This window comes from Balaenoptera physalus, assembly GCF_965194825.1.
Source record: "Balaenoptera physalus genome assembly, chromosome: 2".
Lineage (NCBI taxonomy): Eukaryota > Metazoa > Chordata > Mammalia > Artiodactyla > Balaenopteridae > Balaenoptera > Balaenoptera physalus.
The window spans coordinates 126,204,731-126,493,088 of NC_138883.1; the positions used below are offsets into that span (position 1 = coordinate 126,204,731).

The 288,358-nt window shown below is 44.2% G+C and overlaps 1 protein-coding gene and 1 long non-coding RNA gene across 4 annotated transcripts; both read right to left on the reverse strand.

The window, feature by feature from the left end:
- Window positions 1-21,175: 21,175 nt before the first annotated feature.
- On the reverse strand, window positions 21,176-207,114 carry ATP10A (ATPase phospholipid transporting 10A (putative)). 3 transcript variants are annotated; one of them, XM_082450197.1, is made up of 21 exons: window positions 205,763-207,114; window positions 134,774-134,978; window positions 90,475-90,560; window positions 73,021-73,127; window positions 72,509-72,640; window positions 71,370-71,500; window positions 68,944-69,196; window positions 65,627-65,844; window positions 64,045-64,239; window positions 61,020-61,584; window positions 55,281-55,384; window positions 55,074-55,200; window positions 49,808-49,992; window positions 43,345-43,672; window positions 40,741-40,817; window positions 37,653-37,778; window positions 33,100-33,186; window positions 31,197-31,277; window positions 31,014-31,118; window positions 30,390-30,577; window positions 21,176-30,245 (listed from the first exon to the last, which is right to left on the reverse strand). In XM_082450197.1, the coding sequence occupies exons 1-21, from the start codon at window positions 206,233-206,235 to the stop codon at window positions 29,627-29,629; spliced, it is 4,392 nt and encodes a 1,463-aa protein (XP_082306323.1). In that variant the 5' UTR covers window positions 206,236-207,114; the 3' UTR covers window positions 21,176-29,626. The 3 variants fall into 3 exon arrangements, with proteins under 3 accessions (XP_082306323.1, XP_082306321.1, XP_082306322.1); XM_082450195.1 differs by having other exon boundaries at window positions 33,100-33,300; window positions 205,763-207,113; XM_082450196.1 differs by lacking the exon at window positions 31,014-31,118 and having other exon boundaries at window positions 33,100-33,300.
- Window positions 207,115-263,735: 56,621 nt separating this feature from the next.
- LOC309655239 lies at window positions 263,736-277,653 on the reverse strand. The gene is made up of 3 exons (XR_014260686.1): window positions 272,902-277,653; window positions 271,207-271,298; window positions 263,736-270,799 (listed from the first exon to the last, which is right to left on the reverse strand). It is a non-coding gene; the product is annotated as an uncharacterized lncRNA (long non-coding RNA).
- Between the last annotated feature and the right edge of the window lie 10,705 nt (window positions 277,654-288,358).

The following is a 288,358-nucleotide window of genomic DNA, read 5'->3' on the forward strand; positions in this document are numbered from 1 at the left end:
CAAACCAATCTTGGGTCTGCTTTCTCGTGTGCAGTAAAGCCAAACCTGTAGTGGTGAAGGAAAGTGTAGCGTTTTTTGCAGGCACCAAGCAAGGAGTCCAGGCAGCTAATGCTTAAAAGGCCCAAACTCCTCAAAGGCTTTCAGGGAAAGGTTTTTTGGGCAAGGGAGAGGGTTGTGGGGTGCGTGATCTACTCGTGGACATTCTTTTGATTGGTTGGTGGTGAGGTAATCGGGAGTCAACATCATCAACCTTCTGGTTCCAACCAGTCTGGGGACTATGTGCTTGTGGGTAGCATACAGTTAACTTCTTCCACCTGGTGGAGGGGTTTCAGTATCTACCAAACAGCTAAAAGGATATGGCTCAAAATATTATCCATAGCTCTTGAGGAGGAGCTAAAAGTCCTTGACTTTGTTTAATGTCTAAACTATTATTATTTTGTCTTGCTTGACTGTTTTCCTTTCTTTTTGCATTTTATCACTTCTCTGATTAAATTTACTCTTTGGAAATTAGGGAAGGCCTAGGAGGCTAATGTTTTTCTAAAGACAAGAGGCAGCTGAAGAACATGGGGGAGGGTCTATTCTGGGAAGGCCCCATAGCGTCCTGCTCAGTTACAGAGAGACTAAATGCCCTGCTTGGGAGAGTCTAGGGGGTTTGGTGTCACAAGCGAGGCCACTCAGACATGGAACAGATGGCCTCTTTAGGGACCCACAGCCAGACTGGGGCTTCAATAATGAGGATGTGTCAGCCCAATGGTCCCTCAGCAATTTCCGTCTATATTCTCCATGGGAATTCCCACCTCTAGACATACTCTCTGATTATGCTGAAGATGCATATGACCATGATCTTTGTCTTCCATCATAAATGTGTTTCTTTATAATAAATTTGTGAACCTCATGGGGAAATAACGAATCTATCACTATCTTGTTCACTGGTGATATTTATTATTATTGCATTCTTAGGATATGCCTTTAAATTCTCTTCCTTTTTAACTTAGGGTGCCAAGGGTGACGGGGTGGCCTTTACGCTAAATTCTGTCATTCACAAGACCTGAGGTAGCAGGAGAGAAAGAGATGGAGAAAAAGGCAGGAAAAAATGACCCTTTCCTGGAATATATCCTTCCTCTAACTCAGCACAAGTGCTCCTCCCCCATCTGCCTCCCGATTTTTCTCTTGCTTCACACATATGTAATGAAGACATTTTGCAAATCTTAAATATTAAATCTTTTGATTTATCTTAAAGTTCTACACCCTTGCAGCCTCTCCCATCTGTGGTCACAGTCCCTAGGAGAATGTACTTCACCTCTTGAGGAAGGCGGCAGAATGATATGGACACATCCTAAAGATTCCTTTAGCCCTCTTCCTGTGGACAGAACCAGTCCTGGGAGGGCCAGACTGGAAGAGAAAGGGAAGAAAGCACCTCCCCACCACCATCCCCAGCACCAGTACTGACAGGTCAGGAACCATGTGCGGGAGGAAGAGAGGGAAGGAGGAGAGCTGGGGTCAGAGCTGCATCCCTCTGCCCCTTGGCCAGGTTTTAGCCAGAAAGGAAGGCACACATTAGTTGAGTGAGGGGTCCAAGGTCAAAGGCCACCAGAAAAGACAGTGGGCTCCTCAAGTCCCCAGGAGATGCAGTGTGGTTGTCAGAAGAGACACTGAGGTTCAGCTTTCCCAGGGCTGCCCTCATTCCCAGGGTGTGGAGGAGGGGTCCACAGTCCCAGCAGATACCGAAGGCAGCAGAGAAGAGCAGAGTGGGGGTAAGAGGGGGTTCCTGGCAGGGGTATATTGGTCCCGTGAAGTCATCGTAACAAAGCACCACAAACTAGAGGGCTTGAAACAAGAGAAATGTATTGTCTCAGGGTTCTGGAAGCTTGGAGTCCAAAGTCAAGGTGTCAGCAGGTCTCTGTTCTCTCTGAAGGCTCTAGGTAGAATCTTTTCTTGCCCCTTCCTGGTTGCTGGTGCCAACCATCCATGGCATTGCTGGGATTGCAGCTGCATCACTCCAATCTTTGCCTCCCTAGACGCTTGGCTATCTCCCCCCGTGTGTCTCTCTCCTCTTCTTATAAGGACACCAGTCATTTGGACCAAGGGCCCACCCCATTCCAGTATGACTTCATTTTAATTTAATATTTCATCTGCAACCACCCTATTTCCAAATAAAGTCACATTCTGAGCTATGGTGGGGTGGGTGTTAGGACTTCAACTCATCTTTTTTTGGGGGGGCGGGGGACACAATTCAACCCATAACAAGGAGTGATGACACTGGTTGGGGACCCAGCAGATACTCAGGGGTCTAGGGCATTAGCAGGACCCCAAGTGAGGCCAAGCCAACAGGTAAACAGGGCCTGGCACTGATGAGATGTCTTTGTGAGAACTGGAAACAGGTGCCCCCATGGGCTGGTGCCCTGCACCCAGGTGTCCCAGGCAGTGATGGTGCTGGGTTCCAGCTTCTCCATAGAGGGGTCTGTGAACTTGGGAGGGAAGAAAAAAAATATTTATTTTCACTAATCTCTAACTGATGTTTTGTACTTCTTTTAGTTATGAATGTGGTCAATAAACTACTGTAGTATTAATAATACTGGTAGGGTTACCAGATTTAGCCAGTGAAAATATAGGATGCCCAGTTAAATCTGAACTTCAGATAAACAACACACATATGTGTTTTTTGGTCTTTTTTAAATTGAGGTATAGTTGATTTACAGTGCTGTGTTAGTTTCTGGTGTACAGCAAAGTGATTCAGTTATACAAATATATATATTCTTTTTCAGATTCTTTTCCATTATAGGTTATTACAAGATATTGAATATAGTTTCCTGTGCTATACAGTAGGAACTTGTAAACAACATAATTTGTTTTAGTATAAGTAGATCCCATGCAATATTTGGGACATACTTACATTTAAAAATTATTGGCTTTTTATCTGAAATTCAAGTTTAACTGACAATACTGTATTTTATTTGGCAACCCTAAGTTATCTTTGTTCCCAACAGCAATTAGCTATTTCCATTTACATTATGGTTGGTGTAGTTATCATAAAATATTGATATATGCATCAGTTCTCCAGAATTGCTGGAGGTATTAAGCCAGGTGCCAGCTTATTTAATGCATTCATAAGGAGCACATTTTATCATATAGTGAATTAGTCTTTCCCTCCTGCGTGTCTCCTGTACTCCCCACACAGAGCACTTCATGTCTGACACTTCTGTTCACCATATGTTTGGGTTTCCCCCCACCAAGCAACTCCACAACACCAGCTGTGTATCCAAAAATTTAACTCAATTAAGACACTATACACCAGGAGATAGCACCAGATCCCACATGTTAAGGGCTCAGTCCCACAAGACTGTCCCGATTTCAGGCGCTAGTCACAAGTAGTAGGTTCCCAGGTTACCCACAACTTCTGTCCCATTTGGCTACAAATCAGAAGTTCTCACAACTGCCTCCTTAGGTTTGATTAATTAGCTAGAGCGAGCAGCTCACAGAACTCAGGGAAACACTCGCTTACACTTATCAGTGTATTAAGGGATATGATAAAGGATACAGATGAACAGCCTGATGAAGAGATACTTATGGTGCGGTCTTGGAGGGTCCCAAGCACAGGAAGTTTTGTCCCGTGAACCTAGGGTGCATCACCCTCCCAGTACGCGGATATGTTCACCAACCTACAAGTTCTCCAAACGTCATACTTGGGAATTTTTTATGGAGGCTTCCTCACGTAGGCACGATCAATTATTAACTCCATTTCTAGCCCCTCTCTCCTCTCTAGAGAAGTGAGGGGTGTGGCTGAAAAATTCCAAGCTTCTAAGCATGGCTTGGTCTTTCTGGCGACTAGGAACCACCCAGGAGCCCACCCAGAGTCACCTCATTACAACAAAAGATGTTCCGAGTGTTCTTACAACTTAGGAATTCACAAGGAATTTAGGAGCTCTGTGCCAGGGACTGAGAGTGGAGAACAATATATATATTTTCTATTATCTCATATATAGCAAAATTTTTTAAAATTATTTTGCTATTTCAGTATAACTGGTTTCCTTTGTTATTAACATAGTTCATTCTGTTTGCTTAGAAACGTGAGTCTTTGGAGTCCGGAGTCTTCACCAGATGACCCCATCCAAGTGCAGAGACCCACCCACAGTCTGACAGCCCTGGCTGGAACAGCCTACACAGTCCCAACACACTTCCATGGGAGTCTGAGGAGTCTCACCTAGCCCCTCTCTGAGCCATAAGGTCATCTTAGATGCTGGTGTCGGGGGTGAGAATGAGAATGAGGAACAAGCACCCTTAAAGACTGAGAAGCCCCCTTAGGGACTGCTCTGATGGCACAGGGAAAAATCTAATTTGTTCCTGCTACCCAGTGGGTGAGAGAGCAGGTGGGGCGAAAGACCAGATTATTCTAGAGAAAGTCAACCCTCTTTGCTGTGCACGTGTGCATCACAGTGGTGTGTGTCTTGTGTTCCGCTCTATAAGTGGCCTGGGGGCCTGTAGCAACCACTCCCTTGCTGTCCACTCCAACGCGCCACGCCCTCCTGTTCTTTCCCTGAATGCCTCTGTCCACGCATGCACCCACTCCTCCCGCCTGCTGCTCCCTCGCCCATCCCACTTTCTGCAATCCGTCTCCTTCAAAGCTCTTGGTGACGTGGGTGACTCATGGACAACAGGCACTTTCCTACTCTGATTCTCTGACACTTGGGGTGACCGCATGTGTCCCCAATCATACTCTAAACATTTCCAGAACAGGGAGCAGGGTGAAGCCAAATGCTGACTGAGAACCCTGCAGGGGAACCCCTCAACCTGGCACACCCTTTGTGCTCAATAGATGTTCATTGCATGAGTGAATGGATGGATGAGGGAATTGAATTAAACAGTAGGTGTCACATGAAACTTGGTTTAGAAATAATGGGTGTTCCACCAGAATTACCTTTAAAGTATTTAAGTTATTTTAATTTACTTTATCCACTTTGGATAATGAATTTGTTCCATGTGCAAATAAAATTAATATTTTTGTTTCTTATTGAAGTATAGTTGATTTACAATGTTGTGTCAGTTTCAGGTGTACAGCAAAGTGATTCAGTTATATATATGTATATATTTATATATATATATTCTTTTTCAGATTCTTTTCCATTATATGTTATTAAAAAATATTGAGTAGGGTTCCCTGTGCTATACAGTAGGTTCTTATTGTTATCTATTTTATATATAGTAGTGTGTATATGTTATTTCCAAACTCCTAATTTATCCATCCCCCACAACCTTTCCCCTTTGGTAACCATAAGTTTGTTCTCTATGTCTGTGGGGCTATTTCTGTTTTGTAAATAAGTTTATTTGTATCATTTTTTTAGATTCCACAAATAAGTGATATCATATGATATTTGTCTTTCTCTGATTTACTTCATTTAGTTGATAATCTCTAGGTCCATCCATGTTGAGGCAAATGGCATCATTTCATTCTTTTTTTGGCTGAGTAATATTTCATTGTATTTATAAAAAGTATTTAAGTTATGTTAATTTACTTTATTCACTTTGGAGAATGAATTTGGTCTGTCAATGTACAAATAAAAGTAGTATTCTTAACTTATAAGTGGAAATTAATTAATATTTAGTGAGCTTTTCCTCAACCAAAATACCATGGTCTGAGTTAAGACTCATGCACCCACCTGCCTGGGCTCAAATCCCAGCTCTCCCACATGCTGTTGTTAATTACCCTCCTTGGGCCTCAATTTTCTACATCTGCAAAAGGGACAAAATTAGAATATACCTCACAGGCTTTTGTGAGTGGTAAGGAAGTCCATCTATAGAAACCACTTAGGTGGATGTCTGCTTTATAAGGAGCATATTTGAAGATGTTACCTAATTTAGTCTTGAAATGTGTGGGTGTCACATGATGAGACTGATCTAATGGATCCAGAGGGGGACCTGGATCCCTACCCTGCCCCACCACCAGTTGCTGACCCCAAAGCTTTGAGATGTAGATAGAGATGAAAAAAGTACATAAAATACATTTAGAGCTGGGAATACAGAAGGCTGTGTCTCATTTACATCTAACTATAAAAACCAGAGTGCCTCACAGACAAATTTTATGCCTGTGTTTCAAGAGAAACAAATTAACATCACTGCCATTTTAAACAACTGAATTAAAGTTCACACTACAGAGCTCTCACTGCCCTGTGTGTGTGTGTGTGTGTGTGTGTGTGTGTGTGTTGGGATGGGGGAGAATTTGTAAAAGCCTTCCCAGGGGCACTACCTCCCCATTGCTTTCCTGGAATATGCTTCATATTCTGCAGTACATAATAGGTTAAGAATGTATGGAGGGACTTCCCTGGTGGCACAGTGGCTAAGAATCTGCCTGCCAATGCAGGGGACACCGTTTCAATCCCTGGTCTGGGAAGATACCACATGCCACAGAGCAACTAAACCCGTGCACCACAACTACTGAGCCTTCACTCTAGAGCCTGTGCACCACAACTACTGAAGCCCGTGCACCACAACTACTGAACAACAAGAGAAGCCCCACAATGAGAAGCCCGTACACCTCAACGAAGAGTAGCCCCCGCTCGCCGCAACTAGAGAAAGCCCACACACAGCAAAGAAGACCCAATGCAGCCAAAAATAAACAAACAAATAAATAAATAAATAAATGTATATATTAAAAAAAGAATGTATGGAAACACTTTTCTAAAAGGTGATTATAACATCTATAAATATATATAGCATATCTATATAAACATTTTTTTTTCAGGAAAATATGGGATTATTGTCTTAAGGAGTACATCCTTATTTAAAGAGATCTTTCTGTAGCCCCAGGTTGGGTAGCTGATTTTTGTTCCTGGCCAGTTTTGAGAATCCCTCAGAGCATAGGAAAGGAAAAAGGGGACCACCAGAGAGGAGGCAGTTACCCTGACACCTTTTGCAAGATGACCAGCAGAGAGGCTGCACAGAGCAGCAGCAGATCACAGGACCAGTCCTCATGAGAAATCCAAGCTGAAAGTAGCCCTGTGCCTCCCACTTAGGCAGGATTTTTCACCCAGGGGTCTGAGAGCCTTAGGAGTGCTCTGTGCACAGCCCAGAAGAAATTTCAGATACCAGAGAATTTGGTTTATTCTGATTGGCACATGAGAAAACATTGAATGCCGGTGTTTTCTTTTTAACTCCAGTGCCTTCTGATGGATCTGGAATGTGAAGGGAGGAAGGCCAGGGGGCAGCTGGTCTCTCCAGCTTGGGCTCCACATACATAGGCACCTCAGGTAGGAGGTCACATGTCTTAGAATGTACCTTTCAAGGGATAAACATGCAGCTGCATTTTTAAAGTGTAGCCAAGAATCACATCTCTTTTTTCACACAGTGGAATGTAATACTATACTTCCTTTTTTAAAAAATGCATGTTCTCTTCAGCCTTACTCCCAGAGTGTGATTCAATAAGAAGAGGCCAAAGAAAGAGAGTTTGGGCAATCTCTAAAAAAATACAAATTTTCAAGGTACACCCCATATGGATCTCCCTTTATTGAATCTGTTTATAACTGCTTGATCAAATTGCAAGTGTTTGTAAAAGCTAGCATTTTTAACATCAGGAAACCAGTAGGAATTTGTGCCCTTATTTCAAAAACAATGGTAAAAACCTGGTGTGAGATGGTGTTAATGTTCCAGTTATCAAAGATCAAAATGACATTTGCCCATTATAAAAATCATCCTCAATTAACTATGAAAACTACTGTCAGAACATTTTTATCATCCTGAGCTGAAACTCTGCACCCATTAAATTATAACTGCCCGCAAGAAGGAGGAGATATGGGGATATATGTATATGTATAGCTGATTCACTATGTTATAAAGCAGAAACTAACACACCATTGTAAAGAAATTATACTCCAATAAAGATGTTAAAAAAACAAAAAAAAATCTACAAAAATGTAATCACTGTAAATGTTGAGAGTGACTGACTTCAAGCTCAGCATCTTGAGAAATAATTCCTTAAATGAGTAGATTTAAGCCTAAATTAAATTTGAAAATGGTCACTTATTCAGTAGGAAAGTACTTAGAGCTTTCCTTTAAAAAATTACGTGTAGGAATTCCCTGGTGGCACAGTGGTTAAGAATCCGCCTGCCAATGCAGGGGACACGGGTTCGAGGCCTGGTCCGGGAAGATCCCACATGCCGTGGAGCAACTAAGCCTGTGCACCACAACTACTGAGACTTCACTCTACAGCCTGCGAGCCACAACTGCTGAGCCCACGTGCCTAGAGGCCATGCTCCACAAGAGAAATCACCACAATGAGAAGCCCGTGCACTGCCACAAAGAGTAGCCCCTGCTCACCTCAACTAGAGAAAGCCCGTGTGCAGCAATGAAGAACCAACGCAACCAAAAATTAAAATAAATAAAATTGAAAAAAAAAATTAAAAAAAAATTATAACTGCCCTTTCTCCCCTCCCCCAGCAACCTACATTTTACTTTCTGTCTCTATGAATTTGACTACTCTAAGTACCTCATATAAGTGGGACCATACGGTATTTGTCACTTTGTGCCTGGCTTATTTCACTTAGCATAATGACCACAAGGTTTATCCATGTTATAAGAAATGTATCAGAATTTCCTTCTATTTTAAGGCTGAATAATATTCCATTGTATGTATAGACCATATTTTGTTTACCCAAGTGTTGATGGACACTTGGGTTGCTTCCACCTTTTGACCATTGTGAATAATGCTGCTATGAACATGAATGTATAAATACCTGTTTGAGTCCCTGTTTTCAGTCCTTTTGGGTATATACCCAGAAGTAGAATTGCTGGATCATATTTAATTTTATGGTTAGTGTTTTTTAGAAATCACCATACTATTTTCCACAGTGGCTGTAGCAATTTACATTCCTACACCAGTGCACAAACGTTCCAGTTTCTCCACCTCCTTGCCAACATTTATTGTTTTGTTTTGTTTTGTTTTCTTGATACTAACCTTCATGGGGGTATGACATGACATTTTATTGTGGTTTTGATTTGCATTTCCCTAATGATTAGTGATGTAGAACATGTCTCAACTATTGACATTATGAGATTATTATATTGTTGATATTATGAGATTTTAATATGAGGGATTACCAAAACAATGAAAAGAACCCCCGTAAGTCATGTTTGGAAGTGAAGGTTGAGGGTAAGGGAAACCATGGTGTTTGGGAGGGAGATGGGATCCCTGGGGCAGGACAAAATGTGGTTGGGGGTTTTGTGTAGAGTGATAATAGGTTTAAGAACTAGTTGATTAAAAACTTGAATGTAAGACCTGAAACCATAAAACTCCTAGAAGAAAACACAGGCGGTAACTTCATTGACATCAATCTTAATGATGCTTTTGTGGATCTGACTCCAAAGGCAAGGGAAACAAAAGCAAAAATAAACAAGTGGGACAACATCAAACTAAAAAGCTTCTGCACAGCAAAGGAAACCATCAACAAAATAAAGAGGCTGCCTACAGAGTGGCAGAAGATATTTGCAAATCATGTATCTGATAAGCGGTTAATATCCTAAGTATGAAAAGAACACATATAACTCAAAAACAAACATATGAAAACCAAAACAAACAACCTGATTAAAAAATGGGCAAAGGGGACCTTCCTGGCAGTACAGTGGTTAAGACTCCATGCTCCCAATGCAGGGAGCATGGGTTTGATCCCTGGTCAGGGAACTAAGATCCCACATGCCACATGGTGTGGACAAAAAAAAAAAAAAAAAAATTGGGCAAAGGATCTGAATAGACATTTTTTGAAAGAAGATATACTGATGGGGAACAGGCACATGAAAACATGCTCAACATCACTAATTATCAGGGAAATGCAAAACAAAAGCACAATGAGATATCACTTCGCACCTGTCAGAGTGGCTATCATAAAAAAAAACTGCAAATAACAAATGTCAGTGAGGATGTGGAGAAAAGGAAACCCTCTTACACCGTTGGTGGGAATGTAAATTGGTGCAGCCACTATGGAAAACAGTATGGAGGTTTCTCAAAAAACTAAGAATAGAACTACCATATGACTCAGCTATTTCATTTCTGGGTACAGGTGGACCTCAGAGATATTGCGGATTCAGTTCCAGACCACTGCAATAATGTGAGTCAAAATTTTTTGGTTTCCCAGTGCAATAAAAGTTGTGTTTACACTAAAATGAGTCTTTAAGGGTGCAATAGCATTATGTCTTAAAAAATGTACACACCTTAATTAAAAAATACTTTATTGCTAAAAAATGTCAACTATCATCTGAGCCCTCGGTGAGTTGTAATTTTCTGGAGATAGTAACATCAAAGGTCCTACTCATAGATAGACATAGCAAATATAACAATAATGAAAAAGTTTGAAATATTGCAAGAATTAACAAAATGTGACACAGAAACAAAATAAGTGAGCAAATGCCTTTGGAAAAAATGCTGCCGATAGACTTGCTGGGTGCAGGGTTGCCACAAAGCTTCAGTGTGTAAAAAACAAAAAATATCTTCAAAGTGCAATAAAATGAGGTAGGCCTGTATTTATTCAAAGAACACAAAAACAGTAATTTGAAAAGATGTATGCACTCCTCTGTTTATTGTAGCATTATTTACAGTAGCCAAGATATGGAAACATCAATGGTCCATTGATGAATGAATGGATAAAAAAGATATGGTATATATATATATAAAATATATATATGTATACGTATACACATATATATAATACATTATATATATACATACATATAATGTATATATGTGTGTGTGTATATATGTGTGTGTGTGTGTATATATATATACACATATATATATACATATATATATATATATACATATATATATATATATATATATATATATATATATATATATACATGATAGAATACTGTTCAGCCATAAAAATGAATGAAATCTTGCCATTTGCAACAACATAGATGGACCTTGAGGATATTATGTCAAGTGAAATAGGTCAGATAAAGAAAGAAAAATACCATATGATTTCAGTCATATGTGGAATCTAAAAACAAAAACCAAAAAACCAAAACATAACAAAAAAAATCAATGAACAACAACAATAAAAACATAGATACAGAGAACAGATTAGTGATCACCAGAGGGAAGGGGGTTGGGGCAGTAGGCAAAATGGGTGAAGGGTGATGAATGGGAACTAGACATGTAGTGGTGATCACTCTGTAGTGTGCACAGATGTTGAACTATAAGGTTGTACACCCGAAACGTCTATATATAAAAATAGAACTAATCTAAGTCATCAGCCCTGACACAAAGGTACAGAAACACATACTCAGTAGTACCACAAGCATCATACCCTTTGGATGGGAAGGACAAAAGGAGGGTCCACAGGGACAGGGACTACTTAGCAGAATATGAGGTCCATACCCAGAACCCAGCTGGTGGTCTGCAGATGTTTAGGATGGGCCATCTCCCCACAGCAGTCAGCCACAAGAAAAACTCAGAAATCCCAGTTCCAAAGTAGAGGGTGGGCTGTGGGGGGCAGTTTGCTCCCCTGAGAGAGTCAGGCATGGGCAAAACATGCCTCTGGCATTCTGGTCCCTCCTACAGTGCTGGGCAGTAGCACATTTGAACAAGAACTCCTCACTTCTTGGCTGAAAATTACTAACAAGGATGGAGGAGGGGTAAGTTCCTGGGTGTCTGTCTTGCCAGACTTCCACTCCTGGGCAACACCAATGGGTCATGGCTAAAAATCAGCAGGAAAAGAGATACATTTCTATTGAAATTGCCCTCCTTCTGCACTGAATGCCCTATTCGTTTTCAAGCAACTCTTGCCTCCTCAGACCTCGTTCACACAAGACTTTGAGAACCCGGCTCACAGAACAAGGACCACGGTGCCTTCTAAGCACCGGAAGGGGTGGTTCCTCAACCAGGTGGGACTTCTGCTGGTGGGTTTCCAACAGCCTGTTCTGTCCTTTCAGACCGTCACCCAGAGAGGTTTGGCACACCCTTCCTAGCCTGCTTTGGCTCATTTTGAGGTCGCCACATTTAAAAGTCTCAAGAATAGTGAGTACTTAAAATACTGAGATCCCTTTTCCTTGTATTTACATGTACATGTATAACTGAATAACTTTGCTGTACACCTGAAACTAACACAACACTGTTAATCAAGTATGTTCTAATATAAAATAAAAATTTTTTAAATATATAAAATGTTATTCAAAAAAGAAAAAAAGTAAAGAAGGGAAGTGGGCAGCAGTGCTTCTCTGTGTGTGTCCTTAACGGTGAAATGCACCATTTCCTTTGGGAGCCTCAGCTCTTTCTTGGCAGCCTGCTTCTTCATCTGGTTGGGGCAGTCCTGGGGTCACCTGTATGTGCAGATGCCAAGGGAGGCAACTGTGGGTGTTGGTGTGACGGCCAGGTGGGCATCTTGGACATGCATTTGACTGGTATTTCACAGCTCCAGCAGCCCTGCTTCCTTGGCCCAAGCAGTGTGATGCGAGACAGCAATGCCATGCCCCTGACAATCACTCTCCTTAAAGGGATGGAAAGAACACATGACAAGCCTCTGTGCACGTCCCCGGCCTCGGACACTCTCCGTTGAAGCTGCTGAGTTGCTGCACATGGACCAGAGCCTCATGGCCCCTGACCCATCAGTTGAGCCGGAGAGGGAAGAGGAGGCTTGCCCGCTGTTGCCCCTGGGCTGCTGGGGCTGCAGGTGACAGGTGCACCAGGGCCAGAAGCTGTTCCTGATGTGGGTCAGGACTCCAGAACATTTTCCAAACAGAGAAACCCCTGCAGCTGAAATGGAGCAGGACCCTGTGGGGATCCTGGGTACAAAAGCCTTTCTGTGTCCCCCATTTCTTGATTACAGGAAATAAGCTTCATTCAGCCTTCATGACCTTCCCTGAGTTCCAAGGGGCAGGTTCAAACTGTTGTTAATCAGGGAAGGGAGGGGATGCAGAGACAAGAGAGGAGCAGTCAAGAAACAGTAATACAACCTTGGGGCAGGGTCCTGGTTCCCCCTCAAGGGATATACATAACAATACCTTTGAGCTGTCTTGCAGATACTGAAACCCCCACCAGGTGGAAGAAGTATGCTGCCCACAAGCACACAGACCCCAGACAGGCTGGAACCAGGAGGCTGATGAAGCTGACTCCCACTTACCTCACCACCAACCAGTCAGAAGACTGTCCATGAGCTGATCATGCCCTGCTCTTTGAATCATTACTATAAAACTTCTCACTAGTCCCTACAGGTTGGGACACACAGTTTTGAGGGCATTAGCCTACTGTGATCCCCTTTGCCTGGCAAAGCAATAAAGATATTCTTTCCTACTTCACGCAAAACTCTGTCTCCGAGATTCAATTCGGTACTGGTGTACAGAGGCTGAATTTCAGCTACACAGCCACTTACACCTAAAAAAGCCTAGCAGTGAGTACCCAGGCCACATGCCCTGACCTTAGGTGCAAAGTGGAATTCAGGAAGAGAACGGATCTGGTAAAACTCCTCTACCTACCTCGGCTGCCCACCCAGCATATGGACTTCTATTTACAGTAAAGACCCATGAGCTCCAATTGGTCATGCTAACCATGAACCCCTCTTCTGTTTTATTATGTAGCCATGTTTCTGGCCAGTTCTTCTTAAAATTCTTCGCTTCATCCCAACAATGGAATGGATCCACGCTGACAGCCTACAACATTTTTGCATTTCTCTGTATGTGGATTTAAAAGCAACCTCTTCTAAAATAATTAAATTACAGGCTAGGAAATATTAATTTCTGAGGTAAAAGACTAATTGACCTGGGGTGTCATAGAAGGCAGCCTCACTGGATGCACAGAAGGCAGAGCAGAGGACGACTCTTCTCTTCCTGAGCACAGCTCTTTTCTCGGCCTCCCCGTTAGCTAGGGTTGGCCCCACCCTCCCTCCAAAAAGGGTGGGAACCGGTGAGAACCAGGAAGGGGTTCAATCCAGTGAGCAATCTAGGCCTTGTGTTCTGGTTTAAGGAAGAAATGAGGATGACAGATGGTTCTTAACCTCAATTTACCTAAATGTTGATTTTTAAAGACTTGACATATAAACACATACATGGAATAGTAGTGCAAGGCAAAATTAAAGCAAAAACAACCAAAAAACTGAAGAAAGGTAAAATCCTAATTATGAAGAAAACCAGAGTCACCTGAAATTCACCCTGAGTTGAGGTGACTAAACTATCCTAACTCAGTGTGTGTGGGATGGTAACACGGTTCATGTAACTTGTAAGGCAGGGAGCTGCCTTCCTGGCAGGGTGGGAAGGCCTCCATGTGCCAAGCAGGACTGGGCTTGGTTAAGGTTTTCCTTATGCCAGCCAGTGTCTGAACCGTGTCATAAACTTTCCAGTGAAGGTCTCCAGCTTTGTTTTTACTAATGAGGACAGGAGGAAAGAAATACCATTATAAGTGTCTTGAAAACACTTTGTCATTTTTCCAAAACACTTGCTTCAAGTTAGGTATAAACTAAGATCAAATTGCTCAAAAGTGTTTTAGTGCTTTTATGTACAAACAAAAGAAAGAAACCAGCTTGCGATTATGTTAAAACTGCAGGGTTGAGATCAAAAAGGAATCATAACATGCAGGTCCTTCTGGAAGAGACACTAGGGACTTGTGTAACAGTCCACGTGACAGAGAGGTCATCCCTAGGCAGGACAGAGGCAGCCATCCTGGAGGCAGTGTTCATTCTGCGTAAGATCAACGTCCAGAGACTGGGAGGGAGGTGAGCAAGCCCTGTCTTCCTTGTGGCTTGCTCAGACGACCCAAGGCCATCAATTCATTAAAGAAAAGAAAAGTGGCTGGTGGAGACAAAGTTGATTTCATAATCTATGAATGGGCCCCAACCCCAGATGGGTTTCTCTGTGGTGGCAGAGTGAACACTTAAGGAAAGGACTTGAGAACAAATCCCAGTATGGAGATTATTCAGTGGAGATGCAAGAAATGCAGGATGAGGTGAAACTGAGTCACAGTGCTGGAGCTGGCAAATGTGTGAGGGGCTCAGGAAGGAGGCCATGGAACCCTCCCTCCTTGGAGGCACAGACAAAGGGAAAGGCCAGGGCAGAGCCAGGTGAGAGGGAGGGCCTACCTCCCTAGCCGATGAGAGTCAGGGACTCCAGGACCTTCCCTGTCCCTGTCTCTGTTCACTGTCCACAACCCCACCCCCAGCTCCTCCTTGGCCTTGCTTGGTCTAATCCACTTCTAGTGGAAGTGGAGGTGCTCTGTCTACAGGACTTGTGGCCTCTGCAGATTTACAGTTGGGCCACTATTTTCTACTCACTTCACAGTCACAAGTACAGAAACAAGCTGCTTATGATCTTCTAACTTCAACAACTACTTTTTTTCTCTACCTGTTCTATTAATTTCTGAGAGAGGGTCAAGCTATATTTGTGATTTTTTTCTATTTCTCCCTTCTGTCAATTTTTGTGGCACGTATTCTGAAGTTCTGTTATTAGGTGCACACCATTCAGGATTGTTATGTCTTCCCAAGAAGCTGACATTTTATCATTAATTGTCCCTCTTTATGTCTCAAAGTCTATGTATCTGCTATTGCTCCAATTATGTCACCTTTCTTTTTTTTTGTTATTCCTTTTTCCATATTGGTACTTTCAACCTGTCTGTGTCTTTATACTTCAAATGCATATAGTTGGATCTTATTTTTTTAATCTAGTCTGAAAATCTTTGTCTTTTAATTGAAGTTTTTGTTTACTTACATTTAATGTAATTATCAATATGATTGCTTCAAGTCTACGATCTTGCTATTTGTTTACTAAATAGTAAACAAATGTCCATCTGTTGTTGTTCCTTTCTTCCCCCTACCTTGTGGGAAGAGGGGTATGATCCTAATAATTTTTAGTCTTTAAATTTATTTTCTGTATTTTTAAAGCTGTACTTCTTGTATCATAATTGTTTATTTTCATTTTTAATGAAATATAGATCCATGCATTTCTCTAGATCTCCCATTTCAAACACTGTATTGTTCTATGGACTGCCAGAGTGGGGATCCTGATTTCCAGTTAGAAAAATATGATCATAGTGCCAAGGAAGTTCAACACAAATTGAGCATAAAACTAGGGACTTCCATCTCCAATGTAGAGAGACAACAAGGTGTTATAATGAGAACTGGAGTACACCAAAAGCTCAAGCATAGTTTGCAAAGGCCAAGTCAAGTCAAGAAGAATTTGTTCTTGATTCGGGAGCTATTTGAGATGAGGATCCTCTGAGACTGAGGAGGTCTCTTGGGAAATGGTCTCAGAACCTCATTTGCTGGAACATGAAAGAAACAGGATTGGGCAGAGTGAATCACTGAACTGTGATTGGGTCATAACAAAGGCTTTGGCTTATCCCACAAGGAGCTTTGGAGCTGGGTTGACCCTTCTATGCTGTTCAGAATTGAGGCAGGAGGCCAGGCCTTGGTACCATCACATAAACCAAGATGCAGGTTGAAATCAGGAAGGAAATGTGGGCCTGGGAAGGAAGTCTCTTTAGCTGAGGGCAATTTCTAGAGAGAGACTTAGCAGAGAGCTGTTGGTACCAACACTGCCAGGAGCTAGGGAGTAAGTGTTACTGTCCTGAGAGGACCTGGGTTGTGGGCAGCACATCACAGAATCCATGACAGCCGTTCAAATCGTCTCTTTTTTTTTAACCTAGGATGGCCTATGCTAAAAGAGTAGAATTCTAGAACTAACAACACTACATTAATTATTTACTTGGACTAATGTTCCAACTAGGAAAAGGATTCCAAAGAGGAGGTAACATTTGTGGATTTACTATTACTCCTGCTGAGCCAAGACCATAATTCCAATTTTGTGACACTGTATCTAGTTTCTACCACTACACCATGCTGTTTTTCAGTGATTAGGATCCACCCCCCAAAAAAGGAGATGGAAATACAAATCCAAAAGGTCCAGTGAATGCAGGTCCAAAGGGTGTCAATTAAACTAGACAATCCCTTAGTGCAGTTTTGATTGCACGACATACCCATTACCCCCAAGGCCTGCATATACTGTGTGATGGGGTTTGTGTCTCAGTTCAGCTGATATGTATTTAGAACATAATATGTGCTAGGCTTTGTACTTGGCACTTGATCACATGTAATTAAACATATAGTAAATGGGTTCTAACCTTTCCATCACAAAGAACCTCTTTTATTACATTTCCTTCAATGGACCACTTATTTTAAAATCTATCACTTTTAAAATAAAAGCTGGCTTTTAAAAATGACAATTTTGTTTTTCCATCGTAATGAATAAAATCCATAGATAATAGCCTGGTATAAATTCAAGTCAAAAGTAAATATATTTAACATGACATTCGACTTTGCAGCTTTATCCCTGGGAAGAATACAACTTCTAGTAGAGTTTTTAAAATATAGGAAATAACTTGATTTTCCTCTAGTTCTATTTCCAAATTGGGAATTCCCAGATTGGGAATCATTGCTATAGGGTGTGGCAGAATCGATATGGTACATAAACACTCAATCACACCATACAGAGGACCTCATGAAATTATTATAAGTTATTACTAAATAGAATTTAGATAAATAAGCAAGTTGCAGAAATTTGGGAAATAATGAGAAATCACCCACAATTTCATCACTCTTATAGTCTTTATCAATCCAGGTTTTATTTTTTACATACATAGTTTTAATCCTCCTTTTTTAACATCATTGTTTCATATACATTTTCCCATATGATTCATAAACATTGTTTTTGGATTTGTGAAATCTCAAATATTCCCAGAATCATTTAGTCATACTCCCACTGATATCACTCTAATTGTTTCCAAATTTTCACCACTAAATATGACAGGTAATGAATATCTATTCAATAAAATGCAAATAATGGACTATTTTCTTTAGATTTAATCACCAAATTGAAATTATTAGGTAAAGAGATTGAATATGTTCAAGGTATTTTGTTGTACCTTGCCAAGTTTCTTTCCAGGATTGTTCCCACTCAAAAATATGAGTGGTCAACTCATCAGTCTTTGGTCAAATAGCATCTCGATATTCGTTTTATTGATTCATAGCAGTCATTTGTCTAATAAAGTTCTTCTCTTCTTAGTTATTATGGTTTTTCTCAGTGGGGTTGATCTTTCAATTTTGGTTATCATTTAATACACAAATGTTGAAATATCTTTTAGTCCAATTGACTGAGTTCTTTTTTGGGTTTTTTCCTATCATTTCTCACTGGGAATGCCATCTCTCCTGTTAGACTTCCTACACAAAGCCCCTGCTCTGGGCTGACAGTTGGGGTCCCAGGGACTGGGTGGGGTCATAGACATGGCCTCTCATGCTTCATGGGAGTATTGGTGTATGAGTAGGATTCTGACACCAATTCCAATGTGTGCGTTTCCCCATACTGCCAAGTAATTCTCTGACATCGGCTAGATATCCTACACTCAACTCAAATCTGACACTACCCACTGATAGCAGCAGATTCCATAGATTAAGGGCTCAGTCTCAGACTTCAGACACCAATTCCAAGTCCAGGTTGTCACCTGTGCATCTGACTGGCTATAAATCAGAAGTTCCCCTGACCCCCTCTTTGAATTCCATTAATTTGCTGAAGTGGTTTGCAGGACACAGGAAACCAGTTTACTCATTAGATATTATAAAAGGGTATAACTCAGAACAGCCAGATGGAAAAGATGCACAGGGTGAGGTATGGGGAACAGACATGGAGTTTCCATGTCCCCTCCAAGTGTGCCACTCTCCCAGCCTGGAAGTTCTCTGAACCCCCACCCCCATCCAGTCCTTTTGGGTTTATACAGAGACTGCATTACATAGGCATGATTAAATCACTAGCTATTGGTGATTGAACTCAATCTGCAGCCCCTCTCCCCTCCCCAGAGGTCAGGGGGTGGGACTGAAAGTTCAGACCCTCTAATCACTTAGTTGGCTTCACAGTCAACCTGCCCCCATCCTTATGTGCTTTCTAAAAACCATTTCATTAGCATAACAAAAAACACCTTACTGCTCTCTTCACAGGAAATTCCAAGAGTTTTAGGAGCTCCGTGCTATGAACAGGACCTGTCTAATTGTAAATAACAATATCAAAGTGAGCCTAAGTGATGTTTGTAGGAGCAGCATCCTGGACAGTCCAGGTTCCGGATTATAATATTGGACAGTGTTGGCAAGTCCAAAATGTGCAAATGAGAAGCCAAAAAGGCTGGGAAAGGAGCTGTGTGGGGCTCTGCTCAGGTTCAGAGGGGCTGTGGGAAAAGGAGGCTGGGGAATGCCCCAAGCAAAAGGGCAGGCAAAACCTCAGGACCCGCCACATGTGCCTAAGGGCTCTCTCTTCAGCAGTTTGAGGATAGTTGATTTCAGTTTCTTCTAATTTTACCATGGTTTGATCTCTTACAATTTTTAATTTATTTGGAATTTACTGATATGGACATAAGAATAAATAATTTTTCTACTCTGTTGACCAGTTACCAATGAGATTTTTAGTAACTATTTCTCTTCCTCATTGATTCTTTTTTTTTTTTTAACATCTTTATTGAAGTATAATTGCCTTACAATGGTGTGTTAGCTTCTGCTTTATAACAAAGTGAATCAGTTATACATATACAATATGTTCCCATTTCTCTTCCCTCTTGCATCTCCCTCCCTCCCACCCTCCCCATCCCATCCCTCTAGATGGTCACAAAGCACCGAGCTGATCTCCCTGTGCTATGCGGCTGCTTCCCACTAGTTATCTATTTTACATTTGGTAGTGTATATATGTCCATGACACTCTCTTACCCTGTCACATCTCACCCCACCCCCTCCCCATATCCTCAAGTCCATTCTCTAGTAGGTCTGTGTCTTTATTCCCGTCTTGCCACTAGGTTCTTCATGGCCTTTTTTTTTTTTTTTTTTTTTTTTTTTTCCCCTTAGATTCCGTATATATGTGTTAGCATACTGTATTTGTTTTTCTCTTTCTGACTTACTTCACTCTGTATGACAGACTCTAACTCCATCCACCTCATTACAAATACCTCCATTTCATTTCTTTTTATGGCTGAGTAATATTCCATTGTATATATGTGCCACATCTTCTTTATCCATTCATCTGTCGATGGACATTTAGATTGCTTCCATGTCCTGGCTATTGTAAATAGAGCTGCAATGAACATTTTGGTACATGACTCTTTTTGACCTATGGTTTTCTCAGGGTATATGCCCAGTAGTGGGATTGCTGGGTCGTATGGTAGTTCTATTTGTAGTTTTTTAAGGAACCTCCATACTGTTCTCCATAGTGGCTGTATCAATTTACATTCCCACCAACAGTGCAAGAATGTTCCCTTTCCTCCACACCCTCTCCAGCATTTATTGTTTCTAGATTTTTTGATGATGGCCATTCTGACCGGTGTGAGATGATATCTCATTGTAGTTTTGATTTGCATTTCTCTAATGATTAATGATGTTGAGCATTCTTTCATGTGTCTGTAGGCCATCTGTATATCTTCTTTGGACCTCATTGATTCTTGATCCTTTCTTAAACCTTATACATTAAGTTCTTGTATGTAACAGGATACATTTCTTTCATTTCTAGTCAGTTCATTTCTAGTCAGATACATTTCTAGTCAGTTCTGTTTATGTACCTTTATCTGAATTATTACTACACTATTTTAAGTATCAGCGCTTTATATTTTACTATTTGGTCTCTCCACTACTTTTACTTTTTAGAATATTCTTCGGTATTTTTGCCTGTATATATTGCCAGATAAACTCTAGATCCATTCTATTAATTTCAAAAATACCTAAACAAGGAAAAGAAACAAAAAAGAACTAAACATTTTTAAAGGCTATAGAAATTGTGTTTGGAATGCAGTACCTTTGCAATACTTAGTTTTCCTTCTTTCTTTTTTTTTTAATTGACCATGCCACGTGGCATGTGGGATCTTAGTTCTCCGACCAGGACCAGGGATGGAACCTGTGACCCCTGCAGTGGAAGTGCAGAGTCTTAACCACTGGAGCACCAGGGAAGTTCCCAATACTTAGTTTTCTAACCTAGAAATGAGGCAAGTCTTTATAGTTAAGACTTTGGTTAACATTTTCCTAAACTCTGGTAGGTTGTCTTTATACTTATTTAGAGTATTCTTAGGTTTTTAAATTTTTGTTAGTGTTGGTGTTGTATTGGTGAATGAGAACTTTTCCTTTTCCCCATCATGCTCTATAGAAAAACTAGGTTTTTCCCTTGTAGTTAGTCCATTTATTGCTTCCTCTTGTTAGTCATGAGAACCTTCTAGTTTATTCATTTGGATTTTTGGGGTATACAACCATAATGAAACAGGAGGGAGGGGGGCAGAGCACAACCTTTAAAAGAATGACATAGCCATAGGACATGACAAAAACTGGTTAGAACCAAGTAGATCCAACATGGCAAAGGATTTGACTTCCAGTAGACCTTGAGCCTCCTTATATGCTTATTGTAATACGTTAGCATGCTAAATGACATGCCCACTAATGCCATGACAGTTCCAAGGCCGACCATAAAAGGCCAAAAAGTGGGCAGTGGCCCAGTTCCTGGAAATCCCTTCCCCTTCCCCAAAATAGTTGGAATAATCCTCCCACCCATTAGCCTATGAAATTACCCAGCCCATAAAAACTAACCACTTCATATTTCAGGGCCTCTTGCCTTCTGAGATGGCTCTCACTCTGTCTGTGGAGTGTGTTTCTCCCAGGGCCATTTTTACCTTTTGATACGGACCACATTCTGTCTATGGAATGTGTATCTCTCTAAATAAATCCACTTCTTACCTATCCCTTTGTCTCTCACTGAATTCTTTCTGCCATGAGACATAAAGAACCTTAGCTTCAGTAAATCCTGAGGCCAGGTGTGTGATTTTTCAGTTAAAAGACAGTGGGTTCAAGTCCCAATCTGTGTCCTGGCCATGTTCAAGTCCCGGCCCGTGGGTTCAAGTCCCATCTGAGGTGCATAGTTTCAGCTGGCGACCATGAAGGGACAGTGATAAGGTAAGAAAATGTTGAGAGTTAGGTCTTGGTCGTAGAAGGGCTTGCAGGATTCCATGAGCCAGGTGTACTGGGGAGTATGCTCTGCCGATGTCTGCCCATTTTTGATGGGCTGGTCAACCCCGCATGCTTCGGGGCTCTGATCAGGAATCTAGGTCCAGACCAGAGGAATAATGGCAATTGGCATGGTTTGCTATAGAAAGATGGTGTGGAATGGCAATGCTTAGGCACATCCAACAGCAGGTCCAGGACAGAATTATTACTGCAGGATTTGATAATCTATACTATTCTCCTTGACTCTGTTTTTTCTCCTACATTCTATGTTCATTCCTGTTTCATTTCTTTCTTTCTTTTCTTAACCCCAGAAGACGTGTGTGGCTGCCAAGATGTACTTTTTATTGACAAGTGCTGACCCTTTATTCCCAACTTGCAGCTAGGCCAACTCCCACTCATCATCAACACTGTGGGGAACACCTTCTGTACCATTCCTTTGTGGCAACTTTTTGGGCACTAACACCTAGTTGGGAGACTACCTTGGAGGGGATAGCACCTAAAATCATAAGTGCAAATCTTGACCAAATTGCGTGGTGGACTTTGACATAAGAGGGGAACTTCTGGATAGCATGGAAATTAAAGACCTCACCTCAGGCTTGGGTCTGAAATGGGTCAAGCCACATCAATCCCGACCAATACCCCTCTGGATCATATTCTCCGGGATTGGGGAAAAAAATCAGACAACAGGAATTAAAAAGGAAAAATCATATTACATTATATAATCAGGTTTGGCCACAATATTAGTTAGAAAGCCAAGAAAAGTGGCCACTAAATGGGTCCCTGAGTTATGATACTATATTGCAGTTAGGTTTATATTGTAGAAGAAAATTAAAATGGAGTGAGATTCTGTATGTTCAAATTTTCACGGCCTTGTATTTAGACAATGAAACCCAAAGGAATTTAAGGAATATGTAGCTCAGAGGGATAACTCTAGGAAGAACACAGAGGACATTTTAACTGACCCACCCTACGGGGCCATGCAGTACACTGGGTGGGGAACATTGCCATTCCTGAGGTAGACCCACAATGGAATTACCAGGTAAATTCTATTGACAAGAGATAGACAAGACCATATGATTACCTGTTTAATAGAGGGCATGAAGAAACTTACAGTAAAACCTGTTAATTATGAAAAGGTAAAAGAGATCCAACAGGGACAGGACAAAAATCCTGCAGTCTTCCAAGGGAGACTAATGGAAGCTTTTAGGAAGTATATGAACATGGATCCCTCCTCCCCCGAGGGACAGGTCCTTTTGGCTCTGAGTTTCATAGCCCAGTCTGTCCCAGACAGCAGGCACAAAATTCAGAAGGCAACTGCTGGTTCTCAGACTCCAATGAATGAGTTGCTTCAATTGGCTTATTAAGTTTTCAATAATAGGGATATGGCCTAGAAGGCTGAATGCACCCAGCAAAATATGCAAAAGGCCCAAATGCTGGCAGTGGCTTTGTCTGCTCAGAGACCACCAAAGGGGAAGCCAGATTTTTGGGGCCAATCTGGCCCTGGCAGACCACTAGGCCCACGGGCTCCCAGACAGGACCAATGTACCCTGTGTGGACAAACAGGGCAGTAGAATGAGGATTGCAATCATTACACCCTTTGCAAATAGCCAGGACATTGGAAGAGGGAATGCCCCAGATGCCAGAGAGTGATGGGGGGGCCCCTTGGCCATTGATGGTTTTACAATCAGAAGACTGAAGGGCCCCAAGGCCAAAGGTGGTTCTGCCTAGAGATACCATCTATATAACTAATGTCGAGCCTTGGGTGGTCACTGATATGGTGGGCCACTTTATAAAATTTCTTTTATAGTTGCTGGTGCAACCTTTTCAGTCTTAACCCAAAGGATTGGAAACCTTATCAATCATAATGAGTATGTAATGGGGATGTCAGAGAAGAGGCAGTGGCACACTTTCCTGGAACCCCTTTTATGCAACATCAATGGCCAGCTGTTTCTACATTCCTTTCTCTTTGTGCCTGATTGTCTCATCTCTTTAATGGGAAGAGATTTATTAACTATGTTAGGGGTCACTCTGTTTCTTGAGGGGCAAGGGAAACACCTTCACCACCATATGATTCTAACAGAAAGCAGAAAAGTAACAGATTGAATCTGGAGCTAAAATAGAAGACTTAGTAGACCCTGGAGTATGGAATATTGAGGTTCCGGGCTTGGCCAAAGATTTCCAGCTGGTGACTATTAAATAAAAAAGGGTTACAGAGTGTCTAAATATAAGGCACAGATTTCTTAAACCAGGGAAGATCCTCAAAAGTGTCTGTTAATACATTACCAAAATGGGAGGTCACTAATAGAACTAGACTAACCATAGCTGATATTTGGAGCCTGATAAAAATTTTCCGGGGAAGCCCTTTTCCCTAAGCTAAATGAGGGAAAGTAAAACATTACAACATAGGTGAATGAATGTGTCAGTCATTTGATATCATTGAGGTGGCCACCCAATTGTTCGAGGGAAAAAAAAGAAAAGAAGAAAAAATCATTTTTCTGGCCTTAAGGGAACAAAAGTCATCCTAGGAGGAAATTGCCTGTGCCTTCTCAGAGATACAAATGTTCTACCTGGTCTTCTCCAGGAACACTTATCTCCACCATCTTTTAAAATACAAATTTTGAAAAAGGGGTAATTTAGAGCTTGACTTGTCAAGGATAAATAGAAATCCTAAGTGTCTTTTCTGTAAACATTAGTAAAAAGAATTTAGCCATCTAGACAGGTGACCTTGATTTGTTTCATCTGCCAGAAGCCCAATTTGAATTCAATCTCTTTTGTAAATGATGGGTTTTACATTTTTGTACCTGACTCATGGCAGAAATTTTGAGACAGGAGCTATGAGGTTTTTGTTTGTACTTATCTATATATGTGTTATAGATGTATGGTACTGCCAAAATTCATAAAACAGCTCTATTTAATTCGCTTTAAAAATTAAGTGCTTATATAAATACTCATAAATGTGAAGAAAACCAGCAAAATAAATTTCAGGTTCACATGATCTGGGAAATATTCAGTACTGAACGGATATCTGGTATTAAAGCTAGCTTAAGCTTGTTGGTTTGATTAATATAGACATGTCTTTAGAGTCATCAGTGTTAAGTATAATACTTCTGTTGTACCTAGGTTTACTGAAGGTCAAGTTTATGTTATTCCTATTGCAAACTTGTCAGTAAGAAAATTAACTCGATGTGAAAAAAACTTTTAAGGAAAGTAAGATGTATGTTTTCAATGAAAGAAGGTGTGAGGAATAAAAAAAAAATACTGAAAAAAGAGTTGTGCACGATCAGGATTTTCTAAGATTGGATTAAATTTAGTTGGGCAAATGGATTTTGTTGGGAGTAGGCTGAGGCAAGACTGGATTTGATTTCTCCCTCCAAAGTTTTCTTGAAATGCTGCTTTTGATAACAGATTATGTAAATTTCTTTGCCTTTAAGTGACCTGTTTTTGCTTTTGAGACCTCTTTTAACTTTGGTTAAAGAATAAGTATTGTCTCACAGTGACCTATGATTTTATTTGACCAAGTATTTTAAAACTTTTTGACAAACTCCCCAAAGATCAAATTTTAATTAAAGTTCTTTTGATTTACAGCTAACTTTGGGATGCTTTAGAGGGCCCCTGAGGCATCGCAAAGAAAAATACTTAACTAAGATTATTTGGTATGTTAAGTTAAATGTAATCATTCGTAATTCTGGTTATTGTAACCAAGTTTCTTTATCAATTACACTGTAATCAGAGGTTTAACCATGCCTTTTAAGTGTTTTGTCATTTATAGATGGCTAGTTTTGTACTCTGATGCTGTTACAAAAAGTGCTTCATCATCAAGAAGATTCATAGGAAGGCTAAGGAAACAGTCACAACAGTTCCACATCAAGATGATGGCTGTGCGAGGATTCCAGCCCATACCAACTTAAAACAAGGAACTGTCCTGTCCCTGGGGTCCCTATAGAGATTTTTACTCCCTGACAGGCAGGGTCGATCCCCCTACTCAGCTTTGAAGCAGTTACAGAGATGGACCGTTGCCCCTCTACTTCACAAAAGAATATGGGAGTAAAATCTCTGACCGGGGAATGAAAGAGGAAAGGGGGCAGGGCACAACATTTAAAAGAATGGCATAGCCATCGAGGACATGAACTGGTTAGAACCAACTAGGTCCAAGATGGCAGAAGATTTGACTTCCACTAGACCTTGAGCCTCATTATATGCTCATCATAATACATCAACTAAATGACACACCCACCAGTGCCATGAGTTTCCAGGCTGACCATAAAAGGTCAAAAAGTGGACGGTGGCCCAATTCCTGGAAATCCCTGCCCCTTCCCCAAAATAGTTGGAATAATCCTCCCACTCATTAGCCTATGAAATTACCCAGCCCATAAAAACTAACCACCCCATATTTCGGGGTCTCTCACCTTCTGAGATGGCCCACACTCCATCTGAGTGTGTTTCTCTCTAAATAAATCCACTTCTTACCTATCACTTTGTCTCTCACTGAATTCTTTCTGCCATGAGACATAAAAAACCTGAGCTTCACTAAGTCCTGAGACCAGATGTGTGATTTCAATTAAAAGACAGTGGGTTCAAGTCCTAACCTGGGCTTTGGCTGGGTTTGAGTCCGGCCCAGGGGTTCAAGTCCCATCTGAGGTGCACGGTTTCAATATGTGTAAGTAATAATAATTTGGTCTCTAATTCCAATATTCATTCTTTTTAAAAGTTCATGTCTTATTGCATTACCCAGAAGTTCCAAAAAATATTAAATAATACTGGGTTATAACAAGCAACTTTCCTTTATCTCTGATTCTAACAGGAATGCCTTTAGTGTTTCAGCATAAACATTAGTTCTCGGGGTCACCACACATTTCCTGAGTGCATTCTAAGAGCTAGGTTCTATGCTAGTGCCAAGGGTGTTAAGGTGAAGAGGACACAAGATCTGACCTCCAAGAACTTAAAATTGGTTTTGTATAATGTCAAATACTTAGTCCATCCATTTTGTCACCAAGAGCAGAGGCAGCCTTATTTTGGATTTGTAATTAGGATTGAGTGACATGACATGTACTTCCCAGGGTTCTTTTGAGATAATCATGGAGTTCATCTCTGTAGTATGTTCATTTGAGATCAAACTTAGCCGCTTGTGATAATATTATTGTAGGCGTCTATAAATATTATTCATCCTTTGGGCAGCTAACTGCCAATGCCCTTTATGATGCTTTTTTCTCTGAAATGGCCTTGGTAGGCATATTAACAAAGCCACTTCCTGGATCATTCCATTTCCCAAGAGGAAGTATCTATGGAAGAAAGATGTCTTTGGAAAGAAGGTAGATTGTGAGTGCAGGAAAATCTGGAAGCTGGGGCATTTTGAATTCTCAGATACTCAGGTAAATAGGTGTCTAGTTCTTCTTGTACTTTGTACTAACAACCATTACCTTAATTCAGGAAATGGTAGAGTTGTGTATCTTCCCAGGGAAATTCTTTTCATATGTGTTGCTCCAAGAAAAGATGAGGTAATCTCAGGCATGGGGGGAGGGGGTGGGCTAGGACAGCACCACTTTCAGTCCTGGGTATTGCTGGCTGCTGAAGCCCCTCCACTACTTCTTCTCTCTTGCTCCACTAACAGGACCCAGATATTCCTGAGTATCCACTCATGCAGCCCAGGTACTTGGAGGGAAGCTGACCTCTCTCTCAGCTCCAGCCTGGAGCCCGTCAGGACATTCTCTCAATTTGCCAGTAACTGGTTTAAGGCTGTCCTGCAACTGCATGAGGTCAAGGAAACCAAGACTCTGCTCAGGATGTGGAGAGTGGCACCCTCTCTCTTCTCTGGAGCATGATGTGAGCACATGTCCTGGGATGGTACCAGCCATGTCATTACCAAGAACAGAGCCAGCCTTGGGATCAAGCTGATCCCAGAAAGCTGAGTGCAGGGAGAAAGGGGAAAGCCCAGGTCTGAGTTGCATGTTCAATTGCCCTGGAGCCCACCTTCTCTCTGGCCTTGCAGACATGAGGCCTGCCTTCCCTTTCCATCTGACCAGATGAGGTGCATCTTCTGTCACATGCAATGAGCCACACATGCTGAGTAACCAGCCATTATTGCTGGCATGCTGTGCTCAGAAACTGCTTAGTCCTGAGATCCTCCGACCTCTGCACATCGCTGCTCCGGGGACAGGCAGCCACAGGAGTCCTAAGCAGGAGCACACCCTGCTCACTTCACATCCCCAGGCTGAGCAAGCAGGCAACTCACGATGGCTGGCAAAGTCAAAGAGAGGGTTCTGAAGAGTAAATGCTATACAACTGCCTTGGATTCTTATAATATTTTCCTTCTCTTTTTCTCTGTTTAGAGACAGAAGTAATGACTCATAAGACAAAAACCTAAAGAGCCCAGCCTCTTGGTGCACGGAGCTGGTGTAGCCCATGTCACAGTGTCCCAATGTGCAGCTGTTTCCTCCACAGGGTGTAAAAGGACTTGCCATGAGGAAGTGCCCTGGAGTACTCAGAATATGTTCTGTCAGTTTAACCGAGCAGGACCCTACAGGGTCTTCCCAGGACAGACCCCTCCCCCATATTCTCTGCTGTAGCTCCTCTCTGAAGTACCTAGTGATAGTATCTGATGCATATTTCCTGAGTTTTCCAGATGCTGGTACCACCACCAGAAGGAAGAAATTAATGCTTGATGATCGTGAGCCCTAAGGACTGATCACCATCAGAGAATTGTGCACAGCTGATCACAGACCCTGGAATGTCTCTCTCTCACCTGGCCTTTAAAAATGCTTTGTTGAAACCCTTTGGGGAGTTTGGGGTAGTTTTGAACACGGGCTACCCGTTCTCCTTGCTTAGCCCTGCAATGAACTTTTCTCTGATCCAAACTCTGATGTTTTGGTTTGTTTGGCCTCACTGTGCGTCAAGCACATGAACTTGCATTCGGTAACATTAGGTCATGTATTAATAATACCACACAACAGTGGCAACCCGACACGCTCTCTTTGCAAAGTGAAGGTTGTTTATTGCTTGTTATGATTTTAACAGGCGAGACCCTACATAGGAACTATAATACCTACAGGTGGTCTTTACCAAATGCCTGCATAGAGTAGAATGTTGGAATGAATTTCGCGTGTGTGTGTGTGTATGTGTGTTTTCCCAGAGTTCTCACTTTCCCTTTCCTGGTGAAGCAGAGCCCACCCTCCCAGTGGTGGGATTGAGAGACAGACAGTGGGGATCTCTGCTGGGGCCGTGTGCGTGCCCGTCACCTCCCCTCACATCATCCACACCCGCCCAGGGTTCACTGTGCTCAAACACGTTTCCACTAGGGGAAAGCAAACATCACACATGTTGAAGAAAACCAATCAGACTGCATTTTCTTATAAAATGAGATGAAAAAATAAATCTAAACCCACTTCTCAAGTGTCTCTCTTCCTTAAACTTTTATATACGATAAAGCTCTTATTTTTCTTTTCAATATACTCTAGTTAGAAATTTTAAAAAATAAACTTTTTTTTTGGTACCTTTCATTTCCTGTGTTAGCCTTGGAAATATATAAAATACATCTCACTAGAACTCTTCTGTGCAAATAATAAACATAAATAATATTAACATCTATGTTATAAAAAAAGCATTTCGAGGTTTTCACCGCTGCCACCACCAGCTGTAGTCCCTGGAAGGAGGTCCTAGAAGTAGTCCGTGGTCTGCCCACTCAAGCCTTGCAGGTCCTGGTCTGGCTGCGGGGGGCTGGGTAGGAACTCGCTGTCCCGCTTGTCCATCTGTAAACCACTTTGGGAGAACTGTAGGACACTTCCCAGCCCGCTGACCAGAGAGAGGGAGGAAATCCAGTTGAGTGAGCTGAGGCTGGGCAGGCTGAAGATGGATGACAGGGCAGCTGCCCTGCTGGCACTTGTGGGTTTCATCTTGGAGTCCCCTGGACAGCCTTCCAGGATCACCTCCCCTGGTGAGGAGGACCCTGTGGTCTGGCTGCCCAGGCCTTCCAGCAGGGTGTCCTCCCTCAGAGACACGCCCATGTCCACCACGGTGGGCACCCCGCTGGCCTCTGGGGAGCAGGCCGGCTGTTGTGAGTGCCAAAACACCTGCGAGCTACAGTCCTGGGAGAAGGACCCCAAGGCACTGATGCTCCTCTGTTCTGACGGTTCCGCCCTCGGTTCTCCTGGGAGGTGTCCCTGAGCAAAGGTCTCTTTGGGAGCCCTGAGTTTCCTGGGGGACCTTCTGACCAACTGGCGTCCCAGCTGCAGTTGGGTGGGGAAAAGGCTCCCCTGCAGGGCTTTGAAAAACAATCTGGAAAGAACATATAGAACACAGTCAGCTATTGCTGCAGTGGGGCCTTTGAGCTTCTGAGACTCAAACAGTACAGGAACACAACAAAGGAGAATACTGTCAGAGCCCACATGGGACCCAAAGGCCACTGTCCCTGATACCCACCTGGGCAGCAGCGCGGCGACGGGTGCTATGAGACAAATGAAGTAAAACACAGGGTCGCCCATTAACGTCTGCATGGTCCAATAGGGGTTGGATGGAGGGTAGCACATTGCACAGGAAGCATTATAAATCAAAGCCACAGTGAAAAATAAAAGGATACTGAAGCCACAAGCCATCCAGTTGAGCCAGGTCTGAGGGGGAAAAAGAAAGACAGGGCTTTTATCTCAACAAAAATGCAGTGGTCCTCTGCAAGCGGAGGATGTAAGAGGGCGTAGTGGGAACAGGGTGGTCGGTGGGGCGTGGAGCCTTGAGAACTGGTGGACCGGCCTGAACACAAGTGGGGAGATGGAAGTCAGGTGCCAAGGGAAGGAGGGGGAAGGAGAGCCGGGGTGGAGGGGCCTGGGCAGGCAGGTGCCCAGCGCTGCCCGGGACAAGTGCTGCTCCCACACCCTGGGCTTGCGTGGGCATGGCCGGCCTGTGCATCTGCTTTTGTTCTCATCACAGTGAGGCCAGCTTTGCAGTCCCCCCCAGCCCCCAACTCAAAACTCTGCTCAATCTCACAGAATGTGCACGGAAGTGAGCAGATCGCAGACCAGCCCCCTTCTGGATCAGGCCCACAGCTCTCACCCAGGTCTTGGTTTCTATACCCAGGTGCAGGAGGAAGGTGAACAGCGCGATGGTGGTGATTGGGGTCCCCCAGGTGAACATGTCTGTGTCTGAGTCGTGGTAGGCCTGAAAGACAGCGAGGTCCTGTGTCTGTGTGTCGCCAGATAAAGGTGGTGGGAAAAGCTGGGCCAGGTGCCAACTTACCAAATAGGGAATGAAAAAACACACGAGGCTCTGGAAGGCAGCATCAGCCATGTTCAACCAGAACGTACGAGGCCGATATTCCTGAGACACAAAAACAAGCACGGAGGTTACAGGAAAGGCCTCATCTCTTCAAATGGTTTTCCGTCACCTATGGGGGCCATGAAGGCACAAGTCAAGCACCCCAGGGACACCTGCTAATTCAGGACCTTGGAGAGGGAGATCCTGGAGTGTGAAGGGCTGGTGAAAAAACACTACAGAAAGGCCTGCAGGGGCACATGAGGCTGAGTAAGTCACTGCGAGCATTTGTGCTCAAAAGGCCTGCTACAGCATTCTCAGTCAACAGCAGAAAGATGAAAACGCTTTCTAAATCCCATAAGGAATTTCCCTAGATAGGGACTAGTGCATGAAACTCCGGCATCTGCCCCAACCTGAGCCGTCTACTTTGTCAGGGCTTTGCTTCCCTCCGTTGGTGGACCCGCTAGAATATTTCTTAAAAGTGGGTTATTTTAAAATTAGATCATGGGTGTTTCCTAATGTTAAAATCAAAAAGCTGCCTACCATGGGCAAAAAATGACTTTGAAATGGACTAATCAAGTCTTCCTTATCTGGAAGCTCCAATCTGTATTTGGCCCTGCAGAATTCTGAGCTGCTGGTGCCAGCGGTGACAAGCAGAGGCTCTCCTCATCTATCTGATCCTCAGCAACCCCTACCTACCCCAGGCTGCCTGTGGGAAGTCAACTCTTCAGTAAATCAGTTCCGAATGAGAGACCATTGTGGGAGATGCGAGGATCCGTTCCCTGGGCACTCGTATAATAATTCCAACCAGCCCAAGAGCAGCACTCACAGGGCTTTCTTTAATGGCCAGCTAGGAACAGCTGGTAATTAGCATGTCAATCTATGTGATGCATTGATGTAAACATGTATTTTACATCATCTGTTTGTGTTCACTTGTTCTTCCCAGGGTTTCCCTATGGGTTTATTTTCCCATTAATCCCCATTCAAAGGAAATCACATTTCTTTGGGGGTGTTTTAGAAAAATCTCTGCTCTGCCTGCAGTCATCCCACGTGACCTTGACTTAGATTCCAAACGGGATTTCCTTGGGGTCCTGGAGACTCCTGGTGTAAGGATAGTTTTCACCTCAGTATACTTTTTAAAAAAATCTTCTTTTTTTTTTTTTTTTCCCAAAAAGCTTTAGGTAAATTGATATACAAAACCCACACACTTTTAATGTACACATTTCTATGGGTTTGGGCACATACATACACCCCTGATACCATCACCACAACCAATCAACTCTCTACTTAAATAAATGCATTGCAGTCAAGAGACAGAATTCATTGTTTTCCGCCCACTGGTCAGATTCTAGAATTTTAATTGTTTGTTCTGCAGTGTCCATTTTTTTTCTTGGAAGATTTTATTTTTTAAATTTTATTGGAGTACAGTTGATGTATGATGTTGTGTTAGTTTCAGGTGTACAGCAAAATGATTTATTTATACGTATATATATTCTTTTTCAGATTCTTTACCCATATAGGTTATTACAGAATATTGAGTAGAGTTCCCTGTGCTATACAGTAGGTCCTTGTTGGTTCTCTATTTTATGTATGGTAGTGTGTGTATGTTAATCCCAAGCTCCTAATTTATCCCTCCCCGCCAATGTTTCCCCTTTGGTAACTATAAGTTTGTCTTCGAAATCTGAGAGTCTGTTTCTGTTTTGTAAATAAGTGCATTTATATCATTTTTTAAAATTGGATTCCACGTGAGTGATATCATATGATATTTGTTCTTCTCTGTCTGCCCAGGGTGTCCATTTAAAGGCAGGTGTGGGGACCTGAACTTTCCAGGAGCTGGATGTGGAGCGTGGAGGGCCAGGAGATGGGGTGGGGGGAAGGGGGGCTTCACCTCCATGTTCTGGCCGGTCTTGTAGAGCTGCGGCTTGGTCAGCAGCACGTCAGCCGGCACGTCCTTGTCCAGCACCCCAGTCACAAGCTGGGGAAGCGATGAGAAGAGCAGATTAAAGAAGATCAGATACCACTGGTCAATCATGGCAGACGCAGAGAAGCCACAGTAAAACTGGAACCAAAACAGGAGGCCCACGAACATCTGTGATCAAGGGAAGAGTGGGAAAAAGCAATTCTCAGCTGCCCTGCAGAATCTCGTCCAAGGGAGCTGAGGACTTTGCAGCGTCTGACTGTAAAGACTAAATTTATAGGCAGAAATTGTCTCCAAAGACAGCCCTCACTTTGGTGCCCTCTGTCTCTCCCTCCCCCTCCTCCTCCCTCCTCTATCCCTCGAGCATCAAAGACCAGCATTGGGAGCTGGGAATTCCCACCAACAACCCTTGGAGGGATGGAGTCTTGGGCCCAAATGCCACAGATCATAAGAGAAAACAAAACAAAGGTCTGGCAGGGTCTAGGGTGGCTCCCATCTCAAGAGGGCTGGCTGGATACATCACCCATCATGAGGCTTCTTTCCTTGTGCCCCTCTCTGTGACACTAAACCAAACCTACCTGGGCTAAACCCTGGATCCTGCCTCCCTCTTTTAATGAGGAACAGTGTGCAATTATTGACTCGCATGGAGGGGAGGACACACACAAGCATGGCGGTAAAGTTGATGGTGACACCAACATCGCTGCCTTTACTGAGCCCTGGCATCGGCCGGGCACTGTTGGTGGGTGAGCTACAGGCATTATCGCTGGTCCCTACAGCTACACCGAACAGGAAAATGAGGTCCAGAGAGGTGGAAGAGCCTCCTCCCATGCGCAGTAGGAGGAGCTGGGTGGACCTCTTCCCACTATTACTTGATCACTGAACATCCGTGGCCTGATGTTATATGGGGCGCATGGCAGGTTAGCAATTGCAAAGCATTCCTACACTTATTAGCTGTGCAACCTGGCACAGACCATTTAGCCCCTCTCTGCCTCAGTGACCTTGTCCATGAAATAGGCACACCCATGGTACTTGGCTGAGGGGTTGTGGTGAAGATTAATGACTAATGCACCTTCAAGTACTCACAAGAGCTTCCTGCACACTGAGATGCTCATCAGTGGTTTGTGGTCGTTACTGTCAGCAGGACGGCTATTTCCTTTGTTTGAGGCTCAAGCAGGGCCAGTGTGCTCACCCCATTTAGAGGAAAGTAAACTGAGGTCCAAGATGTCAAACGACTGGACTATGGTCATTGTATGAGTAACAAACCCAACTTGTTCAACCACTCGTGACCTGGAGGAGCCATGGGGGAAGAACATTCTCTGCTGTGCACCGCATACAACGGCCTGGGTGTGGGTTCTGGAGCTGCCACTGTGCACATTTCTGACCTTGACACCGTCACTTAACCTCTCTGAGCTCGGGTTTGACCTGAAAATGGCTTGTTCCAAAGATCAGAAAAAATGATAGTCTACACTGATATCACCTCTAATGACACAGATCCTCCAGGACTTGTTTCAATATATGACTTAATGCAACTTTTCCCCTCCACCCTGAAAACTGACAAACTTGGCTTTTTCATCGACTTTCTTCCCTTTTTCACACCCACGCCTGCTTTTCTTTCTCCCACCTTCTCAGGCACAGCCTAATGAGTCATCAGTGAGCAAGTGGAGTCAGACAAAGAGGAGGAAAAGTACTTAGATACCTGAGACTTTTTTTTTTTACTGCAGTACCCAAAAGCCTTCTCCCCAAACCACTGTTGCTACGGAAACTTTTCTTCTTTGCTCTTTACTGGAAGGAAGGCCAACTTATTCCTAAAACTAATGAATTTCTCACTTTGGGAGGCAGAGTGATTATCCTCGAATTTCTCAAGTAGATTAAGTACTTGTTAACAGAGGCTTTGCATCTTATACAGAATAAAAACAGGCACCCCTTCTCCTTCCTTGTCCCCTCCGTGAGGACAGATTCACCGTGGCAGGCAGGAGCCAGTGACCATTGCAGGCGGCCACTCTGGGCCTCATCTGCAACTGAAATATTGAATGCCATCCCCTCAATCTGAGAAATTTTCATTAGGAATTACAGAGAGCAGAGTTCAATTCCCGGGTTCCATTTTATTTTGTTTTCAGATAAAGAAAACAAAATCCACAGAAGGCAAATAACTCGCTCCAGATTGCACAGCTAATGAATGAAAGAAACAGGGTTAGGATTCCACCCTGCCCAGCCCCACTCACCTTTACTCAAAGCACCCTCCTACCCCTTTGGGAGCTGGGACCCTCCAGGTTTGCAACTGTGTGCTTGGTGGGGAGTGGGGGTGCTAGGGAAGCAATGCCAGGCAGTCAGAAAAAAGGGGAGTGATCTGACAAGGACAGGGACAGCATGGCACATCTTTGTGTGGACTGAGTCCCAGGCAGAACCCAATCTCAATTTATTTCCAGGACCTAACTTATAAAATTAGACATGCCATGATTGGTCCTGAATATCTGTATTAATTCGCTAGAAGACATTTCAAAAAAATGGGTGAGAGTGAGGAGGTGGGAGATGGGAAAAGAAAGGTGGGTCTAAGCCTCTGGAACAAACTATAAGAACATGCATAAGAGCTGTCCTGATGGTAGTTCAGAGTGAACATGGAGATTTAAAATGGAATTAGAAATAAACAAATAAACCTTTTAATTTATTTGATTTTGTTTCAGAAGACTACAGGATGATCTTGACTTTGGAGCTGTGGATTTCAGCAGGGTAGGTTTATGGGACTACTCTGCAGAGTCAGTTACCCCAAGAGTCAGTTACCCCAAGAGTTTACTTTGTCTCCTTGTTTGTACATTCAACCACAAGCTATCAGAGGCAAGACGGACAAGTAGCAATCCAGCAACTTCTCAGCAGAACGTCTATACCTCACTTACAAGTAGGGTAGGGTCCTGAAATGGCCATGTGGTCCATCCTGGAGGACTATGGCTGCCATACAGCTGTCTGCCAAGGACATAGTAGTGAAAGAACTAAGAATTAAATGTTAGGGTCAACAGGGAAAGGACCAAGGCCCTGGATCAGAGTCCCTGGAGAGACAGAAGTGTCCTGAGCCAGCCAGGTCCGGGAATGCCCTAACTGAAGGGTCAACTACAGACTGAGCTGGCCGGAGAGGGTGCCTGCTGGCATCCCCTTCCCACTGGCCCAGGGTGGGTGCATTTTTTTTCCGATTGTTTCTACTTTATTAAATCTGGACCCCAAAGCTTCAATGCCATAATTGCTATATAAAAGCCCATCTGTATCTGAATAAACAATTTTCTATGAAATCAGTTTAGGTCACAATCAAATTTTTATCATTCCACATACTTCATTGACTGGTTCTGAACAATCTTTTCTTTTTTAAAATAATTAATTAATTAATTTTTGGGCTGCATTGGGTCTTTGTTGCTGCGTGCAGGCTTTCTCTAGTTGCAGCAAGCAGGGGCTACTCTTCGTTGCAGAGCATGGGATTTCTCATTGCGGTGGCTTCTCTTGTTGCAGAGCATGGGCTCCAGGCGCGTGGGCTTCAGTAGTTGTGGCTCGTGGGCTCCAGTAGTTGTGGCACGGGGGCTCAGTAGTTGTGGCTTGCGGGCTCTAGAGCACAGGCTCAGTAGTTGTGGTGCACGGGCTTAGTTGCTCCGCAGCATGTGGGATCTTCCCGGACCAGAGCTCGAACCCGTGTCCTTTGCATTGGCAGGTGGATTCTTAACCACTGCACCACCAGGGAAGTCCCTGGACAGTCCATCTTAATCCTGGATTTACAAGTGAAATTATTTTATTTGCATATCTATTGAGATGGTGCAGTGGACTAGGTGTTGTAGTAGAGTGTAGTAAGTTGTAGTAGAGTGTCAATGTCTAGTGCGCAAGTACCCTGAATAGAAAACTATGGTAAAATGTGACGATGCCTATGGTTGACAAATACAGAAGCAACAATGCAGCCATAGGAGTATGTATACTCATGTCGGCCAGGGCAACGAGGAAAGGCTTCTCGAAGACTGCTCAGTATCAGGATCACAGCCTGGCTGAGTCCTCTCATGCTAACCCAGGACTGCCAAATCACACTCTTGCTCATCTTCTGATCCCCTGCCTGCTCTGGAGAGAGCACCAATCAGAGCACTCCTGTCTGTGGGCACCTCGGCAGACCACTCCTTAGAGACCAAGGGACAGAGTGGTCAAGGGCTTGGAAGCTGGAGTCAGATGGATGGGGGCTGAATGCAGCCTCAGCCACTCACTGGCTGATGACCTCATGCAAACCCCTGGACTTCGTGGTCACTCTACTTCTTATTATAAAGCTCCAAGTGGATGTTCTCCTTGGATCTACCTGTTTCCATCCTCAGAGGTGCAGGTGAGTTAAGACTTCTGAGCCTGCAGGGTACAACACCAGGCCAGGCCTGGGGAAAATCCACAAAGGTCAAGGAGGGTGGGACCAATGGGAGGCTGTGGGGTAGCCCTCCGGCCACGTTCAGGTGATGGTCCTGTGAATCTCAGGCCTTTCACATCAAAAATCCTCGACACCGGCACCAAATACGTACTGTGTTTTTGTAGAAGAAGTACAGCACCATGTTGGCAAGTCGGGAATAGCACCAATGTCCATGAACGATTAAGAGCCTCTCAAGGTATCGGAATTTGGGCACCGCGAAGTCGCTGGCCATCACTGCCTTGAAAGGGAGAGAGTTCCCGTTACTGGTGCCGCTTCACTGCGCCTAAGGTCTGTCTCATCTCCCCCCAAATACAAGGCACAACATGGACGGAGAAATCCAGTCTGAGCTGGCTGTACCACCATCTCCCTGATGAACGCCTGCATTTAAGAAAAATCCAATCTCAACAACACTCTAGTTTAGGGATATTGCCCTAGAGGACTCATTTAAGATTTCAAATATATGTAATTGATGGATTTTTAGTTTTTGCTTTTTCTTTTCCATACATTTCTGCTTATCTTTGAGGGTTATTCCACACAAAAATGTTAAGTCTGCTTTCCAAATTTTATGGACTTCCTTAAATAACACCTGCAAAAGAGTAGGTGATGATGTTGTCCCATCTGTGCAACAGAATAACATCGTTATGCATGACAGAAAAGAATGAAGCCTTAGAATGTCTGCTTTCTGAACCCAAACACAAGGATCTGAAAGCAAATAGTGTCTTTACCCCTCTTCCTGTCAACATGTAGGAGTCAAGGGTTTTGTGCATCTTTTCTTCCTTCCTTCATTTATTCCATGATTCATCCTCTCAAAAATCATGTATTAAGACCCTCCAGTTGCCAGGCATAGACTTGGAGATAGACACCATCACACAGGGTCCCTGTCCTCAATGGAGTCAGTCTAAAAACTCAAAGGGTTGTTGTTAAACAGAGTTAAGGAGAGGCCTAGGGGGTCTTTGAGAAGCAGCCCCGACCCTTGAGAACTGCAGATAGACCCCTCCTTCCAGGCCCTACCTGCTTCTCCAGCCTTTGGCCACAACTTTCCACCTCCACACCCCAAACACACGGCTTGTTCCTCCGTCAAGGGAGCCTCCCCAACGCTCCCAGCTGGGTTAGAGCCTCCCGTCACATCCTCAACAGGGAAACTAGTGTTTCTCTTTCACAGCACTCACTACAATTATGACCCCTGGTGTAAGTTTAAAATACTTCTCTGTCTTCCCTCTCTGGTCTTTCTGAACATCCCGTGAGAGCCAGGACGGTAGATGTTGTGATCACCCTGCAGCCCTAGTTCCCAGTCAGTGCTTGGCCCATGGGGTACTCAACAAACATGGTTGAGCAGAAGACTCTACAAAGACTGAGCATCTCAGAGCTACAGAATCTCCTTGGTCCCCTCTGTCTCCCTTCCCTGGACACCCTTCCCACCTTGGCTGAGCTGGGGAGCTGCAATCACCCTCACTCTTCCTCAGGGATTCAGCTTGGACTCCTCGGGTCCCTGCAGCCACAGCGCCCCACACAGTGCATCTCCCAGAGAGCTCCGCACAATGTCCCTTTGCTTATCAGACTGACTAACATGCAAACAGGGCCACATTCCCCTGGGTAACCTGAGCCCTTAGAGTAGTAAGAAAAGGTGTCCAGTCTTACTGCCATCTTACATAATGTGCCCTCAAAAAAGAAGTATAGCTTTAAACAATACAGAAGCATCCAGTTACAACCCACGCAGAAGTCACGTCCACTCAAAGCCAAGTCTCAATAGGAGCCCTACAGCTTGGCTGATCCCCACACCTCTTTCATGGCTCGTAGACCCCTCCAGCTCCTGCCCCGAGGCCATGCAGTGGGGGCAGCTCACGCCCCTCCTCACCCACATGCTCAACCTTAGAGACTCTGAGACAAAGTGGATTCACTGGGTGCATTTCTCTGCATACATGGTTTACAAGCACTGCCCTGGGTAGCTTTTCACTCTAGGAAATGAATGCAAAGGAGGCAATGCTGAAAACATCAGAAGGAATTAACTATTTTGTTCATTCATTCAACAGATGTTTTTTGAGCTTCCCCCATGTACATGGCACCATGAAGAGGCAAGGATGAGTCCAAGCTGGGCTCTATTTTCAATTTCATGGAGGAAGAAAAATGTACAATAAGGTAACACAAGTCAGAGGAGGGGCAGGAGGAGAGTAAGAAGGTGCTGAGGATGCGCCCGAGATAGAGCGACCGTGCTTCTGGCTCAGGACTTTCCATCTTACTGCGATTTCAGTGTCAAGTGAGAAAATCAACAAGCCTGCACAAGCATGGCACATGAGTGCTCAATAGCTAATTACTGACTGAATGCATCAATGAGATCGACCAATGACCAAACAGTGACCAACATCCTGATTTTTAAAAGAAGACAACTGGATAGATTGTTCCTGAAAGTCTCCACCAAGTTAAAAAATACTGTGACTCAAAGTTAATCAAATGTCGGCAACTGTTATAATGTTACATCCAAAAGAAGTACATCTTTTTTCTTCTGGATTTTTTTTTTTTTTTTGATGTGGACCATTTTTTTTAAGTCTTTATTGAATTTGTTACAATATTGCTTCTGTTTTATGTTTTTGGTTTTTTTGGCCACAAGCCATGTGTGATCTTAGCTCCCCGACCAGGGATCAAACCCACACCCCCTGCATTGGAAGGTGAAATCTTAACCACTGGACCGTCAGGGAAGTCCCAAGAAGTACATTTTTAATGAACTCATTTGTTCATTGTCTGGATCACATGTCAGGAACCAACACAGTGGCAAATGAAAAATGCAGAAATAAATTTTCACATGAGCAAGGATGGCTGCACTCCATCTTTATAGTGACACCAGGATACAACAGTCCTACAGCAAAGTCCATTCTTCAAATGGTATCACTAATGTTCAGGAGCAGTAAAAAATGCCTTCGAGGGACGAACCATTGACAGCCAGAGGAAGGCGATGACTCACCGTGCCTCGCTCCATCCCACCTTTTCACAGAAATACACTTATAGACACATTCACTGCACGTGGCTTCATAAACATGAAGAGCCACCTGCCACCTGGTATCCTACCACTGGCTTAGAAGAAGGAGAGCACCAGTTGTACTGAAGTCCAACCCTTTAGCTCTGCGGCACAGAGCCCACAAGAAGGCCAGCACAGCTCACAGTGTGAGGACCCCTTGGTCACCCAGGACAGCCCCTTTGGTCTTTACCTGCATGCCCTCCTGGCCTGAGAGTCCCACGCCCACATCTGCCACCTGGATCATGCTGACGTCATTGGCTCCATCTCCTAGAAACAGCACGGGCAGGAAGAATCATTTGAGTTGAGATGCACAGAATCAAATCAGCTTGATGGATCATCATGGGGTCCCCGTGAGCTGGGTCCTGTGAAGGGTCCTGGGGAGGAGTGAGGAAGAGGCAGTGCAGAGTCTGCCTTGGGGGAGCCAAGTTATGCAGCCAGAAAGAGCCTAGTGGGAGGCTTGCACTCACCAGCCACACCAGGAGGTATTTCCAAAAGCGGTGGCCAGTGTGTCCCTTTCCAGTTAGTACACGTTCCAAGCTACTGGCTCATACACCAGTAGAGCCCTTCACGTGGCATCCAGCACAGGGAGAGATATGACCACCACCTTCATTGCTGTTTCCTGAGCCACTCCAGACTTTGTCACACGTCAGTCAAGGCTACTCCAATTCATACTCAGGTGAGTGGTTTTCTAAACTGAACGAAGGAGGTTAAACTCTGCCCAAACAAACTGTGGAGCTCTTTTTGCACACCAATGTCCAGCTAACTTGTTAGCTACCGTGCCCACCCTTGGGCTCTTTGAGCATGTGATAAAGGAAACCGTCTACTTATTCAGTCACAGAAAATGTGTAGGAATACAGGGTATAGGTCAGAGCTCTGGACACCTTTAGGGAAAGGCAAGCAGAGACTTAAAGTCATTGTCATTCAGTGATAGTGACCGTTCTTGGAACAGGGCAGCAGAAGGGCCCACATCACCGAGTACCTCCCAAATTTCAAATATGCAAAAAGTGTAGATACATAAAGTTGGAGGATCTCAGACCATGGCTATAGGACATCTCTCCCTTGTGATTCCTCTGTTCTTTATTGCACTGGGCCCAACAAGGGTGATGAGTCAATATTTGTCAAATTGAAATTCTGTAAAGCAATAACCTCTGCAACTTTTTCCAGAATGTCCCATTGAAAATGAGATATGTAGACAATGATGTTCTCTGGATTATTAACTGCTGGATGCCCAGGACTAGGTCATATCCATGCTTTAATTCATAGAAAGAAATGAACTAGAGTTGATTGGTCCTTACTTTCCCTTTCCCTTTTGAGATTCTATTTTGTTTTTTCTTTTCTTTCTAACCAGCCAAGCTTTACCTCCGTTTTCCTAAATGAATGCCACACATCAGTGATTCAGTGGCTGAGCAGGCACTGACCAGACAGTGAAAATGTGCTTTATCATTCAGGTCTTACACCAGCCCCACTGGGGGGCACTGTCCTCATGTTACACAGGAGCAAAATTATCGGTAAGGGTGCAGACCCAGCCTGCAGACTCCTCAGCTTCTCCCTCCAACACTTGCTCAGACAGCCCGAGCCCTAAAGGCCCCTCCAGGCACACGAGGGCAAAGGTGGTCCTGAGACAGCCTCCCTGAGGAGGGGCCACCCCCAGAAGAGCTGCCTGTCTTACCTCAGCCTGAACTAAGGGGCCACAGATGAACACACACTCACTCCCCTTAGCAGTTACCATGGCCCTGGGGATGTGTAGGGCCGTCTCCATGACGACCATGCTAAGGCCATCCCCCACGGACTGGGCTCAACCCCGGCCTCAACTATCCTGATGAGGTGTCCTGTATGACAGGGTGGCAATCCCTATGTCATCAAGGAGGGGCTGTCACAGACCTTTTGTAGAAAATACAGTAACTATTAGTGATTGGTGAGGATGCTTTATTTCAGAGCCAACTCTCACCCCGGTGTGCATTCTATATGCAGGGAAAACAAACTGTTTGATATCGGGGGATCCCGGGGATCATATCATCTCTTTTCCTGGGCTACCTGCAGTCTCTCCCATCCCTCACCAGCAGGTGGCGCTGTCAAGTCCCTGAACCTCACTGGAGGCCGGACCTGTATCAGACATGGGGACACTCCCCTGGGGGAGACAGGTGAGCACCGTGCAGCACGGAAGAGGAGCCGAGAAGGCTCTCCAGACCAACAGTCTGCAAGGAAAAACCACCATTAGATGCACAGTCCTTAAGGAAATGATGCAAAATTTAGCAACTATTCAAACCTTAGGAGGGATTGTTCAAATTAGATGCTTGTCTTGAAACAAAGTTCAGCAGACAAGAAGCGATGGGAATTCTGATCACCATGGAGTCCCTGGGTCGTGCAGCATGATGAAGCTTTGGACTCCAGGTGGCTCACGGCCATTAGAAGCACCTACAAAGGGCCTTCTTCCTAAGTTGGCCTGGGGTCGTGCTTAGTGTGCAGGGCTCCACCGTGGCCGAGGCTGCTGGACAGTAGTCTTCTGTCGCCCAGGAGACAGTAATAAGCTCCATCTTCTTCAACCACCATTGAATTACTGACTTCCTAATATGTAGCTATATCTGTTGCTAGTACATTTGGTGGCTTTCAAATCCAAGCTTTATATTTGGAACAGGCTGCCTGTTTCATTGTACCAGGTGTGATTTTATAAATAGAAAAAAGAGCAAGGAAGCGTTTTCCCATCCTATGGCATAGTGTGGAAGGGGCAGGAAATTCAAGATGCTTTGACAGGAAGCAGCTGCAGAGGTGGGGGCTGTTCGGCCTGGATACTTGCCTATGGCCAGAGTCATGGCCTTGAGCTTGCTCCTGACCAGCTTCACCACCATGCTCTTCTGCAGGGGAGTCGAGCGACAGCAAAGGACAGACCGGCACTGCTTAGCAAGGAAGAGGAATTTGTCCTCCAGGTTTCTCTCGAGGGCATAGGCCAGACTTCTCCCATCGATCACAAGGCTGGGGCTGGGGCCAGAGATGGCGGCTGCAGAGGGCGAGCAGAGGGGGGAGAAGCCCACGCTCACGCCGCCAGCGGTCTTCTCGGCGGCACTGTGGGGGCTCCTGGACTGCACATAGTGTAGGCACTGGTCCAGCAGGGCTGCACACGCCTCCTGAAATGGACACGAGAGGACGGTGCAGGTCACTCGGCCGCATCACAGACCAGGCTGCCCACACAACACATCTGAGAATCTCCAGGGACCCAGGCTGTAGGCTCTGCCCAGGAGGTGGCCCTCCTGAGCCTGGGAAGTTGGTAAAAGTGGATGACTTTCAACATGAAAGAATTTGAGTTGGTTTAGGGTTCCTATAAGACTCTACTTGATTCCATTATACTGTGTAGAGGTTAGGACAAAGCATTTTCACTTTGGGAGGCCTGGCCAGACAGGCTGAGCTGCCGGCTAGTTAGGCTATGGGAGCTTTCCAGGCACTTCCCCATGGTCCTCAGAGGCCCTTACTCAGCCCTTCTTGTTTCCTAGTGAGGTACCAACAAAAGCTTCTGTTGTGATTAACTCCGAATGAAGTGTAATCAGTGTCTCCCTAAGCTCAGGAAAATGAAGTTAAAAAAAAAGCCTCATTACTGAGGCTTTGAATTGGCAGTGCCCTTCCAAAGCTGTATCTGAGTTCCAGAAAGAATAGGGAAACTTCCTGGGGAACCTGCAAGGTCAGGGGACAGAGGCATAGGACGGAAAAGTATTTCCAAGAACGAACACACTCCAGGGAACTGAAGTGGTTCCTGGTCCTCCACGGATGGACAATGAGCCCCCAGGTTAGTGAGCAGCTTCCTACAATGCACTGTGGGAATCCAGGTGTGTCTGACAAGCACTTAACTGAGGACCTTTTACATCGAGGAAAATGAGTGAGACTGGAGAAAAGAAGACCAAGAAGACGCAGCTGTTGGCCTTGAGTGATGAGCAGGCAGTCGGACACACACACACACCCATGACCACAGCAAGTCACTGACCAGCATGTGCAAAGTGTCCCTGGATACAGGGAGGGGAAAACTTGCTTCCAGGCAGGGCTGGGAGTGGTGGTGACTGGGAAGGCCTCGCAGAGAATGCGGGACCTCATTGCAGGTATACCATGGATGCCCTGGTCCTAGCACAAGGCACTGACAAGGTAGGATGGAGCAAGCACGCCCTGCCTCCCCTACAGGTGCAGCTGTGGCACCTGGACAGATTCATAGAGCCACTTTGAGTACTCAGAGTAAACAGTAGCTGTCAGGCTGGGGAAGAAGACTGGCATTCTAAACACACTGAACCGCAAGGTTTCCACTGTCACTCTGGCAGGCCCTCACCGGGACCCAGGTGTCACGGAAGCTGGAGGTGGGCACCGAGGCAGGGACAGAGAAAGCTCCAGCTCTAGAAGCCCTCTACTTCTGGCTTGAGGAGCAGAAAAGAGAACTTCCAATGCTTAGAGAAAATGGAGGAAACCCCATTTTTATTTATTTTTTCCTCTATTCTCTTGAACCCAGCCCCAGGCAATTTTGCTCTGTGGGCAGCAGTAGGAACAACAGTGGTAGCACAGCCATCTGTTGCTGGGGACTCTGAGGGAGGTGGTCCTTCCTTCCTATCAGAGCAGCTGTGGCCCCAGGACAGCAAGGCAACGGCTGCCCTCCTTTCTGTCTGTCCTGCCACCACTTGGCCCTGAAAGTCGGTGCAGAAGTACAAAGCAGATCAAGGTAACTCAAACCCCAGCTTTCATGCCAGAGGGAGTCCCAGAGAATCAGAAAGTACTGGAAAAATTGTCAGGAGTGGGGAGCTTGGCAAAAATGTGAGACAGATTCTAACAGCTTGGCAAAGGCCAAACAAAACTGACATTGAAATCAACACCCCAAGGCTGTTCAGAGCCTGCAGGCTGCACCCAAGAGGACTGATATCCTGCCTTAAAAAAATCCACATTCTCCAAATTTAAAATGATCAGAGTGCCATTCAAAATACCCACAACATAACTCCAAATTTATCAGCATATAAAGAGGTAGGAAATTTTCAGTGCCTGTGGTAAAAGACAATCAAGCCAATGTCAAGATGACACACATACTGCAATTACCTGACAGACTCTGAAGCAGCCATTATAAAAGTGTTCCAAGAAGTAAGAAAAAATTCTAGAAATGAATAGAAAGGAAGTCTCAGCAAAAAACAGAAGATATAAAGAGGAATCAAATAAAAATTTTAGAACCCCCAAAACACATTAATGAAAATGAAAAGCTCACTGGATTCCACTTATGTGTCCATCATTGGATTACATAAGTAATTTACATAATTTCTCCGTGCTCAAGGAGGGGGATTATAACCCCCACACTCTCTGTGAGCTGTGCACAGTGACTTCCTTCCAGAGAGGACAGCGTGAGAATTAGTTTACGGGGGAGAAACCTGACAAAATTAACATCCACAGTGATACGTCATGTTGATAGAATGTGCTCTTGATATGATGCAATGAAATGATGAAAATGGCCCTTCGTCTGTGGTCTTCTTCCCCAAAACTCATAACTTTAATCATGAGAAAGATACCAGACAAATTCCCATGTAAAGACATTCTACGAATCACCTGAATGTATCTATCCTCAAAACTGTCAAGGTCATCAAAAATGAAGAAAGTCTGAGAAACTGTTATAGCCAGTAAGAGCCTAAGGAGACATGATGACTAAATGTAATGTGGATCCTGGGGACTACCCTGGTGGTGGTCCAGTGGTTAAGAATCCTCCTTCCAATGCAGGGGACGTGGGTTCGATCCCTGGTCGGAGAACTAACATCCCACATGCCGTGGGGCAACTAAGCCCGTGCACCACAACTACTGAGCCCGTGCGCTCTAGAGCTCACGCGACACAACTAGAGAGCCTGTGTGCCTCAACTACTGAGCCCATGCACTCTGGAGCCCACGTGCCACAACTAGAGAGCCTGCGTGCTGCCACTACTGAGCCTGCACACTCTAGAGCCCGAGCACCACAACCAGAGAGAAGCCTGTGTGCTGCAATGTAGAGCCCATGTGCTGCAACAAAAGATTCCACGTGCCGCAACGAAGATCCCACGTGCTGCAACTAAGACCCAACGCAGCCAAATAAATAAATTAATTTAAAGAAAATGTAATGTGGGTTCTCAATGAGATTCTGGAAAACAAAAAGGACATTAGGTAAAAATAAAGGCAATCCGAATATAGCACAGATTTTAGTAAGTAACTGTATATCAATATCATATTATAAATTGTAAAGATGTTAATAATAGGCAAAATTATGTATAGGTGAAACAGTACTATTCTTCACAATTTTTTTGTAAATCTAAAACCATTCTATATAAAAAGTTTATTTTTAAAAAACCACTAAATGGGCTCAATAGCAAAATGGAGATAACAGAAGAAAAAGTCAGTGATCTCAAAGACAGATCAAGAGAAATTATCCAACTTGAACAAGAGAGAAAAAAAAATTGAAAACTGAAGAGCACCTGCGGGACCCTTGAGAAAATAACAAAAGACCCAATATTCATGTCATCAGTCTTACAGAAGAAGAGGAGAAAGTGCAGTGCAGAAAAAGTATTTGATGAAATAATGGCTGAAAACTTACGAAATCTGGTGAAAGACATAACCCCACAGATTAAAGAATCTTAGCAAGTCCCAGATTATAAATCAAAAGAAATCCATGCCCAAACACACCGTAATGAAAGTGCTTAAAATTATAGACAAAGAAAAACATTGGAAAGCAGCCAGATATAAATGATTCATTAGCTATGGGGTAATAATGATTCAAATGACTGTTGATTTCTCACTAGGTACCACAGTGAAATAAAGACATTCTCTGATGAAGAAAAGCAAGAGCATTTGCCACCAGTGGACCTACTCTAAAACATAGATAAAGGAAGTTCTTCCTAGAGAAGTGAAATTGTGCCACAAGGAAACCTGAAATAACAGAAATGGAAGAAGGACAACAGAAATTGTAAATATAATTTAATTTATGTAAATATAATTTATTTTAACTAAATATAATGGACCATTCTTTTCCTCTTGATTTCTTTAAAATATGCTTTTAGATTGAAAGCAAAAAATATAATATCTGATGAGGATTTCAATTCATGCAGTTGTAATATATGACACCTTCAACGTTAGGGGGAAGAGTAAGGGGCACGTGGAGTGGTAAGATTTCTTCATTCCATTGATTCTAAGTAGACTGTGACAACTTAATTATGCATAGTGTAATCCTAGAAAATACACTAAAAAAGCTAAGTGATGGGGCCTTCCCTGCTGGCGCAGTGGTTGAGAATCTGCCTGCCAATGCAGGGGACATGGGTTCGAGCCCTGGTCTGGGAAGATCCCACATGCCGCAGAGCAACTAGGCCCGTGAGCCACAACTACTGAGCGTGCGCGTCTGGAGCTTGTGCTCCACAACAAGAGAAGCCACGATAGTGAGAGGCCCACGCACCACGATGAAGAGTGGCCCCCACTTGCCACAACTAGAGAAAGCCCTCGCACAGAAACGAAGACCCAACACAGCCAAAAATTAATTAATTAATTAATTAAAATACTTATTAAAAAAAAAGCTAAGTGATGTCAAAACATAAGAGACAAATTAAAATGAAATACTAAAAAATGTTCAAATAACCCAAAAGAAGGTAGAAAAAGGAATGGAGGAACAAAAAACAGAGAATAATAAGAAAACAAAAGATAAAATAGTAGACTTGAATCCAAACATATTGATAATTATAATAAATGTAAATGATCTAAGCATACCAATTAAAAGGGACTGTCTGAATGTATGAAAACATGATCTACCAAAAAAACCATAAACAAACAAAAAACCTCACCTCATTTCAAATGTAATGCTACAGGTAGATTAAAAACTAAAGGATCAAACAAGGTATGTCATGCAAACAGAAATCAAAATAGCTGGAGTAGCTATTTGGGGCCAGAGTAAATTATTTCAGGCTTTTCAGATCATTCAGTCTCTGTGGCAACTACTCAAAACTGCCATTATAGCATGAAAACAGCCAAAGATTGTATATAAAAACATGGGGAAGGCTGTGTTCAAATAAAACTCTACAGAAACAGGTGGTAGGTTGGATTTGACCTGTAGGCCACAGTTTGCTGACCCCTATTATAGAAAAATTGAACCGTACCATCTCTCAACTGGATCTAATTGATATACCAGCCAACAACACAGCAGAACACACATTCTTTTCATATGCATATGAACATTCACCAAGATAGATCATACCCTGGGTCATTAAAAAAAATTAATATGAAAGAATTAAAATCATAAAAAGCATATTCTATGACAATAATGGATAGAAATCAATAAAATAGGTTTAAAATAGAAATCAGTAACAGAAAGAAAATAGGAAAACTCCAAACACTTGGAAATTAAACAAAACACTGCCTATTTTAAGACATTTAAAAACCCACAGGACAGCATGGTTTGGTGAAGGGACAGACACACAGATCAATGGAACAGAATAGAAAGTCTAGAAATAGACCCACACAAATAGGACCAATTGATTTTCAACAAAGGTGTAAAGACAGTTTAGTGGAAAAAAGACTGTCCACAAACGGTGCCTGAATAATGCAGAAAAATGCAGTTTGATGTAAACCTCACACCTTAGACAAAATTCTACACAAAACAGATTGTGCTTAAAGCTGAGATGCTAAACTATAAAAGTTTTAGAAGAAAATAAAGGAGAAATCCTTGTGATTAGGGACATCTTACGTGTGACACCTAGAGCATGATCCATAAAAGTTAGACTTTGTCATCTGCTGGAGGAGATGTTCCAAGGGAGAGTCAGTCACTCGAGGAATCAGAGCCCCGGCCAGGGCCTATGGGAAGAGATCCACCCTCCACACTTGGGGATTTCAGTCAATAGATGTGACGAATGAAAACCCACATGCCACTGGGGCATCTGTGAGACAACACATGCCATCCTGAGGACGCCAACGCAGAATGGACCGTTGCCCTGGCTCCATGTGACCTCATGAAGAACACTCTCTGATACTGTTGGCTGGAAAGTATGTCAGGAAAAAGTGGGTTGAATTTTGCATTATAAAGCCGAGATGCGCGTTCCTAAGAAATCTCAGCAAATCCCACATCTTCCAAGACTATGACAAGCACGTTCTGAGTGCCAGAAACACAACACAGGTGCAAACAGAGCAGAGAGAAAAGGCCCGCCTCACAGCAGCTGCCAGAAATGGAAGGCATTCTTTCCTGCTCTGCTCTGGGGCTGGTGGGGTGTGAGGCTGCCCAGGCACAGCGGGTCTCCCCAACATCCACCCACCTGGGATTCGGCGTTCAGGGTGATGACTTCCTCGTCGTGGTCCAGCAGTTTGCAGGCGTAAGCGATGTTAATGGCTGTTTCCTGTTTGTCACCGGTGAGAACCCAAATCTGCAGGCCTGCTTGACGCAATTTAGCAATGGTTTCAGGGACTCCGTCCTGCAGGCGGTCTTCAATCCCAGTGGCACCTGGTCAAAGGTACAACAGTGTGGGTAAGCCCTCTGCTCATGGGCCCCGACCCTGACCGGCATGAATGCCTCGCTCCGACACAGCAGAGGTGCTGGCCCCACCCTGCAGACTGGGCCCTGCTGTGGTCCATCTTATCTGGAAGCACTCTGTGATTCCTCATTCAGGACATGGGGGCACCTTCACTAGCTCTTGATTCCACACGGTAGGGATACCTGGGAGGCACTGAACATAATTCTCTGGACGTACAACAGAGCACCTCCAATGCTTTCTAACATGCAGCCAACTTTTAACTTTACAGATAGCTTGGAAACGAAGCTTGTGGGGAGATGGTGGGAGTGACCATATTCGGAGGGATGAAAAGTTTTAAAACTTATCCATCCCACAGAAAGCTTCTGGTGAATGACACCCACAGTGCTTGCTCTCAACAACGCTTACCATTAGCTGTCGAAACAGACCACGAAGGCCCACTATTTCCTGAAAGCAACATTATCCTGAATGTTTTTTCCACAAAAATAATGATTAAGGGGCAGATTTTCCCGTGCAGGTCTCAGTATATTGGGAAAAATATACTACTCAATGCAGAAAAGTGTCCTCTAGGCCAGCCTGTTTTTCCCTCCATTTCCAACTTGGTGAGATGGTCTCACCTTCCTTCTAGAAGTGCAGCATTGCCTGAGGCCTCCTTGTCAGCCTTGCCTTTCTCTTTTATGCACGCTGCTCCCTGTGCTGGGATGCTGTTATAGACTGAATGTTTGTGTCCCCCCTAAAAATTCATAGGTTGATGCCCTAATCCCCAAGGTAATGGCATTAGGAGGTCGGGCCTTTGGGAGGTGATTAGGTCATGAGGGTGGAGCCCTCATGAAAGGGATTTGTGCCCTCACAGCAAAAGACACAAGGGAGACGACTTCTCTCCACTGTGCGAGGATGCAGAAGGAAGGCAGCCATCTGCAAACCAGGAAGACAGCCCTTTTCAGGAACCAAACTGGCCAGCACTTTGACCTGAGACTTCCAGCTTCCAGAACTGTTGAGAAATAAATGTCTGCTGTTTAAGCCACCTTGTCTATGGAAGTTTTGTTCAAGTAGCCTGAAATGACTAAGATAGACGCCACTTCCCTTTCTCTGCCTTGAATGGGTGAGATGGCAGGTGCGGGGAGGAAGGAGTCAAGGTAGAACACATGTACAAAAAGTGCACATTTCTTAAGTATACCCTTTGATGCACTTTCACAAATCACACAGCTGTGTAGTCAGCCCTGAGCTCAGGAAACAGTGTCACCAACTCCCCAGAAGCCCCCCTCAGGGGCAAGTGGTTGTCTTCTCTCTTCCATCTCATGCAGCCTGTGTGGGGTGTTGGACCTGGGCCAACCCCACACTTGATGAATGCACCAGAAGGCTAAGTGGTAACTTGGGAAGGACCCAGAAAGGAGGAGGGGACATTGCACCCAAGCTTTCCTCTGCTCTGAACCATTAAGTCCTCCCAGGAAGGACCAGGCAGGGGTGTGGGGTTCAGGGTCTGCTTAGGAATGGAACCTCTTTATGATGCTTGCTCATGGTGAGCATGACCCTAACCACCCTCCTGGTCCCTCTCCACTTCCCCAGCTCTGTGGCTCTAGCATTAGAATAAAGTGTACATCTCTGGCTTCTTATCTTCACCATCCAACAGAGTCGACATCTCTCAGTGCATCCTAAGTGTCACTTCTGCTACGATATGTTCCCTGATGTGGGGGAAAGAGGAAGGGATGATCTTGCCACCTCTGCGTGTTCATAGTGTCTTATTCATACTTAATAATAATGATTGTGGAATAATCATAACCATGGCTAACCTTGATGGATTCCTATATGCCAGAAAAAGTTTTCACAGCTTCCCTAAGATGTGAGAACTACAATGATCCCCACAACACAGGTGTGGAAAGCAGGGTGAGGGAAGTGAGTTAGCCAGGGAAGGGCCAGCATTCCCCTTATGGTATGTCTCTGATCCAAACCTCTGAGCTGCATGTCTGCTCTAGGATAGCACTTCCTACAATGCGGTGCTTTGTGTACAACTCAACCAACTACCCACTCTTCACTAGATGGGGATTTTCTGCAGAAAGGCCTTCTATCTCCCATCCTTGTACTCTGGCCACTCAGCCAGGGCTCCTTGGTAAGTGTCCACCAAGAAAGAAAGCAAGGAAGACCTTGCTGATAAATTCCCATCCAGAGGAAGTCTGGCTCTTTTCAGGGAAAACCTAACACCTTGAAAACATACCTTCTTTATTTCAGGAGCTTATTGGCCAAAGTAATGGGCTCCTAATTGGGTCACTTGACTGCCCCTCACCTATATAACGTGCATGTTTGAATCAAACACAGGATATTAATGAACTTAGAAATATAGTTATGGAAAGCATGTCTGTCTCAGTGTGAACTATGGCTGAGAATAAAGAGGCAATCTGAGGAACAGTCCTTTTAAAACGATCTGGAAGCCTAGTATCTCTTTTCAGCTCTCCAAGGTAGCTTGTTTGTAATATAATTTATGTGACTTTGAATAAATGTCACCTTCTTTACAACCTGATCCTTGGGAGAACCTGGTATTTTGAGTATTATAATCAGGGTAGTTAGTGGGGTTCAAGCTAATGCCACCTTATTTCACTGCACTCAGATGTCAGGTAGCTTTCAATGGAGGGGAAAAATCTCACCAACTGGGAAGTTTCAGATGACATTTGGAGAAACCAGCAAGAACGCTGGGGAGAGTGAGCAGAATGTTGTATTTTGAATTTAGGTTCTTGGCCAGAACATTATGGAAAAGAAAATTTCAAGGACACAGGGGGAATGACAATCCTTGCCCTGTGGCTCTCTGATGTTACTTAATGTAAGAACCTAAATGAAAAGGTTTAAAAAGGGGTATTTGGCATGGGATATTAAAAATATAAAAGCTGACTTCACATTTCTCAAATACAAATCAGAGGAGCTGGAGCACGGTGCCCATGGATGAAGCAGTGGTGAGCACTGAGGTGGGGGTTCTCCTGCTCTCCAGCTTGGCTTCATCATTTGAACCATAAACATTCCACGTTGTAGGGGATGGTACATGTTTAAGAACTGGCTTGCAGGGGCTTCCCTGGTGGCGCAGTGGTTGAGAATCTGCCCGCCAATGCAGGGAACACGGGTTCGAGCCCTGGTCTGGGAAGATCCCACATGCCGCGGAGCAACTGGGCCTGTGAGCCACAATTACTGAGCCTGCGCGCCTGGAGCCTGTGCTCCACAACAAGAGAGGCCACGATAGTGAGAGGCCCGCGCACCGCGATGAAGAGTGGCCCCCGCTTGCCGCAACTAGAGAAAGCCCTCGCACAGAAACGAAGACCCAACACAGCCAAAAATAAATAAATAAATTAATTAATTAATTAAAAAAAATGTTAACAGCATTTAAAAAAAAAAGAAAAGAACTGGCTTGCGGGAGGAAGGCTGATTAGTGCGTTTGCCATTTCTGTGGTCCCAATCAGCAGAGAATCTGTGCAGAAGATGCCAGCCAGGCCACACAGGTATGGAAGCAGTAACTCGAGCTTCATCACCTTCACCGTGCAGCTATGTGGGGCTGGACCCAGTGCCTGCACCTTGCTCAGTGCTTTGCTGCATCCCCTCTGCTCACCCTCACAGAACTATTACGTCCACTTGGCAGATAAGGAAACTGGGATGCAAGTGTCCAGGCTCACATGGCCAGTAAGCAGCAGAGCCAGGACTGGACAACTGAGCCAGGGCTCCTAGACTCTGAAAGAAGGAAAGAAAGGAGTGCCTGCAAAGACAGGCAGAGGAGGGACAGCTCAGGGACTCACAGCTGTGTTCTCAAACAGTTAAGGTCTCATCCTGTGGAAAAGGGAAGAGATTTTATCTGCATTGCTCTAGAGGGTAGGACCAGTGCCCCCTGGAAGAAGGTACCGGGAGGCGGATTTCACTCCATTCAAGACGTTAGAGCTTGGTGGGGAGGAGAGCTGTCCCAGGGGAGAGCACCCTGCAGAGAGGGGGGGCCATGACAACCAGCGGACCCGCTCCCATCCCACGGGTCTATCAACAGTGTCCTTTGGAGAAGCACGTTCCAGATGTGAACAGTCCTAGTTCAGGAAATCAAAACCTGGCAATCTAGAGGAGGCACAGCCATTTTCCAAGTGTTTCATTTAATTCACCTCCTGAGTACCGTTCAGGATGCCTCTGGGCCTCTGGATCTTCGGGCTTTTTTGAATAGTGCGTGGCCTCGTACAGGACACCGTAGGCGAAATAGAATATTGTGTAAAGTATGTATATGTAGTGCTCTTAAATATCTGAATATTAGCTATTCTATTAGATATAAGTATGTAGATACAGAGATATCCCAACGCCTTTGCCTAGGAAGGGGGCCAAATGAATTACGGCCTTTCTTGTTGAAAGATGAATCCCCCGTATCTTCATGCCCCAGGAGTATCATCATCTGATCACCAGCACCATGAGATGGGGAGTGTGTATACACAGCACTACCACAACCAGCTCCTGGTGAGAGCACAGAGAGCATGTATACAAAGATCCAGCTAATTTAATACATACATTAATAAATATTTTAAATAATAAATTAAATAAATACTAAAGCAATAAATACTTTTATAAATACTAACATGAACTCAGTAGCAAATATGGGCACAATATAGTAAGAATGAGCCCCATTTTTTTTTCACCCAAATCAAATCTGTGAAATATTTACTAGATGTAAAATGCAGCCCTGTCGAGTACAACGGTTTCTGTTTGTTTCCTGGGACTGGGGGGATCCTTTAACGCATCAGTTGTTGAGAAGCCTTGCTCCTCATCTCTATTTTTGGTGGGAAAGCAGGGTTTCAGGGGAGGCAGGCTGGACGCTGTCGTGGTGCCTGGCAGGGTGGCACATAGAATGCCCCAGAAACGGGCCACGGGGAGAACGTTCAATCGAGCACAGCCCTGCCTGGGGGCCACGCTAGCGTCAGGCCAGAGGGGTCCTTAAGCAAGCCTAGCGTGTGCAGAGCTGCCACTGACTAGAGCCAGGGCACCTCTCCATCCAGGATGCTGCAAACTCCACCCGGCTCCGTAGCACCCGCCCGCCGGAGAGCGTAATTACCCAACAGATGCAGATTCGTCTCCAGGCGAATGGCAGACTGAAACAGGAGCTCCTCGCGGTTGTCCAGGGCGGATTCCGCTTCCAAGTGGCTCTTCAGCCAACAGGCATACTCTTCCTTACTCAGAACCTGGGTGAGACCCGCTGATGAGCGCCCAGGCCAAGCCCCGTGACCGGCCCCGCCCCTTCCGCGAAGCCACGCCTACTCACCCTCTTGGCGATGCACAAGGTGCGCAGGCCCTCCACCGCGTACAGGTTGAGGTAGTTCTGAGTCTTGCTCCGGATCTTCTTTTGATGCCTTCCTCTGGCGTCATCTAGGTTGGAGTAAGAGCAGAAACAACGATGAGTGAGAACAACAGAGCCCAGTGAAATGGCCTGGACTCCCAGGACACCTGGCCCGTTGAAATGAGTCTGCATATATGCAGTTTCTGCAGCTGAGAGCTCAGCGCCATCAGAGGTTCTAGCTGGGAAGTCTTCTCACCCAGGGAGAGAAAACAGGCACATTTTCAGGTCCCTAAAGTAATCACACTCAGAAAGCCAGAAAGTAGGATGATGGCTGCCAGGGGCTGGGGGGAGGGGAGAAAGGAGTTGTACAGAGCTTCAGTTTTGCAAGATGAAAATTTCTGGAGATCTGCTGCACACCAATATGAATATACTCAACACTACTGAACTGTACACTTAAAACTGGTTAAGATGGTGAATTTATATTGTGTTTTTTTAACCACACACACACACAAAAAAACAACTAAGAAATTAGCTATCAGCTAGTAAGATTTTTCCAAACATCCACCCTTTTCTGTTTTCTGTAGACCCAGATGTGGAACAGACTTGCTGTTTATTACCAGACTGCAGAAGTGCTGGCTCTGAGCCTCACCACTGTGGAATCCATGGCAAAGTGACACACACCTTCTTAACTCCACCGTGTTTTTGGGTCAATAATTGTTAGTGAGAAGGCAGAAGGCACTTTAGTTTTCGTGTGATAAAAGTATGTTAGGAGTGAATGTGTTCCAGAGCCAGTGAGGACGATGTGGCCCTCCCCATTCTGCCTCACTGTAGCTAGCTGCAACTGGAATGCTAGCAGGAATTTTGTTGCAATTCATTAAGCAGGAATGTCACAGGTGCCCCGTCACGTCACTGTGATTTACTCCAACAGCCTCCAGAAAGGGCGCCCAGAAAACATCTGCACCAGTAGATTTAGCCCACCTCTTGCTTCATTACTTGCCAATAGAATACAGGTTCAATATAAAACTTAAAGTAAAAGTTAGATGTTATTTTAAAAAGAACCTCATAATATTTTTGACTATTTCTAATATCCCTTGTTGAAATGAGAATCTCACATAAACAAAACTTCATTAAGAGTGATCTGGCATCTTTTTGTCCAGGAGGTGAGTGTATAAACTTCCCGTTTAGGAAAAGTCATACTTAATAGAAAGTGCAGTTTCTATCCTCCTACACCAGTAATGTTGCCAGATAGAATATAAGATGCCCAAATATTCGGAGAAAACTATAATTCGAAAAGATACATGCACCCCAACGTTCACTGTAGCACTATTCACAATAGCCAAGACATGGAAGCAACTTAAGTGTCCATCGACAGAGGAATGGATGAAGAAGCTGTGGTACATATGTACACAATGGAATACTACTCAGCCATAAAAAAAGGAAATAATGCCATTTGCAGCAACATGGATGGACCTAGAGATTATCATACTAAGTGAAATAAATTGGACAGAGACAGACAAATACCATATGATATCACATATATGGAAACTAAAATATGGCACAAATGAACTTATCTATGAAACAGAAACAGACTCACAGACAGAGAATAGATTTGTGGTTGCCAAGGGGGTGAGGGGTACAGGAGGTATGGATTGGGTGTTTTGGGACTAGCAGATGCAAAGATATATAGAATGGATAAACAACAAGGTCCTACTGTATAGCACAGGGAACTATAACAAGCACTTTGCTGTGCAGCAGAAATTAACACAACATTGTAAATCAACTATACATCAATAAAATAAATTTTTTGAAAAAGAATAAAGGTGAGAAATAATTTACACCTTCCAAAAAAAAAAAAGAATATAAGATGCCCAAATAGCACATAGGACATACTTTTACTAAAAACATTATTTGTCGTTTATCTGAGATTAAATTTTAACTAGACATTCAATATATTTTCTTTGCTAAATCTGGCAACCCTACTTTCCAGTGGTGAGGCCCCTGGTCTGGGGAAGGCTGTCTACTAACCAGGTCAGCTCCTTGACACACAGGACCTGGGAGAAACACTCTTAACCTTCTAGATCTGTGCTCTTCATGGAGAAGACAGTGTCCCCAACAGACCGAAGACTAGTCCCTTGGAGGCAAAAAATCTTATTACACATAAAGCACAGATACATGTACAGTACATAAACACATATACAGCATATCTGTGGCATTAAAATGTCATGGAAGGGCCATTAGAAAAAAAGTATCTAAAAAGACTCCTTAAGGGGGCAATAATGAAAAAAAGAGAGAGAGTTGGGAAACACTGCCCTAGATTATTGTGCTTTAGGAATTTAAATTTCCTGAAAAGATGACACTGAAAGTCATCTTAATTTTGACTACCATTTACTCCTGGTATTGTGATAACATTATTCCAGATTCTGACTGTTCTTTGAGCAAAGACATGTCTAGCTGAGGGACTCTGGAATTAACACTAATAAAGTACTTGAGCTGTCCAGAGGGGGAGGGGAAGGTTGCATTCCAGGGCAGGAGCAGGGTGCAGGGGCTGTGATGCTGCCCTTAACCACACTAGTCCAAACAAAACTAATGAGTGAGAGAAGGCAGGGTGGGCCACTGGGGACCCAGGGTGCCCTGGACAAGGGTGTGGTCACAGACCACACTGACGTGTTTCTGTGCGGGACGGAGCCCACCCAGCCCAGCACGGAGAGAAGCTGTGACCGCCACATCTTGCCCATCCCTCCCCCTCTATCCTTGCCCTTGGAGGAGGGTGGAGCCATCACAACTTTTGTGTCTTAAAGACCACTCAGGGACTTCCCTGGTGGCGCAGTGGTTTAGAATCTGCGTGCCAGTGCAGGGGACACGGGTTTGAGCCCTGGTCTGGGAGGATCTCACATGCCGTGGAGCAACTAAGCCTGTGCACCACAACTACTGAGCCTGCACTCTGGAGCCTGCGAGCCACAACTACTGAGCCCATGTGCCACAACTACTGAAGGTCGTGCGCCTGGGGCCCGTGCTCCACAATGGGAGAAGCCACCGCAATGAGAGGCCTGGGCACCGCAACGAAGAGTAGCCCCTGCTCAACACAACTAGGGAAAGCCCGCGCGCAGCAATGAAGACCCAACGAAGGAAGGAAGGAAGGAAAGAAGAAGGAAGGAAGGAAGGAAGGAAGGAAGGAAGGAAGGAAGGAAGGAATGGAAGAAAGGAAGGAAGGAAGGAATGGAAGGAAGGAAGGAAGGGAAACCACACAGAGTGGCACTGGACTGAACCTCAGGCAAGTGAATCTTAAGGAAAAGAAACCAGAGAGAAGGGAAAGGGACCCAGCTTATGCTTTATGCCTATAACACACCAAGCACTGTGCTAGGAGCTTGGACAGGGGCTTCTTGTGAGGTCAGAAGCCTGATTTCCTTTGTACAGATGAGAAACTGAGGCACAGGAGGAGTGACTTGTCCAGGGTGACCCCAGCCCATAAATGTAGACTTGGGATTTGAACAGAGGTCCGTGAGGTAATGGGTGGGGTAGAGTTCCTGCTTTCTACCTGATCCCACACAACCTAGTGGTAGGGCAGGCAAGACATAGCCACGTCCTAAAAACACAACACATTCTCCATCCACCATCAGCTTAGCCTTTTCGTGCCCTTTTTGGTAAAAGTGTTGTGAGCTCTTTGAAGAAAGATGTTGGACACTCATGTGCCCTCCTCACTTTATCGCCTGCACACAGGTAGAGCAGCTTGGCCATCTGCAAGCCTGCTCTGCTCCATACCCCGCCCACCCCAACCCCAAAGTGAAAGTTGAATGATTTATGCACAATGTCAGGGTGTCACTGGTGGATAACTTCAAGATTACCCCAGAGCCATCCCCTTTCTTGGGAAACCACTGGGGGCTCTAAACATCCTGAATCTTAAATTGTCTGGCGTCTCTACATGTAGCTCTGACTGATTCAAGCTTATTTGAAGTGCACACTGCTTGGAAATTCCCAGAGGAAGGTGGAGATCTACACAAACTGCTTATTTTTAAGGTGCCCCCTTCAATGTCACGGTTTGGGCAATGTTGTGCTTTGAACCTGTCTGTTCCATGGCTTTGTTCTTTCTCACCTGTAGTTAATTCCTCCCAGGACCAGGTGGAGGGGTCTGGGATGCTCTCCAGCTTGCACAAGGGCTCCCTTCACCCCCTGACCTTGAAGCTGACTCTGAGTGATAGAAGTTTTGTTTGTTTGTGCTTTGTCTAGAAATTTGAGGCTTTCTACTCATTTTTAAAAGTGCACTGCCAGCCAAGTACAAGCGTGGCCACTGCTGCAGCCTTCTCGGTTGCTCTCGTGTCCCTTGCACAGCTCAGCAGGCTCCCTGCCCTCTCTCTGGGGTGGGGGTAAGCCTCTCCTGCCATCCCATCCCACCCTTGCTTGCTAGAGCTGGTCCAGTCTTTTCACCTTATCCATGACCCACTGTATGTAGTAAAGTCTGAAACACAGCGGTCCATTAAACTATCTTTAATACAAGGCTGTAGAATAGGACAAAGGTGATATTTTTGCAGTAGAAGAAAATCTGCTCAGGTAATTGCCATACCTATCTGATTTTCTTTTGCGTGGATGCAAAATCAAATTTCAGAATGAAGGAGGCTCTTGGAATGCAAAATCAGCCTGTAAATTGGATTCTACATCCACCCTAGAACCAACACAGGGGTGGGAAGGCAAACCCTGCCCTGGAGTAGGTCACCCTCAAGAAAGGCCATGCAAACCGCTTTCAAAGACGCATTTGCAATTCACTCAGCTGCCTTTGGGAGGCGATAGCTCTGTGACAGGAAAACGGATTTGTCTGCAGAGATCCACCAGTGCACTTTCCCTTAACTGGAGCTGGAGTCCTGTTCTGAGGCACTGAGATCATGGTGAGAGGACCATGGGAAGCAAAGTGGTAACCCCTAGCTCCATTCCAGAGCCCCAGAAGGGCATATCCAGCGTAAGCGTTTCCCACAGGTGGTACCCAGAGCTGTTTCCAGGATACAGAAGAGAGGGAGGCTGTGGGGGTCAGGCAGTGGTCCCTCTCCCATCTGCCATCTGCCATCCACCCTGCTTCTCTCCCCTGGAGGTCAGATGTGCCCTCCTTTGTCCTCTGGGCACAGAGGAAGGGGTGACTAGGTTTACTAGTGGGGACCCAGGCCCTCCCCCTTCCAAGTCCCAGAAGCATTTGTATCTGGAAAGAGGTACAAGCCCTTCTGCTAAACAAAGTTCCACCCTCTACACCAGTGGTATCTAACCCCTCTTTTTCAACCCGAAAGTTACATGGAAGTCAAGTGCAAAAGAGAGCAAGATGGAGGTTCTCGGCTGTAAGCGGCCAGAGGCGAGCAGCCCCCACTACCTGGGCCCTCGCTGTGGCCTGAGAACACTCCACAAATGGGCTAAAAACCATGGCTTGGGCCTCATAGGTGCCCAAGGTCCAAGCAATCACAGGGCAGAAAGGAACCTTCTGGGACTTCTAATCTAAAAGCTCTTAACTTTCATTGCCCAGATTTAAACCTGATGCTAGGCCTCACCCCCATTAATCCCCAACCCCATTCTTCTGAGGTGGGTTCAGGCACTGAAGCCCTCCATCCACTGGGTCCTCCCCCCAGTTCTAGTCCAAACCCTTCAGAGGAGGAAAAGGCCACCCAGAGAGGCAAAGCTCCACTGGAGGGAGGGGCTGGTTTCTCAGGACTGCTCCCTGCGGGGAGCTGCTAGCGGAGGGGAACAGGGTACCTGTGGAGCAGGGCAGCAGGAGGTCCATGACCACCGAGTCAGCCCCCTTGGTGTAGACGTTGATCTCGTCCGTGAGTGGGTGCCGGATCACCACCGACATCCTCTTGCGAATGGAGTCGAAGCCCAGCGTGTGCAGGAGCTCGAAGGTGAGCCTGCCCAGGTGGGGCAGCTCTACCGACACCTGGTCGTGCAGTCGGTCCACGAGCGCACAGCTGTAGGCGCGGGCGGCATAGACGAGCGCTGCCTCGTCGGGGCTCTCGGCCTCGTAGCGCAGCTCCCGCTCGGGCTCGGGCTCCTGTGCTGAGCACTCAGGTGCCCAGCCGTCCGCCCCGCTGCTGTAGCCATTGCTGGTGAGGGCCGGGGCCGGCGGGCCCAGTCTCTCCTCCAGCCGGAACAGCGTGCCGTCGGTGGCCAGCGTGGACAGGAGGCTGGACTTGTGCGCCGACTTGTTGGTGGCCATGCTCCCAATGCTGCTGCAGCCCGAGGCCAGGCGGCTGGGCGTGAACCTCCGGAGGAAATCTTCTATTGTCTTCACCGGGGACTTCAGCTCGAAGCGCACCCTCACCTGCCAGGGCAGTAGTTGGAAGACAGGTTAGGTGTCTCCCAAGAGGCCTCACCCTGACTCCCTTAGGGCCACCCTCCACTTCCCCAGGGGGCCCTGAATACGGATTTCCCATTTCCCACTGAAAACTGCAACCAGAGTCAGCATTTCTTCCTTGAGACTATCCCTTGGCCTCTTCCTCTCCACCTCAACACAGGTTCTGCTATATTCATTCTTTCAGGATGTGACTGTAGGGTAGCAACGACCAAGGCCCGGGATGGACTCAGGGCATTGGGTGGCCTGTGGTTCCCAAGGCTTTGGGACTGTCCCCTCACTGCAGTGGCCCATGGCTTTACAGAAACTTCCCAGGAGTGGGCCTGCCACTGCCTGGCATGAACCCTGGCTTTTTTTTTTTTTTTTCCAATTAAGAAAACCATTTAACAAAAGACCAATTTATACATTCCTTTGAATTATGTCCATAAAAAACTTAAATTTACACAAAATTTCCCAAACCCAAAAGAATCTTTCTGAACAAATGAAATACATAGGCAAATTCAGGCTCCAAATCCTTAAACAAATGTTTAAAAAAATCACAATAAATTGTATATTTTCTAACGAGGACTGAAAACAACAAAACGACATGTATACAATTGTTAAAGTTTCAAAAAGCTCAATATGGAGCAACAAAGCAACACTTTATTTAAGTGAGTGCTGTATGCTAATGCTGATACAATATACCTATTTTAATTTTCTGCTAGATAATGGATTTAGAGCAAATGTTGAAACAATCAAACCATTGAATTATAGTTACCCCTTAATCTTTGCAATTTTGCCCATGGGTCTGAAGTTGTGAATTATAGTAAGAGCCTCCAGAAAAGTCAGGCATTTGGTAAAACAAGGCACAAAGGACCAATTTTGATAAAGGTGCTTTTTCTTTGGTCTTCTACTGACTATAAATATTGCTATATATCCAAGTGGGAGATTCGGGCAGCCATGCCAGAGCTCCTGCTGGCTCCAAACGCCCTTGAAGGTGGCACCCACCCATACGTGGGCATAGAAATGCATCCAGAGACACGTTCATGTGCAGTCTGAGGATTCTGCTCCCTACATGGAACTCACTCCATGTGTGACCATGGGCACACACCTCAGTCATGTCGGGGTCTCTCTCACTTATTCAGTAATTGCAACAATGCCTAGGTCAGTCAGGTAGGGTCTAACCTAGAAACCAGACCCCTCTTCAGGGAAGTATTCCAGAGGGACTGAACAGGGTGGCGTAAGAACCCAGAGGCCAGACGAGGGATGCCGAGGCTGCTGAGAGGTGAGCTGCAAAAGGAAGCAGCCTCCATCCAGGGCTGATGGCACAAGCCTGTGGTCTCTGAGTGGCAGAGCCCGTCCACCTGGGATCCGCCAGGCCCACTGGGGCCTTCAAAGGCCAGTGGGGTATGAGCAAGAGCACAGGGGGGTCACATTGCTGCCAGATATGCTGCTGCCGCAGAGAGGGCAGGGGCCCCTTGTTCACCCTCCATCACACCAATGGCTTCACCAGCAGAACCTGCTGGAAGGGCTGGCCCAGGAGGAGGGGAAGGGGTCTGGGAGAGTGGGGGGTCAGGGGACAGGCCTACAGTGTGCATCAGCCCTAGAACACCTTCATTTGTATCCATTTAAAGTTGCCTAGCTGCATGACGCACAGCCATGCTTAGGTGCACCCTACCCCCTGCAACACCACCTGGTTCACCCGGAGGAGCGATTGAGTTATAGAGGTTCCTTTCACACATAAAACTTTACTCTCTTTGGAGAGAACCTTCATGTTAACCCAAACAAAACCCAACTTGGGTGTTGCTATGTTTCTACCGCCCAAAGTAACTTCCCACTGATTCTCAACCACTTCCTGAATGCCAATGTTAAAGGCCTTTATTAACATCAAATACATTTACTATGTGCCAAACTCTACTCTGAGACCTTTCCCTAAATCCCACCACCGCCCCTACATCCCAGACAAGGTGCCAAAGACACAGGAGGGGACCAGCTTATAGTGTCGTCAGGATGCAAGTCCAGGCGGCTCCTCCCAGAGTCTGGGCCCCAGCCCATCCTGTCCCCTCTCATGTAAGAATCTAGGACCCTGAGGCTCTGGTCGGCATGGAGGGCAGCCACCCTCCTGCCACTGCCCACCTTGGGCCACGCCTGTATGCTCTGTGCCCCTCTCATCCCGGGCTCAGTAGCTATCTCTGGCTGGCTGCCCTCTCCCTCTTCGCCACAATCCTGGCACCTGCCCACTGCAGTCTGGGGATGTCACCGCAGAGCTACTGAGCTGGTCTGCCCCGTCTGAAGACCCCAGTGCACCCCCTGAAACCTGAGAGTGGTGCTGAGCGACCAGGCTCCTGCAGGACAGGGAAACCTGCTCCCTCTCAGGAAGACTGACACCAGTGGGGCCACACCTAGGGGGAGGGGCTCTGCGGGCTCGCAGTACGATGCTCCAGAACTTGCCTTTTGTCGCGGCTGATCCGGGGACGTGACCACCACTGTGTTGCAGATGGTGAGTGCAATGAAGAAGTCGAAAATGTCAGACAGTTCAGGTGAGAGGTGGGCCAGTGGGTGCTCCTGGTGCCTTGCAAAGGCCAGGTACCTGTCACACTCGCTCACCTTCTCCAGCAGCTTCGGGTCGGGCGTTATGTCCTTCTCCTGGGAAGAACACAGGGGCCGAAGGGTCAGTCTGACCCAGTGACCTGCCAAGTGTCCTTTTAGTGCTTGACTATTTAGGGCACCTTGATTTTACTAGAAGCTGTAAACAGACCTTCACCTCATATATACACATGTCATTTTGTAATGACAAATTATGTATAATCTTGATTGTATAAGAATATACAGCTAACATGTGAAATGAAATGCATATATTCTTATATATAAGAAGGTACACATGTTCTTTTTATAAAATAATACCTCCAAGAATATATATTATTATAAAAGTAACATATCTTACTCAGAAAGATTTGGAAAAATAAGAGAATAACAGGGAAAATGTAATAGATCTGTATCACACCACCTCACAGTAATATATACTTTCTAAAAAACATACTTTTCTGCCTTTCCTTCATCTTTTTTCTATACATTTACATTTTTAATCAAAATATTTTATACATAAATTGGCAGTTTCCATTTCCCCAAAAACATTATATTGCCTCAACTTTACCAGGCCTTTAATAGCCATTTGAAAATATAATTTTTAACGGCTTCAAAATGGACATACCATAATTTATTTGACCATTCCTTTATCACTGGGTACATTTTTTCGCTGTTTTATTTATGTAAATAACACACTGATAAGCTTCTATGCACAGAAATCTTTCACTGAATCACTAACTTCCTAGGTCAGAAAGTTGCAACATTTCAAATACTCCTGACCCATATTGATTGTGAAATTGATGTCAGGAAAACCTTCTCCAACACAGCCTCTCTGCTGCTCGGGGGAGAGCTCCTCACCCACGTGCCCCATGTAAACCCAACAATCAGTGACCACAAGTCTAGATGACCTCTATTCAAATGGCACCTTCTTATATGGGTTTTGAAGGACATAAAAGAATGAGGCCACTATACGTGAACAAAACGGATTCCCCCTCTCTGGTCTTCACAAATTTTAGAAGTGAAAGGATCTTTTAGAGGTTGTCACTCACGTACTTCTGGAAATTTCCCTGCTGGATGAGAATGGTCCATAAATGTTTGGGCGACTGACAAGGCAAAGGAGGGATTTGGGTTCATCTCATTAAAACTTTTTTTTTTTTAATTTGACTTTGCTTTTTCACAGTTGTCATCTTGCCCTGATATTTTACTCATTTCATAGGGCAGGACGGACTTCCTCTCTGTCACCCTCTTGGGTGGGTCATCGGCAGTCCCCAGCCTGAGAAGCCTGGTAAGGGGACCTAATCAGTGTTTTGGAAAAGGTACAGCAGTGTGGGAAGAAGGCACTGGACAGAAAAACATCCCCTAACTGAAGAGGTAACCCCGCAGTGAAGTACAGACACTTTTGGTGACTGGGGGAGGTGACAGCGGGAAGGAGGGCTGTGGGACTCACCATGGGGCTGCTGAAGGCTGTGTGCTTGGACAGCATGCTGGCCCTCTTGGCCTCGGCACGGCTGCTGGTGCGCCGGTGTGACCTGGTGCTCTGGCTCCGATGCACGACTCGGATGCTTTGGTGGCTCCCGGTGCTGCTGCGCTGGGGCAGCGAGCCCCCTCTGGGCACCACCTCCTCCTCCTCCGAGTCTGCCTCCTGGTACCTGGCCAGACGCCGGGCTGTGGGGGAGGGGCACGAAGTGACATCGTGGGGAGGCTGGGTGTGACACTGAGGAGTCTAGGTTCCACTTCCACAAGGCATCCAGCAGGGGACCCCGGGCCCTCGCCACCCTTGCTCTCTGATGGCGAGGCCATGTTTGACAGGGGTTTCCACTGAGGGATGGGGGATGTTCTCATTTACATGCACCTTCAGTGAACCTGATGGGGCTTATGTTCTCAACCCCACGTCACAGATGAGAAGACTGAGTCTCAGCTGTTAAGGTCATGGGATGCAGGGGCAGGGGGTCGAGATGGCACCCAGGCCCATGGGATGCCAAAGCTCAGGTCTCGCCCATGATGGCAAAGGGGCCATCCCATCCCACAAAAAGTCAGATGTGGGTGGAGATGGGTCCACATACAGCCCCTCTGTTCAGGGGGAGCCCCCATGTGAATGGGGTGGGTGGGCAGGTGGCTGGGAGGCCCACAGAGTAGCTGGGTTCCAGGCTTTGACCTTCATGCCAGGGTCACAGGGCCACCTGCTTACTGGGGCCGTCAGGACAGATCACGCATTGAGCATCTGCCTTGCAGTCAAGCAGAAATAACGGTTCTCAGGCTGTGTTGACGGTGCTCTCCTGAGAGGGCTCCTTGCTCAACGTCAGGTGGGGGGTAGGTGCTGTCTGCACTCACCCCATGAGGATGAAGCGCTTAGCAGCAGAGAGGCTCACATCCTCCTGGGGTTGTACAGCATGGAAGAATGCTGCCAGAGTTCAGACCCAGCAAGCAGAGCTCCACTGAAGAAGACGGTGATTGTGATGCTGTGCTTGGCTCTTAGGGGGCACCGGGGAGCGACAGTCCCTGAGCCCTCCAGGGCTCTCAGTGAATCACAGAAGTGTACCCACGCTGCTGTTCTTGCTAACAAGGGCTCTCAACACGTGTTCCTGGCTTTGCCCAGTTAGTTCAGCTTCTCCATCGTATGTGAGCAACAGGAGACTATCCATAGGGACCACTCACTCCAAACAAGCAACTCTTAAGAACTTCCAGGGCAGGCCCGGTGCTGGGTGGCAACACAAGGCATCCTAACAGGAGGTGGCCCGTGTGAGGGGCTAAGAGAAGGGCCCCCCGTCTGGGTATGCCATGGTGCGGTCTGTCCTGTGGGCCAGGCCTTGAACTCAGCTTCTTCTTTGGGAAGACTTTTCTTTAGAGATAAGGAAAGGGAAGTCACCTGCCCATGGCCACCAGGCCGGGTAACTGCCAACCCTAGGATTCCACCTCAGGGAGCTCCTAATTCCAGGAGAAAACTCCTGCACCCGCCCCCTTTTCCCCCTGGCAGTGAGGTGGTGAATGGATGGCAAGGAAGGGCAAAGCCTGGACTGGGCCTGTCTAGCTCCTAGGCTTGGACATTATGAGCATGGTGTCAGCCTCCCAAGGGCACATCTGCCCACCCACCCTCCCACAGCAGTGATCAGATGTTAGCCTGAAAGCAGACATCCCTCAGGCCACTGCTGGTGTGTCTGTGCTCTGTGACCAGGCAGCAATGGCCTCAGCGATGCCCTCGGGCTCTTTTGGGAAGATGGGGACAAGGAGCAGGTGATGCCCTGCACCGTCACCAGGACACGAGGTAGAGAGGAACACGCCCATGGTCTGTGTGGCCGGTTCAGGTACGCGTGAGCTGGGCTCTGTACTCACAGCCAAACCCGCCTGCATTCATTTTACTAACAGATCTGAGAGGTCGGACCATGGGAGCAGCTGCGAAGGGTGCCCGCCCAGGGGCCCATCAGTCACTGATCACAGCTCTTCTTTAAAACATGCTGCAGAGACACCTGGCTGTTTCCACCTTCCCCAGCAATGCTTTCCTGTGTCTTCTGGGGGTGATGGACCCCTTTGGTTTTATGGCAAGCATCTGACAACTGTAAAAATCCTTCTGTGATCTTACTTGGGATTCTGCCCCCAGAGCCTCAGTTCCAGTTCGAAGGCCGACTTCAGACCTGGTCCTCTGACTCCTTTACAAGCAGGATGAGGTCTGCTTTCAGGCCCCCAAGCTCTTCTGCACAAGCCTGAGGAGTCAGGGAAGGGGAGAGCCAGAGAGGGAGGCAGGTGGGCGGATGGGACACTGTTCCTGACCGGTTTTTTTGAGTGGCAAATAAAACATTAAACAAATTGGACACATTCTTATGCCTTCTGTTAATATGATTCCTTTTATCATGGAGGATATAGTGGATATCATGATAATTCTTGGTTTTATAAAACTCACAAAAATCTCATGCTTCCAGCAGATCTTTCCCACCAAATGCCCCTAAAGAACAGCTTCCTATTGATGCCCCCATGTTGTCCCCCTATTCTGTACTTGCTTCTGTTTCTGTGGCAAGGTTTCTTTGATGTTCTCAGATGCTGTTCCAGGAAAGAAGGGGAGTCCTGGTTGCAGAGCAGGTGCCCTCTCTCTCAGAGGCACGATGGCCCCAGAGACACTTCTGTGGTGCAGGGACCCCCTCCTGGTTTGGGTGGGCAGCTGGCTCCAGTCACCCCTCGACTTAGGAAGCAGATGGCTCCCCTGTATGTTCAGAGGGGACAGAGGGAGGCAGCCAAGGATGAGAAAAGGAGAGGTGGGAGGAGGGACTGCCTAAATTCCAATGTGAGGTGACACTTCCCTCCGGGAGGTCGTATTCCAGAGGAAAGAACGCAGCATGAACTGCCCAGTGCCCTGCTGAGAATTTTCAGCTGATAACAAGGAGACTGATGCATGACAAAGGAAACATCTCTTTGCCTCTTGGTGTGACAGAGACCAGGTGCCTCTGAGGTGAGTTCCTCAAGGTTGCCCTCTTTGGTTCTGCTTGTCTGGCAGAAAATGAGTGTTTAAGCAGATGCCCACCACACCAGGTAGTGCAGGGAGCAGGGTGCCATCAGCAATGAGGAGGGCCCTTTTCTATAGATGCTGGTCCAGAGTTGCTCTGACAGCCTTTCTGTTTTATTCTCCCTCAAAAATCATCAATCCCTGAAGCTGTGTGTGTGTGTGTGTGTGTGTGTATATGTACACGCACGCACACACAGGCACATGGGCATGCAACTCTGATACAGGAGCTCTCTGGTCCTGCCCAGATTGGGAGACCCCGTCCCCAGACTCACCATTTGCATCATGAGAATATTCTATGCCAGACACAGTGCATCTTCGGAAAACCATCTTATTCTCGGTTAAAGTGCCAGTTTTATCGGAGAAGATATACTGTATCTGCCCTAGGTCTTCCGTGATGTTCAGGGCTCGGCACTGCAGCTGCGAGTCTGTCTCCTCATCATACAACTCTATATCCTGGTTAATGAAGTACACTTGGCATACTTTAACAATTTCAATGGAAACATACAAGGAAATTGGGATCAAAACCTAGGAGACACAAGGCACATAGAATGAATGACCGTGAAGACCGGGAACTGCGGATTTAGTCCAATCTAAACGACAAAAACTACAACCCCAAGTAAGTAGGGACTATACTGTACCTTTCAGAGCTTACACAAGTTGGCTTAGAGTCAGTATTGTTAGAGTATTAGGATATTGGCAAAGAGTTTAAACTAGGACAGCCTATGGTGCCACTGCAGAGCGGAAATCCACTATCGTGTCTGGAAGTATGGAAACCATGGCTTGTATAGAAGCAAGCGTTTTCATATTACTAAGTTGTGCTTGAGAGAAGCTAGGAGAGGAAAAAGAGAAAAGAGAAACACAAAACACATGGCACATTCAGAGTCCTCATAAGAAAAGTCACCTCACACCCAGGCTGTCCCGGGGCTCCCGGCAGCAGGAGCTGCCTGTACCGCAGACACAACCCCACAGCTCAGAAGAGACAGTCTTTTCAGAGGCTGGTTCTGTGCTGAAGGACAATCTCTGTGATCTTGTACAATACAGAGCAGAGAGAAGAGGCTTTGAGAAGAACAGTCACGGTTATGCTTTGACAATTCAAGAATAACCTTCATGAAATCAACGCTTAATTTTTTCTTTATCTGTGGAGTAACAGTATTGAACTGATACTTATGGGCTCAGAATACCACATCCAGACTAACTGGGTTCTCTGGGTAACTTAAGTATATGTTAACGCAACACCTACTACAGGATGAACTCAAGTACATGTGATATAAGACAGCAGAACCCCCCTTCCAGGCAAAGGCTAAGCCAATATCTTCTGTTCACTCTGTGTCCCTAAGGAGGGTGGCAGAGATGCTCACTGCCCCTCTCCACTCTCACAGGCTTTTGGGGCATAGATTCTCAGTTAGTGATGGGGAATTGTTCAGGAGGTGTGGGAACTAATAGTAATAATAATAACCAATGCTGCAAAATGCAATGTGATATCCTAAACTGACTCCTGGAACAGAAAAAGCAAATCAGTGGAAAGACTAGTAGAATCCAAATGACGTCTGGAGTTTTGTTTAAGACAAAGTACCAAAGTTGGTTTCTCAGTTTTGACAATGTACCAGAGAAATGTAATAAGCTCACATTAAGACACACTGGTTGAGGGACACATGGGAACTCTCTGTACTATTTTTTGCAACTTGTCTGTAAACCTTAAAATTATTCTGAAATAAAAATGTAGGTTTAAGATGGGAATAAAGACGCAGACCTAACAGAGAATGGACTTGAGGACTCGGGGAGGGGGAAGGAAGTGAGAGAGTGGCATGGACATATATACACTACCAAATGTAAAACAGATAGCTAGTGGGAAGCAGCCGCATAGCACAGGGAGATCAGCTCAGTGCTTTGTGACCACCTAGAGGAGTGGGACAGGGAGAGTCGGAGGGAGGGAGACGCAAGAGGGAAGAGATATGGGGATATATGTATATGTGTAACTGATTCACTTTGTTAATAAAGCAGAAACTAACATACCATTGTAAAGCAATTATACTCCAATAAAGATGTTAAAAAAAATGTAGGTTTTTTTAAGAAGTAATCGAGTGGAGGGGGGGGGGGATGAATTGGGAGACTGGGATTGACATATACATACTATTGATACTATATATAAAATACATAACTAATGAGAACCTACTGTATAGCACAGGGAACTCTAGTCAATGCTCTGTGGTGACCTAAATGGGAAGGAAATCCAAAAAAGAGTGGATATATGTATACATATAGCCGATTCATTTTGCTGTACAGTAGAAACTGGGAAGGAAAGCCAAAGAAGAGTGGATATATGTATATGTAAAGCTGATTCACTTTGCTGTACAGTAGAAACTAACACAACATTGTTAAGCAACTATACTCCAATAAAAATTAATTTAAAAAAAAAGAAGTAATTGAGTGGAAAACAAAACAAAAACAACGATCGAAAAACCGACCCCTCAGAGCCTAAAAATCTTAAGAACAGCAAAGGAGAATTTTAACTTGAAAAGCACCCAAGAAAAGATCCTTTAGATAAGTCGGGTGGGAAAACAAAAGGCAACACATTTGTCAGATGAACCTGTGCTCCTCCCAGATGCAGAATTTGTAGGAAGTTCTTAGCAGACTATGATGATTCGAAGTTCTCATCAGAAAAGTAAAGCAATTGTCATATGGAACTTAGTACTGTTACCTGCAGAACTATTATCATTGTCAAAAACGAATAAACTGCAGCTGTGACTGGGGATAAAGAGGTGCCGTCAGACTCAGGGACATCAAATAATGATTTCTTCTCTTGATAGCGCTGCACCCATAGTCCATGTCCTGTAGCAAAGTTCAAAGAGGAACGTCATTCACCCGACACAAGTATATCGGGTTTTATGAGCCCGCCTGGCCACCTAAGAAAGCAAAAGCCCACGGTATTGTTGGCACTACAATCAGAGCGCTGGAAGGAAGGCCCCGGGACTTGGACTCTGCCTCACCCCAGGCCTTTCCCATCACTGGTACTGAATAGCACCACTGGTCATAAAACAGGAATTGGACGTGTGCTGGTAGCTGCCAATGAGAAACCCCAGAAAGGAATTTCCCAATGCCTCACTAAACACCAGTCTCAATAGGCTCTGAATACTGCCTGTTATTGTCCCTGCTTAGAGATTCAAAATTCACATCTCACAGACTCTGAAAAGCCAACAGCAACACACATTATTTCATCAACTGAGCCCCACACCTAACTGATGACAGAGCCTTCTTCATGCCCCATACACCTGTGCCTTTTACCACTGAGTTCCAAGACCACATCACACCTGTCCGGTGTGTGATGGCAGCTGAGCGGGACACGGTGAAGGTCGTTTACCTGGAGGTCCACGCACTTCCCTGCCAGGCACTCCCAAAGCAGCATGCTGGTTTGGAGGCCACCAGAGGCTGGGGGCGCCAGACTCTGCACACAGCCTATCTGCTAGCCCCTTCTTGGGACCCAAATAATGTTTTCCCTCTTCTCACAGAGTCCCTATTAGTAGCATTTGTGCTTCTACTGCTCTGATTCCTGTTATCACCAGGTTAGTATCACTCTTTCCACTGGAATCATTACAGGAAGCATGATTAAGCCGTTCTTCCACCCCAGAAGATGCCAATTTAAAAAACACTAGTTTGCGGAGCTCATTCATCGAAGCGTCTCAACGTGGCCTTGCCAATGCAAACATCCCCTGAGTCCAAGCCAGTGACAAATGTGTGTTAATTAGAGCACTGGGTCAGAAGGAGACAGAGATAGCCCAGCAGGGGCCCCCGGCAGCCATCCAGCAGTGCCCACTCGTCGTGACCTCCGAGGAGACTTACCGACGGCCGAAAACAGAGACATACAAACGAGGAGGAGGACACACCAGAGCACGTCGCAGTTCATCTGCCTCTCCAGCCGGCTGCGCTTGTAGCGGGGCCCGCTGTTGTTGAGCAGAGCCTTGGTCTCGTGTCCTGCGGGGGAGGCGGTGAGTCAGTGCCCAGCAGGGAAGGGACGGGCTACGCTGACTCCATGGATTGGAAAAGGGTGCTGCCATCCAATGATCCATATGGGATAAGTTCAGTCAGAAAAGTAGGCTCTACAATTAATCTCAACTATGTAACCACCATGGGGAAATGCACAGAAAGAAATAGGCTAACATGTTAAGAACACTTCTGGTCCAGATATTATTAGACATTTTGCATCTTTCTATTTTCCTGGTTTTCTACAATGGGTTTATGCTACTTTGATAATCGGGAAAAAACCAAAACAACCAGGAGCAATGTCCAGGCATAGCCAGCCCACCATGCCAAGCCAGTGCCATCACAGACTGCAGGTGACACGCAGCACCTACCTGCGTAGATGACGATGCCCACGACGGCTTCTGTGTTTCGGATGGTGCAGCCTCGAAGCAGCAGGTTTTCTTTGTAGAGCCCTGCCTTTTTCCCGTTGTCGTGTATGCTGTCACGGAACAGTTGGCATGTGTCACGTGGGTGCTTACATGGCCTCACAGCTCAAGCAGCACCGCTCTGGGAAGGAAGGCCTAGACCCAGGACTGGGGAGGGGAGGGGTGGAGGGACTCAGCGGACCTTTGCAAGAGCTGAGATGGGGCTGGCGCTCACCAGTAACTGGGCTTCTAGAAGCCCCTCCAGAGCCTGATGTTTGTTCGTTTACTTTGCCCACAGGCTTTGTGAAATAATAAGAAATATATGATTTTGCCTCTGCCCCTGGTTCCTGACAGAGGGCTCCTGACACCTTTGTAAATAGAAGTCCTAAGATAATCTTTTGTTCTAATATTTAGTCTTTGACTCCAGTTCCTGGCACAGAGCTCCTAAAATTCTTGTAATTTCCTAACTGGTCAGAGCACTAGGAACATCTTTTGTTCTAACATTTGGTCTTCGAGCCCGGCTGTTGCTGACACACAGGACTGAGCCTGTCACCTGTGGGATCTGATGCTCTCCCCAGATAAATAGTATCAGAATTGAGTTAGACTGTGGGACACCCAGCTTGGTGTGGGAAAAACCCACACATCAGAATTGGTACCAGGACCATTGTAGGCTTTATGCCACAGGGTCTGGCCACAGCTAGAGAGGGCAGAGCCAGGAACTGGGGAACGAGTTGGGAAGCTGGCCCAGGAAGGCCCTGCCAGGTGGTCTCTGCCCATGTCCTGATCATCACAGAGAACTCTGCTCCTCACCAGCACCTCATGTTGTCACAAGGGTACAAATATTTCTCTAGAAAAGGGGATCATATTGGTTTCAGCAACATTTCCTACATTCTGTTTTTCTTATTGAAAGTCATACAATTATTAGAAATATTAACATGTTAAATTTGAAATGTGGTAAACTCCATGATACAATTTTATACATTCAGTTTCACTGCTATTTAGATTCAGAGAATATCCCACGTTTAAGCAATTGCTTTTCAAACTCATCCTCTTGACCTACTAATGGTAGCCGCACCCCCACCCCTGTTGGTCAGGAGTGTGCTAGGGCCACACTGGGGTAGACAAGGTTCCGGGACCCTGATGAATGGGTCACAAGGGGAGGCCCTGGAGGCTTTCAGAACTAGAGCAGGGGCCCAGCCTAACCTACATCAATCAGGCAGTGCCACCTGCCTTCCAAGAAGCCACCTTCTCACACCCTAGGTGGACAGCCCTCCCCAGCTCTCCCACACACACCCGCAGCCCAAACTCCTTCTCTGAAGTCACCAAGGATCCCTGCGGGTGTCACCCCTCCCACCAGCTCCTAGCAGTGCCCACTGACCAGGGAGCAGAGCTAGTTTGGAGAGGTACAAGGTCAGAAGAAGCCGTTAAGGTTTCCAGGAAAACAGCACTTCCTGCCACTTCCGGTCCCTGGTCACCACATGAGGGATGGGGCTGCCTCTCAACCTAAGACACAACCTGTATTCTTCACAACCAGGGAAATCAATATATTTTACGGTGAAGAAAAGAAGCTAAACAATAAAGAAAAGGCCAAAACACCATGCTGGGGGGACACATTTCCTGCAAGCCTGTTATTTACCAACATGGCATCAGTTCTTCTGCAGAACTCATGCAAAGGAACGTGCAGGAGGAGGGCAAATCAACACTGTGTGATGCCCTCCCCCCCACACCTTGTGGCAATTCCAGAATAAAGTTTTGCTTTAAAAAGAGACTCAAGACTGGAAACCTCAGGGCCAGCTAAAGCGTCAAGAGGCCCAAGTGTGTGAGACGTTACACACAAAACCCAGCTCCCGAGTCAGGAGTGAGAGAATGCCCACCGCCACGGTTCTCTCCGCAACAGCCGCACATGGAAACCATTTATCAGGACAGCAGTCAAGGATGAATCATCTAAATCAAACCAGTCATGCTTATTCAGAACAAGAGATGAACTCAACAGAAACAAGAAAAGGTATTACATTAAGCTTCCTTTGATGTGACCTACACCTTTCAGTAACTACTGTGCTTTCTAATCAGACCAAGCCAGACCAGAACTGATCACAGCAGGTGTATCGGTCGGTCTGTTTAAGGCCTCCAGCGGCATACAAATGGCAATGGGGGCTGTGCTCTGAGTGAATCTCCCTGCATCAGAAGGGGAGGAAGGCTGGAGAACGGCGTCACCCTAAAGGTGCTTGGCAGTGCAAGTGCTGCCTTGGTCTCCTAAGGGGGAAAGTCCCTGCCAAGGGTGAATAGGCCCAGGGCCCAGCAGGCATGAGGCTCAACTCCAGGAAGACATGCATGAGAATGTGAGCCCATCACACTGCCCTCAGCACCTACCTCTGCCTTATGGCTTGACATGTGTCCCCCCCAGAATTCATATGTTGATGTCTTAACCCCAGTATCTCAGAATGTGACTGCATTTGGAGTTAGGTATTTAAAGAGGTAATTAAGTTAAAATAAGGTCGTATGGATGGGCCCTAACCCCATATGACTGCTGTCTCTGTAAGAAAAGATTTGGACACAGAGACGGACAAGCACAGAGGTTAAGATGATGTGAGGGCACAGGGAGAAGGTGGCTGTCTGCAAGCTAAGGAGAGGGTCCTCAGGAGACACCAGTCCTGCTGACACCTGGATCTTGCTTCCACCCTCCAGAACTGTGAGACAATGCATTTCTGTTGTTTAAGCTGCCAGGTCTGTGTCAGCTCGAGCAAACGGATACATCCCTTAACATTTAATCTGAGCCACTTAGAAGAGCTCCTTTAGTTCAAGTCCCCAGGCCTCTTGACTCATCCAAACAATCTCTTCTAAATCGAAACTGTCCAAAAGTGCCCTGGGAAATACCACATGCAGGACGTGGCAGGGCTCAGCTAATAAACTCCTGCCTGGCTGCTCTTTCTCAAGGGAGGCTGTGTCTCCTGATGGGCTTGCATGTCAGCTCTGTCCTTCTAAGTCCCAGCACTCGGAGGTGCTGGGGGGAACCAATCATCTGTCCAGACACAGGTGCAAGGTGCCATGGTTGTGACGCAAGAGAAGGGGGACCTTGGACAGCAGCCTGCAGCCAGCCCCTCCCTAGGTCACATCACCCCTAGCACCCAGACTTGGGTCTCTTCTCTGCTCCATTGCTGGCTGAAGCTCCACCATTGACTGGTCACACCTGGACCAGCACCCTTGCTGCCATTGTTCACTCCCCTCCTTATTTTTATATCCACACAGACATCAGTTTTCGATTTTGCTCCCTTCGCTAGCTACTCCTTTTTTTGTTTTTAAATATCTTTATTGGAGTATATTTGCTTTACAATGTTGTGTTAGTTTCTACTGTACAACAAACAAAGTGAATAAGCTATATGGATACATATATCCCCATATCCCCTCCCTGTTGAGCCTCCTTCCCACCCTCCCTATCCAACCCCTCTAGCTCATCACAAAGCATTGAGCTGATCTCCCTGTGCTATGCAGCAGCTTCCCACTAGCCATCCATTTTATATTTGGTAGTGTATATATGTCAATGCTACTCTCTCACTTCGTCTCAGCTTCCCCTTCCACCCCATGCCCTCAAGTCCATTCTCCACATCTGCGTCTTTATTTCTGCCCTGGCACTAGGCTCATCAATACCGTTTTTTATATTCCATATCTGTGCATTAGCATCCGGTATTTCTTTTTCACTTTCTGACTTACTTCTCTCTGTATGACACTCTAGGTCCATCCATGTCATTACAAATAACTCAATTCCACTCCTTTTTAGGGCTGAGTAATATTCCATTGTATATATGTGCCACATCTTCTTTAGCCATTCATCTGTCGATGGACACTTCGGTTGCTTCCATGTCCTAACTACTGTAAATACAGCTGCAATGAATATCGTGGTACATGACTCTTTTTGAATTATGGTTTTCTCAGGGAATACACTGAGTAGTGGGATCGCTGGGTCATATGGTAGTTCTATTTTCAGTTTAAGGAACCGCCATACTGTTCTCCCTAGTGGCTGTATCAATTCGCATTCCCACCAGCAGTGTAGAAGGGTTCCCTTTCCTCCACACCCTCTCCAGCATTTATTGTTTGTAGATTTTTTGATGATGGCCATTCTGACTGGTGATACCTCTTTGTAGTTTTGATTTGCATTTCTCTAATGATTAGTAATGTTGAGCATCGTTTCATGTATTTGTTGGCAATTTGTATGTCTTCTTTGGAGAAATGTCTGTTTAGGTCTGCCACCCATTTTTGCATTGGGATGTTTGTTATTTTGATATTGACCTGCATGAGGTGCTTTTATATTTTGGAGATTAATCCTTTGTCAGTTGCTTCATTTGCAAATATTGTCTCCCATTCTAAGGGTTGTCTTTTTATCTTGTTTATGGTTTCCTTTGCTGTGCAAAAGCTTTTAAGTTTCATTAGGTCCCATTTGCTTATTTTTTATTTTATTTCCATTACTCTAGGAGGTGGGTCAAAAAAGGTCTTGCTGTGATTTATGTCATCGAGTGTTGTGCCTATGTTTTCTTCTAAGAGTTTTATAGTGTCTGGCCTTACACTTAGGTCTTTAATCCATTTTGAGTTCATTTTTGTGTATGGTGTTAGGAAGTGTTCTAATTTCACTCTTTTACATGTAGCTGTCCAGTTTTCCAGGCATCACTTATTGAAGAGGCTGTCTTTTCTCCATTGTATGTATATTCTTGCCTCTTTTGTCAAAGATAAGGTGACCATATGTGTATGGGTTTATCTCTGGGCTTTCTATCCGGTTCCATTGATCTATATTTCTGTTTTTGTGCCAGTACCATACTGTCTTGATTACTGTAGCTTTGTAATATAGTCTGAAGTCTGGGAGCCTGATTCCTCCAGCTCAGTTTTTCTTTCTCAAGATTGCTTTGGCTATTTGGGGTCTTTTGTGTTTCCATACAAATTGTAAAATTGTTTGTTCTAGTTCTGTGAAAAATGCCAGTGGTAGTTTGATAGGGATTGCACTGAATCTGTAGATTGCTTTGGGTAGTAGAGTCATTTTCACAATGTTGATTCTTCCAATCCAAGAACATGGTATATCTCTCCATCTATTTTTATCATCTTTGATTTCTTTCATCAGTGTCTTATAATTTTCTGCCTACAGGTCTTTTGTCTCCTTAGGTAGGTTTATTCCTAGGTATTTTAATTTTTTTTTGTCGCAATGGTAAATGGCAATGTTTCCTTAATTTCTCTTTCAGATTTTTCATCATTAGTGTATAGGAATGCAAGAGATTTCTGTGCATTAATTTTGTATCCTGCTACTTTACCAAATTCATTGATTAGTTCTAGTAGTTTTCTGGTAGCATCTTTAGGATTCTCTATGTATAGTATCATGTCATCTGCAAACAGTGACAGCTTTACTTCTTCCTTTCCGATTTGGATTCTTTTCTTTCTCTTCTCTGATTGCTGTGGCTAAAACTTCCAAAACTATGTTGAATAATAGTGGTGAGAGTGGGCAACCTTGTCTTGTTCCTGATCTTAGTGGAAATGGTTTCAGTTTTTCACCGTTGAGGACAATGTTGGCTGTGGGTTTGTCATATATGGCCTTTATTATGTTGAGGAAAGTTCCCTCTATGCCTACTTTCTACAGGGCTTTTATCATAAATGGGTGTTGAATTTTGTCGAAAGCTTTCTCTGCATCTATTGAGATGATCATATGGTTTTTCTCCTTCAATTTGTTAATATGATGTATCACGTTGATTGATTTGCATATATTGAAGAATCCTTGCATTCCTGAGATAAACCCCACTTGATCATGGTGTATGATCCTTTTAATGTGTTGTTGGATTCTGTTTGCTAGTATTTTGTTGAGGATGTTCATCAGTGATATTGGCCTGTAATTTTCCTTTTTTTGACATGTTTGTCTAGTGTTGGTATCAGGGTGATGGTGGTCTCATAGAATGAGTTTGGGAGTGTCCCTCCTTCTGCTATATTGGAAGAGTTTGAGAAGGATAGGTGTTAGCTCTTCTCTAAATGTTTGATAGAATTCTCCTGTGAAGCCATCGGGCCCTGGGCTTTTGTTTGTTGGAAGAGTTTTAATCACAGTTTCAATTACAGTGCTTGTGAGTGGTCTGTTCATGTTTTCTATTTCTTCCTGGTTCAGTCTTGGGAGGTTGTACTTTTCTAAGAATTTATCCATTTCTTCCAGGTTGTCCATTTTATTGGCATATAGTTGCTTGTAGTAGTCTCTCATGATCCCTTGTATTTCTGCGGTGTCAGTTGTAACTTCTCCTTTTTCATTTCTAATTCTGTTGATTTGACTCTTCTCCCTTTTTTTCCTGATGAGTCTGGCTAATGGCTTATCAATTTTCTTTACCTTCTCAAAGATCCAGCTTTTAGTTTTATTGATCTTTGCTATTGTTTCCCTCATTTCTTTTTCATTTATTTCTGATCTGATCTTTATGATTTCTTTCCTTGTGCTAACTTTGGGGTTTTTTTGTTCTTCTTCTTCTAATTTCTTTAGGTATAAGGTTAGCTTGTTTATTTGAGGTGTTTCTTGTTTCTTGAGGTAGAATTGTATTGCTATAAAATTCCCTCTTAGAACTGCTTTTGCTACATCCCATAGGTTTTGGGCCGTTGTGTTTTCATTGTCATTTGTTTCTAGGTATTTTTGATTTCTTCTTTGATTTCTTCAGTGATCTCTTGGTTATTTAGTAGCATATTGTTTAGCCTCCATGTGTTTGTATTTTTTACAGTTTTTTTCTTGTAATTGATATCTAGTCTCATAGCGTTGTGGTTGGAAAAGATACTTGATATGATTTCAATTTTCTTAAGTTTACTGAGGCTTGATTTGTGACCCAAGATGTGATCTATCCTGGAGAATGTTCCATGTGCACTTGAGAAGAAAGCGTATTCTGTTGTTTCTGGATGCAATGTCCCATAAATATCAATTCAGTCCATCTGGTCTAATGTGTCATTTAAAGCTTGTGTTTCCTTATTTATTTTCTGTTTGGATGATCTGCCCATTGGTGTAAGTGTGGTGTTAAAGTCGCCTACTATTATTGTGTTGCTGTTAATTTCCCCTTTTATGGCTGTTAGCATTTGCCTTATGTTGAGGTGCTCTATGTTGGGTGCATAGATATTTACAAATGTTATATCTTCTGGATTGATCCCTTGATCATTATATAGTGCCCTTCCTTGTGTCTTGTAATAGTCTTTATTTTAAAGTCTATTTTTTCTTATATGAGTATTGCTACTCCAGCTTTCTTTTGATTTCCATTTTCATGGAGTATCTTTTTCCGTCTCTTCACTTTCAGTCTGTATGTGTTCCTAGGTCTGAAGTGGGTCTCTTGTAGATAGCATATACACAGGTCTTGTTTTTGTATACATTCAGCCAGTCTGTGTCTTTTGGTTGGGGCATTTAATCCATTTACATTTAAGGTAATTATTGATATGTATGTTCCTATTACCATTTTCTTAATTGTTTGGGGTTTGTTTTTGTAAGTCTTTTCCTTCTCTTGTGTTTCCTGCCTAGAGAAGTTCCTTTACCATTCACTGTAAAGCTGGTTTGGTGGTGCTGAATTCTTGTAACTTTTGCTTGTCTGTAAAGCTTTGATTTCTCCATCGAATCTGAATGAGATCCTTGCTGGGTAGAGTAATCTTGGTTGTAGGTTTTTCCCTTTCATCACTTTAAATGTATTGTGCCACTCTCTTCTGGCCTGTAGATTTTCTGCTGAAAGATCAGCTGTTAACCTTATGCAGATTCCCTTGTATGTTATTTTTGCTTTTCCCTTGCTGCTTTTAATAATTTTTTTCGTGTTTTATTTTTGTTAGTTTGATTAATATGTGTCTTGGCATGTTTCTCCTTGGGTTTACCCTGTATGGGACTCTCTGCGCTTCCTGGACTTGATTGACTATTTCCTTTCCCATTTTGGGGACGTTTTCAACTATATCTCTTCAAATATTTTCTCAGACCATTTCTTTTTTTCTTCTTCTTCCAGGATGCCTATAATTCAAATGTTGGTGCACTTAATGTTGTCCCAGAGGTCTCTGAGACTGTCCTCCATTCTTTTCATTCTTTTTTGTTTATTCGGCTCTGCGAAAGTTATTCCACCCTCTATCTTCCAGCTCACTTATCCGTTCTTCTGTCTCAATTATTCTGCTATAGATTCCTTCTACTGTATTTTAATTTCAGTTATTGTGTTGTCCATTACTGTTTGTTTGATCTTTAGTTCTTCTAGGTCCTTGTTAAACGTTTCTTGAATTTTCTCTATTTCCAAGATATTGGATAATCTTTAGTATCATTACTGTGAATTCTTTTTCAGGTAGTTTGCCTATTTCCTCTTCATTTATTTGGTCTTGTGGGTTTTTATCTTCTCCTTTGCCTGCAAGATATTTCTCTGTCTTCTCATTTTGTCTAATTTACAGTATTTGAGTTCTCCTTTCCTTAGGCTGCAGGGTCATAGTTCCTCTTGCTTCTGTTCTCTGCCCCCAGTGGTGGCGTTGGTCCAGTGTCTTGTGTAGGCTTCCTGATGGGAGGGACTGGTGCCTACATTCTCGTGGGTGGAGCTGAGTCTTTTTCCTCTGATGAGCAGGGCCGTGTCAGGTGGTGTGTTTCGGGGTGTCTGTGACTTTAGCATGACTTTAGGTAGTCTGTGTGCTAATGGGTGGGTTTGTGTTCTTGTCTTGTTTGTTGTTTGGTGTGAGGCACCCAGCACTGGGAGCTGCTGGCTGTTGGGTGGAGCCGGGTCTTGGATTCAGATAGAGGCCTCCAGGAGAGCTCTCAGCGATTAGTATTCCCTGGGGCTGGGAATTTTTTAGTGGTCCAGCATCCTGGACTCGGTGCTCCCCCCACCAGAGCCTCAGGCCCGATTTCCGGTCGAGGGACCAAGACCCCGCAAGTTGCTCATTCCAGCAATAAAGGTGATCAAAAAAAAAAAAACGACTAACAAAACCCCAGACAAATGGTAAAAAGTAAAATCAAAAAAACAGAAACAAGGAAACACACACACACCAAAGAAGCAAAAACAGAACCATATAAATCAAAAAGCAAGAGAACAACCAGACAAACAAAAGAACCCAAGAATGAAATCCACCAATTAGGAAGAAAGCTGACAAAAACACAAACCAAAAAACAAAATCAAAGCAGAGTGCTAACAGAAGAATGAAGCAAAGAAACAAAACAAACCAACAAAAATGATTTAAAAAAAAAGAAAGAGAAAAAGAGAAAGGAGAAAGAAGACAGAACAAAAGGAAGGCAACATAGAAACAGAAATTTAAAAAAAAGAAAATAGAAAATATATTTAAAAAAAAAGACAAACAAAACCCCAGAGAAATGGTAAAAACAAAATCAATCAAACAAAAACAGAGACAAGGAAACACACACATGTAAAAAAAGCAAAAATAGAGCCAAATAAAACAAAAAGCAAGAGAATAACCAGACAAATAGATGAACTCAAAAATGAAATCAATTAGGATTAGAACCAACAGAAACACATAACCTAAAAACAAAACCAAAGCAATGTGCCAACTGAAGAATAAAGCAAGGAAACAGAACAAACTAATAAAAATGATTTTTAAAAATAGGATAAAATAAAATAAAAAAGGAAAAAACACAGGACAACAGAAAAGCAAAGTAGAAATGGAAATATATTTTTAAAAAAGAAAAAAAAATATATTAAAGAAAAAGAAGAAGAAAAAATAAGGGAAAAGAACACAGAACCAAAGAAAAGCAAAGTAAAAACAGAAATATAAAAAAAAATAAAAATAAATGTTATAAAACATGGAGATCCCAAGAAACCAAAAAAAAAAACAAACAAACTAAAACACCACCACCAAACAAAAAAAGAAAGAAAAAGAAACCAAAAAAAAGCAACAAACAACAACAACAAAAGCTAGAACTAATGACAGAATGAATCAAAACAAATAGAATTAATAGTAATAATTATGTTTCCCTGGGGTATCCACTGTAAGTGTCCTTGCGCACACCATGAGCCACAGCCCACCTCCGCCTCCCCAAGAGGTCCTCTGCCTCTGGGCTGGTCTCTGGACCTGCTGTGGGCCCTGTGGGGACCACTCAGACTCTGATCTGGCCTGATTCCTGCGTGTGCTGCCCCCAAAGTCCACAGCTGCCAGAGGTAGACCGTTTTCATTTGTGGGAACACTCATTCTCTACTCAGGTATTCCACAGATGCAGGGACTACCTAGCTGATCACAGGGATTTAATCTTCAGCTTGTACAGCTGATGGAAAGATTTTTGATCTTCTTCCTTAGCCACCCTGTCCCTGGGGTTCAGCTTTGGTTTTATCCCCACCTCTGCGTGTGGTCCACCCACAGGAGTCCAGTCCTGAGGCTGCCTTCGAGCTCTTGGGTCAGTCCCTGTGAGGACCGGGCGCAGAGGTGGTATGACTACTTGGATCGCAGAGCCCTGGCAGCGTCAAATGCACAAAGAAGCCAGCAGCCATGGGTGCAAGAGATATGGCCGTAGTGAGGGCCTTTTCTGGTGCCCGGCGTAAGGCACGTGAAGGTCAGCCCTGGCCCGGCTTTTTCTGGTGCCCAGCTGCAGGCGCACGAGGGCCAGCTCTGAGTGTGCTTCTTTTATTGTCGTCAGCAGCTCTGGTGTGTGGGGAGAGAGAGGCTACAATAGTGGCTCCTGCCCCTGCGTGTGACTCAGCAGAAGCGCCCTGCTTCCATGGCAGTCTGGTCTTCCTCTGTAGGCATTTCCTGCTGTGGATTTCCTCCCTTCCATCCCTTCAGTCCATCTCCCCACAGCCAACAGCAGTTCTCGCTCTGGGCCTGTTCTCCAATCCCCACACACCAGCTCCCAGCCCCCTTGCACACCTGTGAACAGATGTACAGACCATCTGTGTATTTCTCACTCTGTCCCATCTGCCACAGATTGGCCGCTTCACCCTCTTCCAACAGCCTCAAATGCGTCCCTTCTGTCCCAATCAACTTCCCCATCAGAGAGGGGGTTTCCCCATTGGAGAGGGTGTTTCCTCGAATTCGGGAATCTCTCCTCTGCTTCAGCTCCCCCACCCCGGGATGCAGGTCCCATCCAGCTTCCTCTCCTCCTCCTCCTCCCTTCTTTTTTTCTGTCCTACCCAGTTATGCAGGGATCTTTATAGTCCTTTCTGGTGTCCAAGGTCTTCTGCTAGTTCTCCACAGGTGTTCTGTGAAAACTGTTGCATCTATAGGTGTATTCCTGATGCATCTGTAGAGAGAGATGAACTCCACGTCCTCCTACTCCTCCACCATCTTGAATCCGCTACGCACTGGCTATTTCTTTAATCCACCTTCTTCTCATACTCTCTGTGCGTCACTGCCCTAATTCAGGCTTCCAAATTTCCCTACTTCAGCCTTCGATGCACCCCTTGTGGCTTGGATGCCACCAGCCTTGGTCCTTCCTGTCCATTTCTCACCCAGGCACCGATTGATGTTTCAGGGTGCAGGTTTGAGCTCTGCATTCTCCTGGGAGCATCCTGCGGGATCTCTGACTTCCTCTGGCACACACGGCCACTCTGCGCCCTGGGCGGGCCCGTCCTGTGCAGGCTCTCGGCCCCAGCCACCCATGCTGCACGTCCTGCTACCCACACTGCCTGTTGGCCCAGCGCGTCCTGCCTTGAGGAGCTTGGCCTGCTACCCTGGGCTCACATTTTACAGCCCTCAGGAAGGTGCTTTGCTAACACTAAGCTCCCCAGACCCCACAGCCAGGAGACTCTGTGGTATTTTGTGCTTCCCTGTCTCTGCTTGTAAGAACGGGCTCCTCACATGTTCTTCCATCCTGCACCCCATCCGCACCCCAGTCCCTGGCAAATGCTGAGGCTGCCTGGCCCTCAGCTTTGGGGTGGTCCAGCCCACGGGGATGTCAGAAGGAAACCAGAGGAGTGGACAGAGGCGAGGGAGGATGGGAGCGTGTCTCGGCTCCTCCTAGGAGAGAGTGCTGGGCTGGTTGTGTCCCTCAGCCAGGGTGGTGAGCCTCCCAGGCGCCCCCTGGACATGAGTCCCCAGGGGCCACTCCCCTCACCCCCCCGGGACCACTGGGCCTCATGGTGACCACAGCTCAGCTGCTCCTAACTCTTGTGGCTACCTTAAGCCCTAGCCCCTCCTGCAGAAATGGACCCTTGGCTAATAGCCGCACACATTCAAATTTGAGCAGCTGATCTGTTTCCAGAAGGGACCTGACTGACACAGGTAGAGAGGATGGAAGGAGAGATAACCCCTTCTACTGCCAAGTCCTAGGTATAATTTTCTTTAAAATAATAGTTGCTCAGGTTTCTGTTTATCTATGTAAGTACAGAAATGACCCGACTGTGTTTTGTGCCAATGTTAGATTTTCTTGAGACGTAACTATCAGTTAAAGGTGCTAAGGTAAAATGAAAATATTCTGATTTTAGAGTCTAGCTGATGCAGTTACAATTCGTCTCAAAGCCTGGTCCTTGGGAGTGAGGACATTTTGGATATAAACCCACACAGAGCTCCATCCAGATGCTGGGCTGGGGGTCTGGGGGAACTGCCAGGGTGTCCTGGGGCGACCACAGTCTTGGAGCATGTCATCTGCCGGGGTGGGGCGGGGGTGTTGTCCCAACAAGCACACCCTGGTCTCTGGATGGCAGCCAGTGTCGTGAAGCCTCATGTGGTCAAGCAGGCTCTGTGGCCCATGGGGAGGGACCCCAGAAGCTGCTCCACGGAGGACTTAGGATAAGAAATGGAGCCTGGCTTTACAGCTGGAAATGGAATTTCACATCAGATGATGAAACCAACCAACCTCTTTGCTTTATTTATTCTTTAGGAGTAAGTGAAAATGTTTGGTTGACTGGTGGCTTCAAAGCCCACATCGTCCTGCCCTGGAGTTGCTGAGCAAGCTGAGTAGGGTGCCCTGAACAGCCAGAACCCCCATCCACAGCGGTTCTCTGGGCTGCCAGGGCCAGAACGATGTTATTTCCAGCTCCTGTCTCTGAGGATTTCATAAGTGCTTAACTACAGGGACTGCATTAAAAACTAGTGAGCATTAAAGCACACTTGAATAATGATGCACCTGACACTTTTATTTTAACAGCTTGAGCTATATTTCATATACCATGAAACTCACCCATTTAAGGTGTACAGTTCAGGGTTTTTTGATATATTCACAGACTTGTGCAGTGCTCCCCACCAGCTAATTTGAGAATGTTTCCATCAGAAAGAAACCCTGTACCCACTGGCGGTCACTCCCCATTCCCATCCCACCCCCCAACCGTGGCAAACCACTAATCCACTTTTTGCCTCTAAAGATATTCCTACTGTGGACATTTCACACCAATGGGACCACACACCATGGCTGACACCACCCTCTTGCACAAAGTGCTCTGATTCACATTGTGTCTTTCACTCCATTCAATGTCAGCCACTGTTCTCTCCAGAATTAGGAAGAAGCCGGGGCTTGGAAACACAGCATAACCTTCCTAAGGCCACTTGCCCAGGGGAGGGGAAGAGCTGGAATTCAGACTTGGGACTTCTTGGTACGACTCCAAGCAAGCTTAGTTCTCCAGCTGCAAACAGCTAACGTTCCCAGTTTGGATGGACTGGTCCAAATAAGAGTGAAACCTGTTGGCCTGTCCAGTGGCCTATAGTCCTGGGCTCTCCAGTGTGAGTGAGGCTGCAGGGCGGCAGCTGAGTTTAGGCTGAAGGAAAGCCACCAGAAGCAGACAGTGAGAGCCAGCAAACCAGGGAACTGGCTCAGCAGCTGGTCTACCCCCTGGGTCTAAATCTCAGCTCTACCACCCAGGTTAGCCCCACCCCTGAGCATCAGGACCAGTAGTGGGGCTGGGGCCTCCTCTCTTCCTTCTGCCTGGAGGCAGGACTCAGGACCTGGGGTGACCAGGCCCCTCCCAGAGGCCCTGCTCACCTGTCCTCCCCTCCCCTAGGCACTCTTCCTGGAGACTTCAGCCCGAGTCACGGAGGGACGAGCTTTTAACACACTGCCACCAACACCCAACCTCTAGAGCTCCTGGCTGGACAGGCCTAGCTGGGAGAGGGGCCTGTCTGCATCCTGACATTCTTGTAGCAAATCCCAAATATCGCCTGGTAGAGAGAGCAAGTCACAAATGCATGGAGGTTTAGGCACGCAGAGGCCTGAACTGGCCGGGCTCTAGCATGAGCCTCGGGGCAGGATGGCTTGTTGGGAAAAGTAAGAGAAAGCATGACAAGGCTGGACCAGAGCGGGAAGAGGTTTCACCTGGGGAGAGTTGCCCTTCTTGCCTTTCTTGGGCAACGTGCCAGCGAGAAGGACGCATGCTGGGAACACTTGCTGGCGGCATCTGTCTGAGCGGCCAAGTCAGCCTAGCTGGCCATAGGCACAATGCCATCCACTTGAGGCCATCTTCCCAAGAAAGAGGCAGCTGGGGCGCCAAGTCAGCTGAGGGCCGTCTTGGAGGCAATGTAGGGGCTGCAGGTGGTTGAGGGGCCATGGGACACCCCTTTCCCGGATCACTGAATCCCTTCGCATGGAGGTCCCCACGGAGATCTCCAGCTTGGCCTTTTGTCATCTTCTCTCTTCCTAACAAGTGTCCCTCTTCTTTTTTTGAGGCTTTCACCTCTGGCCCTGTCCCTCCTTTTCAAACCACATTTCTAGAAAGAGTGGTTGAAAATATAATTCCTCTTCCATCTCCTATAATCTGGGCTCTACTCTGACTGTGCGGCCCTCCCCTTTCCCAGGCTCCTGTGGAGTCCAGCATCTGGCAGACCTCCTTCCTAAATGTCCCTCTGGGCCTCCTCCACTGGGTGTTGCCCTTGGAACCACATCCCCAAGGGATCCTGCTCCTGGCTGTTGGGATTGCTTTGTCTTCATTCCTTTCCCCTCTTGCCTTCTGTCCCATGTTGGTCTGGTGTCTCCCCGTCCTCAAACACAACCTCTAGACAGAGACTCCCCAAACCTGTGTCTTTAGCGCCTACTCCCCTGAATTCCTAGCACACAGATTTTTTCTGTCAGCTGGGTCACTCCACCGAATGCACTCGCCAGCTCCTCAAATGCAGGGAATCCCAAATCCCATCTCTCCTCCACCTATAGCTCCCCATGATCCATAGATAGTGGACAAACCATCCTCCCAGCCTCCTCTTCCACTGTATCTCCCTCCCCAGGGAACATGTGAGTTCTAGCCTCTCCCTCCCTCCTGACCTGTCTCTCTCCCTGCTCCATAGTATAATAGTAATAATATATTACTATATAGTAATATAGTCATAGAAATGTTAACAACAGAAGCAATGACCATAATAGTGGCCAATGTTTATTAAGCACCCACCCTGCTGAAAGCTTTCCATGTATTAAATTGACAAAGCTTTGCACCCATGACACGAGGGGGCTCCTGGATTCTCCCCATTATACACTTGAGTAACGTTCAGTAGTTCGCCAGAACTATCTTGCTGGAAAGCATGGGCTCCAGAGTCTGCCAGCCTCAGCACTAAGCCAGACTTGGTGAATACCCTTGTTTACCACAGAGGTAGCTCCCAAGGGCAGGACCAAGAGCTGCTGACTTGGGGCTAAATCCCCTCCAGCGCTAATCCAAGTCTGGGGCAGGCAACAAGAGTGTGAGGAGAGGTCTGAGAACAGGGCTCCAGAGGCCCCACAGAGCAGGAGAGCACAGGCCAGGGTACAGTCAGGAGAAGGAGGTCTAGCTTTTTCCTTTGGGAGAGTTGGCACCAAAAAATTACCCCATCAGCAAGAATGTCCACAGAACATTCTCCCTAGAGGCTGCCCCCACCTCCTTCAAAGTAGTCATTTCAGGGTCTGTGGATCCAGCATCTTCTCTGTTCTGCCCGCCTGACCCGGAAGATTTGGGGTGGTGCACAGGATGGTGCCACGTGTGTGAAGCCCAGGGGGGCCACAGGGGCTGAGAAACCCACAGCAGACCAGTTTCGGATGGACGGCTGAGTATCTTCCCCCAAATTTTACAGATGACATTTTAGCATTTTTCTAATGAGTTTTTACTCTCCTTTAACTGGTTCCTTTAAGGGGTGATCTAACATTTTCAAGTTCTAGTCGATCCTCAGGCAAGTATCCGCAATTTCAGCAGGTGACGGGCAGTATCTGGTCCTTCACTGTTCACACTTTTCATTTACTGACTCTCCCCCTGCCCCCCAACATGATGGGAAGCCTGCTGCGTGCTGGGCAAAGGCAACATTGCTGGACATGTCAGCAAAGCAGAAGACTTGACCTCACGCCGAAAGCTCTCAGCAGTGGAGCCCCTCCAGGAGCAGAGTGCCTGCGTTACCTGTGTGTCCTCGGCACCCACGCTGCACCTGGACTGCTAAGCAGCATCCTGGTCAGCTGGCCCCTCAGAGCCGGACAGCCGTGGGAGGCCCCAATTCTCCAGGTCACACCTGTGGTCCCCAGGCTCATGCCCACACAGCTGGCTCCCTCTGTGGGGGGTGCCCCCACCGCCCCCAGCAGGCAGCTCCACAACTCCATGCTACACCCTGTTCTCTCCCTCCTCCCTTTTCCCCACACTGCCCAGACAAGTCGTGCACAACTATTAACACGATTACGGTAATTTCCAACCATTCACAGAAGCAGAGATACTAGTCCATACTTCCCATGTACCCCCAGCCCACCTTCAACAAGGACCAACAGATGGCCAGTCCCATGTCATTCATCTACCTTTCTTGTCTCTCTGTTTTGGAGCAAGGAGCTGGACAATTTAATATGTTCTAGGTCTTCTTATTTTGTTTACTGTCTCTCTAACTAGAGTGAAATAAACATGAAGGCAGGCATTTCTTTTCTAATCAGTTCACTGTGTTTTCCCCAGAGCCTTGAAAAGAGCCTAGCACACAGTAGGTGCTCAGCAAATACTTGTTCAATGGCTGAGTGCATGAATGAAGGAATGAACTTCCAGGCAGGCTCCTCCGGCCTCGGGCCTGTGCTTACATTTATGGGGCCACATGTAGTCAACCTTGTTTCCCACATCCCCACCTTCTCTGGCTGCTAGAGGGAGGGGATCTGACAAACTTCTACTGCTGACAGGCTCTTACCAAGCAGCCCCACGAGCTCAGGTGCAGGGCAACGTTCCTCAAAGTCTGCACCAAGTGGCAAAGAATATATATATATATATATATATATATATATATATATAGTACTGTACTATACTATACAAAGTGGACCATTGAACAACACGGGTTTGAGCTGTGCAGTTCCACTTATTCACAGGTTTTTTTCAATAAACACAGTATTACACCATCCGAGATTGGCTGAATCCATGGATGCAGAATCGCACATCCAGAGGGCAGACTATGGGACTTGAGCATCCATGGACTCTGGTATCCCCGGCAGGTCCTGGAACCAATCCCCCATCGACACTGACCAGGTGAATTTTCAACTGGGCGGGGGTCAGCATCCCTCAACCCGTGCTGCTCAAGGGTTGACTGCATATGTACATATCGTTTGTCAAACAGAAGAGGAAGCCCAGGCAGAGGTCTGATACTCACATGCACCCACGAAACCTAGTCAGGTCGTTGTTGGGCTTCTCACACTCTATTACGCTGGTGAACGTCAAAGGATTGAATTCGGAGACCTAAAATAATAGCACATACACATTAGAGAGATCTGGGCTCAGCCTGTCCATCTAAAAGGCACTTGCTTCTCTGTCTCCCACCCACAGCAGGAACATTTCATGAAGAAGGACTCTGCCTTGTAACCTGTGCAGGGTCTCTCTCTCACACGCACACACACCACACACAGAGCGCTTGGCCTGTGCATCTTTGTTTTTACAGTGAATGACAGTGGGCCCATAGAACTGTAGCTCTAATGCAAATTAAGCACATATGGTATAAGAGGGAAGCCACTAGTGACGGGAAGGAATGAGTGAGTTTCTTGAGACAGACCAGCACCTTCCAACTTTCTATATAGATTTAGAGAAGCAGATTCCATCTGGAAAATAGGAACTTAGAATAAAAATATCACTTCCTCAATGTGCGCTAAAAATTCTTCACAGATATTTGAGGAAAAACAGTTAAATAATCAATGTGTAAGCCAACAATTTCTTTATTATTCTGCTTGATGAAAAGATGACAGCTCACCACAAAGATAGTCCTTCATTAGAATTTGGCATTGATAGATGAAGCAAGGCCTGGCTCGCGTGGAGATGAGGCGTGGGGAGAGGGAAGGGGCAAGAGGAGGGGGGTGGTAGGGAGGGAGGAGAGAAATACCGGAAATACGTCTTTAGTGTAAATAACTGAGTACATTTATGGTTTTTTAAAAATCAGCTTGCTTTGATCAGGCTGGCCACTCTTTTTTCTCCATTAAGAGTCACACGTGGTTAAAAAAAAAAAAAAAAGGGACCTGTCTTTGCTCACGCAAGCATAGTGTCACAAAAAAAAGTGCAACTGGTTAAAAATCAGAGGAATGCCATAAACATTGTTGACATCCACCCAGATAACTATTACTCCAGCACAACAATGCCCTCCCTGGGACAGGATACGGCTGTAAAGGCAATGACTCAAAAGTCCGTCCTGAATGTTTTCCCGTATAGCATGTACATTAAAAGAACTCACTACATAGTAGTAGCTCAATTCAATAGCTGAAAGGAAAGTGCCATTTTAAAAGGCTCTTCCTGAAGTTTCATTAGCCATCAGCCCCTCTCTCTGTGGACTGAAATGGCCTCTGGCTCTGTTCCAGAGTAAGGCTATGCTTGGAAAAGCGGTGTTTATTTCAAGACTTGTGCTTCTCTTGAAGCCAGTTGGCTGACTTTTCCAGAGCAGACATCTGCAGATACAGTGCCCAGGACGGCCATGAAGGGAGGGAGTTCTGCAGCACACCAGGGTTATTCTTGGCAGACAGGGAGGATAGACTTAAAATACTCTGTCTCTGTTTATGATTCTTTCTCTCTAAGAAAAATGTAATGTGCATGGCTCAGAAACGGTAGAACATTCTGTCTCTGGGGCTTCAGAGCTGCATTTGTAACGTTCTACTAATAACCATGTGCCTTGGGGAATGTGCATGCCCAGGGCATGGGATGCCTGGCCTCGTCTGCTTTGTCTGGAACTGGGGAGGATTTTTAGAGCTGGAGGGATTTTTAGAGACTGTTATGGATTAAACTGTGTCTCCTTACCCCACCCCCAGAATCCATACGTTGAAGTCCTAACCCCCAGTACCTCAGAATGTGACTGTATTTGGACATAGGGTCTTTACAAAGATAATTAAGGTAAAATGTGATCATCAAGCTTAGCCCTCATACAATCTGCTTGGTGTACTTATAAGAAGAGGGAATTTGGACACAGACACAAACTGAGGGAAGATTGTGAAAAGAAAAAGGGAAGAGACACCCATCTACAAGCCAAGCAAGGAGAGGGGCTTCAAAGAGAGCAACACTGTGGACACCCTGATCTTGGACTCTGCAGCCTCCAGCACTGTGAGAAAATAAATTTGTTGTTTGGGCCACTCCTAGCCCTAACAAACTAATACAGAGACCATCTCTGAGTTTCCCATTTAAAAAGGGTTTCATGTCCGGAGCACACCTTTTGGATGAGAAAATTCTACTTACCTTGATTTTTTCCAACTTAATTGGCAATCTCTTAATAACCCCATTTAAGAAATATATTGATTCATCACTCCATCCAATCATCTACCCATCTCAGTCATGCCAAACTGGCCTCAAGGTAGTGCCCAAGTCATCCCACAGCCAACCTCCTGTTGACCTGGCACTAGAGCATGGACAGAAGGTCCAGTCTACCCTTCCATCCCAAGCATGCTAACTCCATTTTTAAAAAAAGCAGACACAAAGTTGGGGAAGATGAAAAAGTTCTGGAGATGGATGGTGGTGACTGTTGCACAAGAATGTGAATATACTTAATGTCACAGAACTGTACACTTAAAAAAGGTAAAAATGGGGAATTCCCTGGTGGTCCAGTGGTTAGGACTCCACACTTTCTCTCTGCGCTTTCACTGGCGAGGGCCCAGGTTCAATCCCTGGTCAGGGAACTAAGATCCTGCAAGCCGCACAGTGTGCCAAAAAGAAAAAAAAGAAAAGTTCAAAGCAATAAAGAGACCCTATCTGAAAATAAAACAACAACAAAAACGGGTTAAAATGGTAAATTTTGTTGTTATGTGTATTTTACCACAAAAAAAATGTTTAAAGAAAGCAAATATAAACATGCATTGAGAATTGACTGTGAAGAAACAGATGAATCATCAAGTAGCACCCAGCTCAGAGATCCAGGAATTTCAGTACAAATACAGAGAGCCTCATGCTTAACTCACCCGAGGGCACCTCTGTACCGATATCTATATCATAATCATCAACTACAGCTGCAATGTTTTATAGGTCACCTAATGCCAGGCATTGTGCTAAGTGCTGTTCACCACTGCTCACAGCACCACAATGAGGTTGGTTTTCAAACTACCTTTAATGTGGGGTAATTAAGGACCATGCCCAAGGTCAAGAGACCTTGGAGCAAGTGAGGGAAGCTCCTTGGCCTCCCAGACATCCAGCTCAGCCGCCGACCTCACCGAGACCATCTTGCATTAACAAGAAAAGATGACGTATGTATAAGCCAGAAAGTGTACAATTGATTCCACAGAAATTACCAAAGAAACAAACATGTCAAAGTTTGAATGTTTTCAAAAACATGCGTCAATTAAATGTACCCCTTTCCCATCTTCAGCAATGCCCCTGGATGTAGTTAGCACAGTTCACCCAAAACCGGAGTAAAAAAATCAGGAGCCCTGGGATTTACTCCTAGTTCTTCTGATTAAGAAATGCAGGCCTCTTGGCATTCAGACTTGGCTCTCCAAGGTCTCCGGAGCCCCGTGAATTCACAGTTCCATGAATGCAGAGGTGATTCTAACCCCCGCCCCGCCTGCAATGGCCTTGGTACTGGAAGGCGCTGCAGAAGCAGCATGATCCACGAGGATACCGTCACACCAGCAGGCCTTCAGCCGTGCCGCCCACTCTCTGCAGCTTGGTCACAGCACACCGGGCATCTTGGGCCAAGTGCAGCTGACATCATTCACTGCAGAGCCTGCATGTCCAAACAAGCACCTTACTGGCAATAAAATGCACATGGTTTCTGCTGCAAACATTTCTCAAGCTTCTTTGGATGAAGTGATTTGACCTCATTAGGTAGATGGAAAAGAAGAGGCAGGGTGGTGACACAGGGGAAAGCCCTGGGCCCTGCCTTTGAACTTGTATTTCTCTAGAAACTGTGGCAGCTGAGAACCTTGTGAGCCAAGTCACCCCAGATTGTGGTCCCTCCTTCTTCCCTCCGCAGATGCCCAACTCCCACATCCTCCTGGCACTTGGCACCCTCTCAGGTAGAACAGCTACCTGCGCAGGTGCCATGTCCCTGGTTCAACCACACAGGGGAGCCTGGTGTCTAATGCAGTGCCCAGACCAGTCGCTGAATGAATGTTTGATTCACCAGGAAGATTCTTTTTTTTTTTATTGGAGTATAATTGCTTTACAATGTTGTGTTAGTTTCTGCTGTACAATGAAGTGAATCAGGTATACGTATACCTATATCCCCTTCCTCATGGACGTCCCTCCCACCCACCCCCATCCCACCCCCTTAGGTCGTCACAAAGCACCAGGCTGAGCTTCCTGTGCTTTATAGCATGTTCCCACTAGCTATCTATTTTACACATGGTAGTGTATGTATGTCAATCCTGATCTCCCAATTCATCCCACCCTCTCCTTCCCCTCCTGTGTCCACATGTCCATGCTCTACATCTACGTCTCTATTCCTGCCCTAAAAATAGGTTCATCTGTACCACTTTTCTAGATTCCACATATATGCGTTAATATACGATATTTGTTTTTCTTTTTGTGACTTACTGCACTCTGTATGACAGTCTCTAGGTCCATCCACATCTCTACAAATGACCCAGTTTCGTTCCTTTTCATGGCTGAGTAATATTCCATTGTATGTATGTACCACAACTTCTTTATCCATTCACCTGTCAATGGACATTTAGGTTGTTTCTATGTCCTGGCTATTGTAAATAGAGCTGCAATGAACACTGGGGTACATGTGTCCTTTTGAATTATGGTTTTCTCAGGGTATATGCCCAGTAGTGGGATTGCTGCGTCCTATGGTAGTTCTATTTTTAGTTTTTTAAGGAACCTCCAGACTGTTTTCCACAGTGGTTGTATCAATTTACATTCCCACCAACAGTGTATGAGGGTTCCCTTTTCTCCACACCCTGTCCAGCATTTATTGTTTGTAGATTTTTTGATGATGGCCATTCTGACTGGTGTGAGGTGATACCTCATTGCAGTTTTGATTTGCATTTCTCTAATAATTAGTGATGTTGAGCATCTTTTCATGTGCCTCTTGACCATCTGTATGTCTTCTTTGGTGAAATGTCTATTTAGGTCTTCCACCCATGTTTTAATTGGGTTGTTTGTTTTTTTGATATTGAGTTCCACGAGCTGTTTGTATATTTTGGAGATTAATCTTTTGTCTGTTGCTTCGTTTGCAAATATTTTCTCCCATTCTGAGGGTTGTCTTTTCATCTTGTTTATGGTTTCCTTTGCTGTGCAAAATTCTGTTATCAATCTTGTGTTTCACATTTGCATTAAATTAGTGGTCCCCAACCCTTTTGGCACCAGGGACTGGTTTCGTGGAAGATAATTTTTCCACGGATGGGGGTAGGGCGGGGTTGGGTGGGGGATGGTTCAGGCTTTGGACCATTACCGGTCCATGGCCTGGGGGTTGGGGACCACTGCATTAAATGAATACCCTGTAAAAGCAAAAGTGGACTTCCTCCATCCTAAAACAGAAGCAGCGATGTCTGAAAAAGGCCATTTATAGTCCATTAAAGCAGACGCATTATTTTTTACCATAAAAAAGTTACGTAGGGGGCTTCCCTGGTGGCACAGTGGTTAAGAATCCGCCTGCCAATGCAGGAGACACAGGTTCGAGCCCTGGCCCGGGAAGATCCCACATGCTGTGGAGCAATTAAGCCCATGTGCCACAACTACTGAGCCTGCGCTCTAGAGCCCACGAGCCACAACTACTGAGCCCGCGTGCCACAACTACTGAAGCCCGCGTGCCTAGAGCCCGTGCTCCACAACAAGAGAAGCCACTGCAATGAGAAGCCCGTGCACCGCAAGGAAGAGTAATCCCCGCTCGCCGCAACTAGAGAAAGCCCACATGCAGCAATGAAGACCCAACACAGCCAAAAATAAATAAATAAATTTAAAAAAAAAAGTTACGTAGGAATTCCCTGGTGGTGCAGTTGTTAAGAATCAGCCTACCAATACAGGGGACAAGGGTTCAAGCCCTGGTCCAGGAAGATCCCACATGCTGTGGAGCAACTAAGCCTGTGTGCCACAACTACTGAGCCTGTGCTCTAGAGCCCGCAAGCCACAACTACTGAGCCTGTGTGCCACAACTACTGAAGCCCGCACACCTAGAGCCCGTGCTCCGCAAGAAAAGAAGCCACCGCAATGAGAAGCCGCTGCACCGCAACGAAGAGTAGGCCCCGCTCACCGCGACTAGAGAAAGCCCGCACAGCAACAAAGACCCAATGCAGCCAAAAATAAATAAATAAATAAATAACTCTTAAAAATTAAAAAATAATTTAAAAAAATTAAAATGTTACATAAACCAGTTTACATTGCTTTGCCGATGGGATAAGCAGGTGCTGCCAGCAGGAACCCCACCTGGATCTCCCCGTGGAGACTTCAGAGTGAAGCTGTGTTGTCTTGGTCTCTGGGTCCCAGAGGAGGCTGCTGAGAGGACCCACAGAGCCTGGCAACACCACCTCCTGCACCAGCGGCCAGACCTGGGCACGCATGAGCTCCTTCTGTTCTCTACCTCTGGGACCCCCATCCTGAAGACGCCCTTTGTGTCCTGTGGTCTGTCACGATCTCCTACACACAAGGGACTCAGGGTTCCCCTCCACCTCCAGCCTCAACATCACTGCCCCACAGTGGCCTTCGAAGGCTAATCACCCTACTTCAGCTGCTGCACTACGGAATGAGATCTGCACCTCCACGCAGCAGCCAGGCTCTGCCCAGGGGGCCCTGAGGTGACCCTGTCGGCTGCCCCCATCCCTCCTGGCACCCGTTCCTGCACTCAGGTGCCCTGGAGAGGCCCACACCTTTCCACATGGCTTCCTTTGCCCTCCCACCTGACTCCACCTGGCTAACCGCCCCCTGCACTTGAGGATGTGACAGCCCCCTGCCTTAGGTTGGGCAGGCGGATACTGCTGCTCCGAGCTTGCATGGCCCCCACACACACTGCTCCTTCCCTAGACCTCAGATTCTCTGAGGACAGGACTTCTGTTTCCTCAAGACCAGCACAGGGTCTGGTGCACACACGACCCAGGGGTGACAGATGTTTATTCCTCAAGGATCTCAAGTACCGCAAGCTCCCGAATCGACCCAGAGCTCCATGCTGAGCCCTTGGAGGCCTGGACCCCTTGATTGCCAGGCACCCCTTACCTGATGCTAAGGCAGATGGGGCTGCCAGGGGGCTGGTAGGGCCTCTCTGCGCTCCAGAAAGCACAGTCCCTCTTTTACAAGTGTTAGGGTAGCAATATCGAATGATTTCTTCATAGCCTCTTAATCTGGCTGCTTACTTATTGACGATGGGTGAACAATACCTGCATTAATTTAGGCAAAGCATTTAACCCAAATGCATGGAATAACTACCCCAACTCTTATTTTCCATTTTTAGTACAATTTGTATTTACTACATACCTGTCAGTGCTGTGGGCATTCAAAAGAGGGCAGACGGCCCAATACTGAATGAGGGAATGAGTGAATGAATTTACTTCTTTACTGCAAAGATTAGATTGCCAAATCAATATTTTCAGTCAGTTAACCTGAAATGGGAAAGAAATCGTCTACCACGGTGTCCCCTGGCACATGGCAGGGTGTCCCCTGATCAATCCGTTTTTATTAAATAACTAAAAACCTGAATGAAACCAAAGGCACTCTGGTCCTGGGAGCAGGAGAAGCCAAATGTATAAGGAGTCTTCAACCAAAGAATCTTCTCTCCAATTGGTTTCATAGTTCAGTGTAACACTGGGAGTTTATGCCCAATACAAACAGAAATAGGATAGAAATGATCACAAAACACATTTAAGTAACTAATCTACAATTGCAGGAGTCTGACTATCATTTAACACGTCCTAGATTCATAAGTGCATAAGGAGGCTGGCACAGCAGCTGGTGACAGGGCCCTGGATGGCAGGCAGTCCAGAATGTGGCGATTTTTCTGAGTGCCACACCGGCTCCTGATCCATCAGCGTCTCCAGGGAAACAAAGCTGACAGGGACAGCAGACAGGCATCAGGGCCTCAGCGGGCCTCACAGGAGGCTTCCAAAGCTCAGAGCCTTTGACAGCTGATAGAGACCTGATCCAGGGGTGTCTGGGCTGAGACCTTCTTTTTCCAATTGCAAATTTTCCTGCCACAAGTACCTGCACTAGATTTCCCTTTGTGTGAAGGTAGAAAGCCAGGCTTTCATTTGTTAAATCTGACTTAAAAATGCACAAGCCAGACCTCCCTTCCTTCCCTACCTTTTTGTCCTTTGTTCCCTTGTCTCCTTGCTGGTTCACAGTCAAAAAGCCTCAAAGCTTTAGTTTAGATGGTAGCCAAGTACAAAGGCTCAGAGTGCTGGGTTTGAGCCTGAATTCTCAAAATTAAAAGGCTTGCTTTCCCTCTCACTACAAATGCTCCATGCTGCCTCTGTAGGCTGTGATTGCCAGCAGAGCTGCACTTTTTTTTTTTTATCAAACGTGTAAAGAGTATCTAAGGGCTGGCTATGCCTTCAGACAGTTAAGCAATAGAGTTGTTTTTATAGAAAACCAACTTCAAAACCTAAATGAGGGCCGTTCTTTAAAATAGCCCTCTTAAAGAATCTGTACTTAATCCAACACGGTGCCACTGCATAAAACACATCTGGATCGGCGCTGCTGAGCTGATCTGCTCTGCCAGGTGACAGGCCAGCCTGTCTGCTTCCCAATGTCGACTGAAAAAAATGCACAACCTAAAAGTTGAGAGTTGTGTTTTATTCCGCGTACATTCTGAGGACTTCACGAATAGGACACAGCATCTCAGATAACACTCAAGAACCATTCTGAAGAGGTGGGGTGGGGTGGCCAGGATATATAGTAGTTTTTGCAACAAAAGACCAGGTAGTCGGAACATCAAAAGATTACTGTTGATTAAAGAAAACCAGATATATCAAGTTAAGGAATTCGGTGCTTTTCTCTGTATGGGAAAGATGCAAGAGTCTGGGTTCACTGAAATCATTCCTTTGATATGCATCTCAGCTATCTGGGGCCAAGTAGCCTGTGCTTTCTCATCCTGAGTTTCCTCAGGCTGGCTGTTGGGGTGAGGGTGAGAGTGCCTTCAGGGCAAACATTGTTTCCATCCCGAGTTCCCTCAGGGCTCACTGTCCCTAAGGTGATGGCTTGATGGATGCAACATCCTTTTTTTTTACTGATATAGCAGGTGATATTTTTCATTCACACCAACCACAGGCCTCCAGTACCTCTTTCATCACCAAAGGTGATACGTGAGGTGTAGGCACAGACTGGGCAGCGGGGTGTGAACCTGTCCCGTTTTGGAGATCACTGAGCAGACAGCCCAGCTGGAAAAAAGGCACCCACCTCTCAGAAGGTGGCTTGAAGGGAACTGAAACCTGGGGTGCATTTATAACCAAGTGGATTCTGAGGACAGCTCCCAAGGGTAACCATGTAGGAGACAGTCATACTGCTGGTGTTAGAAGAAAATCAGGATGGAGGACACAAAAAGAGGTCAGCTAAGGAGCCCTTGCACTAACCTGAGAAATGACCAAAAGGGCAGCAGGAAAGCAGAATTCTAAAGAACAACCAGACTAGTTCACTCATTGGAATTCAAGAGAGAGAAAAAAAAAAATGCTCAGCTTGAAAGATAGGCAATTTGGACCAAATGTCCAGCTGGGGGCAAATAGAAACACTGGACAAAATATTAAAAACGACTGCCCAAAGGTATCAGAGATTTAACAAGAAGGTGAAGTAGAATCAAATCTAGAAAAGACAAAAATCTGGAGAGTTGGGACTGATCTTTGGGGCCTCTTCTTCCTTCAGGGAGTCTCTGGTCTCTAAAAGAGGTAGTAGAGAAACGAGTGGTGCTAATGAGACCAGTGGTGAGTGAAGGACCTGAGCCAGTTTCCTCCCTCTGCTGTAACACATGTGCTATCTTCCAGATCTGGAGGTCAAAAGTTGGAAAGGGGCCTCACTGAGCTAAAACCAAGGTATCCAGAGGGCTATGTTGCTGTGTTCCTTCTGGAGGCTCTAGGAGAAAATCCACTGCTTTGCCTCTTCCAGATTCTCGAGGCCCTTCCCATTCCTTCACTCACAGCTTCCTTCCATTTTCAAAGTCAGCACCTGGGGATGGAGTCTTTCTCACGCTGCATCTGACATTCACTGTGCTGCCTCCTCTTTCACTTCTAAGGGCCCCTGTGATTACTAGGAGACTGCCTCAATAGTTCAGGATAATTAGTGATATTATCCCCACCTCAGGGACAGCTGGTTAACCACCTTAATTCCATTTGCAACTTTAATTTCCCCTTGTCATGCAACACAACATATTCCCCGGTCCAGGGGATTAAGACATGGGCAACCCTGAGGGGGCTATTATTCTGCTACCATAGAACTCACTGGGGCCTGGCACCCCAGAGAGAGAGAGAGAGATAGTGAACCAGAAGTAAGAGTGAACCTTTGTGCAAACTGCTCCCCAGCTTAGGGTCAACCAGGTGGCCCAGAAAATATCACCCCCTGGCACTGGATTAAGGTCATTCCAGATTGCGGGAACTCCCAGATAATGAACAAAACAAAGTCCTCACTTAATAAAAAAAATACATATAATCCTAGTCCTCAAATTATTTATAAGAAATAAATTTCCAAGTACAATGTCAGACACATACTCAGAGATAACCAAGCACAAAACAAGATAAGGTATCATACAATAAGAACCAACAAAAACAAGAATAGGATCAGGCTTATAGGGACTTTAAATTACCATGCTTGCAATGATCCTGAAGCTAAAGACAAGATTGACCAGACTGACACTTAGAAGAGCTAGAAACTATAAAAAGTGACTTAACAGATTTAAACAAATGAACACCTCATACCAGCCAGAATGGCTATCATCAAACGCCTACAAATAATAAATAGTGGAGAGGATGTGGAGAAAAGGGAACCCTCCTACACTGTGGGTGGGAATGTAAATTGGTGGAGCTACTACGGAAAACAGTTTGGAGGTTCCTTGAAAGACTAAAAATAGTTACCAGATGATCCAGCAATCCCACTCCTGGGCATATATCTGGAGAAAGCCATAATTCAAAAAGATACATGCACCCCAATGTTCATAGCAGCACTATTTACAATAGCCAAGACATGGAAGCAACCTAAGTGTCCATCAACAGATGAATGGATAAAGCAGATGTGGTACATACATACAACAGAATATTACAAAGAATGAAATAATGCCATTTGCAGCAACGTGGAGGGACCTGGAGATTATCATACTAAGTGAAGTAAGACAGACAGAGAAAGACAAATACTACATGATACCACTTATACGTGGAATCTAAAAATATGATACAAATGAACTTATTTACAAAACAGAAAGAGACTCACAGACAAAGAAAACAAACTTATGGTTACCAAAGGGGAAAGTGGGGGACAAATTAGGAGTTTGGGATTAAAATATACACACTACTATATATAAAATAGATAACCAACAAGGACAGGGACAGGGAACTATACTCAATATCATGTAATAACCTATAATAGAAAAGAATCTAAAAAAGAATATACGTGTATATATATAACTGAATCTCTTTGCTGTATACCTGAAACTAACACAACATTGTAAATCAACTATATTTCAATAAAAATTAAACAAACAAAAAACCAACTAGACCTGAAAAAAAAATAATTACAAGCTTGATGAATGGTTCAATGGAAAATTTGGTAAAGCTGAAGAGAAAATTAGTATACTAGAAGTTAGAAGAAAAAATAGAATAAGGCATTGGGAGACTAGAGGTTGAAAGCTAACAGAAGAGAGGGTAAGAGACACAGAGGAGAGAGGGGGAAAGGCTGACATATTTGTCATTGGGAAGGAGGGAACGAATTATGCGGGAGGAATATTTGAAGAAATAATAGCTGAGAATTTAGTAAATCTGATTAAAAGCACCAAACCACAGATCCAAAAACCTTAAATAGGTAAAGGGAGATTATACCTAGGCACACGACACTAAAATGCTGAAGACGAAAGAAGATAAAATCTTAAAAGGAAACTGAGAGTGTCACTGGCAGACTAGAACTAAAGAAAATCTAAATAGTACTCTTCAAAGAGAAGGAAAAATGGCCCTGGTTCAGATGCAGGAAAGAATGAAGAGCAACAAAAACGTAAATGTGAGGGCAAATGTAAATACATGGTGACTGTATTAATAATAATGACATCTCAGGGGATTTATAAACAGATATAATTATAACACATACCTATAAGAGCATGTAAGTTAAGAGGGAATAAAAAGATGTTAAAAGAAAAAGAAAAAGTCCTTGCATAGTCCAGGAAGAGGATAAAAATCAATTCATATTTATTAAATACTGATAAGTCAAAGATGCATGCTGTAATCTCTAATACAACCACTAATATAAGAGTAAAGGAATGTATAACTTCCAACCCAACTGGAGAAAGAAAAATAAAACCCACAATTGGGAATTCCCTGTCTGTCCAGTGGTTAGGACTCAGACCTTTCACTGTCAAGGGCCCAGGTTCGATCCCTGGTCAGAGAACTAAGATTCTGCAAGCCATGCGGTGTGGCAAACAAAACAAAACAAAACAAAAAAACCTCTCAATTAATCTAAAAGAAGGAGAAAATGGAGGAAGAAGGGAAAATGGTGCAGGCAGAACAAATAAAAGATGGAATCATCACACTCAAATGTGCTTCCCAACAGTAATATTAAAAGTGAATCATGTAGAAAGAGATTAACCAAGATGGCGGAGTAGAAGGCCGTGCTCCCACTCACTCTTGCAAGAACACCAAAATCACAACTAGCTGCTGGACAATCATCAACAGGAAGACACTGGAACTCACCAAAAAAGATACGCCACATCCAAAGACAAAGGAGAAGCCACAATGAGACGGTAGGAGGGGTGCAATCACAGTAAAATCAAATCCCATAACTGCTGGGTGGGTGACTCACAGACTGGCGAACACTTTTACCACAGAAGTCTACCCACTGGAGTGAAGGTTCTGAGCCCCATGTCAGGCTTCCCAACCTGGGGATCCGGCAACGGGAAGAGGAATTCATAGAGAATCAGACTTTGAAGCCTAGTGGGAATTGATTGCAGGACTCCGACAGGACTGGGGGAAACAGAGACCCCACTCTTGGAGGGCACACACAAAACAGTGTGCGCATCGGGACCCAGGGGAAGGAACGGTGACCCTGGAAGAGACGGAACCAGACCTACCTGCTAGTGTTGGAAGGTCTCCTGCAGAGGCGGGGGGTGGCTCTGTTTCACTGTGGGGACAAGGACACTGGCATCAGAAGTTCTGGGAAGTACTCCTCGGCATGAGCCCTCCCAGAGTCTGTCATTAGCCCCACCAAAGAGCTAAGGTAGGCTCCAGTGTTGGGTTGCCTCAGGCAAAACAACCAGCAGGGAGGGAACCCAGCCCCATCCATCAACAGTCAAGTGGATTAAAGTTTTACTGAGCTCTGTCCACCAGAGCAACAGTCCGCTCTACCCACCACCAGAGCCTCCCATCACGTCTCTTAGATAGCCTCAAACACCAGATGGCAGCCAGCAGAAGCAAGAAAAACTACAATACTGCAGCCTGTGGAACAAAAACCACATTCACAGAAACATAGGCAAGATGAAAAGGCAGAGGGCTATATAACAGATGAAGGAAAAAGATAAAACCCCAGAAAAACAACTAAATGAGGTGGAGATAGGCAACCTCCCACAAAAAGAATTAAGAATAATGATAGTGAAGATGATCCAGGACCACAGAATAAGAATGGAGGCAAAGATTGAGAAGATTCAAGAAATGTTTTACAAAAACCTAGAAGAATTAAAGAACAAACAAACAGAGATGAACAATACAATAACTGAAATGAAAACTACACTAGAAGGAATCAATAGCAGAATAACTGAGGCAGAAGAACGGATAAGTGACCTGGAAGACAGAATGGTGGAATTCACTGCTGCAGAACAGACTAAAGAAAAAAGAATGAAAAGAAGTGAAGACAGCCTAAGAGACCTCTGGGACAACATTAAATGCAACAACATTCGCATTATAGGGGTCCCAGAAGGAGAAGAGAGAGAGAAAGGACCAGAGAAAATATTTGAAGAGATTATAGTCGAAAACTTCCCTAACATGGGAAAGGAAATAGCCACCCAAGTCCAGGAAGCGCAGAGAGTCCCATACAGGATAAACCCAAGGAGAAACACGCCGAGACACATAGTAATCAAATTGGCAAAAATTAAAGACAAGGAAAAATTATTGAAAGCAGAAAGGGAAAAATGACAAATAACATACAAGAGAACTCCCATAAGGTTAACAGGTGATTTCTCAGCAGAAACTCTACAAGCCAGAAGGGCATGGCATGATATACTTAAAGAGATGAAAGGCAAGAATCTACAACTAAGATTACTCTACCAGGCAAGGATTTCATTCAGACTTGATGGAGAAATCAAAAGCTTTACAGACAAGCAAAAGCTAAGAGAATTCAGCACCACCAAACCAGCTCTACAACAAACGCTAAAGGAACTTCTCTAAGTGGGAAACACAAGAGAAGAAAAGGGCCTACAAAAACAAACTCAAAACAATTAAGAAAATGGTCATAGGAATATACATATCGATTAATTACCTTAAATGTGAATGGATTAAATGCTCCAACCAAAAGACACAGGTTTGCTGAATGGATACAAAAACAAGACCCATATATATGCTGTCTACAAGAGACGCACTTCAGACCTAGGGACACATACAGACTGAAAGTGAGGGGATGGAAAAAGATATTCCATGCAAATGGAAATTGAAAGAAAGCTGGAGTAGCTATACTCATATCAGATAAAATAGACTTTAAAATAAAGAATGTTACAAGAGACAAGGAAGGACACTACATAATGATCAAGGGATCAATCCAAGAAGAAGATATAACAATTATAAATATATATGCACCCAACATAGGAGCACCTCAATACATAAGGCAACAGCTAACAGCTATAAAAGAGGAAATTGACAGTAACACAATAATAGTGGGGGACTTTAACACCTCACTTACACCAATGGACAGACCATCCAAAATGAAAATAAATAAGGAAACAGAAGCTTTAAATGACACAATAGACCAGACAGATTTAATTGATATTTATAGGACATTCCATCTAAAAACAGCAGATTACAATTCTTCTCAAGTGCACACGGAACATTCTCCAGGATAGATCACATCTTGGGTCACAAATCAAGCCACAGTAAATTTAAGAAAATTAAAATCATATCAAGCATCTTTTCTGACCACAATGCTATGAGATTAGAAATGAATTACAGGGAAAAAAACGTGAAAAGCACAAACACATGGAGGCTAAACAATACGTTACTAAATGACGAAGAGATCACTGAAGAAATCAAAGAGGAAATCAAAAAATACCTAGAGACAAATGACAATGAAAACACGACGATCCAAAACCTATCAGATGTGGCAAAGGCAGTTCAAAGAGGCAAGTTTATAGCTATACAAGCCTACTTCAAGAAACAAGAAAAATCTCAAATAAACAATCTAACCTTACACCTAAGGGAACTAGAGAAAGAAGAACAAATAAAACCCAAAGTTAGCAGAAGGAAAGAAATCATAAAGATCAGATCAGAAATAAATGAAATAGAAATGAAGAAAACAATAGCAAAGATCAATAAAACTAAAAGCTGGTTCTTTGAGAAGATAAACAAAATTGATAAACCATTAGCCAGACTCATCAAAAAAAAGTGGGAGAGGACTCAAATCATTAAAATTAGCAATTAAAAAGAAGTTACAGGGCTTCGCTGGTGGCACAGTGGTTGGGAATCCACCTGCCAATGCAGGGGACGCGGGTTCGAGCCCTGGTCTGGGAAGATCTCACATGTCGTGGAGCAACTAAGCCTGTGCGCCACAACTACTGAGCCCGCATTGCACAACTACTGTGCGCCTAGAGCCCATGCTCCACAATGGGAGAGGCCAACATAATGAGAAGCCTATGCACTCCAATGAAGTGTAGCCCTCGCTCACCACAATGAGAGAAAATCCGCGCACAGCAACGAATACCCAACGCAGCCAAAAGTAAATAAATTAGTTTAAAAAATAAAAATATCCTGTTTAAAAAAATAATAAAAATAATTTTTTAAAAAAAGAAGTTACAACAGACACTGCAGATATACAAAGCATTCTAAGAGACTACTACAAGCAACTCTATGCCAATAAAATGGACAACCTGGAAGAAATAGACACATCATTAGAAAGGTATAACCTTCCAGAACTGAACCAGGAAGAAATAGAAAATATGAACAGACCAATCATAAGTAATGAAACTGACACTGTGATTAAAAATCTTCCAACAAACAAAAGCCCAGGGCCCAATGGATTCACAGGAGAATTCTATCAAACATTTAGAGAAGAGCTAACACCCGTCCTTCTCAAACTCTTCCAAAAAATTGCAGAGGAAGGAACACACCCAAACTCATTCTATGAGGCCACCATCACCCTGATACCAAAACCAGACAAAGATACTACAAAAAAAGAAAATTACAGACTAATATCACTGATGAATACAGATGCAAAAATCATCAACAAAATACTAGCAAACAGAATTCAACAACACATTAAAAGGATCATACACCACGATCAAGTGGGATTTATCCCAGGGATGCAAGGATTCTTCAATATACGCAAATCAATCAATGTGAAACACCATATTAACAAACTGAAGAAGAAAAACCATATGATCATCTCAATAGATGCAGAAAAAGCTTTTGACAAAATTCAACACCCATTTATGATAAAAACTCTCCAGAAAGTGGGCATAGAGGGAACCTACCTCAACATAATAAAGGCCATATATGACAAACCCACAGCAAACATCATTCTCAGTCGTGAAAAATTGAAAGAATTTCCTCTAAGATCAGGAACAAAACAAGGATGTCCACTCTCACCACTATTATTCAACATAGCTTTGGAAGTCCTAGCCACGGCAATCAGAGAAGAAAAAGAAATAAAAGGAATACAACTTGGAAAAGAAGAAGTAAAACTGTCACTGTTTGCAGATGACATGATACTATACATAGAGAATCCTAACGATGCCACCAGAAAGCTACTAGAGCTAATCAATGAATTTGGTAAAGTAGCAGGATACCAAATTAATGCACAGATATCTCTTGCATTCCTGTACACTAATGATGAAAAATCTGAAAGAGAAATTTAGGAAACACTGCCATTTACCATTGCAACAAAAAGAATAAAATACCTAGGAATAAATCTACGTAGGGAGACAAAAGACCTGTATGCAGAAAACTATAAGATGCTGATGAAAGAAATTAAAGATGATAAAAACAGATGGAGAGAAATACCATGTTCTTGTTTGGAAGAATCAATACTGTGAAAATGACTATACTACCCAAAGCAATCTACAGATTCAATGCAATCCCTATCAAATGACCAATGGCATTTTTTACAGAACTAGAACAAAAAATCTTAAAATTTGTATGGAGACACAAAAGACCCCGAATAGCCAAAACGGTCTTGAGGGAAGAAAACGGAGCTGGAGGAATCAGGCTCCTGGACTTCAGACTATATTACAAAGCTACAGTAATCAGGACAATATGGTACTGGCACAAAAACAGAAATATAGATCAATGGAACAGGATAGAAAGCCCACAGATAAACCCACACACTTGTGTTCAACTAATCTATAACAAAGGAGGCAAGGATATACAATGGAGAAAAGAGTCTCTTCAATAAGTGGTGCTGGGAGAACTGGACAGCTACATGTAAAAGAATGAAATTAGAACACTCCCTAACACCATACACAAAATTACACTCAAAATGGATTAGAGACCTAAATATAAGACCGGACACTATAAAACTCTTAGAGGAAAACATAGGAAGAACACTGTTGGACATAAATCACAGCAAGATCTTTTTTGAACCACCTCTTAGAGTAATGGAAATAAAAACAAAAATAAACAAATGGGACCTAACGAAACTTAAAAGTTTTTGCACAGCAAAGGAAACTACAAACAAGATGGAAAGACAACCCTCAGAATGGGAGAAAATATTTGCAAACGAATCAACAGACAAAGGATTAATCTCCAAAATATACAATCAGCTCATGCAGCTCAATATTAGAAAAACAAACAAACCAATCCCAAAATGGGCAGAAGACCTAAATAGACATTTCTCCGAAGAAGACATACAGATGGCCAAGAAGCACATGAAAAGCTGCTCAACATCACTAATTATTAGAGAAATGCAAATCGAAACTACAATGAGGTATCATCTCACACCAGTTAGAATGGGCATCATCAGAAAATCTACAAACAGCAAATGCTGGAGAGGGTGTGGAGAAAACGGAACCCTCTTGCACTGTTGGTGGGAATGTAAATTGATACAGCCACTATGGAGAATAGTATGGAGGTTCCTTAAAATACTAAAAATACAATTACCATATGACCCAGCAATCCCACTACTGGGTATACATCCAGAGAAAACCATAATTCAAAGAGACACATGCACCCCAATGTTCATTGCAGCACTATTTACAATAGCCAGGACATGGAAGCAACCTAAATGCCCATCAACAGATAATGGATAAAGAAGATATGGTACATATATACAATGGAATATTATTCAGCCATAAAAAGGAACACAATAGGGTCATTTGTAGAGACGTGGATGGATCTAGAGACTGTCATACAGAGTGAAGTAAGTCAGAAAGAGAAAAACAAATATCATATATTAACGCATATATGTAGAATCTAGAAAAATGGTACAGATGAACCGGTTTGCAGGGCAGAAATTGAGACACAGATGCAGAGAACAAACGTATGGACACCAAGGGGGGAAAGTGGCAGGGGGTTGTGTGTGTTTGTGATGAATTGGGAGATTGGGATTGACATATATACACTAATATGTATAAAATGGATAACTAATAAGAACCTGCTGTATAAAAAAATAAAATAAAATTCAAAAAAAAAGAAAAAAATCAGTGTAATTAGCCACGTTAGCACAAAAGGAGAAAAATCATACAATCAGCTCACTTGAAGCAGAAAATGCATTTTATATAATTTGACATCCATTCATGATAATGTCTCTTAACAGAATAAAAATAAGAGGGATCATCCTTAGTCTGTAAATGCTATTTAGCAATATCATACTGAAATGTCATATATAATAGTGAAAGGTTCAAATTTTTCCCTTTAAGTTTCATATCAGAGAAAGAATGTCTGATATCACCACTTTTATTGGAGACTGTATTGGAGGTCCTTGCCTTTGCAAATGGGCAAAAATAGGAACTAAGACTATGATAACTGGAAAGGTAGAAATGTTATCATCATTAACAAATGAAATGATTATATTTGTAGAAAATCTAAAATAATCTTCAGAAAACTTGTTAGAATTAGTAAGTGTAAATCCACTTATTAATTAGCAAGGTTTCTGGATACCAGATCAACCACTGTATTTCTACAGATTGTATACACATACATACATATATATGCATGTATAGTGCATTTACTACTTTGTAAATGCACACACATTGCATTTATATACACATTATAGCAAGCTAACCAAATCATTTTGCTAGAACGAAATCTAACAAGAATGTACAAAGACTCTGTGTTGAAAACTAGAAAGTGTTATTAAGACATAATTAATGGAGAAATATATAGTATTTATGAATTAGAGAATTCAAAATTGTTACAATATTGATTCTCATCTCTCCAAATTTATCTATATATTCAATGTAATCACAATCAAAATTCCAACCTCTTTGGGAATTCATTTGGGAACAAGTTTATTGTAAAAGAATGGAAATGCAAACAGCCAGGAATAGTAATGACACTCTTGAAAGGAAGAGCAAAGTGGGAGGAAGACTTCTAACACGTACTAAGACTTATCAGAAAGCTACATAATTAAAACAGTACAGTGCTGGTATAAGGACAAACTAAGGACAGACAAATGGATAGAAGAGCATGGAGGCCTGCAAACAGAGCTGTGCATGATGGTCATCTGATCTACGATACGGTGGTGCTGTTCTGTGTAAAGGGTGTCTTTTCAATAAATGATTTTGGGATAACTGGGCATCCACATGGGAAAAGGAAGTCATCTACAAAAATCAATTCCAGGCGGACTGTGGCCCTAAATGTGAAAGGTAAAGCAATAAAGCTTTATAAAGTTACAGGAAAATATCTTCATGATACCAGGGTAAAGAAAGATTTATTAAATAGTAAACTAGAGAGATTAGTCACAAAGGAAAAGATGAATACTGTCTTCTAGAAATATTAGTAACTTCCCTTCATCAAAAGACATCACAGAAAAGGTGAAGAGGCAAGCCACAGAATGGGAGAAAATATCTGCATAGGGCTTTTATAAAAGAATATACAAAGAATTCTTCGAAAATAATTACAAAAAGACAGGTAACCGAGCCATCCTCCTGAGGGGCAATCCCCTTGCAGAACTAAGTGCCCAGGGGAAGAGGTTGGGAATGTGTCATTGAGTGAACTGAAAGACAGGTACAATACCTATGAGAAAGGCAGGAGATTTTTAAATTTAAAGTTCAGGACTTCTGCTACTGGTCAAGATTTAGTAACAGAGACAGGACTTAATCTAGAGTTGAAAACAACACATAAAATATATAAATCAAAGACCTTCAAGACATGGAACATTTGGACAGCAACACCTGAAAGATGGAAAACAAAGGAACTGAGTCCTACAGATGCCCCAGATTACTGCCCAGACTGAAAGACTTTACAGGCCATGACTGTGGAGGGGAACCCAGATGGCTGATTTCCTCAGTTGACAAGCTGGACCTGGGAGTCCAAGGAGACTAGGAGAGTTAGTTTGCAGGACAGAGTACCAGAGAGGAGAAAAGTACACGGAGAACATCAGAGATCTGCAGAGGTTCCTCCGTGAGTATCCAACAAGGATGATAGATGCATACCTGTGAAGGAATTGTATGTGGCAGGGAGAGAAACAATCAAAAAGGGTTAGAGGGTGCTGTGCTCTGGGCTCAAACAGGTCCTGGAACAGTAACTGCTCCTATCAACCAGACTGGGAAAATGCATAATCCATGGGCACTGGTAGGGTATTCAGGTATGGAGAATAATTAACTTGAAATGAGTACTGCCTTGGACACACCTAACAAATCAAACTGTTCTCAGTTACTTAACTGCAGTCCAAAGCAAAGCTCAAGAATATTTAAAGGAACATGAAAATAGGCAGCACCCAATAATGTAAAATCCAAATACACAGCAGGAAAATAAGATCCATAATGAAGAGAATAAATAAATCCTTTGAAACTGATCCAGAAAAGAGACAGTTGTTAGAATTAATAGGAAAGGGCATTGAAATAGTAATTATGATTGGATTTCCTATGATTAAAAGTTTAAGTAGAGACAGGAAAGGCATAAAAAAAAGACCCAAATTGAACATCTAGAGATGAAAATGACAGTGTTTGAGATGAAAAATAAACTGGATGAGATGAACAGCAGACTAAGAATTCCAAAAGAAAAGACAGTGAACTTGAATGACTGAAACATAAACTATACAAACTAAAATACAAAAAGAAAAAGAATCAAAAGGAAAAGAACATCAGTGAATTATGGGACAAATTCAAGAAGCCTAATATTTGACTACTTGGGAGTCCTCAAAGGAGGGGGAGGGTATAAAAAATATTTGAAAAAGTAATGGCCAAAAAGTTTCCAAATCTGATAAAAACTATAAACCTACAGAATCAAGAATCCCAAGGCCAAAAATTACAAAGAAAACTACAAAGGCACATCATAATCAATTTGCTCAGAACCAAAAATCTTCAGAGCAACTATGTTACATATAAAGGTACAAAAATAAAGATGACTACAGATTTCTCAGTGGAAGTAATATAAACAATAAGCAGGGAAGCAACATCTTCAAAGCACTGAAAGGACAGATACTGTCAACCTAGAATTCTATACCTAGTAAAGATATCTTTCAAAGAGAAAAGCAAAATAAAGATGTTTTCACATGAACAAAAGCTGGAAAAAACTCATCACAACAGAGCCACACTATAAGAACTGTTAAAGACCTCTGAGCAGAAGGAAAATGATATCATTTGTAAATTTGGCTCTACACAAAAGAATGAAGAACACAGGAAATGGTAACTATATGGATGGATATATAAGATTTTTTCTTATTATGTAAATCTCTTTGATATGTGTGTATAAACAAAATTAATAGCAATGTATTGTGGTATTTAATGCACTTATAAAAGTAAAACGCATGATGACAATAGTACCAAGGCTGCAAGCCTGCAAGAAGAGAAATGTAAGTATGCCATTGCAAGGTTCTTTAATTATATGTGAAATGGAATAATTTCACTTGGGATAGACTGTGATGAGTGAAAGGTGTATCTTACAAACCCTGAAGCAGCTACTAAAATAGCAAATAAAGAGTTACAGCTAAAAGAGAGAACAGAAAAAGAAAATAAGGAGAACAGAGGTAAGAAAACAAATATTAAACCTAACCACATGAGTAATTATATTAAATGCCAAAGCTTTAAATATTTCTATTAAAATGTAGACATTATCAGAAAGGATTAAAATTTTAAAAAGGCAAGACCTAACTCTATGCTGCTTACAAAAAATGCACTTTAAAGATAGACACACATAGGTTAAAAATAAAAGGTTAGCATGTTAATGCCAGTCAAAAGAAAGCTGGAATGACTATATTATTACTGAAGAAAGTCAATTTCAGAGCAAAGAATATAGCCAGGGATGTACAAAGTTATTTCATGGTGATAAAGGGGTCAAAATGCCCCCAAAAAAGAAAGCTTCAAAATAAGGAAGCAAAGTTGGTAGATTTGCAAAAAGAAATAGACAAATGCACAATTATACTCAGAGGTTTCTACAGCCCTTTCCAATAATTCATAGAACAAGTAGCATAAAAATTAGCAAGGAGCAGAAGACTTGAACAACACCATCAACCAGAATAACCTGCTTGACACTTATGGAACATTCCACCCAACAGCAGAATTCACACTATTCTCAAAAGAGCATGTGGAGCATTTACCAAGATAGACCATATTCTAGGTTATAAAACAAGTATCAATAAATATAACATAGTTCAATTCATCAAAATTTGTTCTCAATCCACTATGGAATTAAGTTCGAAATCAGTAACAAAGATCTCTGGAAAATGCCCAAATATTTGGAAACAAAATAACACCTTTCTAAATAACCTATGGGTCAAAAAGACATAAAAAAGGAAATTAGAAAGTGTTTTGAACTGAATGAAAGTGAGAACACAAGTATGTGGAATTCCATTAAAGCAGAATATAGGGGGAAATTTATAGCACAAAATTCATACATCAGAAATGAAGAATGGACTCAACTCAATGACCTCAGAATTAACCTTATGAAACAAAGTAAGCAAAAGAAAGTGATAAAGATCAAATTGGAAATCAGTTACAAAGAAAAAAGAAAAACAGAATCATTGAAATCAAAGGCTTGCTCTTTGAGAGCATCAATAAAACTGATAAACCTCTAGCTAGACTGATAAAGAAAACAAAAAGAGAGAGAGAGAGGAAGATACAAACTACCAGAATTAGGATTGAGCAAGTATGAACAAAGTTTGACAATAAATTCAACAAATTAGGCAAAAGGGGGAAAATTCCTTAAAGGACACAAACTACCAATACTCACTGCAGAAGAAACAGGTACCCTGAAAAGCCCTGTATCTATTAAGAAAGTGACATATGATATGATCCTATATATAGAAAGTCTCAAGGAATCTTCAAGTACTATAGCTAATAAATTCAGTGAAGTCGCAGGGTACAAGATCAACATACAAAAATCAGCATTTCTATACACTAGAAGCAAACATACTGAAAAGGAAATTAATAAAACTATTCTATTTACAACATCATATAAAGAATAAAATATCTTGGAATAAATTTAAGCAAGGAGGTGAAAGACTTGTATAGTGAAAAATATAAAACATTGCTGAAAAAAATTCAATACCTAAATAAATGAAAATACATCCAGTGTTCATGAATAGGAAGACTTAATATTGTTAAGATGCCAATACTAACAAAGTGATCTACAGATACAATTCAGTCTCTGTCAAAATCCCAACAGTCTTTTTTGCAGAAATGGAAAAGTCAATCCTCAAACTTATGTGGAACTGCAAGGGGCCCCAAATAGCCAAAAGAATCCTGAGAAAGAAGAATGAAGTTGGAGGATTCACACATCCCTATTTCAAAACTTACTACAAAGCTACAGTAGTCAAAACAGTGTGGTACCAGCATAAAGACAGACTAATAGACCAATGGAATAGAATAGAGAGCCCAGATATAAACCCTTGTATATAAGGTCAAATAATTTTTGAAATGGATGCCCAACCATCCAATAAGAAAAAAAGAAAAATGATCTCTTCAGTAGATGGTGCTGGGTATGAAGTTGGACCCCTGAGTCACATCACATACAAAAATTAACTCAAAATAGATCAATGATCTAAATATAAGAGTAAGACCATAACATTCTTAGAAGAAAACATAGGCTAAATCTTCCTGACCTTGCATTTAGCAATGAATTCTTAGATATGATAACAAAAGCACAAGCAACAAAAGAAAAAATTGATAAAATGGACTTCATCAAAATTAAAAATTTTGTGAATGAAAGAACATTATCGTTGAACTGAAAAGACAACCTACAGACTAAAAGAAAGTATTTGCAATCATACATCTGATAAAGGTTTAATATCCAGAGTATATAAAGAATTCTTACAATTGGAAAACAAAAGACAATCACCTATTTTTAAAATGGGCAAAGAACTTGAGCAACTATCCAAAGAATATATACAAATGGTCAATAAACACATAAAAAGATGCTTAATATTATTAGTCATTAGGAAGATGGAAATCAAAACCACAAAGAGATACCACTTCATACCTACTAGGATGGCTATCATTTTTTTAAAAAAAGGAAAATAACAAGAGTTAGTAAAGATCTAGAGAAACTGGAACCCCTATACATTGCTGCTGAGAATGTAAAATGTGCAGTCACTGTGGAAAAGAGTTTGGTGGTTCCTCAAAAACCTAAACATAGAATTATCATGTGGCCCAGCAATTCCACATCTGAGTATAAACGCGAAAGAACTGAAAACACAGACTCAAAGAGATACTAGTACACCAATGTTCATTGCAGCATCATTCATGATAGCCAAAAGGTGAAAAAACCCAAGTGTCCATCAGCAAATGAATAAATAAACAAAGTGTGCTGTATACATACAATGGAATATTGCACAGCCAAAAAAGGAATAAAGTTCTGATACATGCTGCAACACAGATGAAACTTGAAACCTAATGGTAAGTGAAATAAGTGACACAAAAGGACAAATATTGTATTATTCTATTTATACAAAATATATAGAATTAGAATAGGCAAATTCATAGAGACGGAAGGTAGATAAAAGGTTGCCAGGGACTGGGGCCATAGCAAGGTATAGCTTAATGGTTACAGAGCTCCATTTGGGGTGATGAAAAGGTTTGGAACTAAATATTGGTGATGTTTGTGCAACACTGAATGAAATTAATACCATTAAATGGACATTTAAAAATGGCAAAAAGGCTAATTTTATGTTATACATATTTTAGCACAAGTAAAATAAAAATACTGGCTGACCACTCATCACACCAAATGTTGAGGATGTGTAGGAACCAGAATTTTCATACATGCTAGTGGGAACACAAAATGGTGCAGCCACTTGGGAAAGCAGTTGGCAGTTCTTAGAAAAGTTAAACATACACCTACCGTAAAATCCAGCCATTCCACTCCTGGGTATTTTATTTATCTAAGAAAAATGAAAGCCTATTTCCATACAAAGACCTATACATGAGTTTTCACAGCACCTTGATTTGTAACAACCAAAAACTGTAAACAACCCAAACGTCTATCAACAGATGAATGTATCAAGGTATATCATTGAGACATATCTACATAAAGAACTACTACTAGCAATGAAAAGAAACGAATTATTAACACACAACAACTTGGATGAATCTCAAAATATCTGTACTGAGAGAAAAAGGCCAGAAGGAAAAAAAGTACACACTATATGATTTCATTTGTAATTCTCTAGAAAATCCAAAATGATCGATAATGACTGAAAGAAGATCAATGGTTGTCCAGGGCCTCAGGGAGGGATGGGAGAGATGGATTACAAACTTCTAGGAGTGATGAATGTGTCCACTAACTTGACTGTGGTGATGGTTTCCATGGTGTATATGCATGTTGTCAAAGCTCATCGAATTGTCCAGTTTAAATATGTGCAGTTTATTGCATGTAAATTGCACCTCAATGAAGCAGTTTTTAAAATGAAAGGGCAGCTAGAGTTTGCAACTGATAATTAAATAGAAAAAATGTGGGGTTTTCTTTTTCTAGTGGCACACTAATTTTCCCTAATTTTTAATTTTTTGAATGAGTCTTATAGAGTAGGTAAAAACAACCACTTAATTGCCTGTCCTTTAGGTACTACACTGTCATCTGACTTCTCTGAGGATATTTTTCACTTTAGAAAAAGAGAAACTTATTCTGAAAGAAAATAATTGATCCTCCACCTATGCTTACTTCATTCTCCAGCAAAATTAACCTGCCCCAATCAAGAGCTTTACTTTTACAAGCCTAAGTTGCTTGCACATGGAATTCTTGAAATAAATTATTTTCCCTGGGACTTGGCGTCCTTTCAATTCTAGATCTTTCATTTAACATAAGCTTATTTGTTTGCCTCTTGACTATCAGCAACTGGTGAGCACAATGCATCCCAGATGACAGCAGATGGTCAGGCTCCCCTGCAGCAACTCCCTCTCACTGGGTCCTAGAACTCACTTCCTCTGTGGACCGCCTCTCCAGCATCCCTTCAAACATCGCGCTCCCCACGCCTCCATCACCAGCTTCAGTCTGCTCTCCCTGCCCCTCCAGTCGTCTAAACCTTCCTATCACCCGAGGCTCAGCTCACCTCCCACTCACAACCCTTCTGATCCTTGAGAACATCCACAGTGTCCCTGGTCCATCGCAGACCTGATTAGCAACCAAACACAGCCCTTTCGTTTACTGAGGACATGCCGTGTGCCAGGAACCATGCCTTAATTTGTCTCCAATCCCAACAGTAAAGCATTTTCTTACCCACTTGACACAGATGAAGAAACTGGGACACCCAGAAGGCATGTAGCTGGCCCTGGCAGAATCCCCTTCCATGTACTCCTTCTTGCCCCCAAGGTCAGTGTCCAGCTTGAAGGGGTGGAGAAAGGGGGCTCCAGGTGACAGAGAACAGCTGTGCCATGTGTGCTACTCTCATGCACGCCTCCTTCGCTCCTCTGCCCCTGGCAACACAGGTGTCAGCAGCTGCCCACTTGCTCTGCCAAGCAAGTCAACAGCAGTGACCTCTGTTGCTTACACTGATTTACACACTTAACTAGCTAGCAACACTCGTTCTCCTCCTGACCTTAATCGTCGTCAGGATGAAAATTCTGAGCAAATAAAAGAATCCCCTTTGTTATCCAATGATCTGAAGTCAGACAGCAATTCTCCTCCCTGCTCCCTCCCCACCTCTCAGTACACCTGCCCCTGGGGGCAGCAGGGGCATTTGTGGGTCTGTCCTCCAGGGCATAAGGAGGGAAACTCCCAGCTCCTGCTGGGCAGTCAGTCAGCGGTGCAGTGTACTTAAACCCTGCCAGGTTCACTCACATACAGTCTCAGGCAGCTAACCTGATTCACCTAGATCAAAGCAGAGGAGAAATACAGAATAGAAGGAACAGAGTGGGGTGCCTGGCACTCAGACAAATGTCCCTCTTTTCCAGGGAGACGATCACAGGCTTCTGACCACTCCCCTTGTCACAGATGTGTGTGATCCACCCATGACAAAGACACCAATGCCCGCACATGCTCTCCACTAGCACCGGCCTCCGATGAGATCCACCACACAGCAGCAAGCGAGGAACAGACTGCTGTGGATACTCCTTTTAAATCTCATCCTGAAATGTTTGTCCTCTATATTTTATGAGGTCCCTAAAGTATTAGTATAGTCATTATTTGACCCACACAACAGCAATGGTTCAACCCAATGCACAGAATTTAACTGAGAAGGAAACTGACAAGCCTACATTGCAGTGCTCAGGCACTGGTTACCAATTAGGGTGCATGAACTAGTTTGGGAACCGGTGATCTCGCTGGGAGGACAAAGGGCGTAGGCAGAGTCTACGAATCCAAATGGGAATCCCAGGTCTCTCCTGCACTAGCTGAGTGCCTGCCAGCAAATCACAGCATCTATCCAGGATCCCAATTCCTTCATGTAAAGTGGGGGCAATGGCAATGCTGTCTCATGGGGTGAGAATTAACAGGGCAGCAGATGTGAATGGTTAGGCTGGTAAAGCAAGGCAATGAAGAAGAGGCCCCTTGGGGAGGGTCCAGCCAAGGCAGAGCTCCCCGAGGGGACGGAGCAGAAAACGGTGAGTGGAGCTGCGGGGACCCAGAGGAAGCCCTAGAGAGGCTCTCCTTCCTGAGGGAGGCTCCTGACACATCCACGGTGCCCAAGTTGATGATGTCCAGTCATTCTCTGGGCACAAACTCTTCTGAGCCACCGGGGCCCTTGCGTTAAATGTTGTCTATGTCCCTCCTCTGCAATGAGCACATCCCTCACCTCACCGCTGCTGCTGACAACACTGCAACAGAGCCCAGAGCTTCCTGAGCAGCTCAGGACCTCCTGCTGCAGGGACTTCTGCCCCCAGCTCCCCACACTAGGGTAGAACACACTATTGTCTTATTCATGCAGGAGAGTCTAGCCCCATGTCTAACTTAAATCTTCCCTGACCAAGTCTACCTTCCTCTGTTCTATTCTTGACAAAGCTGGGCCTCTGAATGCAGCATTCTGAGGCAGATGAGAGCCTCCCTCGGCCAAAGGCCAGGGTCCAGCACATCACACCATGCATCTCATTCCGAGCAACAGACCTCATGTTCCTTGTCTCAGCTGTTGCCTTTGTAAAATTGGAGAAGTGATATATACAAACCCCTCGGGTCACTGAGGGTCACCTGAGAGGCCACCTTGGGGGCCTGGCACACAGCAAATGCACTGGCGGGCGCTGGAGTTGGATGTGTCATGACCAGGGCATAGCTGCCTACTAATCCCCGTCATCTCTCCATCCACACCACTGCAGTGTCCTTGCCCTTTTCCATGAAAGGCAGTCACAGAGCAGGGACAAGAGGGGCCTCAGAGACCTCATGGTCCAATGCTGTCCATTTCTAGATGTCTGGGAGAGAAGTGACTTGGTCAAGGTCCCGAGGCCATGTTAGGCGGCCTCCTCCCTGCCCCAACCCTTGCCCAGCCTGACTCCTGAACCTGTTCACCACAACTCTATCCCCTCCCACTTCTCCTGCTCTCTTGCGAGACCCTGGGATGACGTCCTCCCACTCAAGCCATAAGTCAAGGTCAGAAGCAGAAGAGTCCACGCTCAAAGGGTGGTCAGGGCCAACGCAGAAGTTACAGAACTGCCTCCCTCTGCCTTTTTACTGTTCATATTCTCTCCAAGGAAAACCCCACAAGATACCAAGTAAACACAGGTGGTGGTTAATTTTATGTGCCGATTTGACTGACCACGAGGTGCCCAGATCAGACATTGTTTCTGGGTGTGTCTGTGTGTTTCTGGACAAGATGAGCATTTGCATCAGTGGACCTGGTAAAGCAGATGCCCTCCCCAAAGTGGGTAGGCATCCTCCAATCCACTGAGGGCCTGAACAGAACAACAGGTGGAGGAAGGAGGAATTCGCCCTTTTTCCTGCCTCACTGTTGAGCTGGGACAGCTCTCCTCACTGTCTCCTGCCCTTGGACTGGGATTCATACCATAGGTTCCCCGGGTTCTCAAGCCTTCAGGTTCAGACTGAGCTACACATCAGCTTCCCTGGTCCTTCCTGTCAGTTTGCAGATGGCAGATCATGGGACTTCTGTCTCTATAATCCTGTAAGCCAGTTTCCATAATAAATCTCTCTATATGTACATAGATTCCCATATATAGAAATATCTATATATCTCTATATTCCTCTAAAGAAACATTATATACACACACATATGTACATATATAGAGAGAGACTTATATAGATATTGACTCAAATATAAAGATATAGACATAGATACACAGATATATAAAGAGATACAGAGAGAGACTATATATAGACAGAGATTGACCTATCCTTCTATCTATCTATCTATCTATCTATCTATCTATCTATCTGTCTATCTATCTATCTATCTATCTATCTTCATCTCTCCTATTGGTTCTGTTTCTCTGGAGAACCCCAATACAATGCACCACAACCTTTTAGGGTCTGTCACCCTTTCTGAGGACTCCCAGAGACCTAAGTAAGGCATTTTCCCAAAACAGTTTCATGGCCCTGACAGCAGTAAGTATGAAACAGGCAGGGGTTGGGAAGAACACTGTTTCTGTAAGCAGTTCCACCCTTGGGGATCTCTGCCAAAGGTCGCTCCTTTCAGATTCAGCTGACCTAGCTGGTAAAAATCCCGATTCTCAGGGCAGGCACCCCATAATGCGAAGACTGCAGGTCTCTGTGTATCTATCTGCGTGCACGTATACACACACACACACGTGTGCACTCATGTCGGTCACAGAGGTGTGCCATGTGCCTGTGGTTTGTCCTTACATTTTAAACTTTAAAAGCCAAGAATGCTTGTTATATATCTTAGTCTTGTGTTGCAATACTTCTGGAGGTCTCAGAGGACGGGTGTGATATTTGAAATTTCACCCACGGGCAGACCTGAAGGGAAGCCAGACTCCAGGAGCAGAGGAAGCACCCGAGGCTGTAGGCACACCTGGGGGAGGACCCAGTTCACCAAGCAAGGAGGCCTGGGGCACACTGGGGACAGCATTCCAAAGCACTGGTGTGTTAGAAAGAGTGCCCCCTCGGAAGTGGTGGCAGCAGGAGTCCTGTGAAAGGGAGGAGGGCAGGCGTGCAGGAGAGCCAGCGTGGGAATCGGAGTAGCCCTAATGCGCAGTGGCACTCAGCTGGGCAGAGCGGCTTCCCTAGGACACCAGGTGACAGTGGCCCTACCTTGGGAACGCCGAAAGAAGAGGCTGCCGGGACCATGAAGTCCAGGGCCCAGAACCTGCTGTACCAGTACTCACCCCAGGAAGCACTGCTCCTGCCCCACGGACTAACCTAGCGATGCAAACAAAGCGTCCCTGAAATTACTTCTAGGGGAGAATATCGTTCACTTTTATTTTATCCAGAGGTGTTCAAAGGCACATCTTTTGTAGAAGGTGATCTATATTTGTGACTTTTTTTTTTTTAAAAAAAAAGAAGTGTCTTAATTAGTGAATTACTGAAATATCTACTTCCATCAAGAAGACAAGAAGAACATAGAAACTGATTATTATCCTACTTGTGTCCGGAAAACAGAGGAAATACAGAAAACTAAGTATGTCCAGGTGTAAATCAGCACCGCTTGACTTCTCAGACATGAATCCCACAATGATCTTATCAAAACGAGATCCTGCCTCTGTGGGGCTGAGCGGGCCTGGGACTCTGCAGTTATCACCAGCCCCAGGTGAGGGCAATGCTGCGGCTCTACCCACCAACCTCCGGACAAGGACCCAAGAACACAAGGAATTACGTGCAAATAGTTTTTCAGTCTAAGACCCATGGTGCAGTGTGGGCTTCCAGGACCAAGGATGCCCTATCTGGTGATCTCAGCCATCCTTAACTTCCGGTCGCTGAGACACAAGGGTCATCGCCAAGGACGCCCCACCTGTGATACCAGAAATCATATGGGCCCTGCCTTTGAATTCAAGGGTGCCAAGAGCTCCCGGCTCCAGCCTGCCAACTGCAGAGGATAACTCTGCAGTGTGTCTGGTGAACGCTTGTGAGGAGCCTTATGGACATAAACGAAGGCTTCCTTCTCAATTATTTTCCCTTTGCAAGCCTGGCCTTTACAACCATCCTACAATTTGAGGTGAAGCACCTCCAGAGAGCCCCGGCAGGTCCATGGACCCTGGTAATGATGTCGGCCCTGCACCGTGGGGCGTCATGTCTGCTGAGCTCCTGGGCTGTGGGTAGAGATCTAACAGTCCCCGGCACATCAAACCAGCATCCTCCCTTCCTCTATGGAATACATGCCAACAGCTGCAATATGTGACACAAGGATTCCCTCTAAAAACCAGGACTTTCCCTTAGAAGCATGTAGCCCTGCCCTGCGAATGGGTCAAGGAGCAGCTCCCCAGGGTGCTGGTTGTGTCCTACCTGCTCCCATGTTCCTGCACCAGGGAGGCAGGTTAAAGCTGCAGACCCAGCGTCCCACACCCACCGGCCGGTACTCCATGCTGCAGCCTCCTCCTCCCCAGAACCCCACACAATTCCCCACTAGCACCCAACTCTCCAGCTCTCTCCAGCCACTCTGGACTCACTGAGCTCAGGGCAATGCCTCCCACTGCTGTGTTTATTATCAGGCTCTTCTGCACAGAAAGGCACACAGGGGCCGCTCCCACCTTTCCTTCGAGGACAGCCATGGGGGCAGGGGCAGGGGCAGAGGCACCCCTGCTGAGCTCTGGCCTGCCGGGAGAGGAGGACCTCTGACACTGCTCCCATCTTGCAGATGTTGAAACTGAAGCCTGAGAGGTCATATGACCCTCTCGGGTTGCAAGCCAGCAGGTGCAGAACCCAGAGCCTGCTCTCCACAGTGCTCTCCGCGGCCCCCATCTTGTTCACTGTGACCAAGCCTGCCCGGGGCCTCCTTCTCAGACCCCAAACTGTCTACCAGCGTCTTCCTCCCCAGGCCCGTCAGGGACTGCGACCCCTCCTAAAACAGGGGTTTCCTCGCAGTCAGGAAGAAGGGGTGAGAAGAGCCGGCCACCACTGAGGTGGGTCGGGAAGCTGGGAAAGAAGGAAGCCACACGCCACTTCACAGGCCATGGAAGGTCAGCTTTATTTCTACTCTGTGTGGACTGAGGAGCTGCAGCCTCAAGTCAGCCTCGCCAGCTCTGCCAGCCTCTGCTATAATTGGGTTTTTCTTAGGAAGTCTTGGAGGGAACGGGGCAGGCAGGGCTGACACACACAGAGCAACCACACGCCCAGGCATCACCCACCCTTCAGGAGTGAGGGAAGGGTTGGGGGGTGGCCGCGGAGCCAGGAGGCTGGCCGAGCCCCCCCTGCTGCTTCAGGCAGGCTTCAGTTTGCATCCGGCTCTGCTCCAGTCAACAGCTCAGATCACTTAACCCGCAGTTCCTTAAAGGAAGGGATGTTTTCTGTTTTAATCACAGTGCCCAGCACACAAAGTGCTAAGTCTGTGAACAATGAAGGAGCCTTTCCGAGCCTCCCTGTTCTCCCCTTTCCCCATCACCACCACCCTGTGAGGCGGGGAGGGGGCAGCACCCCCACTCCCCACCCCGGGCTGCCCATCTCAAGGAGGGCAGAGAGCAAAGATGGCAAGGGCTCAGTTTTCCCTCCACATCTTGGCCAGACCCCTAACGGTGACGGCTGTCATGCTCATTTAAAAGCCCAAGTGCAGCACTGCTGTGGGAAGTGACCCAGGTGCTCACAGGGCCACACTGCCCAGGGGCAACTGCTTCCTGTCCCTGCTGTCTGAGAGCAGCAGCCTGCATGGGGGCGTGCCAGAGGTCCAGGTGGTCATCTCGTCTGCCCACAGCCCAAGGGTCCCTCATCACCCCAGCTAACCAGCTGGGGCACCCCAGCCCCATCAGAGACGGAGCCTTCTCTCCAGCCCCAGAGCCCTGTGCTCATCCAGGCCTCCTGGATTGAAGCCAGGGACGAGGACCACAGCTCAGTGAGAAGCACAGCCCAAAGGCCCCAGAAACAACCTAGCCAGGGTTTTGCCAACACTTCAAACCAGTGGAATCCTCCCACTAATCAACTCTTAAGTGGAACCCACAGATACATGTGTGCATGTACATCCCTATCTACTACATCTATGTGTGTATATATAGAGAGAGAGAGAGACATATATAGACAAACACATATCATGCATTCTGCCCCTGGCTTCTTGGCATCAGCAGTTTCTTTAGACTGGGCTGTTCTGCTACACAGCGCACTGTAGTCAGATATTTGGACAGTAATCAATTTCTTTTCTGCCCATTATGGCCTAGGGACTTGTCCTTTAACTTTACCACAATGCTCTAAAGTGCCTGCCTCCACTGGAGGCTTCTGAGCCAGAGTGCCAAGGTGAGAGCTGCCATTTGGACATGACTCTAGCAGCCACTGTAGCAGTGCTCAGGGCCAACTGCGGGGGGAAGACGCTGCGTGGACACACTGGGAAGGTACAAGGAGGAGCCAAGTCAGGTGCTGTCCTAAGAAGGATGGACTCAAGCACCCCTGCAGGGTGAGCGCAGGAGCTGGAGCGGCAAAGGGGCAGGAAGGGGTGCTGCAGGAATGGGCAGTGCAGCCAGGATGCCTGCTTTGTAGCTGCAGGACTGGGGCGAACCCGCTTATCTCTCTGGACCTGGGCCACCTTACTTGTAAAACAGGAAGGCAACTGTTCTTATCTCAGGGCAGTTGTCCTCAGCCCTGGGGAAACCCTGGGGAGCTCGGAACAGCCCAGCGCCTGCCCACCCCACACCAAGGTAGGCAGAGCGCTGGGGGGCCCAGCCCCGGAGGGTCCCATGCACCCCCAGGGCAGGTTTAGGTCAACCATACTAGAAAGCACTGTTAAGTGGTTAAGTGCCAGCAAATGTCAGCTGTGGAGACCACTGCCCCAGGCTAGTTGCCAGCAGCTTTCACAGCTCTGAAGAGCTCTGTGGAGGGGAGGGGAGATGCTCTCCATGAAGGGACCTTTCAGAGTCACGTATTCGGGACAAGGGCCTTGGGTGTCCCCAGCTGAGGTGACACCTCATGAGGGGCTGCCTCCCAGTCGGGGTCCCAGGCCTGGCATTGCAGAAGCTACAGGACTGGGACCAGCTCTCTGCACTCAGGGAGGGTCGGGTGAGCGGTAACTCCAAGTGCTGGGCTGGGGTGGCCATGAAATGACTGGACCGTGACAGTCATTTGGGAGGAGTGACCATGACCAAGGGGAGGGGAGGGTCAGAGGGGTCTCCTGAGCTGTGGGGCGGGTAGTAGAAGGAAGGGGTGTCCTGGCCACCTGCTCCTGCCACAGCAGCTCAACGCCTTTAATTGTGGACTTTTTTTGTGAAAGGTGTAATCAGTGGAACAAATGGCTTCTTCTGCTTAGAATAAAGCAAACATTTCCTATGCCTCTCAAGCCACAGGGGTGGAATCAGAAGCACACACTCCAAGCTGGGCAGGAAGCCAGCCAGACCAGATGTGGCAGTGCGACCACGGGACCCCAGACTCATCCTGTCCACCCCAAGGACGGCCACGCTCTGCCCGCCCCCCGCCCCGTCCCCATGGCTGTGGATGAGCCCGGCCCGGCCCTCCTCATCCTGTACATTCAACAGCAATGGTCCCGGGCTCTCTGGAGGTGGCCCTGAGTCCTACCCGTCCCTCTGCCCCATGATAGGCCAAGGGGCTGAGTCCCTCTGTGTGTCAGGGCTCATCTGTCACACGGGACCTGGATGACATGGGTGTCCCAGCACCTCCCTCAAGAGAATCAGAGGAAGCAGTGACCTGGGAGGCTCAGAGAGGCCTGGCACACAGTGAGTGCTGGGTGAGTATCAGCTGGTACCACTACCCGAGGCGGGGGCGGGGGGCAGGGGGGTTGGCGCAGACAGTCTCATTCTCACCGGAAGGGTCACAGAGCCCCCCCCAGTTCCGGGTTCTGCACAGTGCCAGCCCTAGGGTCTCCTGTCAACAGGGGGTTGGCAGGCAGCTGTCACAAAGATGCCCATCTCCCCAAGGGGCATGATGTGCAGGATGGCTTAGAACAGGCAGACGGCACCCCCTTGTTGAATCCAAGTGCTCTTGAGCCTCTGATCTCTGGTGCTTGGGACAAACAGTCCCAACTGAGCTATAGAGCCCGACTCTCCTGGCACATCTTCCCTGCCTGCCCTTAGCCCTGACACACCAACACTCAGAATATCCAAGCAGGGTTTCAACACTCACGACCCTGGAGGAGGGTCTCCAGGGCTGAGAGAGACACGCCCCCTCTCAGTCTGTCCTCATGTCAACCTCACAAAGTCTGTCCTCGCAAGATTTCCTGCCTGATGGTCAAGGCTCCAAAACGCTTGATAAAGGCCGGATGGCCAAACCAGCCATTTGATGTTCCTTCCAAAACAAACCTAGATCTGCAGTCCTTTGAAGCCAGCCTTCTTTACCACCACGAAAGGGCTCACTTCTAACCAACAGCAGGAAGATCTGCTGAAAAGTCACTCGTCACAAGTATGTGAGAATATTTCTTTCCTTTTTTCTCAAAGACACAAGACTCACACATGGATATTTCTGTTAGGGTTAGGGTTAGGGTTAGGTGTGTGTGTGCAACAAAGAACAATTCTGAAGCTTTGGCCTAATTCTAAACTTACAAAAACCCATGCAGATGTACCTCAGTGTCCGCTCTCTGGATCGGAGGGGAAGATTTCTGGTCACTGGCTATGACACACTTTTAGAGGGGGAGGGGAAGGTGCCCTGACACATCTGCTACTGCAAGAGGCTCCACTGGAAACCAACAAACTTCAGCCTGACCTCGGCTGGGTGACAATGCCCATCGGGGTTGCTAGGTCGAATCCCGGTGCCTTCCACAGTATGGATTATTCGTCAGCACTGCTGGAAAAGCCCCGAATGTATCTCAATATGGTTTAAACCCAATTCAGATGTCAGGAGCACAGTTTCATCCACACCCAAGCAGGTAACAGTGTGCTCTGTAGCACAGCTCCCTTCCCCTTACAAGTGAGACAGACTGGGACCTGGGACCTGGGACCCTTTGCTGCAGTGCTTGCACCTGGACAATTGTCTCCTGGAGCTACAAAATACAAAGAAACTATAAGGGACTAAAAATAACTGCGTGCATGCACAGTTGGGGCACATTATGGACAAGATATGAAAAGACCAAAAAACACACCCAACTGCCACTGCTGAAGAGCCAGGAGCAAAAGCAGGGGGTAGGGAGCAAAACCAGGGTACTGGGCATGCCCCCTGCACACACCACCACCAAGGGGTGGTCAGATCACCTAAGCTACCCTTCCAGCCCGACCCCTGGACACACCCCTACCCTCACTCCATACAAGGAACCAGCTCACCACCCCCGCCAGGGAGTGAGCAAGGGAAACTGTTACTTGTTTTCACTCACCCCTGCTGCAGCAGGAGCCCCAGTAAAGCCTTGCCTGAATTTCTTGTCTGGCCTCTTATCAATTGCTATTGATTGGGGAAGGCCAAGAACCCTGGTAGGTAACACAAGGACTGGTTCACAGGACATCATGATGACCGTGCAGATGTGGATAAGGATCTCTGCTTTGTTCTGTTGTGTGGGGAGGCCAGACGCTCAGAAGCACTCACACCAGTACAAGAACCTAGCACTGGCTTCTACTGGAGGAGTACATGCAGGTTGAAAGCTTTGTATAACTTTCCCAGTAATTCTTGGTAAAATGGGGGACTAGACTCAACATTCAGAAACAAAAGGAGGATAACTCAAAAAATTCAAATGCTGCGGCGACTGGTCTCATGTTGTGGGAACAGGGACCTTCCACTTGTCGGGGGCTCTGCTCAGAAAACAAGGGGAAGGGACACGGCCCCAGGCACGATGCCCCATCAAGGAACAAACTGCCCCACAGTCCACTGCGCAGAGACGGGACTGCCTGGGCACCATCACCTAATGCGAGCGGTGAACAGGAGATGCTCAACAACCAGACTGAAAATTCCAGGTCCCCCAGGAATGAGCTCCTGCACATGAATATACTGCTAGAACAGTATGTCTTAGCCCAGGAAAGAATCTTTAACCTCTCCTCAAAGATAGTCAAAAGTGGTAACTTGGGCACGCTTAGCTCATTTTGCTTTATTCTTTGGGACATACACTTGCACACACACACTCTCACACACATACACATACCTATGCACATACCCACACACAAATACACTCATACATGGGCAAACACACATGCACACAACCACACCCATACCCACTTGTGAGGAGGACCTTACTGCCAACTGGACAGATCTCACATTGCCAGCTCCTTCTACTGGTAAGAAATGCCTGCTCCAGAAACACACACACACACACACACACACACACACACACACACAGAGCCTCAAACTCTTTGCGATTGCTGATGCAATTTAACTACATTCAGAAAAGTTGGAGTTTGACTAAATTCCTTTTTTTTCCAATGAAAATACAAAGAAAAATAAAACTTCATATTGTATACCACCATGAATAGAACAAAAACCTTATTGCTTTAGTTGTCTTTCTCCTAGAATAGAAAATAACCACTTCCAACCAAACAAAAAAACACGAAGTTAAATGCACACAAAAAAATGTTGAAGTTTCTATATATTGTAATAAGATCTTTTAGGATTAATACTTCAGGGGAGCCTAATATTATCAACTTCCTGGCATTTAGTTGTTTTCATTAAGATTACAGTACTTTACTCTCTGTAAGCACTGCTTTCCTAGACCACAGGTTCAAGGCAAAGAATCCATGGCAAAGTCACCGGGATTGGAAACCAAAACATCTTATTATACAACCAAATTGACATTCCCCATGAAGTTAACGCAGTTGATATTATAAAACATGGTATGTCTCAGATAATTATATTACCTACCTAACTGAATTGCTTTGAATATCCACACTTGCTAGAATTAAATTTTTAGTCCAAATATAGTTATTATATTCTCAAAATAATTTTCTTTCTCATAGTCTTTCCTGTTACTTATTTAATATCCTTCAACAAAAGTATGTGATTGTTAAATTTGAGAATAAAAATGTCTCACAGTATAAATTATGAGTTTAGTGACTATATTTCATTATGTAAAAGAAAACCATGAATCTTTTTGCCAAGGCTTGATATTGACCAATCCAATTAACACACCCAGCCAGCTGTCTTTGTTTTCCACTTAGATGACAGATGGTTTCCTTCTTCAATCCCACAGCAGAGAATATAGTTAATTTGAAGACTACTCGAACAGTTTAAGGAAAAAGAAACTTTGGTGTAAGAACTATCTTACAAACCACCTTTTCACCCATGGTTTTCCTGTGGTAGAGATAATTTTGGGAGCATGTGTAGGTAGAAAAAAAAAATATTAATTGTGTCTCCTACATATTTGGAATTTTAGTCATTCTGCTAAACTTGAATTTTGTCAAGTAACTTGGGGGAGGACTGACTCTCCCTCATAAAGGAAACTCTGAGCTTTGTCATTGTCTGAGAGAGTCTGGCACCCAATGCGGGTGGTAACTTAGTAAAATCTACGTGCAAAGTGGAAGAAAAGCCAGGTCACTGTCTTAGGATCCGTGCCAATCTAGACATTAGGTACATCTTTTTAAAGTAGTGCTTCTCAGACTTTTTCCAGCCTAGGAAATTTCCACACTAATGTCATCGGGAGCACGCGCCAGGCACACATGCACACACGTGTGCACACACCCACACACGCCTGGAAAGAGCGAGCTTCGGCAGGCTTGTGGGTTCAGCTCTTCCTGCAGCTCCCACAATCACCGCTCCAAACTGTAGGAAGCAGATGGCCCTGTGGGTGTAGCCGGGGTGTGGGCAACAATCCCACAAGTCCATCCAAGAGACAAACTGGAGGAACGTTTTTTCCCAGGAAATTAACTCACACGTAAGTCCCCTCCTAGACGGCCCCTCCCTGACACCGACGTGGCTTACATGGCCTCAGGGCCCCACCCCCTCTGAAACTCCAACACCACCTGATGTTTAGGGCCCCTGCTTCTGCTTTATCCTCAGCAGTATCCCTAGTCCACCTCTGCCCGATTTACCTATTCACACGTCACACAACACCATGAGGGGAAAGACATTTACCTGTTTTGATGGGTGCCTAGAATGGCATTTAAAGCATAGTAGGTGCTCAATAAATATTTGTTAAAAGAATGAAAAATCACAAAAGTGAGTCTCTGTGTAAAAAAAAAAAAAAAGATCTTTATGTAAAATTATCAGCCTAAGGACCTCCTCATTCTGCAGAAATGACTGTGCGAATGTTACAGATGAGCTAGAAACTTCTCCCCATATAGAGGCTGAACACATGCAGCTGCACGGGCAGGGCTGCAGGTCTGAATGAACGCGTGGGATGAAGCAACACAGATGCCCAATGAACAGGAAAGACGGGGCGCTGAAGAACCCCCATCCTGCCAACCCAGGAGCTGCCAGACCCGGAAGCTTTGGGCTCCCCGCTGATTCGACGGGTGGGGGAGGGTGGCCTTGGCAGAATCTCCTGACTTCCCTGTTTGTCATCTATAAAAGGGTATGATCATCATTACCTCACAATTTATATTTAAAAATATGATTTTAAAATGTTTGAACCACTATGAATGGGAGAGGCATGATAACGCCTGGCCCCCAGGAAGCCGGAACAAATCTGAGCTGTTATTGTGACAGCTCGTGTTCAGCCTTGGGGTCCCTCTTATTTCTTGGATAATGCCAATTTCACCCCAACGTTTTTTTTTTGGGCCACGCTGTGTGGCTTGCGGGATCTCAGTTCCCCAACCAGGGACTGGACCCAGGCTCCTGGCAGTGAGAGCACGGAGTCCTAACCACTGGACCGCCAGGGAACTCCCATGACCCCAACTTTTAAATCAAATGTTTATTTTGAAGTGCCAATATCTATGTTTCCTTCTCCAGAGGCAAGATGGCTGGGTGGCTGAAGGTGTCTGGGGGCCTTGTCCCCTTGGACTCAGGGGTCTGGGCAAGCCATGCGTTCCCACCTCGCTGTGCTTCCAGCCCCTTAATTCTGTACAATTTATCTAACTCTCTTCTTTATATACAATTCTGTTTCCACCTCTGAGATATCATCTGACCTGTATCATTGCCTAAAACACCTACCCGGCACCCAAACCCTCCCATCCTAGCCTTCAGAATACAATTTAAGCCCTCTTTCTGGGAGCCTCCCTAGGCCTCTCGGAAGACCACTTTCCAAGCCCAATCCCCTAATGGGATTCTTCTTGTTGCTCAGTATCAAGTGTCTGCTGGTGAGCAGGCCTGGGTCCTCTAGGTGTTGGTCCCACTGCCTTAAATGACCAGATCCTACAGTGTGTGGACCACTTCCCTCTTTCTTAGCATCCTTCCCCAAGCAAACAAGCACTTCATAAATGACTTCGGAAATTGGAAAGGGTGGGAAGAGGAGCCACATTCTTGCCTTGTCAGCCAAGGGTGCTGGGGGGAGGAGCTGGCCTTCAGGTGGAGGGTCAGTGGATTTGTTCTCCAGGACCCAGCCAGCACAAGCTCTCCCCAGCTCTCAGCTCAGGGAAACCAGATCCCTGAGGCTCAGCCTCGGACCCCAGCCCAGGCTGCTGCTCTCTGCATGCCCTCCTGAGCACCTCGCATATACAGGCGTGGGATCCATGGGGCTGCTGTCCAGAGATCCGTCACCTGGCCTTCGTCCACGGCAGTGGTGGGAGCCCCACACAGAGGGTGGCATCCCCAGCACCCAGCTCCAGCAGCACCTGTCCCAGCATCTCGCAAGCTCCCAGGCCCAGCACCTCCCAGTGGATGGCTCCACTGCACCTGTGAGGGCTGACCCACTGGTACAGCCCGCCCCTCAGTAACTTTTCTGCCATCCCATGAGGGACAGCTATGCCCTCGGCCATAAGAACAAGACTCAGGCTTGGGGGCCTCTTCCCTGGGCGCTATCTTAGCACCAGGACCACTGGCTGTTCCCTCTATCAGCTCTTCTGCATTCTGGGGAGTCCCTTCACTTCTTACTGTGCAATCCCCCATGAGGAGTTCTTTACATCAAACTTGCCCTGACCGAATCAGCTGTGGTTTCTGCCTCCTCACTGGACCCTGACAGATACACCCAGCCCCTGCATGAATGTCAAGGTCCTCTCATATTCTTCACCTTAGTTTTGCAAATCACCTCTAATTTAAGTTTTCCTAGGGGCCTGCACTTCCAACTGAGCCCTCGTCAACGTGGCACTGTGTTACTGTGCATTGGACAGGAATCCGCTCTTCACCTGCCTGAGACGCCAGCTGACTCCACCCATGAAAACCCCACTTCAGTACATAGAACTGAATGTTCCTGGCATTGTAATGTTACAGCCAAACCTTGGTTTTCCAATTGTCAGGCTTTTAAAAGCCAGAGACTTCCTATCTTTATATTCCATGGGGCAGTTCATACATTTCAGAATAATAATGTATGAACAAGAATTCAGGTACCAGAAAAATGCCTTTGGACGTTAGGGAAAGAGGGAGAAAAAAACAGAAAGTGAAAAAATATACCAATAATAGAGACTAGAGTGTGCATTCATATTGAAGAATTTGGGTGCTGATAAAGAAACTTTTTTTTAATCAAAATGGTTTTGGTTCTTAATTTTGGCCATTTTGACTAAGTTATGGCTCAGCTCCATTGACCTCCTCAGGCATGCACGGGCCCTACGCAGGAGGATATAGGATGTGTCTGTCTGTAGCAATCCTGGAATTTCAACATCCATCTTACAAACAGCGTGTTTATACAAAGCACCAGCGAGAAAAGTGGGTGGAGGAGGCTTTTAGATATTACTGGGTTCAGCATCTGAACAAATTAGAAGACAGGAAACAAGGAAGTTGTTCCCAAGAGCTGACCAAGGAGATGCACCCCCGTGGCTTTGCCCCACCGGCCACCCAAACAGATCCACTCTGCTCTCAGGTTCTGCAGTTTTGCCAGATTTTCCACAGCGTCTGAAGTTTCACCCATTAGATACACAGATGCATCCGTTTATGTTACAGGCACCCTCTGCTCACACTGGCTGCTCCACCTGGATGGAGCTGGAGCCTGTGCGGTCACCACCTCCCTCCAATCCAAGCCCATCCCTGCTGACCTCAGGGCTCGTCCCCATGCCTGTGCACTGGAGAGGGCTTGGGAACAGTGGGTTCTGGGGGACTGGGGGAGAAGCCTTGGGGTGAGGCGACCTCAGGACACATGCACATGTGGCCGGGGGGGAAACAGCAGGGGAAGGTTGGCCCACATTTATTACCAAACCCTGGAGCACAATCAATGCAGAAGCTGGAACGCACTGAATGTGCCAGTGCTGGGCCTCAAGGGTCCCAAACAAGCATTGTCACCAACTCTCCTGATCTGGGAGAAGAGCATCCCATTTAAAAAAAATACTATTTTTAATGTTTATGTATGCTTTGCCTCGTTCCAAGAAAGATTTGAGGCAGCTCACAAAAACATTCTTGGCACAAAAGGAGATGAAAACGAGGAAATCATGGTGGTGGACAGAAGTGAGGGCAGAACAATCCAGACACTGGTGAGGAAGTCCAGGCTGTCTGCAGGAGGTGGGTGAGCGTCAGGCTCAGAAAGTCCTGCCACCAAGGCCAGAAGTAGCCCCAGGGTCTGGGACGCCATCTGGCCCTTTGCAAGTGTGTAGGAGGTGCCTTCGGCTGTCACAGTGACCAAGGGTAAACGGCATGGACACTCATAGCGGGATGCGGGGATGCCCCCCGACAATCCTGCACAATTAATGCCCTACGTCAAATGCCAACAGTGCCCCAGGGACAACCCCAGGCTATAAAACAAGCCAACTGCTCCAGACCCATCCCAGTCCTGATTCTAAGGCCTGGTTCTCCTGTAGGAGCTCACTGAGAGGGTGCCAACGACAGAGGAAGAAAATCCCCAGTGTGTGACACTGACACCCATTATGTGACAGAAGAAGAGACCCCCCCAGTGGCTGCCTTCCTGAAACTCAGGAGCTCACTGCCTCGGGCACTTCTTAAACCTTCCTTCCTCGATGGCAAGGCCCCTGAGTGACAGAGACAGGCAGCTCAGTGTCAGGAGAACAAGGTGTGGGCTAGTCCACTGCCCTGCCAGACACCTCCTGATCCCCAAGGGCTCATGCTCCTTTCTGTCCCCTGGCGTTGGCACCCCTGCATCCTCTGCACAGACCTAGAGGGGGACAGAGGTTGGAAACCCCTGACAGGGTCTGAATTTTCCGGCCACAAGGCTATCAGTGGGTATAGGTGGTGGGACCCTGCTCCCCTTCCTACTTCTCACTCCCCACAGGGCCAGCATTTCTGAGCTGTAGTCAATGCTCCTCCAAGGCAGAATTCAGTCACAGAAGACCTGACACTGAACTCAGAAACACCCCTGAGGAGAGAAATTCCTGAGCCACATGCTGGGGTCGGGTCATTACTGCTGCTGTGTTAGAATGACAGCAACAGCTGGGTAAATGCTGACAGTCAGCCAGTCCCAAGTGTTCCTAGTGACTTTAAATGGACTCCAAATCTAAGAAGTGTACAGTGGAAATCAGAGTCATAAAACTGGGTCCTGTTTCCCATAGTCACGGGCCAGTTATGCGCTCAGGGGGACTGGGGTCCTCTCAGACCCTCAGTCCCACATCCATCCATCAGCCTGGCCTGATGGAGGGGATGCAGGTGCTCGAAGGCCTGGAGGGCCGGCATGGGAAGCACCACGGGACGTGGTACCTGGGACCCCGGACACGCCAGGTCACTTACGAGCTCGGAGAAGCCTCGGACCACCTGGCGCCGTTTCAGGTTGGTCTCTCCATCCAGGTTGGCTGTCTCGATGTGGCACAGCCCGTCGGGGTCACTGGAGTAGAGCAGCAGGATGTCTGCAGGGATGATCTCGTTGCAGCGAAGACGCACAAAGTCTCCCACGCGGATTTCTTTCCAGAATCGGTTCACGTACTGCTTTTCTTCCCTGGTAAAGAGACAGCCGTTAACAAGTCTGGAGGAGATCGATGGAGGCCAAATCTGGATGATGGGCACATGCAGCTCATTGAACACTTCGTGCCACTTTCTGTAATGCTGAAATTTTCCATAATAACAAGCATTTAAAAGAAGATTCCTAAAGGCCACATATAGTGAGACTCCAGTAATATGAAATATCTAGAACAGGCAAATCCATGGCAATAGAAGGTGGATTCGTGGCTGCCAGAGCCTGAGGGGAGGGAAGATGGGACGGAGAGAAATTGTTTCCTGGGTACAGGTTTCCATTTGGGGTGATTAAAATGTTCTGGAACTAGGTAGTGGTGATGGTTACACAACACTAAATGCACTAAATGCCACTGAGCTGTCCACTTTAAAATGGTTACACTTTCCACTCCTAGGTATATACCCCAAAGAATTAAAAGCAGGGACTCGAACGGATATTTGCCTACCCATGTTCATAAAAGCATTACTCCCAATAGCCCAAAAGTGGAAACAACCCAAATGCCCAACAATAGATGGATAAGCAAAATGTCGTATACCCATACAGTGGAATATGATTCAGCCATGAAAAGGAAGGAAATTCTGACACATGTTACAACATGGATGAACTCAGAGGACATTATGCTAAGTGAAATAAGCCAGTCACAACAGGACAAACACTGTACGATTTCACTTTTAGGAGGTCCCTACAATAGACAAATTCATAGAGACAGCTAGTAGAACCTCTGTACCTTCTGCAGGATGGAGATCACAGCAGATGTATCCTCTCCACGACACTCAAGATGAAGGAGAAAATCACTCAAATGAGTGCCTGCCACAGTCAGCTTTCAATACCTGATAGTTACTATTGATTAATAGGTAGTAGGATGAAAACACGTGTAGATTTCGGCTTTAGATTTTTTTTCACTCTGGAAAAATGGGCTCATTAATCCTACAAAGGGCTTTTTAAGAGCTCCTTGAAGGCAGTTTTGTCCAGTTTTATAAATAAGCAGAGGAACAAGACTTTATCTCAACATGACATTCTACATGAGAAAACTGCATCAAAAAATCCTCTGGGTTATGTTGTTAGGAAAATAAAAAGCCCTAAAACACACTTCACTTTCACCATCACCTTCTCACTGGTCCCCCACACTTCCTCGCCTGAGCTCCCGGAGAACAATTCAGCAGCGAGTCTGTCTCACCTGACTCTTGAGCGCTGGGTGATGAGTCCTGAGTGTCAGACCTCTATTTTATTCCACACTGTGGATCTGAGGGAACCCACGGCAGACTTCCAGGGGCTCCTAGCATCAGCTGCCCCAGGTGCTGAAAAGAGAAGTAGCCCCTTCCACTATAAGCCTCTATTTACTTGCATTCCTCTGTTTCAAGATCCACCGTACTTTGGTCGCTATAGGGCCAACAAAGATAAATTAGATACAACTTTGTCCTCAAAAATAAATTCAAGGCGAGACCAAAGCATTAGATAGCACCCCCTGGGGGCTATAGAATCAAAGGTATTCTTCCAGACCCAACCCTCCCTGCAAGGCCAGGGTGCTGTTCAGGTGAGGCATCCTTTTCCAGCTGTGACAAGTCCCCTAGCCCGAGCCCAAGGGTGCTGCCCGCTCACTGTCACAGTCTGACTTCTTCCCAGTGGACAGACATCCTTGATGAGTGACAAATGAAACATCACTTAAGTATGTTCCTATTTCCTCTTCTGAAGATCAAACCTTGACTTTCTATCATTGCAACATTAGCTCTTTAGTCTTTCTTCCTTATCAGGACACTTTGTTGGCTTCCCACAGAAAGTACAGAGGAATTTGAAAGGCCCTGTCCTTTCCAGAAGAAGGTTTCCAAAAGCTAATTCGCTGTGCGGTCACTGAGGTGGGCAGTGCACGCTGACAGTGAGCTGGACGGGCCCCAGTGTGACAGCAGCTGCCAGGAGACCAGTGGTCCTACACTGGCCCTGGGGACAGGCAGGAGGCGGGGATGGCCGGGCCGGAGGAGGCGGGGCGTGACACTGTCTGGGTTGTTTATCTTCACTACATTCCATTTACAGAACTCATCAAAAATAAAGTCAGTTTCCATCTGCTTTGAAATCTTAAAATATTAGCTTGCCCACTCCAGCAGAGCATGTATTGAAAACAGTAACTTTGATGGAGACATTTGAGCCCGAAGGAGACCCCCGCACAGGCCCCTGGTAACACACAGCAATGGATGAGGAGACCTCGGTAACCGACCATCCTGGCGGGAGGACCCGTCCCAGCCATGGAAAGCAAAGGGAGCGGCAGCAGAGCAGCTCCAGGATGCCTGAAAGAGAAAGGCCCTGCAGCTCACAGGAACTCCTAAAGCAGCAGGACCCTTAAAGCCCAGACTCAGGAGTCACGTGTGGAAGAACAGCATCACCTTGACAGACAGACAAAAATTCCTCACTGAAGCCCCACAGTCCGGTTGACTGTTCCAGCAGGAGCTCCAGCACTGAGTGTGGACCCTACACCAACCCTGCAACGGCCCTGCCTGGCCTGCGATACTCTTATTTTTATTATATGTATATCATATACGTTATATAGTAACATATACTGTATAACTTATATATACTATATTACATATTACATGTGTATGTCTATACATATATAATAGATACATTACCTATAACATACATATTAGATATAAGCTGCCCTCCTTTTCTCAGCAACTGTATTTGGACATAAGGTCTTTAAAGAGGTGACTGAGTCAAAATGAGGTCATAGGGTGGGGCCCTGATCCTTATAAGGAGAGGGAGAGACACCAGGGATGTGTATGCACAGAGAAAGACCATGTGAGGACACAGGGAGAAGACGGCCATCAGCAAGCCAAGGAGAGAGGCCCCCAGAGACACCAGTCCTGTCAATGCCTTGATCTTGGACATCCTGCCTCCAGACTGTGAGACAATAAACTTCTGTTGTTTAAGCCGCCCAGTCTGTGGTGCTGTCACAGCAGCCTGAGCAGACTAGCACCCAATAACTTCAATTCCCATGACTCCTGCCGGAAGGAGCGGCTCCCAGCCTGCAGGGATGGGAAGGGGGAGAGCAGCAGAGGACCAGGTGACAGAGGGCATCACACCAGGAGACTCTTCCACAGGCTTGTGTCCCACATGGCCCCATGTCTGTGCACTGGAAAAGCACCGCAGAGAAAAGATGTAAGTCCCACTGACACCATACGGCAACACTGGCCTCCTAAGAACACTGATTTTAGAAGCAGCAGGTAAACAATTTAGGACCGGCTTCTATTTCCTCAGGTCACGGTGGATGCAGTCTAGGGTGGACAGGACACATGACCCCTCCTCTCCACAGGAAAAGTCTCAGGAGTGTATGCCACCTGTGGCCTCCTTGCAAACTCCAGAATTCTAACCTCCACCAGGCAGGTGCCTGCACTCCTCCAGGGACCAGGGGATCCACCTGAGATGCAAAGTTTAAAATCACCCAGTCCTCAACATTATGCATTTGTTTCCAGCAATTTTAGGAAGTGGCCCTGTGTAGTTTGCCCCCGAGATATTCCTTCAAGCACAGGTGCTGCCCCATGTGGTGGCAGGATTCTGAGACATCCCCTAGATCCCCAGCCCTGGTGTGCAAGCCCCTGCCAGCGCCCCACCCCCGGCCCCCAAGTAAGGTGGGGGCTGTGAATGTGGGAGGAGTCACTCCTGCAGGTGTAATGAAGGTGACCCGTCAGTGGGCTACGAGCTAATCATCAGGTGGGCCTGATGGAGCCACAGGAACCCTGTAAACTGGGCCTAAACCAGAGACAGTAAGTCAGACATGAAAGTGTAGAGAGCAATGGAAGGGCCTCATGACCAGGGCCAGGAGCTGAGAGTGGCCCTGGCCGTCAGCCAGCAAGAGCACAGGGCCCCAGGCCTACCAGCACCGGAGCTGAATTCCACCAAGAACCTGAACGAGCCTGGAGCAGGACGAGATCACAGCCAGGCCAACACCTGGACTGCAGCGGGTAACACCCAGGGCAGAGCACCCAGCCAACCCGCGCCTGCACGCCTGCTCCCGGAAGCTGTGACAGCACACATCTGAGTTGTCTCCAGCTGCTGAGTTTATAGTAACTCAGCACACAGCAGTAGAAAACTAATACGCACAATTCCCTTCTTCTGCACAGAAGCAGGAGTCAGAGGCGTCTCAGTCCTCTCAGGGCACAGCAACTGGAAAACTCCCACTCAGCTTTAGAATATGCACACCGAGAAAAGAGTACCTCATAGGAAAAGAACGCAGAGCAAGACTGGTTAAAATCCAAACACACTTCCCTCTCCTCACAAAGTGGGAGCCCAACAGAAGGTATGCATAACATACTAAAATGTGGGGAAACCTGAAAACGTGTAGTCTTGAAATATGGGCCACATCATACATATTACAAGCATGGAGCATGGACCCTCCACGAGAATGACAACCGCCCTTGCAATCAGCCATCAGCGAGTACCCTGCTCAGGTGTCCTGAGGGGTCTGCCCCAGAGTGTCAATCCAAGAGTTCAGGGTCATTGGTGGAAAAAAGTGTGATTCTTCTGAGATGGGGGCGGGGATGGGGGAGGGGTCCAAGCTGAAAGGGGTCCTGATAAAAATGCCTTCTGTTCGAAAGAACCCTTAGAAGGCCACAGGCAAAAACATGTCTTTTCTAGGGAAGCACTGCCACTGGTTTTTCTGCGCCAAACCCCTCACCTCTTGGCCTGTTGTTTGCTCAACTGTAAAGCCAGAGTGTTAAACAGATAATTTCCAAGATCTGTTCTTAGGCCAAAAGAGGCTTCTAATGATTAGCTTTCCTCTTCTGGGAAAATCAATTAACACCATTTATAATTAGTCCTGCTGAGCTTTGAAGTTCTAATCTGAGCCTTTTTTGTGCAAAACAGCACAATGTGGGGGGTGAAGGAATAAGGAAATATTAGAGTGACTAGTGACAAATTTTATTTAAAGACAAGCAGTAAACAGAATTTTAAGATCCCTTAATTCATCATTTTTGGTCAGTTATTTAGGCTGACAAACTATTTATTTGTACTAGTTATGTTTTTAAAGTTACTAAGTAAACAATTCCAATAAGAGGAGGTAGCTGGCTTACAGAATTTACAGGAATTATTTTAAGCAGTTGAAAGCAGGTTTTTGCCTGAAGTTACTTTCATGTAGCTCTTCATGAATGCAGGGTTCAAGGACTCCTGCTCAGAAATGTTCTGTTAATGATTTATTTTTTGAAATGCATCAGAATTCCCACCAGTTCAGCCTCACTCATGATCCCTCTCCAGTGTTGAAACTGTCTCTGCAATGGCTAAGGGTTTTCAACAATGTATTTATAAATCTCTCCAATTGTATTGGGGGGGAAAACAAATCTGACTCCATATTGGATCTGTTTCTTTAACTTCTGTATTCTATTGCTTTTGCTTTAAGTTAATCACTAAAGGGACATTGCCTATAAGCTTAAATTATACATAATGGCCCATCTCTGGGAACCCTGCCTCCCAGGTACTGAGCCTTAAGCTAAAATACCTTTGTTTAACTCACAGGAAACATCCTGACCAGGCCCACCTGTGAATGACTACAGGGAGGAGAAATTAACACATCCCCTCTGGAGGCTGACCAGAACCAGGAAATGTTTGACTTTACTTCCCCTTTTAGTATAAAAGAAGTCTGAATTTTAACTCAGGCAAGATGGTTCTTCGGGGCAGGAGTCCACCACCTTCTTGTTCTGCTGGCTTTCCAAATAACGTCACTATTCCTTGCCTCAGCAGCTCATCTCTCAATTTACTGGCCTGTCCGGTAGTGCAGCGAGCATTATGAGCTTGGACTCGGTAACATAATGTGGCCAAGGAATAAAACCGAACAAATTGATAAAGTTTAAAAAGAAAAAGGCACTTGCAGAATTGAGGGAATTTTACTTTCATCTTCAATGCGTTGTTTTCAAAGAAATTTTCATTTGGGTTATTGGATTACCATTTTCCCAAACAGCAAAAGAAAATTTTTTTAAGGTGACAACAGATTCCAAATTTGAGAAACCATTTAACATCCCTGGTGACCCACTGCCCCTCCTTGTACAAGGACAGTCCCAACAATAATTGGGCTGTCACTGTCCCTGATCTCCAACCTGGTTTATGGATTCATGAACGTAAGAGTCCTCCCGCCTGAAGGAAGGAGGGAGAGGAAGATGCACGCCCATTTTTGACTCCACCCACAGCAGGTGACTCCTCCCTTGTAATGTGACACGACCATTCCAGTTTAGTGACCAGGAGGCAGGCTGCCCACAGTTCTAAATGTGTCCATGAAATGCCCATGTCACATGCATGGAACCAGCGTCCCAGGGCATCTTGCTGTTGGAGACGCTTGCCTCTTCCATTTCTCAGTAATTTAGGAAATGAATGAGAAGATTGAAATGCTTATAACTTGGATACACATTTGATTTTCTGGCCCTTACATTATCTAACACTTTACGTGGCCATATTTTACCATATACTTTCTCATGTTCCAAAAATGCTCCCTTTAATTCAATTGCATATAAGTTTCACAACCACACACGGGAACTCCCCAAAGCCCTCCCACCATGCACCATGCCCACACCCTGCTCAGGTGCTGGCAATGCGTGTGCAGGGGTAAACAAGGCACATCTCACTCACCTCCCTTGATTTTTCCCTCCCTTAAACTTGTCTCTCCCCCAACAAGACCAACAAACAAAGGAGTGTGTCTTGGGTTTGGATGGGCAGGAAAGAATGAGAAAGAGAAAGAAGAGATGGAGGGTTTTTAAGGTTTGAGCAAATCCACTTGAAAACAAGGCATTAAAGATGAGGGCTTCCCTGGTGGCGCAGCGGTTGAGAATCTGCCTGCCAATGCAGGGGACACGGGTTCGAGCCCTGGTCTGGGAAGATCCCACATGCCGCTAGAGCAACTAGGCCCGTGAGCCACAATTACTGAGCCTGTGCGTTTGGAGCTTGTGCTCCGCAACAAGAGAGGCCACGACAGTGAGAGGCCCGCGCACCGCGATGAAGAGTGGCCCCCGCTTGCTGCAACTAGAGAAAGCCCTCGCACAGAAACGAAGACCCAACACAGCCAAAAATAAATATAAATAAATAAAAATTAAAAAAAAAAAAAAAGATGAAAGTACAATTCCCTCACTTGTGTTTTAAGTACAGTTCAGGGCTGAGAAGAACACTTGTTTTGATTAGGCAGTCAGGGAGTGCCTCCTGGAAGAGGGGGCAACTGACTTTAGCTCCTGAAGGATGAAAAAAATCTTAGCCTAACCCATACCCCACCCACCCCAAGCAGACTACTTATACTAAAGAGTGGAATTTAGGGAGAGGCTGAAAGGGCAATGCCCAAACCAAAGCTAAGGGAGGGCACAGCAAAAGAAATCAGGAGACTCAGACACAGAAACAGTAAAGAAAGACCAGGCATGGGAGTTCGACTGTACAATCAACGTGACTGGACTCCATGAATGATCAGATGAGTCAGGAACGGGGTGCCCAGGTCTCCAGCCCTGGTGGCTGGAATGTGGGAGCCACTGACCTCACCCAGGAGTGGGTGTGCTGTGGGATGGAACAGAGTCCAGTTGTGAGCAGTGCTGAGTCCAAGATGCTGGTGGGCGTATGGGGTGGGAGATGCTTCAAAGACCAAGGTAGATAAAGACAGGCACTCAGGGTTCACGCATGGAGGTGACAGGATGCCGACCACGGGCACTGTCATGGTGATTACCAGGGAGAGAGCTGGCTAGAAGGAAACAGCGTGAGCTCAGACGGAAGCAACGAGGGAGGGAATGCCGAGGAGGGGAAGCCGGCGGGGGTGGCTGGGCAGGCAGGCGGGGCAAAGAGTGGGGGCTGGGAGCCCAGGATGAAGATGTGCCCAAGGTCTCGTGGTGCCTGCTCACCACCACGGGCAGGAGTCCAGGGGCCACACTTTCCACTGCCAAGTGATCACATCTGGACAAACAGTCATGGAATGTGTGCTCACAGTCACCGTATTTTTATTTCCTTTTGTAGGGCCTCAACCTTCAGCGGCACAAACCTGAATACGGCACACCTGTTACGATCAAAGGTCACTTTTCCAAACACTCCTGGCCCTTCTTCCTCCCCCTCCAGACCTGTTTTCCACTCAAGCACATTTCCTGCCTGGCTAAGGGACAGTTCAGTCTCTTGAAAGACGGGGAAATGTTTTCCAGGAGTGGGCCACCTGCACAAGGTTCACGAATGCTTAACGGCTTGGGACAAGGCTTTCAGCCAACGCCAGCTGGAGGCTGACACCAAATCCCCGTCAGCGCCCACACATCAGCATCATCTTAATAATCAGAGCAACAGAACAATAGGTACGTATCCCCGCTAAGTGCAGCCCTCACATGGAGCAGGCAGCACGCAGAGTGCTTACACACAGTCCTCACACTACATTCTCACTTACGGATGGATAGACTGACCTGTCCAAAGTCACACCCAGAAAGGGGCACAGCGAGGGCCAAATCTGTCTGACTCCGGGGCCCATGAAGCCCTGGGGGAGGTCTGGTTTTGAAAGTATTATACATTTTACATTTACTCTGTGGTTTGTAATTAAAGCAAGAGCTGAGATTTTGTTTTCTTAACTTAGAAAGACGGTGTGATTGTTCAGAACAGTTAAGTGAATGGGGTACCTGTATGGGCAGCGCTGAATGTAGAATCATAGAGAAAATAAGACCGCGTGGTTAGCAACATTCCATACAATGTCTCTGACGTGGAACAACTATCCCTGTAAAGAGAGAGCTCTTTCCAAACATCAAATTGCTTCAGGTCTACCTGTCAGTTTATCACATCTTCTGTTGGTAAAACATCCCCTGGATAAGAAAGGCAAGCTCCAACTAAAGTTGTGCTTCATTTACTAAACAGAAAAAAAGTTGGCCATAAATATCGGGATACATGCAGGTGAATGCATGTTCTTTCCTCCAAATGGTTCAAGATCGAGGTAGGGTCAAACGTAAAGTATCTAGAAAGATCCACAGAACACATTTTTAAGAAAAAGAGAAGCCCAGAGAACTCACGAAACACGCAAACCAACTAGACTCAGGCCTCCCAAGCATGGCCCGAGTGAAGTACTCCTTTGGCCCTCGAAGGGGAGAGCTGCTCAACACTTTTTAAAGCTTTTTTAAGCAAACAGAACAAATGAGAAAACAGGATGCAGTGAGGCAAGCCCTAAATGGGAGTGTGGCAGCAAGAGATCCAAGAATCTCGTGGAATAATCATCGTGCCAAGGCCTGATGCCTAGGGATGAGAAAACCCTTCATGGATCCATTATTCAGATCGTGGACAAATGAAGGAGTGTGTGGGGATGAAGAGAGAGAGAGACAAAGATGGACAATTTTCACAGCACTTTAAAAAGACCCATCAAGACTCTGAAACTACTCCAAATTTAATATACACTCATTATGAGACACGCCTGGGACCTGGGCCCCTTTGCTGCAGTGCTGCAATGCTTGCACCTGGACAAACCTCTCCTCTAGCTACAAAATACAAAGAAACTATAACGAACTAAAAATAACTGCATGCATGTACAGTTGGGGCAAATTCTGGACAACAAGATACGAAGAGACCAAAAAACCCAACTGCCACTTCTGAAGAGCCAGGAACAAAAACGGGGTGGAGAGCAAAAGCAGGGTACTGCACATGCCCCCTGCACACAACACCACCAAAGGGGTGGGCAAACCACCTAAGCCACCGCTCCGGCCTGACCCCTGGACACACCCCTACCTTCACCCAATATAAGGAACCAGCTCACACCCCCTCAGGGAGGGAGCAAGCAAGCGATCCTGTCGTTTGTTTTCGCTCCCCCCTGCTGCAGCAGGGGCCCCAATAAAGCCTTGCCTGAATTTCTTGTCTGGCCTCTGATCACTTTCTATTGATTAGGGAGGCCAAGAACCCTGGTCCGCAGCAATTACACAACAGGCAGAGAAAGGAAAAGTCCAGAATGAGAGAGATAATGGCTTTAAAGCAGGGTTTCTCAGCCTCAGCGCCACTGACATTTGGGGCCAGATCGTTCTTTTTGCAGAGGGCTATCTGCACTGTGGGACTTGGGCAGCACCAAGCCCCCACCCAAGAGGGGCAGCAGCCCCTCCCCACAAATCCTACCAGCCAAGTTCCTCCTGGGGGCAAAGTCGCTCCAGGTGGAGGACCACCACTTCATAGCACCCAGGATGGACATTCAGGAAGGTGGGTTATTAAGTAAACCTTTACAGAACCAACATATTTTAAAAATTATGTGGGTGAGAACTCAGCACTAAAACAGAAATGGCAAAATCTGCAGCAGACACCCGACCCAAATCTGTTGCATAACGTCCAGAATGTGTCTCCTTTCCACCCTAAACTGAAACAGCTGCTCCTTCGGTGAGACATGCTAATGGATTCGGAATCTCATACTAAACATCAGAGGATGCTGGCGGTACTCACCCTGGATTACGGGGCCTCTGTCTTCTTTAGAATGAAGATTGGATGCTGACTTTCCCAGCCCCCACTGGACTATGCTGGGACCACACAATTATTCACTGCAATGCCACAATGCATACCCAGAAGAAAGGAATTTTCCCCAGGAGCTGTACTAGCTTGTGACAGCAAAATGACACCTAAAAGAACATGACCAATTAGAAACCTCTTGGTGAGTTATAAAACTTTTGTTTTTGGACAAATCATTTCTACAGCAATCTTTTCTGAGTTTCATGGGACAGTCTCAAAATAGCTCACCAGACATCAGGATGTGGGATCAGACTCTATCCCAATAAAAATACTGCCCATTTGTAAAGCATGTAAACCACTTCGGGGGCACTTTTAGAGTTTTCAAGGTAATTTCTTCTACATTCACTGGTTGGTATGACATTCTCATGAAACAGTCAGGATGACTCACATTTTTCAGGCAATGCCTTAAAGCTGGGAGGGGTCTGGTGTTTTTAACAATTTTTCCTAAGAGGCTGCAACAATACACACTTCTCCATTGGTACCTAAGAGTACCCGCCGCCCTGTTTCTGCAAACAGTAAGTGCTTCTTTCTTTTCTCTCCTTGCCACCTGATAGGCAGACAGGACACCTTACCTTTTTACTGCTCCTGTCTGACACCCAGGCCATTTAACCTGTTCTTCTGGGAATAAACTGCCTATTTTCCCACCGTTTTTCCTATCGTATTGTTTGCTTCCTTCTTGACAACTTAATTTGTGAGAGCTTTTATATTACAAATATTAATCTTTTTTATTTTACCTTGAAAATATTTTTCTCTAAAGAATTATGTTTTTTAATGTTTGCTTATAGTATATTTTTGTCATATAACAGTTTTAAATTTTTATATAGTTAAATATGTGTGAGTTTTCTAGGCCTGGCTAAGAAAGTCCCCTGTGCCCCTAGACTGGACGTTTACTTTTTTGTTTTTTGTTGGGGAGTGCAGCATTCTTTTCTTCTTTAGTATTCAAGTGTTCAAATGAACTGATATTCATTTTTATATAGTACAACCTGAGGGTCCAAGGCTGTTTCCTCCAGACAGCCAATTGTATAAACACTGTTTATTAAATAATCCTTTTCCCAAGGAACTTAAGCACCCACTCTAAAATTCTCACATATAATATCATGTATTTGGGGTTTATCATATCTTTCTCCATGTCCACACTCTGACACTGGGATCCACTGCACAGTGTGCTGGATCAGCCCCACCACTGGGAGCCCCCAACCCCGGGTGGAGGCAGCCCCATGGCAGGGCCCCGGCTGGCACTCTGGGTGACACTGGGTGCTTCCTGCTGCCACCTCTGCACCCCTGCGAGTCACAGTCAACTTCATGCTGCAGCCCTGGTTCCACCAACTGTACGAAAAGTCCCTCCTGTTTGATCTTTTTAAAAATGTCTTGGCTATATTGGGGCATTATAAACTCTAAGGCCATTTTATTCAATTCCAAGAGAACCTTGCAGGCAGAACCACACAGCACACATGCACCCTCTTCTTGGAGAACTCACTCTCCCACCCACGGCCACAGGAAGCCTCCTGCTGGCTTACATCCTTCAAAGAGATACTGCAGTTATCTTCATGCAGGCTTTGAGCCCTTCTTGTTCAATTCACTCCTCTGGGTGCTCACTGCTCCCTGAGTTACTGTGAGTCATTCTTTATGGTCCCAAGCCTTCCTCAGCAGCTGTTTCTCTGGGCATGAGTTCCCTCTGCTCAAACCATTTTCCTTTCCCTGGCGGCCAGGCCCCTTTGAAGGAATGGTTACTATTCTTGGTTAGCATGTTTGGGCTCTGCTCTGCTTTCTAAAATGATGGCAGGTGCCCGCCTTGCGGAAAGTGAAGCGGCCCCCAAGAGAGCAGTGAGCATGAAGTTCACCCAAGCTCCCGCTGGCAGCCTCTCCCAGCCTCAGGGGCAAATGAAAAGCACCCTGGAGGCCACAGCGTCAGGTCACCCTTGCATGCACCAACGGCCACCTTCCCCACTGAAGGCCCACAGCCCTCTGCAGGCCCAGGCTTTCTCCAAGACACTCTCCTTTGTGGCACCCACCCCAGTGCTGTTCTCCGAGTGCCTGTGGCCTATGCAGGAGCCTGAGCCAGTGCTCTGCACGGACCCAGATGGACCAAGGTCGGTCCAGATGCACAGAGACCTGTGGCCACTGCTCCAGTATGCAGGTTGGAGAGGAGAAAGGTTCAGGCCCCCATTTCCCCAGAGCCCCCTGCTTCCTCTGAATCTGAATTTTGAAAGTGAGAAGGCTTCATTGATGACAAGGTCCCTCCCTCTCATTTGACATTCTGAGGGGACTAAGGGCCAGAGAAGTAGATAGATTTTTCCCACTCGGTGGGGGTGATGGTCTGCTCCCACTGCACTGCCGGGAGTCTTCCCGAGGCTCACTGAAAAGCACTGACCTTTGGGTCACTCTCTGACTAATACCACGCTGGATTCCCCCCGGCCAAGCAGAATGAGGAATCACGCAAGCAACCTAGTCTCTATATAAAGTTCTCTAAAAAAATCACTGCAATAACATTTCTCCATAATTGATTTATTGCAAATGTCCCTCAGTCATGACAAGCACGGTGAACGACCTCAAACAAGCCCTGTCCTTCAGAAGATTCAGCCCCTGGAACGGAAGGGATGTTAAAATATGGATCAAACTATGCTCTGGCAACATGATTTCTTTTGAAGCAGTTTGTGTGGGGACGTAAGACACCTCTGGAATTCACAGCTTGGGAGTCCAATCCCAATTTTCTCCAGTAAAGCAGTAACGGCAACAGTACCTCAGGAAATTGATTTCACCCAATAATTTTCTGAGAACGATCAACAATGCTGGAATTCAGAATTGACTTAATCCCCTCTTTGGGTAAAGACATGGTGAGTTTGGCCATGCTGCTGATGGTCCCCTTCTCCTTGTGCCATGGCTGCCAGACCCCACAGGCCACCGCAGAGTCACTGTCACCAGTCATGTTTGCAGTGCCCTGTGAGGGGGTGCCACTCCCACTTTAAGGAGGAAGATGCTGAGGACCAGAGGGGGTTAAACCTATGCCCTGACTCACGGCTGGAAGAGAGGAGAGTTGCTCCAAAAACACGCATAGAAGGAAGGCCTGAAACTAAAGTAACCCATGCTTTCCAATTTTAGATTATTGGGGGCAAAAATGCTAAGAAATGGGAATTGCTAAATTATAGATGTTCTCGCCTATCTTTATTTAGAAAAAAAAATTTCTTTTTCTTCTTGGGGGAATCAAGCAGGTTACAGTAAGTTACATTCAAAGAATCTGTTGTCGCTACACAAATGTGCAAAGTTAAGAAGCACACCCCTTCGGAGGAACTGAATCAGCCAGGGGTTCCCACCATCCCAGCACCAAATCGCCGTCATACTGCTGAGCCCACCTCATGAGGCCTGGGTGCCATAGACGTGACTGTCACACAGGCCGCACTGTGGGAAGGCCTGCCGACTGGTCACCTCTGGTCCAATTCTAAACCCGTAACAATGACGACTTTGGGATTTCAATATAGCTTCTTGAGATGGGGGAGAGACAGACCCTTCCCTCAATCCACTTCAGTGATTTGGGGTTGAAAGGGCTTGTAAATAGGAACAAAAATTTTTTTAATGTTTTTGGATTTCTGCTTATGCCTCTAACAATCTAAATACCATTGAATTTGATTCCTAATTTTGGTTTTAGCAATATGTTATTATCTTTACCACTATTAATAGTAATACTTATTTTCCCAAAGACTGCCAGGTAGGTACCAGCACTAAAATTACTGCCTGGAAATATTTCTTGAGACATTTTATTCCTTAACGGAAGTAGTGTGTCATGAAATCCGCTGGGAAAAACTTGACCTGTGAAAAGGGTTTGTTTCGCAGCCAAAGCACAGGCGCTGAGTGTCACAGTCTCTTTCACCCACACAGCCACGGCTCTGTCATGACCCTGTGCGCACACACAGCCAGGGCCAGCACATGGGGGTTCCCACAGCAGGGTGCTGGCCAGGGAGCCTTTGTTCCTGCACAAGCTGAGTCTGGCCGACATCAGAGTGCACTCACCCTTCTTCAGACCACTCCGGTTCTTTCCACTGGGGATGTGCCCCTGTGGCGAGGCAGGCATCCTGGGCATGGCTGCAGCCACACGTGACCTGGACAGGTGTCCTCTGCCTGGAACTTGCCTGCTGCCCCCTGGGATGGGCCAACTGGGCCTCAGGACAATGCCCCCTGGGTGGAAATGGCAGCAGCAGTAATTCAAACTCGCCTTGGAAAGGCCTCTCACTCCTTCAGTGGCTCTTGAAACTTTAGTAACTTGGAAATGTCATCTTTCAGAAAAGAATTCACAAAACACACACCTGTGTATATTAGGCTCCTCAGTGGCACAAGGAATCCCCCTGCTGCCAGGAAAGCTGGGACAGGCACCCCCAGGCCCAGGAGACACCTCTGAGCGGTCACTGTCATGAAGAGGGGCCGACCCGCCGCCCGCGTCTGTGGACATCCCGCAGCAAGGCCAAGGGCACAAGGAGGGCAGCACAGAACAACAAGAAGATTCCAATCAGCAGGAGAAAAAAGGCTTTTTTACTTCCTGCAATATGTGATTCCAGTCTGGTGAGACAGCTTCCAGGTCTCCTGGGCCACAGGGGCTGGATGACAAACACCTAACAAGAGAACAGTCTCCAGATCATGGTGACAAAACCCGATTCAGCTGCTCTGGCTACCACCCGCGCTGGACACGCCCATAAAGGGCTTTCATCTGGACCCCCCAACAATGCAAACTGAGTCTAGTGTAGCGTAGAAGGTGTGTCAGGCAGCCCACTCTGGAACATTCAGGAGGCTTCCTACCCATCCTAATAAAATTCACTTTATTTCAAATACCAATACATGGTTAACTATTTTAACATCTATTTCTCACCTTATTTAATTTTTTATTTTTCAGTTTTATTTTATTCCTAGTATTTCAACAACAGCAGAGCCTATGTGCTTTTACAGAAATAAAGTCCACACATTTAATCTAACGCCAGTATTTGAATAACTTTAGTGACAGCACTATCCTCATGCTGTCCCCCTTACGGAGGAGAGTCCGGGGCGTCATTCTGGGTGAAAGGAAAATGTATCTCCTCTTAGGTAACTAACTTGAACAAAAGAAAACTCTTGGGAGTGACAGCCTCCCCTCAGCTGGGGAAGGCAGTCCAGTGTGTGCCATGACCCCAGGGGGACAGAGATGCTTTGGGGAACCGGCCACATGTACTGCCCTCACACTGTCTTACACACTGGGATTTGAGGCCCCTCAGCCAGCAGCTCCCCAGACCCTGGGTTCAACCCCAGTGTCAGCACTTCCGAGCTGTGCTGCCAGGCGTGTGTCTGAGCCTGTGTCCCCATCTGCAGAGTGGGGATAACAGTGACAATGCTTGTACCATGGGGGTAGGGAATGGGTGCAGAGATGAGCTTGGCTGTGTACTCAGGGCTGCTGTGACGGGGTCTTGGGTGAGTCTCTGGGGGAAGGTGCCACTACGGAGCTTTGGAATGCTGACTCGTACTCACCTCCCAGGCAGCCAACACCTCTCACCCTTAGTTCCCCATTCATCAGGCCTCAATGTGCTCATTTTGAAAATGGTTCAACCTGGCATAGAACAGCTTGCTTTTAAGGAAATCACACCTTTCCGTTCTATAAAGCACCTTGCCCCTACCCCTTCTGCACCTACTGCTCACCAGGCTACTGTCCTTTTGCACCACCAAGTGGGAGGGGCACCTCGGACCCCCATGGGGACCCCTCCTTACTAATCTCTGAACCCAACATGCCTGACAGAGCAGAGGCCACGTGGCAGTATATCTCCGTTACTAGCCAGCAGTACCACTTGCCTTGGGCCAAAGGCTGAGAATCTCCCTGTGTTCCAAAGGGAAGGATCTCATGCACATTTTTTATACCAACACAGGGAACACGTGCTCCACATGATGGGGGGGCACGTGGTCAACTCAGGCTAGTACCACACACAAAGCCATCTTTGTTCACCAGGGAGACTTTAAAAATTATTTTCCTGTTTCAAGTCAGTAAAATGTTGCTTTTGGGCCAAGACTTACTTGGGAACTCTCCAACTGGACGCTTGTCTTCTGAGAACAGAACAGAAATTGGGCAAAGTGCACCACGGAGACGTTGCATATGCCTGTCTCTGCAGTACAGACCATGTTGTTTCAACATCGCAACATGGAGCTGGGCTTTCCTCCTTGAAAACTGAAACCACCAGGCTGGGAAATATGGAGGCAGCTTCTCTCAGACCCACAGGCCTCCCTCACTGAAGCTGGGGCCACGTGGATGCACTGAATCAGAGCCTGGGACTATGGACCAGTTCCCTCTGGCAGCAGTAACAGATTACCACAAGCGAAGTGGCTTAAAGCCACACAAATGTATCATGTTATAGTCCTGGAGGTCAGAATCCCAACATTGGCCTCACTGAGCTAAAATCGAGGTGTCGGCAGGGTCGCACCCCTTTCTGGGGGCTCCAGGGGCAAACCCGTCTCCCTGCCTTTTCCAGTTTCCAAGGCCACCCCCCTCCTCCACCTGCAAGGCCAACGTGGCGTCAGGCCTCTCTCACTGAGCTCCATCTCTCTGGCTCTCTCCTGATTTTTTTCTTCCACCTTAGGATCCCTGGGATTATAATGGGCCCACCCAGAAAAGCCAAGATAATCTCTTTATCTTAAGGTCATCTGATGAGCCACCTTAACTGTGCTTTGCCATGAAAATATTCACAGGTTCTGAGGATTAGGAGGTGGACGTCTTTGGGGGATCATTATGCTGCCTAAAACAAATCATGAGCAGAAGTCAGGTAAAAGTGCATTTTATATGTGAGGAGGGTGTGGCCAATATTCAGTGGGATGTGTCCTGAAGTCAGCTCCCACCTGGTGCCCTCACGGCCAAGGGACCCTTGTGAGGGGGGACGATTCCTGAAACAAGGCAAGGCCCGACCACAGGGACACATCCCCCTCTGACCCTGGACACAGCAGCCTAGGGTCTGAGGGGAGACAATGGTTCATGGGAAGGTGGTCAGGTTGTGACTCTGTGGCCTGTGCTGGGCTCCCACTTACTATCCCTCAGGCACATCTGCCATGCAGTCCCCTAGGACCCCTGGATTACTCGTGACCCGCTGGGCACCTTCTTCCTTTCATTCACTCACTCATTCATTCATCCAGTGTCTGTTGGTTCTGCTGGGCTACGTGCTAAGGGACGAGGCACGACGGGGAGCAAGAGGGCCTGTGATGCTCTCATGCCCTCTGGGCATCTGCAAGTTTCCTCTCTGCTTCTCAGACACAAGGACTGCATCACTAGAGCAACTCACCCACCGTGTAGAGTTCTTTAAAGAGAGTGACGGAACCTACACAAGCAGCCCGAGCTGCTCTGCCTTAGTTAGTCCGTGGGAACCAGGGTTTAGCCACGATGCAGCTGCCGTTCTAACCCCTGGCGGGCAAAGTCCAGTCCCCATTCCCAAGGGCCCTTGTCACTAGCACCTGTTCCATAAGGATGTGACCCTCAGGTTCCGAAGTGCTGCCATCCTGCTTGTAAGGCCAAGATAGCCCACAGTGGACACACCAGCAGCACCTGCTAAACCCAACAGTGAATTCGGAAAGCCCAAGAATGAACCTCACTCAGTCTGGACCAAGCTGGGCAATTCCCAAATCTCCATAGGCCTTGGCTTCTGCAAGCGTAGACTGGGAGAAGCCCACAGATCTGCCAGACGTGGGCTTGAGTACGCCTTAGTACCACCCACACTGCTGCTCTGTCTGCACACTGCCCTGCCACAAGATGTGTGTGAGTGGGAGGCGTGTGTGTGTGTGGTGTATGCACGTGAGTGTGTGCGGTGTGTCTGTAGGTATGGGGGTTGCACACATGTACACATGGATGGGTACACACAGATATACACATCAAGGACAACTGACACGCATGGAAGTCAAGTAGAAACAGCCTGAGATCTACAAAGATAGAGGTGTTCAATCAGCCTCTGGCATCCACTTTGTGTGTACCTGGATAAGCCACCTAACTACTAGGAACGTGAACATAAGTCATCTTGTCTGGAGAACGTGGCTAATGACACAGACGAGTCACCTCTCAGAACTGTCCTTGGGAATCAAACCAATGTTTTCCAGCACGCACTTTTGAATATTAAATATATAGAGTCAAATAAATGTTTGTTAAACAGCTGAATGAATAATATATGTGGTATTTCCTTTAGAAGTATAAAATATTATAAAAATATCAGGAATTTTAAGTATTGGCTTTTTAGATTTGCTCAAATTGTAATACATCCTGGGTTTGGAAAACAGAAAGGTGGGAATGGAGGAAAAGTAAAAACCCTCTTGCAAAATCTTATAAGGCACATGCAGCAGGTGTGGCAAGCTAATGGTGATGCGGGAGAAGGTTCTGAGAGAACCAGCCTCCACATCTACACACAGGCCCACAGGACCCTGCTGGATACCCGCTCAGTGATGCTTCTCCAGCTAGTTTAGAATGACTGGTTGAGTCCCTAGGAGCCACAGTGTATATGGAATCCACCAGGCCCAGCACACACTGGCCTCAGGGCCTCCGCTTCACCACCATGAGTTCCTCTTGCTGTACAAGGGTCCGGATCCAGGAAAAGAGATGTTGCCTCATTAAGAAACAGAAAGTCTTTTATCATAATCAATGTTTCAATAGTAGCATTCACCAAAAAGTGGGCCCACCCCCTGCATCACACTTAATACATATTTTTGTGCTATGTTCGAGTTTGAACAACTGGCTATTTACAGATTTTGACTGGGAAAATATCGCATGAACATATAAGAAAGTTCCAGATAAAAGTCCAAGTCTTGTAGCTCAACACCCGTGGGTTGTGTCCACTCTCGCACCTCCTGGGCCCACAGGTTGGAGGCTTATGTGTCCCTTCTAGGGGCAGAACACAAGGAAATTCTAAATCCATGGGTTAAAAAAGTAAGGCTGGACTATTTTCCTTCCCAAAACTCACCTAGCTCTAGGAATTGGCAAACATTTCATAATTTGCTTCATGAAAACAAGTGCCTACCTTTACTAAAAAGAAAAACAGAAAATGTGAAATTCCCATAATTCCCAAACAGAGTCTGGAGGAAAAGAATCAAAGATGAAAAGCACATCTTCTAGTTATTTCGAATAGTCTTCCCAAGACATTTACCTTAATTCTTAGAAAAGCCCCTTATACTGCTTTGAGAAGAAGCAACTGCAAACTGCTAAATATAATTATCTTCTAATTAATACAGAAGAAACAACCACCCTGACACACCTTCTGCTCTCCCTCCACCATGAATGCTCCCTGACCCCAAACCAGGAGAAATGAAGGGCAGGCACGTGCATCTAAATGGCCCAGTTCTGACCACAGCCTACCCTTCAAGGCACCCATGTCTCCATCACACAGACTGCCTCCACCTCAGCTGGGAGCTCAGCTTTTCAGCAGCAACAAAAGATGGGCAAAGGAGAAGTGCTCAGGACTTTCAAAGAACGGCCACCTTGGGTGTGAGACCAGGAAAACACCCTTCACTCATTTCTTCATGCAGTGGAATCTTCACATATTTCAAGAATCAGCCCGAATGCCATCTTCTCTCCCCCACTGAGCACCTGTGAACGCTCAAGGGGACCAGATGCCCAGGCTCTGAGCACCTGCACCAGGGAAGGTGGGCAGGCAGCCTGCCCGCGGGCCTCCTCACCCACTCTACCAGGCCACACGCACAGGGTGCGCACTGGCCTTCAGGCCGCCCATCCCCTCACCCTGCCCATAGCCCGGCCTCCCAGAGGTCAAGCTGGTTTTGCCGGCTGAATGGATGAATACTTTGAGATTCTTGCGATGGTCAAACATTCCTTGTGGGGTGATGGTTTTAAATGAAGTCCTAATTAACCAAATATTTTAAAGAGAAAAACACTTTCGTTGGTGCCAGTTGGGACTCTGAAATGACGTCCTCACAAATTTTCTAACTATAGTGGAAGTAAAGGTAAAAAGTTCGACTGAATGATTTCTTTGAGGAAGACCACAGTAGAACATACCAGTAAGAAAAAAAGCAGTAAGCAATCACCATTTAAGTAATATTGAAAGTTAAATGTGTCCTATTTACTTTCACAAGTGCCAAATATATCAGCAGGCTGAGAGCACACAGTCCCCGATTTAACTGTTGGTTCCCATGCTGTACTACACAACAAGGCCCTTCATTTCACAGTATGAAAATAACACCACCATGAGTCACCACTGGGTAGCAAGGTTACTTCCCAGTTCTAGGGTTTGTTCTCACTGTTGCATTTGCTTTCTTCAAGGTCTCACTATGGCCTTACTGTGCTAGGGGTATTTTGGATGAAGCAGCTAGGCATAAATTAACGGTTAAATGAGCAAAAACGGATGACAGGTTTCCCCCACTATCCAAAAGCAGAGTGTTTCTATGAAACCTTTCCTGACCTGAAATGGCATAAGTGAAGAAGCAATTACCTTATGACACATCTGGCAAGGGATGCGCAAAAATAAATCTAGATAAAGCACAGATGCTCACACAGTTCAAAGCTACTTGATGCAGAGATGCTGAGTGTGGATCCCAGAGAAGGAGCTTGGTGGTGTCACTCTTTGAGGTGTGCATTGCCTCTATTACCGCTCGCTGCAAAACAAACGCTATTTTTGATTTTTGCCTTTTTTCATAAAAGCAAAAATCCTCTTTGGATTTCTTTTGGTTAGCAAAAGTGAACGCAAAAAAATAAATAAATAAAAGTAAAAACAAAGTGGCATAAACCGAACTTTCGAAAAGTGGGGGATACCTGTACTTCAGCACAACTTATCGATCAACTCTCATCAAAACACTCTCCCGTTTGTCTCCTGTTTCCCAGGTGAGAAAGCAGTTTGTATAAGGAACTAGTGATTCACAACTCATGTATTTTTATGCCAGTATTTTCCCCCATCAGGTGACCAGCCTGGATCTATGATATTTTTATGCCAAATGCTGTCTATTCTTTGGGGGAACTTAGAGGAAGTTTCTTGGAGAAGGTGGAGTTTTGCTTTAGGATTAAAGGCTGGGGGGATTCACACGCGCTAACATCAGCACAGGCTTTCCTGGGTTTGAGGAAGATCGACACGGTTGGGAGGATGTGATGTGCTCACTGACTGGCCGTGAAATGGGGGTATGCAGAGACGCCACAAGTGGGCAATAAGGTCCTTACAGGAGGCGGCCCACATGGTGGGGAGGGGAGACATGATGGCTGCATGGGAGGATCCCTGCTTGTGTTCTCTGAAGCCTGAGCCCTGAGGAAGCTTCCAGCACTGGGACAGTCTGCACTCTAAGTAAGAGCACCCTGGGCGGCCCCAGGTGGGAGGGTGGGCGGTGAGGAGGGGGGACCACCCCCCGAAAGAACCCAGCTGAGTGTGGGATGGTGGGGGCCGCATGTCACAGTGGAGGAGTCCCCAAGAGATGGGATACAGGAGGGAGCCTGTAAGGCCCGTACCTCCCACAAAGAGTCTAGTGGGAGCAGGGTGGGAGTGGCGAGCCATGAACTGAGGGCACCAGGGACAATTACTGACGGCAGAGTGATGGAGGACACACATTTCACTTTGACTTTCTCAAAATTACGGTGTTTCTTTTAAAACTAAAGACGAGAAAAATCAAATGAGCAACCAACCTTAAGAACTCCATCCACTTCACCACAAATTTGCTGTGAGCTAACATTAACAAAGGGCTCATTTATATAAGGATGGCTTTTTTTTTTTTTTTTGGTAAAGTCTATCTTCAAGGTAACATGTAATTAAATTTCTGCTTTCAGAAATTTTTATTTGTGCTCATATTCCTTTCCTTCTTGGGAAAACCTCAAACTCACTACATAGATGCACCATGTGCCTGAGAACAGTGCTCATCACCCTGGATACGCTGAGAGGCAGGAAGATGTTTCCATGACCACTGTTCATCTTTGGTCTAGCAGCACATGGTAATTTTTTTTTTAACATCTTTATTGGAGTATAATTGCTTTACAATGGTGTGTTAGTTTCTGCTTTATAACAAAGTGAATCGGTTATACAAAACATATGGAACGCTTCACGTATTTGCGTGTCATCCTTGCACAGTGGCCATGCTAATCTTCTCTGTATCGTTCCAATTTTAGTATATGTGCTGCCGAAGCGAGCACAGCACACGGTAATTTAAGCATGAGGACGTGTTGCTAAAAATCCTGAAGTAGAAACGAGAAGGGGATGGAAGATACTTTGCCCCCTTTCCCATGGCCTGTATTCTCAGTTCTGCCGTCGCAGAACTGCTTGGTTAGATCCCGGCTGGCGGCCGATACAGAAGTGGTCTGCCTTGGGGTCACCCACACTGCAGACTATATGCACTTCAGGTAGATCTAGGACATGTATAGTAAACCACTTGACATAATAAATTAATTACAAGAATTTTTTTTCCAAAAATGACAACGTGCATTTTAGAATCTAGTTTTCAAAGTCAGGGTCTTCAACTAGAGATGAAGGCTTGATGGCAGTTTCCCCATCACTGAATGTTAACTCCCTGTGATCCATGTAAGTGTTACAGAGTGGTGGGTGAGAAATGAGGAGGTCAGAGCAGGAAAACTATCCCCGAACTCCTCATCTCCTGCAAACCTTCTAATAAGACCTGCTGCCGAAAGCCCAAGGGCCTGGTTCAAGTTTCCTTAACTTTCCCGTCTGTGGTTACCTGATAGTACAGCAGCGGGGTTGCCAGGAGATGGAGTGCAGGGATGACAGCGGGGATGAATTACCAAATGGACGATTTGAGCCTGATGTGTCTACACTGCTTAGAATTCAAAGCTGCTGGTAGGCAGTTCAAGAGCAAGCCAATCCTCTCACCTGCATATTTTAGGGTTCCTTTAAATCTGAAGATGTTCTGGGAAATACACATCTATACTTGTTTGTTTTCAAAGTGTAACAATGCCCACAGAGCTCTGGGCACACAGACTGTTTTGCAACTTAAATATATATGATGAAACTATGATTCTATGTCCACAGGGCTTTACCTCCTACCTGCCTACAACAAACAATGTTTGTACCACAGTCTGAAAACAGAGCACACAGTCCTGGCCAGGACTTACGAGACGAGGTCTCCCGGGTCTGCTGGAAAAGGCTTCCATAGAAATTACCACTACTGGGATCCAGGCGGTGACCACTGGGTGGCCAGAAATTCATCTGCAAAGCCAGGGAGGTGAGGCATGCAAAGACACACCATAATTATGCCTAGAAGCCAAGTGTAGCACAGCCTTCCCTTTAACCACAGCCTGACAGAAGCAGAGAAGTAACTGCCCTGATCTGGAGTCAGCACAAGTCTCCTAGCCATGACAACAGTGTGTGTTTAAATGAGGTGGAGGACATGTGTCATCCAGCAGGGGTCACAGGTGACCTGACACCACCTTAGCAGAAATTTCTGTTCACTTCACTAATTACAACCCATTAACAGCCTTAAGCCACCAGACAATGGGGTCCAGTGAGCATAGGTCCCAGAGGGGTCAGTGTGGGTGGAACACAGGAGGCAGGGAAGGCCAGCATCAGGGACACTGCAGGAGCCCAGAAGGGAGCTGCCGGGATGTCCCAGGCAGACGTGGACCACTCGGGCTCTTGCAGGCTCTCTACAGATACAGAGCTGGGTGATTAAGAGGAAGAAGGCCAGAGGCAAACTTTGCTGACTGGCCAGTTCCTGGCCACAGAGAGAGTGAAGCATCCCACCAAGACATACAGCAGAGGTGGGAAAAGAAAAGAGAGGAAAAAACTAAGAGAAACAGGAGATGAAGACAGAGAGGGAAGAGAGAGGAGAGAGACAAAACGATCAGGGCAGGGCCTGATCGTTTACAAGAAAAAAAATTTACAAGAAAAAAATTAAAAAGCACTAGTGAGATTGTGGGGAGGAAAAGCTTCAGGGACCCAGAAACATCACAAGCGTCAGGGACACAGGGACAGTGTACATGGGTCATCGGACACACGGGGACCGACATCACACCTAATCCAGCTGTACCACAGCTCACTCCCCCAGTCACTGTGTGTCTCCCCAGGCCCAGCCCCACTGCTCTCCACTCTGTGAGGCCGGGGAAACTGAGGTACGGGCTGGAAGATGCCAGCCGGCAGACTGCACGGCATCATGCAGGACCTGGAGCGATGGCGATGCTTGCTCAGTGCCTGGTCCATGTTTCTCCCCACACAGCTCCTCTGAAGTGGACACAGTTGATCAGGAGACACAGCGAACATTTACAGGAGCAAAGATGACAGCTGTAGTGCCTGCCTGGCCCACTAAGAAACTGATGCCTAGGAGTAAGTTGTTTTTTTGTTTGTTTGTCTTTTAAACAGTTTCCTTAGTTTCTGACTATCCTCTGATAAAGAGCACGGTATCAATCACACTTTAAAAATAAGTCAGGAAACAGGAACCTCACTCAGATTCTTACCATGTTAAAGAACACTTCTGTAGTTTGGATATCATGCCCTGTGCTGAGTACAAAGCTCGATTTGTTTCTGCTTTGTAATGTAGAGTGTTATGTTCTACCACTGCTACACAATCACTTTGAGGAAACATTACTATAAAAATAAATAAGTTTCTTTTTTCATTCAAAGCGAGGGAAAATAACAAGGACGCCCTAAGCACACCCACAAACCTTTTCCAAGAACACTTGTATTTGTCCCTGGGCTGGCAAGAATGTTTTGCTGATGATATCAAAGTCCTTTAATTTATCTACGATCAATCAGACTTAAACACTGAGGAAAAAATATTCATTCTGTTCCACTTTAAATTAAAACAAGCTATTTTTGGGGTACTAGGCTGTCTTTATTTTTCTTTGAACACAGGGGAATACGCTACTCTGAGACCTGGCTGTGAAAGGGCAGCAAAACGCACTATTAATCTCTGAGTTGGAGTTTTAGAAAAGACAAAGTATAATTCCATTTTCAAAAATGATTGCCAACTTCCACTGCTGACCAAGTGGAATATACAGGATTTATTCTTCACTTTGAAACAAGTAAGAAGCTGGGACAAAATACATTTTTAAAAAATGGTTTTCAGGACTTCCCTGGTGGTGCAGTGGTTAAGAATCTGCCTGCCAATGCAGCAGACACGGGTTCAAGCCTGGTCTGGGAAGATCCCACGTGCCACGGAGCAACTAAGCCCGTGCGCCACAACTACTGAAGTCCACGTGCCTAGAGCCCCTGCTCCGCAACAAGAGAAGCCACCACAATGAGAAACCTGCCACTGCAACAAAGAGTAGCCCCTCTCACCACAACTAGAGAAAGCCTACGCACAGCAACAAAGACCCAGTGCAGGCAAAAATAAATAAGTAAATAAATTTTTTTTAAAAAATGGTTTTCAGACACTGGACAGCAGGAAGCTGTGAGAGGGGAGCAACTGAGGTGAGCCCCACACTTGCCCTTCTTTATTATCTGAAGGGTCTCAGGCTGCAGACAGGATGGGGAACCAGGCAGAGCCCTCGGTCTCCCCAGGCCGGTGGGGGACAGAGCTGAGGATCCAGGGAGACCAAGGCCGCTGCAGTTTGCGGGGCAGGGTGCCAAAAAGGGAGAGCTGCCCGGAGTGGCCAGCTGCTCTGGAGACCAACGGAGGGTCCCCTGAGGAAACAACCCAAGGCCAGGGAAAGAACCACCTGAAAAAAAGCAAAGGAAAGATCTCTGAATTTCCCAGTGGACCAGGAATAGTCCTTGCTGTCACCAGCTAGGGTAGAAAGTTTCTTAGTTCAAAGTGTACAGAAGTGTCCAACAGCTTATAAAGTAAAATTCATAACACCTGGCCTGGTGATAAAAAACCACAGGCATGCAAAGAAGAAGAAAAATAATCAAGAAAATAAAAATCAAGCAATACAAACAGATGCAGAAATGATACAGATGACAGAATGAGCAGGGCACTAACATAGTTGTGACAACTGTAATCTGTGTGTTCAAGAAACTAGAGGAAAGATGAAATTGTTAAGTAGACATTTGGAAGACATTTAAAAAATAAAGACCCAAATCAAACTTCTAGAGTTGAAAACTACAAAGTCTGAGATGAAAAACCCACTGGATGAGATTAACGGCAGATTAGATACCTTAAAAGAAAAAAATTAATTAACTTGAAGACACAGAAATAGAAACTATCCAATAGGAAAAACAGATTTATAAAAAAGATGGGAGGGTATAAAAAGAGCATCAGTAAGCTCTTGGACAACTTCTAGTAGGCTAGTACATCTGAAATAGAGTTGGGGGGTGGGTGGGGGAGCAGAGAAAAATGGATGAAGAAATAATGACCAAAAATTTTCCAAATTTGATGAAAACTATAAATCACAGATTCAAAAAACTCAATAAATCCCAAGCACAAGAACAAGAAGAAAACGACACCCCAGGCAAATCATATTCAAACTGCTTAAAAATCAATGACAGAGAGAATCATAAAAATAGAGAAAAAATATATTACGTACAGAGAAGCAAAGACAAGAATGATAAACTTGTCATTGGAAACACCGAAGCAAAAAAGACAGTGCAGCAACACCTTCAAAGTATTGAAAGAAAAAACTGTCCACCTATAATTCTACACCCAGTGAAAATATATTTTGAAAACAAAAAAGAAATAAAGACTTCTTCAGACCTAGAAAAATGGAAAGAATTCATCCCAGGTAGACCTGTACTCTGGGAAAGGAAATGGAAACCCTTCGGGCAGAAGGAACGTCACACCAGGTGGAAATCTGCTTGCACAGAAGTGATGACAGGCATCAGAAACGATGCCCATCACCCGGTGTCAGCAGTGACGTCTGCAGATCAACGCCTTTGGGTCTGCAGTCCAAATCCTCACTTGCCCTTTTCCTCAGGACCACCCATGCCAACCCGGGCCTCATTTTCCTGCGATTTTTTTTAAGTTGCTCTGGAAAATACATGTTTCCTTGTGATCCCTGAGGTTTCCACGTCTTCAAGCTGGGCAGAAGGGAGTCTGTTACTTCAAAAGATAAATGAATAAGCCTTCTTAAATTTCAATTAGACCACTTTGGATTTCCCTTGGAACTATTTCTGGTTTGGGAACTTATTTTGTGTACAAAAAGAGGAAATTCTTTTGCATTTCCATTTTTGGGTACAGACAGAAGATAAAGGCAGAGCCAGCCATATTAACCTGGTATTGTGAAGTTTGTCAGAGTCTGGGACCAATGTTTAAAAATTAATAGGAAAATGCACAAATATCTGCACTATTTGTGTAAGGTGTATACCTCCCAAACACAAAATGTCCATTTGGCTTGTGAAGAATATGTAAGAAGGTTCTCTCAAGAAGCTAGAACATCCTTTCAAGATAAAAAGATATTACAGTCAAATTTTTTGCTGTTTGCTAAAATCAATTTGATTAAATTGAACTCTCTCCACCCCCTCACCCTCTACCAAGTTGACATCAAGCCACTGAGCACTCAGAAGTTAAATTCCATAAAACACAAGCAGCTGTGCTCCATCAAAACAAAACCAAAAATTGACACAACTAACTATTCACTTAACCCAATTAGTTGAGGTTATTGATCAGTTGAGATTATCAATACTCAAAATGATTAACGTAACTTCATATTCTAAACCAGGAGAAATCTGTGTGGCATTCTAGGGAGGGGACCCAGGGAGGTGACAGGAGAACCAGAAAGCTGCAGCCACAGATCGGCTACTTGCACATTTAGGCCTGTGTTCTCATTTCATAACGGCATTGATTTCTCGTTGTATAAAGGAGGGATTGTGGCTCTGCAACCATCTCAAGGTTCTACTTTGGACACTTCTAAAATAGTATCTACAGAGTCAATGGGGGGCCTGTTCCATGGGAGTGTGAAGGTCTCAAACCAATGGTCCACAGTAACCTCTGCCTTCAGAGTTCAAAAAAAGAGACTTATAAAAAGACATTTATAAAAATCTTGATGTCCACTTTGTTGTGAAACTCAGTCAGCACTGCAACTGCACAGGAACAAGGGGCATGTCTCGGGGCCGGGCTGGCCTCTGCAGCACAGTATCGTCCATCATGGGGTCTGGGTGCCTGCACAGCCTGACACCTCCGGGGGGACACACCCTTCTCCCAGACTCTCCCCTCAGCCCCTCCCAACAGCTCCTCTCACTCCCAGGAGTGGCCAGGCAGGAAGAAGATGGAAAACTTAAATGCACCAACTTTGTTATCTATTAGCAGATGGTCTTAACATTGCAGATGGCAAAGAAGCTTAGAGCTCACCTCTTCCAACTCTCACCAGACACACCAGGTCACCTCTCCTCACACCAGTTCACCTCTCCTGGTTATTACAGGACACGGGCTAAAACCAAACTCAGGAATGAATTCTGCAAACATCCTTTATTAAGCTTATTGTAATGATTAGATGTTCCACACATGTGAAAAGTGGCTTTTTCCAAGAAAATGATATTACGTTGGAAATGTTAAAAACAAAAGACTGCTTTTATTTATTAGCCATTTTCGAGGAAATGTTAACTTTACCAAGGAACTAGCTTCCCTCCTTAGGATGATACATTTTGCTTTACACAGGCTATTATTACCTTTGTGTTTTAAATTGATGGGTCAACTCAGTTCCAACTTTTGCAAATGAAAGGAAATTTTGCCTTTCCAATTCTAGGCTGATAATCTGAGGGTTACTCTGACAATTGTGTCTTATGGAAGGAATTTTAAGGAGGAAAATTACGTAAATCTTTTTTAAACCAGAAATTTCCATCATAGGGGATCTAGAATGCCTATAGTAAATAACTTACAGAAGACTTAAAATATTTCTAAAAGTGAGATATACCTGTTCCTTTATTATCAATAATAGTTAACATTTATAATTTAAAATGTTTGAAGTTGGTGAACAGAACTTGCAGAGCAATAAAACTTACGATGAATAAAATGACTGACCTTTTGTTGCTTTTCTGGTTTTGCTTTTAAAACAAAAGTGGAAAAATATGAAAAACCAAATGAACTCAAAAATTTTCCTTTCTGTGCCTAAAGAATATAATTGGTTTTATGTAAGGCAAAAATCCAGATTTCTGTTAATGATGGGCACAGTAAAAATAAATGAAATACAGAATTTTCTTGAAAAATACAAGTTTTTTAAGAGTATACATTGGTTTGATATTTTCAAAAATATTGCCATGCTTTTAATATCTCTTTAAAAGGTAACCGTCAACCATGCCACAGATTTGGTTACATCTCTCCCTAACCTGCTACATCAAATACTATGCTACACAGTTCTGAGATAATATGACATTACGAAAAAATTTTAAGTGAGAAAAACTGATTTTTTTGTCTTATCTGTATGAATTTTTGAGGTGTGACCTATCTGCAAAGTGAAAAGATCTAAGATCTCCACATTTAGAGAATTATTCTCATTAGGAGTAGAAAAGCCTACTATAAGAATGGGTGTGAGAATTTCTGTTATAGCTTACTCTGGGCTACAAAAGGTGTGGGTCCCACCCTAGAATTTGATCATCTGTAGGAAAAAAATTCTGCTCGAATTTTACAATCTACTAGTCTTTGTAATCTATTTATAGTGCAATTCTCCCTCTCTCTTTTAACAAACAATGCAGTCCATAACCCACTAGAAGGTAAACCCTTATTTAAATAGGTCAGTTTAATAGATCAATTTCCAACTTTGATAGCATGAAGACTATGAAAATACTATTCATTTTGGGAAATGAAAGTTCACATAACATACTTAATCTTACAAAAGTGTCTAAAAATGATTTATAAAATCATTTACTTCATAAGAACAACAACTGCCCAAATGCACACACACTACCAGCTCTTTCTTTTCTCCAAACTCTCTAGTCCACCCAGATCATAGCTGGAAGGACACTGGTCACCTCCATGGTTCAACTATCAGTTCACCTCTTCATAGATGGAAATCCAGGTGGGTGCACATTATTTGACCTTCCCAGGGTCAGAGTCCTTATCTCTACAATGGGAACAAGACCAAATAGGGCTCTTTAGAAGAAGGGTGCTAAAGAATTTGAAAGGTTATTTTTCGTAATTAAATGTAGAATGCTACGATGATGATAAAGTTCTACTTGTACATTCCTTTAGATGGAATATCTAATGTATTCATTTTTGGTTTTCACTATAAATTAGTTTTAATATTATAGTAAACTGATTTTTCATTGAATTTGCTTGAAACAACTGGAAGATTAATTTACAAACACAAAAAGCCACCTAAAAAAGCATAATTAACCTATACCATTATTTATTTGATCTTAGGTTCCATTAAAATGAACCTTAGGGATAATTTTACATTGCTAATTTATTTTTATGCAAACAATATATAAAAATAAAAGTATTTGGAGCCTCGGGAAGATGGCGGAAGAGTAAGACGCGGAGATCACCTTCCTTCCCACAGATACAGTAGAAATACATCTACACGTGGAACTGCTCCTACAGAACACCCACTGAACGCTGGCAGAAAACGTCCGACCTCCAAAAAGGCAAGAAACTCCCCCCGTACTTGGGTAGGGCAAAAGAAAAAAGAAATAACAGAGACAAAAGAATAGGGACGGCACCTGCACTAGTGGGAGGGAGCCGTGAAGGAGGAAAGATTTCCACGCACTAGGAAGCGCCTTCGCGGGCGGAGACTGCGGGTGGCAGAGGGGGGAAGCTTCGGAGCCACGGAGGAGAGCGCAGCCACAGGGGTGCGGAGGGCAAAGCGGAGAGGTTCCCGCACGGAGGCTCGGCGCCAAGCAGCACTCTCCAGCCCAAGAGGCTTGTCTGCTCACCCGCCGGGGCGGGCGGGGCTGGGAGCTGAGGCTCGGGCTTCGGTCGGATCGCGGGGAGAGGACTGGGGTTGGCGGCGTGAACACAGCCTGAAGGCGTTAGTGCACCACAGCTAGCCAAGAGGGAGTCCAGGAAAAAGTCTGCAGCTGCCGAAGAGGCAAGAGACTTTTTCTTCCCTCTTTGTTTCCTGGTGCGCGAGGAGAGGGGATTCAGAGCGCTGCCTAAACGAACTTCAGAGACGGGCGCGAGCCGCAGCTACCAGCGCGGATCCCACAGCAACAGGGGCGCAGAGGGAAAAACGGAGAGATTCCCGCACAGAGGCTCGGCGCCGAGCAGCACTCTCCAGCCCGAGAGGCTTGTCTGCTCCCCCGCCGGGGCGGGCGGGGCTGGGAGCTGAGGCTCGGCTTCGGTCGGATCGCAGGGAGAGGACTGAGGCTGGCAGCGTGAACACAGCCTGAAGGGATTAGCGCACAACAGCTGGCTGGGAGGGAGACCGGGAAAAAGTCTGCAGCTGCCGAAGAGGCAAGGGACTTTTTCTTGCCTCTTTGTTTCGCGGCGCGCAAGGAGAGGGGATTCAGAGCGCCGCCTAAACGAACTCCAGAGAAGGGCGCGAGCCGCGGCGATCACCGCAGACCCCACAGCAACAGGGGCGCAGAGGAAAAAACGGAAAGACTCCCGCACAGAGGCTCGGTGCGGAGCAGCACTCACCAGCCCGAGAGGCTTGTCTGCTCGGCGGGCGGGGCTGGGAGCTGAGGCTCGGGTTTCGGTTTCGGTTGGATCGCAGGGAGAGGACTGGGGCTGGCGGCGTGAACACAGCCTGAAGGGGTTAGCGCACCACAGCTGGCTGGTAGGGAGTCCGGGAAAAAGTCTGCAGCTGCCAAAGAGGCAAGAGACTTTTTCTTGCCTCTTTGTTTCGCGGCGCGCAAGGAGAGGGGATTCAGAGTGCCGCCTAAACGAACTCCAGAGAAAGGCGTGAGCCGCGGCGATCAGCACGGACCCCAGAGACGGGCGTGAGACGCTGGGGCTGCTGCTGCCGCCTCCAAAAAGCCTGTGTGTGAGCACAAGTCACTCTCCACATCGCCCCTCCCGGGAGCCTGTGCAGCCCGCCACTGCCAGGGTCCCGTGATCCGGGGACAAGTTCCCCGGGAGAACGCACTGCCCGCCTCAGGCTGGTGCAACGTCACACCGGCCTCGGCCGCCGCAGGCTCACCCCGCCTCCTCTGTACACCTCCCTCCCCGCGGCCTGAGGGAGCCAGAGCCCCCGGAAGCAGCTGCTCCTTTAACCCCGTCCTGTCTGTGCGGGGAATAGACGCCCTCAGGCGACCTACACGCAGAGGCGGGTCCAAATCCAAAGCTGAACCCCAGGAACTGTGCGAACAGGGAAGATAAGGGGAAATCTCTCCCAGCAGCCTTAGAAGCAGCGGATTAAAACTCCACAAACAACTTGATGTGCCTGCATCTGGTGAATACCTGAATAGACAACGAATCATCCCAAATTCAGGAGGTGGACTTTGGGAGCAGGATATATTAATTTTTCCCCTTTTCCTTTATTTGTGAGTGTATATGTATATGCTTCTGGGTGCGATTTTGTCTGTATAGCTTTGCTTTACAATAGCTTTATTTTACTTCACTATATTATAGCCTCTTTCTTTCTTTCTTTCTTTCTTTCTATTTTTTCTCCCTTTTACTCTGAGCCGTGTGGACGAAAGGCTCTTGGTGCTCCAGCCAGGCATCAGGGCCGTGCCTCTGAGGTGGGAGAGCCAACTTCAGGACACTGGTCCACAAGAGACCTCCCAGCTTCACGTAATACCAAATGGCAAAAATCTCTCAGAGATCTCCACCTCAACATCAAGACCCAGCTTCACTCAACGACCAACAAGCTACAGTGCTGGACACCCTATGCCAAACAACTAGCAAGACAGGAACACAGCCCCATCCATTAGCAGAGAGGCTGCCTAAAATCATAATAAGTCCACAGACACCCCAAAACACACCACCAGACGTGGACGTGCCCACCAGAAAGACAAGATCCAACCTCATCCACCAGAGCTCAGGCACTAGTTCCCTCCACCAGGAAGCCTACACAACCCACTGAACCAACCTTAGCCACTGGGGACAGATACCAAAAACAACAGGAACTACGAACCTGCAGCCTGTGAAAAGGAGACCCCAAACACAGTAAGATAAGCAAAATGAGACGACAGAAAAACACACAGCAGATGAAGGAGCAGGGTCAGAACATACCAGACTTAACAAATGAAGAGGAAATAGGTAGTCTACCTGAAAAAGAATTCAGAATAATGATAGTAAGGATGATCCAAAATCTTGGAAATAGAATAGACAAAATGCAAGAAACATTTAACAAGGACGTAGAAGAACTAAAGAGGAACCAAGCCATGATGAAAACCACAATAAATGAAATTAAAAATACTCTAGATGGGATCAATAGCAGAATAACTGAGGCAGAAGAAAGGATAAGTGACCTGGAAGATAAAATGGTGGAAATAACTACTGCAGAGCAGGATAAAGAAAAAAGAATGAAAAGAACTGAGGACAGTCTCAGAGACCTCTGGGACAACATTAAACGCGCCAACATTCGAATTATAGGGGTCCCAGAAGAAGAAGAGAAAAAGAAAGGGACTGAGAAGATATTTGAAGAGATTATAGTTGAAAACTTCCCTAATATGGGAAAGGAAATAGTTAATCAAGTCCTGGAAGCACAGAGAGTCCCATACAGGATAAACCCAAGGAGAAACACACCAAGACACATATTAATCAAACTGTCAAAAATTAAATATAAGGAAAACATATTAAAGGCAGCAAGGGAAAAAAAACAAATAACACACAAGGGAATCCCCATAAGGTTAACATCTGATCTTTCAGCAGAAACTCTGCAAGCCAGAAGGGAGTGGCAGGATATACTTAAAGTGATGAAGGAGAAAAACCTGCAACCAAGATTACACTACCCAGCAAGGATCTCATTCAGATTCGATGGAGAAATTAAAACCTTTACAGACAAGCAAAAGCTGAGAGAGTTCAGCACCACCAAACCAGCTTTACAACAAATGCTAAAGGAACTTCTCTAGGCAAGAAACACAAGAGAAGGAAAACACCTACAATAACAAACCCAAAACATTTAAGAAAATGGGAATAGGAACATACATATCGATAATTACCTTGAATGTAAATGGATTAAATGCTCCCACCAAAAGACACAGGCTGGCTGAATGGATACAAAAATAAGACCCATATATATGCTGTCTACAAGAGACCCACTTCAGACCTAGAGACACATATAGACTGAAAGTGAGGGGATGGAAAAAGATATTCCATGCAAATGGAAATCAAAAGAAAGCTGGAGTAGCAATTCTCATATCAGACAAAATAGACTTTAAAATACAGACTATTACAAGAGACAAAGAAGGACACTATATAATGATCAAGGGATCGATCCAAGAGGAAGGTATAACAATTGTAAATATTTATGCACCCAACATAGGAGCACCTCAATACATAAGGCAAATACTAACAGCCATAAAAGGGGAAATCGACAGCAACACAATCATAGTAGGGGACTTTAACACCCCACTCTCACCAATGGACAGATCATCCAAAATGAAAATAAATAAGGAAACACAAGCTTTAAATGATACATTAAACAAGATGGACTTAATTGATATATATAGGACATTCCATCCGAAAACAACAGAATACACATTTTTCTCAAGTGCTCATGGAACATTCTCCAGGATAGATCATATCTTGGGTCACAAATCAAGCCTTGGTAAATTTAAGAAAATTGAAATCGTATCAAGTATCTTTTCCAACCACAACGCTATGAGACTAGATATCAATTACAGGAAAAGACCTGTAAAAAATACAAACACATGGAGGCTACACAATACATTACTTAATAACGAAGTGATCACTGAAGAAATCAAAGGGGAAATCAAAAAATACCTAGAAACAAATGACAATGGAGATACGACGACCCAAAACCTATGGGACGCAGCAAAAGCAGTGCTAAGAGGGAAGTTTATAGCAATACAAGCCTACCTCAAGAAACAGGAAACATCTCGAATAAACAACCTAACCTTGCACCTAAAGCAATTAGAGAAAGAAGAACAAAAAAACCCCAAAGCCAGCAGAAGGAAAGAAATTATAAAGATCAGGTCAGAAATAAATGAAAAAGAAATGAAGGAAACAATAGCAAAAATCAATGAAACTAAAAGCTGGTTCTTTGAGAAGATAAACAAAATTGATAAACCATTAGCCAGACTCATCAAGAGAAAAAGGGAGAAGACTCAGATCAATAGAATTAGAAATGAAAAAGGAGAAGTAACCACTGACACTGCAGAAATACAAAAGATCATGAGAGATTACTACAAGCAACTCTATGCCAATAAAATGGACAACCTGGAAGAAATGGACAGATTCTTAGAAAGGCACAAACTGCCGAGACTGAACCAGGAAGAAATAGAAAATATGAACAGACCAATCACAAGCACTGAAATTGAAACTGTGATTAAAAACCTTCCAACAAACAAAAGCCCAGGACCAGATGGCTTCACAGGTGAATTCTATCAAACATTTAGAGAAGAGCTAACACCTATCCTTCTCAAACTCTTCCAAAATATTGCAGAGGGAGGAACACTCCCAAACTCATTCTACGAGGCCACCATCACCCTGATACCAAAACCAGACAAAGATGTCACAAAGAAAGAAAACTACAGGCCAATATCACTGATGAACATAGATGCAAAAATCCTCAACAAAATACTAGCAAACAGAATCCAACAGCACATTAAAAGGATCATACACCATGATCAAGTGGGGTTTATCCCAGGAATGCAAGGATTCTTCAATATATGCAAATCAATCAATGTGATACATCATATTAACAAACTGAAGGAGAAAAACCATATGATCATCTCAATAGATGCAGAGAAAGCTTTCGACAAAATTCAACACCCATTTATGATAAAAGCCCTGCAGAAAGTAGGCATAGAGGGAACTTTCCTCAACATAATAAAGGCCATATATGACAAACCCACAGCCAACATTGTCCTCAATGGGGAAAAACTGAAACCATTTCCACTAAGATCAGGAACAAGACAAGGTTGCCCACTCTCACCACTATTATTCAACATAGTTTTGGAAGTGTTAGCCACAGCAATCAGAGAAGACAAAGAAATAAAAGGAATCCAAATCGGAAAAGAAGAAGTAAAGCTGTCACTATTTGCAGATGACATGATACTATACATAGAGAATCCTAAAGATGCTACCAGAAAACTCCTAGAGCTAATCAATGAATTTGGTAAAGTAGCAGGATACAAAATTAATGCACAGAAATCTCTTGCATTTCTATACACTAATGACGAAAAATCTGAAAGTGAAATTAAGAAAACACTCCCATTTACCATTGCAACAAAAAGAATAAAATATCTAGGAATAAACCTACCTAAGGAGACAAAAGACCTGTATGCAGAAAATTATAAGACACTGATGAAAGAAATTAAAGATGATACAAATAGATGGAGAGATATACCATGTTCCTGGATTGGAAGAATCAACATTGTGAAAATGACTCTACTACCCAAAGCAATCTACAGATTCAATGCAATCCCTATCAAACTACCACTGGCATTTTTCACAGAACTAGAACAAAAAATTTCACAATTTGTATGGAAACACAAAAGACCCCGAATAGCCAAAGCAATCTTGAGAACGAAAAATGGAGCTGGGGGAATCAGGCTCCCTGACTTCAGACTATATTACAAAGCTTCAGTAATCAAGACAGTTTGGTACTGGCACAAAAACAGAAATATAGATCAATGGAACAGGATAGAAAGCCCAGAGATAAACCCACACACATATGGGCACCTTATTTTTGATAAAGGAGGCAAGCATATACAGTGGAGAAAAGACAGCCTCTTCAATAAGTGGTGCTGGGAAAATTGGACAGGTACATGTAAAAGTATGAAAATAGAACACTCCCTGACACCATGCACAAAAATAAACTCAAAATGGATTAAAGACCTAAGTGTAAGGGCAGACACTATCAAACTCTTAGAGGAAAACATAGGCAGAACACTCTATGACATACATCACAGCAAGATTCTTTTTGACCCAGCTCCCAGAGAAATGGAAATAAGAACACAAATAAACAAATGGGACCTAATGAAACTTAAAAGCTTTTGCACAGCAAAGGAAACCATAAACAAGACCAAAAGACAACCATCAGAATGGGAGAAAATATTTGCAAATGAAGCAACTGACAAAGGATTAATCTCCAAGATTTACAAGCAGCTCATGCAGCTCAATAACAAAAAAACGAACAACCCAATCCAAAAATGGGCCGAAGACCTAAATAGACATTTCTCCAAAGAAGATATACAGATGGCCTACAGACACATGAAAGAATGCTCAACATCATTAATCATTAGAGAAATGCAAATCAAAACTACAATGAGATATCATCTCACACCGGTCAGAATGGCCATCATCAAAAAATCTAGAAACAATAAATGCTGGAGAGGGTGTGGAGGAAAGGGAACACTCTTGCACTGTTGGTGGGAATGTAAATTGATACAGCCACTATGGAGAACAGTATGGAGGTTCCTTAAAAAACTACAAATAGAACTACCATACGACCCAGCAATCCCACTACTGGGCATATACCCTGAGAAAACCATAGGTCAAAAAGAGTCATGTACCAAAATGTTCATTGCAGCTCTATTTACAATAGCCAGGACATGGAAGCAATCTAAATGTCCATCGACAGATGAATGGATAAAGAAGATGTGGCACATATATACAATGGAATATTACTCAGCCATAAAAAGAAATGAAATGGAGGTATTTGTAATGAGGTGGATGGAGTTAGAGTCTGTCATACAGAGTGAAGTAAGTCAGAAAGAGAAAAACAAATACAGTATGCTAACACATATATACGGAATCTAAGGGGAAAAAAAAAAAAAAAAAAAAAAGGCCATGAAGAACCTAGTGGCAAGACGGGAATAAAGACACAGACCTACTAGAGAATGGACTTGAGGATATGGGGAGGGGGTGGGGTGAGATGTGACAGGGTAAGAGAGTGTCATGGACATATATACACTACCAAATGTAAAATAGATAACTAGTGGGAAGCAGCCGCATAGCACAGGGAGATCAGCTCGGTGCTTTGTGACCATCTAGAGGGATGGGATGGGGAGGGTGGGAGGGAGGGAGATGCAAGAGGGAAGAGAAATGGGAACATATTGTATATGTATAACTGATTCACTTTGTTATAAAGCAGAAGCTAACACACCATTGTAAGGCAATTATACTTCAATAAAGATGTTAAAAAAAAATAAAATAAAAAAAAAATAAAAGTATTTGTTCATTATGGGATACATTTAAAGCAAACTGAAACCAAAAGAAATTTTAATGTGGGAAAATATATTATAGGGCAAATATCAATATATGAGAAAATAATTTTTTAGACAGTAAATTAATATTAAACAAATATTTTTAAACAAAAGACACTAAAGGAATAGATCATACTATAGTGGTAAATATAAATACATATAGATGAATATAAGTATAATAGAACTATCATGATATGATCAAAATCAAAAACTTCAATGAAAGAGCCACATGCAATTGAACAGCATACTTCTACATCTGTAATCACTGGCTCAAAAATCTGGGGGAGGAAGCTTGTCCAAGGAAGGCAGACCATTCACAATAGCACAAAAATTACAAATGTAAAGAAATAAATTTAAGGGGCTTCCTTTGGTGGCGCAGTGGTTGAGAATCTGCCTGCCAATGCAGGGGACAGGGGTTCGAGCCCTGGTCTGGGAGGATCCCACATGCCGCGGAGCAACTGGGCCCGTGAGCCACAATTGCTGAGCCTGCGTGTCTGGAGCCTGTGCTCCGCAACAAGAGAGGCCGCGATAGTGAGAGGCCCACGCATCGCGATGAAGAGTGGCCCCCACTTGCCGCAACTGGAGAAAGCCCTCGCACAGAAACGAAGACCCAACGCAGCCAAAAATAAATAAATAAATAAAATTAAAAAAAAAAAAAAAAAAGAGTCAATTTGTATAAAAAAAAAAAAAAAAAAAAAAAAAAAGAAATAAATTTAAAAATTACTGTGCAGAATCTTTATGAAGGAAACGGCAGTGTTTTCTGAACAACTTAAAAGGAAAACCTGGCTAATATGAGGACCACCATGGCCTTAAATGGAAACACGCTACACCATATTGATGTTGATTCTCCTTCTATCAGAGCAAGCCCAATCAAAACTCCACAGGGGCGTTTTTTTGGTGACATTTTTTCAACCCATTTACATTGGCTTGAAAATATTTCTAATATTTACATGGAAAAATAAATGGGTGAAAATACCTAAGAAAACAATTTAAGTGGAGTGATTTTTCATCACCACATGTTAAAATGCTTATAAATGTGCAAAGGAATATGCAGGGTAAGACTGGTGGTCTGGAGTAAAAAAACAAAAAAAATGAATACAATGAAAGTAGGATTTTAAATTGGTGAGAAAAAAATTCAATAAATTCTTCTTGGAAAATTTATTATTTGAAGGGAAAAACATACTTTCTACCCTCACAAAATACACTGTAAAATGTTTGAGAGAAATTAAAACAAAATCATAAGGAAAACAAAAATGAATGTAAGTGACTATTTGTACGTTAGTTCAAGGTTTGGAAGAACTTTGTAAGTTAAAAGGTATAAAAAACTAAAGATTGATTGATATGACTATATGAAAGTTTTCAACTTTTATGTGTCAAAAAACACTCAACAAAACTGAAAGTAATGATTCAGTGGGAAAAATACCTGCAACATATATACTAGATAAAAATTAGTATACATGATGGTATATGTTTATATATCTTATAAATTTAATGAAAAGTAAACAATTATTTTTTTAAACTGGGGAAAAACAGGTGATTTTAAAAGAAACATAAAGCCAGTAACACTAAGGAAATAATGTACAATCTTACCATCAAAGAGACACAAATTAAAAATAAGAAGGTGCCATTTTTGCCTGCCTTTAGGCAAAGACTAAAAATAAGCTGGGGGCCAATGTCAGTGAGGGTGGGGGGGGTCTCTGAAACTGGCCCCCAGCTTATTTTTGACACTCTGACAATTGGGGCATCTATATTGGAAAGGCTTTTTCCTTCAGATTTCAGGAGGCCTGTAGGAATACATCCAGCAAAAACAACAAGATCACACAAGGATCGTATAGGAATGCATAACCCGTTCAAAAATTCATGAACAATGAAGTAAATGGTAACAATCATTAGAGCAGAAGCTTTGTAGTCTTTAAAAATCATATTTTTGCAGAATATTTCATGATACATAAAACATAACAAGGCAACAAACACGGAATACAAAACTATAAGCACATGAGGACGGTAAAAGTCTCTGAGTGACAGGAAAGGTTGCACATGATTGGTATTTACTTCTTTCTGAATTACTATATGTTCCAAATGATCTATAGTAAACATGTATACATTTTAGAAACATAATATTTATGTATGTATGCATTAAATAGGTATTATTATGTACTTATGTATTCATTTGCTATTTAAGTATGTACGTATTTGTAAATAATATATATTGTGTGGTGCTAAGCTGTCACCCAGTACTTCTAAAAATACTAATGATTAATGATAAAATTAATGCTATGTCATAATCTATGTTTGTTTCAGTATTACATGAAAATTTAGCCTGGCTATGTAACTTTTGGACTTTATTATCTGACCCACGCTTTGTCCTCCTACCCCTGCTGACCAGGGGCATCACAAGGACCCAATGTGCCTTTATGCATCTCACAACAAGGCTAGGAGGTAGGTAATATTCCCATTTTACAGAGAAATACAGGCTTCAAGCATCATGCCCAAATTCACATAACTAGCATCTAAGCACAGCTGGAGCCAAAACACAGGTCTGTCTCACTCCATAAGCATATTAAGTCTTGTTCTCTCTCTCTCTCAGAACCTACAGCTTAGAAAATAACGTCAATAGGGAAAATTATCTTACATATAACAATTTCCCGTCACCTTTTATACCTTATACAAAGCAGTGTATTGCCAATTCATAGCTGAATCAATGTTTGAATGTTTAACTGTGGTAAACAGTACAGCCAAACTGAATTGCTAATTCCAACCAAACGTAAAAACAAATCTAGATTCCTACGCAATGTCTTTCTTACACTACATTTTCTATCTAAAGTTGCAAATCTACCTTCATTAAGTTATGACCCATTTAACCTAAATAAGAAATCTTGATGCCTCTACAATATGCAAACTTTCAGAAGTTAACCAAATATTTAAAGAAACTCATTTTTTACATATTCTAGTAGACTTTAAAGTTTAGAAACCTCAAGAGTGAAAGAGGGGCTTCCCTGGTGGCGCAGTGGTTAAGAATCTGCCTGCCAATGCAGGGGAAACGGGTTCGGGCCCTGGAGATCCCACATGCTGCGGAGCAACTAAGCCCATGCACCACAACTATTGAAGCCCGCGCACAGCAACGAAGAGTAGCTCCTGCTTGCCACAACTAGAGAAAGCCCGCATGCAGCAACGAAGACCCAACGCAGCCAAAAATAAATAAATAAATAAACAATTTTTAAAAAGAAGAGAAAATACTTTGAGATTAATGCAAACGAAAACACAACCACCAAAACTTACAGAATGTGGCTAAAAGGGGTCTAAAACAGAGGGGAATTTAACATGCTATGTTAAGTATCATTTGTACTGTTTTTTTCAATTATAAGTACTCCCATGGAATTATCAATAAAAGTATTTTTAAATATACTTTAATAAATACATTAATATTCCAAGAAATGAATGTACTATAATACCTAACCATTATGCTAATTTAGCAGCATTTAAGTTATGTTCTATTTTTGCTGTTGTACAAACTATCTTTGGACACTTTAATCTGTGACTGCATTAAAGATTATTTTCTCAGGATAGATTTATAGAAATGGAACATTCACTCAGAAAGTAGGTATTTCTATGGCTGGCGATACCTGGCAACCTTCTGTTCATTGTGTATGAAGCCATGTCCAGCATCTCACACATGCTGGAAATGTGTGGGAGAAGGAACAGTGGCAGATGTTGTGATTCCACTGTGCTTGCGAGAACCAACACGGGGAGCAGGGGAGAGGAGGACAGTTGTACTCCTTTCTTTCCCATTTTTCTTGCAATAACACAAGTATGTCCAAAGAGTGCTTTTTTTAAAAAAATTATTTATTTATTTATTTATTTATATTTTGGCTGCATTGGGTCTTCACTGCTGCACGCAGGCTTTCTCTAGTTGCGGCAAGCGGGAGCTACTCTTCATTGCTGTGCACAGGCTGCTCATGGCGGTGGCTTCTCTTGTTGCAGAGCACGGGCTCTAGGCATGTGGGCTTCAGTAGTTGTGGCATGCTGGCTCAGTAGTTGTGGCTTACGGGCTCTAGAGCACAGGCTCAGTAGTTGTGGCGCACAGGCTTAGTTGCTCCATGGCATGTGGGATCTTCCTGGACGAGGGCTCGAACCCGTTTCCCCTGCATTGGCAGGTGGATTCTTAACCACTGCGCCACCAGAGAAGTCCCAGAGTGCTTTTTTTATAACAGAATTTTTACAAAGCTTGGCCACACCTGTCTGGGAGGAGGGGAAGGTGTCAGTTCAGGTATCTTCATGGCAGGTAGTGATGTCACCAAGGAGGAGGGCAACCCCTGAAAGCACCCAAGGAGTAATGCTACCAGGACTTTGCATCCTTTTAACCTAAAGTTATACTGAGGAGGAAGTGTCAGCTCCATTTTAAAGATTAGTAAAAACAAGGCCCCCAGTAAAGTCTTAAATAGGTGAGGCAATGGTTAATGAGCATTGTGACATTATTTGTTCCTTAAAATATACCTTATGTATGTATGCCTTGAGCATGTTTAGGAGGCAGGTGGGCTCCCCTCGAGGGGCCAGGTGTGCAGCCAAGCTCTTGCTCCTGTGGGGTTCACACTCTAATGGGGGGCGGGGGGGCGGTGCTGCAAAACAACCAACAGTGGACTGTGGTGAGTGGTGTCAGAATAAACAGAGCAGGATGCAGGGAAGGGCTCCCTGAGGACACGACACTGGAACCCAGATGTGGATGACACTGTGTGGGACAAGCCAGGGAGCGTGGGGAAGGTTCCAGAAAGGGCAGCTGCCCAGGGCCCTGAAGTGGGCACAGCCAGGAGACCAATGTGGGGTGGGTGGTGGGGGGCGAGGACAGGAGGGAGGGAGACAGGCAGCAGCCAGCTCGGTAAAGAGCCCCTGTGGCCAGGAGAGGGCTTTGGGTCTTCCTCCGGGTGGGAGGGGAGGCAGGGAGGCTTCTGAGCAGAAGCCTGTGAGATCTGCTTTAGGTTGTAAGGCATCACTGCTGGGTAGAGGGTATGTGGTGCGCGCTGGGGGCAGGGGCGGAGGCACAGGCCAGCTGGGTCAGTGGAGGTGGAGGGGTGACAAGTGAGGGATGCAGGGAGGGAAAACCATCTGGAGCTAGGCTCCATCTATGAAGCAAAGGGGTAGTGAGGACAGCCCCACCCCCTCCACAGCACAAGCACACCAGAGGCTTAACTGCAGGAGACGCAGTGCCCACAGGCAGTGCCTGGCACCATGCCCCATCCTCCCTGTCTCTTCACTCAGCATATGTCCCCAGATGCCACAACTCTGCTCTACTAATGGGCATCTTTCTGTGGGACCCCTCCCCTTCTCTCACTGCGGGTTGAGGGTCCTTGGTCCAGAACTCTAAGCCTATAATTTTCCCACACCCAAGAAGACATGACACTACAAAATTACCTCTTTTTGTTTTCATTATTAGACCCTTTTAAAATATTAGCTTTAGGAAGCTTCAATATCTAAGAGCTTATGGGAGTCAACATTCCACATCTAAGGAATCCATTTCCTCAGATGCACAAAAGATACCAGAAAACAGTTGGCCGAGCTGACAGTGCTCTCAGAGGACCATCCACCCTCCTCCAGCTTCATGGCTTCGCCATGTGCCAGGCTTCCTGCATCCGACAGCCCATCTGCATCACTCAAAGCTAAAACTGTAATTGGGGTGCATGACGAATCCACAGTGAAATGCAGCCAGACTCCCCACCCGCCCACCACTCCCCCCACAGACAGGCTGCACCCTGGGCCCGACCCAGCACCCTCCACTGTGTCTGGACGTCTGGAAGCACTGCCCACACCCACTCCTTCCTCTGGAAGCCCAGCTCATTCCAAAGCTGCGTGTGGCTCGGGCTGCGGGGACCCACCCATAAAAGGTACTCGCTGCAATTACATGCGGTTGGGCCATGACTGTAACTGCAGTGTGTTCTGTGTGTTTACGCTCCCTCCAAAAAATGCCAGATTTATTCACAGATGCAGTTAATCTCCTTGATAACATTTTCCAGGGGAATGCTATGGGCGGGCAATTCCTAATAGGGAAGGGAACCACTTTCGGGAGTTCTATAAAAACACACGTCAGTGTGTAGAGATGTGAAAGCAAAGCTGACCCAGCAACATCCTTGAAATACTTGGCAATCAGAGTGTCTTCAAGGATTTTTTCCAAATACCATATGGATTAATGCACCGCGTCTTCTGAGTTTCTATTTATCTACAAGCTCTAACCGAGCCATATGATGTGCCAGGCGCTGTGCCAGGCGTGGGGAGCCAGGGACCATGAGCCAGACTCTCTCTGCACTGAAAGAGGTTCCCGTGGGCACCACCTCACTGCCTGATCAGGTGAAGACCCAGAAGACAAGCTCCGTCAGAGATCTCCAAAGAGCCACACCACCCTCGGCTCTTAACAGCTCCTTATTCACCACCTAAATGGAATCCGTTACAAACAGAAAACCAACAAACCTTGCCAACAGAGACAAGTGTCCGTAAGTGACTACATCAATTACACTGTGATGAAGTGTCCTCAAAAGCCATGTCCACCCAGAACCTCAGAGCACAACCTTATTTGGAAATAGGGTCTTTGTAAGTTAACATGAGGCCACACTGGAATAGGATGGGTGCTAATCCACTGACTGCTGTCCTTTGTAAAGAAAACAAAGACACAGAGACTCACACAGAGAGAAGACAGCCCTGGTAAGATGAAGATAAAAGCTGAAGCCATGCAGCTACAAGCCAAGGAAAAACACGGGTGGCCAGCAGCCACCAGGAGCTACATGAAGCAAGGTTCCCTCGAGCCTTCAGGGGGAGCACGGCCCTGCCAACAGCTCCATTTCACGCTTCTGGCCCCCAGAACTGTGAGAGAATAAATTTCCATTGTTTTAAGCCACCCGGTTTGTGTCCAAACTACCACAGCCACGGTGGAGAGTTGAGCTCCACTTCCTATGCTGACAGAGACCCTGTTTCAGCAGGGCACAGACGTCACAAAGACAGGAGACACTCTGGGTCCATCACAGGGATTCCACACTGGCATCTTTACAACCCAGGTTGCTGATGGGCAGATTCCATTTTTTGTTTTACGATCATGGGAACTATTTCAGATGGGTTCTAGGTTTTTTCCAAGCGCATATCCTTTACATCCGAATCACTCCCCTTTCATGTACTACATGTAAAGCAAAAAAGTAAAACAAAAACGGGCAACCACCAGCCTTCTGCTTAGAGAAGAAATTAAAAGAGCACAATGTACACGTGCATGTTGGCCACGCTCTGCAAAGACCTCACGGAATGGAATACCCCTGTCTCTAGAGAATGGAAACCCGGTTCCACAGCAGCCAAGGCGGACTGGTTAGAGGCCAGTTCAAGCTGACTTTCCTATAGGATCCTCAATTTTATTTTCTGAAGAGTCACTTGCCAGTAGAGTACTGCTGCCAAACATTTCTGTTCACTTTGGAGTCAAAATTTAAAAAGAAAAAATATAAAAGGAATCCCTGCTCTGTGGCCCCCCTAACCCCCACAGGGGCAACACCCCCAGAAGTGGCTCCCCTCTGTGTCAGGGCAGGGACACGGGTACTCAGTCACCAACATCAGCAGCTGCTTTCAGGGTTGCGGGAGTCAGTGCAGCCTTTAAGGCAGGAACACAATCCCGGCGTCTTGGGCATCCCGCCCTCCCTCCCTCCCAATCCCTTCCCACTTTTTCTTCCCCCGCAGCAGCTCCTTATGTTATTCCTGCTCCACCTTTCCCAGTGGATCCCTTCATTTCTTCCTCTCTTTCTGCACCCTTTTCTCTTCGCTAATTCTATTCCCTTTCTAACTTCCTTCCAGAGGGCTGTCTGAACCAACTACCCCATAAGTGTGGTGGCAAAAGAAACACGCCCTGACCACAGAGGTGGCAGTGCCAACATCAAAGAAAGAAGCGTTTAAGGCTCATGGTGTGGGCTGAACTGCTGTAGACATCACTAACACAAGGCAACCAAGTGCAGACACATTTTATTAAACTCGTACCTACGTAGTCAAACACTAAGACATCCTCAAGGCCCTCGCAAACCCCACTTCCTCCAGGAAGTCTTCTTGGGCAGTGCAACCAGGGCTGACCATCCCCGCTATCCTCTCAGACAGCTATGTAATTAATTAGTGCCAACTATGTGCCAGGAACTGTCCTACATATATTCTAGGTATTGGCTCACGTGAGCTGGTCTCCACAGCAACCCTAGGAAATGGGTACCATCATCACCCTTGATTCACAGAGGAGGAGAGTGAGGGCAGAAGTCACTTGCAAAGAACCACACTTCTAGCAAGGCCATCTCTGTGAGCACCTGTCCCTCTGGCTCAGCTGTAAGTCCCTTAAAGACAAAGGCCAATGTTTCACCTTTGTGTCCACAGAACATCTGCAACTGGGCTTCATATGTGTAGATGATGCTGCTGACTTGAGGAACAAAAAGGAAAGGTATAAACTGCAATGCTCTTTAAGCTCTAAGATCTTATTATCTAAAACAGATGGGCACGAATGGGTACAGGACCAGAAACTGTGCACACTCACAGTCACTTGGGTGGAAATCACCTGTCTGCTCCCATTCAGCAGGGGGGGGTCCTAGGAAACAGCTGAGGATGGGGGCAGGCTTTGGGCAAACTGAAGGGGGAACACAGAGCAGACCTGGTTAAAAGGGGAGCTGGCAGGAGGGAAGATGGGCAGGGGAGGGCTAAACTAGGTGATGATGCTCTCGGAAGAAAGAACCTGGCTGGGGGCACTGCCCTTGGGCAGTGTGGAGGTCAACAGGAGGGAGAAAGCTGATGGCACCAGTGTTCTCAGGCCTGGGCTCCAACTTCAGCAAGCGGCAGTACCAAACACAGAGGACAGCACCCATCCCAGAGTCTGATTCAGTTGGTGGGGGACAGGGCATTAGAATGTGAACCTCTAACAAGTTCCAAGGTGATGCTGATGATGCTGGTCCAGGGACCACACTTTGAAAACCACTGCGCTAGGGAGTTCTAGCCATAACTTTAGCAGAAGTTGTTCCAGTGTTTCTGTGACATACCACCCTGATGTCTGTCATTATATCCCACATTTAGTCAAGTTAAAACTGGGTCTGCTTTGGTCTCTGATTTCAAACAGTATAGGTCCAGCTGCTTTCCAGAAAAGAGGTACCTTCCAGTTGCCGCTAGCCTTCCCTAATAGACCTCATTCTACTCTGTCTGCAAAAGAATAAACCAGCGGGAAGCAAGTTTGTTTTCCTGCGATGGCTGCAAACCAAAGCAGTAAAGGGGAAGTGGAGAAGAGGAAATATTCACCTAAGGAAGCAAATACACTCGGAAAAAGCACCTCTCCAGCTGATTCTGATATGGTCTCCCCAGGAGGGCTTCCCCCCACCCCACCCGCCGCCTACACAGCTAAGAAAGCTAGTTTGAATGGATTAATGTATACGGCAGTAAGACTCATTGTTTTATTAAAAACTCAGACATACTGAGATTTTTTTTTTAATAAATTTATTTATAGATTTATTGATTTTTGGCTGCATTGGGTCTTCGTTGCTGCACGCAGGCTTTCTCTAGTTGCAGCGAGCGGGGGCTACTCTTCGTTGCAGAGCACGGGCTCTAGGCACGCAGGCTTCAGTAGCTGTGGCACGTGGGCTCAGTAGCTGTGGCTCGCGGGGTTTAGAACACAGGCTCAGTAGTTGTGGCGCACGGGCTTAGTTGCTGTGCGTCATGTGGGATCTTCCCGGACCAGGGCTTGAACCCGTGTCCCCTGCACTGGCAGGCAGATTCTTATCCACTGCGCCGCCAGGGAAGTCCCATACTGAGATTTTTAACTTTAGTAAATCTCATTAGATATGAGATGGCCTTGAACTTTCAGAGAAATGGTGGTTTAGATAGGAATTATTTTGTCACATGGTTGCCCTTAAGCAAAAATTTATTGAGAGTAAGAAAATATGTAAAAGTACTAAGATGCTACTGGGTGGGGGTTGGGGGGCGGATAATGAATTAAAATAAGAAGAAGAAAGCTGCGGATAGCTAAGGCCAAATGGCCCAGGCATTTAACTCTGGTGGGCACATGTCAGAGAAGCATATAGGTCATCTTTGCTCTACATCCGGGTCGCATGTAGCTGGTCCCATGGGAAGGCCCTTTCGGGAAGTGTGTACTCCATCTGGGTCCAGTTTTCTTGAGGTTTGGCAGGTTCTCATTTGGCCTGATTCAGACAAAACAGAAACTCGGATACTCTGATTTTTCAATGTGAAACCAACATACTCAAATTGCTTATTACTCAGCAGTAAGAATCTCAGAGGCTTAACGAACACTTCGGAATGTACTCTTCATCTCACATCAGGTCACGTGCCTGCAAAAGGGAGGCACGAAACACAGTCCCAAGTAAGCTCAGCTCCTGCACAAGCCTCAGCTTCCTTCAGGAGCCAGAGCGAAGGTCCTGGACCTGGAGGTTCCAAACGGCCTGTGACAAATTCACATCCCCAGCAGAGCCACACCTGGGTTGGGTGACAACTTCCCAAGCCTCAGTGTGAAAGCCCAAGGTGGCCCTGGCTTGAACCAGATTTTAGAGCATCCCAACGACAGCCTCAGGGCTCGGCTCTGTGCTCAAGGCCACCCTTCAATCTCCATTCTAGCACAAACAATATTTTTATTTTCTTGAAGTATGATTGGTTAACAATGTTGTGTTAATTTCTGCTGTACAGCAAAGTGACTCAGTTATATGTATAAATACATTATTTTTCATATTCTTTTCCATTATGGTTTATCACAGGATATTGAATATAGTTCCCTGTGCTATACAATAGGACCTTGTTGTTTATCCATTCTATATATAATAGTTTGCATCTGCTAATCCCAAACTGCTAATCCATCCCTCCCCCCCAAATAATTTTATTAATCCAACAACAGGGATTGTTACTCAAACGCAGATCAAGTTTTGATTTTCTGCAGCTTTAAACGCCTCTGCAATGGAGTCCCTTGTAGCCTCTTCAGGGAAGTGTCCCGCTGAGAGTTAAGGCTCTTGATTAATGATATTGCGTGTGGTACTTCCTTTAACCTATTTCCCCTGAGCAAATTGGGAAAGGGCGGGCATGTCTCCAAGATGTTGTTCTAGAAGTAGCCTTTCTCTATAGTTAGAAATCAAGGTCCTTACAGAGGCATTTCCTATGGAGAACTTCCTCACCTTTCCACAGGACTGCGAGACACTCTTCCTGTTCTTATTTCCTGGGAGTGAATGTCTCTGGATGAAAGCTTGTTTATTTTAGGAACATCCCATGCAGTGTAGTGTTTCTGCGCAGTATCCATCTCTTGTAAATATGTTAAAAATATGTATTTACATAGGTGTCAACTGTGACATAGCAATATGCTTTTATCCAAGACCAACTCTTTCTAGAAGACACTGGCTATCCCTCAGCATCCAGTTACAATCCTGATCTCAAAGGCAAAGGGCTGGGATATTCCCAGGACTGAGCCCGGGTTAATAAGAAACTCCAGGGTGTGTGCGTTAGTGCATCCCTTCCAACATCATTATCTGAATTACTCATAACAATAAGATAAAAGGACATTAAGGGGGCTTCCCTGGTAGTGCAGTGGTTAAGAATCCGCCTGCCAATGCCAGGGACACAGGTTCGATCCCTGGTCCGGGAAGATCCCACGTGCCATGGAGCAACTAAGCCTGTGTGCCACAACTACTGAGCCCATGTGCCACAACTACTGAAGCCCGCACGCATAGAGCCTGTGCTCCGCAACAAGAGAAGCCACCGCAATGAGAAGCCCACACGCTGCAAAGACAAGTAGCCCCTGCTTGCCACAACTAGAGAAAGCCTGTGCGCAGCAGCAAACACCCAACGCAGCCAAAAATAAATAAATTTATTGTTTTAAAAAAGGACATTATTAAGATAAAATTCTATGGGATATTTCCAGGCATTAATTTAAGCTAATATTCCCGAGTGTTTTATAGTTTCCTTATAACCAGAGAACCAAGTCACCTCAAAGTCAGGTATGGAATAACAGCAAGATTCTTCTATTTGCCCTTAATTACAGTTATTCACAAGGTATATATGCTTATACCCACACCCATAAGAGATGTTGTTACCCAAGCGCTTCATCTCTGCTGGGATGTGTAATGTCTGACACTACCACTCCCTGGGAAGAGTGGCAGCACATCTCTCCCCATCTTGCTGCAATGGCAGAGCAACATGAGGGAACAGGCACCCCTTCAGAGACCATGGTCCTGGCAGCCTCACAGTCCCACTGTCTGGGTCCTAGGAACATTGAACTTCTGTGTCTCCTTTTCATATTTAATAATTATAGTACTTAATAACAAAATGATCATTTTTAAACTTTTTGTTTTAAAATAATAATAGAGTCACAGGAAGTTGCAAAGAAATGTAGAGGGAGGGCCCATGCACCCTTCAGCCAGCCTCCCCCATGTTAACATCCTGCATTTCTGCATAACCAGAGTACAATATTGAAACAAGGAAACTGACAAGGGTATAACCTACAGAGCTTATGCAGATTTCACCAGCTTTAAGCGCACTTGTGTATGTATATGTGTACTTCTATGTGATTTTCCATGTGTAACCTCTTATAAACACCACATCAAGATACAGTACCCCCTCAATGTTACCTCTTTGTAGCCACACCCATCCTCCCCATCCCTAACCCCTGACAACCACTAATCTGTTCCATAATTACGTTATTTCACAAATGCTACGTAAATGGGATCATGCAGCATGTTTCATTCTGGAATCAGCTTTTTGCACTCAGTAGAATGTCCTTGAGGCCCATCCAAGTGGTTATGTAACAACAGTTCATTCCATTTTATTGCTGAGTAGCATTCCAAGGTGTGGATGGACCACAGTTTGTTTAACCATTCACCCGTTGAACACCTGGGTTGTTTCCAGCTTTGGGCTATTATGAATAAAGCTGCTGTGTACACTCGTGTACAGATTTCTGTGTGAAAATAAATCCTCATTTCTCTGGGGTAAAAGCCCAAGAGTACAGTTGGGTTCATAGAGAAATTCTATTTATGGTTTTAAAAGGATTATTTCCCAAAGTGGGTGTATTTTACAATCCCACAAGCAATACTTGAGACATCCAGTTTCTCTGCATCGTGGCAACATTTGGTGTTATCACCATTTTTGTTCTTGCCATTCTAGTAGATGTACAGTGATATCTCCTGGTGGTTTGAATTTGTATTTCTCTATTATCTAAGGATGCTTAACGTTTTCCATGTGCTTACTGCCACCTGCATATCTTCTACAGTGAAATGTCTCCTCATTTCTTGCTCATTTTCAAATTAGGTTTTTTTAATGTTCAATTTTTAGAGTTCTTTATATATTCTGAATACAAGCACTTTGTTGAGTATGTGATTTGCAAATATTCTCTCCCAGTCTGTAATCTGTCTTCTCTTTTTCTTAACAGGGTCTTTGTGCTCGCTTCGGCAGCACATATACTAAAATTGGAACGATACAGAGAAGATTAACAGGGTCTTTCCCACCAGCAAATGTTCTTAATTTTGATGAGGTCCAATTTATCAACTTCTCCTTTTATGGATGATTCTTTTGGTATCAAGTCTAAGAACTTTGTGCCTAGTCCTAGGTCCTGAAAAAAATTTTTCAAAATGTTTTCTTCTAGAAGTTTTGTAGTTTTACATTTAAATCTATGATTTTTCTGGAGTAAATTTCTGTATGAGGTGTAAGGTTTAGGATTTTTTCCTTTCTTTCTTTCTTTTTTTTTCTTTTTGGGTCTCTAGATATTCAATTGCTCCTACACAATTTCTTAAAAGGCTATACATTCCTGCATTGAATTGTTTTTGGTTCTTTGCCAAAAATTAATTGGACATATTTGTGTGGGTTTATTTCTGAGTTCTCTATTCTGTTCCTTTGATATATGTGACTATCCTTTTGCCAATACCACACTATCTTGAATTCTGTAGCTCTACAGCAAGCATTAATATTGGGAAGAGTGATTCTTCCCATTTTATTCCTTTTCGTAACTGTCTTAGCTATTCTATGACCTGTGCTTTTCCACATAAATATCAGAATAAGCCTGCCTATGTCTACAAAAAGTTTGCTGAGATTTTGATAGGAATTGTGTTAAACCTAAAGATAATTTTAGGGATAATTGACATCTCCATTACAATGCTTCCTCCAATCCATAAACATGGTATGTCTCCACATTTACCCTGATCTCTTTTCATTTCTTTCATCAGCACTTTGTAATTTTCCTCATGCAGATCTTGTATGAGCTTTATTAAATTTATATCTAAGTATTTTATTTTCTTTGGAGCACTTATAAATGGTAATGTGTTTATGATTTCAGTTTCCACTTGTCCATGGTCAGTGTATAGAAATGCAATTGATTTGTATATGTTGATCTTGTACGCTGTAATCTTAATGAGCTCATTTATTAGCTCTAGGATTACTAGTTTTTTTGTTTTTGTTTGGTTTGGCTTGGTTTTGGTGGTAGATTCCTTAGTATTTTCTTCATAGGTAATCATGTTTGCTGCAAATTAAGTTTTATTTTTTCTTTCCAACCTGTATGCATTTTGTTTCTTTTTCGTATCTTATTACAGTGGCAAAAACTTCTAGTACTGTATCAAGTAAGAGTGATGAAGCTAACATTCTTGTCTGTTCTCATTCTTAGGAGGGGAGGCATCAGTCTTTCACCAGTAGTATGATGTTAACTCTGGGATTTTTGTACATGCAATAGGAAGGCACCTCCCCGGGTTGCCTTCCACTGTGGTGTGGGTAGGTGGGCAGACACCCCTGGGCCTGGGTCTCCTTATGCTACTGGGTGGAGAGCAGGGCACCCAGAGCTGTGCCAACACTGCTCCTACAGGAGCATCAGTGCCTGTTGGTGCCCTGTGTGGGATGGGGCTCTCCTAGGTCTCTGTTGGGCTTCCCCTTTGGCCACAGAGCCTTTTTTGCTTTTGTCTATACTTGCTGGCAGTTCTGGTTACAGGACTCTCCATGCCCAGGCTGGATATACATGGGAGGTAGAAAGGAGACCCAGAGAATTCACCGTGCTATCATACTTCAAGTTCTCAGGTCCCCAGCCAGTCTGCCTTCTTCTCTCAGCTTCCAGTGTTCTTTGACTGTTGTCTGTTGAATTATTTCCAGGATTTGGTTGTAGGGGAGGAGTTAGGAAAAGTGAATCTACACCATCTTGTTCTGGAACCAAGAAGTCTCTGTTTTTCAATTTTTCTACCATGTTTCAATGAACTGCGAGAAACTAAACCATCAGTTTACTTGTATTTTTGAGATATTTCTATAAGAAATGCATCATTTTCATATTGTGATAAATAGAATTTACATAATCTATATATATGATTAATGTCAGCAGTCTTTAAGGTCTCAGACACAAATGTCATCTCCGATTTTATAAGGTGTCTTTTACAGCTAGAACTCTGACTCTATTATCAAGTAGTTTTATTTAACTATTAAAATTGCCTTCCTCCACCATCCAGAATTTCAAAGCCTAGTGTTCTAAACAGCTACAGGAGATGCCAATAATTTAAAGTTGGAGCGGAGGTACAAAATAAAACCGTGCAAACTCCTGTCTACCCGAGTCACTCCACACACCTCCCCACTCCCCCACCCCCGGTGCCAGACAGCAGGTGCGAACTCAAGGAGCAAAGGCTCATCCTCCACCCCTCATCGGCCCGAGGTGTGGCTGGGGCATCTCAAGTCGTTCCTCACCACTCAAACCCACATCAGTGTGCACAGAGGGTTCCAGGGGGCCACACCTCTGGGGATGTCAAACTTCAAAACAGAAAGCTGGAGACACAAGGCAACTCTTCCACGTGAGCAGACAGATGCGATTAAACGGCAGGGAGTAGAATGCCTTCTCTAAGAAACTGACTGAACTTTGCCTCTGCATAGACCGAATAGCTGATGTTCCCAACTCATTGCCTAGATTTGGTACAGAAAAGACATGCTCCTTTCTTGGGGGGTGGGGGTGGGCGTGGCAGGTTGACACTTGCATCCCGTATGACAGCAAATGTGCACGTGCACACAGACACACACGTGTGTGCACCATCAGCTCTTTTAGGCACATATGAATGAAGACAGCTTCTTTCAACATCTTTCCCTAAGCCCTGACCCCGCAGATTTCCATCTACTCAGATTTCACCCCAGCCGTTTGAGGATGTTCAAGAAGAACTCATCCCCCAAATAAAGACAGATGCTGGGCCACCCACATGACACTCCCAGTGTTTGAACTCTCACAGTCAATCATGCCAAGCCCACAGCTCCTGCCACAGACCCCACTAATTCCAGAAGCAATTTCTGGATGCTGTTTCTGGTTGATACCAGAAACTCTAAATTCACAAACACTCAACAGACACTGTCAGAAAGGGCTGGAGTCTCCTTTTCACTTTTCTCCACCTTCCCATGGCCTTAAAGCATAGTTTTGAAGTATTTGTCTAAAACAACAATATCCCCCTCTGCCAAAACCATGACAAAGCCCACCACACTAGGAACTTTTGCTCAAGATAAATCAAGTGGAGATGACACCTTACTTTACTATCACTCCAAATAATATGAAGGAGCCAAAATGTGAGAAACAAATGACACAAGGCCACAAAGCACACAGGGATTAAAAAATGCCTTTGTCATACACTTTGATAGCATGTTTATTATTTCTCATTGGTTGTATGTCATAACATTACAATTTGAATGCTTTCAAAAAGGGAGAGAATTTGCCATTCAGTGGAAATGACCTTGAGATAACAAATCCTGGAGTTTCTCTGTACATCCCACCTCTGGCCAGCTGGACCCTCCACAAACAGGAGGATTAATAAACTCCAACCTCAAGTTAAATTATGATGCAAATCAAAGGAACTTTTATGGGCCTGAACAAGGGTAATGAAGCTTAAGAAATATTTTTCTACACATCCATTTTCCTAATATATTCGTTTTTATGATGTCTTATTTTTAAAGGGATATATTAATTTCTCAGGTAATCAAAAGGGAAATAAGTAAAGTTGTTTTCCTTTAAAAACAATTTCTGTGTTCCTGAAAGCTTTCAAAATGTAGATAGAGTAAGAACTCACTTATTAGTAAAAGAAGGTTGAAAACCAGCCTCTTTCAGAAAGGGCTTCACGATCATGCAGTGAGAGTGATGGGCACAGCCCCACCTGTCCCCTCACCACGGCCCCCCGCCACTCCACGCACTCTGATTGGCGGGGGGGGGACAGGGGTCCCTCCCTGTCCACACCTTGCCCATCCCGCAGGGCTGCAGGCAAGCGATGGGGCGGGCACATTGGCCCTGCTCCTGCAGCAAAGCCACCAGCACTGTGGACCTGCAGACTCACCCTCTGGGGACAGGCCTAGCCCCAACTGTAAAATGAGACGTGGAACAGGGGTGGGGCCATGCGGGCAGGGATGGTGTGACAGCCTCAGGGACATGGAATGATCTCAACTCCTCCCTGTCTTCAGTGACAGATTTTAGGTCCACTAGGCCCTCCCCGTCTTCCTCCAATCACCAGTCACCACATGCCTCTGATTTGACCAAAAGGGACACAGCCCAGAACAAGGGCCCCATCAAAAGGGTGGAAGTGACCCAGGAGAAAGCCCCAAATGCAGGGAGATGGTGGCCTCCATCTGACGAGGTGGAACTCACCAAGCAAGACCTTGGCCGGAGATTCTCAGGAGCTGTAAGACACCCTGGGCTCTGACCGTGGGGAATCAAAGCGTGAACAAGGATGGAGACTCTGAACACCAGTAAGGATGACAGAGGCGAGAAAGGTGCCAAAGGCGGCGAAGACCAAGTCACACCTGCAGAACCGCGAAGTCAGCAGGCCCTTTCTCCTGCACGTGTGGGCATCAGGACATCCCAGTGATGCGGCAACAGTGACACCTGGTGCCTCCACCTGCGTGCACTGCAGTGAGCCGACAGCTGTGCCTGGGCGGCCAGTAAACAGAGCTGCCTCTGGACCCAAAGGAATCTCAGGCTCAAAGATAATGGGCGGGATGATATCCAGGCAACAGGACCATGAGGGAGCACCTGACCCAGACTAAGTTGACAGCAGCGCCCCCAAGTCTGCAGGTGTGTAGTTGGGGGAGACAGGTGTGGTTACGGATACATCAGCTGGGCTCCTGGAGATCTGTCTGTTGGCAGCACCACCTGAAGGTAAAGGGCTGAAGCAACCTCCTTAGTTCATGGGAGCCACACAAAAGCTAACGGTGGGGAAAGACCCCATAGTTCATGCTGCCTAGATGCACCCTGACTGTGCCATCCTGAATACATAGATACAGCCCCTGGAAACCAGGGCATCCAAATGAAATCCATGCAAAACATCCCCATAAAGGTCAAGCACAAGATACTCAAGCAAATACTTGTATACCCATGTTCATAGCAGCATTACTCACAACAGCCAAAAGGTGGAAGCAACCCAAAAATGTCCATCACCAGCTGAATGAATGAACACAATGGGGTCTACACATACTCCCTGAATATCATTCAGCCTCAAAAAGGAAGGAAGTTCTGACACATGCTACAATACGGATGAACTTTGAGAACATTATGCTAAGTGAAATAAGTCAGACACAAAAGGACAAATTTGTATGATTTCACTCATGTGAGGTCAAAGAGACAGAGAGTAGACTGGTGGGTGCCCAGGACTGGAGGAGGCAGGAATGAGTTGTTGTTTAATGTGGATAATTTCAGTTTGGGAAGATGAAAAAATTCTGCAGGTGATGCTGATGGTTGCACAACAATGTGAATGTAATTAATGCCACTGAACTGTACACTTACAAATGGTTAAATTGGTAAATGTTATGTGTATTTTACCACAATAAAAAGGTTTTAAAAGTAAAGCACAGGAAAGAGCACACTGGAGGGTAGGTGGCCAGTGTGCCCATGCGGCGTGGCTCAGGCTGCCCAGTGTGAACTGACAAGCCATCTGTGCCCAGAAAGTGGACATAGCCAGACACCCAGCATCTCACAGGCCACGACCACCAGACGGACCTCATGGCACACAGGGAAGGACCGTCCCTCTGTGAACAGTGGGCATTAGCGGTGCCTGAGGTTCTTTAAAGGTTCCTAAGTGGCCCTGGATAAATAAAAGAAATCCCGAGAATGAACTGGACTGTGCATCTGAACACACGCAACGCTCTCCAGTGAACTAAGATAAACAGAAGGCCACCTGAGAATGCTCCAGGGCATGCTCATACACAAGAACACACCATCACTGGGGTGCAGAAAAACATCACCACTTTTATTTGTAATTGCTATTTACCTTACTTTTAAATTCACTTATATATTCATGCATTGCATTACATGTCTATGATTTATACATAAATAAGTCCATCTTGAGCGCACACACACAAGTGCTTGTGACTTAGAAGGGTGTGAGATCAAAAAAGTTTGGAGATTACTGCTCAAATGAACCAGCTACACTGAAAAGAACGTCCATTACAACATTTAAACTTTTCTAAAAAGCATACATGCTCTTGGTCATTAACCCTTGGTAAATTCTGGGCCCTGGCATGTGTAAGGATAACTATCTGGTTTCAGACACTTTCTCAAAAGCCTGAAATAATTAAACAGCTGGAGCCTTATCGGCACCCACACACAAGATGAAAATGGCCCTGGATACTCACGTAGGGTAGCACACAGCCAGCATGTGGCTGGTGGCCCTGGGTAGCGTCACCTGGGATCCCAGAGCCCAGAGCCATCTGTCCCACCCCTCAGGTGCACCCTCTGAGCCGAGACCTCCCTCTCTGGGCCACCATTTCCTGAGAGGGTCAATGAAGAACTTATCAGCACCTCCAGGGCTGGCTGTGAACTTCCCACACAAATTCATAAAAACTCTGAAAAGTATACAGTGCTAGAGACATGTATGATGTCTTATCACTAAATATTTCAACTGAAAAAACAAGTAAACACCTCTTTTCCACTCTACCATGTCCTCATGCCCCACTCAGCAAACGTGGAATTCTCAGGTATCATCAGCTGATTTCAAACAGCTACAGATGTTTTCAACTGAAACTAGATAAATCGATAGGAACACACAAAAGGCTATGGTTCAAGAACTTGGTATTTGTTTGTCAGATCCTCCCATCAACAGGGATGTGTTCATTTCCTGTGGCTGCTGTAACAAATCACCACAACTCAGTGGCCTGAAACAACACAAAAGTGTTATCATACAGTTCTAGAGGTCAGGAGTCTGATATGGGTCTCGCGGGGACAAAACCGAAGTCTCGGCAGGGCTGTGCTCCTTCTGGAGGGTGTAGGAGACAGGGTTTCTTTGACTTTTCCAGCTCCCAGAGGCCACCCACACTCCGCAGGTTGGGAACCCTCCCTCCATCTTCACAGCCAACAACAGCCAGTTGAGTCCTTCAAACGTTGCATCTCCCTGCCCTCTCTTCCTCTACCTTTAAAGACTGGTGATGAGACTAAGGGCTCACCAGAATAATCCAAAATAATCTCCCCATCTCAAGGTCAGCTGATTAGCAACCTTAATTACATCTGTAACCAACCTTAATTCCCCTGTACCATGTAGCCTAACAGAGTCACAGATTCTGGGGATTAGGATGTGGGCATCTCTAGGGGGCTGTTATTCTACCAACAGGCATTCATTGTGTCACGACTCAGGTATCACAAGGATTAGTTCACTCATTAGATCAAAGATGCTGAGGCCCTGTCACAGCATCACAGCAGGGGCAGTGAGGACTGGCTGGTCCCAGAGAGCAGGACAGGACAGAGCATATGGAGCAGAGGAAGGGCACAGACACCCAGGATACAGAGGAGGGACTCCTGCTCCAGGTATGAATGGCAGCAGGAGGGAGCGGTTAATAGGCCTTGGAGAAAAGGGCTGGGGATGGGGAGAGGGTGCTGGGGCAGAGGGGCTACAGGTGTGTGCAGCACAGCGGAGAGTAGGTGGCCCGGGACCTTGTGCACAGAGGTCCAGGGCTGCAGCTCAGCATGCAGGGTGCAGATGACATCGGGATTAATCAAGAGGTTCCAAGAGTCAAAGAAAAAGATGTAACATTTTTAAACCGAAAAAGACAGCTCTGGTGGCAATGAGGAGGGGAGACCACAGGAGAAGTGCAGACGAAGCAGGAGTAGCTAAGTTAGGAGGTGAAGTCAGACACACAAGAAAGCTGAAGAGGGCCTGGGGTAGTAGCTGTGTGGAGACACATCTTAATGTAGGGTTACTGTTACTCAGGTGTGGGGAAGCCAACAGATCAGGAGACACTGCCAGTGAAAAGATAGTTTGTTTCTCAGTTCCCAGGAGGAGAGGCCACGGGGGAAGCACCACGGCAGTCAGGAGGCAGAGGAGTGGGGGGAAAACGTGGGCAAGAGACTTCACTGTGGTTTCCGTGGGAAGGACAGGGTGAGGCAGGGTAACCAGGCTCAGGAATAGTATCAGTAGGCTCTGGGACATAGGGGCTGTCCTCAGCTGTCTGCTACCTGGCCCTGAGGGTTTGGGGGCCCTGAGTGTGACAGCCTGATAAAAGGGTGTGTAGGGTGTGGGCTCTGGATTGGTTGGTTTGCATATGAAAGACACACTCACTGGCCAGTCCTTTGCTCTCTCTAGGAATTGGCTGGTCCTGGGAGGAGCCATCCACCCACAGGTGGCGAAGGCCAGATGTCAAAGCCTCTGAACAGAGGGCTTCCCAGTGGCGCAGTGGTTGAGAATCTGCCTGCCAATGCAGGGGACATGGGTTCGAGCCCTGGTCTGGGAAGATCCCACATGCCGTGGAGTAACTAGGCCCGTGAGCCACAGTTACTGAGCCTGCGTGTCTGGAGCCTGTGCTCCACAACAAGAGAGGCCGTGATAGTGAGAGGCCCGCGCACCGCGATGAAGAGTGGCCCCCGCTTACCACAACTAGAGAAAGCCCTCGCACAGAAACGAAGACCCAACACAGCCATAAATAAATAAATTAATTAATTAATTAACTAAAAAAAAAAAGCCTCTGAACACAGACAATTAAAAAACAAGGGCCTGAAGAAGCAGGGACTGACTTAAGATGCCACTGTATGCAGTGATTGGGATCAGAGCCAAGAGTAACAGACATGGCGGTCCCTGCAGCAGCCCACCCCTCCTCCAGCCCTGCAGCACTGTGAAGGAATTCCCATTAAGTCACAGAAGATCAATGAGACAGAAAACAGGGTGAAAAGAAAGTAAGGCCAGAAGCAGGGCGGTTACAGCGATCAGTGGGGAGTACCCACAGAACCAGGAAGGCGCCCCTGCCATGGGGCAGCCACAGCCCCGGGACTCAGCCCCACCCTGATGCTCAGCTGATGTGAAGGAGTCCCGGGCCTGGCGCCCTGGCCTAGCGTCAAGCCTGTTAAAGAGGCAACACAGCAACCAGACCTCAACGTAATGAATCAAACTTTCCACCCCGCTTAAAAGCAATGATTTTTCTTTCCAAAAACAAAAAAACAAAAAACCACTGTAAGTGGAAAACGTTACAATGCCAGTCTCAATATACCAGGAACAGCTGCACACATCTGATTTGACTAAAGTCTGTCACGGCAAAATAAATAAAGAAAGTAAAAGAATGAGGATGATAACTGCAATATGGAATGCTAGGGCCTAGGCTGCTACCAATTAGTCATAAGAAACAAGACACATCTACTAAACTATCGTGCCGTTTAGCACAAGTACTCTTTTATAAAATAAATACATGCTGTGTGTATCCTGAGGCTGTTAAATGAAGAGGGAACAAATCGCTTGCACACGTTTAAAGATGGCTTGTTTGTTCAGAGACAAAAGCTGAGAGCATCCCAAGAGGAACGCTGCCTCCCTCCCAACAACCCACTCTCTTCCTGCCGTGTCTTTTTGCCTCAGATCGCTCTGAGCTTTCTGAGTCAACAGATTTCCTGAGCCACTGGTCCTGAAGATGACCGGGATAGAGAAAGTGGATGGATTTTGTAACTGAAATGAAAATGATTTCCAACTTGGCCAAGGGCAAGGGGAGAGGCCCCATCTGTGTGTCCGCCCGGGCGCTGGAGAGAACAGCACTAGACTGGGAGGTGGCCGCACCCTGAGTAATCCCGGGGCACCCTCCTCCGCCCACTCACCGTCCGGAGAAGACCCTGCATCTGGGCACCACCCGAAGGAGGCTGGCAGGACACGAAGCCAGGGCGGCTCAGGTGGGATCCACCTGCATGCGCCACGCCCGCGTCCCCATCTGCAGCTGACCCATGGGGCAGATGCCGCCAAGAGCCCCAAGGTCACATCTGACAAAGGAGAGAACTTGGAACCAAAACTGAACTCTCCTGAACTTGGTTTTCTTTAGCTGTCATGGAAGCACACAGAAACACAGGGCGGGACAGAAGAGCAGTGAAAAGCGCCTGGTGACAGCTTGGGCTTCCTCCCATTCCGTTAACCCCTCAGATACTAGAGTCCTTTAGGAGCAGAAATTTCCATCAGAAAAGCACTGATGGGACTTCCCTGGTGGTCCAGTGGGTAAGACTCTGAGCTCCCAATGCAGGGGTCCCGGGTTCGATCCCTGGTCAGGGGAACTGGATCTCACATGCATGCAGCAACTAAGAGTTCACATGCTGCAACTACGGAGTCCTCATGCTGCAACTAAGCTCCAGTGCAGCCAAAATAAGTAAATAAATATTAAAAAAAAGAAAAGAAGAAGAAAAATTAAGGCAGATCCTGAGCTGACGGGACGTTCCTACTCTTCTAAGCTCTGGAATCTCAGAAGGGCCATGAAGTCCTCTTCTGAGGAGCCCTGCACGCAGGTCACTCCTGGAGGAAGCCACCCTGGCTGCTCAAGACTTGTTCTCCTTTTGAAAACCAAGGACCTACTGTAGGTTGTTGTTGCAAATAGGTCAATGAATTTAACTCATTGATATTTTTAAAACCAAAGAAAAAAAAGGATTTTACCACATCCAATGGATTTATAAAACTCACCACACTGCTTTCTAATTATTAATCTAAACAAATAATGCCTTAATGTCACCATGTCCCTGTAGTGCTTCTCCAGTGAAGTGCATTTCTAAGAAGATACTTGAGCCACCAGGAGCATCCCGAGATTATCAGGGGTCCATGAGATTAGCAACGGGAGTCCGCAAGCTACTTTCAATATTTCAAAATGCTTTCAAAAGCAGTCCATTTACCCAGGGTAAAACTACACAGGCTAATGACAAAGGTCTTTGTTTTAGCTAAAAGTATATCTACTTCAACTTGTATGTCGGGGGCAATGTATACAAACTGTACTCTGGGAAAATGCAAAACAAGTAAACATAGAAAGCCAAGCTAAGTGTATTCTAAAAAAGCAAAGATCAAAACAGCTTCTCCATTTTTCCTGTGAATTCTTTCAGTGCATTATATATAGCAAGGTAAGTCTTGTACAAATAAGTACAATGGGCTCCCTTGTTAAGGGAATTCAACAAGAAGCTGGACCACCCCACTGTAAAGGGCAGAACCCTAGCAGACACACAGCCCTCTCTCAATCTTCCCAAGTCAAGGAATCCAGAAACGTGGATAAGCTTTGTCTTTAAAATGTCTTCCAAAAGTGCTTTTCAATGAGGGCTTGACTGGTCTTGGGGACAGGGGCGTTCTTTATGGGGTGGCACTATCCAGAACTAGGCAAGAGCATCACATACCATTCAGCACCCTGGTCCAGGTGCACCAAGTCCTAGGAAGGCTGGCAGTCACTGTGATAACTGAATATTTGCAAACACACCTAGAGGCAGTACTGCCCCCACAGATGAGACACCTGACTCCTTCCAGAAAAGATGAAACCTGCAGAGTAGCTGATCACCATAATGAATGACCATCAGATGAAGGTCCAGCCAGACCACAGCATGGCAGAACAGAACAGACATATTGGGCTTCTCAGGCCACTGAAAGCTTTCAAAGAATTGTGTCAAAAATAATAAGGCCACTAATCAACTAAAATGGACAAAAAACCTGAATAGACATTTTCCCAAAGAAGATATACAAATAGCCAACAGGTACACAAAAAGGTGCTCAACATCACTAACCATCAGGGAAACGCAAATCAAAACCACTATGAGAGGGGCTTCCCTGGTGGTGCAGTGGTTAAGAATCCGCCTGCCAATGCAGGGGACACGGGTTCGAGCCCTGGTCCAGGAAGATCCCACATGCCACGGAGCAACTAAGCCTGTGTGCCACAACTACTGAGCCTGTGCTCTGGAGCCTGCAAGTCACAACTACTGAGCCCACACGCCGCAACTACTGAAGCCCACGCACCTAGAGCCCGTGCTCCGCAACAAGAGAAGCCACTGCAATGAGAAGCCCATGCACCGCCATGAAGAGTAGCCCTGCTCACCACAACTAGAGAAAGCCCACATGCAGCAACGAAGACCCAACACAGCCAAAAATAAAAAATATATATAAATAAATAAATAAATTTTTTTTAAAAAAAGAAAAATCAATGTAACACATTATATTAATTTAATAAAGGACAAAAGCCAAATGATCATGTCAATAGATGAAGAAAAAGCATTTAACAAAATCCAACACTCTTTCTGGATTTTAAAAAATAAAATTAAAAAAAAAAAAACCTCAACAAAGTCAACAAAGAATAGAAAGGAACTTTCTCTGATAATGGCATCCATAAGAAAGCCACAGCTAGCATCACACTTAATGGTGAAAGACTGAATGTTTTCACCCTTAGATCAGGAGCAAGACATGATCATATATAGAAAATCCTAAGGAATCCACAAAACAAGTATTAGGTCTAATAAATGAGTTAGCAAGGGGGCAGGATACAGGATCAGTACCCAAAGGACTGACCAATACTTGTTACTGCATTAATGGAAAAACCATTTCAATCTGAATAAAAATGTAGTTTAATTTAATAGGTTTGTGCTAATGTTAATTTCTTAGTTTTGATAACTGGAGTACAGCTAAGTAAAATGTTAAAATTAGAGGAAGGTTGGTTAGGGGTATACTATTTTTGCAACTTTTCTATAAAGTCTAAAATTATTTCAAAATAAAAAGTTTAAACATTTTAGAAAACCAATTAGTTCCAATTGGAAGATGCTAGTGATCCAAATCAAGCATTTCTCTCTCTTTCCTATATGAGTTGTACCACTGGGAAACCAGGCAGTAGATGAGGGGAAGAATTTTTTTATGAAAGTATTCCCAATAATAAATGAAAGAATTAGACCACCATCATTTCACAACCACTAGCAAATAAATGGATGTAGGCAATGATCATCATGGCTGCTAACATCACAAAAAGATGGACCAAGGAACTTTATGTTCCTCCTCATGGAAGTGCACCACCTACGCTTGTGGTTTTGACCAAAAAAAAAAAAAAAATCAAACCTGAACCTGATGAAACTCTGATAAAGCATTGAGACTCACCTACCACTTCACAGGAATTACAGTAGAAAGAAATATGTTACATGATCCACAGGAAAGGAATCAGCAATATTCAAGCTATGCGAAACCCTCCAGGACAAATAACTCAGTTTCTTCAAATATATTTTGCAAGGGGAAAAATAAATAAAACAAATTGCAAGGGGTAAAAAGAGAGAGAGAGAGAGGGAGAAAGGGAATTTTAAAGGAGGAAATCAAAAGAGTAAAGGAGCCCTAAAAGACAGATCAGCCAATTGCAATGAGGCCACCTTATCTGGATCTGATTGAAACACACAAATTGAAAAAAAAATATGGCATTTATGAGACAAGTGGAAATTTGAACATTGATTGGGTATTTAATAATATTAGGAATTAATATTAATTCTTTATAATAATGGTATTGTAGTTTAGGTTTTTAAATAGTTGTTGATTTTCTAAAGATAAATGCTGAAACATTACAGAAGAAATGTCCTGATGTCTGGGATGTGCTTCAAAATAAAAGGTGGTGAGGGAGTGAGGGCAATATGGATAAACAATGTTGCCATGAGGTGCTAACTGTTAAACTAGGTGATGGAGACACAGAGGTTCCCTATCTGTGCACTGCTCTTTATCTGTGTAAATAGAATGCAACTGGAAATCAATAACAATGAAATTTGGGGAAGTCAGCAATATATGGAAATTAAAACATTCCTAAATAAAATGGGTCAAAGAAGAAATCACCAGGGAAATTAGAAAATACTCTGAGATAAATAAAATATTGAAGGTTTTGTCTTTTGGGTTTTTTTTAAATGAAGCATACTGCTCTAGGAGGTGGAGATGACAAGTACAAGAAAACTACAAACATGGAGTCAGAGCAGGATGACTCTGGGCTCAAGCCATGGCACTGTCATCTCCTAATAGGGAACCCCTAAGGCAGCTATCAAGCCCTGAAGCTCAGTTTCCTCATCTGTGAAATGGGGATGTGAAAATAGGACCATCAGGAGATGTTAAGATGGAACTGTGCACTAAGACACTTGGCTCATATTAACAAGTATAAAAAGAACCTTCCCATGAACAAGACTAACTCCTGAGGGCAACCAAGTTTTTAGGGAAAGATAGGTTCTTTTTCTATAACTGGACCCTATTTATGACTCATGAAAGGTATCAAAAGAAAAATTATTTCAAAAAACCATGTGAATGGCAATGTCCAAATATTATTCCTCAAGTATCCCCCAACCTAGCACACCAGAGGGATGTCCCTGCTTAAAGAAGACTTGCATTGTCCTGATACGTCCCTGTCCCCTGGGTCTTGCGCTGGTACCTCTGCTTCTTCAAATCTTTTACTCCAAATAAGACAAAGATGCTGTGCTTCCCAGGGGCAAAATGTTTCTGCTGCTGGTGAGGAAGAGACTGGACTCTCCAGGAAAGGGAGGAAAGGAGGACCAAGACAAGATAAATGGACAGAAACAAAAGGAGAACTTTGTCAGGTCCCATTTCAGGCTCTTCTGAAAAAACAAATCATGAAGCCCAGGGTAAGCAAATTGGACAGATAACCCTGATGAGCTGGGGATGGGGAAACAAAGCGAGAATCAAAGGAAAGGGAAGAGACAAATATCAGAGTAATTCCAAGATAAGCATTAGAGTACGCCCTGACTACCTGTTTTCCCAAAAGATGGTGGAAAGACACCAAGATGCCATACTCAAATCCAAGAACAGAGCCCCCAAAGCCCAAAAGATTCAGGGAAAAGTCATCTTGGGTTAATTCATGCAGAAACGCTGCTGTTTCCATCATCCTAGAGACAGACACTGAAAGGTGCCTGTGTTTGAGTTATCTCAAAGTGTATGGAAGCAAAAGGGAAAAAACATTACACAAGAACCCAGGCAGGGTTTGGGCAGAGGGTGGGGAGCCCATAGCACAAGGGTGCCAAACTCTCCCAGGGCCACAGGATCAGGGCCAGAAGGGACACGTGGACCTGGGGCCAGTACCCCACTTGACTAGTTAGGAAATGGAGTGCAGGTGAGGCAGGGGGGCTTGTGCAGAGTCTCGGCCAGGCAGGACCCCCACCTCAAGCTGTGCCACTCTGAGGCTCATTCCATTTCTGGCAGCAAGGGCGAGGTTTCTGGTTTTAACATGTTACACCCCCGCCCTGTGGTTGAAGAGGTGGATGAGTGCTTGGACCCCTGCTTCCGCCCTTCACCTCTCTTGGGCAAATCCCCTTCCAGGAATGTTTCTTCTTAAATTTCCCCCCAGCTCCTCCTCTGATAACCATGCTCTGCTTTCCCACCACCAGAACCGCCACTCTCTGGGCTGGCTCTGCACTCCTGTCCCCTCTCCTCTGTCAGTCCCACCTGCCTTGGGACGTGTGGTCATTCGCTGCCCCCTTCATCCCAGCCCCTGGTGGCGCCTGCCCTGTCCCAGCTGGATGCTCACTTGGTACTGGAGGTGGATGCCTGCCAGCTAAAGTGAACTCCAAGCCCCCCAGCAACAGAAACCTGAGGTCACATTGGGAGGGAAGGGGGACAGAACTCAGTCATCCCCTTTCTTTCCACCTGTGCCCAGAAGGAGGTGGCTTCTCCAGCCAACTGTCACCAACACCAGGGAGGTCTACGTGACCAGAAAGGGCTTCCATGCCTCCCCCATCACACTAGCCCACAGCCGAGTGATGCTCAGACTGACTTTCCCCCAGGGTGGGGGCCACAGGCAGGACCTGAACCCCCAGGATCACCCACTGCGCTCTTATCCTGCTGGCTCAGGAGGGTTTTCCTAAACACAGCCTGAAATCCAGGAGGTGATACCGTGGGCTCAGGCCGTGGAAATAGGACCTCCACTCAGGTTTGTTCGTGCAAACCAAGCCGTGATGTGGACACCAGCTCTCCCACCTCCAGAGGCTCAGCAGCCCAGGGGTGGGGGGAGGAGAACCTGGGAACCTGCACTTCCAGCAAGCCTGATGGGGGATTCTCACAGAGAGGGGACCCAAGGACTCCGTTACGGGGACACACCACATAAATAACGGTACAAATCATTGATGCACTGCACGCTCCAGTCAGAACACAGAGAAGCAACCCTCCAGAGACACTGTCAACAGGTCAGGCTTCCACAACTAAAGTCTGCTCTCACTCTGCATTTACATGCACTTGACTGAAGCCCCATTTCACAGCCACCAGAGCAGTGACACAACACAGGACAGACCCTGACTGTGCACCACTGTGGGGCCACTGCCTCTGTAGTCACCAAAGGCCTTGAACGAACTCTGGCCTGACATAAAATGTCATTTCCCAGGCTTCTCTGGCCAGCCTCAGTGCCAGCTCTCTGAGATCCTGACTTCAAGGCCAAACACGTCCCTGTGCACAGGTTAAGACCTGGTTGCAGTCTCAGGGGGCCCTGACTCTGTCACGTGCGCCACGCTCCCTGGTCCTCAGACTCGTGCGCTCTGCAGGGAGTCTCCTGAGCTGCCTCTCTGGGCTAGCAGCCCCACCCAGGACCCCCACGGACATGCCCCACGGAGCAATCGGTCCCCACGGTAAGCTCCAGGTGAAACCCAGACTTTCCCTTCTCCAGAGCCTGGCCTGGGTCTGGCTCAGTGAGGAAGAGCTCAGGGTGTTGGTTTGAGCCGATGGGCAACAGCAGCAAGGCAGCCACATGCGGCGTGGAATGCAATCGGAGGACGGGGAGGGCTCAGACATCCACAGGACTCAAAGCCTAGGCCGGAAAACACCCATCCCAGACTTTCTGGGCCCAGAGAAGTTTGACCTGGCTTCTGAAAAGGGATGGCTCTCCTCCAGACAGGCCTCCTCTCCACACACAGCTGCCACCATCTCACACCCACGGAGCCTCCCCAGGAAGAAGGCCAATTCTCTCCCCAGGAAAGCATTCAAGGAATTTGACTTGGGAACTGAGAGGTTCTGGGGAACTCCTCCTGAAAGCACCATTATCCCCAAGGCCTTGCCCCCGAGGACTGTACCCAGCTTTTGAGAACCCAGGTCAGGTCAGGGCAGAAGGGGAAGAGAATGCGGATGGGTGGGTCCACAAGGAAGATGAAGGTTTCAGAATCCCATGAAGCATTCCAAGGCCATGGAGTCCAGAGATTGCTTCGGGGTTCCACTCTGAGTTTTCTCATGGGCATGTTGGGGGTGATGGTTGTTTTAAGGGTTAATTGACTTCATGGGTCGAAAGCACTTTATCAGCTGAAAATAAACTGTTTCTTGAGGCCTAAGTATTCCTAAAAAGGAGGCTACAGGAGCTACCAGCTGAGTAATAACAAAAAGTGATACATGTGTAAAGACTAAAACCTGGAGCCCCATTGGGGTCATGGTGAGCAGAACAGACTGGAGTGCTGGAACGGGGGACCCTGAGGACATCTGCGTAAGGGTGCCCCCTCCCTTCTTGGCTTCAGGAGCCTGGGGAACAGGAGCCAGGAAACCCCACAGCCCTTTCTATCAATGTCATGCTTGCTGACTGGACAACGGGTACCCCTTGATGGCAAGCAGGCAGCATTACTCAAAAGTGGGTCATGATATAAGCATCACCTCTGTGCTAATTAAATACACAGATTCCTGGGCCCAATTCCAGATGAGCCTATCAGATGTGTTGGGGACTGGAGCCTGAGAATTGTTAAATTGTTTATTCTTAAATTCAAGTTGTTAAATTGTTATTTTTAATAAGCTCCTCAGGCTGATTCTTATATAAATTTAAGAAGCACAAGCACCAGAATATTGTAAAAGCTGTAAAGTCGGGAAGACCTGGGTCAAATTCTAATACTACTACATAGCAGCTGTGTGGCTTTGGGCAAGCTACTTAACCTCTCTGAACTTCTGTTTATTCATTTGTAAAATAAGTATAAGGCACAATCAGTGCTGCTGGGAGGGTCAGAGATACTCAAAGGCATTCATGGTCTTTGTCTAAACTATCCTAAGAGGCAGGAATAACCATGGCCCACTGAGAGTACAAGGGGCTTCCTGGAGTCCGCTCACATGTGATGGTGGCTGAACAAGGCTAATGTCCTTCACCTCAGAGGCCCATATCAGCCCCTACACCGAGACTCAAGCAAAGACAACAGGAGGGAAAGATGGGCTGAGCTCTGGATGGAGGCCAAGACCATCTGCCTTCCTGAGGGGTGCGGTCTTGAGGTGGACTCCACTACTAGACGCAGCTCCAAGATGGGCATGCAGCCAAGTGGCTCTCTTGGGGTGGGGAGTGTAAAGAGAGAAGAGACAGAAGCATCCCAGACAGGTCCCGCCTGAGGATCCAAAACTTTAGAGAGGTGCAGGGAGAGAGAAGGAGCAGGAGGAGCCCAGAGGAAGTACATTCCTTGGTACTAACTGTGGACAGGACTTGAAAAACCCTCAAAGCCTCAGTCTTTCCATCTGGAAACTGGGGTTAATTTTTAAAAAACTAAACAGTCAACTATGGGATGGCACCTAGCTGGGTGGCCTGCTCACAGCTCACGTCAATGGATGGACGCCGCTGTTACTACTCCTGCCCTTTTAACTGGTCTCTGCCTGGCATGTCAGAACTTGGCGGCAGTTTCACTCTGTTGCCCCAAGACGAAATGTTATCTAAGACCGAGCTTTACATTCATTCCTGTGTAGGTTGTTAAAGTCGTTCAACATCCTGGCGCTTGGAGCCTGGCTGAAGATTGAGGCTGGGACTTCAGGCTGGGGCGCCTGGGAATAGATTTCCCTCCTTTTTACTTATAAGGCAGGAGCGACTGGGAATGAGGACGCCCAGCTGCCTCTGGATTCCAGCCCTGGGATCCCTAGGCTCAGAAGCGGCGTCTGAGTGACAATCAAGGACAGGGTACCCCTGCACCCCGACATCTACGGTTTCTTGTTCTCCGCGACCCGAGTCGCAGAGTCCCGGCTCGGCCCCCGGCCCCTCGAGGCCCGGCCCTCCGCCCACAGTTGAGCCGCTCTCTCCGGGCCTCCCCACCCCGTGCCACTCACGCCGCGCCCAACGCCAAGTTTCCGAGAGCGCCCCGGCCCTGCGCGGACCCAGCGCCGCCCCGCCCGCTCCGCTCACCTGCTGAAGACGAGGCAGCCCAGGTGGTTGATCTCTTGGTCGGAGCGGTGACGGCTGTAGTCCTCCCACAGGTCCTTGAAGGCCGTGACCGCCAGGATGAAGAGCACGGGCGCCAGTGCCAGGCCGGGCTGAAAGGCGTTCACGGCCGGCACGAAGTTGAGCAGCGCGATGAAGACGAAGTACACGTTGGCCAGGCGATGGAATTGCTCGAACAGGTTCTTGGGCAGGAAGGACAGCAGAGTGTACTTGGTGGTCTTGAGCCGGTTGTCGGCCAGGTGCTGGGAGCCCCCGCACCGCCGCCGCCGCCGCGCGCCCTTGGCCACGCTCGCCGCGGGGTCTTCGGCGCCCGGGGGTGGCAGCAGGTTGGAGCGCACCGTGCGCGTCCTGACCTCCCTGCGCCGCCGCCGCCGCCGCCGCCGCCGCCGCCGTCCCGGGGGCCCGGGCTCCTCAGCCGCCGCCGGCTCCCGCTCCATGGCCGCGTGTCGCCGCGCCCGGCTCCTCCGCCGCTCGCGCCCGCCCGCGCCAGCCTCCTAGGTGATCATCGCCGGCTGCCCGGCGCGGCGGCGCGGGCTCCCCGCCTGCGGGACGCACAGAGACGCGGTTAGCGGCCGCCCCGCCCAGCACAGCCCAGCCCAGCCCAGACCGCCCCCCCCCGCCGTCGGGGCCGGGCGCCGCACAGAGACCCCTTGTTCTCGCACCCTCCCGGGCCTTTCCGCCCCGGCGGCTCCCGGCCCCGCCCCGCGCCGCGCCCAGCGTGGGACACCGCGGAGAGCGGGAAACAAAAAGCCGAGCTGGAAACTTTAGAGCGGCTTAGTTTCGTTTCCCAGAAGCATCAGTTCGGTCCCAGCACATTGCAAACGCGCCCCGCCACCGGAGGAGAGAGGAGGCGGCAGAGTGTGGCAGGAAAGGACCGCAGCCCCCCGCCCCCTAGGCTGGCGGGCTCTTCCCGAGTCCGTGCAGGAGGCTGCGAGCCTCCTGGAATCAACTGGAATCAAAATTCAAATGAACCAGGGCATACCAATGCTCCGATTTTTATGTCTTATTTACCAAGGACATCTGCTCCTGGGATCCCAAGAGGATTCTTCGTTGCCTCTACACTCTTCCTTACCCTGCCCTTTCAGATTCACTTCTTGGGTGAACTAGACTTTGAACTTTCATGATCATCACTGCCTTTCCTTACTTCCCTAAATAGGAATTTTTTTTTATTTTTTTCCCCTTAATTGAAGGGAGGAATATTTCGCTAAGCAAAGGCAGGCTTTGGTTTGCTCTATTTCCGTCTATTTTTCTCTCTGGTAAACCCTGAGGGCCAAAATATACCTTGTGTGCTCTGGTTCTGAAGTGGCCTCTATGACCCAGACGGTGACGGGGCGTTGAAGATGGTTGTTGGAAGGGGAAGGAGGGGCCCAGGAGGGTGTGGCAGAAGTGTCCATAAACAAGACCAAAAGACAACCATCAGAATGGGAGAAAATATTTGCAAATGAAGCAACTGACAAAGGATTAATCTCCAAGATTTACAAGCAGCTCATGCAGCTCAATAACAAAAAAACGAACAACCCAATCCAAAAATGGGCCGAAGACCTAAATAGACATTTCTCCAAAGAAGATATACAGATGGCCTACAGACACATGAAAGAATGCTCAACATCATTAATCATTAGAGAAATGCAAATCAAAACTACAATGAGATATCATCTCACACCGGTCAGAATGGCCATCATCAAAAAATCTAGAAACAATAAATTCTGGAGAGGGTGTGGAGGAAAGGGAACACTCTTGCACTGTTGGTGGGAATGTAAATTGATACAGCCACTATGGAGAACAGTATGGAGGTTCCGTAAAAAACTACAAATAGAACTACCATACGACCCAGCAATCCCACTACTGGGCATATACCCTGAGAAAACCATAGGTCAAAAAGAGTCATGTACCAAAATGTTCATTGCAGCTCTATTTACAATAGCCAGGACATGGAAGCAATCTAAATGTCCATCGACAGATGAATGGATAAAGAAGATGTGGCACATATATACAATGGAATATTACTCAGCCATAAAAAGAAATGAAATGGAGGTATTTGTAATGAGGTGGATGGAGTTAGAGTCTGTCATACAGAGTGAAGTAAGTCAGAAAGAGAAAAACAAATACAGTATGCTAACACATATATACGGAATCTAAGGGGAAAAAAAAAAAAAAAAAAAAAAAGGCCATGAAGAACCTAGTGGCAAGACGGGAATAAAGACACAGACCTACTAGAGAATGGACTTGAGGATATGGGGAGGGGGTGGGGTGAGATGTGACAGGGTAAGAGAGCGTCATGGACATATATACACTACCAAATGTAAAATAGATAACTAGTGGGAAGCAGCCGCATAGCACAGGGAGATCAGCTCGGTGCTTTGTGACCATCTAGAGGGATGGGATGGGGAGGGTGGGAGGGAGGGAGATGCAAGAGGGAAGAGAAATGGGAACATATTGTATATGTATAACTGATTCACTTTGTTATAAAGCAGAAGCTAACACACCATTGTAAGGCAATTATACTTCAATAAAGATGTTAAAAAAAAAAAAAAAAAAAAAAGAAGTGTCTGTTGGTGCAAAGGGCTCCCCTCAGTATTCATAGGGAATCAGAGAGAGCAGTGTGTGAAGGGTGGGCAGAGGCTGGGCATGGCAGAAGGTATGGGGAGTCCCAAGTGGGGACAGTAAGACTCGTCCCCGGATGTACTACAGCCAGCGGTGACAGTTTGGCCACTTTAGAAGTACAGATGTGAGAAGAAGGGATTTCTTGCCCAGGAGACCATGGCTGGGAATTTGGGTGAGAGGAGCACTTTGGGGTGCTGCCTATCTGGATTTGGGGAGCTGCTGGCCTCCTCCTCCTCCTTCAGGCCAGCCCCTCATTTCTCTTACTGCATTGGGACACTATCATCTCCCAAGGGACCACCTCAGCAGCCTCTGCTGACCTGAGTTCCTCCCTCAAGTGCCTGCTGACAAGTCACTTCCCTGGCTGTGCTCAAATCACTTACCTCTTCCCCATGACGCTCTCTCAGGATGGTCCTCACCTCCCGTACCCTGGCTTACACCCCATCCAGCCAGGCCAGGGGCTCACATCTCTACAGGGAACCTTGCCATGGACCACAATATTTACTAGAATCTAGCTTGAGGAGGGTAGAGTGACAGGTACTAAGAAAATGATCCATGTCATCGATCAAGCCTGTTTCCTTCCACCATTCCTGGGGGTACCATATTGATGTGTGGAGGCCCAAATCAGAGAAAATTTTGACTGAAGTGCCTGCATTTTCAGGGAAAGAAATCAGATCTCACAGTGGACCAGTGGCATCCCAAATTGAGTATTAACAGCCCACAAAGGACCACAATTTCCCTGGTCTCCAGGGACTAACTCATGGATCCACATTTTCCTCTATCCCCCAACCCAGCGAGGTCCCAAGGCCTGCTGGTTCCCTCCATTTCCCATCCCTACAGTATCCCCAGGGTTGCCCCAGAGCCTCTGGGTGGGTCTCCCTGCCTTCCAGTCTCCCAGCTACAGCCAGTCCCCAGGTGGCCAAAGCGGTTACTTGACTTCCTTGACTACTTCAATTCATTTCCTTACCCGGGAGCTTACAGGAGTCCCCTGCTACAAAGTCAAAGGCTGGCTCCTCAGGCAGAGATCCCTTGAGACGCTCAGGGAACAGGCACCAACTTGCTAATTTAACTCTGCCCCGCCCTCCTCCCCACCAGCCCCAAGGGAGAGGTCTCCTTACCCTTCTCAGAACAGTCCTTGTTCGTTCCCATCTAAGTTCCGCTCTAAGGTTCCAAGATTCTGTGAGTCACACTGCTCCCTAAGCGGGGAACCTCTCCCCACCTGCTCTTCACCAATCCAAATTCAGTATTTCCACTAAGGCCTAGTTCATCTGGCCTCAAAGTTTTCCACACCGCATGATCCATTGAACCTCATGTAATTACTTCTATTCTGACATATGTGTAGTGGTATGTAAACCTCTCTTAACTGCTCTGCAGGGGTTTTGGGTTTGGATGTCTTCTGTCAGCCAAACTCTCAGACTCTTAGCTGGGCCAGGACCAGGCTTGGATGGACTCCCAGGCTGGCCGTCTGGACCCCTGAGTTCTAAGGAGGCCCTGCTGCTGACCCCCGGGCAAGTCTCTTTCATTAGAATTGTCTCACGGATCTAACATTCTAGTAGAAGAGGCAGTGTGATATTGTGATCTATAATAAGAAATATATATTTGGTCTTTGTCTCCATTTCTGGTTTCTGGCACAGAGCTCCTAATCCCTTGGAATTTCCTAAGTGATAAGAGCTATAAAGGTGCCTTGATATTCATAGCAAACCCCTTTCAACCACACCTGGGTTTATGTTAATGAAGTGACTTTTAGAAAGCCCCTAAGGATGGGGGCAATTGCCAGCGAACCATCTAAGTGATTAGAAGGTTGGAACTTTCAGCCTTCTGACTTCTGGGGAGGGGAGGGAGCAGGAGGGTTGAATCAATTACCATTAATCAAAGGTTTTAATCACTTTTATGTAATGAAGCCTCCATAAAAACCCGAAGGACTGTGTTTGGAGAGCTTCTAGGGTGGTGATCATGTGGAGATTCTGGGAGTGTCGAGGGCTCACAAAGGGCATGGATACTCTGTGCTTTCCCCGCACCTTGCCCTGTGCACCTCTTCCAGCTGGCTGTTCCTGAGTTATATCCTATTACGATAAACTGGTAATCTAGTTAGTAAAATGTTTTCCTGAGTTCTGTGAACCACTCTAGCAAATCAGTCAAACTCAAGGAAGGGGGGTCTTTGGGAAACTCCAGTCTATAGCCAGAATCTATAGCTGATCTATTGTCAGAAGCACAGCTGACAAACCTGAACTTGTGATTGTCTCCTAAAGTGGGAGCAGTCTTGTGAGACTGAGCCCTTACCCTGGGGGATCAGATGCTCTTGTCAGGTAGATAGTGTCATAATTGAGTTGAACTGTAGGACACCAGCTGGTGAATTCCCACACACACATATTGGAATCGGTGTCCCATAACAAAGGCAGCCACTAAACAGGACACTCTGGGAACACCACTAAGTCCCTGCTCTCTGGAACACTGTGTTCTCCTGTGGGAATTCCAACAAGGCGGGCACAGGAAATGGAGGGGCACGGGCAACCCGGCAGGGAGGGGTGTGCTTGGCTTACTGTAGCTAGGGCTGTCGGAGTGGGCCTCTCCTAGGCAGCCCTGAGCAGAGGCTAAGGAAACAAGCTACACAGATGTCTGGGAGAAGAAATGCCAAGTGCAGGAGAGGGTGGGGTTCCGGGCCCAGAAGATGGGCTAGGTGACTAGGGCCCCAGGGTGGGCTCTTGGAGGGCCTGGAGGATCACGGAGATCATTTTGGCTTTTAGCTGAATGAGAGGGGAAGCTAGGAGGGGTTTGGGTGGAGGACTCACGTGACTGGACTCAGGCTTTCAAAGATCATCAGCTGGGGCTTCCCTGGTGGTGCAGTGGTTAAGAATCCACCTGCCAATGCAGGGGACATGGGTTCGATCCCTGGTGTGGGAAGATCCCACATGCCACAGAGCAACTAAGCCCGTGCGCCACAACTACTGAGCCTGTGCTCTAGAGCCCACTAGCCACAACTACTGAGCCCACGCGCCACAACTACTGAAGCCCACACTCTCTAGAGCCCGTGCTCCGCAACAAGAGAAGCCACCACAATAAGAAGCCCGCACACCGCAACGAAGAGTAGCCCCCACTCACCGCAACTGGAGAAAGCCCACGTGCAGCAACGAAGATCCAACACAGCCAAAAATAATAAATAAATAAAAATAAAATAAATTTATATAAAAAGAAAAAGATCATCGGCTGTTGTGTGAGTAGAATGCAGAGGAGTGAGAGCAGCAGAGAGAGGCCGTCAGAAGCCATTGCAGTGACCCTGGACAGGGGACGGTGGCTCAGGCCGGGGTGGCCATGGTGGAGGCTGGAACGCGGCTACTCAAGCAAGCAGAATCTGCTGGTGGCCTGGGCGTGGTGTCTGAAAGAAAGAAGGGAGTTGAGGATGTATAGCTAAAAACTTGAGTTGCTGAGGCAGGACAGTGTGGGGGATGGGGGGAGGGTGCTGCAGGTGGGCACCGGGCCCAAGAGCCGAGGTGCAGGAGGCAGGGGTGCACAGGTGCACACATCCCAGCTCAGCAGGGAGGCCCAGCCAGAGATGTCAGTCTGGGGTCAAAGAGCAGGATGTGGGTGGAGGACAGCATGGCTGGGAGTGGGATTGGGGCACAGGGGCCAGCGTGCAGGGCTTCACCTGCCTTTGGAAGGGACAGGTCTCTCTGGATTCGTTCCAAGGGCAACAGGAAGCCACGGACTGCCCTAAGCAAAGGCATGAGATGAAAGAATCTGATTTTCCCTTTTAAAAGATGGAAGATGGACTTGGAGCCCAGTGGGAGCAACCAAGGCAGTGTATTAAATAGGAGGTGGCTTAGACCCAGGCAATGGATAGACAGTAGAAAAATTGGAAGTATGTCTTCCAGGTACAATATGTCCCTTACATAGAGACCTTAAGTTGCAAACTTTCAAAGGTGTGAACATGTGTTCACGTGTCCAATCATGTAAGTTAGTTCATGTGTCTGGTGTACATTGGTTTTTCCACCACTTTATGCTGGAGGTAGAGAAATATTGCTTGGAGAAGGATGTCCCATTCAACATTCTTTTGCTGCTTGACAACGCTCTGGGCCACCCCCCATTCATGGACAACTTTCATCCCAACGTCAAAGTAGTGCATCTGCCATCAAATACTGCATCGCTCATCCAAACTATGCACCAGGGACTTACAGCGACTTTCAAGAAATATTGTTTATGTCACACTTTTCATCAGACAGTAAAGGTGAGTGACGAATCAGGAACAACCTTGTGACAATTTTGGAAGGACTATAATATCTACAAGGCCATAAAAAACATTGACTTTGCTTGGCGTGAGGTTATGGCCGTCACCATGAATGGGGTTTGGAAGAACTTTGCCTGCAATTTGTTCATGATTTTCGTGGATTTGAGAAAGTGGATGAGGAGTCCAAACAGGTCTTCAGCAACTTAGTGACCCTCAGCGAGAAGCTGGAGCTACATCTGCAAGAGGACGACTTCATTGAACTCCTTGCTGTGCAACATGAGGAGCTTACTAATGAAGACCTGATGGATTTGGGGGCCCAGAGAAAGGACACAGAGAAACAAGAGGAAGAAGAAGTAACTGAAGAACCGAAGAGATTTACGACGCAGGAAATGGCAAGGGGATTTTCCTTATTTGAGGAGGAACTGCTAGTTTTTGAGGCACAGGATCCGAATGTAGAACAGTACACGATGGTTGCAGCAGCTGTTCAGAATGCCATCCAGTGCTACCATGTAATCTATGATGAGAAAAAAAGAGCTACTACCCAGACATCACTTTTTCAAGAGGGTAGATAGAATTGAATCCAGCAAGCAACCAGAACCTGTGCCATCAGCATCAGGTGTGAGTGAAATTGCAGCTTGCCCTCCATCTCCTATTGCTGGTGATCCTTCAGCTCTACCATCCCCCACCTCCTCTCCCTTCTCCAGTCAGTAACTCTTCTTGCCTGTTCACTCGATGCCAGCCCCTGTATGCCAGCTGTTATACTGCACTACTGTACTTTTCAACGTACTATACTGTAAGATTAAAAATGATTTCTTTATTTTTGGTGTTCGTTTGTTTTTTATGTATTATTTGTGTGAAAAGTATTATAAACCTATTATAGTACAGTACTATATAGCCGATTGTGTTAGCTGGGTACCTAGGCTAACTTTGTTGGACTTACGAACATGCTCTTGGAATGGAACGTGTTTGTTTGTAGGGGACTTGCTGTAGAGTTAATTGATTGGCCAACAGGTTGGATGTTTGGATGAGGAAATGAGGTGAATCAAGAGTAACACTGACAGCAACAGTCAGCTCTACCCACCACCAGAGCCTCCCATCAAGCCTCTTAGATAGCCTCAACCACCAGAGGGCAGAGAGCAGAAGCAAGAAAAACTACAATCCTGCAGCCTGCGGACCAAAAACCACAGTTACAGAAAGATAGAGAAGATGAAAAGGCAGAGGGCTATATACCAGATGAAGGAACAAGAAAAAACCCCAGAAAAACAACTAAATGAAGTGGAGATAGGCAACCTTCCAGAGAAAGAATTCAGAATAATGATAGTGAAGATGATCCAGGACCTCGGAATAAGAATGGAGGCAAAGATTGAGAAGATGCAAGAAATGATTAACAAAGACCTAGAAGAATTAAAGAACAAACAAACAGAGATGACCAATACAATAACTGAAATGAAAACTACACTAGAAGGAATCAATAGCAGAATAACTGAGGCAGAAGAACGGATAAGTGACCTGGAAGACAGAATGGTGGAATTCACTGCTGCGGAACAGACTAAAGAGAAAAGAATGAAAAGAAATGAAGACAGCCTAAGAGACCTCTGGGAAAACATTAAACGCAACAACATTCGCATTATAGGGGTCCCAGAAGGAGAAGAGAGAGAGAAAGGATCAGAGAAAATATTTGAAGAGATTATAGTCGAAAACTTCCCTAACATGGGAAAGGAGATAGCCACCCAAGTCCAGGAAGCGCAGAGAGTCCCATACAGAATAAACCCAAGGAGAAACACGCCGAGACACATAGTAATCAAAGTGGCAAAAATTAAAGACAAAGAAAAATTATTGAAAGCAGCAAGGGAAAAACGACAAATAACATACAAGGGAACTCCCATAAGGTTAACAGCTGATTTCTCAGCAGAAACTCTGCAAGCCAGAAGGGAGTGGCATGATATACTTAAAGTGATGAAAGGGAAGAACCTACAACCAAGATTACTCTACCCGGCAAGGATCTCATTTAGATTTGATGGAGAAATCAAAAGCTTTACAGACAAGCAAAAGCTAAGAGAATTCAGCACCACCAAACCAGCTCTACAACAAATGCTAAAGGAACTTCTCTAAGTGGGAAACACAAGAGAAGAAAAGGACCTACAAAAACAAACCCAAAACAATTAAGCAAATGGTCATAGGAACATACATATCGATAATTACCTTAAACGTGAATGGATTAAACGCCCCAACCAAAAGACATAGACTGGCTGAATGGATACAAAAACAGGACCCATATATATGCTGTCTACAAGAGACCCACTTTAGACCTAGGGACACATACAGACTGAAAGTTAGGGGATGGAAAAAGATATTCCATGCAAATGGAAATCAAAAGAAAGCTGGAGTAGCTATACTCATATCAGATAAAATAGACTTTAAAATAAAGAATGTTACAAGAGACAAGGAAGGACACTACATAATGATCCAGGGATCAATCCAAGAAGAAGATATAACAATTATAAATATATATGCACCCAACATAGGAGCACCTCAATACATAAGGCAACTGCTAACAGCTATAAAAGAGGAAATCGACAGTAACACAATAATAGTGGGGGACTTTAACACTTCACTTACACCAATGGACAGATCATCCAAAATGAAAATAAATAAGGAAACAGAAGCTTTAAATGACACAATAGACCAGATAGATTTAATTGATATATATAGGACATTCCATCCAAAAACAGCAGATTACACATTCTTCTCAAGTGCGCACGGAACATTCTCCAGGATAGATCACATCTTGGGTCACAAATCAAGCCTCAGTAAATTTAAGAAAATTGAAATCATACCAAGCATCTTTTCTGACCACAACGCTATGAGATTAGAAATGAATTACAGGGAAAAAAAACGTAAAAAAGACAAACACATGGAGGCTAAACAATACGTTACTAAATAACCAAAAGATCACTGAAGAAATCAAAGAGGAAATAAAAAAATACCTAGAGACAAATGACAATGAAAACACGACGACCCAAAACCTATGGGATGCAGCAAAAGCGGTTCTAAGAGGGAAGTTTATAGCTATACAAGCCTACCTAAAGAAACAAGAAAAATCTCAAGTAAACAATCTAACCTTACACCTAAAGAAACTAGAGAAAGAAGAACAAACAAAACCCAAAGTTAGCAGAAGGAAAGAAATCATAAAGATCAGAGCAGAAATAAATGAGATAGAAACAAAGAAAACAATAGCAAAGATCAATAAAACTAAAAGTTGGTTCTTTGAGAAGATAAACAAAATTGATAAGCCATTAGCCAGACTCATCAAGAAAAAGAGGGAGAGGACTCAAATCAATAAAATCAGAAATGAAAAAGGAGAAGTTACAACAGACACCGCAGAAATACAAAGCATCCTAAGAGACTACTATAAGCAACTTTATGCCAATAAAATGGACAACCTGGAAGAAATGGACAAATTCTTAGAAAGGTATAACCTTCCAAGACTGAATCAGGAAGAAACAGAAAATATGAACAGACCAATCACAAGTAATGAAATTGAAACTGTGATTAAAAATCTTCCAACAAACAAAAGTCCAGGACCAGATGGCTTCACAGGTGAATTCTATCAAACATTTAGAGAAGAGCTAACACCCATCCTTCTCAAACTCTTCCAAAAAATTGCAGAGGAAGGAACACTCCCAAACTCATTCTATGAGGCCACCATCACCCTGATACCAAAACCAGACAAAGACACTACAAAAAAAGAAAATTACAGACCAATATCACTGATGAATATAGATGCAAAAATCCTCAACAAAATACTAGCAAACAGAATCCAACAACACATTAAAAGGATCATACACCACGATCAAGTGGGATTTATCCCAGGGATGCAAGGATTCTTCAATATACGCAAATCAATCAATGTGATACACCATATTAACAAACTGAAGAAGAAAAACCATATGATCATCTCAATAGATGCAGAAAAAGCTTTTGACAAAATTCAACACCCATTTATGATAAAAAACTCTCCAGAAAGTGGGCATAGAGGGAACCTACCTCAACATAATAAAGGCCATATATGACAAACCCACAGCAAACATCATTAAAAAAAAAAAAAAAAAAAAAAAAAAAAAAAAAAAGAGTAACACTTAAGAGTTTAGTTAATAACTTGGGGATGAAGGGGAGCAGAGTATGCCACCCTAAAATATGCCACTTTGGCACATTGATTATTTTGAATTAAAGTTACTTGAGAAACAGCCAGTGCAAGAAGGACACTTTGACCTTCCTTTGTCCCCCTGAAATCAGGAAATAAATATCCCATGTGAAGATACCCTCCCTGTAACAGGAGGGTAGAAAGCATACTTATCACCAGAAATAGGGAATTTAGAGGAGTTCCCTAGTGGTCTAGTGGTTAGGATTCTGGGCTTTCACAGCCATGGCCTGGGTTCAATCCACAGTTGGGGAACTGAGATCCCACAAGCCACGCAGTGCTGCCAAAAAAAAAAAAAAAAAAAAGAAAGAAAGAAATAAGGAATTTTAGGACTGAGAAGGCTATATACACAAACCTTTTTACTTCTTCACCGTTTACTCCCTGAGCCCAAACCCCTTTGTGTCATCAATTCTTCACAAATGCATTCTTTGTCTAAAAGGTCTAAAAGCTGCCTGCTTTGGTCGCTTCTTTGAGTCTCTTTTTTTATGTACAAAAATTAAATGTGTTTTTCTCCTATTAATTTGTCTTATGTCAGTTTAACTATTAGACCAGCCACAGGACCTAGGAGGAAAGAAGGAAAAGTTTCTCCACCCCTAAAGGGAAGAACAAGTTTGGGGAAGAAAACACAAAGGTAGCATACCCCATGCTAAGTGTGAGGTGCCTGTTGGACATCAAACAGATGCCAAGTAGGCAGTGAGATAGTGAGGTCTCAACATCACAGGAGAGGCCAGCACCAGAGATACAGATCTGGGCAACATCAAAAGAGACCTGTAGTTTAGAGCTATGTGATGAGAAGCTGGTACCTACAGACAGAGCATAAATAGAGTGTATAGAAGAGACCCTGGTGTGATGTTCTCACTGAACAACGTAGAGAATTGAACGAGGCAGTCCTGAAAACTGTGTCCAGCTTTCAGGTACTGAGAATCAGCCCCTTTGATGGTGTGATGCTTGCTTAATTAATACTTCTGGACTAAATGACAATCACATTCTCAACGTTTTAAACTAACAACATTTGTTTAATATTTACTCTGTGACTGCGCCTAATTTTTTTTAAAAAGGCATAAGAGAGTTTGAAATGTGAAATGTATAAAAACAGGCACAGATGCTGGCCATTTATTAATGAGGCACAGATGCTGGCATTAATAATGTGATTTTAAATAAATGTTAATTAATTAACATTTATTTAAAAATTATCAAAGTATAAAGCTGTGGAATATTAGAATAGATTAATTGGTTAATGATCCATGATAATGTCCCAAATCCCAGAAATGCCAAATTCGCCGAGACTCAAGTAAACATTTCTATTTTAGAATGCTTGCCTGTGCACAATTTGTTCTCCTTTTCTCCAAACTAAATTTCTTGTGAAAGACAGATGATATTTTTTTTTAAAGATAAATGTATAGTTGTGCTGGGAAACTGGGGAAAGTATCTTCAGAAGATAGAAAGGGATGCCTGGAGATATAAAGCAGATGAAAGTGGGTTGGTGAGGAAGTCTAATAAATATAAGGGAATGCATTATATAGTCAAGTAGGCAAGGATGCTTTTTAAAAAGTGTTTTCCAAATATACCCCTTGGAAAAGTCCCAAATCTGAAGAGAAGGTCTGGGAGCACGAGCCGTGCTGGGGCATCTGGGGAGGCAAGGAAGTCCATCATTCATGCATTATAAGGACAAGGGTGCTGCTCTAGACCCCAGGCCTGTTATTTCTACTAGTTGCCCTCACTGCCTGATGCACATGAGGGACCCCTGGTGAGCTTCAAAATCACACCAACACCCAAGTCTCACTCCAGACCAGTTATATGTGGGTGATTCTACATGCAGGTAGGTTTAGACTCTGGTCTACATCTGCAGTTGTTAAGTATGAACTTATTAAACAGTCAAGAGTCACCGGATTCTTGAGCAGAACTAGTAACATGAGAGAAAGAAAACAACTCCACACAAGTAAGTTTGTCCTCTCTGAGAGAATACAGACCCAACACAGAACACAGAATAATAACATTAAAAATCATTATTATCCTTGGCTCGCAGAGAGAGTGTCCAGGAAGCCCGTGGCAAGAGGCTGTCCAGGTAATAGCAGAGATTAAAGAACTTGTCTGAAGTTAAGGAACTTCTGGAGAGAGAGGCTTAAAATTTGGATGCATACTGTTTCTTTAAAAGCCGTGTGGATGAAAGGCTCTTGGTGCTCCAGCCAGGCATCAGGCCTGTTCTTCTGAGGTGGGAGAGCCAACTTCAGGACACTGGTCCACAAGAGACCTCCCAGCTCCACGTAACACCAAACGATGAAAATATCCCAGAGATCTCCATCTCAACACCAAGACCCAGCTTCACTCAATGACCAGGAAGCTATAGTGCTGGACACCCTATGCCAAACAACTAGCAAGACAGAAACACAGCCCCATCCATTAGTAGAGAGGCTGCCTAAAATCATAGTAAGGCCACAGACACCCCAAAACACACCACCAGACGTGGACCTGCCCACCAGAAAGACAAGATCCAGCCTCATCCACCAGAACACAGGCGCTAGTCCCCTCCACCAGGAAGCCTACACAACCCACTGAACCAACCTTAGCCACTGGGGACAGACACCAAAAACAGCAGGAACTGCGAACCTGCAGCCTGCAAAAAGGAGACCACAAACACAGTAAGATAAGCAAAATGAGAAGACAGAAAAACACACAGCAGATGAAGGAGCAAGGTAAAAACACACCAGACCTAACAAATGAAGAGGAAATAGGCAGTCTACCTGAAAAAGAATTCAGAATAATGATAGTAAAGATGATCCAAAATCTTGGAAATAGAATAGACAAAATGCAAGAAACATTTATCAAGGACCTAGAAGAACTAAAGAGGAACCAAGCAACGATGAAAAACACAATAAATGAAATTAAAAATTCTCTAGAAGGGATCAATAGCAGAATAACTGAGGCAGAAGAACGGATAAGTGACCTGGAAGATAAAATAGTGGAAAGAACTACTGTAGAGCAGGATAAAGAAAAAAGAATGAAAAGAACTGAGGACAGTCTCAGAGACCTCTGGGACAACATTAAATGCACCAACATTCGAATTATAGGGGTCCCAGAAGAAGAAGAGAAAAAGAAAGGGACTGAGAAAATATTTGAAGAGATTATAGTTGAAAACTTCCCTAATATGGGAAAGGAAATAGTTAATCAAGTCCTGGAAGCACAGAGAGTCCCATACAGGATAAATCCAAGGAGAAACACGCCAAGACACATATTACTCAAACTATCAAAAATTAAATATAAAGAAAACATATTAAAAGCAGCAAGGGAAAAACAACAAATAACACACAAGGGAATCCCCATAAGGTTAACAGCCGATCTTTCAGCAGAAACTCTGCAAACCAGATGGGAGTGGCAGAACATATTTATTTATTTATTTATTTATTTATTTATTTTTAATTAATTAATTAATTTAATATTTTTGGCTGTGTTGGGTCTTTGTTTTTTCTGTGTGAGGACTTTCTCTAGTTGCGGTAAGCGGAGTCCACTCTTCATTGCAGAGTGCGGGCCTCTCATTATCGCGGCCTTTCTTGTTGCGGAGCACAGGCTCCAGACGCGCAGGCTCAGTGGTTGTGGCTCACGGGCCTAGTTGCTCCACAGCATGTGGGATCCTCCCAGACCAGGGCTCGAACCTGTGTCCCCTGCATTGGCAAGCAGATTCTCAACCACTGCACCACCAGGGAAGCCCGGCAGAACATATTTAAAGTGATGAAGGAGAAAAACCTACAACCAAGATTACTCTACCCAACAAGGCTCTCATTCAGATTTGATGGAGAAATTAAAACCTTTACAGACAAGCAAAAGCTGAGAGAGTTCAGCACCACAAAACCAGCTTTACAACAAATGCTAAAGAAACTTCTCTAGGCAAGAAACACAAGAGGAGGAAAACACCTACAATAACAAACCCAAAACATTTAAGAAAATGGGAATAGGAGCATACATATCGATAATTACCTTAAATGTAAATGGATTAAATGCTCCCACCAAAAGACACAGACTGGCTGAATGGATACAAAAACATGACCCATATATATGCTGTCTGAAAGAGACCCACTTCAGACGTAGGGACACATACCGACTGAAAGTGAGGAGATGGAAAAAGATATTCCATGCAAATGGAAATCCAAAGAAAGCTGGAGTAGCAATTCTCATATCAGACAAAATAGAATTTAAAATACAGACTATTACAAGAGACAAAGAAGGACACTATATAATGATCAAGGGATCGATTCAAGAAGAAGATATAAGGGCTTCCCTGGTGGCGCAGTGGTTGAGAGCCTGCCTGCCAATGCAGGGGACACGGGTTCGAGCCCTGGTCTGGGAAGATCCCACATGCCGCGGCGCGACTGGGCCCGTGAGCCACAATTGCTGAGCCTGCGCGTCTGGAGCCTGTGCTCCACAAGAAGAGAGGCCGCGATGGTGAGGGGCCCGCGCACCGCGATGAAGAGTGGCCCCCACTTGCCACAACTAGAGAAAGCCCTCGCACAGAAACAAAGACCCAACACAGCCATAAATAAAAAAAATAAAATAAATTAAAAAAAAAAAAAAAAAAAAAAAACAAAACACTTAAAAAAAAAAAAAAAGACGAAGATATAACAATTGTAAATATTTATGCACCCAACATAGGAGCACCTCAATACATAAGGCAAACACTAACAGCCATAAAAGGGGAAATTGACAGTAACACAACCATTGTAGGGGACTTTAACACCCCACTTTCACCAATGGACAAATCATTCAAAATGAAAATAAATAGGGAAACACAAGCTTTAAACGATACATTAAAGAAGATGGACTTAATTGATATTTTTAGGACATTCCACCCAAAAACAACAGAATACACATTTTTCTCAAGTGCTCATGGAACATTCTCCAGGATAGATCATATCTTGGGTCACAAATCAAGCCTTGGTTACTTTAAGAAAATTGAAATCGTATCAAGTATCTTTTCCAACCACAACGTTATGAGACTAGATATCAATTAAAGGAAAAGATCTGTAAAAAATACAAACACATGGAGGCTACACAATACACTACTTAATAACGAAGTGATCACTGAAGATATCAAAGGGGAAATCAAAAAATACCTAGAAACAAACGACAATGGAGACATGACGACCCAAAACTATGGGATGCAGCAGAAGCAGTTCTAAGAGGGAAGTTTACAGCAATACAAGCCTACCTCAAGAAACAGGAAACATCTCGAATAAACAACCTAACCTTGCACCTAAAGCAATTAGAGAAAGAAGAACAAAAAAAACTCCAAAGTTAGCAGAAGGAAAGAAATCATAAAGATCAGATCAGAAATAAATGAAAAAGAAATGAAGGAAACAGTAGCAAAGATCAATAAAAGTAAAAGCCAGTTCTTTGAGAAGATAAACAAAACTGATAAACCATTAGCCAGACTCACCAAGAAAAAAAGGGAGAAGACTCAAATCAATAGAATTAGAAATGAAAAAGGAGGAGTAACAACTGACACTGCAGAAATACAAATGATCATGAGAGATTACTACAAGCAACTCTATGCCAATAAAATGGACAACCTGGAAGAAATGGACAAGTTGTTAGAAATGCACAACCTGCCAAGACTGAACCAGGAAGAAATAGAAAATATGATCAGACCACTCACAAGCACTAAAATTGAAACTGTGATTTAAAATCTTCCAACAAACAAAAGCCCAGGACCAGATGGCTTCACAGGTGAATTCTATCAAACATTTAGAGACGAGCTAACACCTATCCTTCTCAAACTCTTCCAAAATATTGCAGAGGGAGGTACACTCCCCAGCTCATTCTACGAGGCCACCATCACCCTGATACCAAAACCAGGCAAAGATGTCACAAAGAAAGAAAACTACAGGCCAATATCACTGATGAACATAGATGCAAAAATCCTCAACAAAATACTAGCAAACAGAATCCAACAGCACATTAAAAGGATCATACACCATGATCAAGTGAGGTTTATTCCAGGAATGCAAGGATTCTTCAATATACGCAAATCAATCAACATGATACACCATATTAACAAATTGAAGGAGAAAAACTATATGATCATCTCAATAGATGCAGAGAAAGCTTTCGACAAAATTCAACACCCATTTATGATAAAAGCCCTGCAGAAAGTAGGCATAGGGGGAACTTTCCTCAACATAATAAAGGCCATATATGACAAACCCACAGCCAACATTGTCCTCAATGGTGAAAAACTGAAACCATTTCCACTAAGATCAGGAACAAGACATGGTTGTCCACTCTCACCACTATTATTCAACATAGTTTTGGAAGTGTTAGCCACAGCAATCAGAGAAGACAAAGAAATAAAAGGAATCCAAATCAGAAAAGAAGAAGTAAAGCTGTCACTGTTTGCAGATGACATGATACTATACATAGAGAATCCTAAAGATGCTACCAGAAAACTCCTAGAGCTAATCAATGAATTTGGTAAAGTAGCAGGATACAAAATTAATGCACAGAAATCTCTTGCATTTCTATACACTAATGATGAAAAATTTGAAAGTGAAATTAAGAAAACACTCCCGTTTACCATTGCAACAAAAAGAATAAAATATCTAGGAATAAACCTACCTAAGGAGACAAAAGACCTGTATGCAGAAAATTATAAGACACTGATGAAAGAAATTAAAGATGATACAAATAGATGGAGAGATATACCATGTTCCTGGATTGGAAGAATCAACATTGTGAAAATGACTCTACTACCCAAAGCAATCTACAGATTCAATGCAAGCCCTATCAAACTACCACTGGCATTTTTCACAGAACTAGAACAAAAAATTTCACAATTTGTATGGAAACACAAAAGACCCCGAATAGCCAAAGCAATCTTGAGAACGAAAAATGGAGCTGAAGGCAACATCACTAATTATTAGAGAAATGCAAATCAAAACTACAATGAGGTATCACCTCACTCCTGTTAGAATGGGCATCATCAGAAAATCTACAAACAACAAATGCTGGAGAGGGTGTGGAGAAAAGGGAACCCTCTTGCACTGTTGGTGGGAATGTAAATTGATACAGCCACTATGGAGAACAATATGGAGGTTCCTTAAAAAACTAAAAATAGAATTACCATATGACCCAGCAATCCCACTACTGGGCATATACCCAGAGAAAACCGTAATTCAAAAAGACACATGCACCCGAATGTTCATTGCAGCACTATTTACAATAGCCAGGTCATGGAAGCAACCTAAATGCCCATCAACAGACGAATGGATAAAGAAGATGTGGTACATATATACAATGGAATATTACTCAGCCACAAAAAGGAACGAAATTGAGTCATTTGTTGAGACGTGGATGGATCTAGAGACTGTCACACAGAGTGAAGTAAGTCAGAAAGAGAAAAACAAATATCATATATTAATGCATGTATGTGGAACCTAGAAAAATGGTACAGATGAGCCAGTTTGCAGGGCAGAAGTTGAGACACAGATGTAGAGAATGGACATATGGACACCAAGGGGGGAAAACTGCGGTGAGGTGGGGATGGTGGTGTGCTGAATTGGGCGATTGGGATTGACATGTATACACTGATATGTATAAAATTGATGCCTAATAAGAACCTGCAGTATAAAAAAACAAACAAAACAACTAATACTAAACTTTCATTGGGTTATTTGTATGGAAATATGTTAATATAAATGTTTCAGACATTACATGAAATTCCTAAAAATCTTATATTTGTATTTGTATGGAAATATGTATGGAAATATGTTAATATAAATGTTTCAGACATTACATGAAATTTCTAAAAATCTTATATTTGTATTTGTATGGAAATATGTATGGAAATATGTTAATATAAATGTTTCAGACATTACATGAAATTTCTAAAAATCTTATATGTTCTGGTATAATGTTATAAGTAATAATCCTAGTTATTACTTTAAAATGTATATCTCAGAAATAACTAATTTTCTTGTCAACTGCATTATTATGAACTTTCATCAAATCTTTTACCGTGGTCATTTTTAAGTCTTTTGTCATTTACAGACAGTTCTGTGTGTACTCTGATGATTTTGCAAATATGTTCCTACAAAAGGGTTTCATCTTCAAGAAATTCATGGTAAAGACTCTGACAAGTACAGGTTTCTGGTAACTGACTGTACTGCTGAACTGAATGAATAAGCATTTTCAGAACTCTGATGAAAAACTGATGAACTCATAAAAGTGCTAACAAAAGATCAAGATGAAAAAAAACAATTAATTACATGGGACTAAGTGAACTGATGAGGATGAGTATAATTTTTGTGACTTTCTGTCTGAATTTAAAAAAAAAAAAATCCCACAAGGACTCAGAGGCAAAGAATATACAAATCAATTTTCACTGCAAAGTAAAGGAGTTGTTACAGTGGAGGATTACTGGACTGAATGTCAATATTATGACATAGTATGAGTGTGTTTCATGTTTGGTAATTGCAATCATTGTTGCTTTTGTTGTGGTCATCCATGTACAATGCTTGGTGTCAGTCTATTTATCTCTTGTAAAAATAAAATACAGTGTGTGTGTGTGAAAAAAAAAAAAAAAAAAAAAAAAGAAAAATGGAGCTGAAGGAATCAGGCTCCCTGACTTCAGACTATATTACAAAGCTACAGTAATCAAGACAGTTTGGTACTGGCACAAAAACAGAAATATAGATCAATGGAACAGGATAGAAAGCCCAGAGATAAACCCACGCACATATGGTCACCTTATCTTTGATAAAGGAGGCAAGCATATACAGTGGAGAAAAGACAGCCTCTTCAATAAGTGGTGCTGGGAAAATTGGACAGATACATGTAAAAGTATGAAATTAGAACACTCCCTGACACCATGTACAAAAATAAACTCAAAATGGATTAAAGACCTAAGTGTAAGGCCAGACACTATCAAAGTCTTAGAGGAAAACATAGGCAGAACACTCTATGACAGACATCACAGCAAGATTCTTTTTGACCCAGCTCCCAGAGAAATGGAAATAAGAACACAAATAAACAAATGGGACCTAATGAAGCTTAAAAGCTTTTGCACAGCAAATGAAACCATAAACAAGACCAAAAGACAACCATCAGAATGGGAGAAAATATTTGCAAATGAAGCAACTGACAAAGGATTAATCTCCAAGATTTACAAGCAGCTCATGCAGCTCAATAACAAAAAAACGAACAACCCAATCCAAAAATGGGCAGAAGACCTAAATAGACATTTCTCCAAAGAAGATATACAGATTGCCAACAGACACATGAAAGAATGCTCAACATCATTAATCATTAGAGAAATGCAAATCAAAACTACAATGAGATATCATCTCACACCGGTCAGAATGGCCATCATCAAAAAATCTAGAAACAATAAATGCTGGAGAGGGTGTGGAGGAAAGGGAACATTCTTGCACCATTGGTGGGAATGTAAATTGATACAGCCAATATTGAGAACAGTATGGAGGTTCCTTAAAAAACTACAAATAGAACTACCATACGACCCAGCAATCCCACTACTGGGCATATACCCTGAGAAAACCATAGGTCAAAAAGAGTCATGTACCAAAATGTTCATTGCAGCTCTATTTACAACAGCCAGGACATGGAAGCAACCTAAATGTCCATCGACAGATGAATGGATAAAGAAGATGTGGCACATATATACAATGGAATATTACGCAGCCATAAAAAGAAATGAAATGGAGGTATTTGTAATGAGGTGGATGGAGTTAGAGTCTGTCATACAGAGTGAAGTAAGTCAGAAAGAGAAAAACAAATACAGTATGCTAACACATATATATGGAATCTAAGGAAAAAAAAAATCCCATGAAGAACCTAGTGGCAAGACGAGAATATAGACACAGACCTACTAGAGAATGGACTTGAGGATATGGGGAGGGGGTGAGGTGAGATGGGACAGGGTGAGAGAGTGTCATGGACATATATACACTACCAAACATAAAATAGATAGCTAGTGGGAAGCAACCGCATAGCACAGGGAGATCAGCTCTGTGCTTTGTGACCACCTTAGAGGGGTCGGTTAGGCAGGGTGGGAGGGAGGGAGATGCAAGAGGGAAGAGATATGGGAACATATGTATATGTATATGTATATGTATATGTATATGTATATGTATATGTATAACTGATTCACTTTGTTATAAAGCAGAAACTAACACACCATTGTAAAGCAATTATACTCCAATAAAGACGTTAAAAAAAAAAAGAATGCTTAAAAAAAAAAAACATTATTATCCTTAAAAAAGATCCCAAAGTCCAGCCCATGTATAGAATTGCCATGAGAAAGAAGCAAGTAAGAAACAATAAAGTAAAAATTGAAAATAGTAAAAGTTTTGGAGCAAAGGCAGGGCTGGTTACATAGTTTTAAAAAACATAATACACAATGTGAATGTACTTGCTGTCACTTAACTGTACACCATAAATGGCTAAGATGGCAAATGTTATATTTATGTATATTTTATCATAATTTAAAAAAAAATAATAGAGGGGAAAATTAGTAATCTGGATGGTAAACTGAGGAAGTCTTTCAGAATGTAGGGCATAAAGACGAAGAAATGAAAACAGCAGAGAAGAGGCTAGAAATGTGGAGGATGGATCCAGAAAATTCCCTCCCAGATGCCTGTGCTAATGGCTGACAAGGTAAATTGGACCAACGCTTCAGAGGACATCTAGAAAAAATGGACAAAACATTAATAGAAAATCTGTTTGGAAGCATCAGAGAGTGAACAAAAAGCAAAGGTAATGAGGCCAGGACCCAGAAGGAGGAAGACATCAGAGAGCAGAGTCCAGCGTCTGGGACAGGACTCTGCAGACCCCTCTCCCTAGCAGCCTGGCTTGTCCCCTCCCTGCTCTGACTCATGCCTGATGTGCTGTTTGTGGGCGCTCTTCTGCAACTCAACACCTGAGCTCCACCTGGCCAGGCTTGGGGGCTGCCTGGTCACTGCTGCCACGCGTCCTGGTGCCAGGAGAGTGCCTCACAGGGCTGCCTCTGGAACGTACTCAGCAGATAAACATTTACCTTCCTCACGTGGTGGAAAAACTGCAACACTCTTCCACAGGAGGCAGATTTTGAATACAGATTTCTATATTAGTCAAATTGATATTCAACTGTCCTGGCAATTAAATGCATTGCCAGACATTCAAAAGTTCAGAGAGGCAACCATTCATGCTTGTTTTCTGAAAGAAAAAAAATGTAGCTTACTATTTGTGGTAATATATCTATAAAATGAACATAATTTGCCTTTATATATTAGTGTTATTTTTCTACTTTCTACATTTAGAAAATATAAACTAGAATAAGTGACTCAGGAATAAGACAACTTTTATTTTTATAGAAGTATAGTTGATTTACAATGTTGTATTAGTTTCAGATTCTTTTCCCTTATAGGTTATTACAAAATGTTGAGTATGGTTCCCTGTATACAGTAGATACTTGCTGGTTACCTATTTTATATATAGTAGTGTGCATATGTTAATCCCAGATTCCTAATTTATCCCTCCCCCACTTCCACTTTGGTAACCATAAGTTTGTTTTTTATGTCTGTGAGTCTGTTTCTGTTTTGTATATAAGTTCATCTGTATCATTTTTCTTCATTCCACACATATAATATTTGTCTTTCTCTGTCTGGCTTATTTCACTTAGTATGATAGTCTCTAGGTCCATCCTTGTTGCTGCAAATGGCATTATTTCATGCTTTTTTATGGCTGAGTAATATTCCATTGTATATATATATATATATATATATATATATATATATATATATATATATATATATATACACACACACCGTATCTTGTTTATCCATTCATCTGTCTATGGGCATTTAGGTTGTTTCCATGTCTTGATTATTGTAAATAGTGCTGCCGTGAACATTGGGATGCATGTATCTTTTCAAATTAGAGTTTTCTCAGAATATATGCCCAGAAGTGGGATCCCTGGATCATATGGTAACTCTTATTTTTAGTTTTTTAAGGAACCTCCATACTGCTCTCCACAGTGGCTGCACCAATTTACATTCCCACCAACAGTGTAAGAGGGTTCCCTTCTTTTTTTAAATTAATTTATTTATTTTTGGCTGTGTTGGGTCTTTGTTGCCGTGCGCAGTTTTTCTCCAGTTACGCTGAGCGGGGGGTACTCTTCGTTGCGGTGCGCAGGCTTCTCATTGCGGTGGCTTCTCTTGTTGTGGAGCACGGGCTCTAGGTGTGTGGGCTTCAGTAGTTGTGGCTTGCAGGCTCTGTAGTTGTGGCTCACGGGCTCTAGAGTGCAGGCTTAGTAGTCATGGCGCACGGGCTTAATTGCTCCAGGGCATGTGGGATCTTCCCAGACCAGGGCTCGAACCTGTGTCCCCTGCATTGGCAGGCGGATTCTTAACCACCGCACCACCAGGGAAGCCCAGAGGGCTCCTTTTTCTCCACACTCTCTACAGCACTTATTATTTGTAGAGTTTTAAATGATGGCATTCTGACTGGTGTGAGGTGATACCTCATTGTAGTTTTGATTGGCATTTCTCTAATAACTAGCAATGTTGAGCATCTTTTCATGTGCCTGTTGGCCATCTGTATGTCTTCTTTGGAGAAATGTCTTTGTAGATCTTCTGCCTAATTTTTTTTAAATTTTTATTTATTTATTATTTTGGGCTGTGTTGGGTCTTCGTTTCTGCACGAGGGCTTTCTCTAGTTGCGGCAACTGGGGGCCACTCTTCATCACGGTGTGCGGGCCTCTCACTGTCGCGGCCTCTCTTGTTGCGGAGCACAGGCTCCAGACGCGCAGGCTCAGGAGTTGTGGCTCACGGGTCTAGTTGCTCCATGGCATGTGGGATCTTCCCAGACCAGGGCTCGAGCCCATGTCCCCTGCATTGGCAGGCAGATTCTCAACCACTGAGCCACCAGGGAAGCCCCTGCCTAATTTTTTATCGGGTTTTTTTGTTTGTTTTTTGATATTGAGCTGTATGAGCTGTTTGTATATTTTGGAAATTAATCTCTTGTCAGTTGCATGGTTTGCTAAGAAAACATTTTGAATAAATTAGCCAGCCCCAGAAGATCTTGAAAGTGTCCTCAGAAATCCATCCTCCAAAAGCACCCAATGGAGAACATTTGACAGACAAATTCTGCTGAAACTTCAAATAGTTTAGTTTTAAATTGTATTCATAATATAGTATAGAAAGATATTGAGACCCTCAATTTGTTCTACAAGGCTAGCAAAACCCCCATTAAAATCAGAACGTGTAATTGTGAAGGAACCATCTATAGTTTATTTATAGTAATATGTATAGGTATAAATATTGGAAAAGAAAAAGGCACAGTTTACCACTCTTTGCAACATCATGGTTTGTATCCAAGAAAGTGGTTAGTAATACGTCCAACGGCAAGATAAAGACATACAATCAGTAGGTTTCTCATATACAACCAAAAGCCAATTGGAAAATGTAATGAATCAACCAACAGGCCTAATTTTTAGAATAAATATAAAATACCTAATGAAAAGCAATTAAAAATCTGTTTGGGCTGTATGCAAATAAGCATAACAAACCCCGACAATAGCAGCAGTAGCATCTAACCTTTGGGGTGCAGGTAAGACCTGATCGGCGTGTGCTGATCACTTTATAGCCTTTATCTCCATCATCCTGCCCTGAGGCAGAAGGATATTTACCCCAATATTAGAGATGAGGAACATGTGAACCCGTGGCTGGTGAATATGACTTTTTACTGAGGTGATAAAGGAAGATCTAAATAAAGATAGAAGTATGCTGTGTCCCTGGGTGCATCTCTCAAATTAACCTGTTGATTTTGTGCATTTTACAAACTAATTGCAACTGGATTTTTTTTCAACTTGACAGATTGAATATAAGTAACTGAAGAATAAATGAAGATAAATATGAAAAAAATTTTGGAGATAAGAAATTAATAACGTACTGCATTGACAAAAATTAAGAAACCAAACAATACTTAAAGCTTTTGAGAATGTGGACTAGATGGAACTTTATTTTTTACTCAGTAATTTTTAAAATTTAAGTATAGTTAATTTACAGTGTTGTGTTAGTTTCAAGTGTACAGCAAAGTGATTCAGTTATATATATGTATATACATATTCTTTTTCAGATTTTTTTCCATTTATAGTTATTACAAGATATTGAATATAGTTCTCTGTGCTATACAGTAGGTCCTTGTTTTTTATCCATTTTATATGTAATAGTTTTCATCTGCTAATACCAAACTTCTAATTTATCTCCCCTCCTCTCCAACTATTCCCTTTAGTAACCATAAGTTTGTTTCCTCTGTGAGTCTATTTCTGTTTTGTAAATAAGTTCATTTGTATCTTCTTTTAGATTCCACATATAAGTGATATCATATGGTATTTGTCTTTCTCTGTCTGACTTACTTTACTTAGTATGATAATCTCTAGGTCCATCCATGTTGCTGCAAATGGCATTATTTCACTCCTTTTTATGACTGAGTAATATTCCATTGTATATATGTACCACATCTCCTTTATCCATTCATCTGTTGAGGGACATTTAGGTTGCTTCCATGTACTGGCTATTGTAAATAGTGCTGCAATGAACATTGGGGTGCATGTACATTTTTGAATTATGATTTTCTCTGGGTATATGCCCAGGAGTGGGATTGCTGGATCATATGGTAGTTCTATTTTTAGTTTTTTAAGGAACCTCCACACTGTTCTCCATAGTGGCTGCACCAATTTACATTCCCACCAACAGTGTAGGAGGGTTCCCTTTTCTCCACACCCTCTCTAGAAGAAACTTTTAAACTTCACCAATGGAAGTATGAATTGGTGTACCCACTTCAGTTAGTGTTTTGGTGTTTCATATGAAAGTTGAACATTCAAAGTCCTTAAATCTTAGCACCCCCATCTCTAAGAATCAGCCCAAAGAAACATTGCCCATGAACACTTCCATTGTAAATGGTGTGTTTGTTCACAGTCGGAGCGACTTGTTCCACCACTGCCTGTGGACAGTAATACAGTCACAAAGTGAAAAATGTGTGGGGCTATGAAAATGAATAAACTGCAGGTACATGCAACAAAGTGGAGAAATCTTGGAAGCCTAATGTTCAGTGAAATAGTAAGTCCTAGAAGATTACATACAGAACAACACTGTTCTCACACAGCACAAATATGAGTAATACTGAGCTAAATATTATTCAGCACATTTTATATGTGATAAACCAATTTCTTAGAAAACGAAACTAGTGCTTACCATGTAATTCAGCAATTGCCCTCTTAGGCACTTATCCCCAATAAATTAAAACTTACATTCACACAAAACCTGTACACAAATGTTCACAGCAACAACTTTATTCATAATATCTAGAAACTAGAAACAAACCAAATGCCTGTAACAGGTAAATGGATAAACAAATGATGGTACATCCATTTTATGGAATTAACCACTCAGCAAAAAAATAAATGAGCTATTGATGCACATAACAGCTTGGATGGATCTCAAGAGAATTATGCTTACTGAAAAAAAGGGCCAACCTCAAAGGGCTGCATACTGGAGTTTGGGCCTTTTGAATAGGATCTCCCCGTTCTCCTTGCTGAGCCCTGCAATAAACCTTTCTCTGCTAAAACAAACAAACAAAGAAAAACCAAACAAACAACAACAACAACAACAAAAAAAGGGTTACATACTGTGTGATTCCATTCCATTTTTGAGATGATGAAATACTAGAGATGGAGAGCCAGTGTGGTTGCCAGTGGTTTGGGAGGAGAAAAGAAGGGAAGTGGCTGTGGCTATAAAAGGGTATCCCTAGGGGTCCTTGTGATGGACCTGTTCTGCATCTTGACTGTAGCAGTGATAAGATGAATCTACACATGAAACAAAATTGCATAGAACTAAACACATGCACATACATACACACACATGAGTGCACGTAAAACATGAGTGCATGGTGAAATTTGAATAAAGTTAATAAATTTTATTCATGTTAATTTTCTGGTTGTGATATTGTACCATAATTATACAAGATGTTAACACTGAAGAACATTCAGTGAAGGGTGTAGTGGAGCTCCGTGTATTATTTCTTACAATTGCATATGAATCTACAATTATCTCAAAATAAAACTTTTTGAAAATGCAGACATTAAAAAAAAACAAACAGGGTGAAATGATAAATAGCAAAGGGAGGCAGGGGGCTGTGATGAGGACAGGACACACTAGTAGATGTAAGTTATTAGGAGTGGACTGTTTCCTGTGCTGTATCCATGGGCCCCAGTGAGCCCCATCTCCTGGTGTTCGAGGATACTGAGGACATGACAATGTGTTATTCTAGGCTTGGTCAGAAGACATTGTCGTTTCTGCCTCCATTCTCTTGGATCACTTGTTCTGGAGGAAGCCAGCTGCTAAGCTGGAGGGCACTCACGCAGCCCGATGGGAGATCCACACAGCGAGGAGCTGAGGTCTCCAGGGCCGTGAAAGACCCCATGCCAGAACCACCAGCTAACCTCTCCTGAATTCCTGATCCACAGAAACTGGTAGATAATAAATGATGGCTGTTGTTTTAAGCCACTAAATTTTTGGGTAATTTGTTTCACAGTAATAGATAACTACTATTCAAGTATATCATTATACTTTGTAACAAACATATTTAACATAAAATTTTTATATCAAATGATATATTTAAAAGGTGGGACACACACACACAAACACTGTAAATTGAAATGTAAAAAAGGGATATATCATACTTTACATCAATTAAAGCTATAATTTCTGGTTTTCATGAATTAATGTATAACTGGGATAAAAATAGAGCCCAGTAACAAATTTCTGTATTTATGGAAATTTAGTCTATGATATATGTAGAGTTTTAAATCAATTGAGGAAAGGAAGAACTATTCAATATATTATATTGGAAAATTTGACTAGGGAAAAAAAGTCTAATCTCACACCATAAATTAAAATAAATTCTAGGTGGATTAATTATTTAAACTTTAAAAAGGAAAAATACCATAGAAATATATACTATCTTTAAGATGTTGGAGTGGAAAGATCTTCCTAAACAAGAACAAAACCGAGAAGCCATAAAGAACAAGATCAACTACATAAGTGAATACTTCTGTACTATAAAAGCTTAACATATAACATATAAAAGGTAAATAACATTTCAACAGAGAAAAGGTATGTCCATACTATGCATACTAGGTAGCCATTTTAAAAAAAATGAGGTAGAATTGAATGCGCTGGTGAAGGATATCTATACATTAATGTGTGAAAGAGGGAAGTTGGAAAAGAATATGTGTAGTAATGATATGTGTTATATCTCATTTATTGGATGTGAACAAAATGTAGAGCAATATATCCCTGTATGAGTTTGCTGGGGCTGCTGTAAAAAACTACCCCAAACTGGGGTACAGAAATGTATTATCTCACAGTCTGGCAGAAAAGTATTATCTCACATAATGAGATATGTATTATCTCACAGTCTGGAGGCTGAAAGCCCATCATCAAGGGGTCAGCAGGGTTGGTTCCATCTGAGGGCCGTGTGGGAGAATCTAGTCCTGGCGTCTCTCCCAGCTGCTGCTGGTTTGCTGGCCATCTTTGGCATTTCTTGGCTTGTAGATCTCTGCCTTCATCTTTACATGGTGTTCTCCTTGTGCGCACGTTTGTCTCCAAACTTCCCCTTTTTATAAAGACACCAGTCATATCGGATTTGGGCCACCCTCTCCAGTATGACCTCATCTTAATTAATTACACTGCAATGACTCTATTTCCAAATAATATTCTTAATTTGTTAATATTTTTAAAAGGCAAATGAGTGTTTAAGCAAACATTACACCAATTTATTGTGAGCTTTATAACAACTGAATTTAAAATATATGACAACAATAGCACAAAAAGGAGAAGTTAAATGGAATTACATTATCACTACAACCTCCAGGTATTAAAAGAGTACTGAAGAAACATTGCAAATAACTTTATGCCAATACACTCAACAGATTAGATGAAGTGAATAACTTCCTTGAAAAACAGTTTACCAAAACTAACGCAAGAGGAATAGGAAATCTGAATATCTCTATGTCAATATTTTTTTTTTTTACTTTTCTTGAATAAAATTCTGTTTATTTAGAAAACTAATAACCTAGCATATCACCTGACGAGCAATAGCTTTTGCTTTCTGCTGAGTGGAACATTGTTGTAATTAGGGTGATGACACTTAACCTTTTTTCAGCCACAAAAGGGCTGATACCCCTTTTCATAGCCACATTTTCTCAAATCAGAAAGAAAGATTGAACTCCTTTAATAGCCCAGTAGCATTGCCATTATCCTCACCTTTTCCTTTTGCTTTGTTTGTTTTTTGTGTGTCTTTAAAATTTTTAAATTTAATTTTATTTTTTTTTATACAGCAGGTCCTTATTACTCATAAATTTTATACACATCAGTGTATACATGTCAATCCCAATCGCCCAATTCAACACACCACCACCCCACACGCCCCCTGCCGCTTCCCCCTTTGGTGTCCATAAGTTTGTTCTCTACATCTGTCTCAACTTCTGCCCTTCAAACCGGTTCATCTGTACCATTTTTCTAGGTTCCACATACATGTGTTAATATACGACATTTGTTTTTCTCTTTCTGACTTACTTCACTCTGTATGACAGTCTCTAGATCCATCCACGTCTCTACAAATGACCCAATTTCATTCCTTTTTATGGTTGAGTAATATTCCATTGTATATATGTACCACTTCTTCTTTACCCATTCGTCTGTTGATGGGCATTTAGGTTGCTTCCATGACCTGGCTATTGTAAATAGTGCTGCAATGAACATTGGGGTGCATGTGCCTTTTTGAATTATGATTTTCTCTGGGTATATGCCCAGTAGTGGGATTGCTGGATCATATGGTAATTCTCTTTTTAGCTTTTAAAGGAACCTCCATACTGTTCTCCATAGTAGCTGTATCAATTTACATTCCCACCAACAGTGTAGGAGGGTTCTCTTTTCTCCACACCCTCTCCAGCATTTGTTGTTTGTAGATTTTCTGATGATGCCCATTCTAACTGGCATGAGGTGATACCTCATTGTAGTTTTGATTTCAATTTCTCTAATAATTAGTGACGTTGAGCAGTTTTTCATGTGCTTCTTGGCCATCTGCATGTCTTCTTTAGGAGAAATGTCTATTTAGGTCTTTTGACCATTTTTGGATTGGGTTGTTTGTTTTTTTAATATTGAGCAGCATGAGGTGTTTATGTATTTTGAGGATTAATCCTTTGTCCATTGATTCGTTTGCAAATATTTTCTCCCATTCTAACAGTTGTCTTTTCCTCTTGTTTATGGTTTCCTTTGCTGTGCAAAAACTTTGAAGTTTCACTAGGTCCCATTTGTTTATTTTTGTTTTTATTTCCATTACTCTAGGAGGTGGATGAAAAAAGATCTTGCTGTGATTTATGTCAAAGAGTGTTCTTCCTATGTTTTCCTCTAAGAGTGTTATAGTGTCCGGTCTTACATTTAGGTCTCTAATCCATTTTGAGTTTATTTAATCCAACATTTAGGTCTCTAATCCATTTTGAGTTTATTTAATCCATTTCGAGTTTATTTTTGTGTATGGTGTTAGGGAGTGTTTTAATTTCATTCTTTTACATGTGGCTGTCCAGTTTTCCCAGCACCACTTATTGAAGAGACTGCCTTTTCTCCTTGCCTCCTTTGTCATAGCTTAGTTGAACATAGGTGCGTGAGTTTATCTCTGGGCTTTCTATCTTGTTCCATTGAGCTATGTTTCTGTTTTTGTGCCAATACCATATTGCCTTGATTACTGTAGCTTTGTAGTATAGTCTGAAGTCAGGGATTCTGATTCCTTCAGCTCCGTTTTTTCCCATCAACACTGCTTTGGCTATTCGGGGTCTTTTGTGTCTCCATACAAATTTTAAGATTTTTTGTTCTAGTTCTGTAAAAAATGCCATTGGTAATTTGATAGGGATTGCATTGAATATGTAGATTGCTTTGGGTAGTATAGTCATTTTCACAATATTGATTCTTCCAATCCAAGAAAATGGTATATCTCTCCATCTTTTGGTGTCATCTTTAATTTCTTTCATCAGTGTCTTATACTTTTCTGCATACAGGTCTTTTGTCTCCCTAGGTAGGTTTATTCCTAGGTATTTTATTCTTTTTGTTGCAATGGTAAATGGGAGTGTTTCCTTAATTTCTCTTTCAGATTTTTCATCATTAGTATATAGGAATGCAAGAGATTTCTGTGCATTAATTTTGTATCCTGCAACTTTACCAAATTCATTGATTAGCTCTAGTAGTTTTCTGGTGGCATCTTTAGGATTCTCTATGTATAGTATCATGTCATCTGCAAGCAGTGACAGTTTTACTTCTTCTTTTCCAATTTGTATTCCTTTTATTTCTTTTTCTTCTCTGATTGCCGTGGCTAGGATTTCCAAAACTATGTTGAATAATAGTGGTGAGAGTGAACATCCTTGTCTTGCTCCTGATCTTAGAGGAAATGCTTTCAGGTTTTCACCATTGAGAATGATGCTTGCTGTGGGTTTGTTGTATACGGCCTTTATTATATTGAGGTAGGTTCCCTCTATGCCCACTTTCTGGAGAGTTTTTATCATAAATGGGTGTTGAATTTTTTCAAAAGCTTTTTCTGCATCTATTGAGATGATCATATGGTTTTTCTTCTTCAATTTGTTAATATGGTGTATCACATTGATTGATTTGCATATATTGAAGAATCCTTGTATCCCTAGGATAAATCCCACTTGATCGTGGTGTATGATCCTTTTAATGTGTTGTTGGATTCTGTTTGCTAGTATTTTGTTGAGGATTTTTGCATCTATATTCATCAGTGATATTGGTCTGTAATTTTCTCTTTTTGTAGTATCTTTGTCTGGTTATGGTATCAGGGTGATGGTATCCTCATAGAATGAGTTTGGGAGTGTTCCTTCCTCCACAATTTTTTGGAAGAGTTTGAGAAGGATGGGTGTTAGCTCTTCTCTTAATGTTTGATAGAATTCACCTGTGAAGACATCTGGTCCTGGACTTTTGTTTGTTGGAAGATTTTTAATCACAGTTTCAATTTCATTACTTGTGATTGGTCTGTTCATATTTTCTGCTTCTTCCTGGTTCAGTCTTGGAAGGTTATACCTTTCTAAGAATTTGTCCATTTCTTCCAGGTTGTCCATTTTATTGGCAGAGAGTTGCTTGTACTAGTCTCTGAGGGTGCTTTGTATTTCTGCGGTGTCTGTTGTAACTTCTCCTTTTTCATTTCTAATTTTGTTGATTTGAGTCCTCTCCCTCTTTTTCTTGATGAGTCTGGCTAATAGTTTATCAATTTTGTTTATCTTCTCAAAGAACCAGCTTTTAGTTTTATTGATCTTTGCTATTGTTTTCTTCATTTCTATTTTATTTATTTCTGCTCTGATCTTTATGATTTCTTTCCTTCTGCTAACTTTGGGTTTTGTTGTTCTTCTTTCTCTAGTTCCCTTAGGTGTAAAGTTAGATTGTTTATTTGAGATTTTTCTTGTTTCTTGAAGTAGGCTTGTATAGCTATAAACTTGCCTCTTCAAACTGCTTTTGCCGCATCCGATAGGTTTTGGATCATCGTGTTTTCGTTGTCATTTGTCTCTAGGTATTTTTTGATTTCCTCTTTGATTTCTTCAGTGATCTCTTCATTATTTAGCAACGTATTGTTTAGCCTCCATGTGTTTGTGTTTTTTATGTTTTTTCCCTGTAATTCATTTCTAATCTCATAGCATTGTGGCCAGAAAAGATGCTTGATATGATTTTAATTTTCTTAAATTTACTGTGGTTTGATTTGTGACCCAAGATGTGATCTATCCTGGAGAATGTTCTGTGCACACTTGAGAAGAATTGTAATCTGCTGTTTTTAGATGGAATGTCCTATAAATATCAATTAAATCTATCTGGTCTATTATGTCATTTAAAGCTTCTGTTTCCGTATTTATTTTCATCTTGGATGATCTGTCCATTGGTGTAAGTGAGGTGTTAAAGTCCCCCACTATTATTGTGTAACTGTCGATTTCCTCTTTTATAGCTGTTAGCAGTTGCCTTATGTATTGAGGTGCTCCTATGTTGGGTGCATCTATATTTATAATTGTTATATCTTCCTCTTGGATTGATCCCTTGATCATTATGTAGTGTCCTTCCTTGTCTCTTGTAACATTCTTTTCTTTAAAGTCTATTTTATCTGATATGAGTATTGCTATTCCAGCTTTCTTTCAATTTCCATTTGCATCGAATATCTTTTTCCATCCCCTCACTTTCAGTCTGTATGTGTCCCTAGGTCTGAAGTGGATCTCTTGTAGACAGCATATATATGGGTCTTGTTTTTGTATCCATTCAGCAAACCTGTGTCTTTTGGTTGGAGCATTTAACCTATTCACGTTTAAGGTAATTATTGATATGTATGTTCCTATGACCATTTCCTTAATTGTTTTGGGTTTGTTTTTGTAGGTCCTTTTCTTCTCCTGTGTTTCCCACTTAGAGAAGTTCCTTTAACATTTGTTGTAGAGCTGGTTTGGTGGTGTTGAATTCTCTTAGCTTTTGCTTGTCTGTAAAGCTTTTGATTTCTCCATCGAATCTGAATGAGATCCTTGCCAGGTAGAGTAATCTTGGTTGTAGGTTCTTCCCTTTCATCACTTTAAGTATATCATGGCACTGCCTTCTGGCTTGTAAAGTTTCTGCTGAGAAATCAGCTGTTATCCTTATGGGAGTTCCCTTGTATGTTATTTGTCGTTTTTCCCTTGCTGGTTTCAATAATTTTTCTTTGTCTTTAAATTTTGCCAGTTTGATTATTATGTGTCTCCGCGTGTTTCTCCTTGGGTTTATCCTGTATGGGACTCTCTGCACTTCCTGGACTTGGGTGGCTATTTCCTTTCCCAGGTTAGGGAAGTGTTCAACTATAATCTCTTCAAATATTTTCTCTGGTCCTTTCTCTCTCTCTTCTCCTTCTGGGACCCCTATAATGCGAATGTTGTTGCGTTTAATGTTGTCCCAGAGGTCTCTTAAGCTGTCTTCATTTCTTTTCATTCTTTTTTCTTTATTCTGTTCCACAGCCATGAATTCCACCATTCTGTCTTTGAAGGTCACTTATCCGTTCTTCTGCCTCAGTTATTCTGCTATTGATTCCTTCTAGTGTATTTTTCATTTCAGTTATTGTATTGTTCATCTCTGTTTGCTTGTTCTTTAATTCTTCTAGGTCTTTGTTAAATGTTTCTTGCATCTTCTCGATCTTTGCCTCCATTCTTTTTCCGAGGTCCTGGATCATCTTCACTATCATTATTCTGAATTCTTTTTCTGGAAGGTTGCCTATCTCCATGTCATTTAGTTGTTTTTCTGGGGTTTTTTCTTCTTCCTTCAAGGGCAGAGGGTACATAGCCCTCTGCCTTTTCATCTTGTCTATCTTTCTGTGAATGTGGTTTTTGTTCCACAGGCTGCAGGATTGTAGTTCTTCCTGCTTCTCTTGTCTGCCCTGTGGTTGATGAGGCTATCTAACAGGCTTGTGCAAGTTTCCTGATGGGAGGGACTGGTGGTGGGTAGAGCTGACTGTTGCTCTGGTGGGCAGAGCTCAGTAAAATTTTAATCTGCTTGACTGCTGATGGGTGGGGCTGGGTTCCTTCCCTGTGGTTGTTTGGCCTGAGGCCACCCAAAACTGGAGCCTACCTGGGCTCTTTGGTGGGGCTAATGTTGGACTCTGGGTGGGCTCACGCCAAGGAGTACTTCCCAGAACTTCTGCTGCCAGTGACCTTGTCCCCACGGTGAGCCACAACCACCCCCCGCCTCTGCAGGAGACCCTCCAACACTAGCGGGTAGGTCTGGTTCAGTCTCCTATGGGGTCACTGCTCCTTCCCCTGGGTCCTGATGCTCACACTGCTTTGTGTGTGCCCTCCAAGAGTGGAGTCTCTGTTTCCCCCAGTCCTGTCAAAGTCCTGCAATCAAATCCCACTAGCCTTCAAAGTCTGATTCTCTAGGAATTCCTCCTTCCATTGCCGGACCTCCAGGTTGGGAAGCCTGATGTGGGGCTCAGAACCTTCCTTCCAGTGGGTGGACTTCTGTGGTATAAGTGTTCTCCAGTCTGTGAGTCACCCACCCAGCAGTTATGGATTTGATTTTACTGTGATTGCACCTCCCGTACCGTCTCATTGTGGCTTCTCCTTTGTCTTTGGATGTGGGGTATCTTTTTTGGTGAGTTCCAGTGTCTTCCTGTCCAGCATCTAGTTGTGATTCTGGTGTTCTCACAAGAGGGAGTGAGAGCATGTCCTTCTACTCTACCATCTTAGTTCAGGGCCTCTCTATATCAATTAAAGATATTATGTTCATAATCAAAACCCTTCTCATAAAGGAAATTCCAGGCCCAGGTGGTACAACTACAAACTCACTAGGATGGCTAACATGAAAATGCATGTCAGCACAAAATGAGGTGAGGATTGGGAGCAACTGGAACTCTCCACCATTGCTGGTGGGAGTGTAAAACTGGGACAACCACTTTGGAATAATAATTGGTCATTTTTCATTTCATTAAACATCTCTGAGCAGCAACTCTAGTCCTAGGCATTTGCTCTAGAGAAATGAGAATATATGCACACAAAAAGGCTTGTTCATTGCAGCTTTATTCAAAATAGTTAAAAACTGGAAAACACCACAATGTATATCCCTACAATGGAATACTCTCCAGCCTCTGCTCCCTGGCCTGAATCTCTGGCATCCTTTACACTTCACCATCCCAATTTTGCTCTGCATCTTCGCTCTGCTTTATCAGCATGCTTAGCAGTTTCCTCTCCAGCCTTGTGGTTCCCGATCACACAGAGAACCTGTGCCTGACCACAGCCCTTTCAGAGGGAGCACAGCCTGCTGCTTACCTCTCTGGATGCCTTACAGGGGGACAAACTCTGGCAGTATTGCATGTCCTCACTTTAATGCTAGATGCAGTACATCGGATTTTTCTGTTATAACCTGTAAATTTGTGAGCATTGCCATTCAGTCCTGTGAATATCTCAGCAATCCAACTCTGTTTAACTGCCACCGTCAGTGCACTAAGTTAAATCAACTTTCCCCAGGACCTCTCAATACACTGATATTTGGGTCAGTCTTTTTTTTTTTTAATGTTATTAACTAGTTTATGGAATAATGACTTTGTTCCATAGCATCCTCTTATGATGACCAATCTGGATATTTTTGTTTTGCGTCATAATGAACTCATGGATGTCAACATATTTGATGTCAATCACTGTAGACAGCATTTGGTCAGTGAGGGTTCTTCAGGCTGGTTTCTGAGTCTTTTTGATACAACTCCAGTTGTGCTTTACAGCTTTCCTCATCTGGATAACATGACGTTCCAGGCTCATCTTGTACATTCCCTACCCTAGCCCTGGAATAAACCATTTCTCGAAAGAGCCCTGACGGTGTAGTGTAGAGTGGGAAATGATATTCAGAAACTTCAGTTTGTGTGACGGGGCATTTATTGCTACTGCAGAGGTTACTGCATTTACTTCGTTAATACACAGCTATAAAAATGTCTTTCATATTTTTATGAAGAAAGGTACTTTGATTTGGAATAAAAATAAGAAAAATGGCTCTTGGCACACTGATCAAAGAAACTGAGCAGCACATAAAAATAAAAAAAGCAATTCTATCACAAACATCAGAAAGTTTGTTATTTTTTATTCTAAATAAATTATAATATATTCAAAAGAAGCATTTAAAATTAAGGCATGAAGCTTTTTCCGGAGAGACTAATAAATACACAACATTTAGTTCAGATCTCTGTTTTATAAAGGTTAGAAAGAGAAATTTTGAGGAAGTAAAACAGAAATAAGAGCTCAGGGAGAGGAAGAGCTGGCTACTCATGTTCTCTGATGTCCCGCATGTGCTATATAAACAAATCCTGTCCGTTCTACCCTCAAAATAGACCTTAACCCACTCCTCCTCACCAGTTCCATCTCTGCCACACTGCCCTTGCCCAAGCCACCATCTTTCCCTTAAGATGCTGCCCTAGCCTCCTGCCTCCGTCTGGCCCAGAAACCACCACTCCGGTCTATTTCCCACACAGCGCCCAGGGTGATCTTTTTAACTTTGTGTATCAGATGAGGTTACTCCTCTATTCAAAACCCCCTACTGACTTCACGAAGTCCTTTCCACGGTGGAGGAAGCCCAGCAAGCCTGCCTTTGGTTGTCTCCATGGCCCCATGCCGTACCTCTCCCCCGGCTCACACCTGTACATGCAGTGCTGACCTCCCGGCTGTAAACATGCTGAGGGGACTTCCCTGGTGGTCCAGTGGCTAAGACTCCGTGCTCCCAATGCAGGGGTCCCGGGTTTGATCCCTGGTCAGTGAACTAGATCCCACATGCTGCAACTAAGAGTTTGCATGCGGCAACTAAAAAAGATCCCGTGTGCTGCAATTAAGACCCGATGGAGGCAAATAAATAAATAAATAAATATTAAAGAAGAAAACAAAAAACATGCTGAGCCTGCTCCATGTCAGCCCCCGGGTGTCCTGTTCCCCCAGCCTGGATGTCCATTTGCCCACATCTCTACTTGCCTATTTCTCTAGTCACTCTCCCATATTTACTTCAAAGCCCTCATTGCCACCTGATATTGTGGTGTCCGTGCTGCTTTTGTTTATTTATATGTCCTTCCAGCACTGCCCCCTACCTATTTGAATATAAAGTCTGTGCAAACAGGAGGCTAGAATCTCTGTCTGCTTGTTCACTGCTATAGCTCCAGTACCTAGAACCAAGAGTGGCACATAGTATGCTGTCAATAAATATTCGAAGAATGAATAAGTGAGACAGTTGGAAAAGGGCATGAGAAGCTGAGAAGCTGATAAACACACACATGTGTGTGCAAACACATACACACATATATCATCATCATCACCATATTTCCATCAGAGGACTGAGAGATAGCAGAACAAACACAGATGTGACAAAAGACTGAATAAAAAGGGAAAAGTCAGGAGAGGAAGAAATCAGGGAGAAAAAGTCTGAAAGGGCTTCCTGTGCCCTGTGCCCCTTGGCCAAGCCCCGTGGGCCCTCTCCTCCCTCCTCTCTCTGGCTCCGGCGTCTTTGTCAAGTCTGGGGTAGAGTGTGCAAGATCAATGACTTTTCATCATGAGCTTCCTTGAGGTGTCTCTCAGCTGGTTTTCTCTGCCACAGAAGTCTGTTTGGAGAACACAAGTGCTAGGTCTTTGTTGCCCTTCTGGCCACTGTTCCTGAGCTGGTAAGACAAGAGTTTCCAGGTTGCTGCTGAAATGGGAAAAGGGACATGAGAAAATTAACATTAACCTTGGTTAATATCAACATATTATCTCACCAGGCAGGTATTTGTTAGGACATAAATGGTTTGCTCCTCTCCATCCATAAGGAAAGGCAGAGAATGTGGCAGGGCAGGGGGCAGGGTGGGGAAGGGTGGAGAAACATGGGGCAATGGGACAAGACCAGTGAGGTGGGACATTCAAAGCCTCCAGTCAGGCTCACCCATGCCCTTTCTCCCAGGCCCTTGTTCTCTTCCCTTCCCACTCAAAGTCTTGCCCAATTTCCCTCTTCCATGCCAGCGGCTGGGAGCTCTGTCTCACTTGGGGAAGTGTTTCTTGTGTAGGGGAAAGGGTATGGGGCCTACGTACATACACGTTAGGGAGCCAGCTTCCATGGAGCTCAAAAGCCCGGGATTTTTATCATCATATATATTTTAACTTATTAGTTATAAAATTGCACTTCGTTGCCTTAATTTGCATTTTTATGACTAGTAACCATTTTTCCAAATGGCTTTCATTCTTACAGGCACTAGCTGCTCTCTTGTTTTGCTCACTGTTGATTCCTCAGCTAACTTCTTTCTTTTGATGCTTTGAAACTGGCTTTGGTACACGCTTTCTTTCTTTCTTTTGGTACATTTTTCAATACATTAATCGGATTCTCTTAAATACCTAATTTCTAGTTTGTACTTAACACTTCCTAATGCTTACTGTTTCAAGTTTTAGAAACCTGAGTTCTCCTTTGCTTATCTTTTTGTTTCCCATCTAACCGCTGTACTTCTTTGGTAATTCCAGTGCTGATAGTTTTCAGCCTTAGTCTGCTATATTTTTGTTTTCAAAATTCATATCCTTTCCATTTGTGGGGGTGGTGGCTTCAGTGTATCACTCATTCTTTAAGACAAAATCATGGCTCTTCTTTGTCTTTTAGAATGAGAAAGAGGTGTGAGTCAGGGTCCAAGTCTGCAGGGAGAGGGATGATGGTCAGGGGCAGAAGTGTGAAGAGGAACCCAGCCACTACTCTGAAGACTGTCTCTGAGGTTGGTCAGAAATCTGATGTGATGACACCCCCAGGGTGGAGGGGTAGTGGGGATGTGCTGAGATATAAGTGAAACCTGCACAGAACTCTTGGAAATATACATGTAGCTGAATTTCAAAAGAAGTGTATGATCATAAGCCTATTATAAACATTCCAACAATACAGAAAACTACAGAATAAAAACTGCAAGCCTCCTTTACACTTTCTCGCAGAATCGTCACTCAATCTCTGAGCAGTGAGTTAACAATGAAGTTGGTGCACCGGCAACAAAATGAGACTTTCAGAATGAGGAGAAAAATCAGAACTTTGTTGGACTTAAGCTTATTTTATAGTTTTGAAAAATTATTATTATATAAAGGGAAGAGACATCTTAATGGTTTGGTGTTTGGTCCCGACAAAAGGACTTAATTGAGTTTTCTTTTATGTAAATGGTGGTCATGTGATTTATCTTGTGTCTTTGCTCATTTTGTGACACTGAGACTGTGAGATGGGAGCCCTTTCTCTGCAGGACCTGCAGGTCCACCTTACCTTTTGCGGTAGTTCTGTTATGTTCTCTGGCAACATATTCCCCAAACATTCTTGACTATTTACATATTCATAAGCATGTAAGTCATCTATAACAGTTTCCTATTGTAAACAATGTCACCAGAAACATACATCACACCTTTATTTACAAGCTGAACAATTCATATAAATTAGATTCCTAGAACTGGTTTCTCAGTTAAAAAAAAACAAAAACGTGCATTTGAATTTAGATAGACACAGACCTTCCAAAATGTTATACCACTGTGTGGAGTGAGCTGATTTCCCCCTATTCACACCAACAAGATACCATTCTTTTTTTTTTTTTTGCAAGATCTTAGTTCCCCGACCAGAGATCGAACCTGGGCCCATGGCAGTGAAAGTGCAGGGCTCTAACCACTTGACCGCAAGGGAATTCCCAAGATACTATTCATCTGTCCACTTTTGCTCATCTGATGGGGGAAATTGATACTTCACAGTTCCTAAATAATTTTGAATACGGAAGGATTTTGATTTTGAAGCTGTATTTTAAAGAGTTTTCCTGGTGACAATATGGAAAGATAAAAGCAAAGGTATGGAGGGTAGAACATATGTCAGAGAGGGGAAGATAGGAAATAATTATCCAGGTGCGAGGAAAGGAGGGAAGGATTTTGTGGGCAGCCATGGGTCCGACAAAATGAGGCAGGTGTGAGAAAGCAGCAGTGGGAAGGATTAGAAAGGTGTTTTTGTCATATATCTTGAACCACCTCCTTGCCCCTGCCCTTCTCTGTGCCCATGATGACCCTTCCATGTATGAAGGTAGAGTTTGTCCTGAGAGATTGCTACAGAGATTGCCATGGAGGAAGACCCCAGGCTTGGTATCCTCTGAGTTAACCAACCTCCAAGAGGTTGAGATCAACCAGGAACTTGGACCAAATGACCAGCAAGGTTACCTGCTGCCCCACAGTCCTGGGCACTGAGTGTGAAGAGCTTTGATCTTGGGTGGAGGAAAGCAGATTTTATTACACCTTCAAAATCTTTCTTATATCTTAAATGCAGAGAAGCGTGTGCCAGTTCATCTGGTACCAAGATTTTTTTTTAATGAATTAGATGGGAAATTTCTATAGGATGATAAAATTGTTACCTTCAATGTACTTCTCCTGAGTTGGGGAAGGAAATAAAGGATTAGGCAGCATAAGGGAGATGTGTTTAGGCTAGAATGGAAATGTTTATTCATACCGGTTACAAGTTGGGTGGACCAAGCTCTGAGGCAAGCCAGACTTTATAGGGATTAAAAGGCTTGGGATGGTGAAACTATGTGGCTGGCATTTTTATGTAACATACCTCCCATCTGATTAGCAGTTAACAATTTCCATAGCACTTTTTTTATTTATAAACACAATCTCGTTTAGTTTGCTTTATCTATTTATAAGGTTGCTTTCTAGTGCCACAGGAGTGGGATGTTTGTTTGGCTGTGACATGACATCTAACAGTCCTGCTGAATTTCTGACAACCTTGCCCCATGAGCAGTGCCACCTAGGGACACAGAAAGAGAGACTTGGAGGCTGTGAAGTACTGAGAAGGCAAGAGATATCTCAAGCTATAGCAACAACATTCACGTGGTTGCATGCAGGCAGCCAGGGATGAAGCCAGCTGAAGGGGAGGCAGCCTATGGAAGCCTGAAGGGCCACCAGACTCAGAAAGTTGAAGAGTGGAAAAGAATTGTGATGGCAACAAAATATTTCTCTGTAATATAGTCAGGCATAAGTCTTATACAGCAATGCTTTTCAAACTTTAGAACCATCTAATACTCCCCAAATAGAAGATAAGCTCCTGAAACAGGCATGGGCCACCTTCAGGTTCTTGCTTTAATAATAGAAAAGTTGTCTACTGACCTTCCTCCATGGCTAATCTCTGGGGAAATGTAGGGGTAGTATTTAAGATTTTACGATAAATTTTTAAAAAAAATAAATACAAAAGTCAAGAGAATAACACAACAACCCTAACACAGCCACTGCCCAGAGCCCTCCTTCCTTTTTACCATTTCAGGGTATACATAGTGCAATCAGTTCCTGCTACTTTGACATGTGGGCTGTTTCTGGTCCTTTGCTGCAATGAATACTCTTTTGTCTACATCTTTTCACATTTTTGCAAGTGTGTCTTTAAGCTAGATTCCAAGAAGTGTGATTGTAGGGTCAAAGAGTAAATATACATGTCGTTTTTCTCCACATTGCCAAATTTTCCTGTGTTGCATTACACCCCAAATATTTGGGAGTGCCTGCTTCCTCATTGTCTCTCCAGCAGTTTTTTGTCAATCTTTTGTATTTTTGTCAACGTGGTAGGTGAGAAATGGTATCTCAGTTTACTATTTTTTTGATTTTCTTTTTTTAAAAAATTGAAATAGAGTTGATTTACAATGTTGTGTTAACTGCTGCTGTACAGCAAAGTGATTCAGTTATACATATATACGTTCTTTTATTTTAATATTCTTTTCCATTATGGTTTATCATAGGATTTTTTTTTTGTATTTTTTAATTAATTAATTTATTTTTGGTTGTTTTGGGTCTTTGTTGCTGTGCGCGGGCTTTCTCTGTTTGCGTCGAGCAGGGGCTACTCTTCATTGCGGCGCACGGACTTCTCTTTGCAGAGGCTTCTCTTGTGGCGGAGCATGGGCTCTAGGTGCACGGGCTTCAACAGTTGTGGCACATGGGCTTATTTGCTCCATGGCATGTGGGATCTTCTCAGACCAGGGATCGAACCCGTGTCCCCTTCATTAGCAGGTGGATTCTTAACCACTGTGCCACCAGGGAAGTCCCTATCATAGGATATTGAATATAGTTCTCTGTGCTATACAGTAGGACCTTGTTGTTTTCCACCAATTTAGTTTTAATTTGTATTTCTCCTATTTTTTTCTTTTGTTCAGAATTATGAGGCCTTAAATGCTCTTACACTGACCATTTATGTTTTCTTCTACTCTGATTTAAAGATTGTTTTTGCAAAGGCAGAGAATGGCAATAGGTGCTAAGGGATGAATTGTTGGCACTGACTTAAGTACTAGGATGAAAAACGTTCTGCACCTGAATCCAGACTCGACAAAATTAAATGTTCCATGATCAGCTAATCAACTAGTGATGTCTGCTTTGGGGCGCGGTGGGAGGGTGGTAAAGATACCTGTGGTATGTATGTCTAATCTTAGCCACTCCTGTTAGAACCAACTCCTGCTTAGGTAAGAATCAGAACGATCAGAATAGTCTACAAAAATGTTTTTCCTTCTATTTGAAAGTAAATCTCTTGGTTTGAAGAAAGATTATATTATATATTCAGTATAATTTTAGAGTTGCATTTTTCAGTTGTCCTAATTCATTGTAATGAATCATTTTTACATGCTGAACATGATATCTCTTGTAGAGGAATACAACTTGATGATATAAGTGAAAATTGAACTTGAATGTCAACATGTATTTCAATCTAAATAATATTGACATTAGTTAATTTAACTCAACTATCTAGAGTTCAAACCTTATTAATAACATGTATCTCAAAATATGTAATTTGCAAGTCTTTCCCAAATCCTTTTTTTAAAAAATTGAGATATAGTCGACATATAACATTAGTTAGTTTCAGCTGCATAACATACTGATTTGATATTTGTACACATTATGAAATGATCACCACAATAAGTCTAATTAACATCCATCACCACATATAATTACAATTTTTTTTTCTTGTGATGGGAAATTTTAAGATATATTCTTTAGCAACTTTCAAATATGCAATACAGTATTGCACAGTCATCATGCTGTATATTATACTCCCAGGACTTATTTTATAACCAGAAGTTTGTGCCTATTGCCCCCCTTCACCCATTTCACCCCCGCCCCCCACTCCCCTGTGCTTTTCCTATATTGAGTGAGGTTGGTCATCTTTTCATACGGTTAAGAGCTATTTTCACTTTTTCTTCCCCTGTGAACTCTCTCTATATCTTGCCTAATTTTTTTTACAGATTGTTGGTATTTTCCTTCATTGCTTCTACATTTTGAATTTTGAGTCATAATTAGGGAGGTTTTCTTACTCCAGGTAATAAAGAGGTTTACTCTTGTTCTCTTCTAGAACTTAGATAGTTTCAAAACTCTACATTTAAATTTCTGTTACATGTGTAATATAGTCTAGTGTAGAGAGTGAGGCATGGATCCAATTTTACTTGTCTAAATAGCTATCCAGTTGTCCCAACAACATTTGTTTGAGAATTCTTCTACTTACTGACTTATGAAGTCATTTTTATAATATTCTCTATCTCCATATGTCCTTAGTTCTGTTTCAGGACTTTATACTGTTTAATTGGCCTGCTGTCCTTTCATTTTCCAATACCACACTACTTTTATAAAGGAAGGTTTATAATATATTTTATTATCAGGTAGGGATAGTTTCCTCCCCTATTATTTTCTTCCAGAGTTTTTCGGACTATTCTTACTTGTTTTATCTTTCCACATGGACATTATAATCAACTTGTACATTCAGGTCTTCTTTTATTGCTGGATCATTTCTGAAGGCAAGGTGTCTGCCATCCCACAGGTGCCGTGAGCAGCCACCTGGAAGTGTATAGTTACACTGGCTTCCTTTGACTTTGATCAATAACCCAGGAACAAAGCTAAGGAGAGGAGTCTCTGCTCTCAGTAAGCTCACAATCTTGTGAAGAAGAATGAATACCAATTACCACAGCACAAGAAGAACCCCTAAGTTACTAAAGGGTAGAGACCATCTGAGAGAAAGTTACCTAAACATGTGCCAGAGGCCAATATATAAAGTGCTTGATTAAATCAAACAGATGGCTGTGGGGAAGGCTGGAGTAGAATCCCAGGTTCCCAGGGGGAACAGAAGAAGAGGATATTCATTTGGAATTGGAAGCCTTTGACAAGATGGTGGCCTTTGTGATTGGCTTTGAAGAATGATTGGATTCCAGTAGCTGTAAGGGGCTGTGTTGTAAAAGAGAGACCCAGACAGGGGAAGAAAGTGTGTAAAGACCAGAAGCCAAGGGGCATGTGGTATGTTTGGGAAATAGTGATGACTCCTTGGTGCTGGAGCAAATGTTGTTGGGGTTGAGGTAGGAGAATATGGGGGCACAGGGGTACCACGGGCACAGCATGAAATGAGATTGGAAATGAGGGCTGGACTCAGAAGATGGAGAACACGAGACATTTGGCATGTGCACACCTGTGGTCATTGTGAATTTCTGAAAGCTTGGGGCAGGGAGGAGACATCAGCAACATGGTTAATATCCATAGGGAGAATTAGGGTTTGGATGTGGTTAATTTTAGAGTAATAAGTGATTCTTAATTGTTTTAGTTAAAAACAATATTTAAAATGTCTCCAACAATTCAGGGTCCTTTGAGCCTCATACCCAAAGTTAACATGGTATATTCTCAAAGTAGGAAAACTTAGTCTGGACTTCTTTAAAAGAAAGTGAAATGAGTAAATTTATATCTGACTTGGGTTCTTTACAATAATGTAGCAATTCTAGAGAATTGGGCCCTAATAATAACAGAATGTGTGAGCTGATCCAGGTGCAAAGACAGTCGTTTTTTTTTCCACAATAAATCCTAATTCTCTGTTTTAATATGATAAAAAATGGCATTCTTCTATAGAAATGTCATCTTTTATACCTTAAAACTCTCAGGGTCCTTTTTTCCCCAGAAGGAGTCCATTTTTTGTTCCTGTAGATTTAGAGGGAAAAAAATGTCCTTTTTAATCCCTTGCTCTCCTAGGAGAAAATATGGTGCTTCAGACTATAAGCATTCACTGCATTTAACTTTCAGATCTTCTACTTATTGATCATAAAAGCATACATTTCATTAAAAACTGTAATAAGTAAATTACTGCCTTACTTGGAACTCTTTCCCAGGACAGCAGTGACTAAGTAAGCACTGTGTGTAGTTTCTGCTGACTGATGTGCTGCTCTCTGTGGGAGTGGGATGGGAAGGAGAGCAGACCTGCTCGTTCCCTGTACCCTCTGGCTCCTGGCCTGAACCGGAAGACAGGAGGGAGCAGAGAACAGCTAACGAAAACAGAAAGATGGAATGCCACGATTAAAAAATGAAGAAAAGATGCATCTTAATTCAGGCATTAGGAATTCAAATCAAAATGATCACAAAAGACTATTATTATCTCAAATTCCACTTGGTCATTGCTAGTATATAGGAGAGCAATTGACTTTTGTATGTTAACCTTGTGTCCTGCAAACTTGCTCTAATCACTTATTATTCCAGGAGTGTTTTTCTCAGTTCTGTCAGAATTTCCACATAGACAGTAATGTCATCTGCAAAGAAAGACAGTTTTATTTCTTCTTCCCAGTCTGCATGCCTTTTATTTTCTTGTATTATTGCATTAGCTAGGACCTCTAGTGTGTTGTTGGAAAACATGGTGAGAGGGAACAACCTTGCCTTGTTCCTCATCTCAGTGGGAAAGCTTTGAGTTTCTCACCACAAAGTATGATATTAGTGGTAGGTTTTTTGTTAGATGTTCATCCAATTGCAGAAGTTTTTCTCTATTCCTAGTTTGCTGAGAGTTCTTATCATGAATAGGTGTTGAAGTTTGTCAAATGCTATTTCTGCATCTATTGATATGATCATGTGATTTTTCTTCTTTCAACTGTTGATTTGATGAAGTAATTGATTTTCAAATGTTGAACCAACCTTGAATACCTGGGATAAATCGCACTTGGTCATGGTATATAGTTATTTTTATATATTGTTGTATTTGAAGGAGCATTATTATTATTACTATTATTATGTGTAAGAAACATTGTACCAATAGATCAAGAGAACAATGCAAGGATAAGAGAGCCAGTAGCTCTTGGAGACTGAGTCCAGTGAGTGGTAGTGAAGATTAGAAAACAACATAACAGAGTGAGGAAGCTTCACTCTAAATCAACAGCCAAAGTGTGTATATAGGCACAAAAGAGAGAAATACTGAGAAGCTGGTTTCTATTGAAAAAGAGTTTTGGAAAGCCTTCAGTATTGGCACTCAAGTTACACCAAAACTCTCCTGTGGGGGTAGCCTCCCCTGTCCCACTCTCAGCCTCAGGGCCTGTGGGGCAGGAGAGCTCAGTGGTCGACAGAGGCTGGTGAGGGTGCTCATCACCTGCAAAACCAGAGCCAACCCCAAGAGGCCTCATGCATGGCACAGGGGACTGGGCTATGCTGGCACCCCTGGGCTCTGTGGTCTGAGGAGGATGCCCTGGTGTTCCTGGTGGAACCCTGCTTCGTTCACAGTGCAGACTCACTTGGGGCGGGGACAGGGGGAGGTCATAGGATTTGAAAAAGAGAAATGGAAAACTCAATTTTCCTTAAAATTTCATTAAAATATGAAATGCAATAACTGCAAACATGAATTAGAAACAAAGAGTTACATCTTATTCTAGTTTCTTCATAATCACATGTTTCTGCATTTGTGCCAGAAGGAAATAATCTTGATTCTCAGAACCACTGTGCTCAGTGTGAGTTTCCTTTTTCCTTCCTCTTTCCCTTCTTCTTCCCTGTCTCTGATAAAATCATGTTTTCCAGAGTAGACATTCTTTAAATTGACATCCATTTTGTTATCTTTTAGCTCCATGGCAGGATCAAAAAAGAAGGGTGTATTTTGAAATAAACTCCTTTCTCTTTTGAAGAGCTATGTACCAACAATTTAAATCAAGGTCATTCTTTTCCTTTGAAATTTATCAAGATGAACTCTGACCCACCAAATCAGCTTCCTTTTCCAACCACTGACATTCATGTTAGATCAGAAAGGAAAACTTTTTCCATTTCATCTTAATCACTTGATTTATCACCAGTTGATGTCTTCTCATCTTTCCAAAGTAGAGTAAGATCGGTTCTGTGTATGGCTTCAATTTTGTATTCAGCATTCAGTGTTTACTTCAAAATCTTTGGGATTATTATCCAAGTCTGCTTCATGATGAACATGCTAATTGTAGATGAGTGTTAGTAACACTGTAGCTTTTTGTTTGTTCCTCACAGAAAATGAGGGGTTTATTACCAAGAACAGGTATTTAACGAAAATTACTTGGTTCTGAATACAAGTGAGGTACCATCTAGGGCACACCATCCTGTTAATGTTACCTGATACACAGTGAGGCCAAACAAACCGAAATGTTGGAGTTTGGAGCAGAGAAGGGTTTTGCAGGGCTATGCAAGGAGAACGGGTTCATGCCCCACAAACCCTGGACTCCCCGAAGAGTTTCAGCAAAGCATTTTTAAAGGCAAGGTGAGGGAGGGGTGTGGTTGGTTGTTGCAAACTTCTTGGTGTTGGAATCCTTTGTCCTTGCAGGTGTCTGGGTAGGTCAAGTCACAATGTTCTTGTAAACCTACAACAAGACAAATGTTTTCTCTGTTCTGCAACTTTTTATCTCTGTATGAATGGAAAAGTGTTAAATCATTAAAGATCATAGACTTGAGAATGGGCTATCCTGTATATTTCAGGAAATAGGGAACATTCTTTAGTGATTAATTTGTAGCAAAAGCAATAGAATACAAAGGTTAAGGTAAAAGAAACAAATCTAATAAGGAGTCAGATTTGTTCTTCCTTATTACACTAAGGCACTTAGACAAGCACATGCGCACACTGACCTGAATGAGTGGTGATGCACACCACATCAGCAGCCACTCCACCCAAACAATCGGCCAACGAGATCAAAGACTGAATAGCCACTCTGCCCTTTCATTTAAATTGGGTATAGTTCTAACACACCTGGCGAGTTTTCCTCAGAATGGTAGATTAGCAATTGCAAATTATCTGAGGGTGTGAGAGGTGGGTATTCTGCCCACTGAAAGGATTGACAGCCAAATTCCCGCCATCCAAGGAGGGGTCAGAACAACCTGGGAAAGCTGTCAGGAGGATCCAAGTGGCATCAAGCCTGAGTCCCTTTGTGAAGAACTCGATTGACCTCCACACTCCACTGGCTTACGAAGACATTGCATAAGTGGTACAGCTTGAACTCCACCACTCAAGAGGCTCCAGCCCAGGGTCACCAACTGAAGTCCCCTCCCACGCATGAGCAAGAGCTGGAGTACACCTGCCGGAACCTCTGGGGTTTCCTCCTGCTGTGCTCTGTCCTCTGCTGCATTTTACCATTTACTTATCCAGTCAAACCATGAGGGAGGGGCCACTATTTCCTCCTTCTTACAGCTTGGAGAGTGGGACTGAATTTCCCAAGGCCAATAAATGATGGAGGAATGTCAAACCTGGACCACCCGGCTCCAGGATAGACCTGTTCCCAGAAGTTAGTCCGAGCCCTGGCATCAGATGACCAGGTGGCCTTTTTAAGTCTTGAGCTCCAACCTAACCTACTGAATCAGAGTATCTGAAAGTGGGGCTGGGGGTTCTTCTTCCCTGGAGAAAGCATGGCAGTCCCACACACTGACTCTAAGAGGGTGCCCATCCCTCAGCCAAAGCCCAAATCCCAGGTCTTAGGAGACAGGGTGGATGGCAAGAGGAGACGGTTGCAACCGTGGCAGGATGCGATCACGACGGCAATGCAGATGTGGCCCAGGCAGCACTACCCCTCCTCCAGGTAGACAGAAAAGATACTTTTGAAAAGTAAGAAAATACATGGATGCAGGAACATAGGAAAGGAGACATTGGTGGGCTGTGAATTTTGAAGAAGTCTTGAGAGATATAATGCAGGTGGGTCTGACTGAGCAGGAAGGGATAAAACTAGTATCTGAATAGCCAAAGGTCAGCAGGGGTTGTCTCCGCCAGACTGGAAGGACAAGCTTGGGTCTTTTGGCACAAAGGCAAGATCCAGTGAATCACTACATGGGGTCACTGGCAGTGTTGTGTCCTTATTTTCTACCCTTTGCTCCTAAACAACACGAGGCACGAGGCCCTTGGCTGAGGCCTTGGTCCTGATGGGTTCTCGGTGAGGGCAAAGATCAGCCCTTTCAGAACAAGGCTCCAGCAGCCTGTGCACCGGCACCTTCGGCTGGCCTGCCTGCCTGGGAGCTCTGCCCTCTCCCCCACTGCCTGTACTAACCCCTAAGGCCTCTCTTCAAAGGAAAACCCCACAGGTGAGGAAAACTGCCAACCACAATGAAAGAGCGAGTGAACAAGCTGACTCTGGAGAACAGAGAAGCCAAAGATCTGAAGGAAAGTTAATTGGATGTAACTATTAATTGAGGGCATGTGTGTATGTTGTTGTACAAATATTGCAAGTACATAGCATATAATATATAATGTACTATATGTAATACATATCTACATACATAGAAAATATGTAATATACAGAAAATTAAGGCATAAATCACACATGATTACATATACATATATAATAATAATAATGTATGCATGTTACATATACATGCATATTGCATATACATACATGTAGAATGCATATATACACACTATAGGAAGACACAGCTTTAAAATGACAAAGGATTCCTATGAAAAAGGAGCCCGGGAGAATGTGAACATGTTCTTGGAATTTAGAAACATTGTAAATAAAATATGAGTCAAAGGGAAGGGCGGGATAATAAAGGGGGGATGGCTGAATACAAATTTGAAGACCTGGAAGCTGACATTGAGGAAATCTCTGAGGATTTAGAGCAAAAGGACATAAAGGGAGAGCCCTCTGAAGACCTGAAACCAGCGACCTTGGCCAGTGGTCACCCCTTGGAGTGTGGCCAGAGGGAGAGAAGAAAGACTCTGACTTTGATTGAGGGCCCTGCTGAACCACGTGGATTTCTTCCTTTGCCACATGCAGACATTGCTTAATAAAAATGATGGATTAAACTTGCATGCTGTCTTGGAGGTAGCTGGGAGGCTCTGGATAGGAATATTCAATCACACTTGGCATGGTTCTACTGGGCTCTCGTTGAACAGCAGACAGGACTCAAATCTCGCTGAGCAGCTCCCTCTGGCATCTGCATTTCCATACCTATTGCAGGAGCTCCTGTTCTCTCTCTCTGGTCTCAGGAAGTCTGCCTTTCCTGTGCCCCATCTGGTGTGTAGCTTGACAGGAGGGGGAAACGGATACAGTCTTCCATGCTGAGTGGGGAGGAGAGCGCGTTCGGCATGGCTGGGGCCAAGGTGGAGCACAGTCCTCATCTGTCCAGACAAACTTCCACTCTCATAGCCAGCGACTCATGCCCAAGCTGCAGGAATCTCGGGATGGGGCAGAGGGCAGGCTGGTGGGATGACAGGTAGGGCAGGAGGGGTGCCCCCTTTGACTTGCAGACTTGCTCCTCCCTCTGTCACCAGTTGTCACATGGTGGCCACACAGCCTCCTGAGTTCCTACAACAGCTGAACACCCGTGTGACTGGCCCTGTTTTCAGGTGGGAGTGATTCACCGCTCTGAGGGGCCTGAGAGGGAATGAGGATCCATAGTCAGCCTCGGCCCCTTCCCCCCGGTGCATGCTCTGCATAATGCCCTCCCGTTGAACAGGGGCTGCGCATGGGATGAGCTTTCACCCTGCACCTGTGACTAGCACAGATCACATGATGCGGCATGAAGGGCCTTTGCAAATGTAATCAGCTCACTCCGAGTTAATCAAAAGGGGACCACTCTGGGTGGGCGTGACCTAATCAGGTGAGTCCATAAAAAAGAATGAAGCCCTCCTGCTGGCCCTGGAGAATTTGACTGCATGTTTTGACTGGAGGGGCCACATGACTTGGACCTGAGAGTGACCTCTAGGTGACCCAGGTTGACAGCCCACAAGAGTGTGCAGATTTCCGTCTTACAGCCACAAGGAGCTGAGTTCTGCTGAGAACCAGGGAGCTTGGAAGAGAACCCCAGCCCCAGACAAGACCATGGTCCACGCCGACACCTTCATCTCAGCCTGGTGACACACTGAGCAGAGGACCTGCTAACCGTGTTCAGAGCCCTGGTCCACCAAAGCCAAGAGATAATCAGTAGGTGTTGTTTTGAGTGGCTAAGTGTGCGGTAGTTTGTTTTCCCACAATGGGAAGCAAATACAGGGTGTGAGAGGCCCAGCACATCAAGGAAGCTTGAGAGCAGTTTCCTTCAGCTCAAGAGGAATCCGGCACTAGGTGGATCCACTGTGGTGGCCACACATGCCGAGGGGTTATCTCTGAGGACAGTCCTTCAGTGAGGGATTCCCCCCACAACCCAGCAATGCTGCTCTATGGTCTTCAGGAAATAGCTCATCTCTTATGGACTCTCTTGCCCGTCTATGAAACACAGAGAAGCACATTCCCTCCCCGCCCGTCCCCCACACCCCGCAGGACTTTGGGGAATCAAGTGAGACAATCTTTAGCTCTAGACTCAGTGCTGGTGCCTAGAAGGTGCTCAGTAAACTCTGGTGCATTATTACTATATTTCAAAGGGTCACTGGAGCACCCTGGGTGGGGTTGCCAGATATACTCACTGCCAGTGTCCCAGGGGCCTGGCTCTGAGCAGGGGTGGGTGGACCTGTGGGTATCTGACACCAGGGCCAGTGTCAAGGCTGGTGCAGGGCCAGCACAGGGACCGGCGGTCACTGTGAAGGGCAAAATAACACTGGATTCTAGTCAAAACTCCAGTTGCTAGGAAGAGGGTAAAGAGAAGGGTGGATCCTTTTGAGAACATCTGAACAGTGTAGAGAGAATCAGTGTAAATCACAGGGCAGGCAAAGTCGGCTGGGACCAAAGAGGAGACTGGATAATGGGTGAGAAGCCTGTGACCATCGCTGGGGGCAGGGACTGAGGCCCGCCTGTGACAGGCCTCACAATTATGATCTCCAGACAGGGTAGGTTGCTAGACTGGGCTGACCATGGTGGCTACATGCAAAGAGACTGAAACTCAGGAAAACAAACAAAGCAGAACCAACTCCCACTCCAAAACCTCAGAGAGGAAAAGGGCAGGTCAGTGGGGTCACTGGTGCGAGTGTGGTGGGCAGGCTTGCTGCACTTGAATCCAGTGTCAAAGATAACAAACCAGACACCAGTGTAAGGGGTAAGGACAGATTTTCATCAGAAACATACTGTTGTCATAGGGAAAGGGCCCAGTGTGAACTGAGCTCCACGTGTCTATTTGATCAGAGGTGACTGAGCATTTTAAAGGGAGGATGAGGGAAGGGGGAAGAGGACAGGGGTTGGGGGTGGGCAGCGGTCAGTAGAGTCAGGAAAGTGGAAAGTTAAAGAAAGTGGGGAAGGAGTGCTGTTCCCTGTAACCCATCTGGGTTTGTTAACTAGCACTTACCAGACTTAGGCTCCCACAGAGACAGGGGCCTATCTCAGATGGAACAAACAGTAAATTCCTTTGGCTGAGTTTTCTCAAGCCAGCACTTTAATGGGAGTGGGGAGGGTCCAGGGTTAACTTAGGGAGGCAGCTTGGGCTGTTAGAAATTAGGTTAGTCTTTTCAGGTCTTTATAGGTGGAGGTTGAGGCTTAGTTCAGAGGAGGGCTGATAGGGGCCTGGCTAGAGTTTGTCAGGAAGGAACATTTGTCCAGAGCCAGGTCCTGCCCTTACCCCATGGCCCTGCACCAACCCACCCCAGGGGGCCTTCGGGGCTCATCACCGAAGAGCCCTAGATGTTGGCCTAGAGGAGTGAGGGTGTCACATCACATGCTCGCCAAGAGCTCTAACAGCCTGAGAAACACTGGTGAGGAGACAGGCTCTTTACTGTCAGGATAGCCTACAGCCTCTCCTCAAGTTCTTGGTGTCTGTCTTCCTTATCACCACAAGATGGCCCCCCCCCCCGCTGGCCTCCGGTCGCCTTCCCGTTGGGGGCACTCTGCTGGCCCCACGTGCTTGGCCCACCCAGTCCTTTGGGCTGCAGGCCACGTGATCCGAGGGCCTGGCACGCTGGCCTGTACCTGGGGGTACAGAGTGTCCTGGCCCAAGAGCATTCTATTCATTCGTTAACACCAATTGTGACATTAGAGATGTTCCTGGGAGAAAAAAGGAAGTGACCTCTAGGCCAAAAAAACCTTCAGATCATCTCTTTGTAAGGAAACAAGGTATTATATACCTTATAGATACCTGCCATATATCCATGTGTATCATATTTGTTTGTCGGTAGACAAGTCGTTTTTTTAACAACAGCAGTAGTGCAAGCATGACCACTAAGAGGACACTGTATTTAAAATCAGATGCTGTGCTGAAAACAGTTTTGCTAAAACACAGTGTATCCCCTGGTTTCAGCTGTGAAGAGAACCAGATTTGTGACAGAACATTTGTTTGTCTTGGGGGCAGGGACTCCCGGCTCTTCATTTCTTTCCTTCTTTGGAAAGGAAGTGCCATGGGGTCTGGGGTGTATGGACAGCATGCTGTTCCTCCCTTGGCCATCCCCTTGGGCCACTGAGCTTGAGGCTGGGATAACGTGTCTTTGGTGCCCAGCACAGGGGGACCCTCAGCAGTAAGACTGGCCATGTGGCATAGGGGCCGCCACAACAGTTTGCTGCATATGTAGATAAATAAAGAGTAAGACTTTAGCAAAAAAAGAGAAAGCTTGGGGCGATGTACTTCTGTCCTCACCTGACATCTCTGTAGGCAGCCTTCAGCCAACTGGGATCTGCAAACCCCAGCAAGAAGCAGATTCCAAGGGCACAGGCAGTTTCAAGGGAACCGTGGTCTAGACCCTCGCTTCCTGAAACCAGTGCTGAGCCGCCTGAGGAGGGGCAGCTCCTGTCCCCGCCTCCACAGTCTCCCCCCGTCCCCACAGTGAGGAAGGGCCATGACGCATCCACCTGATGGAGGGTAAAGGCCTCTGGGCAGCCGCAGTCAAGGGGACGGTCATAGTCCTGGAAGGTGTCCAGAACATGAAGGACGAATAGTGTCACAAGTCCTCCTGCACATCAGAGAATTCTAGATCTTTGCTTTCCGTGAACTGAAGGAGGATCTAATCAATTTATAAACTGACAGATCAGATCATTAAGAATAATCTATTATGATCAATCACCAGGTAATTTTCAGCACATAATGTGGAAGGAGTGAAATCTTTATAACAAAACTCCTTTCATTCACACATTACCATTTTAAATCATACATTGAGATAGTTTCAAAAGGTTTAACTCTTTTAATGTGAAGAAGTTTATTTTATTGAGAAGAAGTTTTTCTCCATGCTTACGTATATAAAAAAGAATGGTAGTACAATTGATACAGAACCCTATCTCATGAATAGGTAATATTCATCCATGGATACATGAAATAACCTGAAAAAAGACTCAGGACCATTTGTCTCATTATAAGATGTGTTTCTGATAAATGTATATTTTCAGTAATTATTAATAATTATTTACCAAAAGTTATAACATAGTCATTTGCCTTGATGAATTGAATGTTAATAATAATTACAATAATAACTTAATCTAGAAAAAATCACCTAAATTTTAGAGACTTATGTTTATAGAAAAAATGTTAAGTTTCTATACATATTTTTGTTGCAGAAAACTTGATAGTGTGATCTGCAAAATACTTTAAAACATCATAAAAATTATTATAAAAACTATTTTAAAATTATAAAAACTGATATAGTAATATGGGGGAAGGGAAATTTAAAAAATAAGTTGAAGGAGAAAAATAAATAGTATAAAATTAAGCTGTTAAGGAGGAACTTGTTGATGCATTTTAAAAATGGTGGGTATCAAAGTTTTAGGCTGTTTAGACTCCACTGGACACATTTTAGAGTATGTACATTTTGTAATGACAACATATGCCACATGCTGAAAGTTAAATCTTTTGAAACTATTTCAATGAATGATTAAAAATAGTAAATGTCAACTTAAAAATATGCAAGGCGGTACATGGAAACTTGCATTCTTTTAAAGAATGAGTCCAAAAACTTGCAGACCCCTGGTGGAGAGAACCAGGATGGGCAGGGAGCGTTTCTGAGGTTGGGGAAAAGGTGTTAATGGAAAGAGTGATTACAGAGATATTACGGGAGTGCTCTGCTAAAATCCACTCCCAGGAGCTATTAAAAACCCTAGCCTATATAAGTGAACAAGGAAGTACTAGCTAAGCCTCAAGACAGTGAAAGTAATCGCGAGGAGAATCACAAGATTTGAACCGAGGGTGAATTTAAACATCTGTATGTCAAAAGACACCCCAACTAAAATTAAACATCAATAGTTACAGTAATGGTTTTCAAACTTTTTCTCACAAATTCCTAAAAGTACACTGAAAAACTGCGCACATTTTTACCCATGATAAAAATGGCTTTTGACATGTTTTATCCTGAGTTTAAATATTTGAAAAGAACGTAGTTTCTGATATATTGCAAATATTGACATTTAAATATATATATGTATGTTATGTCATTCTTTGAAATGTATTCAATGAAATCTAAATCCTCTAGTAAAATGAAATACACCGTCATCCTTAAAAAATATAGAAGAACAAAACCTCTGACAGCTGGAAATTATAAGTTTTTTTCTTCTGTTTATTTCCTTTTCACTTCCTCACACAATTTTATCCTAACATAATTTATTTTTTGCTTGAATGCCTTTTACTGATTATTCTGTCTCATATTTCTCTGTCACAAAGCACGTTTGTAAATGGATGAAAACACAAATGCACTGAAACTGTTATTAAATAATTATGAAAGTTGTACTGGAGATACATCTCAATGAAATAAATGAGGATATGTTTCCAATTAGTCCATGCACCCGTGGATGAGCACTGCTTAATGGTAGACTGTGGTAGAGTTCAGCATTGACTCTATTCCTTTTTACAGTTTTTTATAGCTGTAGATGGGCTGATTTTTATTACAGCCATGATATTCAACTCTTTGGATGTCTTTGGAGTTACATGCTCCAAATCCCATAATAATCCACCATTACAAATTATTTTCATGAATCTACCTGCTGACTGCTTGATTCAATTTTGTTAAAAGTAAAAATTGGAAACCGCATACTTGCCGTGGGGTTTGTTATTGAGTCAGCAAAGTCATTTACGTTCTCAATTTCTGGGAGAGAAAAAGGCTTTATTGGGATTAGCAAAGTGAAAGATAATTTTCAGAAAAAGGTAAAATCATGATTCTCATACATGTATAAAATGAGTCCATGTTAAAGATTTTATTTCAACTCATTATAAGTGAGGGAACTAGTAAGATATTACCATCAGTTCAAAGGAGAATCCAAGATTATAGGCCAGGAATATTGACAGGAATGTGCAAATGAGACTGGCCGCTTCTGCTGTGGGGAGGGGTCAGCTGGACCCCCCACAGGATGCGGGTTTACAGGGCTGCAGGCAGGAGGTATTTTTCATGGAGATCAGCTGTCTACAACTAGAGATGTAAAATAGCTCAATGGCAGGAAAAGGCAAGAACTGGATAAGCTGGAAATGTGTGTAGACAGTGCAGAGTTCTCCATGGGAGCACAGATTTTCTCCTACAGAGACTCTCCTAGTTTGTTTATGTCTCACTTTTATTCTCTTAATAAAGGGTTGGGAAAATTGAAACATTACTTTCCAAAACACCTTTGCTGATACAATATTTTTTGAGAAAACACTTATCACAAACTTTAAGTATATCATTCTCAAAACTTCGAAGCTGTAGATTCGGATTACTCAACCTAAGGAAAATGTCTGCCAGGTTAACCTAATGGTCAACCCATGTGTCACATCACAGTCATTTTCTCTTAGAAAAAAATGGACTTCATTTTTACATACAAATAAATGAGTTAACATGCATTTTGAGGAATCTTACAAAAAACATTGAGAAATAAATTATGGAACCTGTCTTTGAAGATAGACTACCAATAGCAGTCAAGATTAAAACAATGCTGATTAAATATAATTCAATCATCTATTCTATTAAGTTATAAAAACAAGATAGTGATGCTGTTTAGCATCACTTAACTTGTGATAATGAAATGTTATATGTAGCTAGACTCACATATATGGGTGAGGAGCATAAGAGGAACCAGGGTATACCTTCAATAAATGTATAGGCAAACATGTATTTAACTCCAGTGTGTGGCTTCAGGAATAAACAAGAATTATTTTAAAAAATTAACAAGAATTGTTTTTTGAAACACCAGAAAATAAATCCATTTTTTATTTAATAGAACGTGGCCAAATTTTCCTTGGTCTCACACCTAGGGTATAATTTTGTTTTTTGTTAATAAATGGCAGAACATATTGAACAGTCTATCTGATCAAATAAAAGTGAGAATTTGTGATTAGAATAAATATTTCGGGCTTCCCTGGGGGTGCAGTGGTTGAGAATCTGCCTGCTAATGCAGGGGACACCGGTTCGAGCCCTGGTCTGGGAAGATCCCACATGCCACGGAGCAGCTGGGCCCGTGAGCCACAACTACTGAGCCTGCGCGTCTGGAGCCTGTGCCCCGCAACGGGAGGGGCCGCGATAGTGAAAGGCCCGCGCACCCCGATGAAAAGCGGTCTCCGCACCGCGATGAAGAGTGGCCCCCACTTGCCGCAACTAGAGAAAGCCCTCGCACGAACCGAAGACCCAACACAGCCAAAAAAAAAATAAAATTAAAAAAAAAAAAAAAAAAAATTTCATGATTTTGTTTGACCACATAGGTTTGCTTTCTTTATTGAATAATGATACACTGAACCTGAAAGAAAGCTCATAATTTATTTATTTGAAGGTCTTGTATATCTTTAAAACTTTGATAGTCTTGAAAAAACATTCTATTTAGGACAAAAAGAATCAGCATCATTAACACGCATTGCTCCTGCCGGTTTGGAGAGACATTTATTTTTTTCTAAGGATCTCTCTCCTAATGCACTCGGAGGAAAGAACAAAAGATATTTTTAGAATCTGACACTTTGCTTTGCTCTCGCAGAACCCTTGCTCAGAAGCTGTGCATCCTTCAACATAACGCAGGGCGTGGTTCGAAAGGGATGAGGTGACTCTCACCACTGCACTAAGTAATACTGAATTCAGAATGTCCCAACAAAGACCTGGTCTCAGCTTATAGGGGCAGCGTCAGTGACAACAGTTCTGTGCATACGAGCAGGAAAGAAGCCTTAGGGAGCCTTAAGGTGCTTTATCAGCTATTGAAGGATGATATTTTATTTTATTTAAAAATTTATTTTATTGAAGTATAGTTGACTTACAATGTTTTGTTAATTTCTGCCATACAGCAAAGTGATTCAGTTATATATATGTATATATATTCCTTTTCATATTCTTTTCCATTACGGTTTATCACAGAATATTGAATATAGTTCCCTGTGCTATACAGTAGGACCTTGTTGTTTATCCATTCTATATATAATAGTTTGCATCTGCTAATCCCAAACTCCCAATCCATCCCTCTCCCACCCGCCTCCCCCTTGGCAACCACAAGTCTGTTCTCTATGTCTGTGAGTCTGTTTCTGTTTCGTACATAAATTCATTTGTGTCCTATTTAATTAATTAATTAATTAATTTATTTTGGCTGCACCGGGTCTTAGTTGCAGCATGTGGGATCTTTAGTTGTATCATGCATGCGGGATCTAGTTCCCGGACCAGGGATCAAACCCAGGCTCCCTGCATTGGATGCGTGGAGTCTTACTCACTGGACCACCAGGGAATTTTAGATTCCACATATAATTGATATCGTAAGGTATTTGTCTTTCTCTTTCTGACTTAACTTCGCTTAGCATGATAATCTCTATGTCCATCATGTTGCTGCAAATGGCATTATTTCATTCTTTCTATGCCTCAGTAATATTCCATTGTATATATGTGCCACATCTGCTTTATCCATTCATCTGTTGATGGGCATTTAGGTTGTTTTCCATGTCTTGGCTATTGTAAATAGTGCTGCTATGAACATAGGGGTGCCTGTATTTTTTGAATTACAGTTTTATCTGAGTATATGCCCAGGAGTGGGATTGCTGGATCATAGAGCAACTTTATTTTTAGTTTTTTAAGGAAACTCCATACCTTTTTCCATACGGCTGCACCAATTTACATTCCCACCAACAGTGTAGGAGGGTTCCCTTTTCTCCACACCCTCTCCAGCATTTGTTATTTGTAGACTTTTTAATGATGGCTGGTGTGACTTTTTAATTTTGACTGGTGTGAGGTGGTACCTCATTGTAGTTTTGATTTGTGAAGGATGGTATTTTAGAAGGGTCTTTTGTTTGGTTGTCTTTTACATACACTCTTTTATATGACTGGACATGGGTGAGGCACACGCCCTGCCTCTGCTACGTGGGAGAGGTGTCGTGGAAGGAGATGCTGGGGGAACCAGCTGCAGGGAGACCTGGGCAAGAACTTTCAGAATGTACAGAACTTACAGAATTGTTACCTTACAACTGTCTGTACCTCTGCCCTCTTTGGAAATGCACTGTTTACCCCCAGTATAAGCAGCTTTTGGCAGGAAAGAGCTCTTTGCAGAAAACCGTCCTCAACTGGAAGCCCCTTTTCTTGTCACTTTAACAGAGCTATATTCTAACTAACCTTAAATCAGTCACCCCCATACTCTACTCATCTCCAGCCCAAGCACACCTTGCAAATCTTTTGATCACACAGTACCTTGCCTAACTTGTTGGTTCCTTCCATAGATCAAAGAAGTAGAAGTGAAGAATAAGTAATTAAATGATGACCAGATCTCTTCCCTAGCTTCCCCTTCTGTAATCTCATGAACAAACTGAACAATATAGCATCTAAAGAAAAATCACAAAAAGTCGACAAGCCTGCACACAGTGGGGGGTGGCGACGACTCTGACCCCTGTCTCCATGATTAACTGAGATTACTTTCCTTTTTCCCTTTAAAAACTGTCATGGCCCAGCAGAATCTTCGGAGGTGGTTTTTGGAGGACACTGAGTCTACCATCTCCCCAGATTGCCGGCATTCTGATTAAAAGCAACTTTCCTTTCTACCAATATTGCTTCTCTTGAGTATTGATTTTTGAGGATGGCCAGCAGCTGGACCTGATTGGGTAACACCAGGGTTAGCTAAAAGGCCTCTGAGAAGAGGGAGCAAAGAGCTGGTGCAGGTTAGGTGGGTGCTTTTAACCTGCGTGTGGCCACAGCCCCCTGACCAGGCACTACAGCATCACCTGGGCACTGGTTGGAAATACACATTCTGGGGACTCACCCCAGACCTACAGAATCCAGCTCCACGAGGAACCAGGTCCTTTGCTGGCTGCAGAGCAGATTTCTCAATTGGTAGAGAATTTGAGGGGGGAGGGAAGGAGGTGAGTATTATCCAAAAAAATTTCAATAGAAATCAAGGAAAATGCTGAATATTCTTAATATTTATGAATAGAAATGAGCAAAACTCACAAAAGGTAAAATGCAATCTCCTAATAAATATAAAGAAATTTCTACTCCTCAAATATAAAAATGCAAATGAGAAAGATAAGCATTTTGCCTATTGTCAAAGATTGGAGGGAAAAAATGAGATAATAGCCAGTATTAGCAAGGGTTGTAGGAAAGATAAAACAGTAGCTTTATATCCTGCTCATGTAGCTGTACTTCATTGAAAGATTGTATTTCTGGAGAGCAATTTGGCAAAATGGATCAAGTATCATACACATGCTTATCCTTCAAAGTCATATTTCACTTCAAGGCATTTGCCTACAAAAACAAAACATATGTAAGTTTTCTCTACAGGGTTTTAATTTTAGGATCATTTATTTATGATAAAAATTGCCCTTACCATAACCATTACTTAAATGGAAAAAGTAAATATATTAGGAAATTCATCAGATGGATATTATACATCCATTTCCAATCTGCATTCTTAGAAAATTTAATGACATGGCAGCAATGCTGGCATATGTTACATGCAAAGAGTGGGATCCAAAACCTTGCATACAACACACACTTCATCAGGAGAAGAAAAAATCAAGTCCTTGGATTTCCTATATCTGGCATGTACTTTCCTCTTTCCTTGCTGATTGAACACTTTATACATCAACTGACCAGCATTTTGAGTGATCTCATCGGGACACTGCTCACTGGCCAGATGTCTAATTTTGGCAGCTTCATCATTGCAATGCTTGAGCAATTATTTGAATAGCTTTTATTACATTTTGCCCTTATTATTTTATGAAAGAGAGAAGAAAATGGAATCATGCAAGTACTATAGCAGGAGAGGTCTTCCCTAACATAATGAAATCAGTGCAAAGTTGGAAATCTGAAGGGGGCCATTAGCCCAATCACACCTGCTTTGATTTAATCTTTACGTTCAATGGATTAGGAAAGATTCAAAATTAATGATGCCATTCATAATGCTGGAAACAAACTTTGAAGATCATGTTTGGAATATTAGGAGTTTCATTAGGAGTTTGTAATATTCTTTGTATTATGTTTGAAGGTAGGAATCTGTATGTATAGAAAAAAATCTTGGAATGTAATATAGGAGAATATTAAAATATTAAAAATGGTTATTTCTGGTTGGTGAGATTACTCTCATCTGTATTTTCTAAATATCCTGAAGAGAATATGTATACCTTTATAATCTGATAAAATTATAGATGTTCTTCTTAAGGGGGAAAGAAGAAAATTCACCCTATTAACTTGGTAAAATGTAACTGAACATGACCATGTTGCTTATAATAAGATGATGCTCTTTTCTGAGCCTGATCCAGCTTGTAGAATTCCTTCTGAAGTGTGGTCTTCAGAGCCTACCATGACTCTCCAGGAGTGGCTGACCCCTTAGTTCCCTGGGGAGATTGGATGGAATCAGAGAATCTCAGAATCATCTAGATTGACAGCTCCCCTGACACTTGCATCCCGGTACCATTTATCCATTCGTCCTCATTTGATTTTCTACGAGAGCCCTTCAGATGTGTGAAGGCAGCTGTCCTGTCCCCCACCTTTATTTTTCAGGCGCTGGGATACCCCATAAGCTCTGTCGCATTGTTGAAAGGCATTTTCTCTTCTCAGAAGCATGTGTCTACTTCTTTCCATCATTCCCCCTATGATGCAGTGTTGGGTGCTCTCATGATCTTGGACACACTTGTCTCTCTGCTCTGATCTGCCGATGCCGTTTACCAGGTGTCAACCACGGTGGGCACAGAAGGGCTTTGCTGGTACCCAGCACAAAGGGAGAGTGCCTCTATCTCACCTCTGGAGGTGACATGCTGCCCGTGTTCTGCAGTGGGATCACACGGACTTGTGCAGACTGCGACGTGGAGCTGTTTGCTGAGGGATGGGTGCAGCCTGAGTGGGTCCCCTACTGGCAGACAGATACCTCACTCTATCCCTCAGTCTCTACGCTTCCTGTCCCGCCCATCCTGCAGCACAATCAGGCTTCTCCTCCTTAGATGTTGTTCCCCGCTTTGTTACCCTGCGGAGTCTCCCAGCCTGTGCTGCTGTGTCCAAGGACCTGTGGGGACATTCCTCCCAGTTCACAGCAACGCTCTGACCCACCTCCCAGGAGCTTCACTTTCCTGCCAACACTTTCCTGCTTGGTGGCCGCACGGGGCAGTGGTTCTCCCCTGGTTGGCCCCCAGCAGGCATTTACTGGTGTGTGGAGGCAGTTTCGGTGTCCTGAATTGGGAAGGGCATCTAGTGAGTAGGGCCAGGGATGTGGCCAAACCTTTTCCAACGCCCAGGATGGTCCCCACAACAAGGAATTATCCCTCCCAGGGTTGATCCTGTCAAGGTTGAGAAACCCTGCCCTAGGGGCACGAGGAGTAAAAAAAGAATAAATGTATAGGGGTTAGACAGTCTTTGGGTCCACAGGGAGCCCTCAATAGATGGTGGCGATTGTGGGATGGCCTGCCTGATGGTGACCCCTCTCTGCTCACTTATCCCATTGTCCTACCAAACTGCTGGTGGACACTTAGTTTTCACAGTTAATGTGGCTGCAGAGAGGTGCTCAGACCCTACCCAGGCCTGGGCCTCTCCGCAAGGCAGCTCCTCTGCACAGTGAGTCTCCCATGTGGGGATGGTCGGCAGGAAGAACACAGCGCTGACTGCCCAGTGGGTGGGGGACACACACCCTCAGTGCTTGAATTCTAAAACTAAGTGGGAAGAAAAGAGGTTGTTGGAGCGCGTTTATTATGAATCTCACAAATGAAAAAATTCCTACAGTTAAGTGAATTTGAATGAGGAAATAGAGAAAGGATTACCCTGTCCTATGAAGGAAACATACATTTTCTTCTGTCTTCATGTACAAGTTGGCTGTGACCTAGAGCTATGAAGATACCATTTCCACACCAATGGTAGACTTTCTCAGTGAATCTAGGAGTGGAGAGAAGAGTCCAGCCAAAGGAGATATTACCCTGCACCTGCACCCCTTCAGGGCTTCTGCAGAAGCGTGTGATCCTTGAGAGTCTCGGGGCCCCACATACCCCGGCAGTGTCAGCCCATGTCCTGGCAAACTGAAAACGTTTACATCAGGAATGCAGCTTTCAGAACCTGGGAAGTACGTCCATAGGCAAGAAATTGGATGACTCAGGGAGAAGGTTAAATATTGGCCAGATCTTCAAAGGACAAAAATAGCTTTTTGTAACAGTTCTCAGAGCATTCCAGGGTTCTGGGAAATTTTAGTTCTTAAAATAATAGTACAGGGGCCCCTTCGGTCTTTGGAGCACACGCCTACTGTGGGGACTGGGAAGGTGGGAGCAAGTGCCTGAAATCTGCAAGTTCCACTGAAGGATGCGGTTGGCTTTTCCTTACGGGGGCTGCCAAAACCAGAACGTGTTTGGCGCCCCTGCAGGGGAACGTGTTGAAAGTCCCTCACAGAACCCTCTTGTTTCCTGGTCTGAAAGGGGGATTGTCCTGGTGTAGGGCCACTTGTCCCCAACATGATGTACTGGCTGTCTTGTTCCCAAATGTTCCCAGCTCTGCGCTGGGAAAGTTGACAAGCCACCCCCCCCACCAGTCCCTGCCACCCTTGGGGTGCTCGGGTTGTGGGTCCTAGGACTGATCTGAAGGGGCTCTTGGCTGCACCAGCACCTTCTCCTGCTCCTTCAGCCCTCAGCTGTTGGAGTGCCTCTCAGGAATGACTAACCCTGTTACGGAGTCCAACCTTGTACTGCTCACAGCATGACAGGCCAATAGATGGACAGATGAGGTGCTAGGGCAATGAGTAATGACTTTATTTGGAAAGCTGGGAGACCGAGAAGATGGTGGACTTGTGTCCCAAAGAACCATCTCACCCAGGTTTGGGTGCTGGTTTCTTTTATAGAACAAACAGGGGGAGGTGAGGAGGTAAACTTTAAAAGGCTATAAGTTGTTGCAAATATTTCCTGGTTTCTGCCAGACTCTGGATAGGATGTGATAATTTCTTCTTTCCTGCAGCCATTCACAGGTGGGCCTGGTCAGGATGTTTCCTGTGAGTTAAAATAAACAAAGGTGTTTTAGCTTAACACTCAGGCATGGGAGGCAGGGTTCCCGGAGATGAGCCATTATGTGCACTTTAAACTGTAGGCAACCTTCCTTTAGTGATTAACCTGTAGCAAAAGCAATAGAACACAAAGGTTAAAGTAAAAGAGATGGATCCAATATGGAGTCAGATTTGTTCTTCCCCATTACAAACCCACTGGATTTAGGAGTCAGGACAGCCCTTCATATGTTTGAGCAGCTGCTGAGGTGCTCTCAAAAGCTGCCGATGCTAACATTTGCCTGATGAGTGATGAAACTCTCACAGCAGTGCACCCATCGAGGAAGTAATCGGGGTGTACGCCTCCTGCCTACACCTGTGGTTGAAGCGGGTGGGCAGTGTCTGCCCCTCACTCACCTGCTCCTGGATAGCAGCTCCTCCCAGGGGCTCGCTCCTGCCCTCCTGTTGCTCAGGGCCTGGAATCCCATTCACTCCGGGTGGTACCCCTACTTTACAAAAAACAAATGCCATGGGGATGAGGCACAGAGTTCATGGTTAGGTAGAGGATCAGGCCTGGACTCCTTGCTTTAGATGCTGTAGCCTGCGTGTCACCTGACAGATGGGGACAGTGGTCCATGCCCCCGTGGCCTGCTGGCATCTGCGGACACAGCCGCCTCGGGCCACTCCGTCTCAGGCCTGGACCCTGAGGCTCTCCTTCCCAGGCCTTCTCTCCTTCTGCTAATGCGTCCCTCACGCGGCTCCCACCCCTCCCAAACCTGCCACAGCCACCTGCCCTGCTTCTCTCTGGAACAACCTTCCACGGTCTCTCTTGAATCTGATCCTCTCTTTGGGATTCTGGTTGATCCAGCTGGCAGACGGGATGCCTTTATGCACATTAGCATAAGGGGGTTCCTGTCTGTTCCCCACCTTCCAGGCCCTGGGGGAGACTGTGGAGGGTTCTGAGCTCTGCTAACAGCCTCTGATATAGGCAGCACACGATAGAAGGCAAAGAGGCATTTGTGATCTTTAACGTTGAGTGCAGGACACTGGGTTGGGGGTGAGGGTAGGGGTGGGGGAGTGTATGTAACTGGGATTTTTCTTTGCCCCTCAGGAAGGCAAATCCTGCAGGGGTAAGGAGTGTGCTGTGGGCAATGGTGCCACCTAGTGGTGCAAGCACAGCCTGCACCGCCAAGTACAGAACACAAGATTTGTTGGAAAAGTCAGATTTAGAGGATGCAGTCACACTTGACTTCCTTTTGAGGTAAACAGTACAAATAGCTTAACCCCAAACACTGCTTTGCTTTTCATTTTGATTCCTTTGCTGGACTTTAAATAAAGATAAAAATTTTATCATGTATCTTGCCCTATTTTACACATTTTCCCTGCAAGTGTTTTATTTACTAAAATAAGAAAACTGCTAATGTTTCTAAAATGAAATCACTCTTCACTCTTCAGTCACTTACCACCTAGACAGTAACCATTGCCAAACCCATTTTCTGTTTTTATTGGAAAAATCTCATAAAGAAAAATCTCTTTTTTCAATTTGTATTTGATAGAAAGGTGGTCTAAGACATAAGGAAGCTCTGTGTCTAAACCTAATAGTCAATCATCAAACATTTGAAGCGTTTAAGAAGAGCAAGGTTGAGGTGTGGGCTGATGGACTGGCAGGAGAAGGATGCGCTCCCTGGAATTCATGGGGGCACTGTGGACGTGGAAAACAGAAGAAAGACCTGAGGGTGAGGATGCCCCAGGCAGTCTGGGTATCACCCAGGGAGGGTAGGGTAGGGCTGGCAGCAAGTGAGACAGAGAATAGAACCTGGATTTTTAAAACAGGGGTCACTGCTTTGAATTTCTTCAGGAGGCAAAATACACACCCAGCCCATTGTGAGCTGTTTTCACCCCTACATTTTTCAGCCACTTAATTCATAAAGAGAGTCCTAACATTCATGCAGAAAATGAATTAAATTCCATATAATATGCTTGGTAGGTTAGATACAAAGATGTTCTCATTAAATTTATATCTAATAACATTATAGCCTCAGCCAAAGAAGGCTTCTTATCAGAAGCCAGCATTTGAAGTGGGAAGAGTTAGAAAACAAAGATGGGACTTACTCTGGCTCTGGGAATTCTGTAAGAATCCAGGAAAGCAGCTGGAGCGGTTGACATCCTGATGACATGAACATTTGTCAAAGACTCCCAGAGAACATTCACTGGCATTCTAAATGTATAACTCATGTGCGTCATGATTCCATTTCCCTTAAAACCTCTGACTTTCCCATGAGCAATTTCTCTTCATAAAAATAAATTGAACTTGACATCCTCCAAGTAAGAACAACACAATGTTCTGTGCCAGCGTGAGATGCAGTCACAGAGAAGTTTGTGGTCTAATAGAGTTTTTGACACAGAGAGGTATCATTTGGACATTTACAAATGAAATGTAGTGCTGTAGACGGTTGAGCTTTTACCATTTACACAAAACAAAAAAAGCATCTCCTAATATTTCCCAGTTTTGTTTGTATATGATATATCATAGCATCATGGTACCAAGATTTAGTCCAGTAAATTTATTGGGAAATGTATTTTAGTGACAAATGAGAAGAATTTTGTAGAGATTGAGAATAATAAGTCAAACTGGGTGGGAGATTAATACAGTTTAGCTATTCAATAATATAAGTGTCCAGTGTTTGTCATTTTTGTGTGTGTGTGTGCGTGTGATCTTGGGTGAATTTCTTTTTTTCTTTTCTTTTTTTTAAACATCTTTATTAGAGTATAATTGCTTTACAATGGTGTGTTAGTTTCTGCTTTATAACAAAGTGAATCAGGTATACATACACATATATCCCCATATCTCCTCCCTCTTGCGTCTCTCTCCCACCCTCCCTATCCCACCCCTCTATGTTGTCACAAAGCACCGAGCTGATCTCCCTGTGCTATGCAGCTTCTTCCCACTAGCTATCTATTTTACATTTGGTAGTGTATATATGTCCATGCCACTCTCTCACTTCGTCCCAGCTTAACCTTCCCCTTCCCCATGTCCTCAAGTCCATTCGCTACGTCTGCGTCTTTATACCTGTCCTGCCCCTAGGATCTTCAGAACCATTTTTTTTTAAAGATTCCATATATATGTGTTAGCATATGGTATTTGTTTTTATCTTTCTGACTTACTTCACTCTGTATGACAGTCTCTAGGTCCATCCACCTCACTACAAATAACTCAATTTTGTTTCCTTTTACAGCTGAGTAATATTCCATTGTATATATGTGCCACATCTTCTTTATCCATTCATCTGTTGATGGAGACTTAGGTTGCTTCCATGTCCTGGCTATTGTAAATAGAGCTGCAATGAATATTGTGGTACATGACTCGTTTTGAATTATGGTTTTCTCAGGGTATATGCCCTGTAGTGGGATTGCTGGGTCATATGGTAGTTCCATTTTTAGATTTTTAAAGAACTTCCATACTGTTCTCCATAGTGGCTGTATCAATTTACTTTCCCACCAACAGTGCAAGAGGGTTCCCTTTTCTCCACACCCCCTCCAGCACTTATTGTTTGTAGATTTTTTGATGATGGCCATTCTGAGAGGTGTGAGGTGATACCTCATCGTAGTTTTGATTTGCATTTCTCTAATGATTAATGATGTTGAGCATCCTTTCATGTGTTTGTTGGCAATCTTTATATCTTCTTTGCAGAAATGTCTATTTAGGTTTTCTGCCCATTTTTGGATTGGGTCGTTTGTTTTTTTGATATTGAGCTGCATGAGCTGCTTGTAAATTTTGGAGATTAATCCTTTGTCAGTTGCTTCATTTGCAAATATTTTCTCCCATCTAAGGGTTGTCTTTTCATTTTGTTTATATTTTCCTTTGCTATGCAAAAGCTATTAAGTTTCATTAGGTCCCACTTGTTTATTTTTGTTTTTATTTCTATTTCTCTAGGAGGTGGGTTGAAAAGGATCTTGCTGTGATTTATGCAATAGAGTGTTCTGCCTATGTTTTCCTCTAAGTTTTATAATGTCAGGCCTTAAATTTAGGTCTTTAATCCATTTTGAGTTTATTTTTGTGTATGGTGTTAGGGAGTGTTCTAAGTTCATTCTTTTACATGTAGCTGTCCAGTTTTCCCAGCACCACTTATTGAAGAGGCTGTCTTTTCTCCATTGTATATTCTTGCCTCCTTTATCAAAGATAAGGTGACCATATGTGCATGGGTTTATCTCTGGGCTTTCTATCTTGTTCCATTGAGCTATATTTCTGTTTTTGTGCCAGTACCATACTGTCTTGATTACTGTATCTTTGTAGTATAGTCTGAAGTCAGGGAGCCTGATTCCTCCAGCTCTATTTTTCTTTTTCAAGATTGCTTTGGATATTCAGTGTCTTTTGTTTTTCCATACAAACTGTGAAATTTTTTGTTCAAGTACTGTGAAAAATGTCATTGGTAGTTTGATAGGGATTGCATTGAATCTGTAGATTGCTTTGGGTAGTACAGTCATTTTCACAGTATTGATTCTTCCAATACAAGAACATGGTATAACTCTCCATCTGTTTGTATCATCCTTAATTTCTTTCATCAGTGTCTTATAGTTTTCTGCATACAGGTCTTTTGTCTCCCTAGGTAGATTTATTCCTAGGTATTTTATTCTTTTTGATGCAATGGTAAATGGGAGTGTTTCCTTAATTTCCCTTTCAGTATTTTCATCATTAGTGTATAGGAATGAAAGAGATTTCTGTGCATTAATTTTGTATCCTGCTACTTTACTAAATTCATTGATTAGCTCTAGGAGTTTTCTGGTAGCATCTTTAGGATTCTCTATGTATAGTATCATGTCATCTGCAAACAGTGACAGCTTTACTTCTTCTTCTCTGATTTGGATTCTTTTTACTTCTTTTTCTTCTCTTAATGCTGTGGGTAAAACTTCCAAAACTATGTTGAATAATAGTGGTGAGAGTTGACAACCTTGTATTGTTCCTGATCTTAGAGGAAATGGTTTCAGTTTTTCACTCTTGAGAACAATGTTGGCTGTGGGTTTGTCATATATGGCCTTTATTATGTTGAGGTAAGTTCCCTCTATGCCTACTTTCTGGAGGGTTTTTTTTTTATCATCAATCGGTGTTGAATTTTGTCGAAAGCTTTTTCTGCGTCTATTGAGATGATCATATTGTTTTTATCCTTCAATTTGTTAATATAGTTTATCACATTGAGTGATTTGCGTATATTGAAGAATCCTTGCATCCCTGGAATAAACTCCACTTGATCATGGTGTATGATCCTTTTAATGTGCTGTTGGATTCTGTTTGCTAGCATTTTGTTGAGAATTTTTGCATCTATGTTCATCAGTGATATTGGCCTGTAGTTTTCTTTCTTTGTGACATCTTTGTCTTTTTTTTGGTATCAGGGTTATGGTGGCCTTGTAGAATGAGCTTGGGAATGTTCCTCCCTCTGCTATATTTTGGAAGAGTTTGAGAAGGATAGGTGTTAGCTATCTAAATGTTTGATAGAATTTGCCTGGGGAGCCATCTGGTCCTGGGCTTTTGTTTGTTGGAAGATTTTTAATCACAGTCTCAATTTCAGTGCCTGTGATTGGTCTGTTTATATTTTCTATTTCTTCCTTGTTCAGTCTTGGAAGGTTGTGCTTTTCTAAGAATTTGTCCATTTCTTCCAGGTTGTCCATTTTATTGGCATAGAGTTGCTTGCAGTAATCTCTCATCATCCTTTGTATTTCTGCAGTGTCAGTTGTTACTTCTCCTTTTTCATTTCTAATTCTATTGATTAGAGTCTTCTCCCTTTTTTTTCCTTGATGAGTCTGGCTAATGGTTTATCAATTTTGTTTATCTTCTCGAAGAACCAGCTTTTAGTTTTATTGGTCTTTGCTATCTTTTCCTTCATTTCTTTTTCATTTATTTCTGATCTGATCTTTATGATTTCTTTCCTTCCGCTAACTTTGGGGGTTTTTTGTTCTTCTTTCTCTAATTGCTTTAGGTGTAAGGTTAGGTTGTTTATTTGAGATGTTTCTTGTTTCTTGAGGTAGGATTGTATTGCTATAAACTTGCCTCTTTGAACTGCTTTTGCCACATCCGATAGGTTTTGAGTTGTCATGTTTTCTTTGTCATTTGTTTCTAGGTATTTTTCGATTTCCTCTTTGATTTCTTCAATGATCTCTTGGTTATTTAGCAGTGTTTTGTTTAGCCTCCATGTGTTTGCATTTTTTACAGATTCTTTCCTGTAATTGATATCTAGTCTCATATCATTGTGGTAAGAAAAGATACTTGATACAATTTCAATCTTTTTAAATTTACCAAGGCTTGATTTGTGACCCACGATATGATCTATCCTAGAGAATGTTCCATGAGCACTTGAGAGGAAAGTGTATTCTGTTGTTTTTGGATGGAATGTCCTATAAATATCAATTAAGTCCATCTTGTTTAATGCATCATTTAAAGCTTGTGTTTCCTTACTTATTTTCATTTTCAATGATCTGTACATTGGTGAAAGTGGGGTATTAAAGTCCCCTACTATGATTGTGTTACTGTCGATTTCCCCTTTTATGGCTATGAGTATTTGCCTTATGTATTGTGGTGCACCTATGTTGGGTGCATAAATATTTACAATTGTTATATCTTCTTCTTGGATTGATCCCTTGATCATTATATAGTGTCCTTCTTTGTCTCTTGTAATAGTCTTTATTTGAAAGTCTATTTTGTCTGATATGAGAATTGCTACTCCAGCTTTCTTTTGATTTCCATTTGCATGGAATATCTTTTTCCATCCCCTCACTTTCAGTCTGTATGTGTTCCTAGGTCTGAAGTGGGTCTCTTGTAGACAGCATATATATGGGTCTTGTTTTTGTATCCATGCAACCAGTCTGTGTCTTTTGTTTGGAGCATTTAATCCATTTACATTTAAGGTAAATATTGATACATATGTTCCTATTACCACTTTCTTAATTGTTTGGGTTTGTTATTGTAGGGCTTTTCCTTCTCTTGTGTTTCCTGCGTAGAGAAGTTCCTTTAGCATTTGTTGTAAAGCTGGTTTGGTGGTGCTGAATTTTCTTAGCTTTTGCTTGTCTGTAAAGTTTTAATTTCTCTGTTGAATCTGAATGAGATCCTTGCTGGGTAGAGTAATCTTGGTTGTAGGTTTTTCCCTTTCATCACTGTAAATATGTCCTGCCACTCCCTTCTGGCTTGCAGAGTTTCTGCTGAAACATCAGCTGTTAACCTTATGGGGATTCCCTTGTATGTTATTTGTTGTTTTTCCCTTGCTGCTTTTAACTTTTTTTCTTTGTGTTTAATTTTTGATAGTTTGATTAATATGTGTCTTGGCATGTTTCTCCTTGGATTTATCGTGTATGGGACTCTGTGCTTCCTGGACTTGATTAACTATTTCCTTTCCCATATTAGGGAAGTTTTCAACTATAATCTCTTCAAATATTTTCTCAGTCCCTTTCTTTTTCTCTTCTTCTGGGACCCCTATAATTTGAATGTTAGTGTGTTTAATTAGTTTTCCCAGAGGTCTCTAAGACTGTCCTCAATTCTTTTCATTCTTTTTTGTTTATTCTGCTCTGCGGTAGTTATTTCCAGTATTTTATCTTCCAGGTCACTTATCCGTTCTTCTGCCTCAGTTATTTGGCTATTGATTCCTTCTAGAGAATTTTAAATTTCATTTATTGTGTTGTTCATCATTATTTGTTTGCTCTTTAGTTCTTCTAGGTCCTTGTTACACGTTTCTTCTATTTTCTCCATTCTATTTCCAAGATTTTGGATGATCTTTAGTATCATTACTCTGAATTCTTTTTCAGGTAGACTGCCTATTTCCTCTTCATTTGTTTGGTCTGGTGGATTTTTACCTTGCGCCTTCATCTGCTTTGTGTTTCTCTATCTTCTCATTTTGCTTAACTTACAGTGTTTGGGGTCTCCTTTTCTCAGGCTGTAGGTTTGTAGTTCCCATTGTTTTTGGTGTCTGCCCCCAGTGGCTAAGGTTGGTTCAGTGGGTTGTGTAGGCTTCCTGGTGGAGGGGACTGGTGCCTGTGTTCTGGTGGATGAGGCTGGATCATATCTTTCTGGTGGGCAGGACTGCATCCGGTGGTGTGTTTTGGGGTGTCTGTGGTCTTATTATGCTTTTAGGCAGCCTCTCTGCTAATGGGTGAGGTTGTGTTCCTGTCTTGCTAGTTGTTTGGTATAGGGTGTCCAGCACTGTAGGTTGCTGGTCATTGAGTGGAGCTGGGTCTTAGTGCTGATAGAGGTCTCTGGGAGAGCTTTCACCATTTGATATTACATGAAGCTGGGAGGTCTCTGGTGGACCAATATCCTGAACTCGGCTCTCCCACCTCAGAGGCACAGGCCTGACACCCAGCCAGAGCACCAAGACCCTGTCAGCCACATAGCTCAGAAGAAATGGGAGAAAAAAAGAAAGAAAGAAATAATAAAATAAAATAAAGTTATTAAAATAAAAAATAAAAAAAATATTTAAAAAATTAAGGGGCTTCCGTGGTGGCGCAGTGGTTGAGAATCTGCCTGCTAATGCAGGGGACATGGGTTCGAGCCCTGGTCTGGGAAGATCCCACATGCCACGGAGCAACTAGGCCCGTGAGCCACAACTACTGAGCCTGCACGTCTGGAGCCTGTGCTCCATAACAAGAGAGGCCGCGATAGTGAGAGGCCCGCGCACTGCGATGAAGAGTGGCCCCCACTTGCCACAACTAGAGAAAGCCCTTGCACAGAAACGAAGATTCAACACAGCCAAAAATGAATAAATTTAAAAAAAATTAAAAAGTAACAAAAAAAGATAAAGAGAAAAAAAAAGAAAGAAAGAAGAGAGCAACCAAACCAAAAAACAAATCCACCAATGATAACAAGGGCTAAAAACTATACTAAAACAAACAAACAAGACAGAACCCTAGGACAAATGGTAAAATCAAAGCTATACAGACAAAATCACACAAAGAAGCATACACATACACACTCACAAAAAGAGAAAAAGGAAAAAAAAAATTTATATATCTAAAAAAAGGAAGAGAGCAACGAAATCAATAAACAAATCTACCAATGATAATAAACTCTAAATACTAAACTAAGATAAACGTAAAACCAGAAACAAATTAGATGCAGGAAGCAAACCCCAAGTCTACAGTTGCTCCCAAAGTCCATGGCCTCAATTTTGAGATGATTCATTGTCTATTCAGGTATTCCAGAGATGCAGGGTACATCAAGTTGATTGTGGGGATTTAATCTGCTGCTCCTGAGGCTGCTGGGAGAGATTTCCCTTTCTCTTCTTTGTTCACACAGCTCCTGGGGCTCAGCTTTGGGTTTGGCCCCGCCTCTGCGTGTAGGTCACCTGAGGGCGTCTGTTCTTCACTCAGACAGGACGGGGTTAAAGTAGCAGCTGATTAGGGGGCTCTGGCTCTCTCAAGCCAGGGGGAGGGAGGGGTAGAGAACGTGGGGCAAGCCTGCAGTGGCAGAGCCCAGCATGACATTGCACCAGCCTGAGGCATGCCATGTGTTCTCCTGGGGAAGTTGTCCCTGGATCATGGGACTCTGGTAGTGGTGGGCTGCACAGGCTCCTGGGAGGGGAGGTGTGGATAATGACCTGTGCTTGTACACAGGCTTCTTGGTGGCTGAAGCAGCAGCCTTAGCATTTCATGCCCGTCTCTGGTGTCCACACTGATTGCCGCAGCTCATGTCCATCTCTGGAGCTCGTTTAGGTGGTGCTTTGAATCCCTTCTCCTCACGCACCCCGAAACAACTGTCTCTTGTCTCTTAGACAGGTCCAGACTTTTTCCCGGACTCCCTCCTGGCTAGCTGTGGCGCACTAGCCCCCTTCAGGCTGTGTTCATGCAGCAAACCCAGTCCTCTCCCTGGGATCTGAACTCTGAAGCCAGAGCCTCAGCTCCCATCCCCCACCCGCCCCGGAGGGGTGAGCAGACAAGCCTCTCAGGCTTGTGAGTGCTGGTCGGCATCGATCCTCTGTGTGGGAATCTCTCCGTTTTGCCCTCTGCACCCCTGTTGCTGTGCTCTCCTTCGTGGCTCTGAAGCTTCCCTGCAGCCCCCCCCCACCCCCCCCCCCCCCCCCCCGTCTCTGCCAGTGAAGGGGCTTCCTAGTGTGTGGAAACTTTTCCTCCTTCACAGCTCCTCCCAGGGGTGCAGGTCCTGCCCCTATTCTTTTGTCTCTGTTTTTTTTTTTTTCTTTTGCCCTACCCAGGTACGTGGGAAGTTTCTTGCCTTTTGGGAAGCCTGAGGTCTTCTGCCAGCATTCAGTAGGTGTTCAGTAGGAGTTGTTCCACATGTAGATGTATTTCTGATGCATTTGTGGGGAGGAAGGTGATCTCCACATCTTACTCCTCTGCCATCTTAAAGGTCGCACCCCCCCCACCACCACCAGGGTTTGTCTTTTAAAGAGTTTTAATTCCCCAGGGTGTCTCAGTGTCTCATCTTTCATTTTTATTTGAGGCAGTAAAATCCTATTTGTTTGAAATGGCTTGGATCCAGAAAGGTCAGACAGATCAGTGCCAGTGTACTGGCCACCCCTGCCCCACTGAGCATCTCCACATGAGCTGGCATCACCTTTCTCAGCCCTGGACCCAGGTCCCTTGGCTGCCTCCTGAGTACTGTCAGCAGTACATTTGGACTAAATAAAGATCTGTCTTCCATCTATGAGCATTATTTCCTAAATATCTACAAATCTTCTCTAGACTAATATAAAATAAATCAAAAGTATCCTTGAGTTATGGTGATTTTTTTCTTTTTATGGGCAATCTTTCAAATTAAAGCTACTAAAAGTACAACTTTGATATTTGTTCTAATATCTCAAACGTTTGGCTTGGACATGTCCTGGCATCTGATTTTAAATACCATCCCTATCTATAACATGACCTCTTAAATCATTTGTACAGTTTCTTCCTGAATACTGTAGTCATGTGCCACTTCTGCTAGTGATTTTATAACAAGTGAATTATTATGCTCATGGCATTCAGTTCCTGGTCATCAAGATCTTACAACTCAGTAGGCATCATGGCAGGCCTGCGAGGCTTGAGTGCAGACCTAGCCCCCAGTCTACATCAGAGGCTGTATCTTGAAGCATTTTTAGAATCCAGGTGTGCTGCTTCACATATACTGATGGATCATCCAGGCTTTCTCTCTGCAGTCAGCATCTCTGAGTTCCTTGAAGAGGGTTATCTGAGGGCTCTTAGTTGATTGCAAAGGAGCCTGGGGTGAGTCTGCATCTAAAAGTCTGCAGTATTTTTGAATATTTACAGAATATTTCTGAATATTTACAGAATTCAGAGCCAGACAAAGCTTCAACATCTCCTACCTTGATGTGCAGATGCCAGCTACTTGGTTTTGTTGGAGCTTTAGAATTTTACAATCCCTGGACAGTAGTGATTATAGCATCAAGCCTGACATGTTTTAATAGGAGGAACTTCTCAGAATGGGAGGCTCTCCCCAAGATGTGACTTGGGTGATATGATGGTTAGTTTTATGTGTTTACCTGACTGGGCTAAGGGATGCCCAGATAGCTGGTAAAACATGATTTTGGGTGTGTCTGTGAGGATGTCTCCTGAAGAGGTCTGCATCTGAGTTGACAGGCTGATTAAAAGAGCTGGCCCTCCCCAAGGTGAGTGGCATCCCCCAACCTGCTGAGGGACCGGATAGAACAGGAAGGCAGAGAGAGGAAGGAGGGATGTGCTTTCTTCACTTGAGCTGGGATCCTCTCCTGCTCTCAGACATCAGACTCCCAGTTCTCAGGTCTTCAGACTTGGCCTGGAGCCTCCAGCTCGCAGATGGCAGGTCACGGGACTTGGCCTCCATAGTTAATCCTCCATAACGGATCTCTTCCTATTGTTAAAAGATGATTGAAGAAGACAGTTTAGGTGATACAAACTGTATTTAACACCTCACAAAGCAGATAGTCTCCTTTTGGAGAACAGCAAAATGAGGTAAAAGGCAGGAAGCTTTCACAGGATAAAGAATAAAGAACAAGGGAAAGACAAATAGAACACACCTGATTGGCTGGAGGCCCAGAGTAACCCTTGTTTGGGGTGAGAAGGCCCAAAGTTGACTTGGTGTTTGGGGATTGGCTGACTGCATAGACTGCATTTCTGGTCAAGCAAAGCATCTAGAGGGACACAAAAGTGATCTAGGTTTTGGTTTGCTGATGCGGCACTCCAGGCAGGAGCCTAGAAAGGTATTTCAACACTACATGTCTATATGTCTTATTGGTTCTGTTTCTCTGGAGAACCCAGACTAACACAGGTGAGGTCTCTGTAAAACACCAAGAGGGTGTTGGAAACAAGTCTGTGTCTGAAGAAATTTGAATCCAAGCTGCAATCAATGTATGAAAGAAAGAAAGAAGGAAGGAGTGAAGAAAGGAAGGGAGGGAGGGAGAGAGAGGGGAAAGGAGGGAGGGAGGTAGGAAGGAAGGAAGAAGAAAGAGAGAGAGAGAAAGAAAGAAAGAAAGAAAGAAAGAAAGAAAGAAAGAAAGAAAGAAAAAGAAAGAAAGAAAGAAGGAAAGAAAGAAAGAAAGAAGGAAAGAAAGAAGGAAAGGAAGAAGGAAAGAAAGGAAAAAGCAGTAAAGAGGGCTCTCCCAGGGCTCTCCTCCGAGGCTCAGAGCGCCTGCCCCTCCTGTGGGCACCTGCTGGGCAGAGGGCCTGGTGGGCTGTGGGGCCCTCCCTCTGCCTCCTCCCTTACCCCCTCCCCTGGCCCCCCCCAGCAGCACCTTCCTCTAGAGAAGCCCTTTCCCCAGACACCTGACCCACTTTCCTTCCGCTGTCACTGGTGGGTCGGCTCTTTTGGTGGAGCGAGTTGTTTTTAGCGGGAGTGTGGGCTGCATTCTGATATACTGTGCTACTTTAAACTTCCTCAGCATTGCTGTTTTTGTTGGTGTAAAACCGCTTTTTCAGTGTTTTCTCATTCATATGGAACGTTAAAAACTCCATTGCAATTTTACAGCCAGCAGAGAGGTCCACCCGTTTCGAAGTTGTTCTGACCACATCCTTCTCTGGGTAAAACCCTTCCGAATTCTCTTCCTGCGGTTTTAACTCCCAGCTGTCAGCTGACAAGCCAGCTTTGTCTCTTTCTCATCTTCCAGGGAAGCCAGACTGGACGGTTCTCCTCAGAGGGGTCCCCGATGGCCCCGTCTTACAGCTGGTGGAGGGCGGGCGGGAACCAGAGCAAAACAGAAGGGGCCACACTGCGCTAGGGGCCTGGGTCAGGCTCGGGGCCTGGGAAGCAGCCCCAGACCCAGCTCCCAGCACCTCCCTCCTCAGGACAGAGCCCCTCCTCTCCTCTGCTCTCCCTTCTCCAGGGTGGACTCCTCTTCCCCGGATGAGTCATCTAAGTGTCACCTCATCCCCAGTCAGGCCTCTGGGAACCTGGTCTGGGAGGAGAACAATCCTGGTCGGGGCTCACCCCACCCCCTGCCCACGCTCTCTGTGTCCTAGGACAAAGTGGAGGAAATAAGAGGGAAACTGTCTCCCTTTTTAAAACAAAGTAACACCATTAGCAAAGGAAACATGCTGCTGAGTGGTAGTTTCATGGGGAGGGCAGGGCGGGTGGAGGACGGAGGAGAATGTTGGCTGCTTTTTTTTTTTTTTAACAGAAAGGTTTTTTTTTCTTTTTTTTTTATACTCAGATTGGGACTTGAACCCACAGGCTGACACTCAAACCCACTGTCTTTTTTTTTTTTTTTTTAGTTAATTAATTAATTAATTTTTGGCTGTGTTGGGTCTTCGTTTCTGTGCGAGGGCTTTCTCTAGTTGCAGCAAGCGGGGGCCACTCTTCATTGCGGTGTGCGGGCCTCTCACTATCGCGGCCTCTTTTGTTGTGGAGCACAGGCTCCAGACGCGCAGGCTCAGTAGTTGTGGCTCATGGGCCTAGTTGCTCCGCGGCATGTGGGATCTTCCCAGACCAGGGCTCGAACCCGTGTCCCCTGCATTGGCAGGCAGATTCTCAACCACTGAGCCACCAGGGAAGCCCAGAATGTTGGCTTCTGACGGCTGTCTGGGAACACAGTTCCGCCAGGCCCTGGCACCAGGAGAGAGGCAGCTCCTGGAAAGGCAGGTAAAGAAATTGCGCCCAAGTGTCTGAGGAACAGCCTCTCCTTTATGCAGCCAAGGCTTCCTGCTTGTTGCAGGGTATGGAGACAGACACTCGTTGGAGGGAGATTAGCGGCTCTGCACCCACTTCAGGCTGGCTCTGGTGCACCCCCTCCCGGTGAAAATGAGGAGAGACGAGGGGTCTCCCGGGAGGTTCATTGATTCTAGGCCGTATACATATTCTAAGGGAAGGCTTCTGAGTAATTCTTTTTTGAAAAAAATTACTTACTTTTAAAAATTCTGGTAAAATATCCATAACATAAAATTTATCATTAAAACATTTATTTTACGGAAGTATAGTTGATTTACAGTGTTGTGTTAATTTCTGCTTACAGCAAAGTGATTCAGGTATACATATATATATTCTTTTTCATCTTCTTTTCCACTATGGTTTATCACAGGGTTTTGAATATAGTTCCCTGTACTACATAGTAGGACCTTGTTGTGTATCTATTCTCTGTATAATAGTTTGTGTCTGCTAATCCCAAATTCCCAATGCATCCCTCCCTTACCACCCCTCCCCACAAATTTATCATTTTTAAGTGTCCAGCTCAGTGGCATTAAGTACCTACACATTGTTGTGCAGCCATCACCGCCATCCATCCACAGGACTCTTTTCATCTGGCAAAACTGAAACTCCATACCCATTAAACACTAACTCCCCCTCCCGCCTCCCCCAGCCTCTGCCACCCGCCATCTACTTTCTGTCTCTATGAATTTAGTTACTCCAGGTGCCTCAGAGAAGTGGGATCATACAGGATTTGCTTTTTGTGACTGGCTTATTTGACTTAGTATAATGTCCTCCAGGCTCTCATCTGTGTTGTAGCACATGTCAGAATTTCCTTCCTTTTAAGGCTGAATGGTATCCCATTGAGGGATAGACCACATTTTGTTTATCTGTTGATGGACATTTGAGTTGTTTCCATATTTTGGCTATTGTGAATAATGCTGCTATGAATATGAGTGTACAAATACCTGTTGGAGTCCCTGCTTTCAGTTCTTTGGGGTATATACTGAGAAGTGAAATTACTGGGTCACATGGTAATTCTATTTTTCATTTTTGAGGAATTGCCATCCCAGAATATTTCTGCTTTCACATCAGACTTGGTGGATGGTTGTGCTTCCATTCTTCACCCTTCCCCCTGTTTTCAGCTGGACCCACTGAGTGTGTTCTAACCATGACAGGCTTTAGAAAGCTAGTGAATCAGAAGTCATGAGTGAGGTTTGCTGCATTCACCATCAACATCTATGCTTTTCAGGAAGTCTTTTTAGGAAGTCACATTAAAAGTACTTAATTACTCTATTAAAGTAAATATTGCCAATTAAACAGCACAGAGGTTTGACTCCAAGTTCTTTAGATTTATTTCAAGTGTCTTCCTAATTTGGGAAAAAGATTTTTTTTGGCCAACACCAAATTGACAGAGCCAAGAGGTGGCCAGTTCATGGGATGTGCACCTTCTCAGAGCTGCCTGCACGGTGTTCATCAATGTGACCTTCAAGTTACTGAACTGAGGAAAAACTGAACCCGTAGTTCCCCCCTTGAGGTGGTGGAAGCACTTTGCAAAGTCCTTTATAGCACAGAGCACTCCTAGGGGTTTCCACAAACACCCTATGGAGTGGCAGGTGGGGGGTGGGGGGAAGGTGCAAGGTATTTTCCCCAAATTTTAAAGCCTTTTTTTAAAAAAAAGAGCATTTCAAACACTAACAAAGATAAAATAGTATTAATCATCTCCATTACCCTGCTTTGGCAACTTTGCCATCCTGTTTCATCCATCTCTCCCACTCCTTTTTTTTTCACGTTATGAACCAAATCCCAGCCATCATGTCAGTTTCACCAATAAGCATTGTATCTCTAATTGACAAGAACAAGATTTTTTGTTTGTTATTTTTCCCCATATAGCTGCCTTGCTCAATGAAATTATCAAGTTACTGAATATTTTCTTATGTGCATTCTATAATGAAAATGCATATGCCCCAGGAATGCCTTTTGTCATTGGATTGTTCAGATGTGAATCTAAACAAGGCCCAGATGTGGCACTGGGTTGTTATGTCTCTAGTCACTGTCAGGGAAGGGAAACTCCCCCCCCCCACCCCTTTAGAGTTCTTGTGGCTGAACTAATACACAAAACAGGTTAACAGGAGAAAAAGAAACACATTGTAATTCATGGGAATGGAGGGCTCATGGAAATGGACCTAAGTGGTCAAAATATCAATAGGCAACTTTTATACTTTTTTAGACAAAGAAATAATAAATTTCTGAGGAATTTACAGAACAAAGAAACTTAGATTTTGGGTGCCCAATTAGAAACAGATAAAAGAAGTAACAAGGTTTGTTTATTATACAGGTTTCTTGGCTGGAAATCACTCTTTTCAGTGATGAGTGTCCTTTTACCTCCAGAAGCAGACAGTGCACCTTTCACATGAGAAATTTACTTCCTGCTCTCAGGGGGACAGAAAGGAGGGTCAGATCATCCCTTTTGCATTGGTCATTTCTTAAGTAACTTTTTAAAAATTTTAGGAATCTTTTTTTTTTTAAATTGAAGTATAGTTGATTTACAATGTTGTGTTAGTTTCAGGTGTACAGCAAAGTGATTCATATATATATATATATGTGTATATATATATATATATATATATATATACATATATATATATATATATATATATATATATATAAAATTTTTCAGATTCGTTTCACATATAGGTTATTACACAGTATTGAGAATAGTTCCCTGTGCTATACAGTAGGTCCTTGTTGTTTACCTATGTATAGTAGTGTTTAAGTAACTTTAACTCAAAATAATCAACGTGCCATTTAAGCACATTTTGGGGCAGCCTACCCTGGGCCACAACATCACCCTCTTTTGTTTTTCTTTTTTTTAGCAGATTTTATTTTTTAGAACAGTTTTAGATTAACAGAAAAATTGGTAATACAATACAGAGAATTCTTGTATACCCCTGTTCACGGTCCCCCCTTTTATTCACATCTTACATCAGTGTGATACAATTGTTAAGATTAATGAACCAATATTGATATATGTACTAGTCAGTGTTCTCCAAATAGATAGAACCAATAGGATGTCTATCTCTATCTCTATTTCTTCTTTTTCATTGAAGTATAGTTGATGTACAACATAAGTTACAGATGTACAATATAGTGATTCACACTTTTTAAAGGTTATACTGCACTTATAGTTATTATAAAATATTGGCTATATTCCCCATGCTTTACCATATGTCTTTGTAGTTTATTTTATACCTAGTAGTTTGTCCCTCCTAATACCCAACCCCTATAATGACCCTCCCCCCTTCCCTCTCCCCACTGGTAACCACTAGTTTGTTCTCTATATCTGTGAATCTGCTTCTTTTTCGTTATATTCACTAGTTTGTTGTATTTTTTATATTCCACATATAAGTGATATCATACAGTATTTGTCTTTCTCTGTCTGACTTATTTCACTTAGCATAATCCCCGCCAAGTTCATCAATG

Bases quoted from the DNA above. Each gene is read 5' to 3' on its own strand.
- ATP10A (XM_082450195.1), bottom strand. From the start codon at position 206,235: ATGGAGCGGGAGCCGGCGGCGGCTGAGGAGCCCGGGCCCCCGGGACGG. The intron at 64,240-65,626 runs GTGAGTCCCACA...TGTTCTTCCCAG, and splicing joins CAGCCTTCAGCAGCCCCATG to GAGAAGGACATAACGCCCGA. The intron at 55,385-61,019 runs GTACCCTGTTCC...ACTCCAACCTAG, and splicing joins CCTGCTGCCCTGCTCCACAG to ATGACGCCAGAGGAAGGCAT.